Below are 285,201 nucleotides of genomic sequence, written 5' to 3' on the forward strand. Positions count from 1 at the left end.
GTAAAATGGAATAGCCACTGGGGGAAATAGCTTGGAGGCTCCTCAAAAAATTAAACAAAATTACTAGTAAATTCATTACAAGTATACACCTGAAAGAACCAAAATGGGTATTTAAAGACTTGTGCACAACATGGAGGATATGGCAGTACATTAAAGCCTGCAGAGGACACCCGGTACCAGGACAGAGGACAGTACAAATTGATTAACTACCCCAGCCAAGCATTGGCAGTGAAAATCTGGGCAAACAGAGACTCTAAAGTCGACTATGTCAGCCAGTGGATTCTGAAGAGATTTCATCGTGCTTGGAAAGGCGAGACTGGCAGCAATTCAGAACTGCTGAACTATCGAAATCACTTGAGCAGGACCCTCTGGGCACGCCCACACTGGGGACCCTAGGATGGCTGAGAGACTGAGTGTGGCTTCTCACTTTATCTCGCCCCTTCCCCCAGATACAGGAAGGAAAAAAGAGATTGTTTTTTCCCACAATGATCTTCTCTACTTTCCTGTAGCCCCTGACTGTTTGTGCCCTAATCAACTATGTAAAGATCATCAAAATAAATAATAATAATAGTTATTAAAGACTTGTACACAAATATAGCAACGCTATTCACAACAGCCAAAAAGTGGACAAAACCCAAATATCTACAGATGAATGCATAAGCAAAATGTGGTGTATTGATCAGCACAATATTATTCCAAAAAAATAATTGAGTATTAACATATGCTATAATGTACATAACTTCCAAAACATTATGTTAGGTCAAAGAAGCCAGACATAAAAGATCACTCAGTGATTCTCCTTACAAGAAACATCCAAAATAGAAAAATACATGACAAAAATCAGAACAGTAGTTGTTAACGGCCTGGAGAAAAAAAGAAACTATAATGATTTTTCCAAAGGAAAGAGATCTTTAGATGAATACAAATGCTTTGAAACAACACAGAGATTAGTTTACAATACTGCGAATGTATTACATGTTACCAAGTAGAGCACGTTAAAATACTCAATTTTATGTTAACCTGAATCTCACCTAAATACAAATACCCTCTCAAAAAATGTAGTTCAACTAGAAACAAACTTCCTTTTGTATGTGTAACATAAAATACTAAAACCTACTTTCACAGAAATATATACTCTTTATTATCTACTTTATTTTAATCCTGCAAACATAACAGACTAAGTCTCCCACTCCCTTTCTTCCAGACTCCTAATTTCCACATGACTTAGCTGTCCCTCACTCCATCCTCCCTACCTCTCTATCAAACTTCATTTTGGGGGGCTGGCATTGCGGTCAATCAGGTTAAGCCTCTGCCTGCAATGCCAGAATTCCATGTGAGCAGCAGTTCCAGAACCATGCTCTATTTCCAATTTAGCTCCCTAAGAATGTGCCTGAGAAGCAGCAGAATATAGCCCCAAGTGCTTGGGGTCCCTTCTACCCACGTGAGAGATGCTGAAAACGCTCTGGGCTCCTTCCTGACTTTGGCCTGGCCCAGCTCTGGCTCTTGATCCCTCTTGAGAAGTGAACCAGCAGATGAAAAATCTGTCCTTCTGCCTTGCCTCCTCTGTCTGTACCTCTGCCTTTCACATAAATAAATAAAATTAATATTTTTAGAAAATTTCATTTCGCCATGAGAAATCCCAATTCTATTAGGAGTGAGCTCCCAGTTAACCTGCTCTTCTGTGTGGCTCCAGGTTTATTTCTTTGAAGTCACAATTAACTCCTTCCTACACCTGTCTCATCCAACAGATTTCAAGGTTATGTTCATATTCCCACGTGAACTTGTACTTCTCACATCTAGTTCCTCCCAGCTTACTTAAAAAAAACTAACCTATCCATCTTACCTTGAAAATTGCTAATTCTACAATCCAATCTCCAAAGTCACCAAACATTTTTCAAAATAAAAATGTGAACATGTTACTCACCAACTTAAAATCCTTCAAAAGGTTCAGCATTCACGGGATAATTCTTTAAGATGGACACAGAAAGGTCTTTAATAAACGAGGACATAGTGTCCTCACTTCACTTATAAACACCCTCACTGCAGCATCACATTATCAATCAGACTGAGAAAACTACATTCATGAACTCACTGTGTGCTTTTCATGCTGTTGTGCTTGACATAAACTATGTCCTTCGCCTAAATCCTCAGATTCCAAAGTCAACCTCTCATCTCCCTACCACACATCCTTTACAACTCAGCTATAGAGCCCAGCACAGTAGCCTAGTGGCTGCAGCCCTCATCTGACAATCACTGGGATCCCATACAAGCACCAGTTGGTGTCCAGGGTGCTCCACTTTCCATCTAATTCCCTACTGTGCCCTGGAAAAGCAATGGAGGATAGTCTTTTCGGCTCAACTCTGGCCACTGCACACTTGGACTGTGAACCAGTGGATGGAAGATCTGTCTGTCTCTCCTCTCTATAAATTTTTCCAATAAGAATAAATAAATCTTTTTTAAAAAACATAGCTAAAGCATCCTGGCCCACCAAGTGCTCTCCAAATCTTCAATTTTAAGTATCTTTCCATGCTTTTACTTAGGTTCCCCACACTACATGGCTAACACTGCTTTTCCTTCCATGATCCAAAACATACACAGTAAAATGTTAGCATATGAAACTCCTTTACATCTCACCGCTCTCAGTAAAATCCGTCTTTTGCCAACAATGCCATGTACTAGTAACCTCTCTCATGAAACATTATCCTTTGCAACTGGCTCCCAGCTCTTCAAGAGAAAAGAGAATGGCCATACCCCAAACACACCACCAAACATGTCCATCATCCACCATCATTCTTATTCCTCTAGAAGTCCAGTTAAATCAGCCTCTCCACTTTTTCATCATCATAGTTTTTCACAGTCACAACACAGTTCCAACTTCCTCACTGAACACCTAGATCATGTTTTTACCAACCTATGTATTTTTGCTATTCCCAGCATTTCAACAGATATCTAAACCAACAGTAAGAGTTGGCTTCAAAGAAAAAATAATAAGCTTTCTTTTCAGCAAGTTCACTATGAAATAGTTCATATACTTGAGAAAACATTCAAAAAGATAACACAGGGAACCTGAATTTAAGAAAATAGCTAGTGAACCAATCCCAAAAGGTTAAATACCACATGTTTGCCTTAATCTGAGATGAAAAGATGACAACTTGGAAGATAGTACCTGTATATTGTAATATTAGTGCAATCTCTAACAACCTGTATCCAATACAATAAGATAATGCGATATAATCTATAAACCAACAATTAATGTCAGAATACTTAAGATCTACATTGAAAATCTGTAAAACCTACTATACCCTCAATACGCTATGTTAACCTGTAATGTGGAGGGAGTGCAGAGAAATCTTTCAGGACCATAAAAAGAGTGAGAAAAAAGTACAATATAGCCTATCAAGATCAAATCTGGTAATTCATAGACAGCAGACTCAAAGCAGCACTAAACAACAATAAAACTACTAAAAAAAAAAAAAAAAAAAAAAAGCTAGGTCCCAGCACAATAGCCTAGAGGTCAAATCCTCACCTTACATGCACCAGGATCCCATATGGGTGCCAGTTTGTGTCCTAGGTGCCCCATTTTCCATCCAGCTCCCTGCTTGTGACCTGGGACAGCAGTAGAAGACAGCACAAATCCTTGGGATCCTGCACCCACATGGAAGACCCAGAAGAAGCTCCTGCCTCCTGATTTCAGGTTGCCTCAGCTCTATCAGGTCTCACGGAGAGTGAACCAGCAAATGCAAGATTTTTCTTTCTCTCCATCTCTCTGTCTGGCTCCCCCCACAAAAAAAAAGCTAAAAAAAGAGATGCTAATTTGATCATCATATATATAGACTCAGTTAATGAAATAATACATGATCTCAGGGGAAGGCATTTAGAAAAAGAAGAGGTTAATTACTTATTTTAACCTGCTACTACATTACAGCTCACCTTGAATAACTTGGTTTCTCTCATTTTGCTCCAAGCTAACAAGTATTACTGAAAAAATGTATGGAATCTTTCAACGTAAGTTCATTACAAGTTCATCCTATTTTAATTTTTCACTGACTACTATTTTTTTTTAATATTTATTTATTTTTATTGAAAGGCAGAGTTACAAAGAGGAGGAGAGACAGAGAGGAAGATCTTCCCTTCGATGGTTCACTCCCCAAGTGACCGCAACAGCTGGAGCTGAGCCAATCCGAAGCCAGGAGCCAGGAGGTCTTCTGGGTCTCCCAAGCGGGTACAAGGTCCCAAGGCCTTGGGCCATCCTCAACTGCTTTCCCAGGCCACAAGCAGGGCGCTGGATGAGAAGCTGGGCCGCCGGGATTAGAACCGGCGACCATATGGGATCCTGGACATGCAAGGCGAGGATGTTAACCACTACACTATCATGCAGGGCCCCCCCCTTTTTTTTAAAATGTTTTCCAACCTGTGAGCTTCAGACTCCTGAGAGGAAGAAGAATTAGTTATTACCATGGACACCCAGTAGCATACATTACAGAAAATTTCTCTCACATACATGTATTACCGTGTTTCAAATGTGCTGTCAATGTTTTAGTTACAACAGAAAGTCACATAGTAGAGTACTGAGCAGTCATTTTAAATTGATATACATTTTCTCAATTAACAAATACCAAAAAAAGTAACTATGATCTTATGTGGCAATTTCACAAAGTATTGGGTTGTTTTTTAAAAAACTACTTATTTATTTGAGAGCCAGAGAGACGACAGCAAGAGAAAATTTCCATCCACTGGTTCACTTCCCAAATGTCATTTCCCAGAGCCAGAGCCATGTGGGTGGCAGGAAACCAATTACTAGAGCCAACACCTCTGCCTGCCAAGGTCTGCATCAGCAAGTAGCTGGAGCCAGGAGCCACAGTGAGGGCTAAAACTCAGGCACATCGATGTGGGACACAGGCACCTGAAACGTCTACTCTCAAAAATTATTCTAAACTTAAGGAGGTTGTCACCATGAAAGTATCAGGAGCCACCGCAGGCATTCATCAGCTACACCACTGCTCTGGAACTATGACAAAATATGCTGAACCATAAATTCAAAATAACATCATCACGGCCAGGGGCAGTGGTGTATGTGTACATATATATATTTATAAATATGTTAGTTGTTACAGTTTCTTCCCTTCTACCATATCAGAGCTTCCCTATTCAGACAAAAACTGATTCTGCTCTTTGCCCTAAATACTACTGCTCTGTTTTCTTTCTTTTGCTGTCACATAACTCAGAATCATTCAACTACAGCCTGAACTAGCACAAGGTTTTACCAGAACAGGTACACTCCTTTTCTTTTGCTGCTTTCCTACAAAGGCAGAGTTGAATAGTTAAGAGATCCTATGGTCCTGAAAGCATAACATGCTTCTTACCTGGCTCCTTTAAGAAACAGTTCACCTGAGCAGGGTGTGTCCTTGCGGTTAAGATGCCCACATCTCTCATCAGGGTGCCTGGGTTCAATTACAGACTTTGCATCCAGACTCCAGTCAACAGATAGCTGGAAGCAGCAGTGATGGCTCAAGTAACTGGCTTCCTGTCTCTGGCATCGGATACTTGGCTAATATTCAGGCTCTTGGCTTCAGCCCAGCCTTGCCCAAGCCACCACATTTGGAGTAAGCCAGTGGATGGGCATGTTCTCTCTCCCTGCCTCTCAAATAAATTTAAAAAGAGGAAAAAAAGTTGGTCTCTGGGGATCCAGGCATGATCTACAATTTATAATCAGTATCACTATTTCCTGAGGACAGCGGGGTACTGCTGAAGGTTGTGGAATAGCAGTAAAGTAACATGAATAAAAATGCATTTCAAGGCTACTAATTTAACAACAGTGTGCAGGGCAGAGAGAAAAGAACACCATTTAGAAAACCACTGTAAGACACTAAGCATTGGGCAAAAAGGGAGGGAAATAAAAACAAAGAAACTTTTTACTTAATTAACCATTAAGACATGACTAGAGATAATACAGATTAGCATCAAAATTTAAATCTTCAACAATATAGCCTGCAGAATTTGTATTCCCTCCTACAATCTGCCCTAGACTTACAGCTCTTCACATTTACCTGTCTTATGCCTTCAGAGTACCTAAAATCAGAGCTAATTTCACATCTTCTATGTACCAAACATTCCCAATCCTTGCTACCTGGCTAACTTCTGAATAAGCAAATCACTCTTAAAAACAGGCAATTCCAAAGAGTTGGGCAAATAAAAGCACAGGGACAACATTCAAAGTAGGTGGAGTACTCACCTGTGGTATCAAGGACAGAAGCAGCAACTAGGACTTCAGGTGGAGAACTGGCTCTAGCCAAACAGCTTGAAAGCAGCTATGAATCTGCTTCCAGAAGCAACAGAGTGACTTTGGTACATCTGAATGATCATAAAGACCACCAATAGCCAACCCACAGCTAAAACAGTCTGACGAAAAGCAAGCCAAAACACAAGACCAAGGGGTGAGGAATTACAGAGAGCATGTAACAGACCCTACTGGTCTTTCACACTGAAAAAGCAAACCTCCCTCCTTATTAAACATGATACTAACCTTCAGTAACGGAGTTTTCACATCCTACAAGGTTGAGAAGGATACCGTCATCTTTGTCATCCACTTCACATCCCAGCAGCATCCAGCTTTCCACATTATCACTTTCGGAAATGAGGCTCTCTTCCTCCTCACTTGAACTGACTTCTATCACCATGACGTCTTGGATCCCATCTGACCTCTGTTCAGGGTTTAACGCCTGGATATTCCGCCTGCATTTCTTGCCAGCCAATTCACAAGCCAGAAGAGAACCACGGGTCTTTTCTTGTGCTTGGCCTCTAACATTCTTTCTTTTACATCTATATATACTGTCTTCATCAGACAAAGTGATGACCTCTGACCCATCTGATAGCTGAATGACTTCACTATCAGAAAGGACAATTAAATTCTTCTGATCTGGTTGGTTACTCAGTGATTCAGAATTCCCAGAGTCCTTTTCTTTCTGTACTTCCTCCGTGCTGGAATTACCAAGGCCTTGGGCATAGTGAACCTGACTGTACAGCTGAAATTCCACCTCACTGTCAATGCTCAGCTCACTGGATGACTCTTCACGATAAAGTTCATCTTCGTAGGCTTCTATTGATTCATAGCCACCAAACATTCTGGAAAGTAGTAATGCTGATGCTGTAAAAGATAGAGTCAGACCAAGAATGTGTTTTAAAGCTCAAATCAGAGCTGTTTAGCACAAAGCATCAGCTCTTAGAACCAATTTCTTGGTGGAAATCATCACTACACCCTCAAATATGTTTCTTTAAAAAAAAAAGGTACTTATTTGCATTTGAAAGACAGATTTTTGCAAAAAGAGAGACAGAGAAAGATATTTTATCCACTGGTTCACTCCTCACACAGTCCCAATAGCAACAGCTGAACCTATCCAAACCTGGAAGCCAGGCAGGAGCTTCTCGGCATCCCACATGGGTGCAGGGGCCCAAGGCTGTGCACTATCCTCTGCAGCTTTGCCAGGTCATTAGCAGGAAGGTGGACTGGAAGTGGAGCAGCCAGGACATGAAGCAGCACACATTCGGGACCGCAGTGCTGACAGGCAGAGGATTAGCCTGTGAGCCACAGCAGTCCCAAAAGTCATCAGTTTTTCAGATGTAATAAAACATCTTTTCCTTGCAGGCATTTGGCCTAGCAGTTAAGATAGCGATTAGCACACCTGTGTCCCACAACTAAGTACCTAGGTTGCATTCATGACTCTAAATCTCGACTATAGCTTCCCAATAATGCAGACACTGGGAGGCAGGTGATGGTTCAAGCAATGATCTTACATCCGCATTTGAGATGTAGATCAAGTTCCCAGTTATGCTACACCTCGACCCCTGTAGGCATTTGAGGGAACGAATCTGGGAATGGGAACTTTCTCTGCCAAATTCTCTCCCTCTCAAATGAATATACATTTTTTAAAATGCTTTTCTCTTACCTTTTTTTATGTCCTACTAAAAAAATACCCATCCTTCTCAAATGAGAATTACTACCAATAACTTGAGTTACAGTTATTAATGGAAACATATTTCATATACATACCGGAAAGAAAAACAAGTTGAGATCCACTACTAGATACCAAACAACTGTTCTCCAAAATGTTAAACACTACAAAACAATTTTAGGTAGCTCTGACTATTCTTGACATTCACCTTTTCATTCTTTTTTGTTCTGCATTTCTTGTTTTCAGGTACTTACTGTCACAAAAAATTACTTTAGTAATGACTTAAATTCACAACAGGTAATCATGTTTATTTATTAGATGTAGACGTTTATTCTCAATTAAATAATTAATATGAAGAACACTGAGCCTTGCCCCCCCCCCAAAAAAAAAAACATAAAAATATTACAGGCCAGAATCTAGGCTTAGTAGCCTAAGCCTCTGCCTACAGCTCTAGCATACCATGGAGTTCTAGCTGCTCCATTTTCAATTCAGTTCATGGCCTGGGAAAGCAGCAGAGGGTCAACAGTCCTTGGGTCCCTACACCCATGTGAGAGACCCAAAAGCAAAGTAACTGGTGTTTAGAAAGACTTCTGTAACAGTTTATTAACTGCCTGCTCAATCTGATTAAGTCAGTAAATGCCTGGTGATACCAGGCATTTACTTTTTGGTCCTGATAAACCAGCGTATACTATGCACCTAACATGGCACTTAGGATGAGTTTCTCATTTGTCTTCAACTGTTCAAAAGTCTTCAGTCTCCTATTGGTAGCCAAAAATCTACTTGGGACAGCCTGCTTATTGTTTATTGCTGCTTCTGCTTATTCTTTAATCAGGGACAGCCCTACTTACTCTTTAGTGTACTTCAAGCTACACACATCTGATTAAATTTGTTTGCTCTTTTTGTGTTTGAGAGGCAGAGTGAGCTCCCATCTGCCAGTTCACTCCCCAGATACCTACAAAGGACAGGAAATCAATCCACATTTCCTATGTGGGTGGAAACTAAGTACAGAAGCCATCATGGTAACCCTCAAGGTCTACAAAGCTGGAGTGAGGAGCCAGAACCAGAAACTTCCTGCCAATATGGGATACAGGCACTGCAACCAGCATCCCAACCACCAGTCTAAATGCTTCCTGTCATTGTCATTTTCTTAGCTTTCAAATTTTCTGACAAAATGCTGAGCGGTTACAATAGTAGTTTTCTTAATACAGATGATCCCAAGAATCAAATCAACATGGGCCAAAGAGGTGCTACATCCACGCTGGGCTCTGTTTTCCAAAAAATAAACCAATTTTCAATGAATTTTTTTCCCTAAAAAATACAATGTATCTGTTCTCTTGTTGCACTGTCAGCTTGCTGTTATTGTCATACAGGTCGAATGTGGCTGTCTGAATAATAATGCTCATAGCATTTATCAGTTTATATTGAAATGTTAGCCTCAGAGAAAGTCAAATAAAAGGTGAATCCTTTCCATTTTATTTAATAGGTAAATTAATTCTAAAAGAAGTCAGAATTATGCTTGCTTCAAAATCCTCACTGGATCCATCCTGAGGATCCAGTGTGGACATAAGATAAAACATAATTCCAGTGCAGCACAGAAAAAAAATTAAAGAGCTAAATTACAGTTACAAATTTGTACTGCTCTTGGAACCATCCCAAAGGAAAAGGATTAAGAATAGAGCCATAGGCACACCTGTGAACGTATGCCAAAAATAAACTACAGAACAGTAATAAAAAACTGACTTCCTTGGGTCTAAGGATTTATCGCGTTCCCTGAAATGTAGAAAAATGAATTTAACAATTTAGCCCCTATGGCCTTTAAGAGGATTTTGTATCTTCTGTACTTGAAGACTGTGCTCAGCCTAACCTATTATGTAGTTTATGTATGCCAGGGTTAAGGTTTGCCTGAAGCTGTTTTGGTTTATGCTACTACTTTAATTACATTCAAATGCATTTAATTTACTTCTTTTTTTTTTTTACAAGTGTATACTCAGAGGACAAAGACAAAATTACAAAAATTTTACATATATGTACACACACCTTAACCAAGAAGGTTTTCTCAGTTTTAAACATTGTAAAACAATTCCCATGCATGCTCAACTACACAACAGAGGGTCCCTACCACAACACAAAGCCCTGATTGTGGAAAGGATCTAGTAGAGGGAAAACTGACTGCACAGACAAGGGAGCCTACCAGGGGTCTGCAGCTAGCTGCTTCAAGCACACCGCTAACACTTGGGGCCTGTCTTCCTGATTCCCAGCCCAGTGTTAAGATTGTAAAGAACAATAATAATGATAATAATATTTCCAAAACCATTTCCTATAGAAGCTCTAAAACTTCCTTCACTGCTGTGTTCTAGCATGTAAACTCACCTCACATTTTACTTCCCAACTATAAAAACTATCAAAGTATTTCAGGTGGAAGGGGAAGCATACTTTCAATCAGTTTACCAAGAACTTTCCCAAAATGCTGCTCAAAAGACTTCATCAATGCAATGACCAGAAAAAGTGGAGTGCTGAAAATATCAGGGCAGTGGGAGCTCTCAAAGAAATTAATGGCTTAGCAAGTATAACACAGCTACCCACAAGAACTACAAAGATGTTCGCAATCCTAAAGAGGGAGCAGCTCTCAACCAGAGAATTTTCTTTCAAACTGGGAAACTTCAGGCTCACTGACAAAGCTTTCAGGATTTACTTTCATGATCTTCAAGGGCAATCCTGCTCCAACAGTCTACCTACAGGTCATTCTACACGTCGTGCTATTTGCTCTCAAAGCACTTTTAACCTGGATGTTCCTTCTTGATAACTTCGCATCCATCTCAGGCAGATTTAAATGCAGGCTACAGCTTGATTCGAAGTGCTGTTTTTACTGGAAAGTTGATGAATACACAGTTTGTTTTCATTTACAAATACAAAAAAAAAAAAAACCACTTAACTCTAGGTGAAAAATAATTAACCACAGAGTTAAAAGTCTGATTTTCAAATGTGAATGTTACTTTGGACCAAGGCAGACTGGGGTAAAAATCCAAACGTTAAATAACTGTTAGAGAAAAGACAGAGCACAGCATCTACGTAGAAGGAAAATCATACTAAATTTATTCAGGTAAACACCAGCTATTGACGGGATACAAAAGGCTTCTAGTAAGAACAAACCGGCTCTGGAAGGACTTCCGGCACCTCACCCTCCCTCGGCCAGTCTCCCTTTTGTCATGCAGCCTATTACCATCCAAGTCCCACCTGGCAATTCTAGCACCCTCCACATCCCCACAACCTTCGGATATTCTGCACTGAGTTTCCCTTCTACCGTTGTGGGTCATCGCCCACGTCTTCAAAACCCAAAGCCAAGAGCTTGCCCAGAGTCTGAAAGTTAGCCAATGAACGCTCCCACTTGATGATCAGGGAGCTTCTCCGCGTCCAGCCGAGCAGGGCCGTCAAGAGTCCCCAGCGAGTCACGCTTCGCGGTGCCCGGGACCCCCACCTCCACCCGGAGCCCCAGTCCCCAGGGCCGCGGACTCCCAGCCACAGGTTCCCCACTGACGCCGGCGGCTGCAGCTCAAAGCTGGGAGTCCAGGCTGCCGGGAGCCGGGTAGTCCTGGCAGACAGAACCACGAGGAACGCGGCACAGTTCCCGAAACTTTTTTTTTTCCGGGTCCCCAAGCCGCAGCTTCCGACAGCAGAGGCCGGACTTGGCCCGGGAATGTCCGTTCTTCCCAGGACCCGCCGCCGAGGAGCCACCGGACCGAGCGGCTTCTCCGCGAAGTCTGAGGGGCACAGGTCGAAGAGGCAGAGACGCCGCCGTCGCCGGGATCCGGGGCGCCCCGACCCACCCCCCACCCTCCCCTCCCAGCCTCTCCGACGCCGCGGCCTCGGGCCTGGGAGGGACGGGGCAGCCGCAGACACCTCAGCCGCGCGGGGCCGTGAAGAGGACGCGGCGGCCGGCGAGGGGCACGCGCCGGTTCCTCAGCCCAGCGGCTGAGGCGGAGCCCGGGCGGCGGCGGGGAAGCGGGGGTCCCCGGCGGCGGGCAGCTCGAGGTCCGTCACACACACACACATACTCACTGCCGCGCTGCGACCAGGAAGCACCAACCAGGAACCACGACGCGGAGACGGACGGGGAGGGGCGAGCACGAATGAGGTAGGGCGGCAGAGGCCGCGCGGACTCGGAAGGAGGGGAGGCACTTCCGGGGAAAACAGGCTCTCAAGAGTCGTCTTTCCGTCCCCGCCCACCCAGAGCCCTGAGAGTGCGCAGGCGCAGCAGTTGTTAACCTTTTCTCTTCCTCTCCCATCGCCTTTTAATCAGCTTTCCTCGCCTAGTTCCCTCCTCTTCAGGCCTCTTTTTAAAGAGCCAAGATATAGGGCAAACGGAATGACTAGCACAAAACAGAAGCAAACGACTGACAGCAAAAGCAGGAGCTGGCGCCCACTGTGCGCTACAGAAAACTACAACTCCCATGATGCCACAGGCGGGCTTTGGGGCGGGTTCCGCCCCCACCTGCGTCACGCTCGGGGACGCCCTCTCGGAGCCCACGTGGCGAGTGTGTCTGTAGGAGCCGAGGGGTGTGCGTATCGGGTAGGGGACTCCGGCGTGGAGAAGGCCTTGCGGGCAGGGCACTCTGGGGAGGATACCGCCTCTGTGCTTCTCCCGTGCAGCGAGAGGGGACTCCGGCGAGAAGGTCTCTCTGCTTCTCCCGTGCACTGGTCGCCGCACGCCGCTCCGTAGCAGCTCTGGAAGTTAAGGAAAAAGTAGCTGTTTGGCACTGGGGCGCCTCTGCCTCCTAGACTGGTAGGCAGCAAAATTTAACACTGTGTGACCCTTGATGAGCTAGCTGTACCCTGAGGATTGAATCAGGGCTGGCCTTTTTGAAGCCTCCGGCTTGGGTTCCGCTCCTCACGCCTTATTTTAATGCTTGCAGGAGCTGAGACTGGAACTTACATAGTCACCGGTATGAAGGTGGCAACTTTATGCATGACGCCACATCGCCTGCCCCTAAATAGTAAATCTTTAAGGGCTGTAGTATCATACTTAGTAAGAGTCTAGCTGAGGAAACAGAACGCAAGCAGTTAGGTTATAGTCTGAAGAGGCCGAATAGAAAAATTCTTAGAAAATTTAATTACAGTATGGCAAGATCTAAGGAGAAGTACAAGACAGTAAAAAGGAAAAACTGGGGGAACCTATTTTGCAATAAGAAAACTTAGACATGGCTCACAAGTATTTCTGGGTTTAGATAACGTATATTGTGTAAAAAAAAAACTAAGCGGAGGCTGTGGCTTACTCTTGTAAGTGTATTTTATATATATATATATTTTTGTTGTTGTTAAATTTTTTTTATTGGAAAGGCAGATTTACAAAGAGAAGGAGATACAGAGAAAGATCTGCCATCTGCTGGCTCACTCCCCAAGTGACCACAATGGAGCCAGGAGCCTTCTTCCTGGTCTCCCACGCGGGTGCAGGATCCCAAGACCATGGACCATCCTCAACTGCTGTCCCAGGCTGCAAGCAGGGAGCTGGATGGGAAGTGGATCAGCCAGGACATGAACCGGTGCCCAAATGGGATCTCCGCAGATGCAAGGCAAGGATTTAGCCAGTACGCTATCACACCAGGCCTCTCTCTTAAATTTCTAAAGCCCTTTGAGGTTCATCTTTTCAATTCCCATTTCACAGAAAAAGGAGACAGATCCAGACAGGTTAGATAACTTCCTGAAGTCACAAACTTAGAAATTAATCCTGATTAGCATGCTTCATCCTCCCACTATTACACATCTTCAAGGAGGATTTACTACTTTTCCATGATCAAAATGTGTCAGTCACCGCCTTTGGTTTACGTCCTTCAAATGGCATATAAGGCTCTTGTGTGCTGGGAGTCGGCCTGTGTGTTCGCCGGTCCTGAGCAGACACCAAACACACTCTGATCTCCCACAAACTGCCTGTACAGTGTATACATCCACCACCTGGGGAGGACTTCTCATACGGGGGTAGGGAACCTATTTTCTGCCAAGAACCATTTATTTATAACATCCTTCAGGGACCATACAAAATTATCAAAAATTAACCTGAGTCCTACCTGTGGCTGCCTTGGAAATGCCAGAGCAAATGATTTTGCAGGCTTTAAATGGCATGTAGGCCAGACGTTGCCTTTCCACCTCTCCCTGTCCACCACCCTGTTCCAAGGTACCCATACTGAAGTCCTAGACCTTAGGGAAATCTTCCAGTTCTGCCAAACAGAGCAGGCATTGCATTCCCCACAATCCTTACACTGTGGACAAAGCTCCATTGAGGCAGTTATATTTGTGTGTCCTGCTGTTACTTCCGGCTGGACGGCAACCTTCCTATACTCATCAGCTTTGATATTTCATCTTTGTATTTTCACACACTTGGGAGACAGCAAAACAATAGAAGTGTAGGTTCAGAAAACTTTGGGTCTACCAGCAGTCAGTTCAATGAGAAACGCATGCCATGTCTCAAGAATTTGAATACATTGTGGTGCTCCATGGTATTAATATGCATTAAAAAAAAAAAAGCTAGAGAAGACCCAAGGACACAGATTTCTGACAGAGTTGTATGTCTACACATACCTGTGACTCATGCTAGGAGCCCTTAAGAAATCATGAAATCTAGTCTCCTGTTGCAATGAGAAACTGAAGTCAGAGTGAAGACTTGTTCTGAATCCTCTAGCAGAAGCTCCAGGTCTGGGATCAGTCAGCCTCTCCCCTTCTACACACGTGGCACTCTTCATCTTCCCACTTCAGACTGGCTCCTGGTGCTTCAAGTCATGGGTGGGTGGCAGCATGGATAAGTGTCTCAAAACTTTTCTTATGGAGAGCGTTCTGAAGACACCATGGTTTTGAGCAAGGAGACACCTATTTTCCCCAGGGTAGTGCTGGCCTTACATCAGCTGGGAACAGCCAACCTGGGAGCAGGGGCCAGGCCAAGTAGGGTCCAGCTGCAGAAGGCAGGCAAAGTGGAGGTTAGCCTGCAGCAGTGTCTTGGTGAGCGGTGCCAGTGATCTGTATCCTTTCCATTGCCAGGGGAAGCAATACCTCCCTTCTTTTTTTGCCAGTTTATGTGTGACTCCCAGAACCTTTAAGAACCAGCTAAACATTTTGACCTCTTTACAGTTGCTTTTCAGTTACTACCATGTAACAGGTTCGTGCTAACCACTTGGGATACATTGTCACTCACCCAGACTCCAAATGAATATAAGAGAGATCATAGTCCATTTCACTAGTTTGAAAATTGAGATCTGGAAGAGTCAAGTGACAAAACTTAAATTGCACAGTGGTAATGCTGGAATTCAAACCCAAGTCTTTTATTATTTTGTTTATTTGAAAAGGAGAATTAACAAAGAGAAAGGGAGAAAGAGAGGGAGAAAAAGATCTCCGGTCTCTGCTGGTTTACTCCCCAGCTGAGTGCAATGCCAGGGCTAAGCCAGGCCAAAGCCAGGATCCTAAAAATCCATCTAGATCTCCCTCATGTGTGGCAGGGAGCCAGCCTTCATGCTATCTTCTGCTGTTTTTCCAGGTCCATTAAGGATACCTAGATCAGAAGTAAAGTGGGCCCAGTGCAATAGCCTGCTGGTTAAATCCTTGCCTTGCATCTGCCAGGATCCCATATGGCCTCCAGTTCATGTCCCAGCTGCTCTACTTCCTGTCCAGCTCCCTGCTTCCAAACTGGTAAGGCAGTAGAGGATGATCCCAAAGCCTTGGGACCTTGAACCTGCATGGGAGACCTGGAAGGGAGCTCCTGGTTTTGGATCAGCTCAGCTCCAGCTGTTGTGACCACATGGGGAGTGAACCAGTGTATGGAAGATCTTTCTCTCTTAGTGTATCTCCATCTCTCTGTAAATCTACCTTTCCAATAAAAATAAATAAATCTTAAAAAAAATTAAAGCTCCAACTGCAACTGACACTCATGTGGGATGTTAGCATTAAAGCCAGCAGTGTAACCCACTGTACCACAATACTGACCCCCCAATCCCAAATCGTGTCTGAATCCAAAGTTCATGCCTTTTTCTAGTCCAAAAGCTGCTTTTTTAAAAAAGATTTATTCATTTTTATTACAAAGTCAGAATATCTTCATTTTAGAATATATACATGAAATACTGGGGGTAGGGGCAAAGCATCCTGTCTGAAAGTTATTCTCGAGTGCCTCAGGAAAAAAAAAATCAGTGGGAGAGAAGGGGAGAGGTAAAAGCATTTTGGGGGAATCTGAGTGAAAATATAGGAAAATTCATTGCATGAAATTAGCCATTTTTCTGTTAATTCTGTCAAAGTAAAAAAATTAGAAGCACAAATAAAAAGAAACAAGGAAAGTTTGCCAGATAAGGAATGCAAGGGGGGGTCTTCTGGCAAAGGAACGAGATGAGCAAAGGAAACTGACAAGTCAAGCGTCTAGTGTGGCTCTGAGCGCCCTGAGAAGAGCAGGAAATGAGAGGAAGTAGTCAGGGAGAGTGAGAATAATGAACAACCCCACCCAACGTGGACACATTTCTCTGCCACCCAATGTTGGAAAAGAAAACCCGGTGCCTATCTTCTACCAAGCTTCAAACCCTAAAGAAAATTAACTTGAACCGTTATGGTTGCTCTGTTGTTTCTTTGGCAATGTCTTTTCTCCCGTTTATCCTCTGAAGAAGAATGCCCTATAATCCAGTCTGCAAGGATCCCACTCCTGTGGGCTTTTGTTTGTTTTGCAAAAGGGAAAACCAAGACTCAGAATAAGGAAGGAATATGCAAGGTCCTAGGAAAAGTTAATGCCAACACTGGCCTCTTGTTCACAATCTGATGTTCTTTCTGTTGCTCCAAAGTCTGAAGGATGAGGCAGAAATTGAACGTCAGAAAGTAAAATGATTGAATGTTGCCCTGTAAGACTAAGATGTTTTCTGTTTGCCAGAAACACAGATTCAATGTTCATACAATCGCCACAGTCAACAATGTAGACACTGCTTGATTATGGAGATGATTGTCACTTAGAGCCAATACACGGTCATTGGTGAGTGACATTAAGTGCATGCTCCTAAGTCCGGAGCAGCAAACAAGGTGATTCTCAGGAATTCTCAGTGATGTGGGTACCCATCTGGATTTGCTAAAAAGTTTAACATCCTTGTTTATTATTCATGATTTTGCAGTTCTTCAAATTGAAAGGTGATGCAGAGAGCATGCAATTTTCAACCGGACTATGAAACCATCCTCAAAAATTTGGACTCCAATACAGATGGCTTTTAATTTTTCTTGGAGACTGCATTCCCTTATAAGATCATAAAATATAAAAAACGTATATACTATCAATTAAATAAGTGATGATAATCTCATTACACAAAATCTAGAGATAAAGTGCTGGAATTCCAAGGATCCATTACCATTTACTGTTATAATTTTTTAAAGATTTATTTTTTAGAAAAAAAGCATTTATTTTTATTTGAAAGCAGATTTACAGAGAGAGGAGAGAGATAAACATACTCCCCGCAATGACTAGAGCTGGGCCAGTGTGAAGCCAGGCTCCAGAAGCTTCCTCTGGGTCTTCTGCTTGGGTACCGAGCCCCAGAAAGCACTTGAACTATCTTGAATATATTTGACATTCAGAGGGACATAGGGAAAGGGAGAGAAACAGAAAGAGAGATCTTTCGTCCGCTGATTTTCTCCTAAAATGCCTACAACAGCCAGGGCTGGGCTAGGCTGAACTCAGGAGCCTGAAACTCCACCTGGGTCTCTGATGTAAGTTGCAGGGACTCAACTATTTGGACAGTTACCTGCTGCCTCCTAAGGTGCACATTAGCATGAACCTGGGTTGGAAGTGGAGGGGAAAAAACTTAAATCGGCATAAAATAGGATACTACTGTCCCAAGAGGCAGCCTAACCCACTATCCCAACAAACTCCCCCATCGCACTTTTGCTGTTATTGCTAGGTGGGATTGTATTTCTCAAGGGTTAGGGCTAAGTGACTGTATAATGAACATTAATGAATAAAAACTATTGGGATTATTATTAAGAATCCACTGAATGAATCAGTTGAATGAGTTTTAAGCCATGTTGTCAATATCCAAAAGAATATTAAGTGTCCAAGACCCCTGGAGGCACAGATTGCATTAGGAAGAGACACACACATTCGCACAGCAATAGACCTTCCACAGGTCTCCTGTATGACGGCAGCTTTCTTCAGCTGCCCCCAATTTTCAGTCCTGACATATCTTTGTGACACTGGCATGAGTTCTTTTACTCAAGACTTTGGAATAACAATAGCAAAAAATAACTGAGAATAATTAAGATCAAACTATCCAATGAACCGCACATAGTTTATTATAGTTGACTTAAACATCATTATATACAATAGAATGTATGTAATAAGTCCTGGACTTTTTGTTCAACTATCGGTATTTATTGTTTCCTAATAACATAGTGAAACCAAGTGTTTTTATTTATTTTTTCTTAATAACTTAGTGAAAACAAGCTTTCTGACTTTGTAATAAAAAGTTTTCTGACTTTATAATAAAAATAAAATAAATCTTTAAAAAAGAAACAATAAATTATAATAGGCTATTACTACAGTAATAGTTTCAGGCATAGGAAGGACTGTCTAGGGGCAGGTGTTGTAGCACGTATGACAAGGTACTACTTGGACATTAGCATCCCACGTTGCAATGCAGGTGTGAGTCCTGGCTACTCCACTTCTTTTTTTTTTTTTTTAAGATTTATTTTTATTGGAAAGGCGGATATACAGAGAGGAGGAGAGACAGAGGAAGATCCTCAACTGCTTTCCCAAGCCACTGCTTTCCCAGGCCACAAGCAGGGAGCTGGTTGGGAAGTGGAGCTGCCGGGATTAGAACCGGCGCCCATATGGGATCCCAGCGCGTTCAAGGGGAGGACTTTAGCCACTAGACCACGCTGCAGGGCCCACTACTCCACTTCTGATCAAGCTCTGTGCCAGTGCACTAGGAAAGCAGTGGGTGATGGCTGAAGTCCTTGAATTCCTGCCATTCACATGGGAGACCTGGGAGGAGTTTCTGGATCCTGGCTTCAGCCTGTCATTCTGCGTTTCAAGTAAATATGTTTTGTTTGTTTGTTTAAAGATTCTCTATACTGATTCTGTCCATACCTTTTTCCTCTGACTCTATTCTCTTTTTTTAGATTTATTTTTATTTTCATTACAAAGTCAGATATACAGAGAGGAGGAGAGACAGAGAGGAAGAGCTTCTGTCCGATGAGTCACTCCCCAAGTGACCACAACGGTCGGTGCTGTGACAATCTGAAGCCAGGTCCTCTTCCAGGTCTCCCATGCGGGTGCAGGATCCCAAGGCTTTGGGCCATCCTCGACTACTTTCCCAGACCACAAGCAGGGAGCTAGATGTGAAGTGGAGCTGCCAAGATTAGAACCGGCGCCCATATGGGATCCCTGTGCGTTCAAGGGGAGGACTTAAGCCGCTAGGCCACGCCGCCAAGCCCTCTCTGACTCTTTTCTGAATCAGATAATCTATTATGACTGATGCCAGCATGCACTGACATTGTATTTCTTCTATCAGACCCATGTGTTGAACAAGATTCTGTCCCCCTGTTTGCCCCTAACTGGAACCTCACACTCTCTGTACAGTCTTCAGCATTTCTGTTCTTAGCTTGCTCCTGCAGGTGTTGCAGTCCTGGAGCTACAGCGCATGTTCTTCAAAGTCTTCAGTGCCTCTCTCTCCTGGGAATGGCTTCCTTTGCTCTCTACTGTGCTGGTGCTCATAAAGTTTACTCTTATTTTGTCTTGTATCTGTGTTTGTAGCTGTGCCATACAATCTTGTCAGCCTTAGATTCCTTGGCAGAGAAAGAAGTCTAACTCTCTAACTGAATATTACACAAAGAAAGCTCAAGGCTACTTAGAGGACAGTAGAATTTCCAAAGGCTCCAGTTGCTTGTCTTCAAAGACCATCTGAGTAAGGCGGGCCTTTGGCACAGCAGTTAAGACACCATTTGGGATGCCTGCATCCCATATCAGAGTGCATGGGGTTCAAGTCTTAGCTCCACTTCTGCTTTAGCTTCCTGCTAAGAAACGCCCTTAGATGACAGTTCAAGTGCTGGGTCTGCCGTCCACGTGAGAGACACAGATTGAGGCACTGACTCCTGACCTTTCCCTAGTCCAGCTTTGGCTATAGCAATTACTAAGGGACTCAAGCAACACATGGGAAATACCTCTGTAGCAAGCTCGCTCGCTCGCTCGCTCTGACTTTCAAATAATTAAAATTGATATCTCCTTTATATATATATATATATATATATATATATATATATATATATTTATATATACATATATATATATATATATTTTTTTTTTAAAGACCATCTGGGCAAACTTTAACTGATTAGAACAGGATTGAGTTGTTTGATGTGGATCCAGGGAAGCTGTGGGAAGGCAGTGGTAGAGAGTAAATAGTATCTGTTGATGTGAGTAAAAATTAACAGAGGCCACAGGGAACACTGCACTCGGGTGTGCCCACAGATGTGCAGGACTGAAAGGATCTCACAGGAGCAGAAATAAACCAACAGGGCCTGGCACCGTGGCCTAGCAGCTAAAGTCCTCGCCTTGAACATGTGGGGATCCCATATGGGTGCCAGTTCTAATCTCGCCAGACCCGCTTCCCATCCAGATCCCTGCTTGTGGCTTGGGAAAGACAGTCGAGGAGCTGAAAGCCTTGGGATCCTGCACTTGCGTGGGAGACCCGGAAGAGCTCCTGGCTTCGGATCAGCGCAGTACCAGCCGTTGTGGTCACTTGGGGAGTGAATCATTGGACAGAAGATCTTCCTCTCTGTCTCTCCTCCTCTCTGTATATACCTGACTTTATAATAAACATAAATAAATCTTTAAAAAAAGAAATAAGCCAACAGATCAAGCTTTTGGAATTAATGATCAGATAAAGATAGTATTTCCAATCCTTGGGAAAAAATGAAGTGTTAAGCAAAATGTGTTGAAATAAGTAGGAATATGAAGCTAGATTCTACCTAATACCATTCACAAAATAGATTATAAATAAAGGAAATTTAAGTGCATTAGAAAAGATACTTTATTGTTATTTGAAAGGCAAAATTACAGATAGAAGAAGAGACAGAGAGATCTTCCATGCATGGGTACACTCTCCAAATTGCCACAACAGCCAGAGCTGGACCAGCTCAAAGCCAAGAGCCTGGAAGTTCCTCTGGGTCCCCCGTTTGGATACAGGGTGCCAAGGACTTGGCCGTCCTCTGCAGCCTTCTCAGGCCATAAAGAGGGAGCTAGATGGGAAGTGGAGCAGCCAGGACACAAACAGTGCCCACATGGGATACTGACACTGCAGGGGGGAATTAATCTGCATTGTTATTGTGCCAGCTCCAGAAAAAAATAAAGATACTAATTGATTGGGGATACTGTAAACAAATTTTGGAGGGAAAAGTTGCAAACAGAAAATGTTTCCTTACATACACCAAAAGATATTACCCATATAGAAAAGAACTCTCAGAAATAAATTAGAAAATCATCCTACCTAGAAAAATAACCAAGGATTTAAGCATAGTCATACATAGAGCTATAATAGGCCAATTAACATGATACAGTCAGCCCCCCATTAGAAGAAAAATGCAAATTAAGACAGTTTTATGAGATTGATAAAATTTAAAGATTCATAATAACCTTAATTGTTTAATTAATTCACATAAATATTTATGGAATGTCTACTCGGTGTCAAGCACATAAAGTGATGAGAACGGCAAAGCCAATCCCTGCTTTTAAGTAGTCATAGTCTAGTGGTAGATGTTAGTCACATCTACAACCAAGGCAAAACGGAGATTACAACACTGGTACATGCTATAAATAGAAGGGCCTGTGAGAGTTACCATACGGCTACTGACCTACTCAGGAACATCAAGAAAGGCTTCTGAAAAGAGATGACATGAACTCCAAGAATAAACAGGAATAAATTAAAAGAAATACAAAGGGAAGGGTCTGATGCGATAGCCAAGTGGCTAAAGTCCTTGACTTGCACATGCCGGGATCCCATGTTGGCACCAGTTCATGTCCTGGCAGCTCCACTTCCCATCCAGCTCCCTGCTTGTGGCCTGGGAAAGCAATCTAGGACAGCCCAGAGCCTTAGGACCCTGCACCCGCATGGGAGACCTGGAAGAGGATCTGAGTTCCTGGCTTCTGGCTTCTGGCTCCTGGCTCCTGCCTCCTGGCTCCTGGCTCCAATCGTTGCAGCACCGACCATTGCACTCACTTGGGGAATGAATCATAGGACAGAAGATCTTCCTCTCTGTCTCTCTTCCGCTCTGTAAATCTGACTTTCCAATAAAAAGTAAATAAATCTTTAAAAAAGAAATACAAAGAGTAAAGGATTCTTAACAAAAGGCAGGTGCAAAGATCCCAGAGCAGTTCCAGAAAGACAAAAGATCAGCACAACTTGAAAAACAGTGAAGGGTAGCTGGGGCTCAGGAGGGTCTACAGACAAAAGGAAGGACCCAACTGTAGGGATTTGAATGCCATACTTAGAATGAAGTGGTCATTTCACTATGGTTTCGATTTACATTTCCTGAAGGACCAGAATATGGGCCATTTTTCATATGCCCGTAGACCATTTTTATCTTCTGTGAATGTATTTGATTCTACTACCCATCTAATATTCTAAGCAGCTGATATTTTTCTTGTTGAGTTTTGACTATATATGGTAGATATTAAACCCTTGAAAGATACATAGTTTGCATGTTTTTCCCTTTTTGGAGGTTGCTTTTTCACTACCTTGATAATAGCCTTTGACTTGCAAAAGTTTTGATTTTGAGGAAGCCCAATTTATCTTTTTTATGAATGTATATTTATTTATTTAGAAAGCAGAGAGAGAGAGATCTTCCCTCCACTGGTTCACTCTGCAGATGGTGGCAATGGTCAGGGCTATGACACGCTGAAACCAGAAGTCCAGAACTCTATTCTAGATTTCTGTACATAGCAGAGGCAACACACACTCGGACTATCTTCCAGTGCTGTCACAGGAACATTAGCAGGAAACTCAACTGAAAGTGGAGCAGGGTCCTGCATGGTAGCCTAGTCCTCGCCTTGCGCATGCCAGGATCCCATATCGGCGCCTGTTCTTATCCTGGTGGCCCTGCTTCCCATCAGCTTTCTGCTTGTGGAGTGGGAAAGCAGTTGAGGACAACCCAAGGCTCTGGGACCCTGAAACTGTGTGGGAGACCGGGAACAGGCTCTGGGTTCCTGGTTTCGGATTGCCTCAGCTCCGGATGTGGAGGTTCCTTGAGTAGTAGAAGATCTTCCTCTGTATCTCCTGTTCTCTGTGTATCTGACTTTGCAATAAAAAAATAATTCTTTAAAAAAGAAATGTGGAGCAACCACGACTTGAACTGGTGCCCATGGAGGATGCCAGTATCACTGGGGGTAGTTTAACTTGCTGCACTATAGTGCGTAGCCCTTGAGTTAATTTTTATAAATGAAGTGGGATAGGGGTCCAACTTTGTTCTTATGCATGTAATTTTTCAGTTGTCCCAACACCAAATTTTTTTTTTATTCATTTTATTACAGCCAGATATACACAGAGGAGGAGAGACAGAGAGGAAGATCTTCCATCCAATGATTCACTCCCCAAGTGAGCCGCAACGGGCCGATGTGTGCCGATCCAAAGCTGGGAACCTGGAACCTCTTCCGGGTCTCCCACGCGGGTGCAGTGTCCCAGTGCATTGGGTCGTCCTCAACTGCTTTCCCAGGCCACAAGCAGGGAGCTGGATGGGAAGTGGAGCTGCCGGGATTAGAACCGGCACCCATATGGGATCCCGGTGCGTTCAAGGCGAGTACTTTAGCCGCTAGGCCACTCCGCCGGGCCCCAACACCATATTTTTGAAGAGATTATTGTTTTTCTCCATTGAATAATTTTGGTATCATAAATGCAATTAATTAGCCATAGATGTTTGGGCTTATTTCTGAGCTTGCAATTCTGTTCTGTTAGCTGATATGTCCATCTTTGACAATTCCACGCTTTCTGGCTAACTCTAGTGTTGTAGTGAACTTTAAAATCAGAAAGTGGAAGTCCTCCAGGTTTTTTTTATCATTACTGTTTGGGCTACTTGGGATCCCATACAATTCCACAGGGATTTGAACATCAACCTTGCATATTGACAAAATAATAACATTGGAATTTGAATTGGTACTGCATTTGATCTGCAGATCACATTTTGATATTTCCATCTTAACAATGTTATACTTTTCTGATACATAACCATGGAATCTCTACATTTAATTTGTTTAAATTTCTTTCAACAGTTTTACACTTTTTATATGCAAGTTTTTAGCCTCCTTGATTAAATTTGTTCCTATGCATTTTGGGTTTTTTAGAATAAATACTATAAATGCACTTATAGAAGTTATTTTAAATTGTTCATTAGTGGCATATAGAAACACATTTGTGTTGATCTTGTATCCTGAAACTTTTCAAAGATCACTTACTACTCTAGCAGGTGTGTGTGTGTGTGTGGTGTTTGTGTATTCCTGCAGATTTTCTATATGTAGAATCATATAATCTGCAATTGTAGATAGTTTATTTCTTCCCTTTCAATTTCACCTGACATCAATTGCTATCATTGCCAAATGATGACAGTTTTTTTTCCTTGCCAAATTGGTCTGGCGAGGACTTCCAGGGTAATGTTGAATAGCAGTGATGAAAGCAGGTGTCTCTGAATTGTTTCTGCTCTAAAGGGGAAAGCTTTCAGCCTTTCACTATTGAGTATGATGTTAGCTGTGGGTTTTTCATAAAAGCTCTCTATCATGTTAACAAAATTCCCTTCTATGCGTGGTTTGCTGAGTGTTCTTATCATGAAAGGGTGATGAATTTTGTGAAATGCCTTTATGAGTCTATTGAGATGATTATGTGGTTCCCTCCATTGTTCTATTAATATTGTGTATTAACATTGATTGATCTCCTTATGTTGCACCACTCTTGCATTCCTAGGATAAATCCCAGTTGGTCATGGTGTATAATCCTTTTAGTTGGCTGTTGGATTCTGTTTTCTAGTATTTTGTGGAGGGTTTTCTTGTCCATATTCATAAGGGATATTGTTCTGTCATTTTCTTTTCATGTAGTATCTTTGTACGGCATTGGTGTCAGGGCAATGCTCATGGAATATGTTAGGAGGCATTCCCTCTTCTCATTTTGGGGGAAGACTTTCAGTATCATTGGTGTTAATTCTTTAAATGTTTGGTAGAATTTACCTGTGAGGCTGTTTTGTCCTTGCAAGATTTTTGATTACTAATTCAACTTCCTTACTTATTCCAGATCTGTTGGTATTTTCTATTTCCTGCCTGAGTCAGTCCTGGTAATTTTTGTGTTCCTAGGAAGTTAATGATTTCATCTACATTCTTTATGTGTTGTTATGCAGTTGTTCATCATTTTCTTTCATAATCCTCTTAATTATGTACATTCAATGGCAACATGCTCACTTTTGTTTCTGGTTTGCATGTTATTTATATGTTCTCTCTTTTGCCTTGGTCAGCTGTAGTTAAAATTCCATCAAATTTGTGGATCTTTTCAAAGGACTAGCCTTTAGTTTCATTCCTTCTCTGTTGTTTTTCCATTTATATCTGCTCTAATCATTATTACTATCCTTCTGACTGATCTTTGCTTTGAATTTGCTCCTCATTCTCTAGTTCTTTAATATGTACAGTAATATTTTTGTTTCAAAGTCTTCTTTTTCAATCTAGGAATTTACTCCTGTAAATTTCTCTCTAAGAACTTCTTTTGCTGCATCCTGTATATTGTATTTTCCTTCCATTCTTCTCCAAATAGTTTCTAACCCCCTCGTGATTTCTTCTTTGACTCCTCGATTATTTGAAATGATGCTGTTTAATTTCTGAGTATATGGAGATTGCCAGTTTCCATCCATTAGTGATTTTTTGTTTTGATTTTAATGTGGTTGGAGAATATAACTTCCATGATTTCAATATTTTTAAATGTGTTGATAATTATTTTATGACCTATAATTTATTCTGATTTTTTTTCACACGATCTTGAGATTGATGTCTGTTCTACCTTTGTTGAATGAAGAGTTGTACATATATCTCTTAGGCCATGTTGATTGATATAATTTCATTTTTCTGTTTCTTCATTGATTTTCTGTTTAAAAATTACAGCTGTTAATGAAAAATGTATATTAGTCATTGTTCTTGTGCGAAGCCGCAGCATGTATAGATATATAGAGGATGTCATCATTTTGGAGGCTGAAAACCCTCAAAATTTAGGGACTCCGTTGTTTGATCTGTGGTTGGCAATCTAAAAACCCAAAAGAGGCAGTGGTATACCTATAATGCAAAAGCAAGCAGGCTCATAACCCAAGAAAGGCATAGTTTCATTCTGAATCCAGTGGCAGGAAAATAACCAACATTCCATCCCAGTCAGGTCCAGGTTCTGTCTCATTTGCAGGTAAATGAATCATTTTATTTTCTTCAGGTCTTTAGCTGGTTGGATGAGGGGCAACCACTCTAGAGAAGTAATCTGCTTTCCTCCATCTACAAATTCAAATGTAGACCTCATTCAAAAAACACCCTTACAGCATACCCAAAATATCTGCCCAAATATCTGGGTATTCTGTTGCCCAGTCAAGACATCACGAAATCAACCATTCAAGTCTCCAGCTATTATTAGAATTTCTTCAAATCTGTGAATATTTGCTTCAGATATGTAGGGACTTTCCTGTTTGATGCATAAATGATTATCATAAATATTTATTTTTGAAGAGCTGAACTTGATGAGCTATCTTGTAACATTTCTTTTTTTTTATTTAAAGATTTATTTATTTTTATTGCAGAGTCAGATATACAGAGAGGAGGAGAGACAGAGAGGAAGATCTTCCGTCCAATGATTCACTCCCCAAGTGAGCCGCAACGGCCGGTGCGCGCTGATCTGAAGCCAGGAACCAAGAACCTCTTCCAGGTCTCCCACACGGGTGCAGGGTCCCAAAGCTTTGGGCCGTCCTCGACTGCTTTCCCAGGCCACAAGCAGGGAGCTGGATGGGAAGTGGAGCTGCCGGGATTAGAACCGCCGCCCATATGGGATCCCGGTGCGTTCAAGGCGAGGACTTTAGCTGCTAGGCCATGGTGCTGGGCCCAGCATTTCTTAGTTTAAACTGTACTTGGTTGGGGCTGGTGTGATGTAGCAAGTAAAGCCACCCAAGATGTGACAAGGATCCCTGTAGGAACTAGTGCAAGTCCAAGCTGCTCTACTTCTGATCCAGCTCCCTGCTAACAGCCTGGGAAAAACATCAGAACATGGCCCCAAGTGCCTGAGTCCTTGCTTCACATGTAGAAGATACCTAGATGAAGCTTCTGGCTCCTGGCCTCAGCCTTGGCCAGCCTTGGCACTGTGGCCATCTGCGGAGTGAACCAATGTGTGGAGGAGATCTCCACTTTTTCTCTATTTAAATGATTTTCAAAAAATTCATTAAATTATATTTTGTCTAGTATTTCTTTTTTTTTTTTTCTCAAAAGGCCTGAAACTGTCAGGCTATTGCCAACACTGTTTTATTTTGTCTTGTTTCTAAAAGCCCAGGAGAGAAAGAGAGGTTTCAGTCACTGGTTCATGCCTCAGATGCCTGCAATAGCCAGGGTTGGATCAAGCCAAAACCAGCAGCCAAGAACTCCATCTTGCTTTCCCATGCGGGTGGCAAGAATTCAAGTACTTAAATTATCATCTGCTGCTTCCCAGCATGTGGATAGCAGGGAAATGGATCACAGACAAAGGCAAGACTTGATTCCAGGTACTCCATTGTATTTCATGAAGGTGGGGAGCCAACCAGTGGATGGGAAGTGTGTGCGTATGTGTCTGCCTCTACAAAATAGAAAACAAAGAGCGCCAATGAGAGGAAAGTTTTAGCAATTGCCTTGCAGTCTTTTCTAGCTTTTTTTTTTTTAAATGTTTTTATTGAAATCCAGAGAATACAGAGAAAGCAGGATACCTTCCATTCACTGGTTCACTCTCCCAAATGGCCAAAAAGGCTGGAGCTCAGCCAATCTGAAGCCAGGAGCCAAGAGTTTCTTCTGGGTCTCTCTCTCTCTCTCTCTCTCTCTCTCTCTCTCTCTCTCTAACTTTTAAAATATTTATTTATTTTTATTGCAGAGTCAGATATACAGAGAGAAGAGACAAAGAGGAAGATCTTCCATCCGATGATTCACTCCCCAAGTGAACGCATTGGTCTGTGCTGTACTGATCTGAAGAAAGGAGCCAGGAACTTCTTCTGGGTCTCCCATGTGGGTGCAGGATCCCATTGCCTTGTGCCATTTTTGACTGCTTTCCCAGACCACAAGCAGGGAAAGCAGGGCCACCGGGATTAGAACCAGTGTCTATGTGGGATCCGGGCATGTTCACGGCAAGGACTTAAGCCACTAGACCACTGTGCTGGGCCCTGTTCTGGGTCTCTTACATGGGTGCAGGGTCCCAAGGATTTGGGCCATCTTCCACTGTTTTCCCAGGCCATAAACAGGGAGCAGGATGGGAAGTGGATCAGCCAGGACACAAACCATCACCCATATGAGATGCTGGTGCTTGAAAGTGGAAGATTAGCCTGTTGAGCCATGGCGCTGGCCCCCTTTTCTAGCTTTTGAGCATGTTTCAGTCCTTGATTAAGTATAGGGGAAGTTTGATGAGAAGAAGGAAGAGAGTTTTCAACTTAAAAAAATATATTAACACTAATTGTACATATTTATGGACTAAGCTTGTTGCCTTTTTTTAAAACTATACACATGAGAAATGCGAGTTGTCCAATATGTAAGTTTGTCTATACCAATTGTTGACTGAAAGATTTGGACTGCAGCTTCTTCCAATGTGAACAGAAATATTATTCCCCCCTCCTTGGAGTCTGACTCTACTTGTAATCCATTGCCAAAATCCTGGGTAAGGCTCTAACAATGACATGCTAGATGCTTAAGCTTTGGGGCTTAGGTTAACAAGAATTTACTAAACTCTTCATTGACCCTATTTCCCTTGGCCCCATGTGTGGGCAGTGCTTATTTATCTGTTTCTTAGGACTACTGCAATAAATGACCAAACAGCAGAAACAATAGAAATGTGTTTGTGTGTGGTTCAACAGGCTGGAATTTCAAGATCAAGATGTGGACAAGTCCACATTCTCTTGGATGACTCTAGGAAAAAAGTCTTTATTGCCTCTCCATGGCTTCTGGAGGTCTCAGCAATCTTTAGCAATCCTTGGCTTATTGATGCTTCACTCCAGTCTCCACCTCTGTCAGCACATGGTTGTCTTCTCCCTGTATGTCTCTCTCCTGCTCTGGTTACGCCATCAGTCATTGTAGTTTAAGCACCCACCATGTCTTAAATTAATTCTATCTGCAAGACCATATTTCCAAATAAGATCACATTCTGAGATACTGGGGATTAAGTCTTCAGATACCTTTTGGAGGGACATAAGCAAACACGTATCAATTATATTCATTCACGTCCTTTTACACGTTGTCTCCTACGTTTTATTTTCTTCTCTATATAATGAGGGGTCAGACCTAGTAACTGCCAAGGCAGAGGCCACTGAGCTCTCAAAATCTGAGTTTTTTTCAAAAATTACTGCCAGTGGTTTTTTTTTTTTAAAGATTTATTTATTTTAATTGGAAAGTCAGGTATACAGAGAAAAGGAGAGACAGAGAGAGATTTTCCATCTACTGGTTCACTCCCCTAGTGGCCACAATAGCCGGAGTTCACCTGATCCAAAGCCAGGAACCAGGAGCTTCTTCTGGGTCTCCCACACGGGTGCAGGGTCTCAAGGCTTTGGACTGTCCAGGACTGCTTTCCCAGGCTACAAGCAGGAAATTGGAAGGGAAGTGGAGCTGCAGGGATTAGAACTGGCACCCATAAGGATTTAGCTACTAGGCTACAACTCCAGGCCTGTGCCACTGGACCTTATGCAAATGGAACTGTGGACTCATTCAAACTGTTTCCTGAGACTACTTATGCTCAAAGTACCATTTCCAATTATTCTACTGTTATCTGTGAGGCTTATTTTAAAACATCCAGAGGATTCACTACCCTTAAATCCATGTGTCACATATACCTTACTAGGTAGGACACAAAGATTAGTTACTCCTCACTAGGGTATTGAAGATTTCTCTGCACACCCCTCCTAAAGCTATTCTGCACCTCAACCGTTGACAAATGCCTTGTTAGATTTATAAGCCATTTTAGACTATCCTAAAATCTGCCAAGTTCAGCACAGTTATGCTTCAACACTATAAACTGCTACATACTAAAATGAAAATAGACACAAGACACCTGGATAGTACCCTATAGCCACTTTAAGGTTTATAGCAGCCGGTTCTGTGTATAAACAAAAATTGGAATGCCAATGAAGCAGTCACAGGAGGTGGTTAAGAACTTATATGGTTTTAACATATTGATTATTCAATACCATGTCAATTAATTCCATAATGTTGTAAATTGTTGTTGATGTGCAAGAAGCCAGATCAGTAGCAGAGATATAAGACACTGATGGCAAAAGTAGCAGCTTAGCTTGCAGTACCATAATGCCAGCCCCCACTCTATTTTGCATCTTTATGAACGTGATCATTCTAGGTATCTTATAGAATCCTTTCTCCTTTTGTGCATGGCTGATGCTGCTTGGTGCAATGTCTTCACAGCTCATGCAGGTCATAGCACCTGTTAATGTTAGGCCCCGCCTCTCCTTGTGAGGTGCAGAACCTTCAGCTTCCCTTCCAATAGCAAGAGCCTCTACCTCTCAAGGAAGGACAGTTTTCTTTGGTTACTCAAGAGCAAGAACAGAACTGACTCAGCCTCCCATTTTTCACCACACTGTCTTTGCAGCCAGAACCTTGGGACCTCAGCTTTCAGGCCTCCTGGACCTCATTGGTTAATTTATTTAACCGGTTGAACTATGGTTACACAACAAGGTGGAGGAACCCACCATGGGGGGAGGGTGTGGGGAAGTGTGGGGAGAATCCCAGTTCCTATGAAATTACAACACAATGTAATTAATGAATAAATTTAATTTAAAAAATTTATTTAATGGGCACTTACTTTAGATCCTGCTCTAACCCAGTCCTGCACTGGGTGTTCATAATCTGATGACAGGAAACAGATGTATAAATAATGTGAAATAACTTACCCACATCTTTTTTTTTTTTTACTACAAAGTCAGATATACAGAGAGGAGGAGAGACAGAGAGGAAGAGCTTCCGTCCTATGATTCACTCCCCAAGTGACCACAACAGCCAGTGCTGTACCAGTCCGGAGCCAGGAGCCAGGAACTTCCTCCAGGTCTCCCACGCACAAGTGCAGGATCCCCAGGCTTTGGGATGTCCTTGACTGCTTTCCCAGGCCACAAACAAGGAGCTGGATGGGAAGTGAAGCTGCCGGGATTAGAACCAGCGCCCATATAGGATCCCGTTGCATTCAAGGTGAGGACTTTAGCCGCTAGGCCACCATGCCAGGCCCTAAATACATCTTTAAAATAGAATTTTTAATGTATATATTTTTATTTATTTGAAAGGTAGATGAGCACAAAGATTTTTCGGTGTACTATTTTATTCCCTAAATTTGCTGTATAGTAGGGGCTAAGCCAGATGAAGTTGGTAACCCATAAATCAATCCAGATTCCTACCTGAGTAGCAAGAACGCAGTATTTTTTTTTTTTTAATTTATTTTTATTGTATTGTCGTTGACAATCTTTACATAGTTAATCACGGTTAAAAAAAAAAGGTTCGGGCTCGGCAGCGTGGCCTGGTGGCTAAAGTCCTCGCCTTGATCCCATATGGCCCCTGGTTCTAATCCCGGCAGCTCCACTTCCTCTCTATCTCTCCTCCTCTCAGTATATCTGACTTTGTAATAAAAATAAAATAAATCTTTAAAAAAAAAAAGGTTCAGGGGGTATAGGGAAGTGGGTAATACTATTATGTCCATATTGTTTCCATCATGTATCTGAGGTAAATGGGGATATTGACGGAGAAGCCCCACCCGGTTTCCCGCCCATCCCAAGTCCCAGATGTGGGGCATGCTCTGAGATATTTGCTCAAGTGGTTGTAATAGTTCTCCAGTTATGAATCGCTGCCAGTTTCGCTCGATGAGGTCGTCCACTGATTGATATGATCCATCACAAGGTCTCCGTTTGCCCCATATTTCGCTGCCAACATATAGCTGAGATGAATGATTGACCTGTTCTGTCTTCTGTCTTTTCTTGGTTAGAGTTCTGAGTCCAGCAGTTCGATTGGGGAGATCTCCAAAGAAACTTTGAGGTATTCCCAGACCAGATTCTTGTATGTTCTAGCAAGCACAGGGCCCGGCACAGTCCATCACCCTGATCAGCTGGTGGTTTCAATTGCTGGGTTGGTTCTGTTTTCAGTCCCAAGTTGCACTGGAACCAATGGCTGTTGCAGTCCAGTCTGGTTCTGCCCACCACATACTCGACCCTTACATCAACCAGTGGGAGCTGCAGCCTAGTCAGGGCGACCTACAATAACCCCCACCAGGCCCGCCCCCTACCCTGATTTGCCAGTATGTGTAGCAGTAGACCAGTCTGTCCCCCATCCCATTTGGCTCTTGTACTTGTCAGTGGGTATTAAAGCTTAGTTCCATCTAACCAACTCAACCATCCAGCCCTCACGGGTGTTGTTGAGTGCCTCTCTGTCTAGCCACCCCAGCCCCCGTCCTAGTTTTCATGCCCTCCCGCGGGAGTAGTGACCCAAGAAGGGGGAACCCACTTTTTCCCTCCCAGGTCTCTCTCAGTCCTGGTTTATGCACTCTTTAGGTGGTTCTGTGATTTGACTTGACAGAATTAGTCCCCATTGCCAGCTTCTGCCAGCTGATGCTGCGGCTAAACCCAAACATCCCTCACCCACTCTAATTTATGCTTGCACCCACAGGAATAATCAGCCCAGCCTGGCTTTTCCCTGATCTGGTCCACATGCAGCGCACAGGTGTTGCAGCCTTGCTTAGTCTGGTCTGTCCCCATCCCAGCCCACGCTCTCCAGTGGGAGTAGCTGTCTGGCGAGGGGACCAACCCTTTAATCCCCCTGCCAGCTCTGCCCCTCCCTTTCTGGATCTCACGTGTGCTGGTTGGGTGCTGCAGTCAAATCCAGTACAGGCAACCTCGCCCTGGCATTCCATAATGTGTACTGGTTTTGTCGCGACCAAACCCGGCTCAACCCATACTCTGTTCTGGTGTTCGGATTTGCCAGTGGATGACATGAACTGATTCAGCCTGGTCTGCCCCTGACCCATGCCGAATGTGTGCCAGTGGGAAACTTTCCATGGCCTATTCTAGGCTGTTTCCTATCATGCTTCTTGCGCTTACCTGCAGAGACTGTGTCCTGCCAGAGGAGTTGCCCAGGCTCCTCCATCAGAACCCCTCCCAATGCCAGATTTTGCACATACCAGGGGGTCCTTGAGCCAACCCTACTCAGTTCACCTCCTGTCCTAGCAGGAACAGTGGCTTTTCCTGGCTGGCTTTCACCCCATTCTGGTTCTTGTTGTTGGATGTTTCAGCCCAACCATGGCTCGTCCATACCCACATACAGCTCACACATGGCTCAGTAGGGGGTTGAGACCCAGCCTAGTCAGTCCCACATCTACCCTGGTTCTCCATGACACCAGATGGCGTTGGGGTCTGAACTGGCCTGGTGCATCCAATCCCAGCCCACATTAGTGCCTCGGGAGACTACAACTTTTCCTAGATAGAACGCAGCCCCCATTCCAGCACACGCGACCCTTGGTGGGAACCTCAACCCAGTTAGGGTGTCCCCTTACCTCCCCAACTGGGCCTAGAATGCAGTATTTGAACCCAACTTCCTGCTGCCTCCCAAATGTGTGCTAGCAGGAAGCCAGGACTGGAAACAGCCTATATTGAAATCCAGACACTGACACGAGATATGGACATCTTAAATCAAAATAGACTTGTTTTTTTTTAAAGATTTATTTTTTTGTTGAAAAGTCAGATATACAGAGAGGAGGAGAGACAGAGAGGAAGAGCCTCCATCCAAAGATTCACTCCCCAAGTGACCGCAACAGCTGGAGTTGAGCCAATCAGAAGCCAGAAGCCAGGAGGTCGTCCGGGTCTCCCACACGGGTGCAGAGTCCCAAGGCTTTGGGCCATCCTCGACTGCTTTCCCAGGTCACAAGCAGGGAGCTGGATGGGAAGTGGAGCTGCCGGGATTAGAACCAGTGTCCATGTGGGATCCCTGTGTGTTCAAGTTGAGGACTTTAGCCACAAGGCCACCACACAGGACCCAACTTGTGTTTTAATTGCATGCACCAAAATTAACTTATCTTTTCTTTTTCTATAAATTTTTTTGAAGTACCCTTGTATGGGAATATTTCTTTGGTAAAATTTTAGAAAGCAGTGAATTTTTTTTACTTACAATAACTGCTATTGAAAAGTATGCATTTGGACAAGGACTAGAACAGAATAGAAATATGAAGCAGGTTTTATTTGGAGCAAGAGAATCATAGATATATTTTATACTGAGGCTTGTATTGATAATGAAGAAAAATCAGCATTACAATCACATGAAGGGAAGAGATTAACTATAGATGTTTTGTGAGAAATCCTAGCAGAGATTAGTAACCCTTGTGCACAGTGCCTGAGAGCTGAGATTCGTCGTGTTGTTTAAAAGTGCAGGTATACACATTAGCTTTTGCTTACATGGGGACAACTCTTATTCTGGGTGTAACAGCCTCTTCCTTTGTCCTTCTCTTCTTCCTTTCCTTCATTTCCTTTTGGCTTCTCTCTTCTCTCCCTCTTTTTAAGACATCTCTCCCTTCAGGAATTCCCATTCCCAGTGACATCTCATCGAAGGAAGCCATGAATAGCTGGCATTATGTAATACTTTGACATTTGGCATTCCCAAGGCACAACCCCACCCCTGATGCAGAATAAGTTGTCAGAGCATGAAATTGGTATTTTTACATATTCTTAATGTACAGATGTCAGTCGGAAAACCATTCACTAGGATTATGATTACATTCTTTGTCTCGTTTTTTTTCTGTGCCAAGATCTGTTCCTGTGATTTCCTTTCTTTGGGGAGCTGCAAAGAGAGAAGACAAAACTTTAATAATCCAGTTTACCGATACAGCCAAAAAAAAAAAAAAAAAGGTGAAAGTAAACTTTGAAGTCTCTGCCCATTTTTGGCAATGCCAGTTCTGGCACAGAAGCATAATGTGACAAGCAGGACCAGCTGCACACTGGGAATATAATTAGTGACTCACCTAATGGTGCCAGATTCCTCAGCATGTTCCAAATCAAATATACTTGCCCTGTTTCAAGATTTGCTCTTCTATGAATGAGGAGCCCAGGACTGTGGGAGGAGCAATACGTCTAGAGAATAATAACAATGTGGAAAATGCACAAGGTAAGAATTAGAAAGGATCTAGGGCCTCCCAGCTTCACCTTCCATGTGCTCAGCAGCGCCCCCTCTAGGGTCCCTGACAGCTGAGCACCTCCAGGGATGGACACCTCACTACCTCCAAGCAGCTACTTCACATCCAGACAGTCAGCAAGCACTGTGCAGGATCCTTTCCTCCTTTGTCATCTGGAAATGACTGTTCACTGCTCCACAGGAGCAGCAGCGTGGGGGTCCACTACAGTCAGGCATTTTTTTGTTTATTTGAAGGGTGGAGAGAGAGACAGGTATAAAACGCCTGTCTGCTGGCAGACGCCTCAAACACACAGATGCTGGGAAGTCGATCCATCATCTCCCACCTGGAAGGCAGGGACTCAACAGCTGGGGCCACCAGACAGCCCCGGGGTGCCCTGTGCAAGAAGCTGCAGTCCAGCACAGAGCTGGGACTTGAATCTGGACACACTGATACAGGATATGGGCATCCCAAGGCAAAGGTCAGCCTGGGATTATTTATTTACTTACTTACTTATTTGAAATATTTTATTAATTTCTTACAGTTACAGAGAGAAGGAGAGAGATCTTCTAGCTGCTGTTTCACTCCCCATATGGCTACAATGGCCAAAGTTGGGCTGGTCCAAAGCCAGGTGCTTCCTCTGGGTCACCCATGTGGATGCCCAAAGGCTTGGACCATCTTCTGCTGTTTTCCCAAGCCACAAGAGGGAGCTGAGTTGGAAATGGAGCAGGCTGGACTTCAGCCAGCATTCACATTGGATGCCAACACTGCAGGCAGAAGCTTAGCGCACTACGCCCAGCAAGCAGAAGATCTGTCTTTCCCTTTCTCTGTCATTTTGCCTTTCAAATACAAATGAAACTAGTCTTTAAAAAAAATGGGGGAGGACATTTTCTCCCAATATGCAGACCTTCTAAGGAATCTGAAAATCTTAGAAATACCTAGCTCAAATCCTACAGTCTAGTCATTGAGACGGTGAGGCTGGAGACAAGATGAACCATTTCATGGTTACATAGGGATTTGAATGTCATTTGGTCTCTGAACTCACACAGGACTTCAAACCATAAAGTCATATGCCAATCACACCAAGAAAGCAGAAACTGAACCCAATTGTGGTATTTAGGAAGTAAGGCCTGTCTAGGAGGCATGGCCTAGGAAAGTAGTTCTCAACAGAAGCTTGTTCAAAAAGGCGGAATTAGGATCCAGCCTTCTTTTTTCTTGGTTTTCTGCACACTCCACCATTGCCTTTGCCATCCTAACCAAATACCAAATCCCTGGGGACCACTCTTAGATTTGAACCTCTAAACCAGTGGGCTAAATAAACCTTCTCTACTTATGATGTCAGCTACCTGCCTCAGGCATTTCGTTGTAGTAACAAAACACTGAAAAAGTTCATGAATATTCACTTGTTTAGTCAATAAATATTTATTAGGCACCTGCCATCTGGCAGACCCTGTGCTGAATACTAGGCCAAACCAGCCGGCTCTCATGGGGCTCTCATTCAGGATCAGGGAAGAAGAAAGGCAGCAATTATACAGGATAATTAATTAATTCCAGATTGGTGTCCATCCTGGATAAGATCAAAGAAGTTCTGTCTGAGGAATCTGCACCTAAGTCAGACTTGAAGGGAGAAAGTGAGTCAGCATGCGGAGCACCAGGGGAGAAGACATTCCTCGCTGCTGCACCCACATGGAAGACCTGAAGGAAGCTCCTGGCTTCAGACTGGCCCAGCTTAGGCCACTTCAGTCATTTGGAAAGTAAACCAACAAATGGTCCCTCTCTTCCTCTCTCTCTCTTTTTCTCTCTGTCTCTCTCTCTCTTCCCCGCCCCTCCTCCTCCCCCTTCTCTTCCTTTCCAGAAAATAAAAATTCTTTAAAAAAAAAAGTTGAAACCATTTTTTCATGATACTCATTTTCTATGGATTTTGTGATGATCCCTTGTTTATACACATACTCACACACAGACACACTTACTTCCCTTTCGCGACTCTGTGATTCAACAAGAAACGCCCAAATGTGCTTTCCTCAATCATGAGTTGCTAGGATTGGAATGCTCATAGGGAATTCGCATTGACAGTCCACTGTAAGGGGCTAGGTTACCCAGTCTAGAGGTCAGATTTCAAATGTCATGTGGTCATTTTCTAGGTGTGACTATGATGCAGGCAGCTTAGGGAAAATTGACTGGATGTGGTGGCAAAGAATGAAAAGACGGCTCGTTCCAGGCCTGTTTGGGGCCTGAGCTGAGTGTTCAAGAGCCTCAGTAGACTCACCTCATCAGGGATATGTGCTCAGAGTCCACTCAACTCAAGGAGACAGGTTTAGGCCATAGTAGTCATGGAAGGCAGTCAGCAAAGGCCAGACCTCCATGAGGAGGGACACGACTTTATGGTGCCTTTGTTCATTCATTTCTTTTGTCTGGTCACCTACTCATCTACCACAAAAGCTATTTACTTTGTGTCTTTCATATGCCAGTTCTTGTTCAAAGTGGGGATACAATGATAAGTTTAAAAATGGTCCCTTGGACCTTCAGACCAGAGATGATCTCCCCAAGAAACCGTTGAATGTATCTGGACAATTAGATGCTGGACTCTTTGCTTGGTATATGCTTGCAATGAAAGAATCTCAACTGAATTTGATCTGTAATATTGCAACAGGGTGGAGGAATCCACCAAGGAAGAAGGGTATGGGGAGGGGTTGGGGGAATCCCAGAGCCTATGAAACTGTCACATAATACAATGTAATTAATTTTAAAAAAATGGTCCCTTGGGATCAGTGCTGTGACATGGTGGGTGGCATGTGACAATGCTGCTGCCTATGGTACTGGCATCCATTTGGGCACCTATTCAAGTTCTGGCTGTTCCACTTCTGATCCAGCTCCCTGCTAATATACCTGGATAAATAGTAGAGGATGGCGTAGTGCTTGGGCGCCTGCCACTCACACAGAAGATCAGAAGAAGCTCCTGGCTTCCCACCTTTGACTGTCCCGGCTCCAACCGTTGTGGCCATTTGGGGAGTGAATCAGCAGATGGAAGATATTCTGTCTCTCTCTCCTTCCATTTCTGTAACTCTACCTTTCAAGCAAATAAATGAATTTTTAAAATGATCCCTGTATCCATTGTCTAGTGGATTTGGCGAGGGTGTGATTCAGAAAGGCTTCCTAGGGGAAGTGACATGGAGAAGTCTTTCTGGAAGGAGCAGAGAGGGAAGGCCTATCAGGACAAAGGGAACAGCCTGTGCAAAGCTAACTCACAGGAGGAAGGCTGTCCAAGGTGAGTAAATGCAAAGCTTGGATGTATACTCATGGAACCTGTGGGTGGAGGGGGTGTGTAGGAAGGACAGGGGCAAAACCACAGAGAGAGCCTTTGAGACAAGGCAGCCTCACCAGAACCCATGATAAAGTAGAGGACTCTGGGTTCCAAGTGAGTGCTGCGGCTGTTACGTCCATAGGTGACCTCGGGAATGTCCCTCTGCTCCCTGAATTTCAGTTTGACCTTCTGTCAAATGACGGCAGAGGATTATGATGATGTCTTAGGGGCTCTCTTCCAGCTCTATCATTCTGTGATTCTAAATCCCTTTATAACAAACTCTAGGAGAGGAGCTTTGCTCCTGCAAATGGAGTGTAAAGTTAATCCTGCCTGTGCCGAGGCTAACTAATGTGCGTGTGTGGTTTATCCTACTTCATTAAACCCTGACTCCCCACAGAGCTATGCATGAGGCAGCCCAGGCAGGTAATACGCAAGTGTTGCTGCACTGGGTCTCCTAATGGAAAATTATTTCCCTCCCTACTTCTTCTCAAGTTTAACAACACAAAGCCTACAACCCCTGTTTTCTACTCTGTGACTTTACAATGTGTGCAGGTACAGGCCTGGGTGTGGCAAATTGGGTCCTATCACCTTATTTGGTGTGCTCACTCGTGCCCAGTGCTGTGCTGCAGGCTTCATTACTATTGAATAAGGGAAGAAACTGACACTCAGTTCAGTCACTAGATAGGGTGAAATAAAGCCAATGGTACTGTTGACTGGATGAACAAACGCCTGTTATGGACTGGAAATTCTGGAAAGTAGCTGAGAAGCTCTGAGGCAATGTCTCCAATGGGAAACTTCCTCAAGGATCTTACTTTTCATGAAAAATGTTGCAGGTTTCCAAGGCATTTTTCTCTAAGCAAGAGTACTTATTCTAGGTTGTCTATTGTCGGCAAAATTGAGCAGTGACTGTCTTGGATTTACTTGATTTTTCTTCTTTTACTAGGAAATAGTGTGTGGACACTGAAAAATGAATGAAACGCATGTATAGTTTTTGCGATCAAAAGTGAAACCTGAAATAGAACATAATGCTGGATGAAAGAAACAAAGCACAGAGTGTTTCAGCAGTGAAGTCTGAAAAATGACAAGCTCCACGTTTGGCCAAAGAGTGGACAAGCTCTTGGCTTAAACATACAGAGTGCAGGACTGGCATGACCACATCCTCTCCTGTGTCACTGGTGGCAGAAGCCACTCAGGCATTGAAAGGGAAATCTAGAGGCAACTGCACATGACTTTTATTCAATTACCCATTCATTCATTCATCACACTCCCTTGAGGCCTTAGTATGTTGGGGGTGCAATGCATCTCCTGGCTAAGAATATGGTGGATAGGAGGATGAGACTGGGTAGGTTTCTGCATAGAGCCTGTCCTAAAGAAACAGGGCAGAATTAAGTACTCACTGGGAGAAAGGAATAAGGGTGGAAAGTGTCTGGCTTTAGGGAGAATATTCCCCTGCCCCCTACCCCAATTCCTCTGAATCAGAGGCAGATGTGGAGGGACCACACCAAGGGAGTGACCAGAAGAGACCCCCTGGGCCTCAGAAGAACGGATGGGCTACTACCTATGAATGTAACTAGTATGACTAGTTTTCGTGACTTAACTCCAGCCTCAAAGTCAACTCGAGGATATTTCGTGTTCAAAATGAGTCCCAAAAGGGTCGTATCCCAAAAGGGTCAGAAATTAGGTTCCCCAAAGTTGTGAGAGAGTCTGGGCTCTCTGACATTGCCTGATGCAACACTCCTGAGAATCAAGAGACAGCGGTTCAGAATGAATCAACTTTTCCAGCGTCACCCTGGCTAGCTCAAGGAGAATGCAGGACTGCCATCCACATTCCTGCCTTCCAAAACTGTTCTCCTGCCTGGGCCAGCTGCAGCTGGGCCAGGGCTGAAGCTGGGAGATGGGAACTCAATGTAGGTCTTCCATGTGGATGGCAGGAACTCAAGGGCTGAAGCCCTCACTGTTGCCTCCCATGGTCTGTGTTAGCAGATGCTGGAGTCAAGAGCTGGAGCTGGGACTTCGACCCAGGTATTCCAGTCTGGGTTGTCAGTGTCTTTACCACTAGGCCAAACACCTGCTCCCTTGTATAATTTTTAAAGCTTGCCCCCTCCCCTCAGCTGATGATTAGCAGTTGGACATTCATGGTCCCAGGCAATTCCCTCTAGCTGACAGAGGAATGAAGCCCAGATGAGGTGAGATAGAATGTCCATGCAAGGTCACATCCCATTCAACCACAAATCCTTCCGTTGTTCAGCATAGAACCAAACCAGGCTGAATACCTAAGACCCTTGATATAATAATACTGTTTTCCCTGATATTATTTTTTGTGGTTAACATGTTTTATTTTTTTGAAGCAGCTTAAAAGATTCCCGGCCGTGCTGCAAGACACTCAGATTTGTACAATGTTTACAATGACTTTGTTGTTCATTAAACAAATTTACCCAGAGTAACCCAACATGAAAGAAATCATCTTGTTTACAGTGAGAGCTTGACACAAATACATGTCACAACGACAGACAAACACACAGAAACCTGGGTTGCCGGGTGGGACATGATTTGCTGCCGCATCCAATATTTCTCATTAGAACTTGTTTTATTTGAACATGACTCAGTACCCCGTGTAAATGTGAGGCTGTTAATCTTATTACTATATGGAAAACAAATTAATTAGTATGCATGCTATTGGAGATGAGTTGTTAGGTCGGTGTTGGAAAGATTAGGAAAATACACTCATTACTCCAAATGATATCTGATCTACATGTCTGACTTCCACTTTGAGATCGGTTCCAATATATGGGTAACAAATACAGCTAATAAAAAATCAGGCTTTTGTGCTCAGCATCTAAATGCTGGCCAGATTTGTACACGCTGCCTTCTTTGTGTTAAAACAAAGGTCAGTGTGCCGCAAAACTGCTTGTCACCTACCTCAAGCTGAGGCTCATCTGCTGCTGCCTTCTCAGGTGCCAAGCCCACAGGATCTCTCTCCTCTTTGGGGTTGATCCCCTGTTATACAAGCACCAACACAATGAAAATAGAAGTTTATTTGGTGTCATACATGTTGAAATTCATGCTCAGTTTTACGGACAAATTTTTTGAAGACCCCCTTCATATGCATAAATTCCAAAAGTGTTTTTGCTCCAAAATTAACATTGGAAGGTTCATTTTTGGTGAGCTTTTCTTTTATTTTTTTAAGATTTTTTTAATTGGAAAACCAGATATACAGAGAGGAGGAGAGAAAAGAGGAAGATCTTCCATCCATTGATTCACTCCCCAAGTAGCAGCAAATAGCTGGAACTGAGCCAATCCAAAGTTAGGAACCAGGAGCTTTTTCCTGGTCTCCTGCGTGGGTACAGGGTCCCAATGCTTTGGGCCATCTTTGATTGCTTTCCCAGGCCACAACCAGGGAACTGGATGGAAAGCAGGGCCACCAGGACACAAATCGGTTCCCATATGGGATCCTGGAGCATGCAAGGCGAGGACTTCAGCCACTAGGCTACCTCGCTGGTCCCTTGGCGAGCTTTTCAAAGTATCTGTATTTTAGCTGTTTCCTGAACAATTCTCTACTTTTCTAAGCAATCACAGTGATCATAGCCCATTTGTTTGGAGGCCAGTATGGTCCTTGGTCTATATGCCAGTTAGAAATCTGAAATCATACTGATTAGAATACTTACTGTCCTTCAGGGGAAAAAAAATATGTTGAGAGTGAGGAAGCTCTTTATGGACCTGTGGGGAACAATCACCGAGTGATGGTGTTCTATTTGCCGTACCTAGGTAGTCATTGCAAGGATGCTATGATAGTAATTAGTAGGTTACCAGGAAGTTATACCAGGTGGTAGAGGGACAGCGGTAGGAAAACACTTTCACACAGTGTGTTTGTACATGGGCAATGGGGTGGGGGCAGGTACCGTACAGAAATACTGGAGGCTGGATAACTTTATAAAGAAGCTTGTGGCTCATCATTCTGTAGGTTCAAGGGCATGGCACAAGTATTCACTTGACTCTGGTGAGGACCTCATGACAGGTGGAAACAGAGTAATGGGAGTGCATGTGAGACAGAGAGATCACATAATGAGAGTTGGTTCTGTACCAACTCTCCCCCTAGAGAACCAACAGAGGGCTCCTCCAAGATCAGCCTTGATCTCTTCTGAAGGGAGCCCCGCTAGTGACCTAGCCAGGCTCTTGAGTTAGTTCTTGAAGCCTAATTAGGCTCTTAGAAGTCTATTAGCATCACCACACTGGGGACCAACTGCCAGCACATGAAGCCTGGGGAAAAACACATCACTTCCTTTAGACATGTTGAATTTTTTCTGTAAATATTTCTTAGTAAAGAGAAAATTTAAGAATAAAATGTATTTTATTTTATATAAAAAGAAAATGCTCAAAGTAAAAAAAAATCCACAAAAATAACACTGAAACAATAAAGGAAAAAACAAATGTCACTTGACTTATAAAATGCGAGGACGCTCTCTAATAAATAAGTCTGCCTCACTATACCTCAGTGTTACCCAGACATTTCATGAAAGCTCCTAAAGAAATACAGACAGTACTTCTCAAATGGCTTTGATTCTAGTGTCCTTTCTAAAAATACCAAATTTTGAGTATCTCACCAAACACAAGTGAACCGCCATGTGCAGCAGCTGCAACCAAAGCACAGTCACAGCTCCAAGGCCAGCTCAGTGAAGGAGCCTGCTCAAGTCATTCCTCTTCTCTGGGCCTCTAGTTGCTTCCTCTCCTAATGAAGTCTATTGCATTTGGTCATCTCTCACACTCCTGTCGGTTCCAAAGGCAAGAATACAGCAAAAGACTCCTCCAAAGTGAACCCTTGCTTTGAGGAACAATTGGAGGTTGGAAAGTCCACAATATTCATTAAGCATCAGATAATAGGGGCTGATTGGTGTTGTGATGTACAGGGCCAGGCCTGGGTGCTCCACTTCCCATCCAGTTCCCTGCTGATACACCTGGGAAAGCAACCAAGGATGGCCCAAGTGCTTGGACCCCTGCATCTATATGGGAGACCCAGAAGAAACTTCTGATACCTGGTTTTGGACTAACCCAGTTCTGCCTTTTACAGCCATCTGGAAAGTGAATCTGTGGTTGGAAGGTTTCTCTTTCTCTCTCTGCCTTTCAAATAAATAAAAATCTGGAAAAAAATCAGATATAAATGTACCTGATGTGGATATATTTTCCCAGTTTCTCCAAAATCCTGGGGAACAAAACAAAGTAAGAGAGACTATTCCTGGAGGTTGTAAGCAACTAATGGGATCATATTTGGTTCACGACAGCTACACCCTGCATAATGCTGCACAAGCCTCCACGCTTCCACTTACTACAACCTTGGGTGAAATTCTGAGTTAAGATTCAGTTTCCTCAGCTGTAAAGAGGGTGTAATAAATTGCTCTATTGGTTTCCTGAATTGTTTTGAGTCATTTGCTTTATGACAGCAATGGAGATGAGAATAGAGAACTTACAATAGGTTTGTCAAACGAATTTTCTTAGGATTTATTTTATTTATTTGACAAGTAGAGTTAGAGAGAGATACTTCTATCTACTGGTTCACTTCCCAAGTGGTTGCCATGACCAAGGCCATGTCAGACCAAAGCTAGGAACTGGAGCCTCTGTCCAGGTCTCCCAGGTAAGAGGCAGATCCCCAAGTATGTGGGCCAATTTAGATTGAAGTGAAGCAGCTGCAAATCAAACCCATGGTCATATAGGATGCTGGCGTTGTACAGTAGCTTAACATGCTATACTACAATGGCAACCTGAAATCATTTTTTAAAAAGATTTATTTATTTTTATTGCAAAGTCTGATATACAGAGAGGAGGAGAGACAGAGAGGAACATTTTCCATTCGATGATTCATTCCCCAAGAGACCACATGGCCAGTGCTGAGCCAATCTGAAGCTAGGAGCCCGATCCTTTTCTGGGTCTCCCATGCGGGTGCAGGATCCCAAGGCTTTGAGACATCCTCGACTGCTTTCCCAGGCCACAAGCAGGGAGCTGGATGGGAAGTGGAGCTGCTGGGATTAGAACTGTCGCCCATATGGGATCCCGGGGCGTTCAGGTGAGGACTTTAGCTGCTAGGCCCCTGTGCCGGGTCCCAAAGCTCTGTTTCTGTCCTGTAAAATAGAGGACAGAAGAGGAGCCCTGCATGGTTGATTTATCAGGGTTGAGAGTCTTGGAATCATTTTCCTTTCTTTATTGTTATAATATTATGAACTAAAATTCTGAGGGAAACACAATGAATGCAACAAGGAGAGGCATCCTGTGGTGTCCTTCATGAATCTTCTTACTTAAGAAAGGAATTAACTGTGGCTAACCACAACAAACTAATACCACCTGTCTCTAGACCCTCTTGCCTTTCTGAGAATAAATTAAAATGTAAACACCAGAGCTCAGCTTTTAAATCCAGGGTTATCTCATTATTCTATTTCAAACATGTAAAGAAGAAAATACACTCTTTTTTCCTTTTTTTTTTTTTTTTTGTCTGAGAAGTTTCCCCAGTCAAGTTCCATCTCTTTGTTCTTCCTTCTGTGTAGACCGTGGGTCCATGTGTCTCCTGCATGCATTTCTGAACTACTCCACTTCCACACCATACACAGGCAGGCAGTGGTGGAGAGGCTCAGTCAGACTGAAAGACCCCAGAGGTTTCCAGTTTGTGAGAGGAGCATGCAAAATAGACACAGGGCAGCGGGTGAAGTCACTGTTTGGAATACCTGCGTGTCACAACAGAGCACCTGCGTTCCTGTCCTGCATCTGCTCCTGATGCCAACCTCCTGCTAATGTGTGCCCTGAGAAGCAGCAGGTGACGGCCCAAGTAGTTGAATCCCTGCCCCCACACAGGGATCTCAGTGAAGTTCTGGAGTCCTGGCTTTGGCTTAGCTGATTCCTGGCTGTTGTCAAGCATCTAAAGAGTGAATCATATTCTATGTGCCTTTCACATAGAATGAAAATAATTCAACACAATTTCTCAAAGGAAAAGAAAGGAGGATACTGCCTTCTGCCTAGGCTACAACCTAGATTAGGGGTTAGGGTCCCCTAGATTATGTGCAGGAAGACACAGAAGTGCCTTGCACACACTCCAGAACTGGCCAGCTGAATCTTTTTCTTCCCCTGGGGGTCAGTGCGGCACAATGGAGAGCACACAGGGGCAGAAGTGGAGTGAGAGTGGAAGAGGAAGTGGAACTAGCTTTTAGGAAAGCAGTAGAGTGTTCATGGTGAGTTTGTCTACAAACTGGAATCAGCTTTCCAATGACCACTTCTGTCACCTCCTGCCTGTGGGATCTTGGGCAGCTCTTGCTCTCTCTGAGGCTTGTACTTGATGCTGTATCTGTGAAACTGGGATGAACAAAACCCACGTGGGGTTGAGGATGGGGATGTGGCCCTCTGCAGACTGAGCTCTCAGTCCCATTTCACTGCCCCCCTTGTCACTGCTAGTACTTCACCCACCTGGCCTTCCTGGACTGACCACCTCTTCCAGCTAGGATTATCCATGCAGAGATACAAGGGAGAGGGAACTCCTCTCACACTGGCTCACAGAGCAGACCTTTTGGCAGCAGCCTTCACTGTCACACCCTGTCTCCTAGTTCTTGGTGCTCATGACCCCCAATGGGAGGAGTTAGGATAAGCAGATGGAAGCTACACAGAAGCTGATGCTGACTCACTGACAGGCATCTCCCCAGCACAAGGGACCGGTGAGCTTCTGGTCCCTGGATGTATTCAACCCTGTGCTGAGCTACTGATGGCTGGGCTGCTGGAGGATGGCAAGCCCAGCTACGGTTCACAGAATTTAATAAGGCCCACGACCCCAAGTCTTTGTGCCATTCATGAGCTGCTTACCCACTTATTAGTCCTTAATCAGCATGCCTTCATTGATAAACTAGGGGCTGTACCATCTTGGAGACTCCAGTCTACTCTGATTTCTCCCCTGGAAGATTCCCGAAGGAAGGAGCTGATGGATTCTGAGTGCACTTCTGACTCATCCTCCTGAGGCTTCTTGTCCAGCATGAATTTCTTTCCACAATTCACTGGCTCCTGTGTGTGTGTGTGTGTGTGTGTGTGTGGTGTTCATGGTATATGTATATCATAGAGGTCACCTCATTACAGCACTATTGATGGCAATTATGTCATTTCATCTTCCTTCCATGTTCCAAGTCTCCTCCCCTACCCTCCCCCACCACCTCTTCAGCCATACCCAGCTGTAGTTTAACCCAGCTAGCTCCAGTGCTGTCTTTTCAGAATTTGAGCAGCAGTATCATGACAGCTGTTAACCTGTGGCTCTCAGATGTGCTCGAGTTGAATTTTTTGTTCTTTGCTTTCTCTCTTTCAGTGCTAGGAAAGGAGGCTTTCTAAAGAAATGCACACTTTTTTTTAAACACATGAGTACTGTCGAGTTCTTCCTACACAGACTTTTACTCAAAATGCCTGTCAAATGCTGTGCCATCAGCTACCCGAACAAAGGAGAAATGTATTTAGTCAGCGAAAAGAAGATTTTTCTTTAGCAGCACTGGCGAATGTAAACCCATGCTAATGGTACTTTTTGGCGCATGTGTCCAGCTGTTGTTATCGTTTGTTCTTCACCACAGCCCTGAGAGGTGGGAGGAGAGGGAGGTAAGGAACCTCCCCAATCTACAAGTTAGCCAACAGGGAGGCAGGGAGGTGAAGCCTCAACTCTAGGATGTGATAAAAAAGTGGGGGACTGGAGACAGGGGCTAGAGAAGCCCAGTTCAGGGAAGACGTCCCCAACAGCACATTTACTCATTCTTAAGGTGTTTTACTCAAACAACATTTATTTATGGAGCCGGCACTGTGGCCTGCTGGGTAAGCAGTGCTGACATTCCAGATGAGCATTGGTCTGAGTCCCTGCTGCTTCACTTCCGGTCCAGCTCCCTGCTTATGGTCTGGGAAAGCAGCAGATAATGGCCCAAGTCCTTGGGATCTTGCACCCATATGAGAGACTGGCTCCCGGCTTCAGACTAGCTCAGCTACATCCATGGTTACCATTTAGAGAGTGAACCAGAGGACAGGAGAGCACGCTCTCTCTCTCTCCCATTAATTTATGGAACCATTGGTCTTCAGCATCCTTTTCCCAAGCTTCCAAAGTCAGTCTCCCACACCCAGATCCAGCACTCTCATTTGAAAACTCTAATATTTCTCCTGGGCCGTAGTGTGATAGCCTAGTGACTAACTCCTTGCCTGGAGTGCCCCGGAATCCCATATGGGTGCTAGTTTATGTCCTGGTTGCTCCACTTGCCATCTATCTCCCTGCTTGTGGCCTGGGAAAGCAGTAAAGGATGGCTCAAAGCCTTGGGGCCCTATACCTACATGGGAGATCCAGAAGAAGCTCCTGGCTCCTGGCTTTGGATTGGCTCAACTCCAGTTGTTGCGGCCACTTGGCGGGTGAACCAACAGATGGAAGATCTTTTTCTCTCTGTATCACCTTTTCTTTGTATATCTACCTTTCCAATTTAATAAATAAATAAATAAATAAATAAATAAATAAATAAATCTTTGGAGAAAAAACAGAGCTCATGTTTAAAAAAGAAAAGATGTCTTCTGGCAGGAAGGAACAACTCTGCCTTCATTTTCCTAATTATATTTCATTAAGATCCTATCTGCTCCTTCCTTGTAGGCTTATTTCTGTGGTGTGACTGTGAACAACTGGAAGGCAGGAAGTTCTGATCTCCCCCTAGGATTGAGAAAAAGCTTATTTTTTTTTTTTTTGCAAATAGAATTGGATCAAAATTGGGGGACTGGTGTTGTAACAGAGCAGGTTAAGGACCTGCCTGGGACACCTACATTCTATTGCCAAAGCACCTGGGATTGCTCATTCGGCTTCTGACCCAACCTCTTGCTAATGTGTCTGGGAGGTAGCTGATGGCCCAAGCATTTGGGTTCCTACCACCCACGTAGGAGTTCCAGGCCTCGTGCTTCAGCCTGGCCTAACACCGGCTGTTGCAGGCATTTGGGGAGTCAACTCGCAGAGAGATCTCTTTCTCTCTGGTCTCTCTTTTCCCTCTCCCTGTTACTACACCTTTCAAATAAGAAAAAAAAGTGGGTGGAGGGCACACATCCATTGCCACAGGTGTTTCTCTGGGAGCACTTTGGGGGATGGTTTGCAAACATGGCTGCTGGTTTGTTGGTTCTTTGGGGATCTGGTAGCAGCCACCGTGATGGAGTTCCCAGGTCGTTGATGCTTAGACAGATTTTGGCCTGATGAGGGGCAGGGAGGGGTGTGGGCACTGAGTCATACAGTGGTCTGGTCTTTGCCCCAGAAAAGCTTTTAAGCCAGTATTTTTCCAACAAATGGTCAGCTACACACTGTATCTGCCTCTGCTCAGGTTCCAAACCCTGTCCCACATTGCTGCATCAAGATCTAAGTCTGAGGTGCCCAAATCTGAATGTGATTCTTCTCACACAGAAACATGGAAGCTATGGTAGTAAGGGAACGGCATGGGCTGTGGCTGGAAGAGCTGGTGTGCAGAGATGGAGCCCTTCCCCTCCTGGGGAAGTCCTCTCCAACCCACAAGGGACCAGGATCTTGGGATCCTGGCAGTGGGGGACTTCCTGTGGCACGTGGGTATCACTCCAGGCTGAGGTGTAGGCACAACCCTACAAGGAGCAGATGACAGGAACTTGTCCCTCCTCTGGCCTTGGGCTCCAGGTGCTCATCCTGCAGCCTCTGGCCGTCACAGGTGAGGTGTTACTCACCTTCATTCCTGTTGCTCATTCCCTTCCTTTGAAGTGATAGTTTTTTTTTAAAGATTTATTTATTTTTATTACAAAGTCAGATATATAGAGAGAGGAGGAGAGACAGAGAGGAAGATCTTCCGTCCGATGATTCACTCCCCAAGTGCCGCAACGGCCGGTGCGCGCCGATCCGATGCCAGGAACCAGGAACCTCTTCCGGGTCTCCCACGTGGGTGCTTTCCCAGGCCACAAGCAGGGAGCTGGCTGGGAAGTGGAGCTGCCGGGATTAGAACCGGCACCCATATGGGATCCCAGGGCCGTTCAAGGTGAGGACTTTAGCTGCTAGGCCACCCGCCGGGCCCTAAAGTGATAGTTATTCTTATCACACACCCACGCATCTCCCCAGCCCTTGGCCAGGTCCTTCCCCAGCATTTTGCTCTTGTGCTGATAACCAGAAGCCTTTTCTGCAAAATGGGCATGTTAATTACACCCTCTGTGTCTTGCTATACCCTGTCAAATCCTCTTCCCCCAGGCAGGCCCATCCCAGATCCTGTGGTCAGAGAGGTCTCTCTCATCCTCCACTTGTCCACAGTGCCTCTCCACCCCAACCCCTCCCTGCTGCCTGACCACCTGCTGTGTGGGGATCTGCCAGCTTCGCCCTTTGCCTCTACCCATCCTCACAGGATGGTCTAAAGTGAGGGCTGTTTCTGCTGTGTGCCTCAGTGATGTTGTTGTGGTGCAGTCTGATGCCGAGTGTGCCCTTGCCTGGGTGGCTGTGAAGAGCAAAGCGGTCTTCTATGCCCTTCTGGCTCTCAAGATGGGAAGGTACCAGGCTGCCTGTTGGATCAAGGGGACAGGAATCCTCAGTAGCTGTAGGCTCCCTGCTGGAGTCTGGGGACAGCGGAAGGTCAGATATTTGGGACATCTGACCCTTCAGTACCTGAACACATACTTACTTCCTCCCCAGCCTCAATGCCAGCTGGGACTCAGCCTCGGCCTGGGTGGCCGTAAGAGCCTTGAGGGGGTGGGGGTGGGAGGCAGAGTTTTCCTGTGAGTCTTGGAAGCTGCTCCAGCTGGCTCGCTGGCTGGCTGGCAGGCGCAGCACAGACCCAGAGGGCCTCCGTGGAAATGGAGGGAGCAAAGGCTTTGAGGACAAAACTCTGCTCTGAGCTTAATTAAAAAGAGTGCTTAATCTCCCCCCAACCCTCAACAAATGCAGATCATCGCCCTCAAAGGAGGACAGGAACCTCCTCGGCCAGGAAGAGACCAGGAGCCTCCTAAACAAGCCCTTGAGCAGAACAGGCTGCTCCGCTATGATCTGATACAATGACTATTGTCCAGCAGGGCTGGGTTTTCCATGTTTTTGTATCCTTTTCTTGGCATTTTCTTTTGCTACCTAATTTCATGCATCAGAGGTCAAAAGACAAAAGGTCAGGCCCTGTTTCAAGGCAGCCAACTCCCCACCACTAGGAACCTGTGTCGGAGGGGGATGCTTTGAGGCACCGCTTGCAGGACCCCGGCAGGTTCTCATCCCCGATTCAACTGTTCTCTTTTATCACTTTACAGGGTATAAGGAATCTATGTGTAAATTCCATGAGAAATCAAATACCAACTGGCGTACCAAACTAGGTTAAAAAAAAAAAAAAAAAAAAAAAAAAAAAAAAAAAAAAAAAAAAAGAGGGGGACTCCTTTTAGCTTTACCAAACTCTTGTTTCTAAGAATTTGTTTCCAAGAAAGAATAGCCCAGTTGTGAGCTCCTTGCCTGACTGGGCAAAGGACATATGTGAACATATACCTCCTATGTGTATATATATTAACCTATACTGTAAATATAAAATCTAAGCTGATCTTCCTTAGTTGATTCCCCCTTCCCCCCGGGGAACATTTAGGAAGATTTCACCTGAAAATCTCCAACACATATCTGAAAATTGGTTTTAACTTGAAATTGCCACGACATTTTGGTCTGAATAATTTAGTCTGAAGACTCTGTCTTTAAAACTTTTAACAGGATTTAAAGTCCCACTCTGGATCTCAGGAAATAGTGGGTTGGTGGAGTTCCCCAATGTGATGAGTAAGTGTTCTAAGTCCCATCCGAAATATGTTCCAATTCAGAGGGAACAATGACTTTCTTGTTCTCTGTTCATATCCTCCTTGCAGCAGCTTGGTCTTCCAAATGGCTTTCATTGGACCACGAACAAATCAGGATATGAGACACCTGCTTTCTGTGCTCAATTTCCAAGGGTCTGCATCTCACCTCCCGCACCAAGTGCAGAAGTTAAGCGCTTTGGGTTGTCGCCAGATAGTGGGGACTGGCTTCAGAGTTCATCTTAAGAGGACCCTTTGGCTCCCCTTCCCCAGCAAACAGCTTCTCCAGCCGATAAACAAGATAGTTGGCAACAAATCTAAAAAACAAAAACAAAAAAAACAAACAACAAAAAAAAGCAGAGGACACCCGTTGATTTTGGCCACCTTCTCCAGGCTTTACGTGCTGCAGTCCCCTGTCTTCGTTCTAAGATTTCCCTCTCAAAATAATACTTCTTTTTTTTTTTTTTTTAAATCAGCCCACAGCCTATCTGGGAAACTAAGGTTTTCACTTGGACAATTTGTGGGTCCACATGACATCCCAAGTCCTGATGTGAGCCGCTACCACAGCTCTGAAGTTAGGAGGGGAAAATGGCGAAAGAAGCCTGCGGGAACATTCAAGGGCCTACTCAGAAGCTGCCTCCGCCAGCCTTCTCTGCCAGCCCCAACTCAAAACTGCAAGTGTGAAGTAGGCTCCCCTATACTCTTCTCCTTCAAGGGACCAGACGATACTACATTAAAATAGCATTAGTTTAAAACACATTAAAGTGATGTAGCTCTGGGCCGGCGCATGAATATTTAAAGCTCACATGACTCAGAGAAATAGAAGAAACCGTGAGGGAGAGCTACCAGTTTAACATGGAAACGCTGATGGAGAGACAGCATCCCGCATATCACCTTTCTGGAGCCAGATACGACCTTCTTAACTACCAGCGGTGATCTCGTTGAATTTAAAAGGAAGTATAGAAAGTGGAATAAAAACGGGTCTACATTTGATTCAGTGTGAAACCATCAGAATACTAGGCAGCCTTCCCAGGACCGCGTTTTGGGTTCTTGGAAGGGAAGAGTGGATTTACGGGACGGAAGTGCTGGCATATTTTAAATGCAACGGCCCGTTTTCCATATTCATAGATGCTGAATGGAACTACTACGGGATAGTGAATTTTAGCTCAGAATTCTCCAAGAGCTGCTTTAGAATCGAGTTTTCTGCGAGTCCTATCTACTTCCTCTACTTGACGTCTGCCATGTGTAACTTCTATTCAGCGGTCCAAGTGAATAGAAGGACTGGATGGGAGTTGAAATGAACGCAGCCAATCGACCCTGGTCTGCGCTCCTGGAGGCTTCTCTCCATCACACCTTGAATGAAAGCGAGAAAACCAGTTAAGTTAAATTACAATAGCCAGGACCCGCCCTGAGCGCCCGGCTTCCTGAACACCGCCCCAGCGCTTGCCTCAGCACCCACCCAAAGATTTCCGGGTGGCGGGTCGCCAACACAGGGTGCCCCCGCGATCCAGGAGCCGGAGCTCCTAGCCCTTGAGGTGCAGAGGACCCCACCGGTGACAGAAACCGTTTGTTTTTTGTTTTGACCCAAACTAGTCCTCAGTCCTTGTTTGCCGCGCCACCTGAATTCCGTGATCGCTACTAGTGGCCCGCGCCCTGCTCTTTTTTTTGCTCTCTGCGCTGCGCGATGGAAAGGTTCCTCCATCCCTTCTGGCGCCGGACCTATGGGCAAGTCCCTAACTTATCCCGAACGGGATCTGCCCGTCGCGGCCCGGTATTTATCTCGCCGTCCTGTCACTGTCCAGGCCCGGCCAGCGAAGTAGGGCGGAGCTGGGCACTCGGGGCGCCGCCTGTTTCAGGTGCTGGAGCACGTGCGCGTTGCCGGGTCCCCGAATCTTCGAGTCCAGTTCTGGCAAGAGGCTCGGGGCAGCCAGAGGGCGGGGCCTCCCCCTCGCCTGCAGCCTGGACGTCGGCTCCCACCTACAGAACGGGCTCCCACGGGGAACCGCAGCAAGGGGGCCTCGCGGTGGCTTCTCCCGAGTTCGTGCTCAGGAAAGGCCCAGCAGGAGCCCAGCGTTTGCTAGATGCCAGATCCGGGAGGAACCCTGCAGTGGCGGGACGCGTAAGGCCGGGACCGAGACCCGGCGTGGGTTTTGTAGGCCCAGGAACCCTGAGATGTGTTTCCGGCCCGCCCTTGAGCCCTCGGCTCTCTCTCGCTGTCTGGACTGTGGCGCCCGGCTAGAGGGAAACTAGTGGCGTGCCTAGGCCAGCGCCGTCTGCAGCTTTCTTTCTTGCGTCATTCTCAGTTCTCGGCGGGCGCTCTCTCTGCGTCCCAGAATGCCGCAGGGTGCAGGGGCCCGCAGGCGCCCCCGCATCAGCCAGCTCTCCTGGGCCTCGGGTCGGGCTTTCCCTTCCCACCCTCGTCTCTCTCGTTCCTTCTTTCATTCCCGGTCGCTTCTCGCCACGCTTGGCTAGCGGGTCTCTCTACCTCCCGATTTCTCCCTGGCGTAGCGTGAAAGAAACCGAGGTGTGGCGAGGTTGCCGGCAACGTGACAGAGAGAACGGTCCGGTTCTGTCCTCAAGAACTGTTCCTGTCACTCAAATTGGGTTTCCCTTGGAGGCAGTGCCAGCACTGGCTACGCCGTGCAGGCCGCTGCTGGCGAGGCGCGGCTGGCGCTCGCTCGTTCTCCGGTTGGGTAAGCCAGTGTGCAAGTGTGAATGTGTCCAGGGTCGCAAGCCAGAGCAGCTTCTCCAAACCGAACTCGCAGCGGAACTGGGTTTCTGGGATTCCGCGACTGCGGACCAGGGACGTGGCGAGGGGGAGAGGGGCAGTTTCTGCAGCATCCCGACACTGCACTGCGCCCAAGCTCCACTCGCCCCGGCCCCCTTGCACCGTCTCTCCAGGGCGGCGGCTTCAGTTCCGTGTCCTCCGAAGTGGTTTCGTTAGTCTCCGGCTCCGCGGTGGGAGCCTCTCCAAGGCTTCCTACTGCGCGAGTCCAGGGTGGGGACAGGGCGGGGGGGTGGCGGTGGGCGCAAGAGGACACAAACCTCCCTCCTCAGCCTACTGCGTGGGCCATGGCCAACAGGCTAGGCCTGGGTACCCCGCAAGGGAACTCTGTGAACCCGGACCCTGAGCTCCGATATTTCAGAACCTGCTAGCAACGGGCGCCCCCTCGGGAACGCACGCGTGTTCCGTGTCGTCCCCAAGCGCACGGAGCGAGAAACGGAGGCGCCAGGGTCGGATGTTTCGGAGGGCGCAGCTAGCCCATCGTTCGATTCGTGCAGCTCGGCCTAACCCTCAGGCCTTCCCTATTGCGTTCCCCTATCCTAGTCCCAAAGCCCCACAAAGCCAAGGCATCCTTCAGACAAAAAACTGGAGGCAAAAACAGCCCAACTCCCATCCCAACGCGCAGCTCCTGGAAACAAAATCAGAATTGAAGACAAGAAAACACGCAAAGACAAAATTCACCTACGCAGCCCGCACACGCGCGACATTCACTAACCCCAAATCAAAATGCACCGAAACCCCACAGTTAGAAAAGCCTTCCAAATAACACGCTTAAAAAATGACCTACAAGGCACAAAGTGTAAACCCACAGAAAATCAAAATGCAGAAAACAAAAGCCCCCCCCTCCGAAAAAAAAAACTAGGCCCACAGAGCGGAAACTCGCTAAAAATCAGTCCCACGGAAAAAGAAAAAACCAACCTGCAACACACCCGAAACAAAAGCATCTATTCTAAATAGTGAAAACTAAATAGAGAAAACAAACAAAACCAAAACAAACCCCCTAAAGAGAAGGAAAAAAAACCACTACCCACTCCCGCCCGCCCCCGGCCTGGGGTGAAGTGTCAGTTCCCGGAGCGCTTTTGATCTCCCGGCGCGGACAAGCCGCTCCTCCCGGCGCTGCCTCCCGGCGCGGGGGAGGCCAGAGGGCGGGAAGCCGAGGCCCTGAGGCGAGCGTGCGGAAGTGGCCCAAAGTCAGAATTCGGAGTGGGGACTCGGACCTGCAGGCTGTAGGGAGGAGGCGGCGCATGGGGACTGCGCCGAGCAATGGATGGGGACACCGCCCGGGAATGCACAGCCACGTTTCCGATTGTGGCGAAATCTGCCAAGTGGCTAAACGCGAGGTCCGGTTCCCGTCGCCCCCCTCCCCTCCTTACTCCTGCTCTGAGCTCTTTCCCCTTAGGTTGTGGCCCGGCCTCGTGACCACCTCCTCCTCCAAAAAAAAAAAAAAAAAAAAAAAAAAAAACCAACACTCTCGCCCAGGACTCTCGGAAACTGCCATTGTCCGGCGGGCCAGAAGTCCTCCTGCGGAGCGCTCCCCAACCATAGAGAACCTGTCTCCCCCCGCCCTGCAATGGGGGTTGGGGAGGGCCGCCACAGGCTTTCAGTGGCGCAGCCGAGCAGCTGAACGCGGGGCTGGGGACCCGGGGTCGCGAGAGGGGAGCCTTGAGCCTGGGTCGAATGGAGCGGGCTGGGCATGCCACACCTCTGCCAGATAACTAACCAGCCCATCTCCCCTTAGGAATCAATCCTGAGGCTCGGAGCCTGCGCCCTGTCTTGGGGCCTAGGGACAGTGGAATTCCCTGGATAGGCCGGGGTAAGGTGTCCACCCGTCTCAGGGACCTTCCGAGTAAGCTCAGCTCCTCCCGGGTGCTCCAAACCAGAGGCCCCGAATTTTATTTCCAGCATCTCACAGGCCAGAATAAGACATGGCGGCGGCGTGCGGCGGAGGGAGGGGATGCTGGGCCCTGGGGAGCCTTAAGGGGCCGCCTTGGAGTCGGGGGACTTGTACTCCGAGCTGTAAGTGGGAGGTGGGGTAGGGTGAATAGAACCCCCCGGGGATACGGCGCCGCCCTAGGGGCGAATCTGAGGATACTGCATGGCACTGTGCAAGTGACAAGACCACCAGCCTCTACGCTCGCAGCCTTCAACCCCCCCAAATCTTCCAAGGCACCTGCTTGGCAGAGCAGTTAGTTTCTGTAAGAACAAAAAACCCGGCCTGCGCCCACCTGCGCAGCGGTATTTGTTCCTGGAATGGTCACTTCCCCCGCTCACGGGCTCAGAGGACAGCGCGACCCCCTGGTGCGCAGGGCTTAGTAAAGGATGCGGCCTGAGGCTCGGGGCTCCGGGCTCGGCACCGATCTGTCCCTACCCGTAGGTGCGCGGGCTAGCGCAGGCTGAAACCTTTCTTCCCTCCCCCCAACCCCCTATAAAAGTCCGGGGCGGCGCGGCTGCGGCGCTGCTGCTCTCCCGGCCTCCCGCTCTGCCCCGGCCCGGCCCAGCCCGGCCCGGTCCGCCCCGTCTGTGGCACGCCGAGCAAGGCCCCGGGCCGCGCAGCGCCTACACCCTTTTCAGCGCTCGCTCGGGGCTGGCAGTGCGGGGCGGCGCGCTGGGGGCGCGGCGTTGTCTGGGGACATCTTGTGATGTTGGCGAGAACAGGACATGATCTCACATGGCGAGAAGCTCTTTAGTTCCTTAATCATTTCACGGTGCCTTCGGACGCTTTTTTTCCACCTAAAACGTTTAGTTTCAGCTCAGTGATCAGCTACCCCAGCTCGGTGGGGGAGCGGAAGGCTTGAATTATTCCGACCTGTGAGCGGCCCCTGGCATCAAAAAAAAAAAAAAAAAAAAAAAAAAGGCACCAAAAAGTGGAAACTTTTTTTTTCCCCCGTTCATTCCATCAAGTCCTGAAAAACCAAAATGGATTTAGAGAAAAATTACCCGACCCCTCGGACCTGCAGGACAGGTAGGACTGTGAGGTGGGGGACACCGCATTTGCTTAGCTGAAACCCAACAGGGTCTTGACTCGCGTGGCAGGTGGACCCTGGAGGAGGAGGGGTGGGTTGGTGGGGAGAATTTTTCCACAAGTCTTGGCTGTGTGTCTGACTGGGGAGTGTTTGTCTTTTCACTCATCCATTCAGGTGTGTTTGTCTAAGAGTCTACTTGGGTTTTCAGTTTGGGATATTTGTTACTGCTCTTCAGAGGGTGCAAGTTTGGGTTTGTGTTTCTATTAAGGGGCTCAGTGTGCACATGAGTGACAATAGGTTCGTCCCTCCCTGTGTATGGGTCTTTAAAAGGTCCAAGTTTATATCTAACAGTTTGTGTGCTGTATGTATTGTTATGGCTGTGAGGATGCTAGTGTGTGCTTATGACTTGGGGTTTGTGTGTGTGTGTGTGTTTGAATATCTTAAGGTGTCTATGAGTACCATTGGTAGAAGGGAATTTGCTGCTTTGAAGATGTGTGTCCACTTGTCATAGGAAACAAGAATGGGGTGATTGTGCTAAGCTCTGTAATGTTAAGTGACAGTGGTGTCTACAACTCTGGGGGTCAAGCTGTGTGCAGGCTCAGGCTTAGGTCTCCTTCTGTGGGAGACCGAACCAGGTGGGGGTATGAATGTGGGGGTGTGGAGCCCCTCCATGTGCCATGTGCACTGTTGCTTTGAGCGGGCACCCTGGAACTTATCATTTTACACATAGAGCTCTCCATGAAAGTAGGCAGCCAGCCGACTAGACAACTTCTCTAGGGGCCCCCAGCCCTAGCTAAGCCTGCAGCACCAATGTGTGTGTGTGTTGTACATACTCACTGTGTGTTCAGGGTGTATCTTGTGGGTGTCGCTCCAATGGACACAAGTGGGTGGACATGGGTGCCTAGCCTGTGCATTCAGCTCAAGTGCCTGTGTGCATAGGTGTTTTTGGCACATGACCTGGCCAGGCCCTACGATGGGCACTGTAGGTCTTTGCTCTGAGACATATGTGTTATGAGGTGGGTTCATCTACTTGTTAAGTCACCGTTCCAACCCCATGGGGACACACACACAGACACCACCTAAAAAGATTCTTGGGTTTCTGGGAACTCTAGCCTCTATCCCAGTCCCAAGTAAAGGTCAGAGAAAAGAGAGGATACAGTTGGAATCCAAACTCAGGGCAACTTCCTGCAATGGTGACTAAGAAGTGAGGGCATAGATCTAAATTCAGGAAGCCAGAAGAACATTCCCGAGGTAAGGTAGGGAAGAAGGACTTGGGAACTCCCATTTCCCATCCTCGTTTCCTGATGGTCAGCTCCCCTTGCCTGGGCTCATGGGCCCCTCAGTAGGTGGGACTCCTGGCACCAGGTGCTGTGTGTGTAAGGGCTTGAGTGTGTGTTGAGGGGGATGGGTCAGCGGCCATGAGGGCCTGTATAACTCGCAAGCTGCCTTCCAGGACAAGCTGTCTACGAAGAATGTAATTCATGGCGGTCGATGGGCTCTTTGATTAGTTCAATCGCCTGAATAATCGTTTAATCAATAAAGCATTTCATTCCTCTGTGCTGGCTGGCCTGGGTGGAGTTTGTGGGGTGGGGCGGGAGGGGAGCTCTAGGCTGACCAGAGCTTAAAATCCCGAGAGCCACGCCTCCTCACCCAGGGGTCAGGGTCAGGGCTGTTCCTGGGGCAGCCTGACAGTTCAGGTAACACTGCACTTCCACCTGTCCAACCAGGCCTGGAGAAAGGGGGGTGGGGCTGAAAAGGTGCCCCAGGAGTCTGCCCGGTCCAGTTTTCATGAGCTAATATATCTCCCTTTCCTTGCTTCCCCAACCTCAGTTTCCCTGGCAATATGGTGGAGAGCGAATATGATCTCCAGGCAGACTGGATTGGTGCTCCCCAACCACACAGGGTCATTTAAAGATCTCCTCTCACCTCTCCTTGGTACTAGGGAAGGGAAGTCTGGGAGAGGGGCAGGAACTTGGGCGCGATCCTAAGGCAAGAATTTTTCACGTTTGGCTCTTGCAGCTCCTTCTTTTGGAAAAGGAGCTGGAACATCCCCAGTTCCTTGTCCCCACCCCTACTGTTGGAAAAGGTATAGGATTGGGCAAGCTACCTGTGGTGGGAGACCTGGACAGGCTAAACGCACTCCCACTGGGTGCTTTGAGAAGGTGTTCTGGCCTCTCATACACTATTTGAGGCTTTTTTGCAACAGGAAAACTCTGAAAGGCTTTCTTCAACTCTTCACTTTCTCAGTCTTTTGTGCTCTCCACCCCAACCCCCTGCCCCACACGCTCAGCGCTCAGCACAGGGCCAGACCCAAAACCCTGCTGCTGGAGAAAGGCCACCATAGCGCACAGCAAGGCTGAACCGCATACGCTCAGTGGCTGCGACAGTGACCCGGCGACAGGAGCTTCCATGCTGGCCTTCCTCTTCCAGACCTAAGCCGTGGCTTCCAGACGAGGCGAGGCGCCCAAGCTCTGGCTACACCAGGCTGGGTAATCTCAGGAGAGTCCCAACCTCTCTGGGCCACCATTTGATGGCCTTTAAGTCTGGGCTGGGTGGCTGCACCTTCCGTTTGAAAGCCCCGGGGGCAGGGGTGGGGAGTGTACGTGAATAACCACCCCAGCTCCACCCAGCTCCTGGGACCGGAGGTGTGTGAACAAGATCAGGCTGAGACCTTGTCGTTCGGAGGGGCCCCAACACCCGTGTGAGATAGGGCATCTGAGGTCCCCATCTTGCTGGGGGTAGTGTTTTGGCTCCGTCTCAGCCTGCAGTGCTCCCCAGGGAGGGGAGTGGGGATTCTGCCACTGGGAGGGGAAGGGGATAAGGAACGCTGGCCTATGGCTCTAATCAGAGAACAACTCTCCATGACCCCCGCCCCCCTGTGGTTCTGAGAGTGCCTGTTGGCCTGGCTGTGTTCCTGGGAGACCTTGACTAGGTCATTAATCAGGTTGTGTATCTCTAACATGTATCCCTAACACGAGGAAAGCATAGCATCCCAGGGCTGGGACACTGGATTTGTAGGCCTGAGTTCCACGGGTAGAAGCCAGGGGTGGAGTTCGAAGTGGAAGACCCAGGGGGGACGAGGGGGAGAGGGTAGGAGGGTGTGGTCACTAGCTTTGTCCCTCAGCCTGCTTCTGCACTCTCTCCAGGAGGGATGTGGAGCCACACGTGGAGTGGGACCGAGGAGGCTCGGACTTTTGTAGTTGTTTCTGATTCACAGGGAAGCCAACCCTGGAACCCTAAGCCAGCCTGGTCCCTGGTCCCTTGGTGACCTTCCCATTCCAAGGTGGGGAGCAGAACATTAAAACCTAGGCAGCAGCCCCCCCCCTCCATCGCCCCAACAAAGGTGAGATGGCTCCCCTGCCCCCACAAGCCTCAGCAGTCTCCCTCTGCGTCCCTAGGGGCCAGCTGGGGCCGTTTTCCGCAGCTGTGCCCTGTCAGGGTGGGGGCGGGTGTCAGCTCCGGAAACTTGTCTACCGGTCAGGGGCAGCTGGGCCTGGAACAGTGACAGCAGGTGGGCCCAGCCAGGATAGAGGTATGGGAGAAGTGAGGCAGGGATGTCAGAGGGAGGGAGGGAGGGAGTGGGAAACTGAGGAAGGGGAAGAGGCCAGAGGATGAGCTGGGCCTCTTCCCAGAATCAGCAGGGTGGGGAGGGAAGGGGGTTCAGAACGTGTAGAACCTTGCTTGGGCAGGGTTACCTTTCCTAGGAGAGGGTCACCGCTTAGGAATCGAGTCTGCAGCAGACCACTCCCACAAAGCTGCAGGGAACCTCCCCTGGGACGCCTGGGGCTCACAGATTCTGTGGCTTTTGGGGGCGGAGGGGAGACGGGAAGACTGGCCGTCACAGGCTTCCTTTTCAAGGTCTGTTTCCTTTGCCTCTGTCTGAGAGCTCCCTCGAGAAGCTGAGACTCGCTGGTGCAAGATCTCTTGGAGCTGGACAAAGTTCTGCTGAAAACCATTTATTTGGTCACACAAGTGACAGAAACTTCCCTGGGAGGAAGAAGGTCAGCTCGAAGCTGAGGCATTGTAGCCCCGGGGTGGAACCCTTGCAGACAGAATGAGCCCGCCCACTCGCCGTGCTGGGGCCTTTCTGACGCTGGACGCTGCTGGGCTCACTTTAGTGCCCAGAGGACTTAGCTCAACTCCACCCATTTTGTAGATAAGGAAAGTCGGGGGTCAGAACAGGCAGAGGTGTGCGCCGCGAGTTGAAAGCCGCGTGTCTAGTGCGCTCTTGGTCTTTCTCTAACATGCATTTTTTTTTCCTGCTTTTTGTTCCCTGATGGAGACGATTGCCCCCTACTCTCACCCCCCACCTTGGGCATCCTCAACCTCAGGGCGTCCCCGCAACCCCAAGGCCTCGGCAGGGACGGGGGTGGTGCCTCTCGCCAGCACCCCCAGGCCCCCAGCAGGGCCGGCTGCGGGACTCTGCAGGCCGTGCGCGGCGCCCTCCCCCTCCCCCTCCCCCCTCGGCGGTCCTCGACCAGGCCCTTCGCTGTGCGCGCGTTTGTCAATGAACGTGGCGCCGCCGCCGGGGCCACGCCCCCCATTCTCTCCCATTGCCCAGGTATCGGCTAATCAGGCGGAGCCCAAGGGTGGCTAAGCCAATGGCACGGAGGCTCGGGCCAGGCTCCGCGTCCGCCGGCCAGATTGGCCGGGTGGAGCGTGATTGGCAGGTCAGCCCCCGCCCCGCCCCCGCCCGGAGGGAGGCTGAGCCCCGGGCGGCGCTGTCCACACGCAGCGGGTCCTGAAAGCGGCTCCGGGGCGGCGCGGTGGCGCACTGTGCGCGCCGAGCAGGCGGAGGGCTAGCGGCGGCGGCGGCCAGCGAGGCCAGTGCAAGCAAGCAGCGGCTCGACCTCAGCCCCTCCAGTCCCGGCGGCCTTGGTAGCGGGGACCCTCCGCTCTCCTTTCCGTCCCTCGCCCCGCGCCTTGGGGAAGGAGGCGCGGCGGCCGTCCGGGAAGAGGCAGCTTGGAAGCCGGTGTAGCCGGGCCCCACAGACAGGACAGAAGGTGTCTCGTGGAGTTGGTTGGGCGTGAGGCAGATTCCCCAAGCGCGCAGGAGCCCACCGCTGTCCCGCCCCGTTCCTGGGGCGGGCCATGGGGGAGCCGAAGGGACCGTGCCAACTTTGAAGGCAGCGAGCCGAGTCCCAGGCGTGTGCGGGCGCCCCAGCTAGCTGCTGGGGACCCCGGCGTGCCGGGCCCCGGACGGAAGCGTCCTGGAGCTCGCCCCTGGACATTGCGCGGCCGAGAGGAAGTTCTTCGCAACTTCGCCGGAGACGTCGGAGAGCCAGCCTGCGCCGCAGAAACTCGGAAAGCCGAGAGAGGACGGATCTGGCGGAGACCGAGGGGTCGAGGAGGAATCGGCCCGAGGCAGCGGCACCAGCCTGGCCGCGCGCCGACCTCGCTGCTCTCTGAGAAGGGCCGAGGGCTGGGCGTTGCAGCGGCCTCCCCCTGGCCAGGGGGCTCCTAGCCCTCCCGGAGCTGGGTTCCTACGCTATGCCCCGGGAGCGGTGCACGCCTGGGCCGCAGCTACTCCGGGCCGGGCCGGGAGCCATCGTTTGAGGCAGCCCGGGAGGGAGGCGAGGCGGAGTTGGGCGTCCACTCCCGGACGGACTGCGCTAGCGCGGGTCCCCGCCTGGGCGGGCAGCTCTCGGCGACCTCCGGCCGTGCGTTTTCCGAGTGCAGCTCTCACAGTGTCCGACCTGGTAGTGCGGCTCTTTCGCCGCCCTGGGCAGCCCCTTGGCGCCGGGAAGCGGCGGCGTGGGCCGGCCGGCAGTCTGGAGCGCCCCGATGGAAATACACTGTAAGCACGACCCGTTTGCATCCATGCATAGTAAGTAGGCGGCGAGCTCGCTTCTCTCACTCTCCGGCCGGGACCGGGGTGGGGGTGCCGGACTGCGCGGGGCAGTGCTCACAAGGCCGGGAGGACCCCTGGAACCGCGGTAGTTGCGCAGCCAACTTTGTGAAGTCAGGACTCTCGGGCAGGGGACGTTGGAACCACACGGTCGGCCGGCCGGGGCCAGAGCACCTGGTCGGCGAATCCCGCCTCCAGCAACCCTCAGCGTAGGCGCTGAAGCCTCAGCTTTTCCAGGCGGCTGCGGACGCCAAATTCTTACAGCCTCCGAGGCAATCCGAGCTCGGATTCGCAGAGGGTCCCGCGCAGGGCCAGTTGGAGGGCACCAAGTTGGAGGGAGAGGTCAGCCTGCAGCTCAGAAACAGCGCCCCACAACCCAACCCTGATGGCGCCCTTTTCTGACGTGGGATTGATCGGGGCTGGCACTTGGAGGGCAAGTGGGACCATGAGGGGGAGTGTGTGTGTGTGTGTGTGTGTGTGTGTGTTAGAGGTGTGTGTAGGACCGGGTTGAGAGGCGCAGGGGCAGCCCGGCCGTCCTGGAGTTAGAGGAGAAGGATTTGGAAAATCAACGAATGAGCGCTCTGGGAACTAAGCCAGTTCAGGCAGGGACCCTGAAAGACCCCAGTGGGTCTGGCTCGGCAGGATGCCTGCCTCGGGGACAACTTATTGCTTAAAAGAGAAATAAAGAAAGAAAAGAAAAGATTGGAAGAAGAAGCCAATTAGTCACCAGGCAGGCACCCCTCCTTCTGGAAAGATCTTGTGTGTGGGAGACGAGAAGGGGCAGTTCTGTGGCGGGCAAGGCACTGGCCGGCTGCCTGGCTCTGCCGGCCTCGGGCCAGGTCACCCAGCTGCACGGCCTCCTGTGAGATGTGTGCTCAGCTCCCGGTGAGTTAACTGCTCACAGGAGATCGGTGATGGGGAGGAAATTTCAAGTGGAACGAATCGAATTTCCCTCCTGCCTGCTGCAGAGCGGGCGGGGACGGTGCCGGCTTCCACGGCCTGGTGACCAGTGCGGGGCTCTGCTCGCTGCAGGGCAAGGATTTGCTCCATGACTGGCTGGGAACCCTCTCCAAGCCCTCCAGCTCCCTTCAGACAGAAGGGGATCTTGGTACTCCCCCTGTGGGTCTCCCGTTAAACAAAGGTAGCAGAGACCCGGTTGGAGAGAAGGCAAGCTTCCGGAGCGAGTGTGTCAGTGTCTGCTACCCAGGGCCCAGTGGCCTGGCAGGCAGGGGAAGGTTGCGGATGGAGCTGGCTGTAGGCAGGTCACTGTCTCTTTGTGTCAATTTGCCTGGTAATTCAGCACAGCGGTGGGGACATTGGCACGGAGAAGCAGCTCTGTTCTGGTCTCAGCCCAAACGATTCCTGGCTGGCTGCTTGGCGACTTGTGCCCAAACCATTTCCAGTCTGTAGGGACCCTAGCGCCCTGCGCCTGCAGTCTTTTCCTACTCCTCCGACTTGAGCCTGGCTCTGGGAAGCTTTGATGTCACAGAGGGAGCCCAAAAACAAACGAGTTGGGGGCGATAGTCTGAGAGATGGGCAGGCCCTTGGCTCAGTTGAGGAGAGACTAGGGGGCAAGATAGGGTGGGAAGGCTACTGAGCCCCTCTCCTTACTGCTGGAAAATCCATGGGCCCTGGCTGGCTGCCACTTTCTGCTCAGAGCTCTGCAGCCCAGAGGTCGTGCTCCCTTCCTTCCCTGGGGAAATAGCAGGAGACCTGGTGGGCTGCCGGCTGCTGTGCAGCAGAGTGGAGAAGGCAGCCCCTACCAGGTGCAGGTTAGCCAACAGCTAAGCTCTGTGCCTCCCCGTTCTGGCCTGCAATCTGCCCCCTCCTCCTCTTCCCTGGGAAGTGCGCCCTCCTCCCATTTCCATTCTCCTAGGCAGTGCAGTGGGGGCTGGGCCCCAGCCAGCCAAGCTTCCTGGCTTCTTTGGAATGACCCAGTGGTTCTGATACCCAAAGCTGTTTGAATGGTGTGGGCCAAAGGGTGTGAGCCAGCTTTGGGGCATCTCCCCCAACTTGCTGGTGAGGGAGATGCGGGGAGCATTATGGGTTCTAGAGGAGTGCTTAAGGCAGCAGGGGCCAACTTTTACTTCTTCACCTTCCTCCCTCCCTTCCTTCCTGGCTTTGGTCAGTTTCTCCCTGTGGCCTTTCTCAGTTCCTCCTCCTGCCAGTTTATCCCAGGGTAGGTTGAGTAAGGAGAGGCAGGCCCTGTTGGGAAATGGCTTCTGAGGTTAGTGGAGGGGGTGGGGTGGGGCAGAGCAGAGCTCCACTCCCTAGTTTCAGGTACTTCATTCTCATCAATCCAGTTTCCTTCCTCTCCCTGCCATCCCCTGGCTCTCTCCCCTGATGGTTTCTAGCAGCCATAAAGCTGTTGTAACCAGTGTCCTACACCAGCCTCAGAAACCTGGACATTAAACCTTCAGTTATACCCATTTCACAGAATGTGTCACTGAGATCAGAGAGACAAAAGAACTAATGGGAAGTTAATGTGGGAAAAAGCATGAGAGGTCAGAGGATTCCATGAAAGGTAGCAGGACAGTTGCAGATTGTAGACAGGGCTGTGGTCTCTGTAGGTAAGATGGCACATGTTCAGGGCCCTCCCACTGGCTGGTCCAACCACATCTGAGTTTGTGGCCCAGCTGGCGGTGCCTGGCTTTCAGCTGGGGAGTCTGTTAGGGAGAGGTCACCCTGTTTTCCTCTTTGCATGCCTGTGTGCCCTGCCACTTTCCTCTCTGGTGCCAGTAGGAGGAATTTCAGTGTTCTGTAGGTCCTGGGATTCAGGTTCTTTCCCTCAAAGATTTTGATGGCCAGACTGGGTCTTTGGGGTGTGGGAAGGGCTCCTGATGGACAGCAGGTCCTTATCAGGGCCTGAGGGGGATCTGTGGGATCAGCCCTTTACAGATTGGAGCCCAAAGGCCCTACGGGCACCTGCCATTCAATCCTTCTTCGCGGTCCCTTTTTAAACCCTACCCGGGCTGGGCTGCCCTGTAGGGACTGGCCTGTATTTCCCTGAGATCCCAGTGTCTGTTTCCAGGTGTGCCTTGGACTCTGGCTTCTGCTTCCCCTGAAACGTGTAGCCAAGGCCCCAGCAGCCTTACATGATGTGAACCCTCAGCTGGTCTGAGTGCACAGGAGACAGGGCTGGTACTTGGGTTCTTCAAGGAGCTGCGGCGTAGAGGCTGGGGCTCCAGAAGACCAGGGGTCACCCTCCACAGAGGTCCCCCCTGCTCCGGATAGATACTGCCTTCCTGGGATTCCTCTCTCTTTTTTTTCTCCTGGCCTCTAGCTATGTGCCACACTCACCTTTCTTTTAGCCATCAATCTGGAATTTTCCATTCCTTTTGCTTGCCCTCTGCCTGCTGAATCAGCTGCTTCTCTCCCAGGCTTGCTCTCTGTTGCACTGAGTTTCCAATCCTTGAAATCCTCCAACCACATTACTGTTTTCTTCTGTCTGCCTCCTCTCTCTAACTTTAATTACCCCTCCATTCCAGTCTCTCTTTTCCCCTGATTCGAGGCTGAGTGGCCGCCCTCAGGCCATTGGCATTGAGCTTTAGTACTGAGAAACACTGGCCAGGCAGTCAGGGCCGAGTGGCTTTGGGGGGTCTTTCAGGAAGTTGAGGGAGGGAGGAGCCTCCCAGATCATACTGGCCTGCTCTACGCAATGGACGTGCGGCTCAGACTGTGCAAGGGGTTTGGTAGCTAAGTTTCTGAGGTCCCGGATGGAAGACCTGATCCCTTCTGCAGAGGCTAGTCTCTAAGAGACTCTAGGATTTTTTCTTTTCCTTTCAGAAATGAAACAGCTCACCAAAGCTCCCGCACATCTTGCACAAGGGCTCTTGGCCTCTGAAGGTGGTTGTTGGGTTTTGGGCAGAAAATCTCCGTGGCTTGTGGTACAGGGTGTAGGCTATTATGGATGGACCAGACTCCCAGAGCATATTGCATACATACTGTATGTTTTAGGACCCTTTTCCTGCCCTCTGTCCTCCCAGATGAGCTCACATCGATTTTGAATTTACTTTCTTTTACTTAAACCCCCTCTGTACTGGAAAGATCATACGGCTCCTTTTTGACTGGCTGTTCCCAGCCCCAGACAAAGCCATCCTAAGGTTCTTGACCTGGGGGCTGCAGGCTTTCTGGTGTAGGCAAACTGGGCAATTGTGTTTCTTTCTGCAAATCTTGTTCAGGGTGATTTTCCTTTTCTTTATGCCTGGGGTGTTGCAGAACAATTAAAGTTTGTCTTGCAAATCAGAGAAATCAGGCTTAAAACTGGACCGAGGGATGCAGGGATGTAGACCAGTGTGTGTGTGTGTGTGTGTGTGTGTGTGTGTGTGTGTGTGTGTTTTCCAGGAAATAAGCCCTGAAGCTTGGACATCCTGGGAAATATCTATGGGAAACTTCAGGAAATCGCTTGGCTGGTTTTTAGAATGTAGGATGTGTTGTGGATGTTTTTGCCTCCGCGGTTTCAGTTGTTGCTCATGAACCTGAGTCTGGGGGTGGAATAATTGAGAGGAGGGGACTAAGTGATGTTTTAGGCTTGGGGTGTGGATGTCCCTGTGACCTCTGGCATGTATTAGTTCTGCCTGTGCAGCCCTGTCTTCATCAGAGCCTAGCTTGGGAAGAGGTTTGCCCCTCTTTGGCCTCGGAGCTGCCAGCAGCATCAGTCAATACTTGAACTTGGCTTTTGGCTCCGGTCCTCAGCGACATCAGTTAGTAGCTGATTAACAGCTACAAGGTCAATGATGTTGGTACATGGCTTCGCTCTGTGTTTACGGGGTAGGCTCTTCTGTGGACTCTTGTCCCTCCAGATGGGCTGTGATGTAGGATACGGGATTGTGTGGGCAAAAGGGACATGTTCCCCCCACCCCACGCCCTGATCCCTTTGACTTAGCATCCTTGTGAAACATGGGACTCAAAGAAGCTTTCACTGGCTCCTTTATTTTCCATGAAGCAACTTAGAGCTGCCTGCCAATTGCAGAACACTCCCAAAAATTCCAGGGGAGCTCCTTTAAAACAAATCCAGAGGCAACAGACTCAAATGTGTTGTGTAAAGAATTGCACGCCTCCATTTCTTTTGTGTGCTCCGAGAGGGTGCCCAGTCAAGTCCGCACGTCAGCCTCACCTTCCTGGAGAAAGGCTGTTGTTTTTATTTATTTTTTTCATCAAGGCGGCGGTTGAGTTTCGTCTCTGTGCTCTGCAAGGCACTGTTAAAACGTTGTTGTGTTTTTTTTTTTAAGTCTTGAGGTTAGACTGCTGGTGACAAATTTTTTCCCGCCTGAAATAGCGATCAGTCCTTTTCACTTTTAAAAGATATTTGTTAAAAGGAAAAGATTTCCTTTTCTCGCTTTAAATCCAATGTCTTTTAAACCATATTTTTGCCCTGAAAATTCCTCTGTAGACTTTAGCATCCTCTTTATACCCATCGTTAGTACAGATTGAGGTCTTGGTATGTTTCATTGTGGAAAAAAAAAAATAATTACAAGGCAAATACCAGGAACTAAGGAAAGCCCAGCAAGGGGATGCTTGCTAGTAGCCACGGCTCAGTTGACCAGCTGCAGATGGACCAAGGCTGAGATTAATTTCACAAAGCAATCTGGGGTCCCTGGGTAGTGTGCTTGATTGGACTCTAGGCAGAAGACACCAGCCTGCCAGCCATTTGTGAGCAGAGGGGGCTCTGGGGTGCTCGTAAGGGGCTTTTGCTGTGCGACTGGTTCTAACCCACCCTTTCCCTTGTCTTTTGTTTGTGATCTGTTTCAGGACATGGAGGAGTCAATCAGCTTGGGGGGGTTTTTGTGAATGGACGGCCACTTCCGGATGTAGTCCGCCAAAGGATAGTGGAACTTGCTCATCAAGGTGTCAGGCCCTGCGACATCTCCAGGCAGCTTCGGGTCAGCCATGGTTGTGTCAGCAAGATTCTTGGCAGGTAAAGACAGGAGCTCCAGGGCTTCCCTTGACTCTTTCATATAAAGACCTGAAACGTGACCCAGCAGCTGCCCAGTGGGCCAGTGTCCTAGTGAGAGGCAGGGCCGCACTGCACTTGGTGGACATGCCTAGCCCTTTCATTGCCCTCCTGAGGTCTTCCAATTCAGGAAGTCCCAGGGGGAAAAGCCCTTCTGACCGCACCATGTGAGACTGGGAGACTTAGCCTGGGAGGATCACAGCATGTTTCCTGAACGTCTTGTGAATTATTCCGAAGAAGTCAGGAGTAGGAAACTCTTGGGACTTCTCCCCTGTGCATCTTAGGTGGGATCAGGCCCCTGGGCAGGACTGGGTGGGAAATCCATCCGTTACATCGCATACAAGCCCAGGTCAGGGTTGCAATGGCGCTTTTCAAAGTGCAGTGCCGGCTTCTTGTCAGCCTCACCTTGACGGCAGCGCTTTTTTGGGGGTACATTCTGTTTTCTTTGTGGTGACCAACAGCATCCTAGATATATGTGCTTAATGAAAGAGGAGAAAAACCAAACGTATGCGGACTCTCAAACCTGACATTTGAACGCTGCCATTTGACCCTGAGATTTGCTACATGAACACTGTTAACAGTGCTGTTGGTCCCCCGTAAGGGGTGGTGCATGCAGCTGGAGTAGGGTTCTCCTCGCCCCCACCGACCTGTATCTTCTCTATAGCCTCCCTGTGATCTGGGCAAGCCCCTTGTAAGATGAGGAAGCAAGCCAAGGAAACATAGCAGCCATCCAGGTTCCTCTAGCTGGCTAGTTGGTCAGTACTTGGGTTTGGATAAATCCCAGAAGACTGTGTCTCTCTGAGCCCCTGAAATGAGGCCACAGGCTTTTCGCCTGGCATGTGCTGTTGACCTAGGGTCTGTGCTGGCAGACATGAGCTTTCTGGGAAGGCCTTTGCTCTTTGACACCTGCTCCTTTTTCTCCCTCTGCCTCCCTGCTGCCCCAATCCCGGTCAGAAAACAATCCTTGCCTGATAGCTTGCATTGTAGTTTGAGAAAAGATGCCTGAATAGAAAATAACATATTTTTTTTTGAGAGTGAAGATAGAAGAAAAATAGAAAGCGGGAAAAGAAACCCATGAGAAAAGAGGATTTTTTTTTTTAATGATAGAGGCATAGAAATTGGAAGAGAACTAAAAACAAGTTAGAAGGAGAGAGAAGGGACATGTTGGCTTATTTCAGGATCAGGCTTCTAGAGCTGAGTGCATCTTCGATGGCTTCATGTGCAGCCTACTCATTGTACAGAGGGAGCGGGAAGGAGAGAGGCTCTTCCTTTGTTTTTGATGAGCTGATGTTTCGCTCGCTGTTTGAAACCTTTGCAGGGAAGGGCACTTCCGAGTGCTAGGTCCCCCATGTTGCAGGGTCCTGGAGCCCTCCTCATCTCCCTCGGAGACTTACGGGGGAGGGCAGGGATGCTTCTCAGCCCAGCCTGCGGCCTCCTGTGGCCCAGAATAGATTTGTCACTAGGTAGAGTGGCACTTGGAAGTTCCGCGCCGCTCCGGTGCCTGGCCGTTTAAGTTGTCAACAATAAATTGGAATTTCATAGCTCATTATTTTCATAACTAAGAACCACAGTGGACAAAATGTCACTCTAATTAGAACTGCCTTTTAAGAAACAAGTTCAGTTCTAAAACAGTGTGGTCAGGAGTTTCTGAACTGGAGAACTGGGGGCTGTTGCATGCACAGACTGTTTTTTTCCTTTGTCACGAAAGAATGTGATGGGCCCACACGAGGTGACAGATTGCAGAGTGCATGCGGTGGGTAGTGGCTATGGTTTTCAGAGGCTGTGTGGCAAGGCAACCAAAGTCCCTGGGGTGGACAGGGACTCTTCATCTTCCCAGGAAGGTGGACAGTCAGTCTGCAGAACTCCAGGTGGCCAAGGGGCTTAGGAGGCATAGCTGGGTGGCATGGAAGGCGTGGAGAGGACCACCCAGGGTCTGCCTGCCACCTTCTTTCATGGGAGCCTCTTGGGAGGGCCCGGTCTTTTGGAACTGGGTGCTGTGTCGCACCAGTATTCCTCAGCACCTAGGGAACTTGGATTCTCAACACTTCCTTTTCCTTTTGTATTTTACAAAAATCTTTTCTGAGCCCACAATAGTCTTGCAGGGTAAGCAGTATGGATATCTACAGTTGGGCTAAATGAGGGCTGGAATAGTGGAGGGGGTTGAGCAAGATGACACAGAGAGGCAGAAGCCGAGCCACTGCTTTGCTCCTGTTCCTCCTGACTTCCAGACCCAGGCTCTCTGCACCCGAGGACTCCGAGTGCCGGCGGCTGCCGGGCGCCTTTTGTCTGTGAGCCAAGGGCTGCGCGGCTGTCTTGCCGGGATGAAAGGATGGTTATTAAGTCGGAATCCTCACTGGACACAGTTGCGAGTTGGGGTTTTCAGGAAGGTCAGGGTTGCTTTCTAAGGACCTGGTCCATGTGTCAGTCAAAAGGAAGAGAGATCTCTCGCGTCAAGACTATAGCCCCCAGCTCCGTGGTTGGCAAGTGCTTCAGGTGAGATGGGATGGGGCCCCTGAGCCGTGCAGGTGCTGGGGCCCTTTCCTCTGCCCTCTGATTGTCACTGTGTGAAGGCTGCGTCTTGCTCACAGGTGTGTTGTGAGTATCCAGCCCAGGGTGTTCTGTGTGTCTGTGAGCACCTGCCTGAGTTTACACCTGCTGCCACAGGCATGCAGCAACTCTGGATGGAGTGATGGATGTGTGTGAGCAGCATTCCCATCTAGAGTGGCGGAGGCTCAGCATCATCATCATCAGTGTTTACATTTTTTTTTAAATAAGGTGAAGATGTGCTTTGGTGGAAAGACTACTGGGTTCAGGGCAGGTTTGCAAGCTGGGGCTGTATCTGCCTTCTAGAAGGAAGTGGAAGTGGTTTGGTCTTCTGATTATATGTTTGTCCTTCTAGAAGCAAAATCCTGCTGGCCTCACAGGCGCCGTACCTAATGAGTTGTATTCTAGTAAACATCATCTCCTTAGGGTAAAGTGGATGGGGTGGTTGAGGACCGCAGACAGCTGTGTGCTTTTCCTGGAGTTGCATCAGAAAAAAATAGGCATTTTTCTGGATATTTTGAATAAGCCTCTTTTAAGTTGACATTTTTTAGTAATTGCAGAAAAATTAGTTTCATCCCTCAGAAAGAGAGCAGATAGGTCGAACTTGGCCTGAGAGTCAAATATTTGTAAATGACTCACTCTTCTCAGCTAAAAAAGAAAAAAAAAATCACTTCCACATCACCGCTTCCCAATGATTTCATCTCTTCTAGAACATTCACTAGCATGGCATGCCCAGGCAACTCTATCAGTGTGTCCAGTCATTGTTCCCTGGGGCAGCATTGCCCACCCATTTGGGGAGCACCTCCTTCCCTTGCTTGTTAGGAACTCTTGTTGGGTTGGAAAATCACGAGTCATTTCTGAGATGTCTTCTTGGTGACAAAAAGCATCCAACTGCAAGCTAATCTCCTTTGGAGGAGGAAGTTGAGCATTCCCGTGCAGATATTGAGAGAGACATCCAGTGACGGCTCAGATTCAGAAAGGAATCAAGTTTTTTCCCCCCTGAAAAGATCTTTCATGGCTCTCTCTCGCCTGGTCTTGGTTTTCCTGTAAAAAGCCTGACATCCTATTTGCGTTAACGAGGGAAAGCTGATAGCATGGAAACGTCCTTAGAAACAGCCATTTACCTCCAGGGAGGTCTCCGGAGGGGCGCGTGGGGACTGGTGGTTGGCTTTTCTGATTTCCAGTTAATTCCAAATCCGATGCTCCCGTTGTCTCTCGTTTTAATTCTACACCGATGTTACTGCTTTGCTCCTATGGAGAACACAAGTTGGCACTGTGAGTGGCTGGTTGCATAGTACGCTAGGGGATTCTGCTAGGAAGTGGGAAAGCAGGCAAGTCAGAAGCAAAGACCACCATTCCGGAGTAGGGACTGTTCTGGCTTGGTCCCTTGGTCTTGTGTGACCCCAGAGGAAGCTGTTTCACCCCACTGAACCACAGTCTTGCTCATCAGTGGTTGTCCATTCATCTTACTGGTTCATTCGCTCAATACAGTTCCCAAAGGAATGTCAAAAAGTCCATGGGAAAAAATGGGACCTAAAATAGAAATTCATTTTAGTGCAAGAAAACATTGAAATCCATGCATAGATCCCTCCCTCCATAATGCGTGTTTTCCTGCAAGCTTTTTGAAGACCCCTTTGTGTGTACTCTGGAACTGCGGGAGAGCTGATTGGAGAAATAACTTGCAAGTTTCCTGGGCGCCCTAAAGTGGTAGATGAATGTGAGAGGTTTTTGTGAGTGTGTAACCTGCCAGGAGAGGAGCACTTTCCAATGGAACTGTATAATGCCTGGAGCCTTGCAAGCCACTGCCCATATCTAAAAACTGCTATGTGAGCATATGCAAGTATGAATGAGGTGTTTTACACTTTTTTTTTTGGTCCTAAGTCTTCAAAAACCTGTTGTGTATTTTACATTCACAGCATTCACCTTGTCTCAAATATTTACCCATCTTACCGGCTGCTCGTGACTCAGCTCCCTTTGTCCTTGGGTCCTAGGTATTATGAGACCGGAAGCATCAAGCCTGGGGTAATCGGAGGATCCAAACCAAAGGTCGCCACGCCCAAAGTGGTGGAAAAAATCGCCGAGTATAAACGCCAAAATCCCACCATGTTTGCCTGGGAGATCAGGGATAGGCTGCTGGCAGAGCGAGTGTGTGACAATGACACGGTACCCAGCGTGAGTTCCATCAACAGGTAAGGTTGGATGACTATGGGAGGCTAGGGGACCTGGGGTAAGGGAGACTGTGGAGGAGGGGTCTCCGAGGCTTCCAGTGAGCCTTCCCTGAAGATTTGGTGTCTCCCCACACTGAGACCTCCCCTGGGATCTCCCCTGGATGCTCTGTGATGTAGGCCCAGGGCCTGAAGGCTGTCCCAGTGCCCTGGCTGCCTGTGATTTTTTTTTTTTTTTTTTTTGCTTCAGCCTAGGCTGGTTCTCACTTCTGCCATCCCCACATACTGTGTGTGTCAAGCACAGTGATGTGAACTTACCCCGCTGGGGTCTTCTCCAAAGTCCCCGTGCCTGAGCTCAGGGTCTTGGTCCCGGGCTTTTCTCACAGGCTTCTGAGAACCCAACTCCACCTCCACTGAGCCAGGGAGAATGCAGACCGGAGCTCGGAAGTGGAGTGGGAAGTGAGCGCTTCTTTTCACCCTTTCTCTCAGCGCCCTGGGGTGGCTCTTCCACCTTTCATGGGGCTGTGCTGAGGCTAAGCTGCTGTGGGGTGTGGAAGAGCCAGAGGAGTGTGGGCCTGGGAGTGCCTGGGAGCCACCACCACGGTTCGTTCTCTTCCCCAGTCTGTCCGGATGACACGCTCAGAACTTCACAAGTGTACATCCAGCAGAAAGCTTCTCACAGGTGACTATAGGTTCCACTCCATGAAAACCCAGAGATGAGGTTGTGAGACAGGCAGAAATGAGTGTCCTCTACACTGTCCCTGTCCTCCCCTAGTATCTCCCCCCAAAAAAGAGAGAAGCCAGTAGGCTGAAAACTTGGATAGTTCTCCAACTCCAAGGTCAACATTGAGCCTGTCTGGATAGAAGGGACCTCTCCTCCCTCCTGAAGGGAGAGATGTCCACAGTGGAACATCTCTGAGGTCCCCTTGGGTTCAGACCTGCATTCCTTTGGCGGTGACTCCGATGCAGTCCCCATGAGAAGGGACCCATGTGCTGATGGCCGATCGCTGTCTTTTGTCTTTTGTTCTCGGAGCAAACCTGAACTGCACTGAGACCCCGGGGGTGGTGCCACGGGCTGAGGCCAGCGAGGGGAAGCAGGTGAATTCTGTGTTTTAGAGGACACCGCAGCCAGGCTGGGCTCCTGGCAAGCCTAGGCTGGGCTGTGGAGGAGGAGGTGGTGCTGGTGCTGGGTGGGGTAGAGCAGAGGCGGGCAACCCCCTATTCTTTTTTCTGGATTATGAGGATGCACTGGAGTGTTCTGTGGGCACCCTCGATCTGAATTTCCTGGCAAGAAGCACTGTGAGTGTTGTCTGGGCCTCTGATAGTGTGGGTGTAGAGCAGGGCACACAGCCTCGGCTGAACCCCTGATCAGGGTTCAGAGGCCCACAGGTCGTCCACTCTATGGTCTGTCTATAACCAGCAGTTCCTAGGATAACCTCAGGTGGCCCATGACAGAAGCTGTGATGCTTTACGTGGGGCCAGGCAGGTCATGCATGGAGATTTTCATCCTCTACTGTGTTCTCCAAGTGCCTGCAGCACTCAGGAGCCTGGGACTCAATCCAAGAGGGTAGCACAGGCCCAGTATTTGAGCCGTTATGTACTATCTGCCACTCCCTCCCAAGGGGGCGTATCAGCAGGAAGCTGGATGTAAGGTGGAATCAGAACTGAAACCCAGACATTCTTGTATGGAATATTGACCCCTAGGCAGCATCTGTTTTTTTTTTTTTAAAAGATTTATTTATTTTAAAATTATTTTTTATTTATTTATTTTGAAAGTCAGATATACAGAGAGAAGACAGAGAGGAAGATCTTGCATCTGCTGATTCACCAGCCAAGTAGCTGCAATTGAGCCAATCCAAAGCCAGGAGCCAGAAGCTTCTTCTGGGTCTCCCATGCAGGTGCCCAGTCCCAAGGCATTGGGCTGTCCTTGATTGCTTTCCCAGGCCACAGCAGGGAGCTGGATGGGAAGTGGAGCAGCCGGGACATGAACTGGTGCCCATATGGGATCCTGGTGTGTTCAAGGCGAGGATTTTAACTGCTAGGTTACCTCACTGCCCACCCCCCAGGCAGCATCTTAACCATGATGCCAAATGCCTGCATCAAAAAATTGCTTCGTGATGAATGCATTTGGATGCTTTGCTAGCATATCAAGCTAGTGAGCATGTGAGCTCTGTACCCTTCACACCCCCTCCTAGTAGGAAATTGCAGTCTTCTCGTGAAATGAGTTTGCCACAGAGGGTTATAGAAAGGGACAAGAGAAGCAAACAAAGCTGTGGTTGCGGATATGTGCCAAGGTCTGCAAAGGCCCTGAACAAGTAGCACAGGGATGGACGGGGATGTCATGGGTTGGCAGTTGCCCATGCCATAGCTATGCTGGAGGGGACCTCCGGGGTGTTGGGGACCTCCGGGGTGTTGGGGGCCTCCTGCGGCCTTCAAGGCCTGTCCTTGTCCTGAGACCTAGATGGGGCTTGGAGCAAGGAGAGAGGTGACCAGGCAGTAAGAGGAGGGCTCTGTCCTGCCGCTGCCCTGTAGGGCTGTGCAGGTGAGAACAGGGAAGCTGTGAGAGAAGAGAGGCTGAACCCAACAGTCCTGCCGACTCCATCTCAGGCCCTCACAGCTGTGCCTTTTGTTGCCTGTGTCCAGGCATGCCCTCTGCTTCCTCATTGCACTCTTTTCTCTAGTCAAAACTTTAAAAAATGTACTTATTGTTTATTTGAAAGTTAGGGTTACAGAGAGAATGACAGAGAAAGAGAGAGACCTTCTGTCCATTGCTTCACTCCTTAAAAGGCTGACCAGGCAGGGGCTGGCCAGGAGTCAGTAGCTTCATCTGGGTCTCTCCCGTAAGTGCACGGGTCCAAGCACTTGAACCATTTTTCGCTGCTTTTTTCAGATTATTGGCAGGGAGCTAGATTGGAAGTGGAACAGCCAGGACTTGAACTGGTGCCCACATGGGATGCCAGGGTGATATGCCCACTGCTCCACAACGCCGGCCCCTCACTGTGGCTGTCTTCAGTGAGGGCTCATTAAGACCAGGACCCTGGGCCTGGAGCAATAGTGTAGTGGTTAAAGTCCTCGCCTTGAACGCACCAGGATCCCATATGGGCACCAGTTCATGTCCCGGCAGCCCTGCCTCCCATCCAGCTCCCTGCTTGTGGCCTGGGAAAGCAGTCAAGGACGGCCCAAAGCCTTGGGACCTTGCACCCACATGGGAGACCCGGAAGAGCTCCTGGCTCCTGGCTTTGGATTGGTGCAGCACCGGCCGTTGCGGTCACTTGGGGAGTGAACCATAGGAGGGAAGATCTTCCTCTCTCTCTCTCTCTCTGCTCCTCTCTGTAACTCTGCCTTTCCACTAAAAATAAATAAAAATAAATCTTAAAAAAAAAAGACCAGGACTTGCCTGCCTCTCCCCCCATTCTGTTTTGCGTACATAGGCAAGGTAAAGCTCAGCTTTGTTTTCAGTTTGGACGCAGCTTCTAAACACTTGTCAGGTCAATGTTACAGTGTGTAAGAGACCTCGCCTCTGGCCTAGAGGTGACTAGGGAGGGCGTGGTGGTTGGATCTGGGGCTGTTATTGTGGCTGCAGCTTGGTCCGTTCCTCAGAGTGTGTACCATCCTATGGTTTTCAAGGGCATCAACTTGGGAAACCAGAACTGGCATGGGATCAAGCAGCATTAAACAGGCCCTGCCAGGCATGTAGAAGACCTGCTGGGACCTGACTCGGTTTGCTTGGAGAGCATCTTGAAGACAAATGTGTGCTGGGCCACTGCTCTGCCTCTGGGAGAGCCTATCCAAATCCAGGAGCTAGGAGCTTCCACCAGGTCTCCTACGCGAGTATAGGACCCCAAGGACTTGGGCCATCCTAAGCTGCTTTCCCAGGTCACAAGCAGAGAGCTGGATTGGAAATGGAACCACTGGGACTTGAACCAGTGCCCATATGGGATGCCGGTGCCACAGGCGGGAGTGAACCACCACGCCAGCCCCAGGTCTTCCTTCTTGAGTTCCAGTGCTGTGGCTCTGTCAGTAGTTCAGTGGTGGTAGTCACAACGCATTGCCCCTCCCTTCCCCCTCCAGGACTGGGGAGGCAGTGATTGTCATGGGGAGCTGTTCTGTCACACTGGGTGTTCTGGTTTCTCGAAAGAAGCCAGAAGTACATATAGAAAACACTCCAGCTTGCAAATATTAGCAACTCATTCACACAGAAGGAAATGTGCTGTGCAGTGTTCTGGTACCAGAGATGAACTGGGCGAGACAGGTTGTTAATTCTGCTCTTAATCTGAGCATGTGGCTCCCAGCCCCTGAGCCTACAGACCTGTCCCTCTCTCTCCTCCTATCAGTCACCAGCCTACTGCCACAGCCTGCAGACTCCCTCCTAGCTCCACCCTGTAGCACCCCGGGTTTTACGGCCCCTGGTCTGGGCATCCCTCCCTCAGCCCTGTGTCGCTGTTTCCTTTGCAGGGTGCCATAATTTTCTTTCGGTGTAACTGTGAGACTGTGAAGGGTGCTAGGAGGAGGGCAGTGAGGGGACTAGCCTCCAACGGAGGGAGAGCGGTGTGGAAATGAGTGCAGAGCCTGAGGTGCCGTGGAATTCTCATCCTCAAGTTCTGCATAGGTGTTGAACTCATCTAGGAAACCTTCAGCAGAGGGACCATGTCCTCTGGATGTGGCTCGAAGGAGAGTGCTCAGGCTTGGAGGCTGGGTGTCTGGGCTGGTTTGCTGTGTGACTTTTGACTTTGGCCCCTTAAGCACTCTGGGTGTTAGTTCTCTCTTTGGTCAGAGTAGGTTCCTGGCTGAGCTGCTTTTTCTGCTGGATCATGGAGAATGTTCTCATGGCAGCCATGGTCAGGGGGCATGCTCGCTAAGTGTGGAGTTCCAGTGAGTTAGACTGACAGTGGCTTGGAGAAGATCTTGAGTATGCTCTTGTCATGCTTGTTTTAAAAGGAGATTTATTTTATGTTAATTTGTTTGGAAGACAGAATTGCAGTGAAAGAGACAGAGAGAGAGGGAGAGAGAAATCTTCCACCTGCTGGTTTATTCTTCAAATGGTCTTTTTTTAAAAATTGCATTTTTAGTTATTTATTTTTATTGCAAAGTCAGATATGTAGAGAAGAGGAGAGACAGAAGGGAAGATCTTTGTCCGATGATTCACTCTCCAAGTGACTGCAATAGCCGATGCTGCACCAATCCAAAGCCAGGAGCCAGGAGCTCTTCCGGGTCTCCCATGTGGGTGCAGGGTCCCAAGGCTTTGGGCCATCCTCCACTGCTTTCCCAGGCCACAAGCAGGGAGCTGGATGGGAAGCGGGCTGCCAGGATTAGAAGCGGCGCCCATATGGGATCCTGGTGTATTCAAGGCAAGAACTTTAGCTACTAGGCCACTGTGCCAGGCTCTCAAATGGTCTTAACAAGCTAGGGCTGGACCAGCTGAAATCAGGAATCTAGAACTCTATTCAGGTCTCCCATGTAGGATGGCTCTTGGGCCATCTTCTGCTTTCCCAGGTGCATCAGCTCAGAGGTGGATTAGACGGAGGTGGATTAGATGTAGAGCAGGCAGGATTCAAAACAGCCTGCGATGCTGGCGTCATTTCAGGTAGAGAATTAACCCATTACACCATGGTGCCAACCCAGCTTAGTAGAACTGGTGCGTTTCAGTTGCAACCTCCCTCTGCCCACAATCATGTCATCCCAGTGGAAGCTGCTGCCCCTCACTTTTACCTGGTGGTGGAAAGCAGTCAAGCAGAATCTCACCGCTGGGGTTAACTTTGGGGGTTTCCTTTCCATTCTGGGATTCCTCCTATAGAGGACAGCTCCACTGCAGCCTTAAAATAGAGAGGAGGTAGCTATGGATGGAAGTGCTGTGTGTGCGTGTGTGTGTGTGTGTGTGTGTGTGTGTGTCTTTCTATGACTTTCAAATAAATAAATAACTAATTCTAAAAAAAACAGAGGGGCATTGTGGCTACTTCCACAGCCCTGCAGCTTCCCAGTGGGCACTGTGTGCTTTTTAAAGCACAGGTGAGAAATATGAATATTTCAAGGTGGTGATTGGTCATTTATCTTTATGAAAACAACACAGAAAATAACCTCTAGTATTTAGTGAGCGCTTACTAAACAGCAATGCTCTTTTAAGGTGTTTATTTACTTCTTCCTAATAATTTCCCTGTGAGGAAGGAAGGCTTCTTGGTCCCGCTTTATAGACAAACAAACTGAGCAAGGCCAGGTGAGGTTGTTTACCCAAGGTGTGGAGCTGGCTCATCGCAAGGAGTTCCAGACTCCAGCATTCTGGTGGTAGACTGCATGCTAACCGTAACAGCCACGCTCCCTGATTGCAGTGACTGATGGGATGCTTCAGCACTCATGATTTACAAATGTTTTCAAAGTGGGGAAAGCGTGCTTTGCTTTGCTTGTGTACAAACCAGATGATACTTTGAAAAGTTAGGGCTGTCAGTGGAACTCTAGTGGGAAATAGTTCTGAAATGTTTTATAACAAGTTTATGTGGGGATGAACTGCTTATATCAGAAGATATGTTTTGCCACATCTTCCTGTATCTGGCTAGGTCTCTTTGGACACACACACACACACACACAGGAAAGGTGACATACGCCCTACCAAGATTAGATCAGATGCCCCCTTGATTCCAGCTGTGGGGAAGACCAGGTCCTTGTCCAAAACACTCCATTTTCTTAGTTAAAATAAGTGGCTTGAATGTTACAGTGTGCATGGCAGGCAGCCCTTCCAGCTAGTGATCACAAAAGGACAAAAGGCCTGGGGCCAGGCTGTGGGGTGATCAGCCCCATCAGGGCATCCGGCACCAGCTGTAAGGTCAGCTAGGGCTGGGCTTTGTCCAGTGAATTTGAGGGGTAGCACCTGCTACCCTATCCAGAGGCCCGATGTAGCCTTGAAATGAACTGCAGGTATGATGGTCTAGAATATGGAAAAACTCCTCATGAAATACTGTGTGCATAGAGCAAGATACAGAATGGCACACATGGTAGAATCCTTGACATTATTAAGAGAAAGTGGATATTTCTAGAGTTGTCATATAGGAAATACCAAAATGTGATTTTGGTATTTCTTCTTTATACCTTTCCATGTTGTCCAAATAGTCTTCAGTGAGCACATATGTCATTTTTTTATTATAAAATGATTTATTTATTTGAAAGGCAGAGTGACAGAGACAGAAGGAAATAGAGAAGTGTGCATGCTGTATTTTTTGTTTGCTGGCTCATTCCCCAAATGCCTGTAGGGCTGGGCTAGGCCACCATCAAAAGCTGAGAACTTTATCTGGGTTTTCCATGTAGGTGGTAAGGGACCTGTGCACTTGGGACATCCTCCGTTGCCTGCCCAGGCACGTTAGCAGGGAGTTGGCTTGGAAGTGGAGCAACCAGAACTCCTATCCAAATTGGTACTCTGACACAGGATTTGGATCTCCCAAGCAGCTACTTAACCCTCTGTGCCACAACAGCCACACCTGATAAATCACTCTTTTGAAAGATAACAGTTTGATGTTGGAGAGGAACTTTTCTAAAGTTGTGAACATTTTCTGACGTAGCAGCCATCTCCCAAATGCCAGGATGGGACCTTTCTTGGAGCTCCCCAAGGGAGCTGGCCCTGTTCTGCCCTCTCAGAAGTGCCGGATCATGGAGGACGCGTGTATTGTCCCAGTTGGAAGTTTCCAGACAAGGCTTCCTAGAGCCCAAGTTGCTGCTGAGGCCATCAGAGCTTCCCAGGGAAAAGGACAGGCCGTGTGGTCATTTCTTTCATACTAGGCTTGAATAGATTTTTATTTTTTTAGGAACAAATTTATTTTATTTTACTGGGAAAGTTGAGAGGGAGAGTCAGAGAGAGAGAGAAAGAGAGAGAAAGAGATCTTCCAACTGCTGGTTCACTTCCCAAGTGGCTGTAGTGTCCAGAGCTGAGCCAATCCAAAGCCAGGAGAAGGATCTCCCATCTGGGTGCAGTTTCCCAAGGCTTTGGGCCATCCTCCACTGCTTTCCCAGGCCACAAGCAGGGAGCTGGATGGGAAGTGGAGCAGCCAGGACTGGAATCAGTGTCCATATGGGATCCTGGCCCTTGCAGGTAGAGGATTAAGTCAGTTGAGCCATTGCACTGCCCCCAGTAGATCTTTAAAAAGAGATTTGATGACTTGAAATAAGTCAAGAGTGGTCTGTTCCAACTCCATATCAGATGGGGGTACAAAGTGGCAGGAAAGACAAGGCAGGATCCCCAGGTGCCAGTCCTGTGCTCCTTGGCAGGAAGTTTTGTATCTTTCTCAGTTACACAGTGACTCATACCCACCCCTCTTTTGCCCATGTCCCAGGGGGCAGAAGCGGGCTTTCTAGGGTTCCAGAGGGCAGATAGCTCTCCTGGGGGTGCGGTTCCTTTGTCCCACAGAGGCTGAGCATGAGACAGAGGAGGGAACTTGTACAGTCACTCAGTGTGTGTCTTAGAGAGGAAATCCATTGGGAAAGAGGCCTCCTCCTGTACAGCATTATTCAGAAGAGGGGCTCAAGGCCCCCAGAGGACATGCAAGTTACTCCAAGACACTGCGTTAGAACTAGACTGTCACTCTTGCAGCCTCCCAACTCCCCATCCAAGTTCACAGTGCACTGCTCATCCCAGCTGCTGCACGGCTCAGCCTGGCTACGGAGTTCCCAGTTGTCTGTGCGTTGCTCCTGTGCTCCCCTCTCCTTCTTGGTGGTAAGCAGACATTTGTTGTTGCTTTTTTTCCCTCCCCCTGATTGCTGCAGGATCATCCGGACGAAAGTACAGCAGCCGCCCAATCAGCCGGTCCCGGCTTCCAGTCACAGCATAGGTAAGAACTTAAATTTTTTTTTAAAACTCTAATGGGCTCCAAATATTCTAAAGAACTTTTAATCATTCTTATGGACAGATAATTCTGCATAAAACACTTCAGCACGCGTACTAATGCGCCTTCTTTGTCATTCTCCAAGGGCTGAACCTGGTAAATGAATTTTATAAATACTGCTAAAAGGTTTTGAATTTTACTGATTATTATGATAAATAGCTTTCACCATGAGACAGAAAATTGAAATCTAAGCCAAAAAAAATCCGCTAATGGGGGTCTATAGAATGTCAGATAATTAAAGTAATAAATCAAGAAAGGGATACTTATTCATAACATTTTCTGCATCATTAGTCAGTAAGTAGTTTTGAATGTGTTTTTTTCTTCTATCAACCAGCCCTTCCACAAGTCTTTGTGCACCTGCAGTCTTGAGTGAAGATGTGGCAAAACTTCCCAAACTTTCTTTTCTCTGGGTCTCTCTCGCTTCCGTCTCTTGTGCTCTGCCAACTGTTGAGGGCGGCCGATGAGGTTTCTGATGTGCATTGGGTGAAGCGTGGCGAGGGACCACGACGTGTAGGGGTGGGAGTTCAGACACTCGCCTTACTTTCCCTTCAGAGGCTGTGAGATGTGTCTGTTTAAGGTGAATTCTTTCTCCAGGTATTATAAAGGAAATAGGTGAGCTTACCTAGGAGGCCAAGGATTCCCATTGTATGGAAGTGGAGTGTCATGCAGCAGGCCTGGGACCCCGTGTTGGTTGTCAGTCCCATGTAGTCATGCCTCACATTGGGTGGCGTTTCCATGTATTTGTCACTCACGTGCCTTGTTGAACTCCAACCTCGGCGTCTGCACCGTCGGGGCCTGGCTTAGAGTTCAGCTCAGTGATGAATTCACTCTGTGAAGTGTGGATGTCCCTTCATTGCTTGGCGTCTTTGGTTTCCTCCTTTGTGGATAAAGGGACACAAATCAGGTGCTCTCAGGGGGAGCTCCCTGCTCTTCCACGGTTGACGAGGAACACTTGGTCCTGCCATGAGAGGTTTTTGTATTTAGGAGTCTGTTCAGAAAGTGTCCACCGAGACTCTGCTATAGTGGGAACCAGTAGGGGCAAGATCCCCTTTCCCCAGGGCTCCTCGATCCAGTGGGGGAAACACAACAGAGAGAAACTGACCCACACATTACAAAACTGAAACAAAGCCCAAGAAGCAGGTAGAGAACCACCCGATTCATGGGTGAATGTCTGTGCTGAGTTTTCACTTGTGGCTTGAACTGTTCCGGGTCACGGAGCAATGAAAATCAAACCAGGAGAAGGTGAGGCTCTTCTTGCCATTGGTCCAGAGGGAAAACTCTCTTGGCAAGCAGAAGGCTTGGTTGTCGCAAAAAATTTGAAACAACACTGCTTATGCCTGCAGCCCCTTCTGGTCTACAAACTTACTAAAAAGTGAAGAATCTGTAGATTTAGAGATATGGAATAACCAGTCCCAGTCCCTGGTGGGAGAACCTGGAGGAACTGGTACTGGGCTCTGGGTCTTTGAAGAATGGCACAAAAAGTTAAAACAAATGCCAGCAAGCTGGTGTGCCTTGGTGCCGTGTGACTTGTTGTTGAAAGGACCAAGTGACCAGGGATCTTCCTTCTTCCTGTGCTCATTGCACCTTCATACGGAAAAGGCCGTGAGATTTTTGCATAAATCTATTTTGAGGCGCTGTTTCTGGTGAAGGAAAAGAGAAGTGAACGATTTCTGTGTCTCTTAAGGAAGCTCTAAAAGAAAACTCACATGGGAGAGAAGAGGCCCTGGGCCGCCCAGGTGCTCAGGAGCAGGAAGATGAGTGTGTTGGTAAGGCAAGCGGCCAAGAGCTTCTCCCACCAGTGCTGCTTCTGGTCATGTCTGGAGTCCAAGGTGGCTCCATCAGCCTCCTGCTGGTTACAGCATGTGTGGAAATGGTCTGAAGGTTACAAAGAACCAAGAGAGTTCAGCTGCACAGCTGGAGAAGGTCTTGGGGATGGACTTGTCTCTCCCTTTGAAACTTTGCAGCCAAGTCCCCTCTCCCGTTTAGATCTTGGGCGTGGGGAGTTAGAGACCCCCAGGGGGCAGAGCTGGACTTGAGGAGGCCCAGGTCTGGTGCCTTGTTTTTTAACCAGTGCAGATAAATAGTAGCAGCCTCGAAGGCTGCAGCCACCCAATGAGATAACCCTTTCCACCTGTCCCCTTCACTGTTCACCAGAGGGGAGCAGGTTGGTGGCAATCTCGGCTCTCTTCTACCTTGTGATGCTGGTGGAAGGTCTGTGACCTTCTCGGAGCCTTAGGCTCCCTTGCCTCATATGTGAGACCCTTATCTGGGTTGTGAACCTGTTTGCGGAGTTCAGGCAGATCCTACCCCAGAGGCCTGGGCCAGGTAAAAACTTGTTATCATCATCATGAACAGGAGAAATAAAATCCAGGTGGGGTGGAAGAGAACAGTGGTCGAGGAACAGTAAGAGGCCATTCACTTCGTAGCTGTGTGTGAGTCATGAGCTTGAGCAAAGAGGCCTTCTAGGTCATTTTTTTTTCCCAGCACTGGCTGATATGGCGCCTCAGATCCCACTCCTTGTCTTCTCCATTCACATTCAGTAGGCAGGGATGGACCCTCAGCCCTTTCTGCTCATGCTCTCCAGGGTGCCTTTCTGCATCATAGGTCCCCTTTGTCTCCCTTGATGGCCTCCTGCACCAAGCAGAGTTGCTGTCCCCAGCGCCGAGGCTACCCTGCCCAGGGCACAGTGAATGCTGCAGCTGTCTGCCCTGACCCCAGCCTCCTGCCGGTCCTGACCACCTCTCTCCCTCTGCACAGTGTCCACGGGCTCTGTGACGCAGGTGTCGTCGGTGAGCACGGACTCGGCCGGCTCCTCCTACTCCATCAGCGGCATCCTCGGCATCACGTCCCCCAGCGCTGACACCAACAAGCGCAAGAGAGATGAAGGTAGGAGACATCCCCGAGGCTCTCTTTTGTTGGGGGAATGCTGATGGCATCTGTTTGGGCTACTGAGTGGTGGGTGAGTGGGAGGCAGAAGCAAAGCCAGCCCCTGTGAGTGAGCACTCCTTTCCTTTCCTTTCCTGCAGGGGACCAGAGTCCCGCTGCCTGTCATTTCTGTGGACACAGAGAAGGGCTGAGCCCTTTGGGAGGGCAGACAGGCACCTGCCTGGAACATGGACTTCCTCCCTGGGGAGGAGGAGTCTGAGCTTGGCCACCTGAGTCCGCTTGTTGGGATGTCTTGCAGGAGAGAGAGCCACCACCTCCCTGTCCTGCAGGAATGGCGGTGGGGTGGACTCCCTGAGAGGTTACCCGAGAGGAAACTCCTCATCTTGTCTTTGTCCTTGGCCTTGGAGGACAGCATGCGAGGGCTTCTTGGGGGGCAGAGGGGATGACAGGTGACAGTGTGTGTGTGTGTGTGTGTGTGTGTGTGTGTGTGTTGGCTGCCACCCTGGGCCTCTGTAGCCATCCACTTCTTCCCTGGATGCAGATGGACCTCAGCCTGGATTCTTTCCTCTGTCTGGGCTTGCAGTCCTGGGCTTGAGAGGAGAAATAATCCCCTGGGAATCCATAAAACCTTAGGAAACAGAGGACAAAACAAAACAAAACAAAAAATCAGACACAAAATCCAGGCCATACTCAGAGCTATGGGGATAGAAATCTCGACTCACTCCTGTCCTGGAAGCTGAAGACCATGTGGCTAGAACTGGGCTGTCTCAGCCCCAGTGATGGGCAGCCTGGGGCCTCTGTCCTAGGAAGGGTGTGGACTGGATTCCAGACCAGCCTGCCTTGCTTGGGCAGCCCTGCCTCACCTCCTCGCCCTGCCTGGCCTGCCTTGCTTGGGCAGCCCTGCCTCACCTCCTCGCCCTGCCTGGCCTGCCTTGCTTGGGCAGCCCTGCCTCACCTCCTCGCCCTGCCTGGCCTGCCTTGCTTGGGCAGCCCTGCCTCACCTCCTCGCCCTGCCTGGCCTGCCTTGCTTGGGCAGCCCTGCCTCACTTCTTTGCTCTGCCCATGAAGCAGATGTGGGAAGTCTTTAACTCGGCGGGTTTCTGGGCCGCCTTCTCTGTTGGTTTATGAGGTTGATGCCATCATTTCTTCTCCCACTGTCACCTGGGCTCACAGCAGATGTGACCCAGCTGGGGCTGGCTCTGTTTGCACAAGGCAGAGAGAGAAGGCTTGGGCAAGGCTCCCTCACAAGCCAGGGGTTGGGCGAGCCGGGCAAGAGGTTTTGGAAGGAAAGAAAAAAAAATTCTGGTGTGTCGTTTGCCACTGTAGAGATGGGATTGCCTTGCTGTGTGGCATTCTGCACTTGCTCTACCTCTGGTCAGCACTTGGCGTCTGCCTGTCAGCGTGTGGTGTGGTCAGAACACAGGTGGGGTTGGTCTTGACTGGGCAGCTCATTCTCTGCTGGTCATATCATTTACTGAGCACTGTCGGCCATTCAAGGTGCTTTATTTGAAAGATTGGAGAGAGAGGCAGAGAGATATCTTCCATCCACTGGTTAGCTCTCTGACATCTACTGGTTAGCTTTATCGGCCAGTGCTGGGCTAGATGAGACCAGGAACCTGGGACTCCATCCATGCCTCCAATGTGGGTGCTGGGGCCAAATATGTGGATCATTTCTGCTGCTTTCCCAAGTGTTTTAGCAGGGAGCTGGATTGGAAGTGGAGCAGCTGGAACTCAAACTGGCACCCATGTGGAATGACAGTACGGCTTAGCATACTGTGCCACAACAGTGGCCCTGAGGAGTTGTGGTGAGAGGAGGGAGGAAGGGGAAAGCTATTAAGCTTTAAGGTGGACAGTGACAACTGGGTTGCGTCCAGAGGAGCTAATCCAGTTGGAGAGGGGTCTAGAGGCAGCTTGTGGGAAGCAGCTCCAGGCTCCAGGGCTGTTTGGGGAATTGAAGCACAGCATAGGCAGAGCTGAGTGGGCGCTTCTGGACAGTGGGAGGGAAAAGGAGGGGACTGGAATGGCAGCTGCAGGGGCAGCTTCAGCTCAGTGTGAGGAGGCATTTTGCATGTGCGAGGGGGTCTAGGTGTGAGAAAGGAGGCCTTGACAGGTAGTGAGTGCCCCATCCCTAGGGGTATGTGAGCAGAGGCTAAGTCGCCACTGCAGCTTTGAGGACCCTCTGCTGAAGAAGGGAGTCAGATCTGATACTGGATGAACTTGGTGATTCTCGCAGCTGTGGCCGAACTTGGCAATCCCAGGCAGCCTCGGGAGGTGGCCCTGCCTCACTAAGGGAGAGTGATGTGATGGCCCTGGAGCTTACAGGACCATGAAGAGAGGGGACCCCAGCAGTGGCAGCAGAACCTGGTCCTGCCCCAGTCCGACTTCCCTGATGGTGTAGATGAGATGGGGGTGGGGGTGGACAGAGGCATCCCAGCCTGTGTTGGGGGTAGTCTGGATTGCCACCCTTCTCTGCACTGACTCCAGGGCCAGGGGAAGGGGGCGGAAATCATCACTTTCCTCTCATCCATGAGGGGACAGGAGGACACTGAGGACCCAGGGAGCTGGCTGACATCGGCAGAGCCACGCAGCTGGTGGGGACCAGAGAGGAACAGGAGGGTCCCTGCGAGGCAGCCTGACACGCCGTGGGAGGAGATGAGCAGAAGGGCTGTAGGGTGCTGCCCGGAGTGTGCTGCTGGTTGTCCGGATGGTGCGGGGGAAGGCAGGGGCAGTGAGAGCAGCGCATGGCAGGCAAGGCATGGGGGTGGGGGTGGGGAGGCCAGCTGTGGTGGCTGCAGTCAGGTGCCTCGGAGGAGGCACCGGCTTTTGCAGGAGCCTGGTTAGCCTGAAAGAGAGAGAGAGAGAACGAACAGAGAGGGCTCACCCCCGTACCTAACATGAGATGACTGACGCTTTGCAAATGGAATCAGTCGCTTAGTCATTCAACAACCTGTTTCACAGGTGACAATGGCCAGTCCTGGAGGTAGGAGGCTGGCAGGCCCAGAGTCCCTCTGCTGGGCAGTAAGGGGGGTGACATCAGAGGCTGAGAGCCAGGCAGGGAGTGGTGATCCCTTCAGCAACTGAGCCACTCAGAGGGTCCCTGAAGCTGTGCAGGCTGAGCTGGGCTAGGGGCAGGGAGCAGCCAACGGGGGCAATTCCAGTTCTCGGCCAGCAGCTGGGCTGGGCTGAGGGTGGAAGCATTCACCTGGAAAGATCAGAGTCTGTCATTGCTCCTGGGGGGGAGGGATGTGTGAGCAGGGTTATGCAGTCCAGGGAGGCCTTCTGGACTGGACGCTGCTGTGGCTTTTGAGGCTCCTTACTGTCCAGGGGCGCCATGCTCTATCTGCCAGTTGCTCTGCCTCATGTGCACATGACTGGGTAGGGGGCACATCTCAGGCCTTCCTGTGGCCCCAGGCCTGGTGTTGGGGCTGCCTAGTACTCTGGCGGGCTGGCTGGCTCCGATACCTCTCTCTCAGAGGAGCTGGTGGTAAGGGGAGATGTGGCTGAGCGGGCAGTGTTGTGAATAGCCAGGCCGGCCACGGCTGGAAGGGCAGCCCTTGGTCCTTTGATCTCTCCCAGGAGGCCTCCTGCCACTGTCCCCAGGGTCGCTATTCAAGTGGCCAGGCGGCCTCCCCTCCCCTTTGCCATACAGAGTCTGAAAACCCCCTGCCTCCCTCCCCCCTGTACCGGGCACACGGAGGTCAGTGGAGTGCGAACCCCTTTCACCAGCCCAGAGGGCCGCCCAGCCTGGCCCATGGGTGGAGTGTGGGGGCAGGTAGCATCCTCTGGGCAATCAGAGCTCAATGTAAGAGGAATTTCTGGCCCTCTGAGCCCTGGGCTGCCTGCCTCCCCTCTGCTAGGGGAAGATACAGGAGGGGCAGCTGATACGTGGAGGGGGCCTGTCTCTTGCACAAGATGCCAAGTCCAGTGGCGGCCTGGGGGTGGGGGTTCTGTAGTGACCCTCCTCCAGGGAGTACCCATCTCCGCTCTGGCCTGCCTCTCTCCCCAAGCCTTCTGTTTGGGGTGCTGCTTGGTGTGTGTTGTGATGATTAAACCTCTCGTATGTCTGCTTCTGTCTCCAGATGCAGGTCTCTTTCTGCCGCCCCCCACCCCTCTTCCTCTCCTCTGTCTCAGGCTAGGGGTCCCAGCTTGGTGCTGGGAAGAGAACGGCACAGGAGCCCAGGGCCCCTGTGATCATAGGCCACTGCTGGTCTCTTCCTTCTAGAACCATTCTCTTGGGGTCTCAGACTTGGTGGGGGTGCAGAGGGCCTCAGATTTCCAGAAAGGGGATGGGGACACAAACCTTTAAGGGGGTTTTATGTCACAAGGAAAGACCACTCCCAACAAGGGCCTCATGCCAGGGAGTGCTTCCTGAGTGGCTGCTGGGGCAGTCTGGAGCATCCAGCGCCCCCTACTCTGCTGACTTCCTCTCTGGAACCCTCTGCTGCCCACCAGACACCAAAGCCAAGCATTAGTGTCCCCAGGTGTCAGCTGTAGAAGACCTCCCGGTCTCCTTCTCCTTCCTGGGGGAACAAAAGGGCCGAGCCTCCGTTCCCCAGGAAAGGAGACCTGGGTGTGGGAAGTGACGGCGGCTTGGGTTGGGGTGGAGGCCAGCAGGTAGAGTGGCTGGGATGGTGTGGTGGAGTCTCAGAGGTTGTGGGGGTTGCTGGCCTGCCCCTTTAGGGTGTCTGGGTGGTGTGCTCTCTAGGAGTCCTCCCCAAGGCAGGCTCCTGAGGAGTTGTCCCTTGAAGGTCTGTGTCAAGTCAGGTGTGGGGACCCAGATCTTTGCCAGGGCCACCACTCAGAGCTCAGGTGGCGGCTGCCAGCCTGCCAGTCATATCTTTCTTACTGTTGGCCATCTGAGATGCTTTTCTAACTTCTCAGCGTTCAGGCATTGGGATGCTGACGGGTAAGTGTCTGGCTCTTTCTGTAGTTGGAAGGACACTGGTGGGCTCCCCTGCTGGCAGTAACCCCCAGGGCTGCTAGTCCTGAGGTTATCCACCCAGCTTTCTTGGGCTACTGGCATGGGTTTTCTTGGCCTGAGGCCTTTGAGATTCTAGAACCTTCCTACTGCCTCTTAAGAAGCCAGACTGGGCTCAGTGCAATCTGAAGTCAGTGAGAGTAGGTTCTGGGACTGGCTGTGTGTGTGTGTGTGTGTGTGTGTGTGTGAGAGAGAGAGAGAGAGAGAGAGAGAGAGAGAGAGAGAGAGGCGGGGATGGTGGTCAGGGAAGTGGGAGGAGTCAGGCCCCTGGGCCAGACGTGGGTGGGGTACGGGAAGACAGCTGTGCTCTGGGAGGAGACCAGGAGCCACAGTGTGCCACGGGGGTTGTTTACTCCATTTCACCCAGGACAGGAGGGGTTCAGGCTCAGCTGGTAACAGTTCTGCCCAGGGTATGATGCCAAGGTGGTTAGTGGCAGAGGTGTCAACATCTTGCGGTTCACTCCGCTCTGCCAAGACCCAGGCAGACAACAGCCGAGGCTGTGTAGTAGAGGGGCCAGGTGGTCCCCTGCAGGGGCTCCTTGGGCCTTTCCCTGGGGCCTGGCTGTCGCATGGGTGAGGGTCAGATTTCGGTTCCTCCTGGGTCCTGGGTCCCCGAGTTTCACTCTGATTCAGTGAGTGAGAGGCTGCGTGAGAGCAATGCCATCCCGCTGGCCTGTTTATACACCTGCTCTGCCCGGTCCCTCCCCTTCCCCCCACCCCAGGGCCCTGTTCCCAGGGGAGCTATGCTGTGTGGGCTTTCTGGACAGCCCTGGGGTGTGGGAGATGGCGGGGACCACCCCTCGGTTCAGGCTTTATGTGTTTGGTCAGGAAGAGCTGAGCATGGTGGCTGCCAGGGACAGTGATGGTCTTGTCTTCCTTGGTGGGTGGCTTCTGCTGTGGGTGCAAGGGACTTGGCTTGCCCTGCCCCCTTCCACCTGCCCTGCTGTCCCAGGGGACAGAGAATCCCAGGGTCAGTGTGCTTTCATCCGGCACCAATCTGTATTTTACTGAATTTAACAACCTGATCAGCAGAAAGAGCCCTGGGCTCCAGTCTTGACTCGGCCTGACTTGCCCGGTGACATTGGGGGAAATTCCTCCCTCTGTCTGGGCCTCAGTCTACTCATCTGTAATATGGGATGGGGGTTTCTAAGGTGATTTCTAATGTCACCTTGTTCTTTGTGCTAGGGTGGAGCCTTGGTGAGGTCAGGAAGCCCTTGTCCCGTTTCAGGGTGCCTGGGTTTGAGTCATGGCTCTTCTTCCAATTCCAGCTGATGTGTACCTCTGGAGGCTGCAGGTTGGCACTCGGGTCCGTGGGTCCCTGACATCCACGTGAAAAACCTGGGCTGAGTGCTTAGCTTTGGGCCTTGGCCTGGTCCAGCCCCAGCTGTTGCAAGCATCTGGGGAGTGAACCAATGGATGAGAAAGCTGTGTCTCTCTGTTTAAAAAGTTTTCAAGTTTCTAATTAATGAAGTTAAATAATAAATAATTAAAAAAAATTTTCAAGTTTCTCTTGGTCCAATCTCAAGCTTTCTAGGAATTGTTTTATTAGTTGATTAATTAATTTGGAAGGCAGAGAGGGAACCAGAGCCTCCATCTGCTGGTCCATTCCTCAAAGGCCTACCACGGCTGGCGCTGGGTTGATGTTGAAGCCGGGAGCTGGGAACTCAGTGCAGGTCTCCCATGGGTGTGGCAGGAGCCCAATTACTTGAGGCATCACTGCTTCCTCCTGGGCATGTGTATTAGCAGGGAAGTGGAGCCGGGAGGTGGAGTCAGAGTCGGATATCCAAAGCAGGTGCTCTGGTGTGGGAAGCAGTCATCTTAACCACTGGCTGCATGTCTGCCCCTGGCCATTACATTAAGCCAGGTGCTCTAAAACTCTGGGGGTGGGGGACCCTTTTACATGTTCTAAAAATGATTGAGGAGCCTCAGGAGCCGTAATTTACTTGGATTGATTAAAATGAATAAAATTGAAGTACTTATTCATTTATGAAGATAAAATAAATGCTGTAGTATTATTATATTATATTATATTATATTACACTATACTATACTATACTATACTATACTATACTATACTATACTATATCACCTGTACTTAGCCAAAAATTTGAATGGCACTGGTCTGTGATTTTGCAAATCTCTTTAGTGCCGGGTTTATCAAGAAGCGAGCTGGGCCCCGTGCTGCTGCTTTTCTTACTCTGTTGTGATGTCCCCCAACCTTTACAAAACACCACCTTATCCTTGGGCCAGAGTGGGCCTGCAGGCACACAACCTCTTGGCCTTACTGTGAAAGCAGTTGGGACTTGGAAGAGCACCTCAGGGGTACTGAGGAACCCCTCTGCCCCTACCCTCCCAGGGTCCCTGGGCTATGCCTAGAGGATTTCTGCTCGGATCGCTGCTGATGCTGAGCTGGATTGTCACTTGTGCAGTGTGGTGATTGTGACTGGAAGGAAGGAGCTGTTGGTTTCTCCCACACTTAGCTCGCAAAGGCGGTGGGTGTCCTGGCAGATCTCTGAGCTGCTGAGGGAGCAGCAGGACACACTGGGCTTTGGAAAGCCTCCTCTCGCAGGCTGGAGTAGGTAGCGTTTTCTCCTGGAGCCCCAGCCACAGCCAGAAACAGCTCCCAGGATGCCTTTTTTGGGCAGCATGCTCTCTGCAGGTTCTGAGGTTAGCTCTCTCTCCAGCAACCTAGAATGGTGGCTTTGTCCTTCTCCTATCCAGCTCAGCTCTATACCAGCCCGCAGCCCCACTTAGGTGTATATTTGGCGGGGGTGGGGTGAGGTGAAATGAGGAAATGGATTTGGTATTTATTTTGACTCCTGGCATTTGAGGACAAGCAAGTTTGAAAGGCAGTGTGGACAGAGGGGAGCCCCTTGTTCTTGCCTCCGTCAGGGCTTGTGGGTGTTTCTGGAATGTCAGTGGCACACATGTGTGTGCATGTGTGAGGTGTACATGTGTGTGAGCATGCATAGGCATGTGTCTGATTTCACTTTGAAATGTCCAGCGGATGTTTTGATTAGTCCCGGTTATCATTTGCAATAGTCTTTCCTAGGGTCATTTTAGGATGGAATAAAATGGGGGTGAGAGAAGAGACTGTCCCGAGACAATTTGAAGAAGAGTTGGAAGAAGAAGGAAGACAAAGGGTAGTGTGGAACACGGCTTGCAGTGTAACTAGCTGACTTGTAAGAGAGGACGACAGGGACACCCTCAAGGGATAGAAAAGGAGATTGCAAAAACGATTATTGGGTCAGACACTTCCCAGTATCTGCCACCAGGTGGCACCATCGACCCAGGACAGCTTAGTTGCTTGTCCTAGGTCAGGGACAAAGGGTAACAGGGTAGTGTATCCTGGCCACGTGTGAGCTTGGTGTCCTTCTTACCAGCTTGGGTGTGGCACTGCACAAGTAGACTGACCATTTGCTCGAATCTCATGTCACTTCTAGCAATGTGGCTGGGAGGAGATTGGATTTATCACTTATCTGCTTTTGTTGGCCTTTTGCTACTGGAGACCAATCTGTTTCTTTCTTGCCTGCTTGGCCTGGCTGTGTTGATGCAAACCTTTCTGGGAGTTGGGGCCCGAGTTTCTCTCTCAGACTTTACTGGCCGTGTGACCTTGGGCAAGTCCCTTTTCTCTGGACCTTGTCCTCGTGTTCTGTAGTGGGAATTTGAACAGACGATTTCTAAGTGTCTTTTGTGTTCTCGTGCTCTGTGGTGTGCCAGGGAGAGGGCTGGAGTTGGAATCAGATTCTGAGTCTTTTTCTGTGAAAACTGTGAATGGGGCCTTGGGTGGGTCATTTCCTCTGTGGGAATCACAGTAGCATTGCCCTCATAGCTTTTTATATAAAATATCAGATCGAAGAATGCTTTGGAAATGTGTTGCAGAAGGAGGGATTGCTAGGTACAGCTTCCCTTGTTATTTAAGTCTGCCACCCTCACCACGTGGGAAGTTGGTGCCTCTGCCCGTGTTTGCCTGGGGCCCTGTGTCTGTCTTAGTGTCCCTTGAATAGGTGGCTTCTCCCCCCAGCCCCCGCTGCCACTGCCTTGGTCCAAGCACTCTTCTGTCATTTTGCCATCTCCGTAGCCTCCTCACTGGTGCCCACCTCCTTACAGCCCTGACTTCTCCAAACCACATGCACATAGCAGTCTCAGGAGCGCTTCTGCAGATCCAAGTTTTTGTTTGTGACTTGCGTGAAGGGTTTTTAGAATTATTATTTATTTTTATTGGAAAGGCAGAGTTACAGAGAGGAGAAAAGGAGAGATAGAAGGTGAGATCTTCCATCTGCTGGTGTACTTTTCAAATGGTTCTAACAGCCTAAGCTGAGCTGATCTGAAGCCAGGAGCCAGAAGCTTCTTCTGGGTCTCCCATGCATGTGCAGGGTCCCAAGGCTTTGGGCTGTCCTCGACTGCTTTCCCAGGGCACAAGCAGGGAGCTTTTGGGAAGTGGAGCAACCAGAACTCAAACTGGTGCCCATATGGGATGCCAGGGCTACAGGCTGATGACTGGATTGCCATGCCACTGCACCGGGGTGCCCTCTGCAAACAAAGATCTGCCCATTGTTCCAAGAAGCCATCCAAACTTTTTTCTTTTTTTAAAAAATTTCCTATCTCCTTTAAAAAGTAATCAGTTCGCCGACTGATGTGGAGCCAGGAACACAGTCCAGGGTGCCCACATGGCAGGTAGGAACCTTCCTGTTGGAGCCCGCTCGTCTGCCTCCCGGTGTGTACCAGCAGGAAGCTGGAGTCGGGAGTCCAGCGTGGAGAGTGTTGCCCCTGAGAGCACTTCTGCATGGGAAGGCTGGGCTCAGAGCCCCCTGCAGCCCCCTGCAGCCTCCCCCTGGCTACTGCGTACACGTCCTTGTCCCACCTGGAAGCCAGAAGCTTCAGGTGTAGCAGGTGGATCCCTCCAGGCCAGGCAGTGATCGGTGGAGCGGGGAGGCTCCAAGACGAGCCTTGGGCTGTGCTGACCAAGGACTCTAACTTCTTGGACCGTCCATCTCCTCCACTGTCCAAGGGGGATAATCATAGAAGTGCTCCCTCTCACCCCGCACTCAGCACCGGCATACAGCAAGTCCCTGACTCCACTTGCTCTCTTTCCTAGCGTCAGAGCAAGTGTTTTTGTTCTGTTTTTACTTGTCACTTTATTACTTAATGCAAAGTCCAGTGATGGCATTAATCAGGCTAGGGTTAGAAGAAAACTAAATATTGGGCCCGGTGCAATGGCTCAGTGGCTAAATCTTTACCTTGCACATGTGGGGATCCCATATGGGCGCCGGTTCTAATCCCGGCAGCTCCACTTCCCATCCAGCTCCCTGCTTGTGGCCCGGGAAAGCAGTAGAGGGTGGCTCAAAGCCTTGGAACCCTGCACTCATGTGGGAGACCTGAAAGAGACTCCTGGGTCCTTGCTTCAAATTGGTTTAGTTTTGGTTGTTGAGGCTACTTGGGAAGTAAACCAGCAGATGGAAGATCTTTCTGTCTCTTCTCTCTGTAACTTTGCCTTTCCAATAAAAATAAATAAATCTAAAAGCTAAACAAAAGAAACATCAACAGGAATTTATATTGCATTTGGGTTTGAGACCCAGCTCTGCACCCAATTCTGGCTTCTTCCTAATGCACACACACCCAGGGAGGCGACAGTGGTTGGATTCCTGCTGCCCGTGGGCCAGGCGTGGACTAAAGTCCCCACCCAGCGGGAGACCCAGTTGATGGTCACTCTTCTGCTTTCTTCGTATTATTTTTAAAAGATCCATTCATCTCTTTACTTATTTGAAAGGCAGAGTTAAAAGGAGAGATACACACACAGAGAGAGAGAGAGAGAGAGAGAGAGAGAGAGAGAGAGAGAGAGATCTTCCATCTGCTGGTTTATGCCCCAAATGGCCACAATGGCATGAGCTGGACCAGTCTGAAGCCAAGTGCTAGGAACTTCCTCCAGGTCTTCCACATGGGTGCAGGGACTCCAGCACGTGGTCCATCTGCTGCTGCTATTATCAGGGAACTGGATTGGAAGTGGAGCCGCCAGGACTTGAACCAGCTCCTATATGGAAGGGCAGTGTTGTAGTGCAGCAGGTAAAGCTGCTGCCTGTATGCTGCCCTGCCCTTGCTAAGCATCTCTTTGGATGCCCTGAGTCCTGGCAGCCCTTCCAGCTTCTGCTCCTCCTCCTTTCTCCCTCCTCCCTGTACGCCCCTCCGCCACCCCACCCCCCGCCCACCTCTGTCTCTCTCTCTTGATTTCCTTTCTGTCTGAGACATAAGCGCCATCCGGCACCTCTGAATGGTACTTTTGTTCCACAAACATCCCTCATCTGAAAAGGATGATCAGTCAGGTTTGTGTCTGCTAAATGCTGGCGTGTTCCATCCGCTCAGGGCCCCCAGACAGACAGCCTTAGGAGGCAGACAGGAACACATGGGAGTGAAAACAATTCAACCTCTGTGTGTGTGTGTGTGTGTGTGTGTGTACTCATCTAGAGCCTCTTTCTACCACTGTTCCCCGCTCCCCTGCTCCCTCTCAGGCGTCTTCTAGCCTTCCAGCTCTGTTGTTGGTGATGATTTAGCCTGCTGTTAGCTTCCTGTACAATGGGGACAGGTGGAAGAGCAGGGAGCCCAGGCCTGAGCCATCCCTGTTAAGGGCCTTTCGGAGGAGCCTTGGAGCCTTGGTGTGAGTTCTGCATTTGTCCTTGGCTGGCTGGCGATTGGGGGGGTTGCCCATTCTGGGCCTTGCGGTCTTGCTGGCAGAAGACAGGGTGGGATGTGTCCCTGCAGGTGAGGAGTGAGGCACCCTGAGAGTGCCGAGGAGGCTGGCAGCTCGGCGGGGTACCTGGAAGGAATCACATTCACCTGCCCTGTGGCTGTTGATGCATCTCTTAGCTTCTCCAAGGGTCAGTTTTCCCATAGGTCAGGTGGAGCCTGGGATACTGTTCAGGTTGGGAATTCCATAGTGGGAGTGTGTGTGTGTGTGTGTGTGTGTGTGTAGAACAGCTGGTCCACTAGCAGGTACCTGTTCTTTTTCTTTCACTGCCTTCTTCCCCAACTCCAAGTCGCAGACCTGAAGGTCTGGCCACCCAGGGAGAAACCCAATGGGACCACCGGTGCTGGCAGCCAGCAACTAACCCTGGGTGAAAGGGACAATGATGGGGTCAGCCCCCTGGGGTGCTGTGTCCACATTCGGCACCATGTGCGATGCTGGTGGCTCCACTGGCCCTGGCTGCTTGCACAAGACCCACTTGGGGTTTGGGGCACAGGGGAAGAGCAGGCTGTGAGGCTGGACACGCCTTAGTCACCGGTCACTGGTCATCATCTCCCTCCAGCCCCTGGTGGGCAGATGGGGAGAACCAGGCAGGGGCTGGGCAGGGAAGGATTTATCCAAGGTGCCAGCGAAAATCACATCCCAGCATCCCAGCTCCCAGAGGCCAGCTCTTCTTACTCCTCTTTCTTCTCCCACACACCCCCTTGCTCACTGACCCAGGCGCTCCTCTCCTCTGCCCCGCCACCGCCCTTGCTCCGTAGGCTTTGCTGCAGCCCACCTACAGGATCTTAAAGCTCGCGCTCCGGGCCAGGTGGAGGCCGGGCGATCGGCTGCCGGGAATGCGTGTGGATTTTCCTGTGCCCACACATATGCACACACGCACACACGCCCACACGGCAGCGGGGGCGCCCTCAGGAAGTAGGCCTCCCGCGTGCTTCCCTGGCCTTCTCTGCCAAGCATTTGCAATTTAATTGACATTTGGCGGCAGGAAGCCAATCAGTATAAGTCAATTGACGAGCCAAGATAAAACTAATCGTGGGCCCCCCCGCGGCCCTTGCCGAGCCTGGGCACGCGCATGGCCCTGGCCCAGCCTTGGGGCGCAGCGGGCCAGCCCCGGCAGGTGACAGCGGCGCTGGCAACGTGCGGCCCGGCCTTGGCGCTCGAGGGGGCGGCCGGCGGCCCGCTGATCCACGCGCAGCTCTTGGCGGCGGCTGGCCGGGGAGGCCCGTAATGAATGACTTTATTTGCCTGGACCCTGCTGAGAACAATTGAATTTGTTGTGGTAGCAACCGTTGCTGGCTTGACTGGGGGTTGCCGAGGCCGCTGGCTTTGGGCAAGTTGGGAGCAGCCAGGAGCGGTGGGAGCTGAGCCCTGCTGGCGTCTGCCGGTGAAATCATAGGTTGCTGGCCCCCACTTCTGTCCCCAGCCTGCACTGGGGTCTGATCTTGCCCTGCTGGGACATTTTTGGGTTTTGCACCAGGAAAAGACAGGAGAGCTTTCAGCAGTAGCTTGGGGGAGTCGGAGCTGGGCCGGAGGCAGCCTGCCCTCCTGGTCTCCTGTCTCCTGGCTGTGCCCAAGCTCCCTGCCAGGGCACCTATGGCTGGCCACCTGCTTGTTGACACATACTGCCACTCCACTGCTGGTCACTTCCTTGCTGACACCTGCTGGCTGCTACATCTGGGTCTCTGCCTGTAGCCTCCTGCTGCCTCCCCCATCAGACCAGTGCTCCAAGGACTGGGACCCACTTAGATTCACCTCTCTGGGGGTGTCCCCTCAGATCCCAGTCTGGAGCCTGGCACAGAGGAGGGAGCAATGAGGGAGGCTACAAACTTCTGTTCCCCCTGGATGCAGACACGGAAGTAGTCCTTTTTCAGGTTCGGTTTTCAGGGACACTGCTTGACTTCTTAGGCAACCCAGGTCCCTTCAGCCATCAGTGAGCTTGCCCGCCATGGAGTAGTGGTAACAAAGTCCAAGGCAGGGAGCGTTATGTGCTGAGCAAGGCTGAGGTCCCCTGAGTGGGCAAAGGCTTAGTAAGGGGCTCCTGAGGGCTTTTCCCCTGGGCATCAAATGCAGACACCCTTGGGGTCACCCCTGACAGTCACATCTGTGCTCTGGGGGCATGTTGTTCCATTTCCCTCCAATCTCTGTGCCTCTATCTGGAAGCTATAGAGAGGAGTAGGAATCTGAGGCCGCTGAGGGTCACATAGCAGTCGGAGCAGTTCAGTTCTCCTCTTCCAGGCTGGAATGCCCTGGAATTTCCCAGTAGGACCTCTGGGCAAAGTCACTCGTTGCTCAGCTTTGCTTGGCTGGTGGCGAGGATGAGCACCCGCTGTGTGACAGGCACCATGGGTGTCACTGCAGCTTGAGGAAGATCAGGGTCTCTTTTGCATGTGGTCACAGGGAGGGGGGCATAGTGGATCTTGAGTCCCAGAGTGAGGGAGTCACACCCAAGCAGGCAGGTCTCAGAACCTGTGTCCTTAACCTCTCTGTTAGCTAACAGAGGTTGTAGCCTATAGGCATCCTGAAGGCTTCTGCCAGCTTTCCCCTTTGCCCTGGCCTCAGTCCCACCTCCCTTGCTCTGGGTTCTCCCAGACACATGTCAGCAGGCAGCAGGTGCACTGATGTTTTGAAGTTATCTTCCTGCCCTAGTTTCTCCCTTCTAACCTGGGTGTGGGCGGCAGATAGAAGGCTCTGGAAGGAAGGAAAAGCCACTGAAGAACTGGCAGTCCCTTGCTGGCTTAGTTTACCTGGTCAGATTGCTACGTTTGAAGAATGTTTTTGCTAAAAAGGCATTTTTTTTCTAAAAAAGTAAATCAAAAGGTTTTAGGAACAAACTCTCGCTATTCGTGGCCAAAGTTTACTGCTGAGTTGTCTTCCTGTTTCTAGGGAGCAGTCTAGAGTTCTTGTCCCTCCTGGGAGATAATTCCTGTTCTGCAAGGCGGACAGGGAAACTGGTCCACGTCAGGTGGTAGGATTAAATGGCAGGGTGGCAGAAGCTTTGAAAGTCTTCTTTGGTGATTTTTAGAGCCGTCAACCCCAGCGTCCAATCTTCCTGATAAGCCTTTTCTGGTGCCTGCTTTGCTTTCCTTTCATTGAAATGGAGGGGAACTGTAGCCCATGGCTGTCATTAGGAAAATAGATACAGTGCCACAACTGTAACCAAAAGGCGGAAGCAGTGCAGGCTCATAACAAAATGATGTATGTCACCATGTCAGTGCTTGGACAGTGGCCCACCAGAAGGCATAACACGGTCGTTAGCCATCCACACTTGCACGTGGAATCACCATGGCCAGGGCCGTTACACATGCAGACAGCTGGGATTCTTGGCACTGAGGCTCTGCAAGGGTGGCCGAGTCCTGATCCAGTTCTCACTGGAGCCATGTGTCAGCTTCCCTCCCCGATGCCATGGGTGGATTCCCGGGAACATCAGTGTAAATTAAGGCACCACAATGTGTTGCCATCGATTGCTGACTCCGATGGGCACAGAGAGAGCTGTCACTGACCCATGTGGGTGGTAGGGGGTTTGCCAGTAGCGGTGTGGGATCTAGAGCAGCAATGACAACCCAGACTGCCTGCTGAGTCCTGCTGAGAACCCACACAACATGCTCCTTGCCTGGGGGAGGCTCTGTGAGTCTGTTAGAAGGCAGAGTGCAGGCCTGGCACAGTGGCCTAGTGGCTAAAGTCCTCGCCTTGAATGTGCCGGGATCCCGTATGGGCACCAGTTTGTGTCCCGGCAGCCCCACTTACCATTCAACTCCCTGCTAGTGGCCTGGGAAAGCAGTCAAGGACGGCCCAAAGCCTTGGGACCTTGCATCCATGTGGGAGACCTGGAAGAGGATCTGGGCTCCTGGCTTCAGATTGGTGCAGCACTGGCCATTGTAGTCATTTGGGGAATGAACCATCGAACGGATGATCTTCCTCTCTGTCTCTCCTTCTCTCTGTATATCTGACTTTGCAATAAAAACAAATAAAATCCAAAAAAAAAAAAAAAAAAAAGAAGGCAGAGTGCACATCTTGCAAATCTGCTCTGTGTAATACGACAAAGCTCGGGCTGACTCATATGTGGGCTATGGAAAGTGACATGACCTTGCCCCATGGGTGCCAGGCTCCTAGGGGCCTGAGACAGTGAGCACATTCCTTCTCTGGGATCCTCTCTGCCTCCTCTTTCATGCACTCCTGTCCCCAAGTGCAAATCAGATACCACCTCCTCTTCCAGGAAGCCTTCCCTGACTCCCCTTCCTCCAGCAGATTCTTCCTGTCTCTGGGCTCCCACTGCCTAACTTTGGATACTTTCCCACACGGGAACCACCACTGTTTCCAGACCTTGTTTCTTTGCAAAAGAATGGACTTCTGGAGGCTGCTGCTTCCTTCACAGGACATTTCCACTTGTGGTGAGGGCACAGCAAAGGATTGGGAGATTCAGTTTGGAAGGAAACCCTTCTCTGTGTGCGTCTAGGCCTTTCAAGCTAAGCACAAGGTTTCTGTTTTCCCTGGACTCAAGTCCAGTCCTCATCAGGAGACAAGATGTTAGTTGTGTAGACAGTGTTCTGTTTAGGAGCCCACCCGCTTGCTTCGGGCAGGTGATGCTGGAGGCTTGGCACTGTCGTTTGGCCCCATTGTATGGAGGTGATGAAGGAAGGAAACGGGCGTACAGTAGGCAAGTGGCACAACTAGTGCTAGCACCTGTGCCCCAGCAGCTGCAGTCTCTTTCTGGGGAGTCCCCCACACATTTCCTGCCTCCTCTTGCAATGAACAATGACTCTGTTTGTCTTCCTGGTGGGAGTTCTGTGCTGAGGGACCTTCCCACCCCAGTCCCAGGTCAGGCATGGAAGGAGAGGCCAGCTTCCCCAGCGAAGAAGCGGGTGCTGACTGTGTCTTTGGGACCTGTTGATCCTCTCCAGTCTTGATGAAGTGGCTACTCTTGAGCCTCAGCTCTCTTAGTGTCTATTGCGTGCCTGTTGTGTGCCAGGCATTGTTCTAGGTGCTGGAGACATGGCTACGAGCAAGCCAGATCTGGAGCAGCATGTGGTTAGGGGCTCCAGTGGGTGCAGTGGGTGGGGGGGTAGGTGATGAGGGGTTCTCGGGAATGGGGGTGGTCCTGGTGACACCATGACATTTGAGCAAAGGCACTGGTGGCTGAGGAGAGCCCCCAAAGCAGAGAGGGTGCTAAGTGCTAGGCCCTGAGACCCCAGGCTGCCAGACACCACTGGGGAAGAGCCTGTGAACTGATCCTGCCTGTACCGAGCTCCTTCCCTCCTGTTCCAAACCTGAACCTGCCTCCTTTCCTGGCTGAGTCCCTCGCCCCGCCATCCCCACTCTGTCCCTGAGCCTCTGTTCTTTTACCCTCGGATGGCGTCTCTGCACTGAGTCAGATCAGATCAGAAGAACCGCTCTCCTCTACTCCTGCCACCCCCTTCAGCCTGCTGTGTCTGGAGTCAATTGTGAGTGCGTCCCTGGGAAAGGCTAGTGGGACATGGCTATTTGGAGCAGACCTGGAGAATCTGGCATGAAGGGGTCAGCTCCATGGGCAGGTAGACTGTTGTTTGGTGGTGGAAACAGGCAGGTGGTGCAGTGTGTGACTCGTCTCTAGCCCCTCCCTAACACACCACTTGGCTCACCACTCGTGCCAGCTCACCCCCCCACAGCTGTTCCTGGTTTCAGCAGCGGCTCCCTCCAGAGGTGCCAGCTTTATTTATGGCTTCTGCCCAGCTCCCTGCGGGCAGAGCAAAGTCCATTAGTGTGTTTGCAGACTGTGCCAGCTCTGCTCAGATGCAAGACTTATTTGCAAATTGTCATCGCCCTGGCCTCCTCCAGAGACCCACATGCTGGGATCAGCCTTGTACCTCCGAGACGCCTCCCCCAGGCAGCCAGCCGGGGTGAGCTGCTCACTTCCCCTGATTTCCCCAAGCGCCCTCTTGGCTTGGAGTTGGGGAAATTAAATTAAATGCCATGGAGTAACTGTAATAGCACACTGGGGCATGTTGACAGAGGAGAATGAAGTTTTTGGTGTTGATAGGAGCTCATTGGCTTAGCATAAATTAGGGAAGGAGAGAGAGAGAGAGAGAGAGAGAGAGAGAGAAGCGAAGAGAATGTACTGTGCCAAGAGCTGGGGACCCATGTTTGAGTTCCTATTTTTACCCTGAGTATCCTGGTGACTTTGGGCACCTGTTTGCAGTACCCTGGAGCTCAGTTTCCAGCCTGTGTGATAATCAAATTATCTTACTTATCTGTGGGATAAGTAGACTCCCAAGTGATTGGGAATCTACTCTCGGCTCTTCAGTTCTTCAATCTTTAAGTTAATTCATTTATTTTGAAAGACAGAGAAAGTGATCTCTTATCTACTGGTTCACTCTCCAAATTCTTGCAAGAGCTGAGGCTGGGTCAGGGTGAAGCCGGGAGCCAGGACCTTAATCCAGATCTGCCACATGGATGGCAGGGACCCCAGTGCTTGAGCCTTGACCTTCTGCCTCCCAGGGTGTGCAGTAGGAGGAAGCTGGAGGAGAAGCAGAGCTGGGATTCGAACCCAGGAACGCTGGAATATAGGCGTCCCCAGTGGTGTCTTAACTGCCCCTGAGTTGGATTTTCAGGATATTTCCTTTATCTAACTAGTTTGGGACAAAGTGATTTGCCACAGTGGGCACTCCTGAAATTTGCCTGGAGGTTGGTCTCATGCGGATGAGGGGCACTGGTGAGTTCAGACAGCAGGGTCACCCTGAGATGGTTATGTGACCCAGGACATGCCCCTTCATCTCTCTGAGCCCGTTTTCTCATCTGTAAAATGGGAACCCTGATCTCTGACCCATCTCGACTTTATCAGGAGAACCAGACAAGCTGATAAATAGCTTCATGTTCAGCATGAATACATACACGTGTATCTGTAGATCATATAGATACATGTATATGTATGTGTGTAGTATGTATATTTGAGGGGGGGTGGTGATTGTTAATCATTGTGATTTTTAGGAATGCCTGTGCATCTCTTGGCATCTGATACTGCAAGATTATGTCCCAAATGATTGCAGAGCCCACGTGAGACCACTTAACTGTGTAAAAGGGAAATAGTGGTCCTTCCGTGCAAAATGAAGGGTCTGTCTCTTACTGTGTGCTTGCTCAAGTCCAAGGCATCCCAAAGCCACCACTGGTGGAAAAACACAGCCCGTGCACACACATACACACACACATATACACACACACCCTGCAGTTCTTTTCAGCCGGGATGGGAGATGATACCCGTTGGCAGACAGAAGCTGATCTCTGTGTATCTAAGACGAGTGGGGCCAGTGTGAGTGTATCTAACAGGTCAAGCTCTGAAATGAAGAAGCAATAAGCCAGTGAAATGGTACTATCACCGAAACATGATTGATCAATTGAATTCTATCAGAGACAGTGGACAGTGAGATTAACTCAGGCCTGATAGGTTCAATGAGTTAAAGCATGATGTTCATTTCAGCTTCATTTCACCAGTCTTTGCTTGTGAAATTGGTCAATCAATAGAGGTTGAAGATCATATATATATATATATATTTCGGGGACCATCTTATGGGGAATATAATCTTGGCTGTTGGCTCCTGCCTGGGGCTGGCTGCCTTAGGTAATGGAGATGGAGCAAGGACTCCATCAGCCCCGTTGAAATGGCCTGATATCTTCTCCAAATGAAAAGTATTTTTGGATCTCTAATAATTTATCTTTTTTTCCTCTCTCCCACTTTGATCTATGACAAAACCCATACCCATCTTGGAGAAATATAGTGATTTCTGCTGAAAACATTGGTGTGGGCATCAGATTGCTACACTTTAAAATAGGATCCTTCTTTTTGGTTCTGTCATCCTTGGGGATGGGGTTGGAGGGTGGGAAATAAAGAAGGTCATTTACACATTCCAATGGGTGGGTAATGCAAAGATATCTGAGTAAATATGTTTTTAAGACCTTTTATTTATTTATGATTTCTGTGCAGTAATGGGATGTGGGGCAGGGTTGGAGGGCTAACTGTGTGGGGAAGTCCTTTCAGGTATAATTAAAACATAGCCAGTAGCGCTCTTTGATCTCATTTAGGAGTACAGTTCTGAGGAACAAATCACCCTTTTGCTCCTAGTAATATTTCATTGACTGCGGAATATTTGCAGCACAGTGGCTAACATCCCGCCTAAGCAGTGTGCCCAGGACCTGGAAGGTGGAGTAGTTAGAGGCTACACTGTGAGGGAATGGACTGGGGCTGGGATTAGACAACACACATGTGTTCCTTCCCCTCTGCCTGTTCTGCAAGGTGGTCGCCTTGTCTCACCAATACAGCTAGAGTCGGGAATGCACACCAGGCTGGGGGAAAGATGCCTCGGCTCCTGCAGTCCGGTGACGTGGAAAGAGGGCCTTCCTCAATGATCCTGCTTCCCCCTGTCACTAGGCCTTTTCCGAGGCTGTTCCCTCTTCCTCCTTCCTACCCCTCTTGAAGCCTTGGCAGCGTCTTTCCCAGGGGGTCTTCCTGGGTTGCCCTCGCCCCAGCCAGGGATAAGTGGCTTAGTGTAGGGTTAAGAGCAGACAGAGGAACCACACTGCCTCTGGTTTGGATCCCGGCTCCTGCACTTGCTGCTGAGTGACCTTTAGAAGGTGGTTTTTCTTCTCTGTGTCTCAGTGTCCTCATCAGTAGTATGGGAGGAATAACTGCAGGTTGCCATTACAGAGGTTTTTTTTTTTAATGTATTTTTAAAAGATTTTTTTTTAAAAAGTCTGAGTTACAGAGAGAGAGAGAGAGAGAGAGAGAGAGAGAGAGACCTCCCACCCACTGGTTCACTCATCAGATGGCTACAACAGCTGCAGCTCAGCTAGTTCAAAGTGAGGAGCCAGAAGCTTCTTCCAGGTCTCCCGCATGGGTGCAGGGGCCCAGGCACTTGGGCCGCCATCTTCTACTTTCACAGGTACATTAGCAGGGAGCTGGATCAGAAGTGGAGCAGCCGGGATCCAAAGGCCCATATGGGATGCCAGTGTTGCAGGTGGCAGCTTTACTTGCTACGCCACAGTGCTAGCCCCTCATCACAAGGTTTCTGTAAGGATTAGACTTGGACAGGAGGATTAGACCAACATCCCATGGGAATGGAAACAATTTGGCTGCTACTCTCCAGTTCTTGGGGCTATCTCTGCTTCCTGGGCTCCCAGCCTTTTGCTGTCTTGTCTAGTTTCCGGCTGTTGCTCGGGGAAGGTGGAATTTGAGAGACCTGAGGCAGAATCGTGCCTGCCTGGGACCGTTGACTCATCCCTCAGAGTGTGGAGTCATCTCTCCCAGGGCCTCTCCCTCTCTGACAGCCTGTGACTCGGACTAACACACGACACAATCAGATTCCCTCTGCTCCAACCTGAACATATCGGGCAATTTTACAATTTCGCGTTTTACTTCTCCGAGAAGAAAGATTGAGTGAAACTAATGGCTGAATAATGGTAGTTCCAGTGGAATTTTCCTCCGCTACACTCTGATTTTTCTCAGTTTGCTGGCACGGTTCAGGTTGGGATTTATCAGATCACCTGGAACATTGATCTTGATTTGGGGCACCTGCAGCAGGGCTGTTTCTAGCCCAGCCGCCCTTGTCACCAGGCATGGGACCCGAGCCACTACAGGGGTTCAGGAATGTTTCACTGGCATGGTGCTGTGGCTCAGTGGCTAAATCCTCACCTTGCAAGTTCCGGGATCCCATATGGATGCTAGTTTGTGTCCTGGCTACTCCAGTTCCCGTTTAGCTCCCTACTTGTGGCCTGGGAAAGCAGTAGAGGACAGCCCAAGTCCTTGGGATCCTGTTTGTCAGCACGTGTGAGAGAAAGAAAATCTTTCACCTCCTCGAGTCATTTCTTGAGTGTATTCAATTGCCAGAGTTGGCTCAGGCTGAAGCCAGGAGCCAGGAATTCAATTCCCACACAGGCAGCAGGCACCCATGTACCAAGTACTTCCGCCTGCCACCTCCCAGGGTGCTCATCTGCAGGAAGCTGGAATTGGGAATGGAGCCAAGGCTGGAACCCAGATGATGTCTCTTGGGATACAGGCCTTGCAAGTGGCGCCTGTGCTAAATGCCGGTCTCCTGTACTCCTCATGAGGTGTGCTGCTGGGGCATCCTGTCTGTTCTCAGGGGGTGAACTGTCTCAGATCTCCCAAGCAGATAGGACTAAAGCCCTGAGCCTTTATGCTGCCCTTCCCCCAGGCACACTGGGTCAGTTCTCTGATGCTCCCGGGTGTTCACTGCCTGCCTCTCAGGCATCCCATATGGGCACCAGTTCATGTCCCCACTGCTCCACTTCTGATCCAGTTCCTTGCTTAGGGCCTGGGAAAGCAATGGATGATAGCCAAGCCCTGGAGTCCCTATACCCATGTGGGAGGCCTGGTGTGCAGTGTGAGATCTGGGGTCATAGAGAATCTTCCCTGCCCATTAGCTGTCAGCGTTTTTTTTGAAAGTTCAGGTTTCAGCTATCTCTTTTGAGAAAAGTGTTTTATTTTTAAGACATTTATTTGAAGGCACAGTGATGACAGCAGGAGGTGGGGATGGGGATGGAGGTGAGGGGTTGAGAGAATCTTTTATCCACTGGTTCACTCCTCAAATGCCTGCAGCGGCCTGAAGCAGGAGCTGAGCCACATCTAGACCTCCCACGTTGGTGGCAGGAGGCCCAAGTATTGGAGGCATCACCCCTGTTTCTCAGGTTCTGCAGCAGAGGGAAGGTGGAGTTAGGAATGCAGAGATAGGTCTTGAATCTAGGCACTCCAAAGTGAAACACAGGTGTTTTAACTGCCAGGCTAGATACCCACCCTGGTTTGCTTTTAGAAGCAGCCCTGGCAGCCTGCTGAGCAGACCAGTGCTAAGCTCGCCAGGGCTTACTTGACCCAAGCTAACAATGTCCCAGGTCACATTAGTCCCACCGCCACCATCCGTGGCTCTGTCGCCCATGTCCCTGGGGGAAGCAGCTACCCTGGGAAGCAGCAGCTAGTCTGTGCTGGGGAGGACCTTGGACCCTGGGACCTGGGTAAGGATTGAGGGTGTGTCACTGTGCATAGAGATAGGCGTGGGATGTGGGAGCTGTTCTCACAATTTGAGAAAGCTGAAGGATAAATGTATTCCAGCAAAGAACAAGAGGTTTTCTCCTGTCTGGCTTTTCCCGGAAATCTCCCCAAAGGCTAGAGTCACAAGTGTGCATTTTTAAAGCGAGTGTGATGAAGCGAGCGGAACCCTCGGTTGCTTGAATGTTCAGTTTGGGGCAGACTGGATTTTGGTGAAGCTGGGATGGGCGCCCCCTACAGAGATTGCATAGACAGTTCTGATGGGAAAAATAAAGTCCATTTCATATATAATTGTTTTAAAGATTTATTTATTTGAAAGGCAAAATATCACACACACACAGAAACTGTTCCACCTGCCAATTCATTCTCCAAATGACTGTAACAGCCAGGGTTGGGCCAGGCTGAAGCCAGGAAGCCAGAAACTCCATCCGGATCTCCCACAGGGGTGCAGGGGTCTAAGCACTTGGACCACCCTCCACTGCTTTCCCAGGCGCATTAGCAGGGAGCTGAACTGCAAGTGAAGCAGCCAGGACTTGAACCGTGCTTAATCCACCACTCCACCTCCCCAATTTGATGTGACTGAGTAGATAACATCTATATGGATTTTGGGAGAGAAAAGGATCAGAAATGACCAATTGTACCTTTACAGTTTGCTGATGGGGTCTCTGGGGCCCAGAGAGGGAGAGGCACTTGCCAGAGTTCTCAGAGCAAGGAAGCGTAGTGCTGGAGTAGAAGCCAGGCCTCCTGGCTCCCCTGCCAATGGCCTGCCGTGGGCACAGGCAACCAGGAGGCTAAGGACGACTGTGCAAGAGCTCCAGCTATGTGAAGTGGAACTCTACGAGTGACTGAAAGCTGACCCAGCGGCTCCAGCTGTTTTGTCCCCCTGGGGCTCCCCAGTCTCTATCCTGTAGGCCATCATGCCAGAGGGATTTGGGAGATTCTTGTTTGTTATATATATATTTTTCTTCCTCCCAGCGAGCATCTGCAGACATCAAGTGCATCATTTTTTATTTAAAAACATTTTTTTTTAAGAAACAGACCAGAACCTTCCAAGAACCATGCAAAAACCCCTGGCTCTGCTGTGCTCTGAAGGAAACGCCATGGGCTTAGGATGTTTTAAGACACACAGGAGACAGATTTCTCCTGAAGGATGGGGATCTCCGGCTGTTTGCATGAACAGCTCTGATGCTGTAAAGCCTTCAACTTCAAAGCCGGGTGGTGAATAACGTTGGCTTAACCTGAAATTTCAAGGCAGCGTTTTTCTGCTCCCTGAGATGGGGCTCCCTGCCCCTTGCTCCCCTGCAGCTAGCTTCCAGAATGTTAATTCTACGAGCCATGGTTGACTAAGCCCAGCACTAGGTCTATTATATATTATTTGATTTGGAGTAGAAGAAGAAGCAAAAAAAAAAAAAAAAAGATTTAAAGATATACCCAGCCCCCTGTATCCCTTTGTGTCTGTGCCCGTGTCTGACCATATACTTAAGCATACCATTCGCCTTGCGGCTCCACGCCTTTCTCGCTGGACTCAGCTGGGGTTGAGCCTTTCTTGTGGGCTGCCTCACAGACTGAGGTCATTGGGACGTCAGCTGCACAAATGAGTGATGTTGGGGAGGCTGCATGGAAGGCTGGGGGTTCAGTCCCGCCACGGTGCTTCATAGTATTGGTCTTTGTGGCTGTTTCTGAGCTCAGAGTCTGTTTATCTGGTTTGTCTCCACCGTATGCCCGCCATGTGCAACACCCAGAGGCAGGTCAGCACGTGCCCAGCCTTTCCAAACCTGGCAGCCTTTTGTCCGCCTAGTTCTCATGGCTGATACGTATGTGTACGTTGATGGAGCTGAGTCTTCCTGTCTCCTTTTAAACATTTAAAATTTATTTTTATTTTCTCTGAAGAGCAGAGAGACAGAGGTACAGAGAGCTCTTGCATGCATTGGCTAATTCCCCCAAATATCCACAATAGCCAGGGTGCGACCAGGTTGAAGCCGGAAGCCAGCAGCTCCATCTGGGTCTCCTCTATGGGATCCATTACTTGCTGATTTGTGGAGTGTACATCCGCAGGAAGCTAGAATCGGAAGCAGAACTGGGATTTGAACCCAGGCACTCTGATTTTGCGTGAAGGTGTTCTAAGTTTCACCTTTGCCACTGTGCCAGTTGTCCATCTGCCTGATTGTTTTTTCGGTCAGCATCTGCCTCCTGCACTAGGGACAGGCTGGGTCAGCTTTGGCTCATTGTTCTGGATTAGGAGTGAAAGAGCCAGCAGATGAACCGGCTTCCATGTGGCATGCCAGTGCTGCAGGCTCACTATTTTTGCTTGTGGGAAGTAGGAGTGAGTGATGTCAGAGCCAGGGATTCTGACATTTGCATATTGGAAGGTGGCTGTCCTGGGCATAACTGATTTGTTTATTTATTCTATAGCTGTTCTCTGGGGAAGAGACAGAAATGAGTGGCCTGAAGTTTTGCCGTCCAAGATAGCTAAGAGCACAATGTGGGAATGAGGAGCCTGGGGTACGTGGCTCCTAAGAGAGAGGGCTGGCGCTGTGCCTAGAGGAAGGGTAAGCTACTTTCTGTAATGCCAGCATCCCGTAAGGGTGCCAGTTTGTGTCCCAGCTGTTTCATTTCCTCTCCAGCTCCCTGCACATGGTCTTAGAAGCAGCAGAGGGTGGCCCTCATGCTTGGGCCATGCCACCCCCATGGGAGACCCAGAAGAAGCTCTTGGATTTGGTGATGAACAAGTTGGGTGGAAGACTGATCTCTGTCTGTCTCACCTTTTCACTTTGTAACTCTGACTTTGAAATTAAATAGATTAATTTAAAATGTGATAAGGGAGAAAGTGGCCAGAGTTGTAAGAAAGGGAGCTGGAAGGGCTAGTGCAGTGGCATAGCACGATAATCCTCCATCTGTGGCACCAGCATCCCATTTGGGAGCTGATTTCTGTCCCGGCTGTTCTATTTCTGGTCCAGCTTTCTGCTTGTGGCCTGGGATAGTAATGGAGGGTGGTCCAAGTTGTTGGACAGCTGTATCCATGTGGGAGACCCCAAGGAAGCTATTGGTTCCTGGCTCCTGGCTCATGACTTCAAATCAACTCAGCTCTGGCCATTACAGCTATTTGGAGAGCGAGCCAATGGATGGAAGATCTCTATCTCTCTCTTTGTCCTTCTCTCTCTTTAAAATCTGCCTTTCAGATTAAATAATCTTAAAAAGAAAGGGAGCTGAAAAACTGGCTAGGGCAGGAATGAGGGCATCCTGGAGACGGTGATGTGTGTCCCTGTAGGCTGTCCTGAGAGACAGGGTGCACCTTGGTGAGCGATGGCTGCGGCCGCCAGATCGCTGGCAGTGACAAGCTGCTTCCAGAGCATCACTGTCAGACACCACAGCTGCTCAGACCCGCCGCTGCCCCTGACGTCAGCCACAGGGCTGCTTGGGAACAGAGTGGAGACAGCATGGCCTGGCCTGAAGGATGAGTCTCTCGGGCCTGGGCAAGAGTGTGGTGCTACAACCTCCCCCGATTCTCCCTGGGCTGTTCCCTGCAGGTCCTTCCTGTGGCAGGGGTGACCCTGCTGCCTGCTGGCCCTCCCCACCCCCTCGCTTGTGCTCCTCTTGGAGGACTGCCTTGGCTGCTTTGCAGATGGGATCACTCCCCACCCTCACCCCCGTATACAGCCCTGACTAAAGGACTCAGTACGTGTTTTTTTTTTTTTTTTTGATTTTTTTTATTCATTAATTACATTGTATTATGTGTCACAGTTTCATAGGTTCAGTACGTGTTTTGAAAATAGCTATGCGTGAACCAAAATAAATGTTTTTTTAAATTTAATTTTCCATAAACTTTCAGGCGTATCCTTGTATTTCTTTCAGTAAGTTTTAAGTTAAAGTTTATTTATTTGAAAAGCAGAGCAATAGGGGGAGAAATGCAAAAAGAGATAGATATGCCATCCGGCTTGCTGCACCTTTGTAGAGGGTGGATTTTTCAGGTGAATGTGAAGGTCAGGGCAGAAGAGGGCGAGTGCTGGTGGGAGTGACTGAGGCCTCTCAGGAGCACCTGGTAGCTGGAGCTGATCCATCCCAGCACCGGCAAGTGCCTGGCCCGGGGGTGAGCAGTGCCTTGGCTCAGCCTGCCTCTAGCCTGTGTGGTCACCAAGTCCCAGGGCATGAAGCTGTATCCTTTCTGGAAGGTTTTGCTCTTGGGACCTGCTTTCATATTGAGCAATTCAAGGCCAAGTCCCACAAAACGCATTTCATCTCCCCTGGCCTCAAACCCCCATGCGGATAAATCACAGTGTGTTTTGAAGTGAAGGAATAGAATAACTAATAACAGGGAACACCGAAAGGATTCAATCTTGTGCTTTCTTAATTTACAAGCCCAACACAAAAGTGTCCTCCTTTCCCCCTTCCTCCCAGCCACTTCTTGAGTGGGTAACTCCTATAGATGTGTAACGTACACGTACGTAGCCAGGGTACTTTACAAAGTTCATGGGAGGGGCTGGTGTTGTGGGGGAGGGGTTAAGCCAGCACCAGTAACACAGGCGTCCCACATTGGGTCCAGAGTCCTGGCAGCTCCACTTCTGATCTGGCTTCCTGCTAATGATCCCGGGAAGGCAGCAGCTGGTGACCCTGCCACCCATATGGAAGACCGAGATGGAGTGCAGGCCCTTGACTTCAGCCTGGCCCAGCCTGAACTAGTCTAGCCATTTGGGAAGTGAGTCAGTAGACGGAAGATTCCTCTCTTTCTCTGCTTTCAACTAAATCTTTAAAATCGAAGTTGGTGGAAAATGGAGTTAAAGGATAAAGTTTAGGGTGTAGATGTTGCAGTGCAACAAGCTAAACTGCTGCCTGGAACACCCTGTGCCTGGAGTGCCTGGGATTGGGTCCTGCCTTTGCCTCAGCTTCCAATCCAGCTCTCTGCTGAGGTGCCTGGGGGAATAGCAGATGATGGCCTAAGCGCGTGGGCCTCCAGCACCCGCATGGGAGTCCCTGAGCTGACCTGGGGACTCCTGGCTTTGGTCTGACCCATGCTGTGGGTAGCTGGGGAATGAACCAGTGGATAGAAGATTTCTTTCTCTGTCTCTTCCCCCACCCTGTCACTGTACCTTTCAAATAAATAAATAAGACCTTTTTTTAAATGCTTATTTTGGCACAAAAGTTTTCTGAAATTCATGTGTGAGTTTTCCATAACTATTTGCATGAACTTGTTAAAGATCTCGTGTGTGTGTGTTGGGGGGTCTTTATTTTTACGCAGAATGTCGCACAGTATACGCATTGTGTTGTCCCTTGTTTATTTGGCTCGTGGCAGTGTTGTCTGGAGGTTCTTCCCATGTCAGTGCACAGACCCATTCCTTCCACCTTGCAGGCTGCGCCATCCACATCTTGAGCCCCTAGTGCCCGTTAACGACCTCCTGCGGGGTGGTTCCCAGCCTTTTGTTAGAAGAGCCTTAGGCATCCATCATTTCCCACAAGCGTTGCTGTCAGACAATGGGCAGATGAGGTCTTGGTACGTTTGATCACATTGTCTGGCACAGGTATGTGGCCGCCTCCACCAGGATGGCACGAGCGGTCGTGTGTCCCCATAGCCTTCCTGCCGTAGTGTTTCACTGACTGGTCACATGACATGGTGGCAGACTGGGTTCAGGGTCAGGACATAAGAAGGCTGTGCAGTCCAGGAGGGACAGAGGCACCTGGCAATGGCGGCTCCGAGTCAGCCTCTGAGTCAACTCTTGTCCTCAGGTTCTGTGTGCTTCTTTTTTTTTTTTTTTTTTTTAAAGATTTATTCATTTTATTACAGCCAGATATATACAGAGGAGAGACAGAGAGGAAGATCTTCCGTCCGATGATTCACTCCCCAAGTGAGCCGCAACGGGCCGATGCGCGCCGATCCGAAGCCGGGAACCTGGAACCTCTTCCGGGTCTCCCACGCGGGTGCAGTGTCCCAATGCATTGGGCCGTCCTCAACTGCTTTCCCAGGCCACAAGCAGGGAGCTGGATGGGAAGTGGAGCTGCCGGGATTAGAACCGGCGCCCATATGGGATCCCGGGGCTTTCAAGGCGAGGACTTTAGCCGCTAGGCCACACCGCCGGGCCCTCTGTGTGCTTCTGAACTGTCTGGGTCTCAGTTTTCTCTTCTGTAAGTTGGGAAAATGCTAGCAAATTTGGGGTCATTGCCTGGTCCATGGGCTCAGGAAACTTGCAGATGACCTCAGGCAAGGCTGGCCCTGACTTAAGCCACAATTAATCTCTTCCTTGTCCAGAAAACTGGTGGCTGGGCTCTCAGGCCCTCTGCCAGCCCCGGTGTCTGGCCTGCCTTGCTTTCAGTGCTTGTATAACCTGTACTCCCTTTTCCTCAAAGGTATTCAGGAGTCTCCGGTGCCGAACGGTCACTCGCTCCCGGGCAGAGATTTCCTACGGAAGCAGATGCGGGGAGACCTGTTCACACAGCAGCAGCTGGAGGTGCTGGACCGCGTGTTTGAGAGGCAGCACTATTCAGACATCTTCACCACTGCTGAGCCCATCAAGCCGGAGCAGGTATGCCTGTGGCTCTCATCACTGCTCGGGCCACCTGCCCCTGCCAGCAGGTCTGGGGTGCTATCCTGATAGCAACAGAGGTGTCTGGCAGGTGTGGTTTGGAGCCTGCGGCTTCTGCTTGGAGGAGGTGGGCTTTCTGGGGCTCTGGGCTAATGCTAACCAATCATGTCATCCATGAGGCCAGGATGGCTCCCCTTTGCACAGGCATCGGATACCTCTATCTCAGGCCGGCTGTGGGACACATGTGACCTGCCTGGCCTCTCGGACCCTCTCAGGGCTCTGTGGATAGGAGCCACTGTCCTGTTGGTCAAGGTGGTGGCTGAAATGTATGTCCAGCAGCGCGGCAGGGTAGGGGGGAAAGGCTGGGTGCTCACCAGCACGAGCAAGGCTGCAATGGTGCTGCGATGGTGCTGATGTGGGCTCCTTCTGCTCACCCGTGGGGTCATCCCGTTCTGCTCTTAAAGACTGAATCTCTTAAAGCCCAGAGATGAAGATGAGTCTCCTGGGACAGTCTCTCACCAAGAGGAGATGGAGCAGGAAGTCCTGCCCTTTCCTGGGCCAGGGAGCAGTCAGTCACTGCTGTGGCTGTAAGCTGGGGCCTGCAAGACCTGCAGTGAGAGGCCACTTGTAGGATGCTGTTCCTGATGCTCTGTGTGTGCCAGGTCTCCATCGGTTACCTAGGAGCCCAGATGACACTGACACAGATCGGGCCTGGTGGATGACCCAGGCAGCCCTGCCCCTTTGGGCAAGTGGTGATCCCATGACTGGCCTCCCAGAGTTCCCACTCAGAGTTCGTATAGATGACGCTTGTGCAATTGCCCTGAGTAGGCCATGTGCACAGCTGCTCTAGGGTGCTGGGTGCCACGGAGTGGGCAGAGCCGCAGGGGCTACCACCTTGACAGCTCCCGTGGAAGTTCTTGCACATTCTCCAGCCTCTTGGTTTTCCTGGTGGGGATTTGGAAGCCTGGAGAAGCAAAGTGACTTGCCTCAGGCCACCAGCAAGCCAGGGGTTGATTTCGTTAATAGTGCTGGATCTCTAACTTTGTGCCAGGCATGGAGCATGCAGCAGTGGACAACACAGGCCTGTACTGACTGTTGGCGAGGCCCAGATGCATGCAGACATCACCACTGATATGAATTATCCAGAAAGTTGCGTGTTCCATATGTACTTGGCACTAGGGAGATGTTTGAGGTTTTCCAGGAGTTTTTCCAGGAGTCCAAGGCAGAGTCTGATGCAGCCTGGAGCACCCGTCTGGGGGGATGCATTTCTGCTACCCCTGAAGGGGGTGGGCAGACCAAGGAGAAGGTGCTGCGGATGGAGGAATACACCTGGCAGAGGGCCTAGCAGGTGCTAAGACCCTGGGGTGAGAAGGAGCGTGGGTGAGGGGTGAGGGAGAGGTGGTGTGGCTGGGGCATAGGGAAGGGGGCAGGTGGCAATGTTGGGGTGACAGGCCTTGTCTTGTGGGATGTAGCAAGGAGCGCAATTTGTTCCCCACAGTTTGGGAAGGACAGGGTGTGGTAGATGGAGCTGATGCCTGGGCTGCAGCTCCCGAGCTGTTTGCATGACATGCAGGTACTATCGGCCACTCAGAGCTCCAGTGAAAGATGGTGGTGGCTTCAGGATGACAGGGAGAGGGCACTGTGGTTTGCTTAGTTAGGGCGTTCTGCATTGGAGGCCCCGTGTGGCAGGGCAGCTCAGGACTGAAGCCTGGGCGCAGAGCACACAGCCGAGTGGAGTCCAGACCCACCGTTGCATTCATCCCTTCACTTGCTCTCCTGCAGGCTCAGAGCCCAGCACAGTGCCAGGCACCTGGGGCATGGAGGGATGAGCCAGGAATTGGCTCCGCCTCACAGGTATAGTGTGGCACGCGGATTTAGACATCACAGGACCAGAGTACAAAAGGTCCTGGGGATCCACAAGGAGGGGTTGCGTCCTGGAGGGAGGAACCACTGGGGTTGGAAGAATCAAGGGAGAAGGCAGCCCTGAAGGACAGGTGGCACAGGCTTCTGCGTGGGTGGAGACCTGGCTCACAGAGCCTGGGGCGACATTTCCAGCCATCTCTTTCAGCACACCATGGTCCCTTGGCAGGCTGCCTCTGACAGTGTGGAGTTTGGGTGGGGGCTGGAGGTACACACCATCATCGTAATGACTGGTTCAGGGCCTTCTGGGTAATCGGCTTCACCCCATGATGTGCCATAATGAGGAGGGATGGCAGGTGAAGCTGCAGGCTGCCCTGTGCGTGCTCACGGGCACTGGACTATGAATGGCATGCCCTGTGCCCGCTCCCTAGTCACCTTGAACAGATGACGACTTGAGCAAGGGCCCCTCCAGCAGGGCTGGCGGGGGAGTCAGGCGCCAAGGGAACAGCTTCCTGGGTCCTGTCAGCTTGCTTGCTGTGTTGGGCCTTGCAAGTCCCCAGTTGGGGTGGCCATGGTGCCCAAAAGGAACTTTGAGCTGCTGGCACACAGGGGAGTCTGGCTGCCTGTCCAGTCAGAGGATGGGTCAGGCTGGCCGAGTCTGTGCTCTGGAGCCTGTGGCCTGGGGTGAGGGGTCTTGTTGTCACCTCTGTCCTGCCACCCACAAGGAAAGAAGGAAGGGCATGTAATGGCCTTGACATTTTCTGGGTCCTAGCCTGTTGGGCAAGGCTGTTGTGCAGTACCCAGTGGCGGTCATTGTGATGGTGATGACCACAGTACCAGCAGCAACCTGACCATTTCTTCTCCTGGGCGTGGTGACATCTGCTTCCCACAGGCAGACTCTTGTTGGACCCTCGGATGCAATGTCCGCAGAGCGTCTAGCCGACATAAGGGAGTCCCAGTGGACAGATGGGAGTGTTTTGCCCCCCAGTTGTTCACTCCATTTTCAGGCCCGGGGAGTGACTGGGTTATTAAGGCTCTAGTCTTGCACCTAAGGATGTTTGTCTTCATCTGGTGCAGGATGGTCCCTGGGGGCCTCCTTGGCCCTGGAAGGGCTGCCTGTCCTCCCAGGACCACAGAGCCTGACGTGGCTGGCAGAGGCTACGTCCCCAGCCTTCCACTCCATGCCCCTGAAAAGGCGTCCCTCTCTGCAGGGCCAGGCTGCCATCCTGCTGCTATGAGCGCAGAGCCCGTCCTGGCCTTACTGCCTTTTCCCGCCATGATCCTCTCCCTTCCCAACACCGGGGCAGGTGTGCATGTGTGGGCCTGAGCTCTGACTGGCTGTGCCAGTGAAGCTTAGTAAAACCCTTGGCCCTGGGCGGAAGGGGTTAAGGCAGCCCCACTCCTGGGGTGATGAAACACTTGCTCTTCAGAATGGTTATTGAAAAAGCAATTCTGTTTTCCCTACATGTGGAGTGAGTAAAAATCAGCTTGGAGGAAGAGTAGATGGGGGAGAAAAAATAAACCCAACTGCATGTGCATGCATATGTGGGTCTATGTGCCTGTGTGTATGTATTTCTTGCAGTGGAATCCATTTCAGGAAAACTTGCCTTGATGTCTAGACGGGTGCTGGCTGCCGGCAGAGTGGGTCCCTCCTCCGGCTGCCACGCGCTGCCTGCCTGCCTGCCTGCTGTATTTACTCTCGGCAGACTATTAACCAACACCAGGCTATTAATCTGGCTTTTGAGCCTTCACTAAAGCCCATAAAAGCTCACAGTTGTCAAATGGAGTTCATTTTAATTTCCTTTCAATCACAGTAAATTATTCAGGTGATAAATCAGCTGGAGCAGCCTCCTGGCTGTAATAGAAACCCTAATTCCTGGCTAATTATCCAGCCCATTGCTGCCAACAGATCAATACGGGCGCAAAATGGACCGGGCCCAGGGCCTTACCTCCCATTGGGCGGGAGACAGAGAGACAGCTGGGGAAGGGGGATGTGCCACTGACCTCTCAGGAAGTTCAAAGGTCACAGGGGGTGAAGCTGGGAGAAGGCCTGGCCCCAGTCTTAACAGAGAAAGCATTCCTAAGCCACTTGCCCCCTGAAGGGTGGCATGTCTCCTGGCAGGTGGCTTGAGCAGGACACTAGAACGCCTCTGGGCACCCTGCTGCTGCTGAGGCCTGCCTGAGTGTGTGTTTCTGAGCATGAGTGAGCCTGGTCAGCAGATGCAGCCTGACCCAGTATGAGTCACAAGTGGGCTGGGGCAGAAAGAGGAGGCTCTTCCTTACTGGGGGAACCTCATCTTTCTCCAGGCTGGGTCTGTGTCCCCCTGGGAGGCAGTAAAGGGAAGGAGATGGGTGTACCTGGTCAGAACAGGAAGGCTTCCTGGAGGAGGCACCTTGAGAGATGGGCTGCACCCAGATGTCTGGAGGTGGGGGAGAATGCCTGAAAGGATGGAGGAGGGCAGCTGTGAGCAAGGGGCAGCAGGTGACTTTGGGGGTTGGGATGGAGGTTGGGCGAAAGGACAGCAGGGACAGTGGTGCTCAAGTTGTGGGCAGACACCCAAACCCCAGAGGGCAGATGTGGAGGTGGGGATGGCCAGGGCCCCCCGAGAGCCTGGGCTTTGTAGCCTGGCCCGCTCCGGCCCCTGGGGAAGCAGCCTTCCACCTGTTTGCCTGCTCCCTATAGCGGTGCTTCTTCCCTCTTGAAGCTCACTCCCACGTCAGAGCCCCTCACGGCTCCCCCAACCCCTTCTCTGGCCCCACGCCCCTTTACTCGCTCTCAGAAAGAAGCTCTGGCTGTGGCCAGGCCTGACCCCTCCCTGTCCTGCAGGGCCTGGGCCCTGCCTGTGTCTGAGGGACTGCTCGCTGTAGCTCTCCCTCTGCCAGGGCTGGCATGAACACCGACAGCTCTGAGCATGCTCCACAGCTGCTGCTGTGTTGTCATTACTCTACAGTGGCTGTTGTTCACACCATGAGCTCCTGCTCACTGTTGGCCTGTGTGCCCTGTGAGGCCGTCCCCAGCCCACTTCAGCCCGCACTGACTTGTCTGGGCTCATCCATGCCTTGGGTTTCGTCCTTGCTGGCATCATAGCAGTGATGGCGTTCACTGCTTACCATGGTTCCTGCCCCCTAACCTTTCCCAGAATCATAGCCACTCCATGTAAAGCATGCTGTACAGACAGGATGGCTTAGTGCGGGGCCTTGACTTAGCCTGGCATCCACAGGAAGCACATAACCCAGACTGGACGCCAGGTCCAGGGCTCCAGGGCCCTGGCCAGCAGACAGTCCCTGGCCTGGTTGCAGCTGTATTCTGGTCAGGCTGCCCTGGCTGGGTGGAGATGGGAAGGGCTGAGCTTGAGTTAGGGGCTGCCGAGACTGCTGCATGGATTGGCACGGTCTCCAGAGGTGTGAAGGGAGGGCCAGGCGGTGACGGTACTGCTCTACTCTGAGCTCCTTCTGTTCCTGCCACTCTTCCCCTCACAGGCCATGTTCAAGGCCAATGTCCTCTTTTTTTTAATATGTATCCCTGTTTCGTTTTTTTTTAAGATTTATTTATTTATTTTTTATTACAAAGTCAGATATACAGAGAGAGAGGAAGATTTTCCATCCGATGATTCACTCCCCAAGTGAACGCAATGGCAGGTGCTGTGCTGATCCGAAGCCGGGAGCCAGGAACCTCTTCCAGGTCTCCCACGCGGGTGCAGGGTCCCAAGGCTTTGGGCCGTCCTTGACTGCTTTCCCAGGCCGCAAGCAGGGAGCTGGATGGGAAGTGGAGCTGTCAGGATTAGAACCGGTGCCCATATGGGATCCCAGGGCGTTCAAAGTGAGGACTTGAGGAACTAGGCCATGGCGCCGGACCCCCAAAGTCCTCTTTTGCAGATGACATAGCTGCGGAGGAGGCAAGTGGAGCATCTTCCCAAGGTGGAATGCCTGGAGAAGTTGGGACTGTGAGCAGGAAGGGAGATGGGTTGCAGATCCAGCTTTGCCCAATGGGACAGGATTCCTTGTGATGTGGTGAGCTTCCTGTCACTGGAGGCATGCAAGGTGACTCTGTCCTTTTCCCTGTATGTTATGTTAGAAGTTGGAACATCTGAGGCCGGATGTGGGGAGGAAGGAGGCCTGTCCCACTGCTGGCAAGCTTGAACTAATAGGGAATTCTCGGTCGACATCTCCAAGTCTGCCAAGGTCTTGTCACCCTCCTAGATTTTTTTTTTTTAAAGAAAGACTTATTTATTTAAAAGGCAGAGTAGTACACACACACTCACACATTTTCCTTCTTTCTCTCTCTCTCTCTCTCTCTCTCTCTCACATACACACACACACACAGAGCAAGAGATCTTTTATTCACCGATTCACTCCCCAAATGGCCTCAATGACTGGGACCGGGCCAGGCCAAAAGCCAGGAGCCAGGAGCCAGGAACTTCTTCTAGGTCTCCCATGTGGGTGCAGGTACCTAGGCAGCTGGGCCATATTTCACTGCTCTCCCAGGTGCATTAGCAATGAACTGGATTGGAAGTGAATGATCCAGAATCTAAACCAATGCCTCTGAGGGGTGCTGGCACTGCAGGCAGCAGCTTAACTCTCTTCACCACCGTGCAGACCACCCAGAAGGAATCTAAGACAGGAGGCATGGGAAGGGGGAGAGCATCAGCTCAGACTGTCGGGACCATGACCCCGGACAGTCAGACAGGAGGGCTGTGTAGTCCCGAGGGGCCAATGGATGACTCTGGTGCTCCTAGCATGGACGGCAGGGTCAGGTTTTCTGGTGATGTGAGAGGTGGAGGCCAGGGCTGCTCTCCGTCTCACAGTCCACTCTGCCTGGGAGCTCAGGGCCAGGTGTTTGTGAGGAAGTGGGCAGCGAGGAAGGTTAAAGTGACCCACACGTCTGGGATGTGGGTGAGGCTGGCAGAGCTTGCTGAATAGCTAAAGATGAAGCAATCACTAATTTAAAACCCCAGTCACCTCTTACCTGGTGCCTAACCTGCGATAACCCTGAAAGGCACAGGCTGCCTGCATTCTAATCTTCCCAGAGCAGATGAGGACACTGAGGCAGGAGAGGTTAAATGATACGGCTTGAACTCCATGGTGAGAAAATGGCCACATCCTCCATCCCGTGTCCTCTGCAAGAGTAGACATCGTCAGGTGCCGTGATCTCAGAAACATATTTTTTTAAATGTTCAAAAAAATATTCATTTGAAGGGAGAGAGAAATAGCTCTCATCCTCTTGGTTTCCTCCTCAAATGCCTGTAACAGTTAGGGCTGGACTAGGGCAAAGCTGGGAGCTGGGGCCTGGGTCAGGCTCGCCCCTGTGGGCGACAGGTCCCCACCACTGAAGCCATCCCTGCTGCCTCCCAGGCTCTGCATTGGTAGGCAGCTGGAGCCAGGAGCCGGGGCCAGGAATTGAACCCAGGAGCTGTGATGTGGGAGGCAGGCCGATCCTCAGCCCTCAGCACAGGTGCACTGGGCACTCCCTTTGTGCCAAGGCTGTGCTGAGAGCTGGGGTCGTGGCTGCAGCAAAGACAGGCATGGATCCCGAAGCCTGCCCTAGAAGAGAAGATGGATTTAGCAAAGGAATCATCCCCGTCAGCATGGATGGTGCGCCACGGCTGAGACCCACAGAGCAAGGTGGGCACCAGGAGGATGGCACCTGTAAGTTGAGGGTGGTCAAGGGTGTGGGCAGCAGTGTCCCAGATGGGAAGACCTAGGTCCAGTGGCCAAAAGATGTCCCTTGGGGCTGACCAGCGTGAAGGGCTTAGAATCAATATTTGATGTAACTCGTGAGGAGCTTTGTGGAACCAGAACCAAGACCAAGACCACCACAAGATGTTTTTAAAAGATTTATTTATTTTTGTTTGAAAATCAGATACACAGAGAAGAGAGACAGAGAGGAAGATCTTCCGTCCACTGGTGCACTCCCCAAGCGGCTGCAAGGGCTGGAAGTGAGCTGATCCAAAGCCAGGAGCTGGGAGCTTCTTCCAGGTTTCCCACGTTGGTGCAGGGTCCCAAGGTTTTGGACTATCCTCTATTGCTTTCCCAGGCCACAAACAGGGAGCTGGATGGGAAGTGGAGGATCCAGGAAATGAACCAGTGCCCATATGAGATTCTGTCACATGCAAGGTGAGGACTTTAGCCACAAGGCCACCATGCTGGGCCCCACTGCAAGATTTTAAAGATGGAACATTAAGATGCAACCCCATGGAGATGGAAAGCTTGTTGTGGATGCTGTTAAAAGTTGGGGAGGGGGCCCAGTGCCGTGGCCTAACGGCTAAGGTCATCACCTTGAACGTGCCGGGATCCCATGTGGGCGCCGGTTCTAATCCTGACAGCTCCACTTCCCATCCAGCTCCCTGCTTGTGGTCTGGGAAAGCAGTCGAGGATGGCCCAGTGCTTTGGGACCCTGCACCCGCGTGGGAGACCTGGAGGAAGTTCCTGGCTCCCGGCTTTGGATCGGCACAGAACCGGCCGTTGTGCTCACTTGGGGAATGAACCATCAGATGGAAGATCTTCCTCTCTATCTCTCCTCCTCTCTGTATATCTGACTTTGTAATAAAAAATAAATAAATAAATCTTAAAAAAAAATTTGGGGAGGACCAGAGAACCATTGCTAAGGTGCAGTCAATATCACTGTACCCATGGCAATGGCTGCCCATCCTGCCTGGGGGCTGGTCTTTCTTCAGGCCAGATAATGGCCCCACAGTCCCAGTCCCAGGAGACAATGCACCTCCTCTCTCCCTTTTGTTTCCCACCTCTTTTCACTCACACCTCCAACCGTTCCCCAGACTCTGTAGTCAGGCCCTCCTGGGGTTGCTAGAGGTGAGCTCGCATTTGAGCTTGAGCTTCCTGTTGGTCCAAGCAAGGAAGGAAACAGCTAGTTGCTGTGCTCCTTCCTGTCCACCAGGGGGCGATAAGCCAGCTTCCAGAAGGAGGTCATGTACTTTGTTTTTGTGTTCTGACACTGAGTGTAAAAAGGAAGGGTTCCTAGTAGGTTTCCTGTGGGATGTGGTTGTGGGTGGAGGCGTGTGGCAGGGCTCACAGGGCTGTGTTTTGGGTGGCTTAATGCCCACATGCCCGGCAGTGTGGTTCTGCAGAGGCAAGGGCTGTTGTGGCCTTGTGGCTCTGGAGTGCAGCCTCTCTGCCAGCCCCACCTCCACTATAAACAGCCCTGGGCCGCTTTCCCTGAACCTTCCAGTTTGAGGCTCCAGGAAGATAATTCCGCTGCCTTGGGGGCTGCGGGGCCTCTTGCTGTGTAAAGGGTGCTGCTGGGAAAGTGTGCTCCCCTGTGGGAGGATCGCTGTGTGGAAGCGCACCTCGGGTGGTACCCACCAGCCCTGCTGTGGCTTCCCGCATCTGTGATAACATGGTGGGGAACTTGCCAGGTGTGGTTCAGGAGAGAGTGGGCTGGGCGTGCTGTTGTCCAGGACTTGTCAGTTTTCCATGCTGCGGCACATGTACAAGATGTTTGTGTCACTCGCTGGGGTAGACAGCAGCTGGGGGCAGCTGCTTTGGTTGATATTGTTTTCTCCAATTGTCTCTGGGCCATCCAAGGGCTGGGAGCCTCTGGATTCTGGGCACACTGCTACTAGGCTCTGCATTGACAGGAAGAATCGGTGTTTGGGGAGGACCCCAGATCTTCTCCCACCCTCTTCCTCTCTGGGTTTGCCAACCTTGGAGAAATAGGCAAGGCACTCATCTGGACATCTGACCCATGCCCAGGCACTCCTCGGAGGCTCCCCAGCCATGTCTAGGATGCTCTGCTAACGCAGACCTAGGCCAAAAGAGACCCGATGGATGTGTCTCACCTGCCTTCTCTGAGTCTCCCTGCCCTGTAGACTAGACTTGGCCTGGCTTAGCCACTCAGGTGCAGGTGGAGAAAACAGAAGCCCAAGAAAGGCCGTGGCTGGGCCTGGCCAGGTGAAGCAGGCACACGCTGACCTCATCAATAGCCAGAAGCCTGAATTCCCAAGGGAGACTTGGGATCTTCCAGCACAGTGGTGTGTTGGTCTATGCTGGTTGTGGATCAGTGGGTGTTCCCTGGCTCTCACCAGTCTGTTGAGTAACTGCTGTGGTTAACAGCTAGAGGACAGTGGGGACACTGGTAGTAGAAGGGGGTGGGGAGAGGGAACTCTTGTCCTTGTACTTCCCAGCAGCAGGGTGATGTGGGGGTGGGTGGGTAGGAATACTGCCTGAACTCTGAAGTGCTGAGTTAGCTTTGTGTTATTTTAACAAAAATACTTGGGAGGTGGCCAGAGCTAAGCTGATCTGAAACCAGGAGTCAGGAGCTTCTTCCAGGTCTCCCACGTGGGTGCAGGGTCCCAAGGCTTTGGGCTGTCCTCTATTGCTTTCCCAGGCCACAAGCAGGGAGCTGGATGGGAAGTAGAACAGCCAGGACATGAACTGGCACCCATTTAGGATGCCAGTGCTACAGGGATGGATTAGCCTGTTGAGCCACTGCACTGGCCCTGAGAACTGCTTAGGAAGAAAGGAGGTTCATGGCAGCCCATTGTTTTGGAGGATTGCAGTGCAAGATCAGACGGCCCATGAGCCTGACATCTGTTGAGGGGATGATCCTGTGTCGATCCGGGAGGTGCAGAGAGGGAAGCCAGACTGCACTTGCCTTATGTAGCTGAACGTGTTCCAAAATTCCCTTGACTTAATATTAACAAGTCTCCCCCTTAATCCATTAACCACGAACAAACTGTTGAGGATCAAGCCTCCGTACCTTTGGGACCTTCGGGGGACCCCTCCAGCTGTTACCTACCTCAACAGATGTGAATGCCAGATTCAATGTGGATGCTCTCTTGTCTACAGAATGAGATGGTGCAGAATTATTCTGAAATTCTTTCTCTGTGTATCTTTAGAGACACTGGGTGCCTGTGGACCAGCTGTATTCTCCCTCATCCTTCTATTGTTGTGATCTCTAGGCCACCCGAGGGTGGGCACAATGCGGATCCACGGGGTCTCAGTTCTTTCTGTTGCTGTGTCCACTGGCGCCTGGCTTGTGGCGACCCATGCTTTCCTGTGAGCCAACTGTATTTCCTGAACAGCGGGGTGTTCTGAACGCTCTCTCCTCCGGGGGGCTCAAGTACGAGGTGACTTTCCAAGGACAGTCCTTGGGCCTGCGCCTGTCAGGCAGGGATGCTTGAGGGAACATGCTACAAGTTGCAGGGAGTCCCTGGGGGTCAAGGCTGCTCTTGGCTGACCCCTGTGGGTCATGGCTTCTATACTGCAGTGGGGAAGGTCGCCCTGGGTCCCCCTGGAGACCCCCTGTCCGGTATCCGCATCCTGTAAGGGACACAACAAATTGGGAATTCATCTCTGATCTTGATTTGGACATGTTTACAGTTTTCCTTCTGTCTGCTCTCCTCTTTCTGATGACAGACAAATTCTGTGTCGGTGGGGTTTAAAGACTACAAGTGAATTGTCAAGAAGCTGCCTGCACCTTGCCGGGATGTTCTTTCATTCATGTATTCATTCATTCATCCAAGACATCTTTCCAGCGGTGCCGTGTCAGTGACACTGACCACCTGGGCTGTGCTGTGCGGCATAAAGGAGTAGTAATTGATGCAGCCTGAGGGACCCAGGGAGAATTGACTTTTGCATGGAGATGTTGCCTCTTCCCACCACAGAACAAAGCTAATAAAAGCTATTGCAGTTAGAAACCCCAGATAATTCCAGCTTTACCAGCTAATGTTTGGAGAGTGCCTTGGAAACTTGGCATACGAAATTTGATTATTCACTGAACTCTTTTAAAAAATGACAAAAGATACCCTGTAGTTTTTGTAGGGTATCTTGATAAAAGGATGTAGATTTCCAGTTCTCATAACAAGGCGATGCTCCTGCAGGCTTTCCTTTCATCCTCAACACCAGAGACACTAGTGGGGCTGGGATGGGGCCAGTGTTGCAGCTCTGTGGGTTGATTTGCTGCTTGTTAAGCCAGCATCTCATGTTAGGAATGTAAGTTCACACCCCATAGGTTCACATTCTAGCTGCTCCATTGACCATGCAGCTCCCTGCCTCTGTGCCTGGGAAGGGAGCAGATGACCAAAGTGCTTGGGTCTTTGCCGCTCACATGGGAGACCAGGGTGTAGTTCTGGCTGCTAACTTGGGCCTGGCTGGCCCAGACTTGGGTGCTGTGACCATTTGGGAAGTAAACTGGCAGGCAGAAGATCTCTCTCTCTCTCACTCACTCACTCTCTCTGTCATTCTGCCTTTCAAATAAATGAGCATTGAACAGTAGAAATAATGGCTCAGATAGAGAGAAGTCTTTCAGGAGCTGGAAATTAAGAGAGTCAGAACTTCAAGTGTGTAAGCTGATGTCCCAGTGGCCCAGGACATTGGTCCTGGCTATAGTTCTAGTGACCAGTGTCTGGGATTTGGATGCTGATGTTGGCACCAAAGATACCATTTTAGACCTGTGTGATATGAAGGCTGGAACCAGAGCTCCTGCAAACAGTGGGAAGGCTGGAGAGACTGTAGTCTCCATGAAAAGAGTCCTGAAGGGTCTGGCACAGTAGCCTAGTGGCTAAAGTCCTCACCCTGCATGCACCGGGATCCCATATGGATCCCAGCTGCTCCACTTCCCTGCTTGTGGCCTGGAAAAGCAGTAGAGGATGACCCAAAGCCTTGAGATTTTGCACCCATGTGGGAGACCCAGAGGAGGCTCCTGGCTTCGGATTGGCCTTAGCTCTGGTGGTTGCGGCCACTTGGGGAGTGAACCAGTGGGTGAAAAATCTCTGACTCTCTGTAACTTTGTGTATCTGATTTTCCAGTAATAAATACATGAATCTTAAAAAAAAAAGAAATAGACGCTGGGTAAGGTTCATGTACAGGCCAGGGGAAGCAGTGACATCCAGAGGATAGCACAATTTCCCACGAGCAGTGGAAACCTCAAGCCTGCACCCCACATGGGTGTAATGTGTCACTCTACATTATGTGTAAGAAATCCAAGAGGAGAAGCCAATGTAAAAACTGCACTGAATGACATTCCTTACAAAGACATATGAAAAACTTAGATGTGGATCTTTCCAGAATCTACCGTCTACAGCATGCATACAGGAGACACAGCCAAGAGGAGAGGATCTGAAAACAGACCATTTGAAAGAGACTATAGGGAGTGCTGTGCTGCAGCAGGCTAAATCCCTGCTTCTGATGCTGATACCGGCTGCTCCACTTCCAACCCAGCTTCCTGCTAATGTGCCTTGGAAAGTGGTAGAAGATTACCCAACCGTTTGGGGCTTTGCCTCCCACATAGGAGACCTGGATGAAGTTCTAGGCTTGTGGCTTGGACTTGGCCCAGCCCTGACTGTTGTGGGGAAAGAACCAACAAATGGAAGACCTCTCTTTGTCTTTCCCTCTCTAAGTCTGCCTTTCAAATAAATAGATCCTGTTTTTTTTCTTTAAAGCAAATGAGCTATAAAATGATTAAAGGCACAAAAAGGCTGGAAATTTTTATGAAAGATTAAAATGTCATAAACAAGAAACAGACAATTAAAAAAAATTTTCTAGAAATAGGAATTATAGCCATCAAATTTTAAAAATTCAATTGACAGGTTAAATACAAGGGAAGACACAGCTGAATAGAAGGCTAGTGACATGGGAGACAGAGTGGAAGACATTTCAGAAATGTACAATAAATAACTCAAGAAGGTAAGAGATAAAAGAAAATGCCATGAGAAAGTCCAATGTACATACAGCAGTTGACCTATAAAAATGAAATAGAAAAGTGAGAGGTTTGTGTGTGTATGTGTATACAGAACTCTACCTTTTAAATTGTATATACATGTATGTGTATTATACACACATAGAAACACATTACATGCAATATTCATGTATACATATTATATATTATATGTATGCCTATATATATGTATATTGTGTGTTTCATATGTACACATACGTAATTTGAAAGGCAGAGTTAGAGAGAGGAGGAAAGAGAGAATGCTGGAATAGCTGCTGTTGGAACAAGCCAAAGCCAAGAGCCAGGAGCTTCTTCTCGGTCTTCTGCGTGGGTGCGGGGGCCACTTTCCACTGTGTTACCAGGCACCTTAGCAGGATGTTGGATCAGAAGTGGGGCAGCTGGGACTCGGCCAGCAACTACACAGGATACTGGTGCTGCAGATGGAGATTTGACTTGCTGTACATATCACCTGCTAGCCCTAAGAAGCAATGGCTATGAACTTTATGGAGCAGAACCTTTTGTAAGGCATAGATCATTAGCTCAGAAAAGCAAACTAAGTCCCAAGAAAGTGAAAGCAGCAACAGCACCTGAATTTCTAGGCAGAATTGTAGAGAAACTGAAGAACAACGAAGACCGAGAGATTTCTAAAAGCAACTGGACCCATATCCGCGTCATGGGAAGTCAGAAGACAAGGAGGATAGTATAAGTGCTTTGCGAGTGACCGTCCACCTGTGCTCTGGTGACCATTTCATGAAGAAGGCAGCTGCAGGCATTTCCAGATTCAAGAAAAGTTTTCCAGTCACAGATTCTTGCTGTCCTGCTGAAGAGTGTACCTAAGGAAGCCAGAGAACTTCTTGCTTTGGCTGGGATAGGCGGAGAGCGTGGCAGCTGTGTTCTCCCATCTTGGCAACAAGAAACAGAGCTGAACAAATGGAGAAGCAGAAATTTAGGCTAGGAAACAAACAAACAGAAGAAAAAAAGGGAACCTCAGAACCAGACTTAGATATGATTTCAGACTTTTTGGACAGAGAATTAAAAACAACTAATTAATATTCTGGCAGCTCTAATGGGGGAAAAACAAGAGACACCAAGAAAGAAGTGAAAGGAAATTTTAGAAATAAAAAGCACAGTAGTGGAAGTAAAGATGCCATTGATGGGCTTGTCAGTACCCTGGATATAGCCAAATAGCAAATTAATGAGTTTGCCACAAAAAGTTTCTTAACTAAAAGGCAAAACCAAAATAAAACAACAACAAAAATAAAAAACAAAAGACCAAAATAGCAACAACAAAAAAAGCTAAAAATCTTGACAACATCCAAGAGCTGTGGGATAATTTTTAAATTTAATTTTTAAAGAAGATTTACCTTTTTTAAAATAGAGTTACAGAATGGGGACGAGAGAGAGAGAGAGAGAGAGATTTTTCATTTTCTGGTTCATTCACCAGAGCTAAGCCAGACCAGAAACAGAAGCTTCATCCTGTCTCCCATGTGCGTGCAGTGGCCCATGCACTTGGGCCATCTTTTGCTGCTTTTCCTGGACTGTTAGCAGGGAGCTGGACCAGAATGTGCAGTAGCCGGGACATGAACTGGAGCGCTTGTGGGATATCAGCATCTCAGGCTGCAGCTTTCCCTGCTAGTCCACAATGCTGGCTCCCTGCAGTGTTTTAAAAGGTGTAGTCTTTGTATAATTAGAATCCCAGATGAAAAGAAAAAGGAATATTAGAAGTATTAATGGTCAAAATTTTCCCACAATTAATGGTAGTTATTAAACCAAAGACACAGGAAACTCAGGGAATGTCCAGCAGGATAAATACCAAATATCCACATCTAGGTGTGTCACATTCAAATGTCAGAGAATCCAAGATCCAGGAAAAATGTTGAATGAGGCTGGAGGTTTATAGAGGAACAAGAATAAAGAAAGTGAATAATAGTATCATCACTATCAGACAAAATAAACTGTTTATCCCAAAGCATTCTCAGAGACAGAAATAATCATTACATAATAACAATAACAATTTATAGAAAGAACAATCTGAAACATGTATGTACCTCATAATGATTTCAAAATATTTTAAGCAACAGTTGTCAGTGATGAACAGATCCTGAGATATTAACACCTTTTTCTTGTTGTAGATAGACCAAGCCGGCAAAAATTGGCCGGGGTATTTGTAAGATTTGCACAGCATGATTAATAAGCTTAGTAAAAGAGACCTAGTCAGAGCAGCAGAGAGCATGCAAGCTTCTCAGACACGGAAGGCGCGCGAACAAGGACTTACTGCATTGCTTGTGAAGCAAGTCTAGGCAATAATAAAAATCAGTGTCATAAAAATCTGTATTATAGGCCATGTTCTTTGCTCACAGCACGATAAAAATTGATAGTCCAAAGCAAAAATATGACCTCCAGAACTCTGTAAAGTAAAAAAAAGAAAAGAACCTTTTGAAAAAAAAACCCATACGTCCAAAAAATCCTAATGGAATTGAGAAAGTGTTAGAACTGAACAACTCAAGAGCCTTCCCCATATATCAAAATGTGTGCAGCGAAGCTAACTTAGAGGAAAAGGTGTATTATATGCACTTGCTAAAGAAGATAAAAGGTTAATAAGTTAAACATGCGGCTCAAAAAATTAGAAAAGGAGCAGCAAATTTTAGTGAAGAAAGGCATAAGTAACACAGTGCGCTGCAGATAGTTTAGACAACAGGACTCACACCAAATAAAGACGGAACACTCTTCCTCATCCTTGCCCGGTCCGTGTCCTCAGGGGCCAGTGCTGGCAAGGGAAAGAACTTCCAGACTCATGCTCTAAAAACAGCACTGGGTAAAATAGTTAGGGCTCCGACGGTTCTCTGGAAAAGCTGAGCTCTGGAAGTGGATCTGTGGTTTCCTAAGTTACAATGACTTCATAGTTACCGAGTCATATTTCCTAAAACTGGGGCAAGGGACATGAAGATGGACAGAAACACTTGTAAGAAATATCCAAGAGAAAGCAGACTTGGAACCACTTGTACCAACTGGCTGTCTTACGTTAACTAGGTTGTTGACTAATGGAACACGACTGGAAGAGGTGGACAGGGTGGGAAAGGAGTTGTCTCTAATGACTAACTTTTTCTTTTTTTTGCTTAAAAAAGATTTATTTATTTGAAAGGCAGAGTTACAGAGAGAAAGAGGGAGATACAGAGAGAGAGAGAGAAATCTTCTGTCTGCTAATTCAGTCCCCAAATGACCAGCAATGCTGGGACTGGGCTGGGCTGGCACCAGGAGGCAGGAGCTTTCTACTGGCCACTCAAATGGACCCAAGGACCTAAGAACTTGAGCCATCTTCTGTTGCTTTCCAAGGCACGTTAACAGGAAGCTGGATTGGAAGTGGTACACCTGGGGAATTGAATTGGCACCCATATGGGATGCTGGTGTCACAGTTTTATCTGCTATGCCACAGCACCAGTGTTGTGCTGAGGCTTTACATAACTTCTTTTTTTTTTTTTTAAAGATTTTATTATTATTGTTGGAAAGCCGGATATACAGAGAGGAGGAGAGACAGAGAGGAAGATCCTCCATCCTATGTTTTACTTCCCAAGTGAGCCGCAATGGGCCGGTACGCGCCAATCCAAAGCCGGGACCAGGAACCTCTTCCGGGTCTCCCACGCGGGTGCAGGGTCCCAATGCTTTGGGCCGTCCTTGACTGCTTTCCCAGGCCACAAGCAGGGAGCTGGATGGGAAGTGGAGCTGCTGGGATTAGAACCGGCGCCCATATGGGATCCCGGGGCTTTCAAGGTGAGGACTTTAGCCGCTTGGCCACGCCGCCGGGCCCCTTTACATAACTTCTTACCTATCCTCTCCATGCTGTATGAGGTAGCGGGAATAAAATCATTCCCAATTTACAAATGAGAAAATTGAGAGACAACTTCATCCCTAAGCACACATTGTGCAACATTTGAAGCTAGATCTTGAAACCGAGCAGAGTCCAGGAACCACACCTTGAATTTCTGTTTATCCTGCCCACCGCTGATAAATCATCCCACTTTGCCCATCCCAAGAATTGTGTCTTGAGGAATTTGAGAGGAAGTGGGCATGGCCATCTTGTAGATAAGAAAGCGCAGGGGGCACCTTAGAGTGCAGTCTGATGTCTGGAGGGCTCTGCTGTATAGTAGTCTGGGTGGAAATCAGCTGCTAGCTCTGTAGAAGGATACCTTCACAGTGAGAGCTGTGCAGCTGTGTGTGTGTTGAGAGTGGGGAGTTGCCTTTTGCTCTGCTCTGGGGAGAACTGGGGAGGGTACTTCAAGCATGACAGAGTGCGTGGGAGAGGAACTCGGGACCCACAAGCTTTGGGCTCTGATGCATGGGAGTTCCTGGCCCCTCTTCTGTTCTGGAAGGAAAATGGAGTTGTTAGTCTTTCCTTCAAGTCCTGGTTTTGAAGCAAAATGAGTTGAGCTTGTTGAAGTGCATCCAGCGGTTTAGTTTGGTGCCAGGGCTTCTAAGAACTTTTCAGATAGTCCTGGGGTGAGGGACTTGTTAGTTTTATTGTCTTATGGGCACCTTGCTTCATCCGTCGGTTGGCTCTAAGGGTCCTAGGGGTCCTGCCAGAGCCAGCTTCTCAGGATGAAAATGTAAAAAGCAGGTGCTGAGAAAGGTGCTTTCTGATGGGTGCTTAGAAGATGGAGTCTTACCATCCACGTGGCAGGGGCTGGGGACCAGAGCTTCAAGGCCAGTGGAATGAACATGGTATGGGACAGGGAAGAATGGTAGTGGGAGGGCTCAAGAAAGGGGGTTCTCAGGCATTTCACCACCTGGCGTGGAACTGTAAGGAGCAGACCTTGACTGGATGTGTGGTGAGCAGTAGCCCAGGACTGGTGCTAGGGAACAGGAAACTTGCAGGCCCCTTGCTTTTGCCCAGATAATCCTGGGGTATTGGAGGAGGCATGCTTTTCTCTGGAGAGGGCATCAGGGACCGTGTCTGGGAGGAGGCCATACAGGGTCATGGGCAGGAGTCTTGGTTCCATGGGACCTTGCCTTGCATGCACTTGGATTCCATATGGGATCCCATATGGGTGCTGGTTTATGTCCCGGCAGCTCCACTTGTCATCCAGCTCCCTGCTTGAGGCCTCAGAAAGCTCTTGAGGATGGCCCAAAGCCTTGGGACCCTGCACCGGCATGGGAGACTTGGAAGAAACTCCTGGCCCCTGGCTTCTGATTGGTTCTGCTGTGGAGGTTGCAGCCACTTGGGGAGTGAACCAGCAGATGGAAGATCTTTCTGTCCTCTTTGTAAATCTACTTTTCCAATAAAAATAGATAATATTTTTCAAGTCTTGGTTTTGGAAGCAGCCACTTGTGACTTTTGCAACCTGTCTTATTGGTTTGGAGACTCTTGGAAGACTCCAGTAATATGAGTGGCTGCTGTTTAGCTCCCAAGTCTCTTATGGGTCTCCCTCAACGCCTAGGTTTGAACTCTCTGGTGACCATCACACCCCAAGGCAGCCTCATGCTTTCATGCAAGTCGCAGTTGTGATTTGCAACTTAACTGGCTTAGCACAGCTCCAACCTCCATTTTTTTCCTCTGTAAAATAGGGATAAGAGCAGGGCCTTATGCGATGGGTGGTTGTGCAGATGAAATGATCATCAAGAGTGCTTAGTGCATGGTCCAGATTGTAAGTGGCCCTTTAGCGTCATCATGGTTGTCACTCAGGAGCATTGTATCCATTCAAAGAGTCCCAGGTTGTCATGGGCATGGGATTAGGAAAGGCCAGTGCTGAGCTGGGCAGGGGCAGTTGGGTGGAGTGGTTGGGGAAGGCTGGTAGAGTTGGCCAGCAGAGGGACTGGGAGTTGCTGGGGAGGAAGGGATGGCTCTGTCTGAGCTGCAGTGCTGGACATCATGCTGTGTAGCTGCTGGAGACTTTTCCTCCCCACGCTTCTGTCTTCCCCTTTGCCTGACTCCTGATGACACAGGAGGAAGAGTCTGGGCTTCTAGACTGAAACTTCCATGGAATCAATCAAGGTAACAGTGTGTATCTGCTGGAGGAGCTCAGAAGCCTCTGTCGCAGACACTTAATTCCTGGTTGGGCTTAAGATTGCCCCGCTCTGTTGATTCAGTCAACAGAGGACAATCTGGTCTCCGAGCCCTGCCTCCAGGGAATGGAGGAGGTGCCCCTCAGAATGGGGGACATCCCTCCTACAGGAAGACAGGGGACTGGAAGCGCTTGTGACTGTGTATTCAGGCCTGCTGTCTGTTGTCACTCAGGCTCTGCTTGCACCTGTGTTGGCAGCACGGCCAGGTGGTGAGAGCCGGGGCTCTGGAGTCAGCCTGCTCCTGGAGCCAGGTGCCCACACCTGCTGCTGTGTGATCTGTGTAGGAGGCTTGGCCTCTCTAAGCTGTGGGTTTGCCATCCGCAAGAGGAGGGTGATGATGCCACTGTGCCCTACAAAGGGGTCAGGATGTGGCTCCTGTGGACAAGGTGCTGGCCAGTCATGCTGTCTGTCATTATTCTCTGTGTCTGCAGAGGCAGTTCGGATGACACTCAGGGCTCCTGCCCCTGCATGGCTTATGGTCTTGGGGATTACACAGAAAGCAGCATGTGGTGGGAGCAGTGGAAGAGGTTGCCAGATCAGTGAGAAAGGGAAAGAGGTGGAGCATAGGCTTAGAGTCAGGCGCAGGTGTGTTCTGGGGCAGGTGGAGTGGTTTCAGGCAACTGGACTATGAGGGGTCATAAGGATATAGGTCATAAACTTTGGAAAACCTGTTTTTAAAAAATATATAAAGATTTGTCTCATTTTTATTGGAAAGGTAGAGGAGGAGAGACAGAGATCTTCAGTTTCACTGGATCACTCCCCAAGTGGCCGCAATGGCTGGAGCTGAGCCGATCCGAAGCCAGGAGCCAGGAGCCAGGAGCTTCTTCCAGGTCTCCTATGTGGGTGCAGGGCCCCCGAGGCTTTGGGCCATGCCCTGCTACTTTCCCAGGCAACAAGCAGGGAGATGGATGAGAAATAAAGCAGCTGGGACAAAAACCAGTGCCCATTTGGATCTTGGCATTTGCAAAGTGAGGATTTAGCCATTGAGCCATCATGCCAGGACCCATGTTTTTTTTTTTTCAAGTTTATTTTGGAGTGTGTGTGTGTGTGTGTTTATAACTAACAATATAAGGGGCTTGGGGATTACACACACACAGAATGTAGTGAAATGTATGCAGTATATGGACAGTACGTACAGTGAGATACTTTGAAACATTTAACCCTCAGAACAAAACCTACCAGGTAGGCATTTATCTTCCTTATTTAGAAAAAAGGCTAGGCAGGGGTGCGTGCTTAGCTGAGCCTCAGCCTTGCTTTAACCCTGCTTCAATAGGGCTGTTCAAGATGCTGGCTGAGGTTAGCATATCCTTCGTCAGAGTTCCTGACTCCAGCTGAGGCAGACCACGGAGGCTATAGTGATGGGTCAAGTGAGTGACTTCCTGACGCCCATGAGGGAGTCCTGGGTGGAGTGCTTGGCATCTGGCTTTGGCACCCAGGATGTTGCAGGCATTTGGAGAAGAGTCAGTGGATGGGAGCTCTTTCTCTGCCTCTCAAATTAAGAAAACTAATGTGGGGACTGGCACAGTAGCGTGGTATGTTAAGCCTATCCCTGCATTGTTGGCATCCCACATGGTTGCTAGTTTGAATCCCAGCTGCTTGACTTCCAATCCAGTTCTCTACTTACAGCCTGGGAGAGCAGCGGGGAATGGCTGAAGTCCCTGAGGCCTTGTCCCCACATGGGAGACCCACAAGAAACTTCGCTCCTGGCTTTTGGAGCAACTTGCGGGATTATACTTGATCAGATTTAAAGCTGTTGCATTATATTTGTCTGGCAAGACATACACAGTATCGTTTCTTCACTTGGTGATGATTGGTAGTGGGGGATGAGGGGCCTCATCAGGAACTGCCAGGAAGCAGGAAGAAGCATGACATCCCTTGGGACACCTTTTAGAAACGGGTGCTTTCATTGATATGGTTCCTCTTACACAATTCATTCATGAACACAATCTGGGGGCTGAATTGCAACACATGGAAACACATCTGGAGAAGCCCTCTGCTCTTGTGCCCCAGACAGCCCCAGGAATCCTTTGGCTGGGCTGGAGAATACATGTGTGAGACTTGGGAAAAGTAACCTCGTGTGCTAGTCCCAGGCATGGATGACATGTTGCGAGTTGGGTGTGTTATACTGCAGAGAATTTTGAAATCCATGTGTGGCTTTTCATCATGCTTCATCTTCTGTGACTTTTCTTAAAGCTCTCTGGAATGCTGTGGTGCAGCAGGTGGTGAGGGCGGAGAAGCACTGTGGGCAGTGGGTGGGGTGGGGGCTTTCAGAGTCTGGGGGTCTGCCTATTAGTAGAGAAGTTGCCCCGAATGTCTCCTGCGGCTGACCCCTAGCTCGCCATCAAATTCTAAATAATCTTCAACTACAGATGGGCCAGAAATTCTGCCACCTGTATCCTGCACCTGACTTTCTCTTCAACTGCCCAGCAGTCAGTGCACTGGCCCTGGGCTGCGGGCCATGTGACCCACATTACCTCGAAGCTTAGTTGTGGGGCTGACATTGGCCATTAGCTGCTGTAATGGGGCAGATTTAGGGCTGGACTCTGGAGTTTCCCACCTGAGAGGGGCCAAGGTTCTGGCTGGTTCTATGGAGGTTTACTTGCCTAGTGCTGGAATCTGAAGTCCATTGCTTTGATTTCATTTCTAGTTTAAAGATTTATTTATTTATTTACTTGAAACAGTTACAGAGAGTGATCTTGCATCCACGGTTTCATTCCCCAGTTGGCCCACAATGGCCATCTGGGGATGGGCAGCTCAGCCTATGAACATCAACAGTTCTTAAACATGGAGCCTGGGTGCTTTCCACGGAGGTTCATTCTCTCAAGTGGGAAGACCCACTTCCGGTCTGCTACACAGCCATCTCAGCCCCTGCATCTGATCAAAGATAACTGACAGCTCATGATTTTAAGTTGCTAAACTCAGAGAACAAGTGAGCCCTGACTTTTTTTTTGTTTAACATTTTACATATTTAATTTTGGAATCATTAAAAATTTCCAGGAAATCTGTCAAGGTGGCAGTGAACATTCCTGGACACGTCTTGACCACTCCGCTATTCTCACCTCCGTGTTCATTCCTACCCCATGTAACCATGATCTGTTTGTCAAAACTAAGGAACAGGCATTGGCACAATTGTTACAGCTGAGTTCCAGGCTTCGCTGGATTCAGAGCCAGGTTTTCATGTTTTGGTGAGGGTCTGGAACACACAAAAAGCCCAGTGTGGTGTCACAGGCACTGGATGCCTGTCCCTCAGGACCCCCAAACCCTGATACCGCCCTGAGTCTGAGAGAAATACAGATTTTAAAAAAATCAACATTATTATGTATTTGAAAGACTAAGAGAGAGAGAGAGAGAGAGAGAAAAGAAGGAGAGGTCTTGCATCTGCTGATTCACTCCTCAAATGGCCACAAAGGCAGTTCCTGGGCCACGTCAAAGTCAGGAGCTTCTTCTGGGTCTCCCATGTGGGTGCAGGGTCTCAAGCACTTGGGCCATCCTCCACTGCTTTCCCAGGCCACAAGCAGGGAGCTGGGTTGGAAGTGGAATATCCAGGACTTGAACCAGTGCCCATATGGGATGCCAGCACCACAGGCGGAGTCTTCATCCACTAGGCTACAGTGCCAGCCCTGAAGTGCAGAGTTTGTTATTGGATGACTAGATTGGCCCTTTGCTGTGCTTTCAGCGGCACTTTCATAGTGTTCCGGTGCCCTGGTGAAGGGAACAGCATGTGCCTGGACATCGTTAAAGTCTCAGTGACACAGCAGTGCCTGGTAGCACGTGTCTCACCAAGTGAACACATCCCAGAGGAGGCTTCTCCCAAGGCACATGACCGCTATGAGGCAGAACTTGTCTGTAGCTTGCCTCTGCGTCTCCCGGAGCAGCCGGAGCGGCAGGCTGCCTCCCACACCCACCCACTGGGCCTGCTCCCCTCTCTCCTTTTCTTCCTGTTGCTCCTTTGTTGTGTTTTTTTTTTTTTCACACAGCTGTGAAGTACCATTTTGATCAATGTTGATAGTTTATGAATTTCACGCACTTGGCCTGCACCATTGCACTGGATGCGGCGGCAGCCCTGGACAGCAGGTGCCACGGCTAGTTTTGCTCTGTAGTGAGACTGGGAGCAGGGAGGCTGTGGGTCTGAGATAGGTGGAGCTAGGAGTCTAAAGAATGCAGGTGTCTGCTGCGACTCAGCAGCTGTCCCCGCCTCCCCTGGAGCTGTTCCCTCTCTCACCTCACAGTTTCCTCCCCTTACGCTAGAGACTTCGGTGGGCTTGTCCCTCCTGTTGCTCACCAGGCCCGTGCCAGCGCTTCTGGGCCCAGGGCCTGCCTTTGCTGTGCTGTGGCTGGTTTCAGCGGCTCTTCCTGTTGCTTCACAGCCTGGACCCAGAATCCTGTCCTCTCTCTGTGTCTCTTCAGGATGTTTTCTGCACCGCTGCTGGGTAACAGGCACACTGAGGGTGCCAGAGGAACCAAAATCACTGTTTTCATGGGATTCTTGCCTCCTGGCAAAAGACCTCCTCTGCTCATTCCATCCCCTCCGGGCACCTTGGGGTTGTGGCTGTGGGTCCAGGGTAGGTCCACGGGTTGCTCCCTGGGGCTTGGGCGCGTACACACGTGATTTACCGCGCCTAGTTGTGCCACATGTCTTTAAAATTACAGTGCCCATTTCCTGCTGAAATAATTTCCACAAAGACTGGCTCCTATTACCGCAAGAGGCGTGCAGACGTCATGATTTATTATTATTTATGGTCCCAAGGCCTTGTTTATGCAAGACGGGTTAGGTGCGTGCGATAGAAATGCCATTATGCAAATGACATTGAATGTCCTTACTGCGCCTAAATAATTTTTGTGTTGGACGATTAAACCTCATCTGTTATTGATATGGGCTGCAGTCGGGCTATTACAGAGTCCCAACAGTACTTACTCCCAGTAATGGGAAAATTGAGAGAGGGAGACCCACACAATTGCCTCAAGTGGGCCGTGATGGCCTGGAAGAAACAGAACATCTCCAAGGCCCGAGCGTGGGGCACCGCCGATTCCTCGGAATAAATAAGGGAGCCAGCGCCGGGTGATAAATTAAGTCCGGGTTTGAGTGGGTGCCTGGGAGGATTTGCTGCCGTCCCGCCTCATGATTTAGCTGTTTGATTTAGCCAGGGGGACCAGGCCTTGTGTCAAGGGAACTGACAACGTGGGGAAGAGGGGCTAGGAGAGAGGGTGGTTGTGAAGCCTCCAACATCAACATGGGGCATCCAATCTGCTGGCCCGCACATGGGCTGCTGAGGGCTGCCTCCCGCACACACCCACTGTGCCTGCTCCCCTCTCTCTGCTCCCGCTCGCTCCTCTGTTGTTGTTTTTTTTTTTTTTTTGACACAGCTGTGAAGTCCCATTTTGATCAGTGTTGATAGCTTATGAATTCCAAAATTGACAAAATTTACAGAAAAATGAGGATAATCCATCTTCCTTAGCAGGCTGTCAGGAGCTGGCCATACTTCATAATCTCCAATTACAGATGCTATTTTCCGACATTTACATGCAGATATTAGAACCAAATGAAAATGAGAAACAAAGAGAGAATGGAAACGCAGCTATTTATATGTATAAATGACAAACAGGTACATTGGAGACATTTAGATTGGATTTGGGGTCCCTCTAGGAGGCCAGAGAGAGACAGCGTTGAGCACGCAGGGTTTCAGAACACAGCAGAGAGACACGTGGCCTTGACAGGCCGCCTGTGGTCTGGTGGTTTGGGCTAAAAATGGACCAGCCCTGCTCAAACAGCCGAGGACACCTGACTGCAGGTGGAGACTCAAGTCGGGCATTCCCAGGGTTTTCAGAGGTCTCTGGCAGCGCACCTATGGGATCATACAGAATCACCATGCAGTCCGCAAATATGTCACAAGAGGGTTTAGCATTTTCCATAAGACACACACATACACACACCAAGCCACTGGAATCAGGTGCTTTTTTTTTTCCCCCTTCAAGGCATATTTCCCAAAGTTGGCACAATGTGGTGGTGGATATCTGAGAAGGTTCTAGAAACTACTGCTGCTTGTGTGAAGGGCTCCGGCCAGGTTCCCAAGGAATGATACACATCTTCCCCTTTAAAATGAGATATAATTAACAAAATTAATAAGGGAAGAAAGGGGTTCTAATCCAGGGTTCCTCCTCTTCCTTCCCTCGGGCAGGCTGGGGACACTGATGTGTCTGGGAGGGGGAGGGTGGAGTAGGAGAAGGCTGTGAAATGAAATGCTCTTCCCAGAAAATTGCCGGGGAGAAGAGGCTTGTTACCCTCGCAGCTGTATGTGGCACTGGCTTCTGGACAACGGGGACATTAATTAGCACTGCTTTGGTGGAAGCTCTCCCAACCATGTCCGATGACGTGATTTTTCTCTTTGTAAGCCTGACACGGGGTAGCAGCGACAAACCTGCCTGCGTTTTCCCTCCCTGACTGTCACACCCAACTTTTCTTTGATCCGGGAGATCCAACCTCTCTCTCACTTGGTAATGGACCTAGCCATGGCAGTATTTACCTGGGGGTGGCCGTTGGGCTGGGAGAGGCCGTGTTGTTGGACCAGGGGGCAGAGGAATGGATGGAGAGGGCTGGCTGCGGCGAGGTGGGCGGACATCCCAGTCAGTAGTAGCCTTTGGCTTGAAGGCTTTTGTTTGCTTGTGGGAAGCCTGTTTCTTGCCAGCAGCGTTTATGTTATTGGAAGTTTGATTTGTGGGAGAGGGGTGGAGGAAATACAATCAAGTTAATGTATGTGTGTGTACGAGGGAGCCAAGGGGATGGTTAGAACTCCAACTCAAACCAAGCCTTCAGGAGACGTGTGCTCGTCTCTGCTTCCAGTCTCCAGGCGCACGGCTGGCTTGTTTAACTAAATCGTAGGGAGTAGCGCCAACAATGGTTATTGCGTTTCATTGCCAGGTGTGAACTGCAAGGTTCATGGAAGTTGCATGCAACTGCAAAATGCAAACATATTTCTGTCATTAAGAGCAGAGGCTCTGAAGTCAAGTGTCTAAAAAGGCAGGGAAGCAGAAATGCCACTATATGGGGCGGTGCTGGTTTCCTTGCCATTCTTAGCATTAGCTGATATCTGGGCTCACCGGTGGAAGCAAAAGCCAAAGGCTCCAGACTTTTCCCTTTCGTTTCTCCTCTTTCCAAAAGCCAGGAAGCCACGTATAGTGAAGAACGGGGAGCAGTGGGGCTAGTGTTGTGAGAAGTGGGTTAAGCCGCTGCCTCTGACACCAGCGTCCAATCTTGGCACCAGTTCGAGTTCTGGCTGCTCTACTTCTGATCTAACTCCCTGCCTGTGTGCCTGGGAAAGCAATGGAGGGTGGCATAAGCGCTTGGCCCCTTGCACTCACGAAGGAGACTGGGAAGATGCTTCTGGCATTGTGGCCCTGTGAGGAGTGAACCAACAGAAGGAATATCTCTTTCCTTCTCTCTCCCTCCTTTCCAACACACAACTCCTCCCCCAACTACTCTGCCTTGCAAATACATTAAGAATTACATTTTAAAAAAATGGACTGAGAGAGCTTGAACAGGAAGTCAGATGCCCTGTTGTTCCTTAACAGGGCTGACAGTGTCACAGGATTATTTTCTCTATTGTTTCCCACCGATGTCAAGAGTAATGGTAAATGTTGGACGTTCAAGCCCAGCAGTCCTCTGAGTTTATCATACCAGAGTTTTCCGTTTAAAATTACCAAAGTAAAATGAACTATGTGCATGGTTGAACCAAGCTGGAGGCACCTCCAATAAGAGGCGATGGCTCTTGAAGCAGGGTTTGATGGGGTGGATGGACAAGGGTTGGAGGAGTGAAAGGGGCAGTGCACTTGGGGTCAAGGGCTGCTGAGGCAGACGTTAAGGTCCAGAGCAGGTATGCTTTTGTGAAGAGGTCCTTAGTCAATGGAGGATGCCCCTTGCCCATCAGCTGGCATTTGCCCCGCAGGATGCCAGTGCAGCTTAGAGTCATGGGATAAAACTCAGACTTTGCAATGGGATGGCACCTGGGTCGAATGTCCTGCCCTGCAACCTGCTCTGTGTCTCTGGACCTCAGTGCTCTCCGCAGCGTGATGGGTGGACAGCAATGAACTGGAGGTAATTGGGCCTCGAGTTCCACTGCTTGGGTTTTGGACATGTTCTCTTGGTGCCTTGTGTCTTGCCGATGTCCTGTATAAAAGGAGAGAGTTGTGGCTGTAGGGTTGCTGCATGGAGCATGCGAATCATGCATTTTAGTACCCATCTCTGCTCCCAGGGTGTAGCAGGCATCCAGTAAGTGCAGAATACACTGACTGGGACAGAGGTACCCTCCCACCTGCACCCCAGAGCTCTGCATTTCCCATGAAGGCCTGGCCAGACTTCTTTGCCTGGAGCTTCCCTTGTAGGTGTTTGCCTGGTTCTGGGAACCCTCCAGCACCACCTGTGTGGGAGTTCTTTCTGGTGACATGAAAGAGGTGGGGACACAGCAGGAGCAGAGATGTGGCCTTCAGTCTTCAGGGGTGCTAGTGTGTGGGAGTGGAGGGACATCCAGGCCACCCCTTCCCTGTCCCCCACTCCTGCTGCTGATCCAGTAGTGCAGTTTATTCTTCTTCATTGTAAAAATTTATTTATCTATTTGAAAGTTGGATGGAGTTAGAGAGAGGCAAAGACATAGAGTGAGGGATCTTCTACCTTCTAATTCACTTCCCAGATGATGAAAATGGCCAGTTCCTGACCAGGCTGAAGCCCGGAGCTAGGCGCTTCCTCCAGATCTCCCACATGGATGTCAGGGGCCCAAGCACTTGGGCCACTCTCCACTGCTTTCCCAGGTGTATTGACAGGGGACTGGATCAGAAGTGGAGCAGCTGGGACTCTCTAACCGGCACCCACATGAAATGCCAGCATCATCGGTAGAGGCTTAACATGCTGTGCCACAGTGCTGGCCCTGTGTTTCATTTGTAATGAACTTGGAGTAAGATCTATATTGACAGGGAAAAAAGCATCAAATCAGCCAGGTGAGAGCAGAAGCAAGCACCCTATGCACCTGTGGAAGGGTACATCCAAGAGGAGTGGGGACCTGGGCCACGTTTGGTCAGCAGCCAGAGTGGACACTGGGTGGTCTTTGAGCCCCTGGAAAAGTACCCAGAAGCTTGGCGGCTGGAGGCCTGCAGGGACAGGGCTTGCTTTGTCTTGCAGTGAACACCCCGGGGCTTCTGCAAGCTTCCCTGATATCCTGTATGTGAATTGCAGGCATTAGATCACAGTTAACCTCCCTGGCCCCTCAAACTTCTGTGGGCCTTAAGATCTGGGGCCCTTCAAAATTCCCTAAGAGTCCAGGAGGCAAGAAAAGGGATCTGAGTCACTCCTTGCTGCAGGTGGAAACCATGGTGTCTGACTGTGGTCTCCTCTTCATGGAGCCTGTCTTGGGGTTGGGCAACAGGGGGCCTCGCAGACTGGGCATGGAATGGAGGAGGGAAGGCTTTGCGGATCTCTTCCGGGAAGGTTCTGGATGCCACCAGATCCGGCCAGGTTCTGGGAGAACTGAGAGGGTGGTGGGCACATCCTTGGTGCTTCCCAGGGAGCAAGCACAGCTTTGTGTCTCTGGGTGACCCTGGGAAGCACCCTGGTGTACTTGGCACAGCCAGGCCAGTCGTACCTGTCCCTGTTCATTTTCATTTGGCTTTACAGGCATTTAGGTGACATCTGTTCTGAGTTGGGCGCTGGGCCAGGAGCTGCCGCTCACAGGCGAGGCCTGCTTAGTCCTGCCCTCAGGAAAGCTCATGCTCTGATTGGATGCTGAGGACCGATAACAGTACAGTACACATGCGGGATTAACCCCATGACAGGGATAGGGACCCTCGGCTGTTGTGGGAACCCGGAGCAGGGGAAATCAGGAGGTGCTTCCTGGAGGAGGAAGCCCCATGAGAATCCTTGACAGTTTTTCTCCCTCCTTAACACAAACAGCTGCACTTCTGCAAGCGTGCTTCATGGTGTCTCCGTTCAGTAAGCAGGTTTCTCTCCTCCCACATCTAATTAGTCATTTGCTTTTATAGAGAATACGGTAACCCCTTGTTCCCACTGTTACTTCTTTAAAAAATTCAGCTTTTTGACTTTGAGATCATGGGGATTTTGTCTGCAGCTGGAAGGACCAATGCTCCCTTGCCTATGCTGACAGCGTTGTCCAGTGTCACAACAGCCATGGGCACTGGCCACGCCAGGAGCAGGCATCACTGTCCCCACAGGGCCTGTTCCCAGCTGACATTTTAAAGTGCTTTTCTGTATGTCTGGCCCCAGTGACTCCAGGATGAAAAGCCAAAGGGCTATGCTCAGGACTCGGAGTGCTCATCCCATTTGTGTCCTGTATGTCATCTTGTACCGAGGAAGTGAGCTGAAAGCTGGAGTTGCTTGGCTTAGCCGTACGCAGCATGAACTTGGTCATGTCAGGCATGAGCTCCATCCTCCCTTGATGGCTGCCAGGCCCAGTTAGCATGGATACCACCTGCACTGACCCACCAAGCCCCGTGGGGCCACAGTAGGGGGCACCCTGTCCTTGGGCTGGCTGGGGCACAGGTAGTGTGAGGCCTTTGGGCTGGTGGGGGAGCTTAGTGGCTCGGATCCATCTGCCACCTGATGGAGTCCGTGGGGCCTGGGCAGGTGGGAGGGGTCTGCCCCAGGTTCCCTGAGGGTCCAAGGCAGAGCCAGCCAGTCTGACATCTTGAATCAGAGGAGCTGTGCACTGGCTATACATCTTGCCAGCTGGCCAGTTGTGGTTTGTGGACCTTCCTCATTTTGGCTTGCAGAGCTGGGACCCTGTCCTTGTGGCAGGGGGGAGGCTGGAGTCTGGGGCCAGGCCACTGATGTAGGAGTGGGTCCCCTCATAAGAGCCTGAAGTAGTAAAATCTTCTCCAGTTCCAGCTTTGACTGTGGACCTGGGGCAATAGCTCTGACCTTGGCATTGGAAGCACCTGGCAGCTACTCATGCATGCCACTGCCCTCGCCCTGGGATTCCCAAGGCTGTGAGGGCCCTGAAAGGGAAGTGCCAGGTGGATGAGAAATCTATGTTCCTTGTGCATGGAGACTTGGGCATCCTTAAAGCAAGCAGGGTGGGCACCAAGAAGAGATGGGGAGAGAGCAGCCCCCGGCTGTCCCACAAGCATTTGCTATATGGTTGGTGAGCACCAGGAGTACTGCCACAAGCCAGTGACCTGCTGCCTGAACCTTTGGACTTTGATGATGGAGACCTTCATCTCCAGCCAAGATAGTTTAACCCTTACACATCCCTCACCAGTGTTCAGCCAACATCACACACTGCTAGTGGTGTTTATTTGATGTCTACTTATTTATGGTGTTTTTATTTTATATGTCTATTTATTCATAGGAAAGAAGGAGAGAGAGAAATCTTCACCTGCTGATTCACTTCCTAAATTGCCACAGCAGCCAGGGCTTGGCCAGACCAAAGCTAAAAGCCAGTAGCTCCTTGAATCTCCTACGTGGGTAGTAGTGGCCCAAGCACTTAGGCCTTCTGTTGTCTTCCCAGGCACGTTAGCAGGAAGCTGGATCAGAAGCAAAACAGCCAGGACATAAACCAGCGTTCTGATATGGGACGACGGCATTTTCATAAGTAGCTTAATGTGCAGTGCCTCAACGCCAGCCCTGGAGTCTAATTTTTATACCACAAAATGCACTTATTGTAAGCATGCAAGCTCATGATTTGAAGTAAACTCGAGGAACTGTGTGACTGTCAGCTCAGGACTGTCTTTGAGCAGTTCCATTGTTGCGGAAAGATCCCTGGGTTTGCAGGTGGTGCCCGCTCCCAGCACCAGGCAGCCATGGCTCTGCTTTCTGTGGCTGTGGTTGTGCATTTGCCATCTCCAGACAGGTCACGGGAAAGGGATGTCCTTTGGGTCTGGCATCTGTCACTTGGCACGATGCTTCAGATCCACCTGTGTAGTAGCCAACATTAGACTCCACGCTTTTGTCCATGTTCAACAGTATCCTCCTGTTGTATAGTCATGGTCTGAAGTGAATTCCAGATAATGTATCACTGTGTAGATATTTTAGAATGATTAAGAAGCTTATTTATTTTTATTTGAAAGAGATTTGCAGAGAGAAGGAGAGACAGAGATCTTCCATCCCTGCTTCACTCCCCAAATGGCTGCAATGACTAGAGCTGAGCCAGTTTGCAGCACAGGAGCCAGGGGTTTCTTCTGAGTTTACCTTGTCAGTGCAAGAGCCCAAGCACTTGGGCCATCCTGTGCTGTTTTTTTTCAGGTATATCAGCAGAGAGCTGGATCAGAAGTGGCACAGCCTAGACTTGAGCCAGTGCCCATATGGGATGCTGACACTGCAGGTGGCAGCTTAACTGCTACACCATGATGCCCCACCCTAGAATGAACCTCAAGGAGATAAGGGCTTCTAAAAGCATGACATTCATACCTTCTGATATTAAAGCCAACAATGCTCGGTGTTCCCAACTGATCATGTGTCTCAGACAAACTTGGTTGTAGTCCATTTAAACCGCAGAGGAGAGAAGCCTGGGGCCAGGTCCCTGACTGCCTCAACCATGTAGACTGCTCTGCGTGCTCCAGCCAGGCCCGAGAACTTGCCTTGCCTATGCCAGCTTCCGCCCTGCTTTGGGTAGGTGCGGAAATGAACAGGTGTCTGGTCCTTCAGGATGGTAGTGGTCAGTCTGGCTCTGGCTTGGCTTCTCAGGGTTCCCAGAGGCCTGGAGGTGACCTGGCAGGGTCTTAGAAGCCTGCAGGCTGGAGGTGGGCACCTGCAGCCTCACCCCTCCCTGTGCTGTCCCGCTCCCTGCTATCTTCCTTCTCACGTGTCTGTTTCTTTTCTCCTCCATGCTATGGCAGAGGTGCCCCGTGCTGATGAGACAATACTTGGTGCAGCCCCAGGCAGTCCTTTTCCAGGTAATTTCCTAGGGACCCAAATGCCACCCCGAGGCCTTAGTGAGGATCCTGTGGATCCCAAGGCCCCTCCTGTCGCTGTTTCCCGAGCGCTGCCCCATCCTCACCCCTCTAGATCCTCCCTGCCACCTGCTTAGGACTGGAAGGAGGACCCAGAGAGCCAAAGCTACCTAAGCAAGGAAGGGACAGAACCCTAAGAGCTCCAGGCGGTCACTCCTAATTTTCTCTCTCTCTCTCTCTCTCTCTCTTTCTGGGTCAAAGGTTATCCATGATACAGATGAGAGTGACCCAGGAAGCCCAGTTCCCTCTCAGCTCCCTAATTTTCCCATGTTGAGCATCCTTCAGCCCCGGCAGTGGAGAGTCAGTCTGTCGGTCATCTAGGGTGTGGTGTCAGTAAGCAGGTGTACACACCTCGGCCTGGCGGTCTTGACCCTGAGGCCCAGAGGAGGCTGCGACATCGCTGTGGACAGCCTGAGTTGCTGGCTATGGTTCATTTATCTTCCTGGGTCATGGTCAAAGGTAGCATCAGCAGACCCCATGGAGGAAGGAGCAGAAGTCTGAAGAGCCACCCTTACCCCAAGGGCTCTGAGAGTGGGACACACATAGCACAGCTGTGGCGGGTAACTGTTGGTGTTTGGGGAGGTGGGTAGCCACGTCACCAGGTGGGTGGTATGCTACTGTGTGCAAATCTCAGCATGCCAACATTCAGCCTGACTTCCCAAGCGTGAAAAACAGAAATGACCACCCTTGTTTCCGGAAGCTACTCCCATGCCTTCTCTTCCCTCCCTTTGCCCACTCAGTTCTCTTTCTCTGATCTTCCCCTTCTTTTCATCTCTCCCAGACTCTACGTTTTAAAAGTTATTTTTATTTATTTGAAAGATGGAGAGGCAGAGAGAGAGACCAAATGCAAGAGCCAGGAGCTGTATCTGGGTCTGCCACAGGAGTACAGGGGCCCAAGCACCTGGACCATCTTATTGCTGTTTTCCCACATGTTCTTTCAGGGAGTTGGATCAGAAATGGAGCAGTCAGGACTCGAACCAGTGCGCTGATAGGATGCTGTGTGGCTTAACCACCATGTCAAATGCCAAACTCCATCTTCACTTTCACAGAGGATTTCAGGAAGCAAAATAAATGATTATGTATTTCTGAGTTAGTTACATCTGAAAAAGATTCAGAAATCACATAGAGAAAGAGGGTAACAATATGGTTGTGGTGGTGAAACACTTGTTCTGTCTGAGCTCCCTAGCTTGGCGCTGTTGTTCAAATGCCTTCATTTTTGAATGCTGAAACTTACCAGACCATCTGTCATTCATATACTCATTCAACAAACACCTAGAAGGCCCTGGAATATTCCATTTTGCTTTTGGGGCAACCTGGATAGAGATGAACATGTGCTGCTCTGTGAATACTTGAAAAAGTTGGAAGTTTTTTCATAACTTGCATTTCCATGAACTTTTTGAAGATCTCGTGTATGGGTGAATTTAAAAATGCTTTTACATTCAAACAAACATTTTGAAATAATCTCACACATAGTGGGAAATGCAGTAACAGACTTCTGTGCAGAATGCTACCTAGGGGCCAGTGCTGTGGCACAACAGGTTAAGTGTCACCCTGGAGCAGCAGCATCCCATGAGCACTGTTTCAAGTCCTGGCTGCTCCATTTTCAATCCAGCTCCTTCCTAATATATCTAGGAATGCAGCAAAAAATGGCTGAAGCACTTGGGTCTCTGCTACCCACTTGGGAAACCCAGATGGACTACCAGGCTCCTGGCTTATATCTGGCCCAGACCTGGTTGTTGTAGGTGTTTGCGTTGTAACCCAACAGGTGGAAAATCTTTCTCTTCTGTCTGCCCTGTAATTCTGCCTTTCAAATAAATGCACAATGCATCTTAAAAATAATGCCACTGATGATGGAAGACTGGACAAGAGAGTGATAATGTCTCTAGAGGAGTGGGGCGGTGGGGTGGTGGGCAGAAAAGCCCGCATTCACGGAGGAGGTGACATTGAAACTACGTGTTGTTGACAGCCTGCAAATTCTCTGAATGAGTGAGTGAGATGGGCCCTCCAGGCAAAGGCAAGAGAATGATTGAAGGAATGAGCTGGAGCCCATGGGGGGTCGTTCGTGGGAGCCCGGGAGATGGGACCATGCAGCTGTCTTGAAAAAAATCCCAGCAGTCCTGGGGGCAGACAGTGCTGAGGCAAGAAGCAAGCAGCAAAGTTGGATGACAGTGTGCCTGGCTCCTGCAGGAGCAGAGTCTGACCCCCCATCCCACCCCAGGAAGGGGGGCTCTGGGGAAGTGGCAGGTGTAGAGCAGGTGGCAAGGGATGGGCCACCAGGTGCTACTTTCCCAGCTCCATGGCCTGATTGCTGGTTCTTCAGGGAGACTCCCTTTGTTTTCTGGGAGCCATGGGTGATGAGATCACTGGGTTCTGGGTACTTCCCACCACAGGTGTCACATACTCAACAACGCTTGAGAATATGCTGCAAGCCCAAGAGTTGAAGTGATGGATGCACTTTGAGACTGAATTTGGTACGAGGCAGGACCACATCCTTCTAGGTCCCCCATTCTGCCATTCTGCTCTGTAATACTGTCTCGGGGGAATATCCAGCCTTTTTCTGGCAGGCTTGGTGCCCAGTCAAGTCAGAGCAGAGAGGTTGAGGGTTTAGAGTGCAGGGGGACCTGTTGACGCTCTTGGATGCTGCCTGACTTGCTCAGTTGCTCACCTGCTGTGGGCTGTGTCAGCCGTTGTGGTGGCATCCCAGCTTGAGAACCTTACCCCCTTCCAGCCATAGCCTGCCCTGTGTCTGCCTCTCTGCTGTGTGATGAACCTCGCTCTCAGTCCTGGAGGGCAGGGATAGTCCCAGGTTCAGCACAGCCTGCCCCAGGGAGCCTTGATAGACAATGGCATGCCCACATGTGATGGCTCTGTGCCCTTTGCCCTGTTGGATGGAATTTCTGGGGCCGTGGGGAGGAGGGTTTTATTTTTATGTGTCTTTATTATTATTTGAGGGGGATGGGAAGGGCAGGGAGAGAGAGAGAAGGTGAGATCTTCCATCTGCTGGTTCATTTCCCAAATGGCTGCAACAGCAAGGGCTGAGCCAGGCCAAAGCCAGGAAACTGAAATTTCATCTGGGTCTCCCACATGGGTGCAGACCCAAGTAGCTGGGCCATCTCCTGCGTTTCCAGGCGCATTCACAGGGAGCTGGTTAGGAAGCAGAGCAGCTGGTGCTTGAACTGGCTGTTCTCATGTGAGATGTCCATTGCATAGGGAGTGGTTTATCTTGCTGTGCCACAGCACCGCCCCCTTGGGTGTTCTTCATGTAGTTCCCATCAGGGCTCCATTCAGAAACATAGACAGGAGGGAGGGCCTGGGATGTGAAAACTGTAGATCCTTCTCAGAGACCTCTTGGTGCCCATCTAGGCACATGATAGTACCCAGTAAGTTTGACTTCTTGTTCAGGGCCAGCAAGCTAGACGGCCAAGGCCAGAACCCATTCCTGGCATGTAAACAACAAAGCCTGGATGGTGGCCTTACCCTGTGGCACCATGCTGCCCAGTCCTGGCATGTGAGTGACAAAGCCTGGATGGTGACCTTACTCCCTGGCACTATGCTGCCATGCTGCCCAGTCTTGACATGTGAGTGATGAAGCCTGGGTGGGGCCTTACCCCATGGCACCATGCTGTGCAGTCCTGGTATGTGAATGACAAAGCCTGGATGGTGACCCTACCCCATGGCACCATGCTGCCCAGTCCTGGCTTGTGAGTGACAAAGCCTGGGTGGGGCCTTATCCCGTGGCACCATGCTGCCCAGTCCTGGCATGTGAGTGACAAAGCCTGGATGGTGGCCTTACCCCGTGGCAACACGCTGCAGCCTTCTCCAGACTTGGCTGGTCTTGACACTCAGCAGGAAACCCTGTCATTTCTACGATGAGCCTCCCACCCAGTGAACCGTGAGACCATTAGTAACTCTCACAGAAGCCTCAGCTTCTCTGCAAAATGGCAGTAGCGAAGCCTCCTCCATGGGTGACCATGAGGCTGCACTGAGGTGGCACAGATGAAGTGCCTGTTTGGGTGCAGTGGTGACTTTCCGGTACCACTTGGTGAGCCCACAGAGTGCAGGTGTGACCTGTGCCTCCCAGGAAATGGCAGTCAGGAAGGTCTTCCCGGAGGTGGCAGTAGTGGCAGGCAGGAGGACCAGGACCTGCTCCTGTCCTCACAGTGGCAGGGAGCCCTGGCTAAGCTTCCCATGGTGGAGAAGACACTGGCATCTCCTCCAGCAAGGGCAGACCAATTCCCCAGGGTTTCTGGCAGCACCAAGGCCCAGGCGTGTTGGGCTACCTTTGACTTTCATATTTAGGTCTCCAATCCTCCTGGGATTGATTTTTGTGCCTGGTGTGAAGATCCAATTTCTTTTGTTCCTCCCTCGTTTCTGAATGGATAACCAGTTGCCCCGGACTGTTTATTAAAGACTCCATCCTTCCCCACTGATTTGTGCGTCTCCCTTCTCGTATATCAAGGTTTCATATGCGTGTGGGTCAGTTTCTGGACTCGAAGCTGTGTCATGGGACTATTCATCTGTCCCTGTGCCAATATCACACTGTCTTAATTACTGGTGCTTCCTAGTGATTCCTGAGGTTGGGGAGCCCCCACCGCCCCCACCTCGTTCTTCTCCCTCTGGAGTGCCGGACTTGCTGTGGGTCTGGGCTCTCGACCGCTGCTGCAGCCTTGGCTTTGGCCGCCATGTGAATGGGTGAGCCAGGGCACGCAGGGAGAAGCTACCCAGGGGGCTTAGGAGCCCTATACTGCTGCCACCAGCCCACCCACTGCGGAAGGCATCCCCACACTGCTTCTCACGTACCTGCTGAGGAAAGCTCTGGGAGTGTGCCCAACTCAGAGTCCCTTGTGCCAGCTGCTTGCCCAGCAACTCAACACCCTGCCCAGGCTGCCTGCAGTTCCCTTTCTGAAGGCAACTTGCTTCCGCTGCACTTTCCTGCCAAGGACCTGACCCCAGGGCAGATGGAGGCGTGCTCCCCACTGGTGTAGCGCCAATATATTGGAGGAAACTGCCCCCACTAAAGCTGAGTACACACAGATTCTCTGGCTTAAGTGGTTCCCAATATTTTCTTTATCTGAAAATAGGCCTGAGGGCTGGGTGGGAGGTTGCTTGTGCCCTGGATATAGTCTGTCCTTGTGTCGTGTGTTTCCTGACTATCTGGAGACCTTGCTAATGCTGGCTTGAGTGGCAGCTAGCACCTTGCTGTGAGCTCCAGTGCCATGAACTGGCTTGGGTCAGGAGCATAACTCATTAGGGCACATGTGTGGGGGGGCGTGGACTTAGTACATGAGAAGTCCACACTTTGCAGCAATCAGCAAGTGGATGGGTGTCCCTGTGTTTCTGGAGTTCAAGAGCACCTGTCAAGCAGTGGCTCAGTTGGTTTGATACCGTGGGGTCAGGGGAGGGTATTTATGAGCCCCACTCCTGGACTTGGTTCTCTTCTTGTCTACCCTTTGACAAAGCACTTCATCCTCATCCTCATGGGCCTCAGTTTTCTCATCTGTGAAATGGGGGGCTAATGCACTGGATGATCTTCTCCCCCTGGTTGTTATGATGTTTCCCCTGTGCTTTCAGAGCACAGAAATCAGAAGCTGTTTCCTTCTCTTTGGCAAGAAGACCCCCACTGCTTCGCGTGGGGTCATGGAGGCTTTGCCCTGCACTGGGGAGCAATTGTCCAGTGGCTGGGGCCAGGTGAGGGGAGCCTGCTGGCCACCAGGGAGCTGGGTGTGAAACCATCTCCTCTCCCAGGGGAAGCTCTCCATTCTGGACCAATGTGTGTGATGAGCGAAATCTGCCCTTTCAGCCTTGGTTGGGGTTACATGAGGCCCCCCATGAGGGAATCTTGGCCCAACCATGGGCTCACCCGGCTTTGTGGCTGGGTCCCTAGCAAGCTGGCGGGATCTGGCAAGCATGCTCTGGAGTCTTGGTGCTGAGCTGTCCCTGTTTTCTCTTTCAGACCACAGAGTACTCCGCCATGGCCTCACTGGCTGGAGGCCTGGACGACATGAAGGCCAACCTGAGCAGTCCCACGCCTGCTGACCTCGGGAGCAGCGTGCCTGGCCCGCAGTCCTACCCCATCGTGACAGGTGAGGGGACCAGGTGTGCAGCAGGAGAGAGAGAGAGAGAGAAAGAGAGAGAGAGAGAGAGAGAGAGAGAGAATGCATGCGTGGTGGAATGCATCGCTCCTTGCTTGACACTGGCCATTTGTGCTTAAATGTGGCAATGAGTCGCTGGGACGAGTCCAGGGGTGTGGCTGTGATGACACACAGTTGGATGTTGCTCCCATAGAGCAGAGGACAGAGAGACCAAAGGCACCGGATGGGACCGCCTCCTGTGAAAGGAGGCCATTTGCAGAATGGGCTGGTTGCTGGGTGCTCTGGGGTTTATCTCCCAGGATCATGGCAGTCCTGGGTGTTGCCAACCTGCTGGAGCTACAGGATTCCTTGAAGACACACCTGGCTGTTCTGAGGTCCAGGCAGTGGCAAGCTAGGAAGGGTAGGTCGGAGCCTCAGCAGGAAGATGCTTGGGATCTACAAAGCTGGGCAGGGCTGTTTTGGAAGCTGAGGTGGGGTCCTTTGGCTGTCAGTGTCCCAGTGGAATGGGCAGGCCCTGGAGGCCCACCATTGGCTTTGAACCTCCCATTTGCTGGCTGTGCCACCTTGGGTCAGTCCTGGGTGAATTGAGGACTGTGGCTGCTTAATCTGTCCAATGTGTCAAGTGACTGCACCTCCATCTGGCACTGGGGTGGGAATTATAAGGTGCTAGCACATAGGAGATGCCCAGTAATGGGAGGTATTGCTGTCCTTCTCTGAGTGCCTTCTTGGTGGCTGGTCATCACTGGGCTTGCCACTGCAGTGGGACTGGACTGAGAGGCTAGGACAGGCAAGACTATCAACATACACACTGGCTCCAGCCACTCTGGAGTCACATGTGGGCACTGTATGGATAGACCACTGCCAGCTCCAGGAGCTTGTCCACCCTGGCAGGCTGGAGACACCTGGAATGTCACACAAATGGTGTGCCATACCCAATGGTGAGCTGGTGGTTACACAAGCACCAGAGCCTTGGGGTGGCCTCTAGTCCAGCGGGCAAAAGGATCTTGTGGCAAGTGTTAGCCCAGGGTCAGTGGCCAGAGTCAGCCTAAGATCCAGTGGCCAGGCAGGGAGGGCTCAGCTCTGAGATTGACTGACAGTTCAGCTCTGAGCTTGGGAGGAAGCAGCTGGAGCCCCGTGTGAAGATGCAGACACAACATGGTGGTCAATCAAAGGGCGAGAACCACCTGGTCTGCTGGGGCCCAATGGCAGGTTGCTATGACATCAGCATCACATGTGAGCATTGGTTAAAGTCCAGGCTGCTCCACTTCTGATCCAGCTCCCTGTGAGTGCCCCTGAGAAACCAGCAGAAGATGACTTAGGTACTTGACGTGCACATTTAAGGATCTTTTCCTTATGTTCAATTGAAGAGAGCTTGATAATCCTGTGTCTTGGTGAAGATCACTTTTGATCAAGTCTGTTGGGAGTTCTGTGCCCCTCCTGAATCTTGTTTCTCACTTCTTTCTCCAGATTAGGGAAATTTTCCTTTATTTCATTAAATACATTTGCAAACTCAGCTTCTCTTTCTGCACCTTCTGGGACTCCCATAACTCTTATATTTGGCCTCTTGATAGTGTCTTTCAATTCTTGAATACTTTTTTTGGCCTGATCCAGCTCTGCTTCCAGCTTTTTGTTTGCTTCCTTCTGATGACAGGAAATGTCTTCCAATTCTGAGATTCTTTCTTCTGCTTGCTTCATTCTATTTTGGAGACTCTCCACTGTACTTTTAATTTGCTCTACTGTGTTCTTAATTTTGATATATCGGTCTTGATTTGCTTTATTGCTTCCTTAAATTCTTTGAACTCTTGCATGAGCTTCTCATTTTTGATCAGAAGCTTTAAAATGAGTCTTATGGATTCTGTGTCCCCCATTTTCTCGATGTCAGCAAGGAAGCTGGCTGCCCAAACTTGTAACCCAGCCAGGTGACCTTGGGCAGGTTAGTGGCTTTTGGGCCTGTCATCCAGGCCAGCCTTCAAGCTCTGTTGCCAACTGCCTGGATGGATGGCAGAGTACTGGGCACAACAGGCATGATGACTCTGGTGCTTCCTCAGGGTAAAAGAGAACTTGGCCCAGCAACACTTCGTATAGGGGAATTCCATGGCCTGGAGCAGTCTCAGAGGGACCCCTGACCTCATGGAAACCCACCGAAGCATTCCTGTCTTGGAGATCCTGTTGGGACACCTGTTGGGGACTTGGGGACAATACTGGAACCCTGTGTAAATGTGTAGCTCCAGCCTGCAAATCCCTGGACCCCAATCCTTAGTGTGGTCTTAGGGGCCAGAGAAGCTTGCCAGGGCTCGGTTACATGGTGGGGGCCTTTTCTCCAGCTGAATCAGATGTTGAGGTTTCCCACCTAGACATGCTGTACTCTGCCTGGCTTCCTTCTGGCCTGGTGCCAGGAAACTGGCTGTTAGGGCGTCTTTCCATGGAGAGTAGCTCTTCTCATCCCCGCCCCTTTTAAAATGAGCCTTTTTAAGACTCAGCAAACACAACTAAACATCTCCTTCCTTCAAAGGAAGTCCTAATTGGCAAGAAAAACAAAAATGCCAGAAACGCCTTTGTAGTCCAGTAACTCCTAGAGTACAGCATTGCTCTGGGGGTCGAGGGAGAGCTGGGGCAACCATGCTGCTTTGTGTGTTGGACAAGGAGCACCATGTCCAGGTGCTGGCCTTGATGCTGTTGTTAGTGTTCACAGCACTTGGTAGATCCAGAACAGCCCCTCCCTCATGCTGGGAGAATGTGTGGCAATAGACAGAAGGGATGATGGACGTGGGATGCTCCAAGAAACAGTGACTTGCTGCATTTTGTGTTTAGAAGGGCGGGACAATGTGATTGTGTATCTGTGCTGCTGTAGCTTGAAAACATTGCCAAGATCCTCAGCAGCACAGTAACTTTTCTCAGGCAGGAGGGAGGGGCAATGAGCTCCTCCCCCAGATACCTATTTCCGTTCTTTATTTAATTCGAGCAATGTATCAGCTATCCAAAAGTTAAATTGACAGGTGTCTTCAAAGTTGGGTGTTGTGGAGTGGGCTCTTGGAACAGCAGTTGGGGATGCCTGCATGTCTGTTGGGATCCCCAGACTTCTCTGCTTGTGATTCAACTTCCTGCTCCCGTGCAGCCTGGAGGCAGCAGGTGATAACTCAAGCACTTGGCTCCCCGCCATCGCCATCGAAGTTAGAGACCCAGAGGGAATTCTAGGCTTCTGGCCTCAGCCTGGCCCAACCCTGGCTGTTGCAAATGTTTGACGAGTGAACAAGGCATGGGAGATCTCTCTCTTTGTCTCTCTGCCTTGCAAATAAGATAAAAATAAATAAGTCAACTTTTTTGTTGTTGTCTCAAACCAGGAGATTGAACAGAAAGTTGAAAATATCTGGTTTCTCTTGAGGCCTCAACTGGGGAGAGTGGAGGAATGGAAGTGATTATCCGTTTAGATACCTCAGCCACGTCCTGCTGGCCCCAGTTTCCAGCTGGCCAGCACCTTGCCTGCTGATACCTGTAGGCTTTTGAGTTTCCCGACCTGCTCTAACCCCATCTCTCCATCTTTCCTGTCCTTTCTAAGTTCTGTGCATCCAGGAAAGACTGCTCCCAGACCACCAGCTGGCCTGCCTGGCCCTGCCTCCAGTCCCTGGCTCAGGTTGCTGCCTGCCTAGGATGACTGTTCCCAGATCAGTGCCATGCACCAAGCCTCCTGCCAGGTGGACCCCAGGCTGTGTGCCAGGTTCAGAATGATGTGCTCCAGTGCGGGCACACTGCACTCAAAGCCGCTTCCGTGGGCCTTCTGCAGCTGCAGTGGGCTGACGTGGGGTCCCACAGCCCTGACAGAGGCACTGGCGGGGGCTGCCGAGTGAAAACCCAGTGTTCTGGGATGGAGCTCTCCCTCTGGGGACAAGGCCATCTGCATTATCAGAACGGTTCAGGGTCGATCTGTTGGGGGTTGAGCATATTTGTTTTCCAGATTGCTGAACAGATTCAGGACGATAGTTTGGAGGGATACTCAGAGGTGTGAAGATGCTGATCATTTCCAACCCAAAATTTAATCCAAGCATCACTGAAATTAAAATGCATACCGAAGCGCGAGGAAATGTGATTTGCTTTCAGACTAGCACAGTGTGCTTGAGAACCATTTGTTGAATGAGTGGATTAATATTTGTGTAAAGTGTGGTGTCAATGGAAAGAAATAATGTCAGCTGAAAGCACTCTAGTTGTTTCTGACCTTGCATTTTGCAGGAGAAAAATAAACAGAGCCAGACAGTTCTCCTGGTCCTGCACTCATAGATTTTCACACTGGCGGGCAGCAGGGAGACCGACCTTTCTGCTTAGGCTCGGAGCAGGCCCTGCCCACCCTGCTGGGATCTGTCTTCCTAAAACAGCTGCTTCAGTAGCCTGTTCACCTGCTGGGTTGTTTCCACTGCCTTGGCACCGTCTGCAGGGGCACTGAGCGGTAGCGCTGAGCAAGTCCTGGCAGAAATCCCACTTTTCATCATTCCTTAACTCTCTCATTCACTCACTCATCTCTCCATCAGAATGCAGTCCTCCTTCAGGGTAGCCTGGCCTAAAGCCTGAGGACTTTGGTATTCCGTAATCTGATGAGAGAAGCATGCGCGTGGTGCCCAGAAAGCAGGCACGGCAAAAACAAACACCTCCTCCGCCAAAGAAAACAAAGCAAAAAAAAAAAAAAAAAAATGAGGCAGATGCTACCGGAAATGCCATGTCCTTTGCAGGGTGTGGCGAGGGGAGTGAGTGCTTCTGTTTGACCTTGGGACGTAAGGCAGGTTTGGGGGAGCAGGCAATGCCCCAAGGGCTCCAAGAAAAACATCCTTTGGTTTTCTTGCTTTGAAGATCGACTTTGTTTTGTTTGTTTGAAAGACTTATTTTTTTATTTGAAAGATAGGTTTACAGAGAGGAGAGACAGATAAAGTTCTTCCATCTGCTATTTCACTGCCCAAATGGCCACAATGACCAGAGGCAAGCCTATCTGTAGTCCAGAGCCAGAAACTTCCTCCAGGTCTCCCACATGGGTGTGGGGTCCCAAGGCATTAGGCCATCCTCTGCTGCTTTCCCAGGCCACAAGCAGGGAGCTGGAAGGGAAGAAAAACAGCCGGGACTCGAACCAGTACCCTTACGGGATGGTGGCACCTCAGGCAGAGGACTAGCTTACTGTGCCACAAAGCCAGCCCCATTGTGTTTGTTTTTCCAGCCATTCATTCTTAATCTCAAAACGATAGGTGCTCGTCGTGAAATGAAGCAGAACAGTAGAGAAGAATGCATAGTGATGGATGAAGGGCTGTATCCCTGCTTGTCTCAGAGGCCTTTCTCTGCACAGAAAGTTTGTGTCCTTGTCTGATAAATTCTTTTATTTATTTCCTATATATAATTTCATGGTGTGTGTATATATTGTTACTTTATTATTATTATTTTAATTTGTTTTCCATGCTGTAGACACCCAACCTAGCTTAATCCCCTCCCCTGATTAGAATGAGCCACCGTGGACTCTGCCCAGCCATGCTGCAAACTCCGCCTATTAACTTTAGGGATACAGGGAGAATCCCATAGTGGATGATGTACAAGACTATAAAAGGCTGGGGAGTAGGGGGGCCTGGATCAGTGATCCAGGGAGGTCCAGGGCTGTTGGCTTGGAGCCAGCCTTTGTACTCAGGCTTTTGGGGAGGCAATTGTTGGTAGAGGTAGGGTTGCTTCGAGCCCATCAGTGGAAAAAAGCCCCAAGGAGCAGCTCTAGCTGAGTACAGTGGTGAGCCTTCTGGGAGCCGAGCAGGTAGGTTGCCTTCGGAGATCATCCCAGCGATAGCTAACGTTAGCGGTGCACCTATTGCATGCTCCAGTTCATTTGTCTTCAAAGGCCTCCTTGCCAGGATGCGGTAGCACATCCCTAAGTCTCAGGGACTAGGATGTGGCTGCCCTGAGGGACCAGGTGCAACATGAGGAGGTCCTTGTGCCCCATCTCTTGAGCTGTGTGCCTGCTGTCCACTCCCCACCCCCACCCAGCTCCACACATGCTGGCTGGTTCGCTGTCTGTCTTTTCCACCTGCCCCACTGTGATGACAACTGCGTACTTCCTAGGCAGCCAGGGTCATGGGGGTGAGAACACAGCAGGTGCTGGTTGGACCCTTTGCCATGCCCTTGGGCAAGCCCCTCATCACTCTTGGACTTGTGCCGAAATGTGCCGAAATGATGCCACTCTGGAGCCTGTTCCAGGGCTGTTCCCTCCATGACGAGCCAGCCCTCGTACTTTCAGAATGACACTTTTGCACTCTGCTGTCTCAGCTCCTTGACTGAGCCTCTGCCATCTGTCTGCCTCATCTCTGGAGCTGCTGTGGAACCGTTGGTCCAGGCTCTGACTGCATGTTGCCTTCACCCTGAGCCGGGGCTGGTCCTGAGGTAAAGAGCCTACTGCTGCTTTGCGTGCACCTGTCATGTTCCTGCCGCAACAGGTGGAGCAGCACCGGCCTTCCTGTTGGCTCTGCCATCCCTCCTGGGCACTTTGAGGATGCCCTGCATATTTTTCTCCATCTGAGCCTCAGTTTTCACACTGGTCCAGGAGGAAGGAACTATGATCTCGGCTCTTCCTCTCCTGTCGGGGCTGTGATGATACATCCGTGAGACAAACTATGTGAGACAACCCTGGCAGGGGCTGTGCCCTTTCTTGTGAGTTCATGGACAGCCTGCCACCCTGACTGGACCTCCCTGGCAGGAAGGTGAAGAGTCGCTCGTTACATCTGCCCAGCAACATAGGAACTGGACCTAGTGATTTCAGCACCTGTGTTCTGGGAGCAGTCTCTGATGTCACCTCCTCCTGGAAGCCCTCCGTGATTACACTGTAGTCAGAAGTGATGTCTGCTCTGTGCCTGCATTGGCCTGCCGTTATGCCTGATAGCCCATTGTGCCTTGTGTGTCTACACAGACATTTCCTTGGAGTCTGAGATTTTGAGTTGTCTGTGTCTCCTCCGCATAGCCTGATGTGGGTGCTGAAACATGGTAGGCACTCAGGCAGCATGTACTGGATGGATGGTTGGAGAAGCGGGCAGATGGACGGTTGGTGGATGAGTATATGGGTAGATGGATGGACAAATCAACTCTCTGGTAGAATTGGTTGCTACTCATTTCCCCACACTACTCTTCTAGGTCACTGTCAAGGTTATTGACATGATTTACACACTCACATACACATTTTTGATGAACAAAAAGGCACATTTAAATTCAAGATATTATCATAATTATTTCTTCCTAAATGCATTAGCTGGTATGCTGCTTTTTTTTGTGGCCAATATTCTCAGCTCAGGAAAAAAGAAAAAACCTTTTCCTCATTTATCTCTATTAGCTTTTATTTTCATTATCTGAGAGGCGACAGGGTTTCTGCTCCCATCCTGGGCTGGCCTGGAGACGTTGGGTCAGGCTGTTTCCTGCAAGAATCCTTAGGGGACCTGCCACCAGCAAGGATGGGCCTGTCCTGAGAGTCCTTTCCCTTTCCAGATCCACAAGGCCCTTCTATTGTCCGCTGCTCCCTGCCTGCCTCCCACGAAGACGGGTAGCCGTTCCAGGGCACCGGTGTCTGGGGTGGGAGATCTGATGTAGATTCTTCCCTCAGAGCTGTGCTCAGTTCTGAACAGCCAGGGAGACAGGCCCAAGTGAGGACCCCGTAAACCCAAAGTGCAACTAATCTTGTGTCCCACCCTGGCTCTAAGTGCTTTCCGTAGGTTAACCTCCAGCACCTTTGTAGCAAATTGTCCCCATTCCACTGGTCCAAGATCAGAGGCACAGAAACTTGCTCAGGATCACACACCAGGCATGTGGTGGAGCTATGGTTCAAATGCAGACGATAGAGTACCAGCTTGATGGGTGGTGGGTCAGCTCAACCATGGAGAAGTCGGGCTCCCACTCCCATGGAGCTTGACAACCTGACCCCCGCTGCAGTGCCCCCAGGGAAGATTTGCTGAGTGACTGAGCAGACCCTAGCAGGTACCTGTGTTCCCTCTTTATTGGGAAATATATGCTGTGTGCATTCTAGAATGTTCTTGCTCAGGCCAGGCCACCTGGAGACAGCTCAGCACCCCAGGGCTCTCAGCCTCTATAATGTACTCCCCACTTTCCCCAGGCTGTTTGTCGAGCCATGTGGGGAATCCAGTGCTACCAGAAGCTCCCTGACTCATCCAGAGCTTTCTTCTGTGCTTTTCAGGGAGGTGTATTTGGTTATCTGTAAGGTAGAGTTAGAGATAAAGGGGAGAAAAACAGAGCTCTTCCATCTGCTGGTTCACTACCCAAATGGCTGCAATGGCCAGGGTTGGGCCACGTCAAAGCCAGGAACTTCATCTGGGTCTCCTACATGGGTGCAGGGATCATCTGCAACTGCCTTCCTAGGTGCATTGTCAGGGATCTGAATTGGAGATGGAGCAACCAGGACTCCCACCTGGCACCTGTATAGGAGACCAGAGCCACGGCGCTGGCTCCCTGAGCTTTCTCCGATGCTTTGTTTTAAGGGAAAAAGAAGAAGAAGGGAACTATCAGCACTTTCTTTAAACCTCCTTCTCCTTCCCTGGTCTGGGAGAAGGGGGAATGGGCTGTAGAGAGAGGCACTAGGGTGGGCATCCAGGTAAAGTCTGGTTCTTAAAGATGCCAGCTAATGGGCCCGGTGGCGTGGCCTAGCGGCTAAAGTCCTCGCCTTAAACGCCCCGGGATCCCATATGGGCACCGGTTCTAGTCCCGGCAGCTCCACTTCCCATCCAGCTCCCTGCTTGTGGCCTGGGAAAGCAGTCGAGGACGGCCCAAAGCTTTGGAACCCTGCACCCGCGTGGGAGACCTGGAAGAGGTTCCTGGTTCCCGGCATCGGATCGGCGCATACTGGCCCGTTGCGGCTCACTTGGGGAGTGAAACATCAGATGGAAGATCTTTCTCTCTGTCTCTCCTTCTCTCTGTGTATCTGGCTTTCCAATAATAATAAATCTTTATAAAAAAAAAAAGATGCCAGCTAATTAAAGTGCCTTGTGGTCACTCCCCTGCCCAGGGCTTCTACTTCCTTATCTGTGGCTCAGTGTGCACTGCAGGGAGGAAAGATGGGCAGTTATCAGGTGGTCAGGGGTGGGTGGGGACCCTTGGCCCAGGCAGGCAAGGTGTGTGAGGGGAGATAGGGCAGGGGAAGCAGCAGCTCTTTAAGGCCATCTCACCCTTACACAGAGCATAGGGTGCAGAGGCCTTGTCTAATCCATCAGAGATGTGAAATTGGCCTTCTCTCTTTTTCTTCCTCTCCTTCCATGCCTGTGTAGTTTGGCAGCTGACTTTGGAGGAGAGGGGTCCGAAGAGGGGGTTGGAGTGGCCAAGGGCACATGGAGCTCAGGGTGGAGCCCCTTGGCCAACTGGACTGGCAGTGTTAGGGTTTCCCTCTCCTACAATCACACGGTTACACAAATGGTGGTGCCTACAGCCACACTGGCATGGAGACATACTGTGGACAGTGCCCTATGTTGCTTGTAAATCTTTGTGTGTTAATGCAGTTGATGGAGCTAGAGTCCCCAGACACCCAGGACCAGGGGCCACGCTCTGCCCAGGCCCTGCAGTTCTGTGTCTGTTTTCCGTATCCAGGCTTACCCAAGGACCTGTCCAAGGGCTGGGCGGAGCAGAGAAGCCCACGCTCCACCCAGCTGCTCCCTGGCTTGGGCTCCCCTGCAGTGGGACTGGCTCTGCCCAGGGCACCCTCCTGATGAATCCCTTCTTTGACCTTTGTAATTATTCCTGTTCCATCTTTTCCCGCGTTTCCCCCTCCCCACCCTGCCCCCTGTTGAGGTGCTCAAGTCCTGCGCTCTCTCCAGTGTATTAAGGATGTGAGTGAAATTGATGACTGGGATGTCTCAGGTCTTTATGATGATGAATGACTTTCACTGCCAAAGCTTTTATTGTCTGTGATTTGGGAAGAAGGGGGAACTGATATATCAAGGCTGCCTGTCACACCATTTAATACAGTTATAAATCCCCACGTCACTAACTGGTGGTCGAGAGCTGCAGAGTTCCCCCAGCCACCGCTCCTCCAGGCCTTTATAGATTTTTTTTTCCCTCTCCTGCCTTTCCTTTGCGTGACTGTCACAATTGTGTTTTGGGAGGGGGGATGGGAACAGCTAAGGGAGTGATTTTGGAACTCCCAGGGACATCCTCTCTCTAGAAGGAATCAGATTGAGGTTGTGGGTTACAGGCAAGATCCTGAAGGTGTGTTCACACCCGCTTGTACACTCAGGCGCATGCATCACCCTCTCTGTGGTTTACTGAGTGAGCTCACACTTGCCATTTTCTAGATTCATCCTCAGGAGGGCAGCAGGGAGACACCTGATCCTCGTTGGACAGGAGGGGAAACTGAGGCTTGGCCAGGGAAAGCGAGCTGGCCAGGGGGATGCCACACAAGTCAGGTGCAGAGGGTAGAGCATTGCCATCAGGAACTGAGGGTGCTTAGGCAGGCAGCCTCCGGGCTCTGGTCTTGGAACTGCCGACACTTAGCCACTGTCCCTGGGAATGCCACAAGGCATGTCTGAGCCTCAGGTTCCTAACCTGGGGATGATAACAGCACTGTCCTCATGGAGTGGCTGGAGGATCCGTCAGATCACACGTGTGTGCTTCTTAGCAAGGTGCCTGCCGAATAGAAGTGCTCAGCAAATTTCTTTTATTTGAACGATGGAGTTAGGAATCTTTTATCCACTGGTTCACCCTCCATATGGCCATAAAGGCCAGGGCTGGGCCAGGCTGAATCCCAGAACCAGAAACTTCATCTAGGTCTCCCAGGTGGGAACCAGGGCCATCCTCTTCTGCTTTCCCAGACACATTTTCAGGGACATGCATTGGAAGTAGAGCAGCTGGGACTCAGACTGTACTGATGTCACAGGTGAGGCCAAACCCACTGCGCCACAATGCTGACCCCTCAGGAAAATGTTTTTTAAAGGTGGAACTGCAATGAGAGAAGTGGTGGCAGGGGTCACCTTCCTGAGGTTGTACGGGGAGGGCTTCTGACAAGAGGTGGCACTGTAGTTTACTGAAATGAGGAGTTTATCAGTCTGGGTGAAGGATGAGAGCACGTGTTGTAGGCTGAGGCCCGAGATGAGCAGCTGGAGACCAGGGAGAGTCAGGACACAGAGGTGACCCAGCGGAGCCAGCAGGTGCTAGGGCTAAAGGTGGTTGAAGAACCAGCAGTCAGGGCTCCAGGGGAGAGAAGATGAGACATTGGACCAGCCATGCGGACCGAGGAGAGCAGCTGGGGGTAGAACTGGCAGCTGTGGGAAGTGGGGAGGATGGCTCCCTGGTTGGAGTCTGGGGGACTGGGTCATGGATCATGAGCTGAAACAGAGGAGCATGGTTGGACCCTTTGATCCCAGGGACGACAAGGGGACAGTGTCCAGCAGGCATTGGGGAAGCAGCAGTCGGGGCCAGGATATGGGGTTGAAGTCACAAGTGTAGAGGTATTGGGTGGAAGGGGTCAGTCAGTGAAGGCCAATGGAGCAGGGGTCAGGAGGGAAGAGGTTCTGGGGCCCAGGATGAGTGGGCAAGGAGGACATGGAGATATCTGAGAAGAGCCAGCTGACGAAGAGTAAAGCTGACCCAAGGACGCGCCATTGTGGAGGCTGGCATGGCCTCAGGCCTTAGCTGTAACAGTGGAATTCTCTCTGGCTTTCTTTCTAAGGATATGAGGACAGTCAGGGTCTCCAGTAAGGCGTCCCAGCCAAGAAGACCCTCACTGTCGTGCAGGACATGGTGGTGCCGTGTCATGGCTCCAGGGACACAGGCCTTGCAGCTTACCCTAGCATTGCTGGACCCCAGGGATCAGCACTGGGACCTCAGCAGGTGGAGTCCACGGGGCAGGAGGTGCAGTTGCAAGGGAGGCTGGTACAGCATGTTTCTGACTTCTAACGTGAGAGACTTAAAGATTTAATTATTTTATTTGAAAGAGTTACAGAGAGAGAGAGAGAGAGAGAGAGAGAGAGAGACATCTTTATATACTAGTTCACTTCCTCAAATGGCCACCACAGATCAGGCTGGGCCAGACTGAAGCCAGGAGCTTCATTTTTGTCTCCCTTGTAGGTGCATGGTACACTTGGGCCATCTTCCACTTCTGTCCCAGGCACATGAGCAGGGAGCCAGATCACAACTAAAGTAGCTAGGACTCAAACTTGTGCCCAGATGGGATGCTGATATTGCACTGCACCATGATACCAGCCTATGAAAAACATAAACTCTTAAAGTGGAAATTCCCCCAAACAGGGCTAAGGTTTTCAATAATGTCAGGCAGCCCAAGAATGGTTGAGGCATTAGAGAGTGTGCAAAGATCTGGCTCTGTTATTTGGCAGAAGGAAGCAGAGATGGGAGAGAGAAAGGGCAGGGAAGCAGCCCTGGCCTTGGGGGTAGGAGGCCTTTGTTCTTTGAGTCATGTACCCGCCACAGTCCACTTCATGGCACAAGACTTAAAGCAGCATGTAGTGCAAACTCCAGGGCATTTGCATATAGGCTGGAAAGCATGCCAGGAAGAGAAGAGGGTGGCTGTGCTGGCTTCTGGGATGGGAACTGTGATGGGATATGGAGAAAGCTGGAATGAAGAGGGATGGCTGAGCCAGGAACTGGGGGGTGGGTGGGATTCAAAATCTGAGTGACCTGCAGTGAATATCTGGAGGGTGAAGAAAGAGTGAGAGAAGAAAGAAGCAGGGACACTGTGGCTCAGTCCCAACCCTGGGGGTGCTGTGGGAGTGTGGGAGCAACTGCCTTGAGCAACTGCTGAGCCATGCCTGGTGTCTTCTCTCCACTGGGATGGGGTCAAGGAGACTCCCGCCTGTCCCAGTGCACACAGCATCCTCATCACCCAGCCCAGGCTCTGCCTGGAGGAGTGGCTTAGAGCATGTGAAGGAATGACTGAGCCAGGGTACATTTGGCCTCAGCTCTGCTCATGGACACCATGGCGGGACAGAAGAGACTAGGCCAGGGTCCCTGTGCTGGTGGGCAATGCAGGATCTGGAGCTGCGTGCAGGGGCTGTGGATAGGTGGGCATTTGGGGCTTCTTTCAGTTGGAGGTGCCATTGCTGGACATTACTGCTTGTTGACTCCAGTGGGGATGGTCAAGCCGAGGGTCTCGAGGGGTCTGCACTTGATCCAAAGGTGGTAGAATCCTGAATGCCCAACTGGGGGTGGCGTGGTCCAGGGGACAGCTGGGGAACCGGTGGCAATAGAAGTTTGGGACATCACTCAGTCTCCCCAGGTACTGGGAGGGGCTGGGCCAGTGGGCACCAGGATGTCCACATGAAGGACCTTCTTGCCCAGGGTGTGCCAGAGCCCGTTGGGTGCCCTCATTATGCTGTCACGTGGCAGGGAGAGATGCACATGGCCATTGAGATGCTGGCTGCCTCCTGCTGGTGTGAGGAGCACTGAACAAACCACATGAGATCCCATCTCACGCATAATGTGCATCCGAGGACAAAATTAGATTGAGAAGTAAATGGAGCTGAAAATTTCCAAAGCGTTTCCCGTCAAGAAGCTGTTTGATTGTATGTTTTAATTCTCCAAGTCCTTCTGCCCGGTGGGCCTCGTTTCAGTGGGGACTCCGGCTGGAGCAAGAGTTTTGTGATGGGAGGGGCCTGCAGCTGTCACCTACCCCAGCCTCCACACGGCTCCTCCTCCTGGCTGATGTGGGAGTCAGACCTTAAATAACCCCATAAAGAAGGTGCGGTAAGCTTCATTTTCTAGCCAAGGAGAACAAGGGGTGGAGTAGCACAAGCCATTGGGGCTTCTAACCTACCCCTGCCCAACGCAGTTCCTGATTGTGCAGTCTGGGCAAGCCACTCAGCTTTGCTCAGCTGACAAGCATAATAATGGGTGTAGCTATCACTAGGAAGCACTTAGATGGGGCAGGCCCCTTGCAGAGGGCTTTACCTGTGCTGTTTTCAATTTCTTAAGCAAGCTAAGGAGCCCCATTTTATGCATGAGAAAACTGAGGTGCATATGTTACCATGGCTACAAAACAGCTAGTAGGGAGCAGGTAGTTGCCTGGTCGTTGAGATGCCCACATCCCACATCATTCATTTGGCTTCAAGTCTCAGCTCTAGCCCCTGTCTCCAGGTTCCCACTAACACAAACCCTAAGAAACAGCATTGTGATGGTCTAAGTGATAGAGTTCCTGCCACCTACGTGGGAGACCTGGCTGACTCATGGCCTAGGCTCTTGGTGCCCTGCCCAGCCCCAGCCATCAGAGGCATCTGAGGAGTGAAGCAGCAGTTTGGCAGCTCCCACTGTATTTCTGTCTCTCAAATGCATAACACTCAGAGATGAAACCCCAAATGACCAGAAACTGAAATGCAGGCATTGTGCTCCCAGGACGGGCCCAGCCTATGCATCACAGCAGCAGCCACACAGATGTCGTTGCAGCCTCATACACCTGATTTGACGGCCGAATGAGACACTGCCTGTGCGTAGAGCATTTGCAGAAAAGGCTGGCCAACAGAGGTCACCCGGGGTGCCCACTGCTACTCCCTGCCTACTGTGAATCTGTCTGACACACATCGTGAGTGGGCCCTTCAGCTGGCGGGGGCAGCCAGCAATCCCCGAGGCAGCCACCTTTGTGCAAAGTACTGCTTCCTTCCGCACTTGTCACCGGATTAATTTCAGTCTTTGTGGGGTCTGGCAGGGCACAGGGCATGCAATGTAGGGTACAGCCAGAGCGAATGGGGAAGAGGACTATAAGGAGGACTGTGGACCTGGCCATGGTCTACCTTGTGCTTGGGGAATCATCTCTAATCCTCACCATTACTGGTCAGACAGGAGCTATTGTGGCTTCCTTCTGCCTTCCTCAGGCAGCCAAGGAGAGGGAGGCTAAGTTACTTGCTGGGGTTGCAAGGTTGGTAAGAATCAGAGCTGGGGCTTCGGTGCAAGTAGGCAGGCTCCAGAACCCATGCCCATGGCTTTGTGGATGGTAGGGGGCCGCTGAGGGCTCCTGGCAGCCACTTGACGTGAACAGAGCCTGCTGTGCCCAGGCTGGTTTGGCTGTGGCCCCAGGAAGGGACCAGGGTGGTGGTAGAGCATTGAGAGGTCATGGTTAGCCGTGGTGGCAGGACTGCATGTTCCCTGTGCTGGGTCCGGTACCAGGGGCTTGATCTGCCTTTGTTTCATCAATGCATCCATGTTACTAGGCATTTGGGATCATCTTCATTTTTATAAATATGAAAACAGGGACCCAGGCTGAGCTACCTGCTCAAGTTCACAGAGTCAGCAAGTGTGGAGCTGGCATGGGTCTGGAGACTGGCAGGCACACTGCCCCTTTCCCAGAGAGATTGTGTCTGTGTTCCTTGGCCATTCTCACCTCCCTTTTAACAGTCGCCTTTTTAATACCAAGGTTGTCTCGCAGTAAGGCAAACTCAGCCAGCGTTTAGACTGGGAAGTGGACTCTGCCTGAGCAGCCATGACCTGGAATACACAGTGGGACTCCTGTTGGCCACGGGATGGAGGGTGTCAGGTGGTCTGCAGGTGCCCACACAACCCTGAGACTCCCTGAATCAGAAATATTAAGAGGCAAAGATCATCTCTGAGGTTCTCCCTCCAGCTTGGAGGAGGCGTGGCCTGAGCACTGACCAGGAGCCTCGGTGTGGTGGGGTCTCCACTGACAGCCTCCTCTCCCAGAGGCCTTTTGTGGGGCTGGGCATTACCCAAGGTTCTGCAGGGGACCACCCAGGACCCAGATGGACAGCTGGACTTTTTCCTTTCCTTCCATGATGATGGTCACATAGGTTTACCAACAGGTGAGTGCCATGTCCATTTCTATGCACATGCAAAGCTTACGCTCATGCTGGAGGCACTGATGCCCACCCATCTCTGGTGCCAGTGCCCAGTACCCAGTACCCCCAATGTGAGCCTGAACTAGACCTCCTGATGCTTTTGAAGCCCCTCTGAGCATCTGGGGGCAGGCGTTTGCCCTTTGTCAAGCACCCCAGGCTGTTGCAGCGTGGGCTTCTTTCTGTCTGATTATCTTGCTTTCCTGTCTCCATCCTTACTGCTCACCTGTCACTTTGTCATTTCTTCTCCTATCAGTTTGTTTCATCTCCCAAGCCTCTCTCCTCTTCCTTCTTTGAAGGGCTGGGAAGGCAAGCCACGGAGCTTATTGGAATTGTGTTCCAAGATTGATGCCTGCCAGGATGGTGGCCGACCAGGGCTGCTGGGACACGTATGACGCCCACCATGCAGTTCTCCCAGCCAGATGTAAAGAGGCTGTGATTGCTGGATGGGCCAGTCTGATGAGCAGCAGCCTACGCTCCTGAGAGAGACCTCGTGGGAGCATAAACTTCAAATGTGGGACTTAGCCTTGGTACTATCTGCCAGAAGTCCTTCATAGCAGCTCTGGGCACAAGCAGAGGGCCAGGGAGGAACTTATACTACCTGCATACCCTGTTTTGACTGTGAGAGAGCCCCTTGGAGTGCAGATTATGCCTGTTTCTTCAGAAAAAAAATTCATTTTAAATCAAAAAGGTTAATTTTAAATAAAAGGTAATATACTCATATGGTTAAGTATTCAAACCATACAGTAAAGAATAAAATGAATAATCTCTTTTCCTTAATCAAAGCCCTTTCATCCCATTGCCTGCCCCTAAAGCTAACCCTGTTCAGTAACATGTATGCACCTGTCAGCATATAGATTTTATTCATTTTTTGCTAGCACAGATGGAATTGTGCTGTACACAGTACTCTGTCTGCTGTATGCTTTATTCACTTAATAATGTACCTTGGAGCTCTTTCCACATCTCTGCATTCAATGTCTACTTCAGTTTCCCTCAAAACTGTAAGAGTCAATCATGGGGTAGTAGGATAAGTTATCCCAGCTGTAACACTTGGAGTCTTCCCTCCCTGCATCCTTCCCTTCCTCCCATGCATTTCCATAGCTGAAGTTCTAGAAGCAGAATTGCTCTTCAAAGTGTAGATGCATGCTGTGTTCTGGGATGTACCAGTGAGCCCCAACCCGCATCCAGCTCCACCCTTACCAGAAGGTTGGACATCTTCAGTTCCTGTTGTTGTTTTGGACATGTGAAATACACTTTGGAAATTTTCAAAAACATGAGGGCTGCCATTGCAGCACTGCAAGTTAAGCTGCCATCTGTGATGCCAGCATCCCATGTGAGAGACTGCTTTCAAGCCAACTCCTTGCTCATGTGCCTGGATCCACCTTGCTGCTAATGCTCCTGGGAGAGCAGCAGATGATGCCCCAAGTCATCGGGCCCCTTACCTATGAGGGAGACCTGGATGGAGCTCCTGGCTCCTGGCTCCTGGCTTAGGTGAGGTTCAGAGCTGGCCAGACGATTTTTTTCTATGTCTCTGTAAATGTGCCTTTCAGGTCAATAATTAAAATAAAAGCATTAAATCTTAGCATAAGATTGCTGATTAGAAACAAAAGGGTTTAATGTCCTATAAGGCATTGCGAGTGTGACCTCTTCTGTCATACCTAGGAATCTGTTTATTAACAGCCAACCCACCTTGTCTGGGCTCTGCTCGGGTAATAGCAGGTGTCTTCTCTGGAGATAGGCTCCTCCAATGCCTATAATGCCCAGGACACTGAGAGCCCACATTGCCCACTTTGGTAACTCCCTTACCTGAGCTCTAAGTGGAGCTTTTAACATGTAGGAGAGTTTCTTGTACGACTGGAAGAGTTTTCCAAAATTAGTGTAAACACCCATGGAAATTCTGGTGACAGTAGACTCAGAGCACCAGCTTTGGAACGGTCACTGGCTGTAGGAGGGACCATGGGGTGGGATGATGTAGGGCAGGGTCGGGCAGGGCAAGGCAGGGCATGGAGGGTGGGGTGAGGTGCAGCAGGGCAGAGAAGGGTGGGGCAGGGCAGGGTCGAGCAGGACAGCCTGGGAGGAGGTGGCCAGCAGGATCGGACAGCGCAGAAGAACCTGGTGTGATGCAGGCCAGTGCCTGGCAGAGAGGACTTGGGCACTGAGGAGGCAGGAGGGGGGCCACACCCCAGCCTGGCATGGCCAGAGACTAGGGCTGCACCTGTCGAAAATGAGGAAGATGGCATGGGGCTTTGGGGTGGCCCCAGGGAGCTGGCAGGGCTTGTGCCTCAGTTTCCCAGAAACCATTTTTTCTCTGCTTTGTCCCCGTACTCTAGGCTGTTCTACTTTGCAGAAAGTCTCCCTTGGCTGTCACTCTGACACCCCAGTAGAACCCTCGTCCTTAATGAGGCTGGGCCTCTGGGGAAGCCGTGGTAAAGGTGGGGTGGTAATAGGGACCCAGGAGGTTTTCAAATGGGTGGGGATGAGAAACTGGCAGTCTGGGGGCCGACCATGACCTTTGTCCAGGATTCCTTAGGACCTCAGTCTATGTATTTTAAAAGCAGGATTCGTTGTCACATCATGAAATGAAATAAGAACTCTAGCTTCCTTTCAAAAGGCGGTGGAAGCAGAGATGGGGCTGCTCCTTCAAGCAGGTGTCTGCTGGCCCTCCAGGAGACTTAGGTGAGGTACCCAGCTTGCAGCACAGCCACATCTCCTTTTGTGTGTTGCTCTCCTGGACACAGGAAACTCAGGCTGATGTTTAGGGTGATTCAACAATTCCAGCAGTGGAACTAGAGTGCCCGGCTGTAATGCTCAGGCACTGTGGCCTCTGTCTGTTAGCCGACAACCTGCATGGCTTCCCATTCTACCCACATGGGGGAGGGCGATACAGTGAAACTTAAGGGCTGTTGGAGCAGAAAACCCTCTGAGGCCATCTCTTCCACTGCTTGCGTGTTGCCATGGCACACAGTCAGGGTCTAGAGAAGGAGACTGCCCAGCATGTCAAGTCCCTGGCTGCTTGGCATGTGCAGGCTTCCTGGGCACTAAGGAAGAGCTGGTTTGCAAAAATGACCTTGCCTTTGCCCAGCTAGCTTTGCCGCTCTTGCTTGAGCCTGGTGTGTGTGTAAACTCGCTGGTGTGGGTGGGACTTCCTCCTCTGAGACTCTCATGGCTGGCTCCTCCTACCCGTCTCAACCACTGTGATTGACAGTTGCTACAGTGGCTGCTGGCTGGCTTGAGGTACAGAGGCAGGTAGGTAGAGGGGGAGCCTGGGTGGGGTATTGAAAGTGAAGGGTTTTCACACTGTCAGGGTAATGAATTCTGCAAGGAATTGGAGCTAGGGGCGCTGAGCGCTCCGTGTCAGGTGTCTGGGAGTGACAACCCCCAGTGGTTAATTACTGCCATGCAACAAGACCCGAGCTGGTAGCAAAATGAGATAAGTTCATTATGAGCTAAATTTGAAGTTAATTGGATTCACATCTCCACCCCCACCATTAATGTTTGTAGCAAGCCCCTACCGAGAGGTAGGCTGGACGACAAAGACACAGTTGCATCTAAGCACCAATGGATGGCTCAGGCCTCATTGTTGTGTAGGGTGTATGACGTGAGGTGCCACTGAGAAGGAGCCATCAATCCTGCCATGCAGTGAGCCTGTGCCCTTGGTGATTCCTGAGCATCTATTATATGCCAGGCCAGGATGGAACAGGAGGGTGGAGGCTTGAGAGCAGCTCCTGACCCCTGGCGTCCTTGGGGGCCGGAGGCAGGAGACAGGTGCTCAGGAGGCTGGGGAAGGCGGGATAGACTCCGGTGCCGGAAGTGCCTGGCACCACCCCTGACTAGCTGTGGGCACTCGGGCAGGTGCCTCATCTCTCTGTTGGAGTTTCCACAGCTGTGACATGGGGATAGTGATGCAGTTCCCTTCCCAGGGCTTAGGGGATTCAGGGAGTCAGTCTGCATCAGGCACAGTGACAGTGTTTAGAGCACTGACCAGCGCCTGCTACCGAGATTTCAGCTGTGCAGCCAGGGGCAGGTGAGCGACCGCCTCATCTGAGAAATGGGGTCACGACCATGCCCACTGGGGAAAAGTTAAGGTATAGAAAGTGTCTGGCCTAGGGCATGGCTCCCAGGAACCTCAGAGGGAACTCTTAGTCAACATGGCCCAGGGTCAAGGGGAGGGCACTGGACTCCCTCCTCTATGAGAGGGGTGACCAAGAGCTCCCAGATAGGTTTGAATATTGTTTCAGAGACTGTTAATACACTCCTTGTAAACACCTCTCTCCAAGTCTGAGAGGGTGCCTGAGGCTTAGACAAGTGTGCTGCTTGCTGGAGGTCACACAACTTGTCAGCGGTAAAGCCGAGATTTGAACCCAAGCTTGTGGGACTCCAAATCATAGCTTTCTCTGCTTGCTTGCGGGGCGAGGTTTGGCTCTGGATGCAGCTGGGAGGCTGTGTGGACAACGGAGCAGATGCAGGTGGCTCCCTGCCTACCCTCCTGCCCTGGAACTTGTCGCTCTCACATCTGGCTGAAGTCCCTCCTTCCCAAGTGTCCGCTGTGGCTGGCCCTTCGTCTGGCCCACTTCCTCTCTCAGGTGCATTCCCAGTGTCTACAGCTTCCCGTTCTTTGTGTACACTCTGAGTATTTCAGACTTTCAGAGCTGGTGGTCTGCTTTGGTCCTCTCCAGTTTTTCTGTGAGTCATTTGAATCCTGCACCTGAACTTCCCCAAGGCCTCTGACCTAGGAGTATCTGCGAGTGACAACCTTTTGTGGGTGTCCTAGGAGGCCAGCGTTCAGCTCCCAAGCTATACCTGTCCCACGCTGAGACCTACCAATGTCTCCTTTTTTTTTTTTTAATTGGAGAGTCAGATATACAGAGAGGAAGAGAGACAGAGACGAAGATCTTCCATCCATTGATTCACTCCCCAAGTGGCTGCAAGGGTCAGAGCTGAGCTGAGCCGAAGCCAGGAGCCAGGAGCCTCTTCAGGTCTCCCGTGTGGGTGCAGGGTCCCAAGGCTTTGGACTATTCTCGACTGCTTTCCCTGGCCACAAGCAGGGAGGTGGATGGGAAGCAGGGCTGGCGGGATTGGAACTGGCATCCATATGGGATCCCGGTGCGTTCAAGGTGAGGACCTTAACCATTAGGTTACTGCGCTGGGCCCAATGCCTCCTTTTTACAGCTTCATAATACTCCAGTATGTCCATGTACCACAGTCCATTTAGTCAGTTCCCTGTGTTTTTAGATACTTTCCAATATTTTTTAGGAACAGGCAGTGCTACAGTAAGTAACCTATGTACTTATGGTTTTGTGTTGTTGAAGGGTGTGTGTGTCCCAAGAAGCAGTATTGCTTTGTTCAAAGTATAAATGAATCTGTGATTTTATCAGATATTGACAAATTCCCCTCCAGCATATGATTGCATCATTATGCTCGTGATTTGTATTTCTAATATTTTGTAATGAATTGAGCATCTGTTGAGTTTGTTTAATGGCATGTGTGTGTATGTGTTTTATATTCATGTATTTTCCCCCATCAGGTCATTCACTTCTCAGATGGCCACAATAACCAGTGTTGAGCCAGGAGCCCACGTCTTCCACATGCCTATATGGATACAGGTGCCCAAGGCCTTGGACCATCCTCCACTGTTTTTCTAGGCTATTATCAGGGAGCTAGATGGAAAGTAGGACACCTGGGATTTGAACTGGCACCTATATGGGATACTGGTGCCATAAGTAAAAAATTAGCGTGCTGTGTCACTGTGCTGGTCCCATTTTTAAAGTTTTAAAATAATTTTATTTATTGATTTGAAAAGCAAAGAGAACACCTTCATTTGTTGCATAACTAACCCACATTGCTGTAATGGCCAAAGCTGGGTCAAGCTGGAACCAGGAGCCAGGAATTTTCTCCAGATCTTCCATGTGGATTCAGGTGTTTCAAATACTTGGGCCATCCATCCTCCACTGCTTTTTTCAGGCCGTTAACAGAAAGCTGGATCGGAAATGGAGCAGCTGTTACTTAAGCTGGTACTGATATGGGATGCTAACATTGCAGGCAAAAGCTTTATCCACAATGCCACAATACCAGTCTGCTTTTCAAGTTCTTGTTACGTGAGCACGGTAGCTCCTTCTCTGTCGTGTTTTGTTGCAAGTTATGTCCCCCAGCTTGCCATCTGTCATGTGATTTGAGCTGAATAAATGAGAGTTTTTATTTTGTTAAGGAACCAAGTTTAATTTTTTTCTTCCACTGATATCTTTAACACCATAAAATTAGATTCATTTGGTTTAAAAATGGTCTGTTTAATATTATGTCCTGCCTATATTTTTGGTGTCAAGTTGCTGTTTCTTTTTTAAGAAATAATGGTAATAATAGATGGTGGTTAAAAAAATAACAGTGGAGGAGCAGATCAGTAGTGGGAAGGGAAATTGGCATTTTGAGATAAAACTCCTGTGTCAGGCAACTGACCCATCTCAGACATGCACATCCATGGCTCTGGGTATGACCACAGAGTTGCACAGCCTTCTCCCAACCACCATCCATTTTAGAATATTTCATCTCAGTTCCTCCTTTTGTGAGAGGTTCTGTCTATACCCAAAGAGTGGCCACACTTCTGCCCTCCCCACTCCCCATCCCTCCATTCCCTGCCTGATGTCCTGGTGACCATGAGCCTCTTTTGTCACTGTAGATCTGACTCCTCTGGGCTTTTGTATCACTAGCCTCCTGTGTTTGCGATTGGAGTCTTTCATTGAGCATGATGATCTTAAGTTACCCATGCTGTCATGTGGATTGCTACCTCGGTCCTTTTTACTGGCAGATTTGATTGTACAAATATGCCACATCTTCTCTGTCTGTTCACCAGTGGATGGATATTTGAGTCCTTTCCCCTTTTGGCTGTTGGAAATAATGCTACTGGGACCATTCCTGAACAGGTGGGACTATTGTTCTTCTCTAGAACACCTGCGGAGGAGTTTGGTAATTCTGTCTTTGGATCTTTTGAGTGACTGCCAGAGTTTTCAGAGTGGCTGTACTGTTCACACTCCCACTAGCAGTGTCTAAGGGGACTAGTGATGACAGCAGTCTGTCTTTTGGAGGATAACCATCCTCGTGGATGTGGAGTGGTGTCTTACTGAGGTTTTAATTTCTGTTTCTGTAATTACTGATGATGTTGAAAATCTTTTGTGTGCTTGTTGGCCATTTCACTTACTCTTTGTAAACAAATGCCTATTCAGATGCGCTCGCACTTTTCCTGACTGAGTTACTGTTTTTTTCATTATTGAACTGCCTTTATATATTCTAGATGCATGCCTTTTATAATCACTCCTCCACCAAGGATGCCACAAGATTTGAGCTGAGGTCCTCATATTGTCACTCTGACTTTCGTCACATCCCTGTGGACAGGTGTTTGCTGTTTGGTGTAGTCACTTTATGGTTTGCTGGCATCCCGTATGAGAGTTCTTGGTTTGAGTCCTTGTTATTCTAGTTTCTAGTCATACTGATGAGTATCCTTGTAGATAGCAGGTGGTGGCTGCAGGAGCTGGAACCCCACAGTCCATGTAGGAAGTACCCAAGTGGACTTTTTGGCTCCTGGTGTCAACCTGGTTACGGTGATCCTAAAACAGAGCACTGGTTCCAGTTCCCACTGTTTTGCTTTCAATCCAGCTTCCTGCTACCGTACCTGGGAGAGCAGCAGGGGATGGTCCAGGTGCCTGGATCCTTAGCGCTACTTGCAAGAGCCAGATGGGGTTTTGGGCTCCTAGCTTTGGCCTAGTCCACTGTAAGCCATTGAAGCCATTTGGGGAATGAACCAGCAGATGAAAGATCTCACTCTGCTTCCTTCCCATCTTTTATTCCTCCATATCTCCCTCTCTGCCCCTTTGCCTTTCAAACAAATAAAATAAAAATCATAAAATCCTCATCTCTTACCCCATTTTTACAACTGGAATAAGGATCAGTTATTTTCCCCATCCTCTTGGGATTAAAACAAGTGAGTTATTTTAAACTAATTGTATCTCATGTCTTTGAGGCCTTGGAGGAGTGGAAGATTGGTTTTACATATTTTAAAGGCAGAGTTACATAAATAGGGAGATACAGAGACAAAAAAAGGAAAAGTTGGTTCACTTTTCAACTGGCTGTAAAAGCTAGGACTGGGCCAGGCTGAAATCAGGAGCCTGAAACCCCCTCCAGGAGTAGGCAAGCACTTGGGCCATCTTCTGCTGATTTTCCAAGCACTTTAGCAGGAAGCTGGATCAGCAGTGGAGCAGCTGGGGTGAGAAGCAGCACTCATGGGATGCCAGCATATCAGACACACTTGCTGTGCCACCCTGCTGACCCTAGTCTTTGCCTCAAGTTCCAAGTGCCGCATAGATTCCTTGCTAATCACGAGCAAGGCCATGTCTCAGTGAGTCTTTGTGGAAAGACAAGTCCATCTCTCAGTGGAGCAAGAAGTGCTTCCATTCTATTCTAGAAAGAATTCTGTTAAAGATCTCAAATCAAGGTCTGTTATGTAGTTATTTATTCCATAAGGAAGCATTCAGTGCCATTACAAATGAGACATATAATGAATGTCTAATTGATAAACAGCTGGTGGACATGTGCGTCCATGTCCTGTGGAGGAGCATCAGTTCTTGTTTACTTGCCCTGTGTCTTAGCACTGAAAAGGAGCCGTCATGTCTTCTCAGCTGCCCCAGGTTGACCAGCTGCTCGGCATCCCAAGCTCTGGGATATGATAGAAAAGGATTGAGATGATGAAAAGGCCCTCATCCTGCATGCGGACAGAACCCTTGAGTTGGCTCTGTGGGTTTCTCCACAGGAGGTGTCCAACCTCTGCTCAGACTGGTGACCTTAGATTGAGACGAGTCCTGGGCAGCCTTGCAGAGTCCAGGATAACGAGGAAAGCGAGAGCAGGGGACATTTGTTCAGTCTTGCATCGGTCCCTGATTGCCACAGTACTGCTGCTTAGCAAACTGCCCAGAAACTGTGGGTGGGGAACAGAGCTATGCTGTCTTCCTGTGTGTGCGGCTGGGGCAGGGCAGGGATGGGGCTGGGGCAGGGCTTGGCTGTGGGCATCTCCCCTCCTGCTGGGAGCTCAGGCTACCCATTTTGGATTTTCAGAGGGCATGCCCAGTGGCATACGTGAGCTTCATGCTTCTGCTCACTGGCAGCAGTTCATGGCTGTCAGCCAGCACAGGGTATGTGACTGAACCCAAACTTCACCTGCTCTGGGTGGGAGGAATGGCAAAGGGTTCCTTTGAGCCCTCTCTGAAGAGCTGCATTTATTTTCATTAAAACCAGGAACAGTTTATTGTTATGTCCTTCCTACATGATTGGGCACCAAATTAGTATTTTTAGTTTTTAAGCATTTATTTGAAAGGCAGAGCAGGGCCAGGCTGGAGCCAGGTGTGTCCCGTGAGTGGCAGGAATCCAGTCATTTGAGCCGACACTGGTGTCTCCCAGGGTGTGCAGGAGCTGGGAGCTGGAATTGAGAGCAGTGCCAGGACTTGAACCAGGGGCTCGGAGGATATGGTATGTAGGAGTCCTGAGCAGTGTCTTAACTGCTGTGCCCAACACCTGCTCCTTGGTTTACTATTTATTTTTCAAAATGTTAACGATAAGAGTAGGGTGCAATGTTGGGTCTGTAATTCCATCTTCCACCCTGGTTCCTGTGCTTCCCACGCTGGTTCCCCACATTCTTCCCAGCAACCCTACAACTGAGCTGTGTTGTCTGCTGTTGTGCTGTTCTTCCTGTGGTTGGGGGCAAGAGTGGCGTGGAATCAGGATGAGGAGAGGAGTAATGTACAGACTGGCAAGACAGACCAGCTGGATTTGATTCTTTGTAGGTTTTACCTACTTATTTTTTCTTCTTAAAGATGTATTTATTTTTTATTGGAAAGGCAGATTTATGGAGAGGGGAGACACTCCTTAAATGGCCACAATAGCCAGAGATGAGCTGATCTGAAGCCAGGAGCCTCTTCCAGGTCTCCTGTGTGTGTTCGTATTCCCAAGGTTTGGGCCTTCCTCTGCTGCTCTTCCAGGACATAAGCATGGAGCCGAATGGGAAATGGCATAACCAGGACATGCACTGGCACCCATATGGGACGTTGGTGCTTGCAGGCGGAGGATTAGCCAATGGAGCCATTGCACTGGCCCCAGGTTTTTACCTACTAGCCGTGTGCTGTGGACAAGTCACTTACGTTCTTCATGCCTCAGTTTCCCCTTCAGTGAAACAGGGAAAATAACAGCTCTCTAATAGGGTTTTTGTGATGAATAAATAACTCTCTTATACTTGGCTTGTAGATTGCATTTTATGGGTGCTGGTCATTGTGATTCCCATTTTACAGGCAAGGAAACTGAGGCCCAGAATAACTCTGTGTGTTACACAGCAAGTGAGCAGGAATACAAGGATCTGAGCCAGACAGACTTCGGTTTCTGTGCTCGCTGCCTTCCTTTCTGTGTTGAGCTGCCACAGCCACTGGGACTTTCACACACGGGTCCTAGGAAATGTCTGTTGGGAATTCCATAAGCCAAGAGGATTATCTTCATGCCCATCAATGGGCTTCTGCTGGTGCCTGGGCACAAGAGTGATTCAGGAGCTTGAACTACCCCCCCAGGAACCTGTCAGACTCTCCCTACCTTGCCTATAGTAAGTGTTCACTCAAGCCCTGTGCTTCCGTGACAAGTCTGTGGGAAGTAAATGCAGGCACAGTCCCAAGTCTCTAGCTGCAGGGACATTTGTTGGATAAAAATGGAACCCCAGACCATGCCAAGGAGCCCATCTGTCATGGGCACCTCAGAAGCAGTCACTTGCAGAGCACGGCTGCCATCCTGCTGGGCCAACCCTCAGCGTGATGACCACATTCTGGACACGGCTGGAGTTGACACAGGAACCCTCACCCCCAAGGCTGTAAGCTCAGAGAACTTCCAGAGGAGGGTCATTCATCCTGTGGGCAGCAGCTGGAGGATTGATGCAGGAGTGTTCAGAGCTGCAGGTGCAATGGAACCTTTAAGCAGGAGAACCCAGGCACAGCTAGGTGATCCTTTATGTGTATGCTGCAGGCACCCTGGGAGACCAGCCAGCTAAGAGAGTTTGTTTTCAGAGCTGGGGAATGCTGAGGCAAGTGGGAGGTGTGGTTGGCTCAGTTTTTCAGTAGCAAAGCTGGGATGGGGATCAGCTAAAGCACCCTGGCCAGTCCTCCTGTCTCACTTCCCTAGAGAGTTGTCAAACGTTTGTTGTGTGCCAGCTGTCGCCCACCTGTCCCTGGGGAGCCCTAGAATGGCAAGTTGGTGTTGATGAGCTGATTCCCCTGTGGGCACTGCCACCTGCTCTGTGTTCTCATCTCAGCTCTGTTTTTTACTAGTTGGGCAACCTTAAGCAAGGTAAGGGACAATTTCATCCCTCAGCTTCCTCTCTGATCAAGTGGGTGTGGTCATGGCTCAAACCTCATAGATTTATTTACTTGACAGGTGGAGTTACAGGGAGAGAAGTAAAGAGGGAGAGAGAGAGAGAGAGAGAGAGAGAGAGAGAGAGAGATCTTTTGTTCACTGGTTCACTCCCCAAATGGCCACAATGACCAGAGTTGAAGCCAGGAACCTAGAGTCAGGAGCCTCTTCCAGGTCTCCCACATGGGTACACAGTCCCATGGCTTTGGGCCGTCCTCTGCTGCTTTCCCAGGCCATAAGCAGGAAGCTGGATGGGAAATGGAGCAGCTGGGATGTGAACCGGTGCCCACATGGGATCCTGGTGCATGCAAGGTAGAAGATTAGCCTGTTGAGATACTATGCCAGCCCTGCCAACACCATCGATTTTTTTTTTATGTACTTATTTGAAAGAATGACAAGGCACAGTTGACAGAGGGAAAGAAAGAAACAAATACACCCTCCATCTGCTGGTTCATTTCTTAAATGGCCAAAAATAAGGAGCCTGGAATGCTACTGCGGTGGCAGGGGGAGGGTGTTCCATATGATGACAGGGAGGGGCCCAACCACTCGGGCTGTTGTCTCTTGCCTTCCCGGGTGTACTAGCAGGGAACTAAACAGAGCAGCCAGTATTCGAACCAGCATTGCTCCCACATGCGATGTCAGGGTCACAAGCAGTGGCTTAACCTGCTGTACTACCATGCCACGCCCCGCGTTGTGATCTCGTCCTGAGCAGTCTGACCCCACCTGCATTCACTTACCTTCCTCAGGCATCTCTGCGGAAGCCCATGGGCCTCTGGATCTCCGTGACAGCAGACCGGGAGGAGCAGGCACAGCGTGGCTGCATTAGTCCCTGTCCTGCCACCTGTTCCCCGTGTGCCACCTCAGCCCATCTGCCCATGACAGCAGGGGCCGTGAGGAGGAGCCCCTGGCCCTTCTTGCGTTGATTCTCCGCGGGGCAGGAAGGGGGCTGGTGTGTGGTGTGACACTCTCTAGCCCCCTGCGTTGCCACCTCAGATTACAAGGACTGAGCTTCCTTTGGCTTCCGTTTGCACGGAGGGTGTGGGGGCCTGAGAGGGCTTGCCAGGATAAGCCTCGCCCCCTCGTCCTGTCTGTGTGGTCGGTTCCAGCCCGTGTCTTGCTTCATCTCTGCTCCCACCGGAGTTCTAATAGGAGCTCTGGTGGGTGCAGAGACAGAGTCCATGACAGTGCCCAGGGGAGGGCTATGGGCAGAGCCGGGAAGGGTGAGCAGAGGGAGCGAGGGAGGGAGAGTGCCTGCCGTGCGCAGGGCTTGGCACTGTGCAAGGTTCTGAGCAGGGGCAGGGCACTGCCGAGCGAGGCAGCTCTGGATGCTGCTGGACTGTTCCGATGGTGGCTCTGGAAGGGAAGGTTCCTCAAAACTGGGTTCTTGGGGCGGAGTGTGGGTGGGTGGGTGCAGGAGTCGGAGATGACCCTTCTATGACCCGCTCCAGGAGGCCAGAGCTGAGTCCTCCACCTTCTGCAACCTGCACCATGGGAATTCACAACAGAGGTGCTCCTGGGGCTTGGCCTGACTCCACACGGTCAGCAGCTGCCCCCCCCCACACCCCTGGAGCTGCCCTAGTCCTCAGTGCCTGTCCCCAGAGAGGCCCAGTTTCCACCTTGCGTTCTTAGGCTGGCTGAGATGGGCTCACCCCTTTCCTATGAATCTTCTAGGTCCTTGCTCCAGGGTGGGGTCTTGCCCCCAGCACCAGGATTAATCTCAGAACAGTGTTGTCTTCCAAAATCAGTGCCCTCGGTCCTAGCCAGGGGAACCTGTTACAGGTGATGGGCAACAGTTGGTCGGAAGGCTGTGGCCCCGTTCTAGCCCTAAGCAGCAGCAGCTGTGCCCTGCCTTAGCTGTGCCACCTTGGATTTCCTGCCAGCAGTGTGGAAACTGTAGCCCTAGAGACTGTTCACAGAGCTATGCATGAAAAGCCTACTGTGCACCGTGCTGGTAGGGAGCCCCACTGTCCAGGCTATGAATGGGCCCCAAGCCCCTGCCCTTCTGAGGAACCACCCAGTGAGGGCCAGGGTCTCTACCCCTATGGGTGTTGGCAGCAGCAGGTTCTGCCTGCATGGTCACTAAATAAGAATAGCTCCCGACCAAAGAGGCAAGAATTCTATACAGGGCCAGATGGAGAGCTTCCAGGCTGTGGTTTCTATCCCCACCTTGTCTGGGACCACGAGGGCTGGCAAAGCAGACGGGCAGGGTGGCGTTGGCACTGCTATCCCAGGCCATTCAGGCAGGAGCAAGGGGGACCTTGTACAGGTGCCTTGGGGAGCAGACATCCAGCAGAGCTGGTTGGAGCCAGGCATGGTCTGGTTCTTGTTTCCCAGGGACAGGCTTGAGCCCTGACTCGGTTTGTGCTGAGTGAAGCAGGGGTGACTGGAGATTGTGTGTGTGTGTGTGTGTGCGCGCGCATGCATGAGTAATGGTGGGGTTCGGGGGCACTGGGGCATGTTGGCATTCAGCATGCGGACGTGACAAATGTGCAGAAGCATCCGGGGAGCCGTGGACGCTAGCGCCCGGCCACAGCGATGCTCACCCAGTGAATTGTTGCTTTCATTCCCCAGGCCGCGACTTGGCGAGCACTACCCTCCCCGGCTACCCTCCTCACGTCCCCCCCGCTGGACAAGGCAGCTACTCAGCACCCACGCTGACAGGGATGGTGCCTGGTGAGTCTGCGCGTGGGCAGCTTTGCAGCGGGCAGCTGAGGGAGGCTGGATGAGGGGGGCGTTCCCCTCACCACAACCCCAAACAGCCTTGGGGTGACCCTGCTGAGGGTGGACTTGCATAAATCAGGCAGAGGTCTGAGCCCTCAGCCTCTGTTCCCTTGCAGCTGGGCCTGTGGTGGGGTTGGGGCCATCTCGCAGCTACACTGGGGAAGATGTGAGAGAGAGGGCATCCCCGGACTGTCACTCAAACAGCTCCTTGCTGACCATGCGGGGAGTCTGAACGCAGAGCGGTGCTTGGCCCAGCTGGAGGTCACCCAGCCGGGTGTGGGGGAGGCCTCTTCCCACTCTCTGTCTCCCACCCACTCAGCTGCATGACATAGCAAATGGAAAGCCCATGAGACAGGTGCTGCTGAGGCCTGGGTTCTTGGGGTCAAGGACAATGGGCTCTAGGTAGACAGGTTGTCGGCTGTTAGCTTTGTCACTTGATTCTCAATTGAACACCTGTGGCCCTGGGGACCTGAACCTCTCTGGCCAGTGTTGTGTCAGGTGCGTAGTGTTCGGGAAGGAGACTAGTGTGTGTCCTGGCATGCTGGGGTGGGGACAGCATGCCCTCATGGTACTGACTGGCTGTGGGTCACACGTGTCTGCGATGATATCCCAGGAGGAGAAACAGGCTTCTGTGGCAAGCACCTGCCCTGTCTCCTGCTCAGGTCATTCCCAGGGGCCCAGGCCCTATGGCCCCCTACCCTGTACACATTGCTGGCGTGCGCTCTCTCTCTCTCTCTCTCTCTCTCTCTCTCTCTCTCGGCATTGAGAAAAGTGCAGCCGGCCCTCTGCTTCTTGGAGGAAACTGAGCTCAGAAAAGGGCTGAGGTGTGCCCAAGTCATCCAGCAATGAAGAGATTGGGGCCACTTCCCACCTCCTAAAGGCCAATCGGGCTCAGCCTTAAACTCAGGCGTCAGGACCGTGCAGTGGGAGCCTCTCCTTAGAGACCTCTCCTCCCATTGGTGGCTGCCCCCGCGGACCAGGGAGGGGGCCTGTAGGGTTCTCCTTCCAACCCACCCCCGAATCTAACCCAAATTGGACCCAGGTGGGCACTGCCAGGTCCGAAGGCTAGCTCCAGGTATTTGGATGTGTGGGTGAGTAGAGAGCTGGCGAGGTGAGTGGGCAGGGGCAGTAGGTGGGGTCACACTGGCAATGGGGCTCACCCTGGTATACTTGGCTGCGGGGACCCGGATGCTCAGCTATGTCCTCACCTTACAGGTTGTCTCCAAGATGTATTTAATGAGGTAGGAACACAGAGCATATTTCATTTAATGGCTTGTTAGCTTGATTTATGACTTCTAAATCTGAGACATAGGGTAGTTGGCCTCCATGTGCACCTTGCCCTGGGCCTGGCCAGTGCCGAGGAAGCCCGCCAAGCTTCCCTGGCAGAAAGCCCATCTTAGCTGGGGGCCAGCGTGGCCTGCAACCCTGAGCATGGCAGGGCTGCCTCCAAGCTGTTCCTCAATCTTGCTCTGTGAACTGCCCATCCATGTCCACATCATTTTGTAGAAGGCAAAGGGTTGTCCCTGATGCAACTAAGCTGATATGAGGTGGGCAAAGGCATGAACTCCATTTTTCAGAAGGACTGCTTGAGGCCCAGGTAAGTCAAAGGGAATTGCCCAAAGCTGCACAGCTCGCAGGTGGAGATGTGAGTCGCTCCTCCAATCATCCAGGAATCTTTAGTACAGGGCTGCCCCATCTTCTCTCTGTCAACTTTGGCTGCTTGGTGATACAGCAGGAGTGGGCAGCAGCAGCAGCGCCCAGCCCTGGCCCCTTGGCATGTGGGCAGGTGAAACGTGAGGTTACCAGGCTGGCCCTCCTGGCTCCCCATTGCAAACTGTTCAAAGGCTGAGTTCAGAGAAGCAGCTGAACTTCCCGTGAGTTTATCCAAACAGAACCTGCTCTCCAGGTTTCCGTGACCAAGCTGCGGAAACAAATGACCATGGGCCTGGCAGAGTCCCCAGCGGAAATGAATGGCGGCGCCTCATTCATTAATGATAGCAGCAAGAATCACGGGTTCGAGCCAGGGCACAGTACAGCCAATCCTGCTGGCAGTAGCAGGGCAGGGCAGCCACAAGGGGTCCTCTGGCATGATGGGGAGGGAGGCAAGCAGACATCTTGGCAGGGGCGGCTGCTACCTGCCTTCCTTCTCTGTAGTCCTCTCTCTCCTCCTCTCCTGCCCGGTGCCCCTTGCCTTCTCTTCTCCCAGTGCTTACTCAGCAACAGGCTGGATGGAGCTTAGCTGGCACCGTCCTTGGCTCGTGTGGCTCGGCATCCCAACTCTGGGGCAGAACTAACCCTAGTGTCTGTTTCTTTGAGGGAGGCTGAGCCCCTCATCTCTGTAGGCGCTGTGTCAGGGCTGTCCCACAGCACAGGGGGCTAAGGCGATCCTGGGCCATCCTGCCACTCCCCACTGTACTCTAGTTTCTGTGGGCAAGACCTGACTCCTCTCCCAGTTTTCGCCTCCCTGATGGCTCACCGGTTCCCAGCATGTCTTAGACTCTTACTCATTAGTGTCCTTCCTCACCCTGCACCACTGCCCAGCTCGGCCACATGGACCCAGCCTATCTGCTGGAGCTGAGTGCGAGCCCCGCCTGCCCCGGGGTGGCCTCTTCCCCAGGCAAGGGGGTGCAGTGCGCACATGGTGGTGCCGGCAGCGTGGCCCTGCTCCAAGCTCTCCCTGGAAGCTCAGCGGTCTCCTGCCCAGTGCTTCTCAGACCCAGCATGCATTCTGGGTACTCCTGACCAGGGTCGTGCCGTCTTGTGCTCTAAGAAGTCATCGCACACTCAGTGGCTGAGAACAGCAGACATGTACCTCTCACAGCGCCAGAACCCACAAGTCTGGAACTGGCATTACTGGGCCAAAATCAGGGCATCGACAGATCCCCCAGAAGGGACCTGTTCTTTTCCTCCTCCAGCTTCGACAAGTGCCTGGCAGTCCTTGGCTTGTGGCTGTGCTGCTCCCACGCCAGCACCTGCTCTCCTGTGTGAGTCAGTTCTCCCTCTTGTCCCATCTTGGAAGGACACACCTACACAACCCTCTCTAAACCCCAACACAGTCCCACCTACGAAGACCCACTGCTTTCCTCTTATGGTGGCTGTGGCATGCACAGTTCCCAGCACACGGACATGGATGCAATGCAGCCTGAGGGTTTCCACTCTGCATGTGTCCAGATTTCTGAATCCTAACTTCGTGGGCTTGGAATATGAGAGGCATTTGTTCCATCGCCTTGGGGCCCAGGTCATAGACCCCAGGGGCTTACAGGCCCAGGTAGAGAAGTGAGAGGGCCCTGTGTCTCCCCAGACCCTGGCAACCTGACAATGCAACTAGGAAGGAAACCGGGAATCTTCTGGGTGATTCTTCCCACCTCCTTGGGGAGGCATCCAGCTCCCACTGTGTGCACCTAGAAGTGAAGGCCTCTGTTTATAAAGGCTCGCTGTGGGACACAAGCAGGAAGGATTGCCCCAGGATGTGCCGGGACTCCGTAATATGCTCATGGCCTGAAAAATAGATATGACATCATTCTGTATGTATGTGTTTGCTTTGACACACAGTTACATACACACACATACAGAGGGAAAGAGGGAGAGAGAATCTGTTTGCTGGTTCCTTCTCTGAGCACCTGCAGTGACTGGGGCTGAGCCAGGCTGAAGCAAGGAGCCAGGAGCTCAACCCGAGCCTCCTGCTCGAGTTTTAGGGGCCCAAGGACTTGAGTGCCCATCTGACTTCTCCCAGGGCTGCATCTCTTCAACAGCAAGCTGGTTTCTGAATCAGAGCCAAGACTTGAACTGGGGATGTAAATGTCCCACCCTAGGACTTAACCACTGTGCCAAACACCTACCCTCCTGTTGACCTTGAACCCTGATTCTGTCATCAGGGGTGCTGGGTGCCCCCTCTGGCTCCAGGGTCTCCCCCTGTGACTACCAAATGCAGCTCCTTGGCCTGCAGATTGCATTTCTGCCACCTGCAGACTCCATCTGTGCTGAGGAAGGCGAATGTGGTACATCACATCAGCTTAGGGTGGAAGCAGCATTCAGGTTTTAATTTTAATCCAGTCCCAGCAAAATGCCAGAAGTTTTGCATTAGAGCCTCCTCCGGCGTCTCAGCCGCTGCCACAAGTTGATTCTTGCCTTCAGGTATTTCTGCAGCCGAACAGATATCGACTTGGCATTTGAAACTCTTCAGGATTCTGGGCTGCAGGAAAAACAGACAGGGAGTCACTGCAGAATGTGTGTGTGTGTGTGTGTGTGTGTGTTCATGCACACATGTGGGAATCGAGGTTCCCATCTTTGAAATGAACCTGTCAGGCAGTCATGGCCCTGCCTCCTCAGAGCCCTACTTCCAGGGCTTTAGGCTCGGGTGCCAGGAAATCCTGGCAGCATCATCCTGCTCCCTGCCCTAGGCTGTGGCAGGGGCTAATGGCTGGGTAGCTGCCAGCGCAGTGGGCACAAAAGGAACCTGGCCCAGTCCCCGTGGCCCTTGGCACTCTAATCACCATGGAATATCGGATACCTACCAAGTAAGTTGCTCAGGGGGCTTATGATCTCTTTATATTATCTGTTGTTTTGGAATATGTGCAGTCACATGTTTTTAAAATTTGTATTTATTTGAGACAGATCACCTATCCACTGACTCACTCCCCAGTTGCTCCCACCAACAGGAAGAAGCCAGGATCCAGGGACTCGATGTAGGTCTCCCATGGGTGGCAGGGACCCAAGTGCCTGAGCATGCCAAGGGTGTGTATTAGCAAAAAGACAAACTCAGAAGTGAAAATTGCACTCAGACCCAGGCAGATGGGGATGTTCAAGTGGCTGTTACATGGAATAGCTGCCCTGCCCTTTTATTTTCTTGAAGACGCACGAAGTGAGGGTGAGGGGTGGAGTGGGAGCCAGTGGCAGCTGGGAGGGGTGTGGAGTGGCTGCAGGGTTGAGGCAGGCTCAGGGTTCCACAGGAGTATGGCAGGAGGGATGGGAGACCATACATGACTTTAGCTGCCTGCAGGCTCGGCCCTCCTGGCTGGCTGCTGGCTCGCTCTCATCCTTTTAGGCTTCCCCCATCGAGAGAGGCCATCTCCAACCCCCAAACATGTCCAGCTCTCCCATCACTATGCCACAAGTGACTGTACCTGGGACTGGCAGCAGTAGCCAGTGTTCCTCCCAGTTCTGCAGCTTAGCAGGGGTCAAGGTTTCTGCAGGACTCACTCCCTCTGGATGCTCCAGGGAGACAGCTGTGCCCTTTTCTAGCTTGTGAACGTTGCCCATGCTGTCCGGCTTGTACCTGTTCCTTCATCTTCAAGGCCGGAAGTTCACATCATACTGCTATCTCTCTCTCTCCCGCCTCCTGCTGCCCCTTACATTCTCCTTTGCCTTGGGACTTAACGTCCCGGGGAGTGGGGATGGGATGAGGGGGCCATTATCACACCTGTCAGATCCCACCTAAGCCAGGCCCCCTTTATCTCTGTCTTGAGCATCATCTTTCCATTCATGGAGTGAGTGTGGCTCAGTGCACACAGCTCATTGTGTATTTCCTTCCTCCTCGCCAGGCTGAGGTCCAGCAGTGTTTGTTGGTCATCAGGACAATGTCTTGATGTTCCCTGCTGTGTCCTTAGCTCCTGGCACAGTGCCTGGCAGCCAGGACACTCAGGACGTAATAACTGAGGGTTTGCCCCAATCTGTTAGGATACCAGCAAGAGGGGTTGCAGCCAAGGGTACAAGGGCCAACCCAGGGTTGGGTGTTGGCAGCCGCAGGTTGAGTGTGGGTTCTGGAGCTGGACCAGCTAGTCTGGATTCACTGTCCTGCTCTCCCTAGCTGTGCAACTTACAACAACATGACTCCTGCAGGCCCTCATTTCCTCCTCTATAAAGTGGGGACGATGGGCATGATGTGAGCCCCGTGTGATGCCAACATTCTCAGAGCCTCCTCTGGCATGTATCAGGTGCACGAAAGGGGTAGTTGTTAGGACAATTCCTGTTGCAACTGGAGTCTAAGCTGGGTGTGATGAGGAAGACAGAAGCCTATTGGGTGTGCCTGGCACTGGCCTGGCCTTGGTGGCAACACACTAGAAGCTCCCGGGCACGGCCCGCACCCCACAGAGCCCCAGAGTCACAGGGAGAGCTGATGAGAAAGGAACCCAGTTGCAAACAAGGGCCCTGCCAGGTGGGATGCAGATGGCTAATACTAATGGCCAGCCGGCCATGGACCTGGAGGAGACGGGCACCTTGCATGCGGGCCAGCACAGATGAGAAAGGCGTCTGGCCTTGGCCGCGCTGTGGGGCATGTGTGGCTGCCGGCTGCAGAGGAGGGTGATGGGACAAGCCTGGTGGCTGGCAGGAGTTGCCAAGGTGGGAATGTGACCCTGCCAGCCCAGGCCAGGCCCAAGGCTGACCAGGAAGAGGAGCTGTGGAGCCAACCATCAGTGAGGGTTTGCACTTGATCATGGCCAAGCAGACATCCAGTTGAGGGTGGGGGGAGTGGTGCATAGGGGACAGCTACAGTCAGGGGGCGAATTGGCCAGGAACACGGGCACAGGGTTGGGTTCAAGGGAGAGAGATGGACACTGTTGGAGGCATGTGATCTGGTCACTGCGAGTTCATGGGCTCTGTGACTCTCAGCTGTGACTCTCAGCTGTGCAGGTCCAAGGGGATAGAAAGGCTTCTAGGGTCCTGGAGGGGCCAGAGGGGCCAGGAGGACAGTTTCTCTGTCTGTCAGGAGTCTTGCAGGCTTGGCAAGCCTGCCACCTCTGGGTGCTCTTGCATAGGCATGGCCTGGACTGGCGAATGGAGTGGGAGCAAGGGGGGGCCCTTTTTCAGCCCCATACAAAGAACCTGCCCCATAGGCTGAGCTGAAGACATGGGAGGGAGCTGGCAGGCCCAGGAGTGACAAAGAGGACCAAGTGTCAGGAGACTGGGTACATTCCCTGAAGGCCTCCCTGGCCCACACAGCAGGCTGGATGGGCATTTGCCCAGGGATTGAATGGCCTAGAATTCTTAGTTCTTCCTCCCTCCTCCCCCTCTGACTTGCTTGCTGAGCCCTCCCTTGAGCTCCTGGGCACTCTTCCTGGACTGGGCCTTTTGCCCACAGATCTGCAACCTCACCCTGGGCGCTGGGGCACACACCTGTTGCTGGTTCTCACCCTTTGCTGCCCTCTAGTGGCCGCTAGCCACTGTCACACTAATAATAAGGCCTGAAAGCAGCTGGGACGAAGCAGCAGGTGGCCAATCATTCCTTCCTTCCTTCCTTCCTTCATCCATTCTTCAGATATTTCCCAAAAGATCCTAGGTCAGGACCTAGCCAGTTCTGGGCTAGATGCAGGGTAGCAGATAAAGTCCCTGCCCTCAACAAGCTCACAGTCTAGTTGGAGATACAGAGGTGAAAAAACAAAAAGTCGTGCCCCGGGCCCAGCGCGATAGCATAGTGGTTTAAGTCCTCACCTTGAACACGCCGGGATCCCATATGGGCGGCAGTTCTAATCTCGGCAGCCCCACTTTCCATCCAGCTCCCTGCTTGTGGCCTGGGAAAGCAGTTGATGCCCCAAAGCCTTGGGACCCTGTACCCACGTAGGAGACCCGGAGGAAGTTCCTGGCTCCCAGCCTCAGGTTGGCTCAGCTCCATTGTGGCTGCTTGGGGAGTGAACCATCGGATGGAAGATTTTCCTCTCTGTATATCCATTTTTCCAATAAAAATAAATAAATCTTTAATTAAAAAAAAAAAGTCGTGTGCCCACCAATGGGAGCGGGTCAGTGCCTGGCCCAGTGGTGATGGTGCCCACGTGCCCTGTTGGACTACCTGGGTTCAGGTTCCAGCTCAGGTCCCTGTTCTGGCTTGCTGTTAGCACAAACCCTGGGAAGTAGCTGGGTCTTGGCCATCCCCTTGGGAAACCTGAATTGTGCTCCCAGCTTCTGGCTCAGGGTATCCCAGCCCTGGTCATTGCAGGCATTTGGGGAATGGACCACTGGATGGGAGCCCTCTGTCTCTGAAATTAATGTCAAACACTTAAAAGAAAATCATCCCTATGATATGTTAAGAGTTAAAACAGATCCCACCAGGCCCCGCGCACAGTGCTCTGCCGTCTGTAACTGCTTGGCCCAGTTGCCAGCTGCAGCACCCTATGAGCCGGCTGCTCCTCCCTGCCCCAGAGGCTACCAGAGCTCAGAGCCATGAGCTCCCTGATGGGCTCACAGCTAGGGAGGGCAGCTGGGCCTGGGGCCTGGCTCTTGGATCTCAGGGTCGGTCACCCAGGGTGCTGGCAGAAAGTGCCAGGGGAGGGGATTGAGTGAGCGGACGGACTCTGGATTCCAAACATGCCCTTCTTGATAGGACACCAGGAAGTCGTCTCCAGTCTCTCTCCCCAGCTTCACTTGTCTGCGTCTGGCCTGTCCTCCTGGGCCCAAAATAAGTACCGCCTCTTACAGGAAGTCGACTGTGCCCCCTGGGTGGGCCCCTTTGTCCCTGCCTGGGGTTTGCCATGTTGGAGCCCGTAATGCTGAGTGGCCTCATTTGCTGATTGCTTCTGGATGATTCCTTCTGGAATCCTCAACCATCCAGGTCCCTCATTGAGCAGGGGCTAGATGGATCTGGGTGGGGTTGGTATGAATATAACTCTGACCCCCTTCCTGTCTTCCTAAAGATTTATTTAGAAGTCAGAGCAAGAGAGTATGCACGAGAGAAAGAGATCTCCCACCTGCCAGTTCACTTTCTGTAATGCCTATAACCACCAGGGCTGGGCCAGGCCGTAGCCAGGAAGCAGGAACTCCGTCCGAGCACACAGTCCCTCTTCTGCCTTCCCACGCACACTAACAGGGAGCTGGAGCAGAAGCAGAGCATCCAGAACTACACTGGTACTCCTGATGTCAGACGTCGGCATCACCAGCGCTGGCTCAACCCACAGCGCTGTCCCGCTGACTCCTGTCCCTCCATCTCTTGACAAGTTCAAGAGCCCAGGACCTGGGATCCCTGTACAGTGGACCTGGGATCCCTGTACAGTGGAACAGGGTTTGAACTCTCCTTGGGTACACCCAAAGCTCTTCCACAATGTGTTTCATTTTTTCGCCTGAAGACGCAGCCACCGAGACAATGGCCCCTGCCGCCCTCTGCCTGAGTTAGTTATTTATTTAGCACTTTTCCCTCCTTCTCCTTCTCAGGGGACTTGCCTCTCGCCCTCATCTCTCATGTTTTTTCTTTCACTCGACTGTCACTGTGATTGTCCTCCTGGGGCTGGGGACACGGGGTGACAGGCGAGGGGAGCCCACGCGGGCCAGGAAGGCTAGAAACAGAGTCATTAACGGGCCCTGTGAAGCCCAGATGTCCCCCCTGAATGCGGGTAATTTGTTTTTAATGAAAAACCACGCAGTGACCCCGAACAAATGAATTTTCTTTATAAGGAGTCTTCTGTGTGCAGTGGCACAAAGAGAGGGCAAAATGGGGAGGTTTGTGTCCAGGGGTGGCAAGGCTGCGGAAGGACCATCAGAGATGCCCCGGGGCATCGCCCTGCAGCATAGAGGGCACGTGACAGTTGGGCTAGTTGAGGTCTTCCCCACCCAGGCTTTTGCCAAGCTGCTTCCTGTGTCATGCCAGGAGAACCTCGCAGGAGCCCGAGCAAAGCCCGGTGATGTGACCCCACTTCATGGAGGTGGACAGCAAGGTTTAGAGGCGGGCATGTGGCCCAGCAGTTAAGACACTGTCTAGGACACCCACATCCTCTCAGAGCGCCTAGCTTTCAACTCAGCTCCACTTCCTTTCCCAGCTTCCTGTTTGTGTAACCCCGGGAGATAGCAGGGTGTGCGCCCTGTGCCCCAGTTGAGGAGTCCCTGGCTCTTGGTGTTCATGTGAGAGGAAACCAACAGGCAGGAACGCTCTCTCTATCAAATAAAGAAAATCCAAAAATTCAAGACACAGGAAAAGGGTTTTGCTGAAGGCCACCAGGTAGCACCGGGTCCAGGATGTGTCGCTGGCAAGGGAAGGGTTTGCTTGGAATTCAACTCTTACAAAGGCTGCGCTGTTGTCCGGACATGGCTCCCTGACCCCGGGAAGGGCATGACGTCATGGGTTGGGACATGAGGAGTGCCCAACCTATCTGAGGGCACCCCGAACGCACAGATTCCTGGAAGGATAACTCCTTGGGAATGAGTTACTGGGATAAAATGGATACAAAGGGATCAATACCAGCCTCTTACAAAATAGGCCACAACATCTGCTAGGGTATAGGATCAGGTCATAGGATCTGGCCACGAAGGCATTGACAGTGGAGTCCCCAACTGAAGGCCTTGGTCTTGACCTTGGGGAAACAGGGACACGTGGGAGGAAGGCAGTGAAGCCAAGTCTGCAGAGGGAGTGTCAGGGTGCTGTGGGCAGCGTCTGTTTTAGCACGTTCTTCACTGAGGCCAGAGATGGCCCTTGTGCAGTCTGGAGCTACACACCCCTCCTGCGTCATGCGTGGCCAGGGCCAAACTCTAGAGTCAACGAGGCTGTGTGCAGATGAGGATAAGCAAAGCACTTGTTCAAGGTCACCGGCCTCTTCCCAGACAGCAGCTTGCCCTCCTGGAGTGACACAAAGCCTAGTGTCTTGCCTCCTGTCCTCACATAGACATGGTATTAACACAGGGACCCCTGAGGCTGTGGCTGCTAAGGCTCAAATCAAGACCCCTGCTCCAAGCAACCTCTTCTGACCTCCATCTGAGCTCAGATCTTGCTCCAGGGCCCTGGGGCCCACCCTGGTCCCTGCTGGGTGCTGCTGGATCTCTAGCTTCCTGCTTAAGCCACTGCAGGCTGATGCCTCCCAGACCTGGCAAGGGTCCTGCTTGGCTTCTTCTCGCGGTCACCCAGAATGGGGTAGTTAGACAGCAGGAAACAACTCTGCTCTATTTCCCAAGGCCCGTTTCCCTCTGTAATTTGTGACCCAGCTAGACAAATGGGACAGTGTTCTGACCATGACCCTGGCTGAGGTCATGAAGCCTCTTGGCGTCTCTTTGGGCCTCTGGCTCTCAGTCCCTCCCACATAGGGATGGTTCAGCCTCCACTGCCTTCCAAAGTGAATTCCTGACAGCATCTGACCTTTCACCCACTCCAGTCCCAACCCAGCATTCCATCAACAAGCAGGAGGCCAGTGGTGGCTCTACAGCCCCCACCTCCCCGCTGCCCATGGGCAGCCACCAGGCCACCCTCTGCCCTCTGCCCAGCCCCACACTGCCCTCTTGGAGACTGGCATCTCTCCCCGCCCCACTTTTTTTTTTTTGGAAACCACTCCTATCTGGTTCCATCCCAGAGGCCTCTTCTAGACACAGAGCCTTCATCAACAAGATCACCGGAAAAATGAGGGTGGATTGTGACCCCCACAGTGGAGAGTTCCTGAGAGTGGGAAGGGCTTCCACTGGCAGATAAACTGCTCTGGTACATCCTGGAGTCAGTGCGCCAGGAGGCTTCTCTGGTCCTTGGATGTGGGATTCTTGTTCATTCAGTCAGTCACTCAGTTCCTCATCCCTTCCTGGATGGACACCAAAGTGCTTAAAGAGATTGCCTGGGATCCCAACACATCCTGTCCAGGCTGGAGCAGAAGTGCCATGACTGGGCGGGCATTGTTGGAATGTGAGGTTCGGGGACTGGGTGGAGACACTTGGGGGACAAAAAGAGAAGATGAGGCTTGGGGGAACGGCAGCGCAGAGGGCTCTATGCCCGGACTGATGGCTCTGGGCTCCCACTCACCCTGGGCCTCTCCCTGTAGGCACTAACAAAGCGTGGCCCTCCAGTCATCTCTGCGGCCAGAGCGGGTGCCTGGCCCGTGTGGACAAACAGGGGGCTTGGTATTTAGGAGCAGGGAGGGGCAGGGAGCTGCATTGAATGGCTGCCTGCTTTGGAAATTTCTATGCATTTGTAATAACAAAATTACCATAATTTGCTCGTTAACGCAGCTAGATCAGTCAAGCATTGTTCCATGGCGGGCGGGCGGCCGCTGCCTCTTCTCTGCACACCCCAAACGCCCCAGCCAGCAGCCAGCCCGTTAGAGTGCTGGAAATTAGCATGCAAATGGTCCTAATTCGGTGGGCGAGCTGTCAAGCAGCGCCTCTCCAGCCTCATCTCCGTGAAGGCCCTGACAGCCCAGCTCCAGCGCCGGCCCACCCTCCTCGCTCCAGTCAGGAGGGGCTCCGAGGGGCACCTCCAGACTGACAGCTTGGAGGCCGCCCTCCCTCCGTCAGCGCCAGCAGGCCCGGCGGCGGACTCCCCGGGGAGCAGGCAGGGCCTGCCACCATGCCAGTCTGGGGAAGGCAGGCGGGCTGTGGGGGAGGCCAGCCCAGGCACCGGTCCACCAGCCCCAGCGGCAGGCCTGGGGCGCTGCATGGTGGGGAGGCAGACTGGGCCCATGGGTCAGGACCTGGGGCACAGGGGCCCCACTGGTGAGTTTTGAGAGCAGAGCACCTGGACACATGGAGCATCTTCCCCCACCTGCACCTGCTCTGCCAGCAAGGTCAGGCCCCACCCTGTCCCACCCTGCCCTTTTTCTTTGTCTCCCAAACCCCTCACCCTCTCTGTGCCTGACACAACTGTGTCCCAGTGGATGCACAGAATTCTTGGGGCCTTGGTGGAGAGTTGGGGGAGGTGGAGAAGGTGTGTGTGTGTGTGTGTGTGTGAGAGAGAGAGAGAGAGAGAGAGAGAGAGAGAGAGAGAGAGAGAGAACAGCAGCCTGGGGTCTGTATCCTGGTTCCAGCCTTAGCAGACCCGGAGGGCATTCACCTTCCTGGCCCTGCATCCAGTAGCTCTGTGTCCTCTGGGCTTCCCAGGGCTGCTGTGAGGAGTGGTGGTGACTAGCATGTCCCTGCTCCCCGGCTGTAGGAGCCGTTTCCAGAGAACAGCTATGTGCGGAGACCAGAGCCAACCCCTCCCTACCCTCATGCTTGCCTTTCCCAGGCAGTGTGGCTGCTGTCCCCATTTCACGGTGGAGAAAACAGAGGCAGTGCTTGCTCAAGTGGCAACACCAAGATAGAGCAGAGTGTTCTCACTGACTCCGAAGTCCTTGAGACAAGACAAAAGACAGGGCTCTGGGCACCAAATACTGCCTCCTCCTGGCAGTGCCTCCCAGCGCAAGCTGCTGAATGGGGCTCAGTTTCTTCAAGGGTGCCACCTTACAGATGGGCACACCCGTAGCACTCAGCACGTGTGGCAGAAAGGAGAACACCAGGTGGGCCTGAGGGCTCCTGCCTCTGGGAACTCTGAGGTTCTTATGTTGGTTCAGGCAGCAGAGGAAAGCAGCTACTGCAGGTAGCCGGTACCACAGGGCTCATCTAGAAGTTTCTTCCAAGGTCTCCCTCCAGACTGTTTCTCTGGACTTCACTCCTCCCTGCTCCTAAGCAGTTGGAGAGCCAGGCTAGGGTTCAGGGTCCGGCGTGTAGTAAGCAGACTGGATCTCAGTCCAAGCTTGCCCCGGCAGCTGGTGGTTCTTGTGCAATGAGCAACCTGCCCATCCCTACCTGGCCGCCTTGCCCCGGCATCTGTTTTAAGGGCATCTGACTGGGTCTTTTTAACTCCCAGATACATGATGAGGTGAGTGAGAAATTCAAAATCCCCAGCTGGCTTCTGGTTCTTTCGAGGGATAGGAGGAAGGCGTGTGATCCCCAAGCTGCTAATATAGCACAGGCCCACTCAGCACCCAGCCCAGAGCCTGGAACAGGGTAGAGGCTCCACCAGGGAGCCCATACAGGAACCCAGGGTACACAGATGCAGGGCACAGCCAGGCCTGCCAGCCTGAGCCAGGGATTGCTCTGCTTTCCCACATGGTTGTTGGAGTCCCTGGTGTGAGACCCAGGAACCTTAGGGCTCCTGGGACCCCACTCTCAGACAGGCTGCTCTTTGGGAAACAGCTTTTGGAGAGCAGGACCCCAGAACCGTGAAGGACCTTGGTCTCCCCTAGTGTGTGACAGTCCCCTGGCCGAGATGGGGTTGGCACTTGCCAACTGTCTTTCTGTAAGAGGAAGAGTTACCAGGGCTCCCCCTAGTGGAGAGTCTGGGTGCGTCGCCCCTTTGTGTTCCCCTGTGTAGAGTGGGAGGTGCCACTCTCATCCCCGCATCCCCGCCAGCCTCACCCAGTCTTTCCTCGGTTTACCCACAGTCCCCACACTCGTGCTCTCTCCTCTCCACATCCTGCAGGTGCTGCTGTTGTTATAGGCTCTGCAGGATGCAAGGCTGTGGACAGGCAGGGCTAGAAATCCAGGCAATTTTCCTTTCACACAGCAGCCCACACAGGGCCTCACCCCATGACTGTCCTCGACTTTGGCCATCTGACCATCCTTAGGGTCACATGACCTGACCCTTGCTAACCTTGTGGCATTAGGCTCCAACTGGCCAGAGGTGTCCATTCTGTGAGTGCATCTATCTCTTTTTGGTTCACTCCACCAGATAGATACCTACTGTGGCTGGGACTGGGCCAGGCAAATCCTGGAGCCATGAGCTCAATCAACAACTCCTCCATGGGTGACAGGAAGTCCATCTCTGCTGCCCCCAGGGTCTGTATTTGCAGGGAGCCTAATCAGAAACAGGAACTGGGAGTGGAAGGCAGGTGTCTAACCAGACCCAACAGTTGCTCCAGGCTGGCCTTTCAGTAGGTACCTGCAGCCACTGCTCCACCAGTCTCCCCACGGTTGCCCTTGCCCCGTCCTGTTTGTGCTTGACTTAGCAGCCAGAGTGAACTTGAATCCGGTCATTTTCTGAATCAGGCCATGTCCTTCCTTTGTTTGCTTGGAGTAGGGGTCAAGATCCTTACGGCATCTCCCCTTCCCTCACTTCCCTCCTGAGCTGCTCCCTCTGGCTGGAGAGCAGGATCCCAGAACCGTGAAGGACCTTGGTCTCCCACCCACCTTCCCACCCGCACTGCAAGCTCAGGGCCTCTGCTGTTTCTGCTCAGGCCTGCGGAGTGTTCTGCCCCCAGGTTCACAGCACAGGCTTGCTTCTTTTGCTTTGTGTTCAGATATCACATCTTTGTGATTTCCTCACTACCACCCTTTCTTCCTGTGTCCTCCATAATGTGTGTCCCTTTTCAGCGTGCTGCCTGGTACACTGGGAGCACTTATCTCTTGGCTCCCCCATTGTCCACCTGCACAGCTAGAACATCAGCTCTCTGAGGGCAGGGACTTTGGTCCATTCCAGAGTGTGGGAGACAGTCCTCGGTCCGCAGTGATGGGTGAATGGGCAAATGGAGCATCTGCCAGGTCTCCTAGCACCCTCAGGGGACGCTCCCACTTGTTCACCTCTCCCCAAGTGGTCCTCTCCTCGCCCACCTGTGGGTTGCTCACAGGTGACCGGGAAGAGGAACTGGCTGGTGAATTTAAGAAAACATAGCTGGATCCAGTGTGGTAGCCTAGTGGCTAAAGTCCTCGCCTTGCATGCGCTGGGATCCCATATGGGCACCGGTTCTAATCCCAGTTGCCCCGCTTCCCTCCAGTTCTCTGCTTGTGGCCTGGGAAAGCAGTCAAGGACAGCCCAAAGCCTTGGGACCCAGCACCAGTGTGGGAGACCTGGAAGAGGCTCTGGGTTCCGGGCTCCTGGCTTTGGATCGTCTTAGCTCCAGCCATTGCAGTCACTTGGGGAGTGAATCAATGGACAGAAGATCTTCCTCTCTGTCTCTCCTTCTCTCTGTATATCTGACTTTCCAATAAAAAATAAAATGAATCTTTTTTTTAAAAAAGATAACTGCCTGCCAGTCCAGCTTCCCTCAGGGCTGCCCACTCCCTGTGCTCCTGGGGAAATCGAGTCTAGGGCTGTGTCTGGCAGAGATGGGACCCTGCCTCCCTGTCCAGCCAGAGAGGTGTGAGGACCATCCCTAGGAGAAGTCCTACCTCCCTCCTCACCCCTAGCACATTCCTTGTACATCAGCGGTGGCAGCTGCCCTGCAGCCTGGCCAGGGTCCGTCTACACCACTTAACCTTTTCAGGAGCTCCATGCTACAGTGCCCTGAGTATGGAGAGATGCCGGTGTGGGTCAGCACACCTCCACCATCGCTGTGCAGGGTCTCAGGTGGCCACCTGCCAGGGCCCACACAGGTGCAGTGAGTTCAATATGAAGCTGGGGGCGGGGATTCTGCAGGCCCTGCACACTCTGAGTCTCAGTGTGTGCCTGAACCACAGAATCACTGTGGCAGTTTTGGCAGATCCTGATGTGTGGACCGGCCTTTGATGAAGGTCATGATATAATCTTTCTTCTGCTAATTTTCTCCCCAAGATGCCTGAAATGGCAATTGACAAGTCTGGGAACAGAGAATTCCATCCAAGTCTCCCACGTGTTCGGGTTGGGGGTCGGGAAGGGAGTTTGGGTAGGAACCCAACAACTTAGTCTAGCACCACTCACTGTCTCTCAGACCCGTGTTAACAGGAAGCTGCCAGAAACAGCTACTGACCCTGGTCACTCGGATGTGGGAAGTGGCCATCCTAACAGGTGGCACAGATACCTGCCCCTGTGTGGATTGTTTGAACCCCCCACCTCTACCCCAGGTGATGTTAAAGTTCAGTAAACTGTAACAACTATTGGCCCCGAGTGGGACCATGTGAGAGAGAAGGACCGGTGGGCATGGAGAGGCGTTGGAGGTGGCACCCCACTCCCAGTTGGCCTTGGGAGGGAGAAGCCTTAAGGGGTGCAGGCACTGAATGAAAGGGGATCCCTGGGTCCCTGAGGCCAGTGGGTGGTGGGGGGAGGGAACCCAGGAGTTCCTCCAGGGTGGGGGCGGGAATGTGGCCCCTGTACGGTCCCCCACAGAGCCCCCAGCTTCAGCATCCACATCCTGACCTCGACTTTGATAGGAGAGATGGTGCTCCCATGCCTGCCTCCGCTCCAGCCTTTTGTGGCCAGCACACCAGTGCCTGGCTGGCCACCCAGGAGGCAGCTAATTTATGTGTATGCTGCCCACTCCTGCCGACTGCGGGCGCTCCGTGGGCAGGGACCGTGTCTGATTCATCTCCACTGCTGCCCCCAGCCCCAGGTCCTGCTGGCTGGGGGCAGGACAGGTGTGTGCAGAATTGAGTGCCTTCCTGGGGCGCCATGGGGCTGGGGGCGGGTAGCAGTCAGGATGGCCCAGCTCCCGGCTCACACACAGAGCCAAGTGCACGCAACGCAGCCGTAATTGCGGAGGTAAATCTTGTCTGGTCTGCTCACCAACACTCGGTGAGACGCTCCATAAATATGTCAGCAACAGCATTAAAATTTGATGGCAGGCAGTGCAGGTCGGGACTAGCACTGCGACTTCCCAGCAAGGTGTGACACCTTCGCCTCTGTCTCATTAGTCAGTGCTGGGACGTGAGGCCTCAGCGCAGGCCCGCTGAGTGGGGGAGGGAGAGGCCCACCCCTGGCTGCTGGAGGGACAGGCCAAGGTCACGGGCAAGGAAGGAAGGTGGCTTTGGGCCAAGAGAAGTCCCAGCAGACTCCCACTCCCCACCCCCGCCGAAGAGAGTCTTGAGATGATCGGGGCTGGAGGGGGTCGACATGGTTAAGGTTGGGGGCTTCATCTTAGCGGTCACCCTGGGTAGAAATTGTCCATGCACCCACAAAAGGGCTTCCTAGGACATGATGAGAATGCGCGGTTCTGCTCATCTCTTGAACCAGTCATGTCTGCCTCCCACCTGCCACAGTCCATTTGAGAAAACTGAGGACAAGTTGAAACTAGATGAGATATGCCCAAAACCACAGAGACAGAATGAGGTGAGGGGTCCTGACCGCTAAAATGAGGCTTCCCTTGCAAGCCAGAACTTTAGATGCTTGCTGACCAATCTCTGGAAATATATAATAATAATGAATTTATTATTATTATTATCATAAACAAGCCCTGGTCCACCATCCCAGCTTTATTGTTTCAGCAAAGTGTGTGCTGTGTCCTGAGGATTGAGCTGGGCAGCCAACACCCTCGTGTTTCTCTAGCAGTTTGTTACCCTAGCAGACCTTGATACATGTCAGGATTGCTTAGTCCTGTGCAGGCTGTAACAGTCACACTGTACACAGGAACTCCAAGGCCACTCAGCTAAGTGACTGCAGCCAACCAGTGCAGTGGCATAGCAAGCCAATTATCTGTCTGTGGCTCCAGCATTCTATATGGGTGCTGGTTCATGTCCCTGCTGTTCCACATCCACTCCCACTCCTTGCTTATGCCCTGGGAAAGCAGCAGAGGAAACCTCAAGTCCTTGGGTCCCTGCACCCGTATGGGAGACCTAGATGAGGCTCTTGGCTCCCAGATCAAAGGTAGGACCAGACTCTGCTGGCTCCCAGCCTAGGAGTTCCCCCAGGATACACATGGTGACAGCCACTGCTGGCTCCCAGTACCCACGCAAGAACTTAGCACCCAGCTGTTGAAATCCACTGACATCGTCCGCAGTGCTGGCTGGAGCTTTCGGAGTTGGGGTTTATCAGTTGGTGTCCCACATGAGCAGGTGGACATCAGAAGAGAGGGGTTGATCTGTATCAGGACGCACTGCATCCTGCTGAAATGGCCTCTGGCTTGGAACTGAGGATTCTCTGCTTGGACAAGGGGGCAGTGCATTTTCAATCTTTGGAGTGCAGCTGGCAGGTGGTAGATGGTAACACACGTGCTGGTGAAGCTTGAATGCCCTTTAAGGCCCAAACTGTAGTCATCTTCCTCAGGAAACCTTCCTGGATACTCAGGGCAGAATGCATTTCCATGTTCCCCTCCCGCCTCTAAATCTGCCTTGTCCATCCTCACCTGCACCCACATCTCTAGCTGGGGAGTCAAAAATCCCCTTTGGCACAGGGAGTTCCTTTGGATGGAGGCCTGGGTTGGTTCTACTGAGTGAGACCACTGGGGACCCGGTAGACACTGGGGTGACTGAATCACTAGAGCCTATCACCTGCGTGCAGGAATCCAAGTCAGAAGAGATGTGATTGAGGTCTTTCCCGGATTTCCTGGAAGAGGTCAGGGAGGCACCTTCAATGCTGGGTGGGAAATGCTACTTTGTGCTGTGCACCACCTTGGCAGCCACTGGTTGTGATGCTGCCACGTCAGAAAGCGTGCTGTGGCTCTCGGGCACATGGACATGTGGTAGTCCAGGAGAATGTCAGTCTGGAGTTTGGATTCTTCCAGAAGCACAGAACAAGCTGATCCCTGCAGTGCCCGGGATCCGGCACGTCCAGCCTCAGGGTGGGGGCCTGCCACAACACATGCGGGTCTTCCAGATTCCAGTGGCTGAGTGGATGTCAAGAAAAGGCACTAAGAGGAAAACCCCAAATCTTCCTTCCTGTCTTCCCAGCCCAACTCTAGTCTCATCCTGCTCTTTGCTGAGCTGTAATTGCAGTAGTCTTTTTTTTTTTAACCTCTTCCTTTTAAAAGTATTACACTGACTTATTTTCTGTGTTTGAATTATTTACTGTCACGTTCTTGTGGAGTGATTCTGGAGTTCTATGGCAGGGAGGTCTGCTCCAGCCTGGGAGAATACCCAGCCAGGGGGACTGCAGCCAGCAGCCTCCCTCTCTCATCTGTGGGTTGTGCCCTGTTCTCTCTGCCCCTAGAATCCAGGCCTGACGTCTCCCTGTTCTGGACCTCATCGCCTGCACCTGTCCCGGCTCTGGGAGGGGCCAGCTCATGGGATACCTGGTGGGCACACTGCACGCAGCAGGGCCTGTGGGGATCTGACAGTCACAGGTGGTCAGGCTTTGGTCTTCTCTGGGAAGAGGAGCTGCAGAATTAACAGCAGGAAGGGAGATCGGGTCATGGGGTAGACCCTGAAGGACCTTGATTGCCCCCAGTTAGGCTCCTGCCCCCCCACAATGTTTGCAGAAGCCTCTGCAGGACCTGGGACCTGTGCCTCCCTGCCCCGGCCCTGACTCTGTCCAAGTAATTCAGGTGTTGTGCACCCCGGGGAGGCTGCAAAGAGTGGCCTGCACATGGCCTTGCCGACTGCTTGGATGTGGCGGGTGGGCAGAGTCTGGGGTCTGACCCCAACTGGAGAGCAGATTAACACTGGACCAGAACTGCTCAAAATGCGCCATTGCACAGCACGGCATATCCCATGACCCAAAAGAGCCAGGGGCCTAGGAAGAAGCAGGGGAGTCCACCCCAGGAGCTAGGCTGGCCTCAGTTGTCTGTCCTGGAACTCAAGACACACCCTGCTTTACTGCCCAGCCCATGTGGCCCAAGCACCCCGGCCTTGCCTTCCACTGAGGGGAGGCCCATGGGGACACCAGCACATGGGGGTTCCCTCCGTTTAGAGTGACTGGAAGGTTCCTTCTATTGGGTCTTTGGAGTGGTGGACAGCAGTTGGTGGGCTCAAGGACCTCTTTTTCACTGAGGCCAGGCAAGACTGCCCCACTGTCCCCCAAGAGGTCCCGAGCTCAGCCCTGCCCTGGTCCAGCATCCCTGTGCTCCCCACTCCACCCCTCACGAGCACTGCCACTCAGCTGTGCAGTCCACAGTGCTCGGCTCCCTCTCCCCTATGCCCACCCTCTCTCTGCGTTTTTCTCTTCCCTCTGCCTTTCTGAAGGTCTCCCGTGCTGCCGGGGAAGAGGTTTTCCCGGCTGCGGATCGATGGCCGGCATGCGGGGCTGTCGGGTTGACAAGGCCGACCTTTCCCAAGCTCAGGTTTTCGTCATGCCCTTGGGAGCCCGGGAGGTCTGGCTGTGGAGGGAGGGCGTGTGAGGAGCCTTGGCCTTCCGAGGGGCTGGGCTACAGGGTGGGCATTCATGGACAGCAGAGGGAAGGCCTGGGAGGCCACTTATTCGAATCTTGACCACGCTCATCACTTTTAGAGATGAGAAGACTAGGCCTGATGACAAGGGACTAGCTCGGGGTCTCTTGGGAGGTGCCCTGTCAGAGCTCAGAATCTAGGTAGTATATGTGTGTGTACATGTAAACACAAGCGTGTGCCCACACATGCACACGTGCACTCACACATGTGCATACATAAACGTGCACACATGTGCACACATGTATACATATGCACCCTTGACACACATGTAAAGGAATACCTCAAAAAGCTCATGCAAAATGCAGTTGAACTGCAGTTTCATTATGGTGGAAAAATCTAAAGTCCTGCCGTTTTCGCACATCATGCATTTTCCATGGGCTTTGTGAAGCCCCCTCACATGTTTTATGTAGTATTATACACATGCATGTACAAGTGTGCATACCTGTGTGCATGTTAGTCATGTGTGCAAGTGTGTGTACTCAAGAAGGGCTAGCTGTGCCCGTCACAGCTAGCTGTGTCCCTGCTGCTCCCTGGACCACCCTGTGCCGCTCGCTCAGTTGCACAGTGCCATGGAGAAAAGAGCCACGGGGAAGTCTCAGATCCACCCTTCTGCTTCTCCCTCTCAGAGCCCCGGTCCGCATCCTTGAGACATGGAACTTGGCCGGGAAGTCACTTTGAATGACTTTCCATATGTTAATCAACGTCGGCCAAGGTCTCAAGCAGAGGCGGGAGCCGCCATCTGCAGCTGGGGTCGGCCCCTGGTGCGTGCGGCAAATCCCTGTCATCTGGCAGGTGTCGTTTTGGGTTAATTAAGAGCTACACTGAGCCGTTTACCTGTCACTTGTGAGAGTTTGAGGAAACTTGGACTTCTTGCCACCTTGGAGCCTGCAGCGGAAAACGAAGAGCCCACTGCCTACATGCGCTTTGTCGCCATTGACCATTGCTCTTGTAGGCGTTGTCTTTTAACCAGAACATCCTGGCTGCCCCGTTGGGTTTTCAATATCCACATCTGGGAGGCAGTGCTGTTTAGGGAAACCCACTTTTACACTAAATGATTCAAACCCTGCTTTCTCCTAGGACTCTAAGCAGAGAACACACGCTCTGTAGCTTTGAGAACTTCCAGCTATTAGTTGGAGGCTTTGTCTGTGACGGGGCTAGGGACTCAACTAGATCCCCAGATGGTCAGGTTAGCCTGACGTGGGGGCCCCTGGTGGGGTAGGAGGGAACTTCATGATGTTCTGGGTATCTGTAAGGGCTCACACGGTTGTCAGAGTGTAGCACAAGTCCACTCCAAAATTGTGCATTTCCATCTAAGAACATTTGACAACCAAAGAAAAAAGGCTTGTGAACACACACAATGGACTTCAGTGGGTGCCACACAGGCCCAGGTACTGGGAGGATAATGTGTTGATACATGCGAGGAGACACATGGAAGACCAAACTAGCGATGCCAAGGCCACCACCAGCAAGCGTGGACCATGCCAGCGTGGAAGGCAGCGGGTCCCTTGTGCTCACCATAAACGTCCTCCAGACTCTGTGTCCTGCTAACGAGCTGTCCCCTTGGCATGGACAGAAGCCAGGCTCTGTCCCCACCTGCCCTGTGGCCTTGGACCCAGGGAGATGCGGGGGATGACAAAGCTCTGTTTTCATCCCAGTCCTGACACTGCTCCTGACTCTGCCAGAGGGAGCTCAGAAGGGTGTGGCTCACCCCCAGCTCAATCTGCACGCCGAAGGTGGGAGCCATGGCTCTGGGTCCCACCAGCTCAGGGAAGGGAGAGAGACTGAGGGTTGGTTGGGCATGAGGGTAGCGGTCAGCAGTCCTTCAGCCCCATGAGAAGCCTGGTTCCTTGGACCTTACTCTTCCTCCTTTTCTGCGCTCCAAGGCCCCCATCCCGCCAGTGCTGCCTCTCAGTCTCCCGGCCTCCGGTCTCCGGGGACTCCAGGAGTCTCTTCTCTGCCACCTGCCTCCCTTCTCAGTCTCGCAGTTTCCCAGTCTATAAACAGAGTTGCATGTGATGGGCTGTGAGGTTGCTTCTGGCTCTGACATTTCTGCAACCCCGTGTTCTTTCCTTTCTCTTTCTTCTACTTGCTGCCCCAGGATCTAAGAAACGAGGAGCTAGGGTCCGAGGGCTTGGGGGGAGCAGTTTCTGAGTTTAGCTTTCTCTAGAATCAATGAAGATTTATTGCCAGACCACACAGGGGCAGAAGCGATCGTCATAATTGCCAGTACCTCTCATTTTTCTCCACATGCTCAAGCTCACCCATTTTCCAGATGAGGAGACTGAGGTGAAAAAAGTCTGCCCACCATACAGTCTGCAGGCAGCAGAGCCTGACTGTGTTCTGTCTTGCTCACAGGGATAGGAGGCTCTGGGCCAGAGGGGAGGGTGGGGCACGCCATGGGTGTGACTGGCCAGGACCTGTGAGCTCAGTCCTGCTGGTTACAGCCGAGGACTGGGGACCTAGTCCTGTATGCCCTGGTACCCCTCTCTCCAGACTACCCACCTGTCCTTTTTCATGCACTGGCCTCCTCTGGCCATGCCTGCCCCTTACCTTGTTCAGCTAATGCCCACTGCTGGCTAGAATCTCCCAGTGTCCAGAAACCAAAATCAGGTGCAATGACACCTTGCTTTGCCAAGTAGTGGAACACTGCAGAGCCCTCGGTGGGGTGTCTGTACCTGCTAGCCATTGGCTCCCCCTCCCACAGCTCCCATGCATCCTGGTGGCTCAGGCAGGGTCCAGGGTGCTGACAAGTTGTGGCTAGCCCCACTAGGTGCATGGGCAAAGGCAGGGTAGCACCAGCCCCCAAGGTAGCCCATGTGGCATGGGGCTGCATGCATGCTCTTTTCACGTTTCATACACACCAACCAGCCATGAGCCATTTGCATCTTCTCTCTCTCACTTCCTCACTTCAAGCAACCCCACAATCCCCTTCCATTTTCTGGCACACAGCACTGTAACCCTCTCCACGCTACCCTAACCCAAACCCTGGGCTTCCCTTCCTGCAAGAACTCAGCACAAACTATAAAATGACTCTCAGGATCAGATCCACTCCTTTGGGAAGGCACTGTCCATCCTCTCCCCTGTCTTCCCGACGTCCCAGGGCCCGTGGCATGGGGTGAGGGTAACTTTGTTCTTCCAGGAGTTTGTTGACCCCCCCACTCACCCTGTGATGCAGCTGCTTCACCAGGCCTGTGCCCATGTTGAGGGATCTCTGCAGAGGGAACCCAGGCACGTGCTGCTCAGGATTACCCCAGGAATGCCCATGCCCGGGCACCTGCTCTTGTCCCCATACAACCACATGGTGTGCCCCACCCCTGTCCTGGCCTGGCCTCTGCAGGCCTGCTTGCTCCAGGTGTGTGTGCTCTGCCCGGGGCTGCTTGTGGAGGTGGGAGGATGCTGGCAGAGCTGAGGGTAGAGGGGTTTACAGCAGGTGTTTGTCTGGTGAAAGAGCTTTTTGAGGTTGACATCCACCAATGCCCTGAGTGCCACAGGCTGGCATTGAGAAACATGCCAGGTGGGGGAGCCCCCTGAGTGGCAGCTGCCTTGGCCTGAGCTGACACCCAGGTTGAGCCTTGTGAGAGATTTCCTGCTCTTACAGGCGACTTCAGAAAGTTCATGGGCCATGCAAGTGGCAAAAGCACTGTGCCTGGAGTGCAAAATGTATTGCACCAGGGGAAACTCATCTGGCGCAAGTGCTGAATCTAGTGGTTCAGACACCTCCCTCCCTTATAAGGATGCCTAGGTCTGATAGCCCAGGGCCTGGCTGCTGACTCCAGCTTCCTGGTGGCATCAGGGGTGGCTTGGGCGATTGGGCTCCTGCCACCCACATGGGAGACCTGGGTTGAGTTCTTCTGGCTTTATCCCAGCCCAGCTCTGGCCATGTGCTCAGTATACCCAGCAGTGGGTACTAACGCTAGGAGTACTGGCCTTCACCCAGGCTGGAGTAGTATGCTCTGGAAGCATTCCCCATCATTCATTCACTCACTCAACTCATTCATTCAGGGAGTAGCTATCTGTGCCTGCCGGATGCCAGGAGATTGGGAAAGAGACACCAGCTCATGCCTGGAGTGGGAGAGGCAGAGAACTAAGGAGAGGGAGGCACACATGTGCTCAGCTCTTTGGAAGGCTGCGAAAACCGGAGCGAGGGAGGTGGTGGTGGAAGGGGTTTCCTTGAAAATGTGATGGTCTGAAAGATGCTCCCAGAGCAGGTGGTGTAGAGAAGGGCTGAGCCGCTAAGAGGGTGAAAACCAGGTGGACTGCTCGGTGGTGGAGGTGGGGAAGGGTTGCATTGCAGTGCAGGAGCAGCCAGGGGGCGCCACAGTCTGCTGGGGAACAGATCTTCAGCTGGTGGGTGGAGGTGGCATCTGACCAATCTGGTGCTGTGGGGTAGGTGCAGGAGGGAGGGCTTCCCATAGAAGGGGGCATCTGAGTCCTCGGGGCTGTAAGGCTGGGGGACAGAGTTGAGGATGATGGGCAGCCCTGACTTAGATTCGCTCTCCTGAGGAAGCGGCGGGAGTTTCTGGCAGCCAGTGCCAATCTGGGCGTGGAGGATGTGTGTACAGTTGTCTGACTACTTACCTCCAGCAAGATGGACCTAAGACTTGCACTTATTAGAAGAAGTGGGTGTTGCAGACCAAGGGGCCTTTCTGGAAGAGGAGGCCTCAGCACCTGGCCTTGCCTGGTCTGGCCTGGCAGCAGCAGTATCACCAGAAGGAGCCATGGGGCTGGCCTTTGCTACGCTAGCCCAGAACCCCAGCCCTGCGCTGTCAGGAAGTGCCTCTGACGGGGCGGCCCACAGCACCCACCGCACAGGAGGGAAGGTGGGTAGGAGGCTGTCCCCTCTCTCCAGGCCACCCCCAACCCTGCCCTGGAGGAGGTGCACAGCGCTGATGGATATGCAGAGGCTGGGCTGCCACGGGGCTGCACTGTCACTGTGCGCTCCCTCTGTACGCCAGAGCCTGACACCCTGACCACTGAGGCATGAAAAACAGAGAATTGGAAGGCTCAGCCTGTCAGGCTGGGAGTGGCCCCCAGAGAGGCCCGAGAAGGAGCAGCACGTGTGTGTGTGCGCGCGCGCAAGTGCATTCCACTGGCCCGCGGTTGCTTGTGGAGGTGGGAGGATGCTGGCAGAGTCCAGGGTAGGAGCAGGTCCAACCTCATTGTTCCTACCCCCAGCTGGCCATGCCCAGCCTAGCTTTGTGGTCCATTCTCTGGGCGTTTGCCACTAGAGAGAGCATCGTTGGGGATGCAGCTGGTTCTGGTTGCCTCCCTTCTGGAAGAGCCCAGAAGATGCTATGCAGGCCTGTGGAGAGCAGTGGAGGTCTGCCTGGGACCTCAGGGGGCCCTCCCAGGGCTGTCCCCTCCCAGGGTGGGGAGGGTGCAGGTGCTGCAGACCCCTGGGTGGTCAGTCTTGCATGCCTGGCTCCCAGGCCTTTGTGTACATATTGCCAATGGGCACTGGGGATGCAGCCTGGAGGCAGGACCCGAGCCTGGCCTCTGCAAGGAAGCTGCCAACCCTTGGAGTGGTGCTGAGAGGGCAGTGGGGACAGACAGGCCAGGCCACACCTACTGCAGGTCCAGGACAGCAAAGGAGTGAAATATGGAATTCTGAACATGCTCTTCTGTCCCGGCTGATGAGGATGGGGCCCTGCTGGAGCTTCAGGGAGTGTCCAGCAGGTGCCAAGGGCAGGCAGCCCCACTCAGGGAATGACCCTACCCCTGGTAGCCTTCATGGTTCCTGCGTGAGCATGTGCAAGGTCTATCATATCAGCCCCTTCCCCAACTCCCTGAAAGACCTCATTCCACTCCCTCATTTGTGTCCCACCCCATGGCTTGTGTCCCTTCATGTCAAACCCGTGCCACCTTCCCTTCCAGGAAGACTGCCTGGTTGTATGGCTCATATCCTCACCCTGCTGGATTCACAGTGCACAGGGCAAGACTGGAGCTGAGCTCACTCTGGCTTCTCTGGTCAGAGCCACTGGGGAGCACCTGCGTCTTTGGGCTTGGCTGTGTGTGTTAAGGCCCACTTTGTGAGAGAGCCTGAGCACCAGTTTTCTCACCTATGAAATGGGCCAACACCCCACAGAAGACCCCACATGCATGGGGGCACCAGGGTATGAGTATGATATACAGGGTTTTGGTGGGGAAATGTAGGCAGAGCCGATGACAGCCCCCGCTTGATGAAGGATGTGAACCCAACCTGCCATCCACGGGTCCCCGCAGCTCACGGGGGAGGCCAGTGCTGCCTGCAACTCAGGCTGCTGGGACTTGGGGCTTTTCTGAAAGGAGGTGGATTTAATGTTCAGTCTCTGTCTCTCTCCTGCCCTGGCCCTGCAGGGAGTGAGTTTTCCGGGAGCCCCTACAGCCACCCTCAGTACTCCTCGTACAACGACTCCTGGAGGTTCCCCAACCCGGGACTGCTCGGTAAGTACTGGCAGCAGTGCCAAGGGGCTCCTGGGCTGGGCTGACAGCTGCCCACACATGCCTTCTCGCCAGCTGGTTCCTTGGGCATCCTGGGGTCTGGTTGCTGGGGGCAGGTGGTGATGGGCACTTGTCCCTGACGCATGGAAATTGGGGATCTTTGGGGGGAAGTGAAGGCAGTGTGTGTCTGCTCCTGGTGTCTCGTGGATCTGAGGCAATGACAGAGGGAAACAGAAAGTGCAAAGGGTATCAGGAGGAACAGGGGCATGTGGGGACAAGTGTCGGCCTGAGCGTGAAATCAGTCCTTATTCAGGTGAGAAATCTGAAAGAGGCAGGAAAGATGCCCATTTGGATGGATTGGTAGTGGCTGCCTGGAGAAAACTCAGGCTGTGTGATTGATTAGTGATGTCTGCTGTGGACGTTACTGGGACCAACTTAGTGGCTGTTCAGAGGTCTGCCATGGATGCCACTCAGTGCTCAACTGTTGCCCAGCCTCTGCTCCAGCCTCAGATTGATGGGCTGTCTATGACAGGTGCCAACCAACTGCATCTGTGAATGTCAACATATTCTGCCTATCCCAAAGACCAGGCAGGGCTAAGTCAACTCCCACAAGACCCAGAAAAGCCTTTGGTGTTGGTGAAATATACTCACACAAAACCAGAGGTGGAATGCCAGATGGGGCTGGGCATTCTAGAACATTGGAATAGGGATCCTGGGTTCACAGATGTCAGTCACTTCCTGGAGGGTGGAGCCAGCCCATGGGCACCACCCATTCCATCCCCCACCCTCCCATTCTCACTGGCAGCTTCCACTTGAACAGTCAATGGCGGAAGGGTCCTGGGAGGCCACCCAGGCTTGCCTGTCCAGCATAACAAGGCTTCCTTAAGTGAGAGCCTGCTAATTCCCTATGTCCTTCATTATTTTAGGATTGAAAAACACAGACTTTATCAGAAAAGCAACCACCTGGCATCTTCTAACTCGGGGTACCCAGCCTCAGCCCCCCTCCTCCCATCCCTACTGCCCCCAACCCTGTCTCAGTCATGGCTAGAGGGTTAAGGTGGGCACCTGGGCACAGACACTGCTTGTCTGGGTATCGTTGACTCCGTGCACTTGGGACCTGGCTCTGCCCAATGCTGGTTGGTGTATGGCGCATAAAACTTGTGGATGAAATTGGGAACATTGGCAGTTAGTGCTGTGGGGCCCCGTGTGAGGGAGATGGTGACCTCTGCCCCCGACAGGTGGGCTCGGATTACCTGAAGCTGCAGAGTCAGCCTCTTCTCAGACTTCAGATTTCGGCTCTGATCAAAATCATTTCTGAGTATCGAGCCATAGAGTCCCGTGTCCCTGATGTTTTTCCATAAGCGACCTCATTGAATTGGCCCAGAAGTCAGGCCCAAGAACCAGCAATCAGGGCCAACCCATTCAAGTTCCTCCCAGACCAAGGTGTTGCAGCCAGGACAGTGGGGCAAGGCAGGTGTCTTGAGGCCTGAGCCTGTGAGTTCCTCCCTGGACTTGGGTCTCAGGTACAAGTGTACATGCCTGGTGCCATGAGGGATGCCATGAGGGTGCCAGTGCTGCTGGGACGTGGCACTAGCGACGCACAGTGTAGCAGCCTGCAGGAGCGCTTCCTTCTGAGAGTCATGTGACCCTGAGGTGGCTGCATTGGCCCTGGGGCATCGTGTTTGACTGTGCAGTGCCCAGAGGTAACAGGCAGGGGGCTGAAGTCCAGCTCACAAACGGCACAAGGCCATGCACACAGTGTCCTGTGGGTCTGCAATGGCCTTCAGCTCCTTGCCCCGCGAATTCAAGAGACTGTGGGCACAGATGGGGGAGCGGGTCTTGAGTACCAGGAGGAGCTCCGCCCAGGGTTCCCCATGGGGTGGAGCTGGTATGTGGGCAACCAGGTGCCCAACGAGATGGGGGATGGCATGCCGGAGACTTTGCTGCCCGAGCTGGAGAGAAGTCCAGCTCATCCTGCCACTGCATCCGGTTGCCCTGGGTTGTGTGCCTTCCATGGAGAAGCTGCAGGCTCTGTCCCAGGAGGTACAAGCACAAACAGCTATGTGGGAAGTCAGTGCCCATGGGGGTGGGGACAGAGTGAGCACAGGAGGAGGAAGCGGAATTCAAAGTTCGTTCTGATAAAGGAACATGGGTGGATTGCCCCAGCACTGGACAGGAGCCTTCGCCTGGGCTGTCTCCTCGTTTCCTGGGAGCGTATGTCACAGTCATCACTGTGGCACAAAGGAGGAGAGCGGAGCTCAGAGCGGCTCACGTGCTCACTTGCGGTCATACAGCATGCAGGTGGCAACACCAGCTCTGCAGTTCAGGTTTCCCTCCCTCTGCTGGTCCCAAAACAGAGCTCAGGGCTGGAGAAGGAGCCCTCGGGAATCCTTTATTGCTCACACTTGTATGTGATGACAAAGGCTTGTGGCACCCTAGGAGCATGTACCCATCAGACCCCCGGTTGCCAATAACAGAATCCCCTCTGGCTGAAGCAGAAAATAAGTTTGTTAAGGCTGTCCAGTGGCCACCTCCCTAGACTGGTGCCTGTCACCTTTTCCCTGTGGGCAGAGTCCTGCAGCCTCTGTCTCACATTCTTCCCTTCCCACTCAGTCACATGGTGAAGAGCCCTAGCAGCAAGGGAAACTGGGAGGATGCGTTCTGACTCCCAGCTCCCAGTGGGCCAACATTATGGGCGGCTCTGCAGCCGCAGAAAGTGCTTCCATGCTGTGGAGCAGCTTACCAGCACAGAGGTGAGCCCTGCGCGCTACCCAGGTCTGTGAGCTGGGAAGTTCCAGCAGGCCTTTGGTTGTCCCAGGGCCAACCTGAGAGCAGCTCCCATGCAGCTATATTCATGCCAGAGCCTGCCCCCTCCTGGTGAGCAGGGACCCCACTTGCCTGCAGAAGAGTGAGGCATGTGCCCACTGCAGCCTTGCAGAGAGCTGTAGGCCAAATTACAACCACCAGCCTGTCCGTGCCCACAGTACCTTCAGAACCTGGGTCAGCTGAGTCCCACAGGGATTCAGCCCAGGGACACCTAGCCTGGTCATTTCTGCTTTCTCTGGGGGTCAGTGCATGGATCTAGAGACCTATCCTGGGGCTCCTCAGGGCTCCTGTCTGTCCACAGGAACCAAGGGTGCAGGGTGGGGAGCCCTGCTGCACACACAGACACACTCATGCTCTTGTTGCTAGCACATCAGCTGGCCTGGCTGAAGCCCCCTTGGCAGAAACACAGTCAAAACGAGGTCCAACCATGGCCACCATGAAGGCCGAGGGCTCCTTGCCACACTAAGCGCAGCCCTCCCCAGCGTGTGCCCAGCCAGGGGCAGCTGTGACTCTACTACATCCAGCCCTATACCGTCAGAGGCTTCCCCCAGGTTGACCAGGCCCAGGGACCCCCGGCCTGACCAACCAGCCAGTGGGAAGAAAGTCAATTAGGATTAGAATGGAAGCCAAAAGGGGATTAGAGAGGGCAAGCGGGAATGACTGTGTCCAGCGGTCAGTGGATGATCATGTGCAATAGAGAGCAGAAACGACAGAAGAAAGGACAAGTTCATTCCACCTAAGAGCCTAATGGGTCCCAGAAGACTGAGTGCTTTGTAAAGTGGCGTTTCCATTTCTCTCAGTGAATGTAAGCCCTCACACTGATCCCCCTGCTCCCCCCGCCACGGTACCCACCCCACCGAGGCCACTGGACAGTACGGCCCTGGGCGGGACAAGAGGAGGGTCTGAGGGCAGGCAGTGGCCAGAGTCTTCTAGGGAGCTCCCGCTTCCATTTCTTGCCCTTTTGGGAGGGGGGCTCTTTGGAGGGGGCAGCCCCTGTAATTTTCCTGCTCTTGTGCCCAGGCCCGCCAGGATGGCCCCAAGCATCAGGACACAGGACTGACACTGCCAATGCCCACCTACTCTACTTGATGCCATCCCCACTCTGTATCCCCCTCTGCTCCACCTCCCTCAGCTGTGTGGCCTTGGGCAGAGTCCTCACCTCTCTGGGCCTCATTTTCCTGATCTGTGCAACTGGTACAGCCGTAGTTCCTACTTGAGAGGGTGGTGGTGAACATTAAGCAACGTGACTGCCCCTGCGGTGCTGTCACGTTGTGTCATAATGCCCTCCCAGCAACACCCCTGTGGTCCCCCAGCAGTCACATGGCCTAGGATCCACTGACAGGGCCCTAGCTGCTCTCTACTTCGAGGAATTCGTCTCTCCCCCAGGGCTGGACATCTCTGGGTGGTGAGGAGAGCAGGTTGGGTGTTACAGGAGGGTGGCTGGGACTGATGCAGCGGCAGACAGAGAAGGAGGCACTAGACAGAAGCTCTTGGGCGCAGTCTCAACGGCCTCTCTTTTGCTTCCTCCAGGCTCCCCATACTATTACAGCGCAGCCGCCCGAGGAGCTGCCCCGCCTACGGCTGCCACTGCCTATGATCGCCACTGACCCTCGGAGCCCGGGGGGCACCAAGCACTTCTGACACATTTCATTGCGGGCCAGAGCCTCCCAGCTCCCACCCATGACAGCCAGAGGGGCCACGCAAGACGGTCCTGCAACAGCCCCCTCGCCTGAAGACCCCACCCTTCCCGTCCCCTCCCAGGGACTCCTGGGTCCCTGGACTTCAGGACACTTGTCTGCTTCCGCAAACTTCTCCCAACAGTGACTGGGGCTCAGCCAACTACCAAACTGTTCTAGAAACACCCGCAGCCCAGCACCCCTCCCCTGCTGTCTCGCTGTCTGTCTGTCCTTCCCCGTGGGGCCCTGGGTCTGGGCAGGCAGACAAGCCTGCTGCTGCTGCTGCTTCACCAGCCCCCGTGTAAATACCCACTTGCTGTGCTGCAGGCCCAGGGACCGAGCGAACAGACCCGCCCAGCCCACGACTGCATCCTGAACCCAGGACACCTTGAGCCTGTGCACAAAGCAGCCCATCTGCCTTGGCTGCCCTGGTCTGGTGGGACCTGGAGCTGGCCCTGAGACTGTTGCTGCCCGCCTCCGTCCCAACATCCTGCTCCTCCTTCTTTCCCTAAGGCCCTGACTAAGGGTCTCCTTGGTCTGACTTGTCCTCCCCCCCGATCCTGAGGCCCCTCCGCAAGGCGACTTCACTTTGGAGAGAGTCCCTGCCTTCTGCCTCCACCTCTCCGTGGTCCCAGCGCGACTTGAGTGGCTCCTTTCCAGAGCACAGGACTCCGGGAGCCTGTCTGGGAGCATCCTCGGCAGCTGAGCAAGAGTGAGGTGGCGATAGCCAAGTACAAGTGGCATGGGGACTTGGAATGTCAGGCCAAGGTGGACCCAAGGTGTTCCCGACTCCCCGAGAGCCGCCAGACTGGACTGGGGCATGTCCAGACTCAGCTCCCCTTGGCCATCACTGTGGACGTGCCACCCACCTCTAGGACCCCAGCGAGTGACTTCTGGGCAAACCTGACCCACACAGCACAGGCGATGGCTGGCCAGGACATTCCTCTGTGCCAAGGACCACAAGCAGCTACTGCCGTTAGCCAGCACTTCTGAGCTCAGTGTGCGCCTGCGTGCAGAGGTGCTGGGGTCGGGGCAGACGACTCATTTCACGTAACTTACTGATCCTAGGAGCCACGGCAGTCAGGGTCATGGCTGAGTGTGGGGGTGAGAGGTCAGAGGAAGCCATTGGGAGAAACTTGGGGGAGGGAGGAAGGCGTCTTGGGTGGGGCAGTGGGGGTGGCAGCACACAGGGTGGAGACCCGGAGTGGGAGTGCCAGGTACCACTGTGTTTTCTCCGAGGGACTCCTGTTTCCTGCAGTCTCTCTCTCACCAACTCAGAACAGCCTGGCTATGTGTCCCTGCAAACCTGGGTTAGAGTGCAGCCTTGACTTCCCCTGTGGCAATTTGTCCCATGTTTGCATGTAACTAGGTAGACGGAGAAGTATGGCAGAGAGCCAGAGGAGACAGTCCATCCTGGACATTTCAGCCTCACCTCTGTGTTGCTGTGGGGTCTCAGCTGCCTGGATAGAGCAGGGGGCCCTGGCTACTCTCTCCTTATCTTGTGATGAAGTTGCCTGGAGTGGACTCTGCACTTCTGGGCCATTGCAGGGTTAGGTGCTGAGTCTGCAAACATCTCAGCCAAGAGGGAAATGGCATACAGAGGCAGAGGAAATCAGAAAGGTCTTGGCAAAGACTTAGTCTAGCTCTCTTTGGGGGAGACAAGATCCTGGCAAGGTGGAGTTTCCAAACAGCCAGAACTGGCTGCAGCCTCCACCTGCTAGGGCAGGGAGGAGAAGGTATGCTGCCTGACTCCTCTGCCTGGTAGGAAGCGGCCGGCCGTGTTGAGGTCTACAGCCCGAGCCTCTTGGGCCTCCTCCCATCCTTCCTCACCGAGTCCACTTGGCCTTCCCCTCTCCCATTTCCTTCTGGCCCTTGCCCTCCTCCTCTGAGGCTTTGTTGGTCCTCGGATGGAACTTGTGTTAGGTAGGCAAGCACTGAGTGCCCGGACCGCCAGGCAGAAGCACAAGCACACAGGATGCACGTGGATCTCCTGTCTCCCACACACCCACTCTCACCAGCTCGGCTCCTCCACGCGGGCCCACCTGGGGACTGGGCAGGAGAGCTCCAAAGACTGCCAACTGGAAAACACCAGCCTGGGGCCTTCAGCTGCATCACCACAGGCAGCCTGCACTGGGCGGTCACGGCCCCATGGGTCTTCAGCCGTGTCCTAGCTCTGACCTGCTTGAAAAGGGCATTATGGAGTTTGTGCTTTTTCTCTGGCCCAACCCAGAAAATTCTGGTGACATATCAAACCCAACATCCCTTTCCCAAGTGCCCTAGTTAGTAGCGTGTTCATCACTGACATGGTTTAATGCTTTGCCACCCTTCCCCGACACCAAGTACCCAATGGGGCCAAAAGGGTGTTCATTTTCCAAATGGGGGAAGCTGATTTTTGGGGCTCATGTGGAAAAACAGAAGTGAGTTCTCAGATATCCAAGCCCTGTTCTCTCTCCACTGAGTTTGGGGGGGCCAGACATCACCCCCCACCCCAAGCCCACAAGGAGGAGCAAGAGACCAGAGACCTGTTGGGGACCGGGGTTGGTGACTTTCTTTGACATTCCAGTTTGAGTCCTAGTAACGCTGAGCCTGGCAGTGTCCTTGCTCAAGCTCTGCCATGCTGCTGAGGTGTTTTTGTCCAAACTGCTGCCCAGTGGTGCCTCTGGGCTTTAAGCCTGGACATGGGTTCCCTCTCAGTCAGCCGGGGGCCCAGGGGACATGGAGCTGGAGCTCTGCCCTCCTCTGCTCATTTTTCCCACTTAGGAAGAGACCCAGCCAGATGTGGGCAGATGTGGAAATGGCCATGTCCGGGCTGGTCAGGTGGCATAGCTTCATCCTGCCAGGCAGGGTACACAATCATGTGGCATGCTGGGGCCAAGACAGCCAGGAGGGTGTTTGCAACATGGAAGGGCCCTCAAATGTGGACGGGTGGCTGAAAGAAAGTGAAGTCAACCCACTGTCCACCAGCTTTGTCCAGTTCCCTGTTGCTTCCTCATCTCTCTTGTCTGCATTGCAGGTCAGGGGGGATGTGGGACCCCAGATTGTTTCAGGGTGTGGCAGAAATGGGCTGAAATATCTCTGACCCCTTTTCAGGTCCTGCCTCTGGGCTCTGGCCCCACAGCAAGAATCTTCAGGCAGGGCAGAATCCAGCAGCGGAAACTGGACAGCTGTTGCCCTTGAAGGGGAGGTCAGTGCTGCAGGGACCCTTTCCTGGAGAGGGAATGGTCCTTGGTTGTGGCCACAGGGTTCCGGGCAGTGGGGGAAGCCCTTGGCGAGAGGCAGACCCCAGAATGACCATGCTGCCTTTAGCAGCCAGTGGCTCCAGCCACCCCAGCCCTCTGGAGGCTCCAAGCTATGTGCAGCAACTCATAAACTAAGCACTCCCAGCAGACCACTGGCAGCAAGCCATGTTTGAGACACAGTCCCAGGAGGGTAGAGAAGGCTCAAAGCCCCTAGGATAGATCAGGCCCAGGCTGGAGAGATGGGCCCTGTAGGAGCCTGGGCTAGACCAGCTCCCTGGTGGCTTGGCTAGGAGGCTAGCTCTGCAGCCTTGGCCTTGTCATCTATTTGGAGCTCGCTTCTGATGGCTTCCAGGCATGTACGCTGGAATTCTTGGTTGAATTGATTCCTTTTGTTCTTTTGACCTCAGAGAGGTTTGAGGCAAGTACATTTCTTACAAGGTGGCAAAATGATTGGAAAAGTTGGACAGCCGGGTGCATGGTCTGCCCCACCTCTTGGAAGTCCCAGGGATCCCCAAATTCAGGATTCCTTCTAGAATCTTCATGGGGGAGCCACAGTGTGGATCCATACCCCTGCCCCAACTGTCAACCAGGTCTCCAGGGGCCGCAGCAGAGGCCTGCTGAGGAATGTCTCTTGCCTGGTTGGGGAGCAGGGTACCCAGGCTTACTTTCATTGTCTGGTGGTTCCTCAGTGCTCGTGCCCCATTCCTGGAGAACAGGGGACCTCAGGACCTCCAATGTCACTGCCACTCGGGACCTCAAGCCAGAGGGTCCTGTGTAGCCTATGTCTGGGTTGGTCTGAACCTGACTGCATGCATGGTCTTGCCACTTCCCCAAGCAGCCCAAGGAGAATGTGCAGCTGCGGATTTGTTTTGTGAGGGGATCTCAGTGAGTTCTGAAAGGGACAGGGCCTCAGGCAGTGTACTTGGTGAATAATAGAAGAGGCAGTGGGCAGGCACTCCCCTTCCAGCTTTGGACAACTCTGGGCCTGGTTGAAGAGGGTCGACTAGGGACTTGGCAGTTCTGAGCCCCATCCCTTGACTGCAGGGCCCCCCATGGGAAAGGCCACACTGCAGCCTCCCCTGCCCTAACCCTGACCCCTCTGGTCTTTGTGGCAGTGGCTGCCGGCCACCGCTCCTCATGCCAGGTCTTGTCGCCTTGCTCATGGCCACATCCCTCGGCCGCTGCAAAAGCACCACCGCTAAGACTGAGCGATTTGGGTGATGGACTTTTGATTTACAAACCATGCATTTCCCCTGGAGTGGAACAGAAAGGAAACCATTTGATGGCGCCCTTATTTTCAAGCATGAATACATTTTAATGAAACTATTTTATTGTATTTGAGGAGATGAGAGAGTTGAACATTCCCACTAATCAATAGCCAATTAATTGCTATCAAGCTAAAAAGAAAATAAATAAATCCTGAGTCCGTGTTACACATCCTACAAAACTCAGAGCCTCAGAATCTGCCTTCCCCCTTCCTTCTCCCTCCCTGCCCACCCCCCATGTGCACACAAGCCCGCACAGGTGCACATATCCATGCCTGAGATGTACGGGAAAGAAAAAGGAGCACAGGGTTTTATCCTGGCAGCCCTGGCCCACTGCCCTTGTCTCTGGCCACAGAAGGTGAGCAGACCTGGTAGCAGCCTGGTGTGGGGCTCCGGAAGAGGCAGACTCGTTCCCTGGCTCCCCCACCAGTACAGTGGCTGGTAGTGGGTAGCGGGGTCTGGCATGGCCAGTGCTCATGTCTTGGGCCCAGCTGCTGGGCTTCCAGCTTGTGGCTGAGGGTAGAATGGTGACTCTTTCTCTTTGACTCCCGCCGGAAGATGCTGCCCTGGTCTTTCACCCTTGAGTGGCCTTTGGATGTTGAGTATTTGTAGACGTGCAAATGACATTGCAAATGGAACTCCTGGCCAGGAAAACACATGGATTTTTGCTTCTCATCCTTTGAGACACAGTTGATGTTGTCTTAGGGACTGAATTTCCAGCATCAAAGAAATACATATCTACTGTACCCGCCAAAGTTTGTGATGCCTGCATAGACGCTTACTTGTAAAAAAAAAAATACAAAAAAAACAACAAAAAAATAATTAAATTGCCTTTGAAAAGTGGGAGATAACAAGTCTCCAACAGATTGAAACAAAAATGCTTCTTAAAAATGTGTATGTTTTGTATTCTTTTTTTCTAGTAGAAAATAACTGACTTGAAATATTGGTGGTCTTTTTTTTTTTCTTAGTGCTGTGTGTTGCTTTTGTGTGTGATCATATTTGAATGTAATTACAGCAGTGCCAATTTGCCAAAGATGTTGGACATATTTTTTCTTTGGTTGGGAGGTGGGCAGGGGACTAAGGGTGGGATCTGGGGAAACAAAGACAGGGGTGGGATTTTGGTTTGATTTTTAAAGGCTTTTTCTTTTTCTTGTCAAACCTGGAATCTGTGGTTTTGTTTTAAGTTAAACGGTTGACTGCAACACCTTTATTTTAGATTAGTTGGAGAAACATGCAATAAGATTGGCGTAGTTTCAATATGTGTGTCTTTTCATGAGTGACTGTTAACTTGTGAAGAATTGGTTTTATGTAACCTTTATGTGAGATAATTATTTGTAAATATTTGCTATAATTTTATTGGTTCCTAAAATAAAAGTAATTTTTTAAGTTGAGAAAAAAAAAGGATTTGCTGCACTGTTTCTGGTTCCTGGAAGGTCTTGGACAACTTGAACTAATTCGTGTGACGGCTGTCCTGGCCCTCTGACCCGGGCAGGGGGTGGAAGGGACAGTGTCCACCCAGGATTTGTCTCACAGCCTCATGCTCCCTAGCTGAGGAACCTAGGCCGGCGAGCTCCAAAGCGACCAGTAATACCTACCTCATCCATTCCATAGCGCTGGTGGAGCACCTGCTTGGCCTGCAGCCCTGGGGCAACAGCAGTGACCCTGGGCAACTGGGGCCTTGCTACACCTTCAGGCTTGCAGCCTAGAGCATTGTGGGGAAACTGCAGCTGACACAGCAGGAATGCTCGCTCTTGGTGGACCTGCACCCCGATTCTTACTTTCCATCTCGTTTGAACCACCTGGAACTCAAAACGTTCTGAGGGCAGGCAGAGCCCTCAGGGTCACTCATGGCATGGTGAAGCCAGTATCCTATACCAGAGTACTGGTTCAAATCCCAGCTGTTCAGCTTCCAATCTAGCTCCCTGCTCATGACCTGGGAAAACCTAAATACTTGGGCCCCTGCCGCCCGCATGGGAGATCCACACGGAGTGCCCGGGTCCTGGCTTCAGCCTGGCCCAGCCCCAGCTGTTGTAGTCCTGTGCACAGTGAACTGGTAGGTGAAAGATTTTGTCACTCTTCCTTTCAAAGAAATCAATAAATCTTACAAAAGAATGAATTTACTCAGACCAGGAGCCCTGGTCTATGGGTCCCTGCACGCACAGTGTTCATTTCAGTTGCTTGGTGAGCTATTAGGTGCCAGAACTCAGTGCCCAGTCCTTGCATAGGAGGGACCATGCCCTGAATCCTTGAAAACTAGGTTTTTTTTTTTTTTTTTGGACTGCCTAGAGGCCCAAAAGTGACGTTTCACCCAGGGGCGGGGTAGCAGCAGTGCCAAGCCTTGCCTCTTGCCAGGTGGTGTCAGCCTGCAAGGGTGGGCAGGGACTCCCGCACCCCTGGGCACAATATGTGCCGCTCCATAATTGCCAGAGATGGAGTGGGTGAGTGACCGCGTGGGGGCCATGGGCTGTGACTCATTCATATTTAATAAAGCAGGCAGCACGGCCTCCATCCATTTCCACAATGGATGGTGACGAAGGTGAGTCCTGGGGGAGAGACAGCCTCGGCTTGGCACAGCAGCCCGTTCCTTCTTCCCAGTGCTCCTGAGTTACAATAGCTAGGGTTTGGGAACAGACATTGCACCTCAACCTTGCAGGGAGTAGGCGCTTTGGTCCCTGAAATTGCCACCAGGGTGCTGGTCCTTGGTTTTGTGGTGGTGGATGCCCAACATCCACCCTCCTCAGAAATGGGGTGTCGGTGTCTTCAATAATCTGAACAAGTGCAGAGAGGGTGGGGCTGAGGGCCAGCCTGGGGGCACCAGCCCTGGGCAAACCTCAGCAGCAGTCTTGAGGGGCGGGTGGGGGCTTGTCAGGGGTCAGCCTTGGGCCTTTGCATCCCCCGTTCTCCCATGTTGGTACTGTATGTAAAAAGAGCCCTCTGGAGGGGGAGGAGGCCTCCTCAGCAGCCTTGACCGTGAGTCTTAGCTGCAGCCATTGCTGGTGTAAGCTGCCTCTTAACTTTTGATGGAAGCCTCGATTCTTCATCTGTGTAATGGGTATAAACCTGACAACATGCCTGTACCTCAAAGGTGTTGTGAGAAACAGCTATGGTGCATTGTACCAAAGTTTTTACAAGTGAGAAATAATGTGTGTGTGTGCTATATATAAATATAAATATAAATATAAATATAAATATAAATATAAATATAAATATAAATATACACACACACACACACACACACACATATATATACACACACATACCCCCAAATCCCACTTCACTCAGAGCCTCTCTATGCTAGGAGCTGGGGCAATACAGAAAGGAACTGACCAGAAATCTAGGGCCAGGTGATGTGCGTATTTTGATTCTAGGTGTCATGTGACCAGTGTCACCTGTTGGTGAGGCAGGAAGAGAGTGTGGGCCCAGACTGGATTGTTCAGCTTAGGAAGGGTGGGCATGGAAGGGCATCCTGAAGGAAGTGAGCTGAGGATGGGTGGGACTTGGACAGGAAACCTGAGAGTGAATAGAAAAGAGGAAACAGTGTGAACGAAGCCCTGAAGGTCAAGGGTGCTGGTGTTTTTACTGTGGCCTCTTCCTGAGGCCTCTGGGTGTCACCTGAGTTCTGTCTTGGAGGGGAGGGCTAGCCTGAGCACAAGCCGTTTCCCAGCTTGGGGAGCAGGAGATGGCCAGAGTGAGAACTGCAGAACGAGGGTCTCTATTTCAGAGCAAGTGGAGCAACTGGGGATCCTGTGCTGCGGACCCCACCACCGCAGAGCCTCCTGGGCTCCCGGGGGGGTTGCTGAGGGTCAAGGCCTCCCAGGTCACTGCCGCCACAGGAGCTGTCTCCAGGCCCTCCTGGGAATCCTCTGGACAGCCCTGCTGGTTTAGGGTCCCTGGGGGGCCTTTGTGACTCCAGGGATGCGAGTCTAATTTTTTGGTTATCTCTGTATCCGGACTCTTTGCCAAAAGATGCCCCTCTAGTTTGGGTGTGATGTGTACAGCCAAGCTGTGCTACCTGGCAAGGTCTTGCCGGTCCATGGCAAGCCAGGCTCAGGGCAACTCCTGAGGGTACTAAGAGCCTGCATGTTGCAGTTCACTTTGTCACACAAGCCTAGGCTGCAACATCAGCAGCTCATTTTCTCCTGGTGGCCAGAGGCCAAACTCAGTGTATGGGCAGAGTTGGTTATATTGCCAAGGATATGCTCATTCACTCCAAGATAACTGCCTGCTCTCTGCTGGGCATTCAGACACTCTGAGTCTCGATTTTTTCTTCTAAGCACCCCAGTCCTACCGGACAAGATCCCCGCTCACCACCTCACTCCAACCTGATTGTCCTGGGGCCGGTGTTGAGGTGCAGGGGGCTAAGCTGCTTGCAACACCAGCATCCCAAATCTGAGTGCCAATTTGAGCCTCATCTGCTCTGGTTCTAATCCAACTCCCTGCTAATGTGCCTGTGAAGGCAGCAGAGGATGGCCCAAGAGCCTGGGCCCCGTCACCCTTGTGGGAGACCCGTAGGAAGCCCCTGGCTTTGACCTGGTCTAGCTCTGTGCCTTGCAGCCATTTGGGGAGAAACCAGCAAAATGGAAAATTTTCTCTGTCGCTCCTTGTCTCTCTTCCTGTATCTCTTCCTATTTGTGTCACTCATTTAAACAAATCTTTAAAAAAACTTAATTCTCTTTCCAGACCCTAACTCCAAGTACAGTCACATTCTGAGCCACTTGGGACTTCAACACATGACTTTTGGGGGGACACCGCTCTGTGTATAATAGCTCCTGAGAAGAAGGGCCCAGCTGAGCCTCATCTTAAACACACTCAGTCACATCCGCCTTGATTGGGCCTATACAGGGCTGCCTCTACCCTGCGCTGTCCCCTCTGTGTGTCCCACCAGAGGCTTCTATCCCCAGCTCCCTGAAGGGACCGTAGGCCAAGTCTCACCTCACATCCTACACTCAAATACATTCCCAGCGGACTAAAGAATTACTGAAAAATAAATGAAGCCAGTGAGGTCGTAGATGCTATATAGCTCACAGCTGCATGAATGGGATTTTTAAGTTCAAATTGATGGAAGAGTCTCAAAGAAAAAGATTAGCATATTGGATCACTAAACAAAATGCAAAGACGGGGCCTGGCATTGTGGTACTGGGAGTTCATCTGTGTCATGTGGTGCTGGCATCCCACACACATGCTGGTTTTACTCCTGGCTAGTCTGATTTCAGTTCAGCTCCCTGCTAGGGCACCTGGGAAAGCCATGAAAGATGGCCCCCACCACTTCCACAGGAGACCCACATGCAGAGTGAACCAGTGGATGGAAGATCTCTCTTTCTCTCTCTCTGCACCATTCTACCTTTCCAGTAAATCTACCTGAAAGAAAATGGAAAAGAAAAACCCTCAGGGCTGATGAGGGTGCAGTGAAATGTCCATTTCACTGAGCAGCCTGACAGTAGGTGACAAAGCCACAGTAGGCTGGGGTGTTGGCCCCAGGGGACATGTGAAGGAGCAGGAGTCCAGTGGGGAAGGCAGAATGGGGACTCCCGACTGGGGCCTGAGCACCCCAGGCTTGTGGCTACCAATGGTCACAGGATGGCAGGTATGACCTGGGGTGAGGGGCGCGGGACATCCTGGGCCTGGCGGGACTCTGGAAGGATGCAGTGGTGGCAGAGGTTCCAGCATCTTCCAGAAGCTTGTGTGAACATCACGACCCTGCGTCGTGTAACTGAGCGAATCACTTGCTGTTGTTTCCCCTTCGGTGGTATTTTCTGCTTGGCTGCCCTTGCTTCCAGCCTGGGAAAGACCAGCTCATCAGTTCCCTTTGTTAATCAAGAGCAGTAATTGTCCGAGCTGGAAGCCTCCTGCCTTAGATTCTGCTGAATAGGATAACAAGTTCCAAAACTGCTATGTTGGAGTTTTCTGTAAACAGGGCCTTGTTGTGGGGAAATTCCACAACTCCCCACCGCCCCTGCCCTGAGAGGCTTTGGCCAGCAGCTGTTTCTGCCAAGCGGAAGGAAAGCCTGGTGCACCTCTCCGGAGTGCCCCACCCCCCAAACCCAAGCAAGTCTGGAACATGCACACGACGGCTACAGACCCATTACCTCATTCACCGTGTGAGCGTGGGTGTGTGTGGCTCAGGCCCCAGCAGCTGGCATAGCAGGTGCAGCCCAAGATCTCAGTGTCCCAATACAACAAACTTCTACTGGACCCCACTTGGCCGGCAGCTCCTCAGCATGGCTCAAAGCTCAGTCTCCTTGCTCCTTCCCTCAACCTGTGGCCTGTTTGTGTGCATCAGGGCTTGTAAGATGGGTTTGGCGCACAGAGGACAGGCTGGGAGGCTCATCATGGCCACTCTCATCCCACGTGGCCTCCCAGCCACATCCTGCTGCCAGGGTGGCTAGGGCACAGGGTCTGGCTGTGGGCTCAGGAGGAAGAGGGAGTGGATGTGGGACACCCGGGGGCCATGTTCTGTATAGGAATGCTGGTTAGAATTCCTGGCTGCTCCACTTCTGATCCAGCTCCCTGCTAATGCACCAGGGAAAGCAGCAGATGATGGTTCAAGTACTTCAAATAAATAAATTTAAAAAAATCAATCTGGTAGTCTAGTGGTCAAAGTCCTCACCTTGCATGCACTGGGATCCCATATGGGCACCGGTTCTAATCCCAGTTGCCCAGTTTCCCATCCAGTTCCCTGCTTGTGGCCTGGTGGGAAAGCAGTCGAGGACAGCCCAAAGCCTTGGGACCCTGTACCCACATGGGAGACCTGGAAGAAGCTCCTGGTTGCTGGCTTCGGATCAGAGCATCTCCACTTGTTGAGGCTGCTTGGGGAATCAACAGATGGAAGATCTTCCTCTCTGTCTCTCCTCTGTATATCTGACTTTCTAATAAAAATAAAAAACTTTTAAAATTAATCTTAAAAGCAAATTAAAACTGTGTGGGCTTGAGTTAATCAGGTAGTTTCTTCTTTTTAAAAACATATATTTATTTGGAAAGCAGAATTACAGAGAGAGGGGAGGGTGAAGGGGCTCTTCCATCTGCTGGTTCACTAGTCAAATAGCCACAATGGCTGGAGCTGAACTGCTCAGAAGCTAGGAGCCTGGAACTCCATCTGGGTCTACAATGTGGGTACAAGGGTCCAAAGACCTGGGACATTGCCCACTGTTCTCCCAGACATATTAGCAGTGGGGTACCTGTTCCCATATAGGATACTGGTGTCACGGGTTGCAGCTTTACTTGCCACATCAAGGTGCCAGCCCCAGGTCATTTCTTTAACAGAAGATCTAGAGATTTGAACATCACTGCTGTCCTTCCAGCCACCAGGAAGCAGGGTGTTGTGTGATGGAGAGGACCGTGCAGCAAGGAACGGTGGCTGAGCAGCCTCGAGGGGTGAGGGCCTCTGCTCCACAGTCACAAGAGAACCGGCTTCTGTCCACAGCCGGTGGACACAGGAGAGGAGCCCAAACCTCTGGATGTGGGGACTACAGCTCCTGCTACTCCTTCATCCCAACCTTGCAATGCCCGAGGAGAGGACCAGCTAAGGGAGGACCCCACTCCTGACCCATAAAGACAGGGAGATGAAAAGCTTGATGCTGTAAGTTACCCACTTCGTTATGGTGATGTGCTAGAACAAATTGGGTGTATTTTCAAATCAGTGATTGTAATTAATATAGTTTTTCTGTAAGGTCCACTTTTTTCCAGAGACCAGCTTTGAATTGTGTCTGGGACTGCAGTTGCAAAGGGAGTAAGACTGAGTGTTGAATAGCAGAATGAAGCTGTTCTAATGACCAGTGGTTCTGGAATCCAAACAAGATACCCAGGAAGTTGTTACAACCCCAGCAGACACCCATCTGGTGGGAAGGGAGGCAAAGCCAGAACAGGACAGCAGTCACACGAGGGTCCCCACTGGCTGCTGAGGGACAGGTGTGCCGACCATGAACACCCGGCTGAGCTCTCTGGGGACACTGACCCTGCCTGTGAGGGTATTTCATATCCTCCCCAGCTGAGGAAACAGATCCAGAGAAGCCGGCCTGGCTGATGTTTTTCTCATTTCCACAGAGAAAGTTATCTGGGGAGAGGGTGGGATGTCCCTGGGATGGTAAGCATGAGCTGGCCATTCTTTTGGCATCGATGGAAAGTCTCTTCGGATAATGCCTGGGCTAGGGCTGTAAGGCATAAAATAAAACATCATTCAAAAAAAAAAAAAAAAAAAACTTTTGTGTCTGGAAAAAAACACCCACTTCAAAAAATTCAAGCAGAACAGGAGCCCCATTCTTATCCAATCAGGCTCCTGGCCTCTTTCCCACAGCCACTGTTTCTTATCTCTGTGTCCTTCTGATTAACACACGTGCTTTATAAACAGACTGTGTATATACAAACATGCCACTTTATTGAAAACATTTTCAATCATGGAAGCCAGGTTCTTAGTAAATTGCTTTTGAAAAAAGCCTAATTTTTCCTTGGCAAGTAAAAATATTTTCAACTCTTTCAAAAATATTTATTTCTGGGGTCCGGCATGGTGGCCTAGTGGCTAAAGTCCTAGCCTTGAACACACTGGGATCCCACATGGTCATCGGTTCTAATCCCAGCAGCCCCACTTCCCATCCAGCTCCCTGCCTGTGGCCTGGGAAAGCAGTCGAGGATGGCCCAAAGCCTTGGGACCCTGCACCCGCGTGGGAGACCCAGAAGAGCTCTTGGCTCCTAGCTTCAGATCGTTGCAGTCACTTGGGGAGTTAATCATCGGACGCAAGATCTTCCTCTCTGTCTCTCCTTCTCTCTGTATATCTGACTTTGCAATAAAAATAAATAAATCTTTAAAAAAACTTTTTAAAAAATTTATGAGTGATAAAAAGGCCCAGGAAAACATTGGCTGAAAAAAGAGAGAAACTTCTTTCATACATGGGACACAGAGGTGGGCAAACAGAGGCTGATATGGCATCCTGGCTGGTGGGGCCCAAAGGAACCAGACTCTGTCTTTTACACCCTTTCAAGGTTCTGTCCCCCAGCCCGAGGCCCTGAGGGGAGTGCCAAGATCTCAGGAGGAGGAGGACAGCAAAATCCCAGCTGACATTGTTCCGTCTAAGCCCGCTGACCTGGACAGAAGCTTATGACCACACATAGTTGCAAGAGAAGCTGGGCAGTGTGATCACAACATTGAGGGCACTACCTCCCAGCTATGAATCCTAGGACATTGGGAAGAGGAGAGAGTGGATACTGGAACACACCTAGACATCTATGCCATGTCTCCATTGCCTCGTAGGTTCTGAGTAGAGACACCACGTTCCTCCAGTTATACAACTAGTTGCTGTTGAATAAAATGTTCATTGACTTGAAGGAAGATGAGAGACAGGTGGGCTTGTGTGGGGATCAGAGAGGTTGTAGATTCATTTCACAATGATGTCTGGATAAGAATAAACCATTGGACTTCAAATGGATTTGAGGGTATTCCACACAAAAGCCAGCACAAAACAATGAAACTAGGACATTTCATCATGATAAACAAATTAGCTTAGGGAAAGAAAAACAAATGTGGAAATAGTTATTTCTCTGAACGCAATATGGTTACATTATGTAATTCTTTAAGGTCTGGGGTTGACTGAGTTTAGTTCATATTTAATAACTGGCGAGGGGGTGGGTATTTCTCATATAAGAGTAAGTTAAGCCAATTGGAATTAAAGCATTGGAAGCGCTCCCAGGTTACATAGAGGACATTAATTGAGGGGAAGGAATCAACCATGGATTTGGGAGAATGGAAGATACAGCTCAGAAGTCTGGTGGAGATTAAGGCTGCTTAAAGCCCCTCAAGAAGTGGAAACTAAGCTTAACTGAAGAACGTTTGAAATGGGAGACATGCCTATGGAATGTATGGCCAATCACATCCCTGAGGCTGGCTCGGCCTGCTGTCCGCGGTCCTGAAGGCATCACTCCCTCCCAGCACCTCCAGCAGATGCTTCTCCATTTGCCGGGACAGGATGCTTTTTATCCAAGTTCCTTGGCAATTCTGAACCTGGTGAGGGTTTTAATTTTCTATCTTGATGAAAAATGTGTGGTTTATACACTGTCGCAGAACAAATAGAATTGGGATTTATGTTTCACAACTTGCTTGGTTTGTTTGGTTTTTTTCCGTATGTCTTTGACAGTCCTGTCACAGTTCTGACAGTTACAATTTTTTTTCTTTCTGGAAAGTTGAGGAGAGGCAAAGAACATGTGTTTCTCTCCTCCATTAAGTCTTAGAAGTGTCTGTGTGTAATCCTTGAATGTACCTATGCATGTGTATCTCCCACTGAGACAATATCTGTGTGTATGTGTCCAAATGTGGGGTTCTACATTTACCTGTGGTGTGCTAAGCTTAAGTTCTGGGCATGTACACATTAAATGTAGTCCTGTCTATTTGGCTATGGGTTTGTGATATGTGTGGGATATGTGTGCGTATCTGTGATAGAAGCATCAACCAATTAGATGTTGTTATTCCCATTCTGTTGTCTTTAATAACCAAACCTTTCTTCTCTCCTCATAATGTCATGCACAGATGTGCGCTGAGCCTGCCAACATTGTTTTCTATGCCCCAACTATCATATATTTTCAGTTCATTTCACCTGTGTGTTTCCAGGTGTGGTGCATTGATGCTGTGGGTGAAGAAAATGTCTCCCTGCCCGTGATTAACTGAGGTACATTCTGTCAGTGTGCCCCAGAGCCGTCATCAGAAGTGCTGTTAAACATGGCATCAATCCCAATAGTTTGACTAATTCCTTTTTCATTATTACAGCAGATTTACAACTTTGGGGTCAGGGTGTTGGGCACTTTTTTCCCCTCCTCACTAGAAAATTCATCTGTATCCCAGAATCAGCTTGTAGCTCAATGTAAATTCAGTGTAGAATTTAGTCAGTTATTAAGTGGATTTAAGTGGCTGAACCCTGGTGTAATCTGACCAGCAATGCATGAAGGAAAGAGTTGGAGGTGTAAAAAATGTCAAATAGCTTTCTCAGATGCATTAAACTATTAATAAAGATAAAACGATCTTTATGTTTGGGGTTTAGAACATCTCTTTTATGATAGCAAGAAGCCACTTTGATTCACGACTCGTTGGTTTCAAGGTCTGGTGTCATTATTCAGAAGGTGTCAGGAAAAGCAGAGACAAGCTCCTCAACAGGGGGGAGGCGAAAGAAGCAGCTCCGAGCTGGGGGCTGCTCAGGCTGGCTGGGCTAGGCAGGGAGACGTGACAGTTAAGAGATGGCTGTGGAAGGGGGGTACGGTGATGGTATGGTCAGTTCCCTGGGAGTCCTCCAAGAGATGCCTCCATTTTGGTCCTGAGACTATTTTTCTGGGTTCTCTTGGGGCTGCCCAGATGTCTGGCAGCACAGGGGTTGGCTGGAGGTACCATGGCAGGGGTAGGGTTGGCTGGGCTGGGTTCTCTGCGCTTGTCCTCCACCACCACTTCCATCACTGCGCTCCATACTAAATCCCAGGAGGTCCATCTCTATGGACCACACCACCCAGACCCCCTGGCTTCCGACTGGATAGAGCAAATTCATGGGAGGTGATGACAGCAGACTGAGAGGGAGAAGAACCAAAGATGGAGATACACTTCTCCCCACTCCCACCTATGGTGACCTCCTGGAGCACTTTCAAGACCTGGCAACAGCATCCTTCCTCTTTGCCAATGAACCTTAGGTAGAGGTAACTCCCACTAAGCCTGCCTCAGCCCTGCCTCGTGGTCTGCTCATGGTCTGCTCATTAGACTCTTGCCAGAGAAACTCCTGAAGGTGCCCTGGCAAGTGCAGAGGAGCCTTCCTTATGCAAATCAGATGGTAACCCTTTTAGGGACTGGGATGGTAGACTGGGGAGGGCAGAACCTGAGGGATGGGACTGTGGGGAGCCAGAAGGAAGGGTATGGCATAATGCTGGGGTTCCATAGGAACCAGGAGGGCTTGGCTGCCTCTCCATCTGAGGCTCCCCAGGCACACCTTTGCCCTTGCTTCGTCTGCCCTCTCAACAAACATGCAAGAAGTGGTTGTGCCACTTCAATGGCTCAGCTTCTGAGCTAGGGAGGCCCTGCCCTCATGGAGCTTCTAAGCCAGTGGAGAATGCAAATCCCTAATCCCGTGATCCTGTGCATTAAATGCTGTCAGAGGTAGGCTCAGGGCTGTGAGAAGCATGGAGGAGGGTAGTCATGGGGCAGGACCAAGATGAAGGGTTTCCCGGAGAAAGGCACATGCAAGCTGAGCAGCTGGAGGCTGAGAAAGACACACAGCGGTGTTCCTGGCAGATGAAACGGCAGGCACAAAACCCAGTAGTGAGAGTGCTGGGGACATGTGACAGCAGCCAGGAGTGCAGGGAGCATTCATAGATAGGGGTGTGTGTGTGTGTTGGCGGTGGAATTGTGTGATGTGGACAGAGAGCAAGCTGGGGAGGAGGCAGTGCCAGACCTGGAGCCTTCCCCCAGCCCTCCTAAGGATTCTGCCTGCACCCGGAGAGGCAGAGTTGCATCTGCCCAGGAGCCTGGTGCCTGCAGAGCACAACAAGAATGGGCAAGAGGCTATGTAACCCACCCTGGGGCTCCAAGTTGCTGAAGCAGAGGCAGATCTGGCAGGGGAGGGGTGGAAGTGGACCCCCCTGAATCACTTCTAAGCCCCTCAACCTCCATTTCCCAGGAGGGGGCCCTGTGACGTCTGGCCCTGGCAGGGCCGGGGTCAGTCAGTCTGTGACTTAGAGGGAAGCCCTCTTCAATGGGATGCACACTGGACAACCTCCGCCCAACCCCACCCCCTGAGCTTGGAACAGGTGACTGGCACTTCCCACCAAAATCATGCGAATATTAAGCTCATCAAAGGCCTTCCTGGGAAGGGATGCCGGCCAGGGGTGGGAGGGAAGCCGGCCCTAACGAGCTGCGTGTCACTCCCTCCACCCTGCGCATCTCGCACTGTCCCATTTGTCTGGCTGTAATCTACATTTCAAATGATTACATGGGAAGCTGAAGTGGTAGTGACAAGGATAAACGAAGCTTGTTAAACTAATAGCTGCACTAATGCCCAAATATGTGAACTTCCCGACGCAGGCCGCATCCCAGCCTGGCGGAGCTGTCAGCCCGGCTCCCCCGGGCTCCGCCGCCAGCCGCGGCCACATGATGAATGGCCCTGTCGACCAAACTCATCCGGGGCCCAATTAAACAGGCAGAAATGAACTGGAGCCGTCAGGCAGCCGGGGAGCTGGAGGGGCAGGGGGAGGCTGGGCCAGACAAGGAGCGGCTGGGGCGGGGGAGGGAGGGAGGAAAGAGGAGGGCAGGGAGAGGGCCAGGCGCTGGGGATGGGGAGGGGAGGATGAGGGGAGATGGGAGATGGAGAGAGATGCGACCCAGAACACCTGCGACCCGGGTGCCCCGTGGTGCCCGCGAGGGGGCGCTGCCCACCTCTGGCCTGAAGCACCCACAGGTGCAGGGCCAGGAGGGGAGCGTCGTGGGGGTGGGAGGCCACTGAGGGGGGAAGAGGACGCAGGGGAGAAGACACGTCCCCTGGCAAGCCATGGCAGCTCGGCGGCGGCGGCCGGGAAGTCGTTCTGTCAGAAAATGGTCATTTAATGGTTTGCCGAGCCCGCGACAGATATGTCATCTGAGGCGGCTCACAGCGGTCCCAGGGCATTTCATTTATTAATTACCAGCTTCCAGCAGGCTCCTTCCGCGTCCCCCTGCCTGTGCCCATCACCAGCAAGCTCTCCCACCCTCCTCCCCTACACCACACACACACACGCACACACGCACACACGCATACACACACACGCACATGCACACACACGCACACACGCTCTAGCCCTGGGCTGCCCACCCCACCTTCCCATCCCTTCTGCAGCCTCAGCCCATTTTCCGGAGGAGGCAGTCCAAGGCCAAGGTCTGCAAGATCTCAAGCTGGACCTGCAGGACAAAAGATGAGGAACTCAGGCCTAAAGCAAAGTGGGGAGGCCTGGACCCCCATTCTGTTTCTGTCTTCCATACACATTACACTCTCAGAATGGCCAATAGCATCTATTCTTGCCTGTCTGATCAACTCATGTCTATTTTTGCTTTTATGTCAACTCACGTGTGCAGCCTTCTGACCTGTTCTTTCTCGCTCTGGGCCGTTCCTAAGCCCTCCAAAGGCCTGGCAGAAGAACAAGCTCATGCCCTCTCCGATGGCCTCAGTGCCACAGAGGTATGACACCCACCTACCAACCCCAATTCTTTGCCCCTGGGGATCAGGATAGGCAAGACACTATGAGGCCATTGAGTTGGTGGCACAACCCGGGACCCTGGCCTGAACCTGAAACCTCCAGTTGCCTCCCACACCCTTCACCTGCCTGTGTCCCCAGATGAGCTTACCTGGAGGCACCTGTGTGAAGTACCTGCTGGGGACCTGGGTGGTGCAGAGGAGCCCCTGACTGTCAGGCCCCAGGGTGATGTCCCTGCATTTTGCATTCCTGAGTGACAGTTCCTGGTCTGTCTCCCCTCGCAAACATGCAGCCTCCGCCCTCTGACTTGCAACGAGCGGATCACCAGGGCTGCTCAGCAGCTGCTCAGTCTCCTGCCTGTCCATGCCCCATCACTTCACAGTGCCAGGGTCCAGACCAGCTTGGCCCCACTGCCCTCGCCACACTGCTGCCTGTCCTGACCTCGGCAGTGACCAAGTTCAGATTCCTGCACAGCCTCTAGGCCCTGCCTGTCTTGCTCCTGAGATCTTAATTCCTGCAACTCTGAGCAAGCAGCTGCTCCCTGTCTCCACCCCCTCATTCCCTGACCTCAGGACCTTTGCATATGCTGTCTCTGGCAAAGCTGTTCTCTGCTCTGGGACCCGTAGGGAGAGATCCCAGACCTGGGGTTGAGGAACAGCTTCTGCTGCAGGGTGGGCACCCTGGCCCAGGACCTCCCCAGCTCTCCCAGCCCAGGGACCTGGGACTCTGCAGCCCTCTTTATGGGTCAGGAGCGTCCACTTTCCTCAGGCCAGGTCATGTTCTTGAGCCTCCGCAGCCCTGGGGAGGTGGGGGGAGGCAGAGCTCCACCTCCTGCTTGTGAAGGTACCAGGTCCACTGACTTCCTACCAGGGCTTTCCTGACAGAACTATCTGTCCCCTTGGCATCAAAAACCCACAGGAAGCCTTTAGACCCCTAGGGAAAACAGGAGTACACAGCTCTAAGCAATCTGGTCGGATGGAAGCTCCTTTCAAAACCTCTGTCATTCTCTCCTGGGATGATGTGGCTGCTGACACTTGTGGGACAGTGTGATCTGTGAACACTCACCCATGGCTCACTTCTGCAGTGAGCAGCTGCAGGAAGGACAGTTGGCCAGCGCCACGCTAGGTTCATTTGGTCAGCTCAGATTCATTCCCTAGGAGCGGGACTCCACTCTCCTTCGCTGTGTGTGATCTGACTGGGGCTGGCAGCCAATCTCTCAGGGCAGGCCTGACCCACCAGTCTCTTTTTTGTCTGGCAATCATGACTGTTCCATAAGATGGGCATGTGACCCAGAAAGACCTATCAGAGTGCTTCCCTGGGAATTTATACACACAAAACGCCCTTTTTCTGCTGTATGGCTTGAGCTGTCAACAACTCATTTTTTTTTTTTAACCTACATCAAGGAAACTGAATGGCAAATAGGAAATAATTCAACCAATTCTAACAACTTGGCTTAAACTCCAAAGGGACCCAGTCCTCTGGATCAATTGATTCTCTTTTATTCTTCATTTTAAAAATAAAAAAAAAAATTTCAAGTCAGATATACAGAGAGAAGGAGAGACAGAGAGGAAGATCTTCTGTCTGTTGATTCACTCTGCAAGTGACCACAATGGCTGGTGCTGTGCCGTGCCGATCCAAAGCCCGGACCCCGGAGCTTCATCTGGTTCTCCCATGCGGGTGCAGGGTCCCAAGGCTTTGAGCCATCCTCAACTGCTTTCCCAAGCCACAAGCAGGGAGCTGGATGGGAAGTGGGGCTGCCGGGATTAGAACTGGTGCCCATATAGGATCCCAGTGCATTTAAGGTGAGGACTTTAGCCGCTAGGCCACTGCGCCGGGCCTTGTTCATTTTTTTAAAGATTTCAATTTTGTTTAAAAGGCACAGTTACAGAGAGAGAGAGAGATAGAGAGAGAGAGAGATCATCTACCTGCTTCTTCCAACTCTAAATGGCCACAATGGTCAGAGTTGACCTAGTTCAAAGCCGGGAGTCTAGAGCTTCTTCTGGGTCTCCTGCATGGGTATGGTGTCCAAAGACTTGTGCCATCTTGCTCTGTCTTCCCAGGCACATTAGCAGGGAGCTGGATCAGAAGTGGAGCAGTTGGGACTCCACCCAGTGCTCACAGGGGATGTCAACTCCTCAGGCAGAGGCTCAACTTACTAAGCTGTGGCTGCTGGCCACAGTCCTCTTTTCTTCTTTATTGTAGCTGAAGCTGGAATTCTTCATTTTCTGCACCAGTTGGTGCAATATGCATTCTGTTGGAGTCACTTTGGGTACAGTGGTTGCTCACACAGTTGCCTATCACAGGGGAGGAAGGCTCCAGTGACAGGACCTATGTCTCCTCCTGCCTTGGCCACCCTGTCTTCTCAAGATCTTGGGGTCTTTCCTGTGCTGACAGTGGCACCCCTCTCTGGGCTCACGGCTGACCAGGGGTGGTGAGACCTTTCTAGGTTACACATAAAGCTTTTTCCTTGGCAGAGGGACGGAGGAGCCCTCTTAGCCCTGGCTGCTCTGGTTACATCACTCTCCTTGGGAGTAGTTGGGGGAAAGCTCAGATTTCCTAGACCCTTCCCGGCTTGCACAAGGCTCATCTCACACTCCCACCTCCCTCTGTCCTCACCTCTGACAGTCCTCCGTGTGTTTCCAGAGCCAGCCTCCCGGGCAGGCAGCCCTCATCCTGGCACCTGCTTTGTCTGCTGCCCCTCTGTGGCCTCCATCCCACAGTCTGTCTTGTATGCATTCTCCTATCCCCGCTTGCTCTCTTCCCCACTCCCTAGAATGGGTAACTCTTTATTCATTCTCAAAGGCCCCTCATGTGAAGATGTTCTCGGCCACCTTGCCCATGCATCATCTCTTTCCTTTGTTTTCCTGTGCTTACAGCACTCTAAATTCTTCTTAGCCATGTAGTGTCATAAATAAAATGTTTACTGCAACAATGATTTGACTAATGCCTGGAACATGTTCCCTGAGGACTGAGACGATTTTTTGATAACTAGAACGCTACCTGGAGCATCAGCCAATATTAGTGGAATCAGGATTGCTAGAATCAATGACTGGACAGGCATAGGAATGAATGAAATGAATGACTGTCTCTCCTGGCCCCCTATTGACTGGGAGCTTGCTGGATTCAGGGACTGCAGCTCCAATCTTTATGTTCCTCCTCGTGCCCGGTGTGTCATCTCAGGAAACGGTCAGTGAACATGAGTTTAATCAAGAGCAGGTGCACGGTTTATGAAAGTTGCTGGACACTACCTATGGTTATCACAGGAACCACGGACCTACAAGCCCTAATCCAAGCCAAACCAAGAGCTCAAAGCTTTTCATCACCACCGGGAGCCTTCCCTGGTCCAGGTACATCAAGGCTGCAAAAATATCTGCTCAGCGCCCCTACCTCCTGCCCTGGGGGAGCACATGGTACAGTCCTGCTGAGTGGCTTGTTCTGACCCATCACCTCTCCAATGGAGTATGACATTGTTCTGGGGTTTTATTACTGCAAGACGGGCTGACTCACCTCCTCAGTAAACAGCATTACCCAAGCACCTCACACACACATGCAAATCCGGAGTGGACAATCGCCCCAGGCGTGTTGGAGTATTTGATGGACCGGTCATGGGAAAGTAAGCCAGGAGCCAGCTTTAGAAAACACAATATTTATTTATTGCAATTGGCAGAGCAATGGGGGAAAATTGCCGTGTAGATAGGATTTTACATTTTGCAAAGCGTTTTGTAATCAGCACGATTTCTCCCGACAATTCTCCAGGACAAGTTGTTTTTGTCATTCCCATTTGCAGGCGAGAAGAAGGTAGTTGGGGGTGGGGAGGGGAGTGGAGGGATGGGAAGTTCCGTGCTGTGCGTCTACTTACTCCGATCACAAATGCAAAGGGGGATCTCTGGCTTCTTTTGTTTGAACAGCTGCTATATGCTGGGCATCAGGAATCTGGCTGTATACAAGACTCTAGGCTCTGCCTCACGTCTGGGTGGGACGGGGGGCGGGGGGCAGGTGTCTTTCCCAGAGAGAGAGGCAGTGTGTCACCTTAGTTATCTTCACCTATTGCTTTGTTTGGCCACCTTAGTTTGGAAACTCCCTGCAAGCTGTTATTAGTCAGGCTAGGCTATGTGATGCTGCCTTGACAAACAGTCTCCAAATTGTGGTTCATGCAGACAGCAACATTTTGTTTCCACTTCAAGCCAGGTGGTGGGAGCAGGGGCTGTGCTCATGGCAGACACTCGGAAACCCAGGTGGATAAAGAAGCTTTGCTCTCAAATGTGATTGGTGAATGTGCTACAGGAAAAGAGAGCATAGAAACTGTTGCATTCGCCAGATCTCAGGGCCTCCTTTCAGCACTCACTTCTCAGCCACAACCAGTCACATGATCCCAGGTCACCACAAGGCATGTGGAAAGTTCAAGGCTTCTGTGCCCAGAAGGTGGAGACTGGAAACCCCTGGCACACAGAAGGACAAGTTCATGCATATCAGATACCAGGAAAGAAGTACAACGTCAAATTCTGGGTTTTGAAGACTTTAATGTGTTTCTTTAGGAAGGGGTAGGGGGTGGAAAAAGAAAGAGGTAGAGAGAAAGAGAGGAAGTGAGAGAGAGAGAGAGAAAGAGAGAGAGAGAGCGCTCAGACATCTGCAGCATGAGGAGCTCAGCTGAAACTCAATTGAAGTCTCTGCCACAGATGCAGGAACCCAGCTACTTGGGCCATCAGCCATCACCAGCTGCCTCCCAGGGTCTGCAGTAGCACGAAGCTAGCGGTAGGAGCCAAAGCCGGGCATTGAACCTAGGTACCCTGATGTAGGATGGCGCATCTTAACTGACCAAAAACCCACCTCAAAGGCAAAGGATGGAGCTTGCCTTTACTTTTGGAAAAATACCAACTCTGGAGAGGGAATTTTTGCAACTGACAAAACAAAAGAAAAAAAGACCTGTGTAAAGAATGGCTTTCAGTGAAATCAAGAACGTCTTGGAATACATTAAACGGGAAAAGGCAGTAAGATACTAATATAAATGAAAGTCACACTGTTTACAAAGGAAGGAATAAAATTGTCTCTAGGCACAGACAGTGTGACTATGGACTTGGGAGATTCTAAAGAATCTACCCCCCAAAAAAGTCCCTATGACTGGACTTTAACTAACTTTATAAAAAAATCAATATAAAAATCTATGGAGGAAAAAAAAATCTATGGAGGGGCCAGTGTGGTGGCATATCTAGCTAAGCCTCTTCCTGTGGTGCCACATCCCATATGTGCACCAGATTAGATACTGACTGCTCCACTTCCCATCCAGCTCCCTTGCTTGTGGCCTGGGAAAGCAGCAAAGGATGGCTGAAGCCTTTGGATCCCCTGCACCCACATGGGAGACCTGACAGAGGCTCCTGGCTCCTAATTTTGAATTGGCTCAGCTCTGGTCATTGTGACCATTTAGGGAGGGAGTGAACCAGAGTATGGAAGATCTCTCTCTCTCTCTCTCTTTCTCTCTCTCTCCAACTCTATCTTTCAAACAAAAATAAAATTAAAAAAAAATCTCATATGCTTATACATTAGGAGTGAACAATAGAAAATGACATCAGTTATAATACCATTCACAAACTTGTGCTTAACAAAACATGTGAAAATCTTCTCTGTTGTAACTACAAAATAAAGCCGAAGGGAATTTAAAAGACTAAAGTTGAGTAAACAAAAACTCAAAGAATAATGACTTGAAGACAGACTATTTTTATGAGATTAATTCTCAAATGGGTCTAAATATTTAATGTAATCTGAATCAAAAGTATTTTACATTTTATTTGGAAAGGCAAGGCTGATAATGACCAAAATGATCTCATAAGTGAATTAAAATGGAGCTGGTATTTTGGCACAGTGGGTTAAGCTGCCTTCTGCAGCACGAAAATCCCAAATGGGTACCAGTTAAAGTCCAGGCTGCTCCACTCCCAATCCAGATTGCTGCCAATGCACCTGGGAAAGCAGTCAGCATGGCCCAAGTGCTTGAGTCCCTGCACACAGGTGGGAGACCTAGATGGTGTCCCAACTCCTGACTTTTGCCTGGCTTAGCCCCTGCCACTGTGGATATTTGGGGAGTGAATCAGCAGACAGAAGATCTCGCTTTCTGTCTCTCCCTATCCGTGTGTATGCTTTTCAAACAAATAAATATTGTTTTAAGAAATGAAGAAAATGAATTACAAAATGAGGAAGCTCACCCTATCAGGTTGCAAGACTTACAGCAGTCCAAACAGTGTGGCTTTGGTGAAAGACCGGACAGATCATTCCACAGAACAGAACTGAGGGTCCTTACACAAACATGCACATCATTTGTCATTCAACCTTTAACAAACAGTTAAAGCAGAAACAGCAAATGTTACTAGGACACCTGGACAGGAAATGAGAAACAAAGAATGCTGACCCGTGCCACACCACATACAAAAACTAATTCAAAATGAGTTATAAACCTAAAGGTGAACATGAAACAAAGCAGCAGGTGTGCGGTACCCTTAAAAGCTTCTTGGGACCCCTCCATCCTATATGAGGAGTACCTGGTTGGAGTCCCTGCTCTGCTTCTGATCCAGCTTCCTGCTAATGTGCACCCTGGCAGGCACCAAGTAATGGAGCAAGCACTGAAGTCTCTGCTACCACGTGAGACCAAGATGGAGCTCCAGGTTCCTGGCTTCTTTTATTATTATTATTAATTTTATTTTTGATGATGTTTACATAGTTGATCAGGATGGGAAGTTGATTAGGGAAAAGCGAATGAGACCATTGTTTCCAAATTTTCTTTTTCTTCCTCCTGTATCTAGGGAAAGAGGGGAGATAAAAACAGAAGCCACACCCAGCTTCCCAACCACCTCATTACCCGGGGATGGGGAATGTCTACCCACTGTCATTCCAGGGTCCCTGATGTGGTACATGTTCCAAGTGCTCTGAGGGTCCTGCTCAACTAGTTCCATAGTTCTGAAATGCTGTCCGTCGTCAGTCCAAGAATGAGGAAATCCTTCCAAGGTCCTTTGGCTGACAGTCCATCTTAGAGTCTCCATTCACCCAGGTGTTTGTTGTCAGCGCTTGTTAGTTAGTTGACCAATTTGTTCTGCCCTCCTTCCTCTGCTATGGTGCCAGATTCCTATGCAGTCCAATGGACTGCCATATTCTCCAGATGCATCTGGGCATGCCGTGCATTGCTCTGTCTCAGCCACTGAGGAGGCCCAGCTCTGACACATGCACTCCACAGTCAGACCACAGATCTTGTAATTCTCCTCATGGTTGGAGTTCCGAGTCCAGTGGTTCAGTTTGGGGGAATCCCCAAAGAAACCTCATCGGAGGTGATCCCAGACCTGACTCTCGTATATGTTTGCCAGTAAGGGGTCTAGCTCAGCTCATTACCCACATCAGCCTTCACACACACTGGCAGCTACAATTGCTGGGTCAGTTCTGTCTCCAACCCCATCTCTTATGCAAACCAATGTATGCTCCAGCCCAGTCCAACCCTGCCTACCACATACTAGGCTCTCATGTACACCAGTGGGAGCTGCAGCCTAGTCAGAATGACCCACATTAATCCATACCAGGCCCACCCCAGCCCTGACTACTGTGTTTGCCAATATGTGCAGCAGACAAGTCCAGTCTGTTCCACATCCCATTCAGCTCTGAACATGTCAATGGGCATTGAAGCCTGGCTCAACTCAACTGACCCTACTATTCAGCCCACACTCATGCCAGTGGGTGCCACCACCTCTCTAGCCAAGTCTGCCCCCAGCCCTGGTTCTCATGCTCACCAGTAGGAGTTGCAGCCCGTCAGAGAGGAGCCCACAGTTTCCCTACTAGGCCCACTCCCAGCCCCAGATCTTGCACTCTCCAGGTTGTTCTATGGTTTAGTCTGACAGACTTGCCCCCAGTCCCAGCACTTGCAAGCTAATGCTGTGGTAAAGCCCAACTGGCCTGTACCTACTCTGGCTTATGCATGCACCAGTAGATACAGATGGTTAGCCCAACCTGGCTCTCCCCCTAACCCAGTTCACATGTAGGTCAACAGGAATTGTAGCCCTGCCCAGTCTGGTTTGCTCCTAGTCCAAGTTCTCATGCTCACCAGTGGGAGCAGTGGCCCAGCAGAGAAGCCCAAGCTGCCCCCTTGCCATGCTTGCACCCTTCCCTCCTCCAGATCTCACATGGACTGGTAGGAGATGCAGCTCAGTATGGCTGCTATAGCTTGGCCAGGTCTGGTCTGCGCCTGGTTTTAGCTCATGTTGGTGGGTGCTAAAGCCTAGTCCAGCCCAGCCATCCCCCAGTCCCAACCCTAATGTGAACTGGCTGGTGTTGCAGCCCGACCCAGCCTGTCCTGTACCCCATCCTCATTCTCAGATCTGCCAGTGGGTGTTATGAACTGGTCCAGCCTGGCTTGCCCTAGACTTGACCCACACATATGCTGGTAAGTATTGTAACCTGGCCTGGTTTAGTCTTGGGCTGCTCCCAGGCTTGGTTCTTGCATTCACCTGCAAGAACTATATCCTGACAGAGGAATTTTTCAAGCTCCTCTATCAGGTCGCCTCCCGGTGGCAGATCTTGCATATACCAGTGGGTTCTTGGTCCAGCCTGACTTAGCCCACCACTTGTCTTGGCAGGAAGAGTAACCTTGCCTGACCACCCCACACCCATTCTGATTCTTACTGTTAGGTGCTACAGCCCAGCCACACTTGGCCCACCTCCAAACACAGTTCTCACATGGTTCAGCAGGTGCTGAGATCTAGCCCAGTCCATCCTACACCCTGGATTTCATGAGCACCAGTGGGTGCTGGAGTCTAGCCCAGTCTGGCATACTCCAGACCCAGTTCAAACCATGTCCAGCTCAGATCACCACCCCCATTCCAGCTCTTGTGATCACCAGTGGGAACCACAACCCAGTTGGGGAATCCCCTCAGCTCCCCAACCAGGCCTGTTCCCAGCCACAGTGGTTGCTCTGACCCAGCTTGGCATAGCCCATCCCCATCTTGGCTGTTGTCATTAGATGCTGCAGCTTGTCTTGTCCTGGCCAGTCCCTGGTCCCAACTCTTGCTGCGGATGCTGCAGTCTAGCCCGCCCCAGTCTGCTCCCATTCCAGGCTCATGCAAACTGGTAGGTATGATCAGGCTCTTGGCTTTGATGTGGCTCGGCCCTGGATGTTGCATCCATTTGGAGAGGAAACAAGCAAATGGAAGATTTCTTTTTTCTCTCAGTTTGTCTCCATCACTTTGCCTTTCAAATAACTAAAGAAATAAAATAAAATCTTTTCCAAAAACTGAAAGCAAGCTTATGTTAAAAGAATGTGAGATATGTTATGACACTGGAGGAAGCAAATTTGTGTTAAGAACACAGAAGACATAAATCACAAGAGGAAAAAAAAATAAGGAAATGGACTTGACCAAGCTTCAAAGGTTTTCTCATCTACCAGTGCCATCAAAAACTAAAGAGGTACACCACTGAGTGAAAGCTTTTACAATGTAGGATGAGACAGACTTGCATCCAGAATACATCAACTCTCACAACTCAATAACAGAGCCGAGGAGCACAATTTATATTTCAAAACAGGCAAAGGATTTGAACAGATAGTTCACAAAAGAAGATATATCAATACCCAGTAAGCGCACAAAAAGCCATTTGGTGTCATCTATCATCAGGAAAATGCAACTCAGCCACTACTGCTTAGAACAGCTGAGATGAAGGGGGATGACGTCATCAGACTGTCCACCACAGGGACTGAGGCTTGGTATAATCACTTCTGAACACTGTCTCGTCATCTGTTGAGAGCGCCTAACGATCTACGAGGCTGTCTAGCATAGCACCGCAGACCAACGCCCTGACGAGGGCAGCAGTAAACAAGTTCAGGAAGTGTCTTCCCCTTCGGGCGTGGCTGCGTGTCCTGCCTGCGGGAGTGACCTTTTAGCTGATTGGTCGCTTCCCACGTGCAGGGGTGACCTTTTAGCTGATTGGCTAGGTGTTATATATAAGCAGGTTGGGTGCTGGACCGGGGCAGACAGAGCAGAGAGAAAGAAGGAGCAGACGGCTTTCCTGTTTGCATGCTGCCTGATGGAATAAGGAGTTCCTACACAGTCACTCAGCGTCGGGTTTTCTTCCACGGGTCCGGAGATTCCCCGACAGTCATCTCTTTGAGAAGTCAGACATGTGGGCCAGCACCGTGGCATACCGGGGAAAGCCACTCAGCAACACAAAGAAAACTTACAGATGCCTGCAACCACATGCAAGACTCTCAAAGATATCATGATAACAGAAGAAGCCGAAAGCAAAACCTGTAATATCTAATTCCACTTTTTCTGGAATGGGCCAAGCTGACCCTTAGTAACGGCACTCAGATTGGTTGAGGGTGGGAGCTGCCTGTAACTGTTTTAAGAATGCATTCATGACATCGATGTCTCGGTCTGGCCCCTCCACGGAGGAGTAACCCCCAGGGCTCCCACGAAGGAGATAACAACTGATAGCACCCCCAGCCCATGGTCAGCAAGACTGTGGGCAGGAGAAGCCATAGGTCTGGCCACATGCTCAGTGACAGAACTGGAGGCAGGGCCCCATTCTCCTCCCCTGCCCCTCTTTCAGTGACACATGGCAGGCAGCATGGTTCAAGCAGCGAAGCATGGAGCCTTTGGAGTCACACAGATTGGATCTGCACCATGAAGAAGCTCAGGACCTTTGGGCTAGCAAACATTTCTAACCTTTCTTTTTCCATCTGTAAAATGGGGCGGCAATCATAGCAGCTGTCATTAGGGTTGAAAACAGAACTTATTGAGACCGTGCATGTGAAATAGCAGAGCACTGGGCAAGTGCTCAGGGAACAGCGGTTATTAGGATTCACCCTGGGACATGCAGGGACCCGCTACCAGTGACCTTGACATAGCCTGACGCCCACCGCCTACAGGCCATGGGGAACATCTGGATCCTTTGCAGCATGTGCCAAGCCAAGAAGGGCTGGAAGCCTAATTAAAATTGCTACTCTGTTTGCATTTTCAAATGTCAGGGTATTTTTTTTATTCCCTCCCACAGAGCCAAGATTTTTCTTATCAAAAATCTATTCAGTAAAATGCTAATGATCGTCAGTGATTAGAAACTGCTGCTCAAATTTTCCAAGTTCCCCACGGGCCTCTCAGACATGGCTTGTAACTTGTCAGTTGGAGAAGTGTTCTCAACAAATCAAACTTTGCTGTTTAAAAAAAACGTTTAAAAAAAAAAAAAGATTTCATTTCCTTAACGCTTCACTGTGCGGGTCCAGGAGGGACTTGTGAGTTAAATGACAGAGACCACATTATTACTCGTGGAGTCAGTTCTAATAGAAGTCTCGCAAGGCAAGATATCCTCAGACAGGCCCCGAAAACTGCTCATGAAAGTCTGTCAAGCTCATCTTAATTTCTATGAGCATTCAGTTCGCCAAGAAGAGGCATCGTGAGCAATTTGCTTTTATTATCTTCTTTGTGTCTTTCCTCTTCCTCTGCCCTCCTCCTCAAGAGGAAGCACCTGCAGCCCTACCCTCATGTGCTCCCAGGGCCCATCAGCTGTCCTCTGTGGTCATCCCCAGGGACCCACGGGCTCCTGGCTCGGTGCACACAGCTCCAGCAGAACCAGCTGGGCCAAGCCAAGGCTATGGCCACGGTCACATAGTTCATCTTGGGCTCTTGGCTGCCATTCTACATGTGCAGAAACCGGAACCATAAGCCTCTCCCAGGAGCTGACACATCCTTGCCTGGCCTCTGTTGGTTCTGGATTCCAAGATCTACACAGCTGGACTGGGGCAGTGCCGGCATTTTGGATGGGATTAGAAGTGTGGTGTGTGCTTTTACTTAGCTGCTGTAAGCCAACCCTGCTGAAGGAGATCAAATCAGAGGGACATGGTACCACGTCACCTCTGTGGACAGAATCAGGATTATTCACAGCCCGGCCATTCTTTACCATTCGGCCAAGCAATATATCATCAAGCACCTGCTTTGTGCCCAGAGCCATGTCAGGAACTGGCAGGAGAACAGTGAACCAAAAGTTGTCTTTGCCCTGTACCTGGAACACTGAAAGGCTGGGGAGAGGCAATGATCAATTAAGGAAGTAAAGAAGCACTTAGAGGTCCCAGTGATTGTTTCAAAAGTTATAGAGTGCCCTGAGAAGTGGTTCTTTAAAAATAAATAAATAAATAATATTTATTGGTTTGAAAGGCAGAATTCCAGGGAGGGAGGGAGGGAAAGAGGGAGGGAGAGAAGAGAAAGAGAGAAAGAGAGAGAGAGAGAGAGAGAAACACTTTCATCCACTGTTTTATTCCGGGAGCATCAGCAGGGAGCTGAATGGAACATGGAGTCACTGAGTTTCAATCTGGTGCTCACACAGGATGATGCCATTGCGTGTGGCAGGTTAACCCACAGAGCCACAATGCTGGTCTAGGTCTTAAAGAGTGGTTCCTGGGGCCACAGCATTGACATCACCACGGAATGTGCTAGAAATGACAACCCCAGGTACTGCGCTAGACCTGCTGCAGCAGCCGAAGTTAGATGGGGGAAGAGGAACTAGCTGTCCCACCCACCACCCCGCCCTGCAGCTCTGGTGTGAGTTCAAATTGGAGGGGACCCAGGAGGCCAGGGGACAAGGAACTTCTTGACCAAGGCTGGCCTGAGCAGCCAAGTTCCCAAGGAGCTGCCGTCTAGCGAACGAATCGCACAGCTTTCACCTGGCATCCCCCACCACACAGGCCCCTGTAATGCTTTTTGTTTGTGGAGAATCCTATTTCTCAAGCAGCCAAGGGCCTACTAGATCCTCCCAACAGGACAGTTGGGAGCCTTTAGCCTTCAGGAGGAAGCCTCAATTGACAGTCAGAGAAGTCCCAGGAGGCCAGGCAGTGGCCATTCTGCACATCAGCGCCAAGAGCACCTGATGCCAGTGCACGGTCACTGGCCTCAGGGGCTTGTGACCAGGTGAAAGATAGAAGATATATAAGCAGCTACTCACAACACAAGGTAGCAGGGGTGGACGCTGTGGTGTAGCAGGTAAAGCTGCTGCCTGTGACACTAGCATCCCATAGGGCATAATGGTTTGAGTCCCAGCTATTCCACTTCTTACCCAGCTCCCTGTTGATGGTCTGGGATAAAGCCAGAGAAGATTGCCCAAGTGCTTGGGTCCCTGTACCCATGTAGAAGATCTGGATGAAGCTCCTGGCTTCAGCCTGGCCCAGGACTGACCATTGTGGCCACCTGGGGTATGCACTAGCAGATGAAAGATCTCTCTCTCTCTCTCTTTCTCTCTGTAACTTCAAAATGAAGAATTTTTTTAAGATCAAAAAATAACAAATGCTATTAGGGAGATGTCATGCTTCCAGGGACAGAGATTGATTCCTGCTGGGAGTTTGGGGACACCTTCCTGGTTGCACCTTCTCTTGGGGGCATCCATCATCTCTTGCAAGACCTTCCGAGTCTGAAGAGCTTATTATTTCCTCCCACATTGCATCCCTGTGGGGGACTGTAAATCAAAAATTCCTGTTCATAGGAATCCTCAGTTCTGACACCAGGGAGAGAGACTCCAAGGCATTTGAAGCTCCCTGCCAGTCCTTGGAAGGGGCAGAGCCAGGAGACCCTTAGGAACTCTCTAAAACAATTCTTGTATTGCAGAGGTGAAGAACCGGGGCCAGAGAAGGAGGAGATATTGCCAGGGCTTCAGGACTGGGACCAGAACCCTGGTCCTATGGCCTCCTACAAGGGCCAGAGTTGGGAGGATGGAGGTGGGATCATTGCCTGGGTTTTGCTACTGAGTGTTCCTGGGAGCCTGGGTCTTTTTGCTCTCTACAGTTACTCCCATCTCTTGTCTGTGTCCCCAGAGCCTGAACCCACCTAACAGAGTTGTCTTCCGCCCCAGGGCAGGCAGACACAAGCCAGGAAATAGGTTGCTGCCAAATCTCTTCGCTGATGTTTCTCCCACTTGACCCTATCCCATCACTTCTGACCAAGTTCTTCCTCCTGGCCACAGACTTAGGGCACCAATGAATCAGATGCTGTTTCATGGGCTCCCTACAGTTTCCATGTTGCCACCTGCTGCCAGTAGGTATGCACTTGACCAAGCCAACCCTCTCTGACCCCCTATACCAGCCAGGTTTCCTCCCTACGCCTCCTGTTCGCCATACTCCCCTGGCCTCAGGAGTGATGCCCCAACTCCCCTATTTGTTGTGGCCACAGCAAGAAGAAGCCTAGTAGCAACATCTCTGTCTCTCTCTCTCTCTCTCTCTCTCTCTCTCTCTCTCTCTCTCTCTACCTCTCTGTCTCTCTCTACCTCTCTCTCTCTCTCTACCTCTCTCTCTCTCTCTCTCTCTCACACACACACACACACACACACATACACACACACACTTAGCACTGCTTTAAAAGTCAGACAAATTAATAAAGTTAGGAAAAGAAAAGATGCAACTGTAGGTTTGACTAATGGAAATTCCTCTGCTTAGAATCGATGGAGCAGACTGGGGTTCATTGATCATCCAGATAGCAACAATTACTTGCATCATTATCATGTGTCGGAGAATTCCGGCTAGGAGTTGAACTTAGTGATAACACTGGGCCCTGGGGAAGTAGCCCTGGCCTGTCTGCTCCAAGCTCTAAGGAGGGAAGGATGCATTCGCTAGTTGAAAAACATCCTGCTACGTTCAGACGTCGTGATGCTTACTGTGGTCCTGTCCTTCATGCTTACTGTGGTCCTGTCCTTCGAGAATAGCAAAAGCCATCTAGATCAATGGCAAGCCCCACCCACCTCTCTCGGAGTGGTCAAACCACCTGCTGCCAAGGATGTATAGAGATGAGGCTCCTATTACCTCCAAGGAACTCTGTGACTGCTGAGCAACACTAATTGAGATGCAGTTCCTTCTTAGGTACCTCGGGCCCAGCGTGGTGACCTAGTGGCTAAAGTCCTCACCTTGAAAGCACCAGGATCCCATATGGGCGCCAGTTCTAATCCTGGCAGCCCCGCTTCCCATCCAGCTCCCTGCATGTGTCCTGGGAAAGCCTTAGGACCCTGCACCCACGTGGGAGACCTGGAGGAAGTTCCTGGCTCCTGGCTTTGGATCGGCACAGCACCAGTGGTTGCGCTCACTTGGGGAGTGAACCATCAGATGGAAGATCTTCCTCTCTGTCTCTCCTCCTCCTCTCTGTATATCTGGCTTTGCGATAAAAATAAAGTAAATCTTAAAAAAAAAAATCTACCTCTTGGGACTGGCCTTGTAGCATCACAGCTGGTTAAGCTGATGCTTGCAGCCTTGATAGTGCATATGAGCACCAGTTCAAAGCCTGGCTGCTCCACTTCCAAATCAGTGCCTGGTAAGGCAGCAGAAGGTAGTCCAGATTCCTGAGCCTCTGCCAACTGCGTGAGAGATCTGGATAGAACTCTTGGATCCTGGCTTTGGGCTGGCCCAGAATGTTGGCAGTCGTTGGGAGAGTAAACCAGTAGGTAGAAGAGCTCTCTCTCTCTCTCATCTTTCAAACAAACAATATCTAAATATTCTTTTTTAAGATTTATTTATTTTTGTTGGAAAGTCAGATATACAGAGAGGAGGAGAGACAGAGAGGAAGATCTCCCGTCTAATGGTTCACTCCCCAAGTGGCCACAATGGCAAGAGCTGAGCTGATCTGAAGCCAGGAGCCAGGAGCCTATTCTAGGTCTCCCACACGGATGTAGGGTCCCAAGTTTTGTGCTGTCCTTGACTGCTTTCCCAGGCCACAAACAGGGAGCTGGATGGGAAACAGGGCCACCGGGACACAAACCAGCACCCATATGGGTCCCTGGCTCATGCAAGGGGAGGACTTGAGTTACTAAGCTACAGCACTGGGCCCCTAAAATATTCTTTAGAAGAATCTGCCTCTTTATGGTTTACGCCCTCAATCCTGGTTCCATTGAAGAAGCTAGGCAAAGTCTTCCTGCTGAATCTCCCCCTGACAGTTCCTCCAGGATTTGGGGCCACTGAGGTCACCAAATCCCAAGAGGCAGGGTGAGAAAATGGCTAAGAGTCGAGTACTTCGTGTATGAATCCAGGCCCTGGCACCTGCTAATTATCACCACAATGAAAGAGTTTCATCATTTCTGTGCCTCAGTCCCCTTCACCATGAAATGGGGGATGGTTTACTGAGGACAACCAATTGCTTATGTAACTCAGAGTCTGGAACGTCATAAGCTTTGTCTGCAAGTTAGCCGCCACTGCTTTCTTGGCCTTGCCTCCTAAATACTCTCCGCTTATCCCCCATTCCCTCCCCCACACCAAAGATCACTGAAGACTCATCATTTATATGGAAATAATTCAGCAGCCCTGTAAGGCTTTCAGAGCAGCTCCGAGAAACAACAAAGGGTGGATATGAAAATGACGTGAGTTAACGTGCTGCAGGCACCTGGTGAGGGAACAGGGAGCCTCCATCAATGCTACCATTACGGCCAGCGGTGCTTACTGAATGACTCCAAGCCAAAAGTAGGAAAACCATCTGACGGTATCCGTGTCCCTGGCTGAGCTGACTTTTGCATAACTTGGCTGTGTACCTAAGTGAAATGTCTTAAATAAAGATCAGGCATGTGTGCAGCCAACAGCTCTAATTACTCGGCGCGGGCAGACTCCTCCTCGTCTTAGGAGACTCACAGATTCTCAGCTCCGTTTCCCCCCAGGTATTACGCTTCACAGTGATGAATGGAACCGAATCTTAGAATAGAAAATGCTTCTTCCATGGGGGTTTTGGCGGCAGCAGGCAAGGCACTTGCTTGGTGTTTGAAATGCACTGTCTTGGAGCGGAGGCCTGGAGCTGCCTGCTCAGCCCGGAAGCTCTCGAAGGGCGGCAGAGTTTTGAGCTGGCAGATGCTGCTGCTGCGGCACGGATGGCTCCTGGAGTCACTGGTGAGGCAGCCGTTCCTGGTGCAGCTGTTCCTGGCGAGCGGCATTCTTCAGGAACTCAGCCGTGTTGTCTGGGAATCCCCCGAAGATACCCTTGCCTGGTGTTACCTGCCACGCTTCCGTTTTGCCTGGCTTTTGCTGCCTGTGCTTGTGTGTGACTCTTGCGTCACCTGCATTATCTCAGACTCCCAGTGCCCCTCTGAGCTGGAACGCTGCATTCACATTTTCCAGGTGAGAAAACTGAGACATATTCCCCGTGCTGTTGAGATTGTTCACGGCTCTTTCAGTTCTCCTCTCACAGCTATCTGCTGGACCGGCAGTAACCACTGAAAGATGCGGGAAAGCCAACGCTAATCATTTGGGAGAGTTGTTGTCCCATGGCTTCGAGAAGCTTCCATACACTTGGATTCTCGAGCTGCCAGCAAACCCCGAATGAACACGGAGCAAGAGATCATCCTCCGACTTTCTCAGCCACTTGGGTTTCAGGACTGTTACTGCACCATTACCCAGACTATACTGATTGATTGGAAATGTTCATTACACAGCACACTTCAGGCTACACCTGTGTGCAGCCAGATTGGAAGCCAGGTTTGTTGGATGCCCAAGTCTGTGTATCACACCACTTCTTTTCTTCCTGTCCTCCTAGTTCAATGCCATGTTACGTTTCTATGTTCCTTGATGGGCTAACAACACTGCTCCAAGGCCAGGGGTCAGATGGTCCCACTCCATCTGCCTGGCAGGAAGCACATCCCTGCCCCCTGGAAATGCTCCCCTGAAGCATTTGTGCAAGGTCAGCCTGGGGCCCCCAGGGTATGAACAGCATGGTGCTGCCTCTCACACAGCTCCCTTCTGCTGCCTGTTGCTCTCCATGCCACCCTGTGTGGCTCTTCCAACCAAAAGTCCAACCTCAACAGGCCTCTTCATTAAAATCACCCTGTAGCTCCCCAGTGCCCTCAGGAGAAAGGCTTGGCATCCAAGGTCCTCCAAAGACCAGCTCATCGCCTCCTGGCCCATCACCACCTCTGTCTTTCCTACAAAGGAGGTCCATGCTCTGGCCATCTTGCAACATCACTGGCTCCTAAATGGCCCACCTGGGCTTCCACCTGCATGTCAGGGGCCAGCTAGATGACTTCTATGGTCAGGGCGAAGTGGTTCCTGAGCAGCTGTGAGCATCCCACTGGAACTCCACCTGCATCCCAATTTCCTCGTCTATTAAATGGGAATGGAGCTACTGGCTTTAAACAAGCATGGTGAGTCAGAGATAAAGTGTGCAGTGGTCTAGATGAAAGAGTCATGCTCAAGTATGGACACCCAAAAACAAAAGAACATATTCTATGACAAGGTGAGGCTCCCTCCGTTTCTGATCCTGCCCCTTCTTTGCCAGCTGCATGTACAACCACCCCCCAACACACACTTCTGTCACTCCCTTCCCCTGTGGCCCAGCACCCCAGCCCTGTGTCTGCCCCATCACAGCAGGAGTCATTCTCTGTGTCCCTATTTGTGCCTGCTCTGTCTTCCCATCCTCCCCCAGTCCCCAGGCTAAGGTGCTCGGGACAGGGACCACATCTGATTTTTTTCAGGTCCCCAGAGATGCCTGCCAAGCCTGATGCAGACTTCTGATATCACCGCACAGGATGCTAAACAGCAGCTTCCCCAAGCCCGAGCCTTCATAACAGACCCAACCACAACCACAACAAAAAGGGCACATTTTACAAGCTCCCGTCCACCTCCCTTCTGCGTGATGCAGCTGCAGCGAATGAAAACAAACACGCTATGCCCCAGCCTGGCGTGCGCCCAGTGCCGCGATCTCAAACATCATCTGCTTTCCTACTCCAGGGCCTATCCATCATCTTTGCTGGAATCTGTCCCTGAGGGGCTGTGGCAGGAGAATAGTCAACATTTAACACAATCAGTGCTCGTTCCGTGGTGGGGAAGGAGTCCTGGCTGGCGGGGCTTGTCTTCCCAGCTGCTAGCCCCCAGCCAGAATTTCCTCCTCCTTGCCCACTTAAGGATACAGGGCAGGGCAAACACATACACACACACCGGTCCCATTTAAATGCCAGCATCTCCCTTGCCAGCCAAGCCTTTTGCTTCTGACACATCTAGACCTCATTCCAATGTTCTCATGTGCCCGTTGTATAAAGCCGTCTATGGCCAGGCGCTTGGGATTGTAGATCATCTATATGTCTTCATACCTTCGGTAGCAACTCTCATACCTGGGCATTCAATTCTAGAAGCACAGCCGACGGTGGTGAGTCCTAAGTTAAAGGATTCCAGTATAGGTCCAGCGCTGTGGCATAGGTGGCAAAACTGTATCTGTGATATGTCAGAGTTCTGACAGGAACCCAGATGCTCCATGTCCAATCCGACTCCCTGACAGCGCACTTGGAAAGGTCAGAAATGGCCCAAGTGCGTGGACCCCTCCCTGTACTCACCTGAAAGATAAGAATGAAGTTCAGGGCTCTGGCGCCGTGGCCTAGTGGCTAAAGTCCTCACCTTGAACATGCTCCAGGATCCCATATGGGCCCCTTCTAATCCTGGCAGCCGCACTTCCCATCCAGCTTCCTACTTGCAGCCTAGGAAAGCAGTCGAGGACGGTCCAAAGCCTTAGGACCCTACACCCATGTGGGAGACCTGGAATACACTCTGGACTCCTGGTTTCGGATCAGCTCAGCTCTGGCCGTTGTGGCCACTAGGAGAGTGAATCAACGGATGGAAGATCTTTCTGTCTCTCCTCCTCTCTGTATATCTGACTTTCCAATAAAAATAAATAAATCTTAAAAAAAAAAAAAAAAAAAAGAATGGAGTTCCAGGCTCTCGGCTTTGGTGTGGCCCAGCTCCAGCTGTTGTGGCCATTTGGGGAGTTATCAATCAGATGGAGTATCTCTGTGTCTTTCTCTGTCTCGCCCTGTCTTTCAGTTGTTCTACCTTTCAAATAAATTAATAAATCAATAAATCATTTTTTTTAAAAAAAGCAATAAAATAATTCTAGTGGAAATCCAGGAGGCCCAGCATGCTTAAAAAGTGGGGAGAGGGGCCCGGCGCAATGGCCTAGCGGCTAAAGTTCTCGCTTTAAACACACTGGGATCCCATATGGGCGCCGGTTCTAACTCTGGCAGCTCCACTTCCCATCCAGCTCCCTGCCTGTGGCCTGGGAAAGCAGTCGAGGATGGCCAAAAACCTTGGGACCCTACATCCCTGTGGGAGACCTGGAGGAAATTCCTGGCTCCTGGCTTTGGATCGGCGCAGTACTGGCCGTTGAGGTCACTTGGAGAGTGAATCATCGGATGGAAGATCTTCCTCTCTGTCTCTCCTTTTCTCTGTGTATCTGATTTTCCAATAAAAATAAATAAATCTTAAAAAAAAAAGGAGTGGGGAGAAAGGAGAAAGAGCGAGTGAATGCATTCAAGGCCTCTTTTTGTTCAAGGCTCCATCTCAGACTTCAACCCTTTTACTAAAGGGGTAAGAGAGAAATGACAACTGGGTATTGGGGACTCAGTGCCAGGGTTCCTTCACAGTGATGTTCAAGTTCAAAGAAAAAATATTTCTGTATTTGACCATGGCTGGGGCTTATTCAGGGCCACCTTGGGTTAAGAGTTGCAAAGTAGAAATAAGAGGGAAAGATCAAGGAGAAAGTGTGGCTGCCACCGGCAAATCCCTTTGGCCTAGACTTCGCCTTCACTCCAGGCAAGGCTAGACCTCTGGGACCTTTGAGAGAGGGCGACTTGCCCCAAACCGCCCAGGAATGGGTTGATTGATGGAGATGAATTCATTTTTCCTCCTGAATACAGAGACAAGTGCTTACAAATTGAATGGAATTGTTGCAATGTCTGCAAGTGAAGTTATTCAATTTTCAACGCCCTCATTCTGTGCCTTTAGCATGCTCCTCGCTGCTTTAGGGCAAATAATATTTGTTTTTCTCTCTGCACAAATATAAAATGTTTCCGGCACTCGGCGAGCTCCCCTTTGGAGTATTTGCACTGAATTCCATTTCTGTAAACGTTTGCGGAGGCGTAATTGGTCCAGATACCCAGCAGGTGGCTGACGCTCCTTGCATGCTATGTGTCTCGCATTTTTACATATGTGACCTCACTGAATCTCCCAAGAGCCTTCTGAAGGGGTTTTTGCACCTGCTCCCCGGATGAGGATACTGAGATAAGAAGAGGCAAAATGGCTTGCCCAAGGACACATAGGCAGTCCATAGTGAGTCTGCTTCCAAAGCCATATTGTTTTTATAGGGCTCCTGGCAACAGAAGACCGCATAGAGTCCTCAAAGGTGGCTGGCCAGCTCCCACCAGAGCCCAGCTCAGGCTCTTGCAGAAAGCATTTATGAATGAACCCATCAGTGGTCACCCGATGAAGGGACAACTGAGTGACCTCTGCCACACAAGTCAAGATGCCCATCTCCTCCACTTTATGCACCATCATTCTTCATCCCTCTCTCTTTTGACCCTGACAGTCCTAAGCACAAAACATCCTCCTACGTAACATCTCTCACCCACAGCCACCATGTGGGTGCACACAGGACCTGGCTACCAGCAATGATTCAGGGAAGGCAGTGTCCCTCCTCTCTGTGGGTGCCATGCAGCAGCACCCAGGAGTGACAGTTTCCTTGTGGTGTGTCCCCTCCAAGCCCAGGTTGAACTGCGATGGCCATTGGCATGGTTTGGGGAGGAGTGGTCTGTCCCTCTGCCTCTTCCACACACACCCGTCTGCCCTTTCACCTTCTGCCATGTTATGGTAGCCAGGCTCTTGGCTTTCTCTGGCTCTAGAACTACCAGCCCACATAAACTTGTTTTATCTATACACTACCCAGGATCAGAGGCTGGCATATGGCATAGTGAGTAAAGCTGCCACTTGCAATGCTGACATCCCATATGGGTTCCAGTTTGTGTTCCAGTTTGTGTTCCAGCTCTGCACTTCTGATCCAGCTGATGGCCTGGGGAAGCATGGAGGATGGCGTGAGTGCCTGAGCCCCTTGGGCTGCAGACAAAGCAAGGGTTCCCCAATGGAGCAAACAGGGAGCCAGACACTTAAGAGAAAGGCCACACAGCAGAACGGGAGCCTGCCCAGGGCTCATTCTGCCATCTATCCTGACTGTTCAAATTCTGGGGACCCACTGTCCTAGACCCTGGTTTGCAAGTGGGTTCATTTGAAGTTAATGGGTAGGAGTACATGATTGATTAGCAATGTCTGCCCCCAAGTGAAAGACCAGAATGACACCAAAGGTGAAATATATTTATGAGTCCTTCTGCAAGCTCTGACCAAGATGCCTTTTTTCCGTCTTCAAAACAAAACAGTTTTGAAATTACCTTCTTCTTCCCAGCTCCAGCTCAATAAAATTTTTTTTGACCTAATGGCCAGAACTTGGGAAATTTCACCTTAATGCTACCTGGGGAGGAAGGGTTTGATAAACAATTTAACATTGACTTCAGGATTGCAAGGGGAGTGTTTAATTTGCTCAGGAGACTTCCTGTCCTCAAGGACTCCAGTCCATTAGCTTTTGTCCAACTAATGACAAGTGAGTTTTCTATATTCATTAAAGCAGACTTGGGATTTGCCTTGAGGGGCAGCGAACTGGAGAGGAAATAGCAGCAGACTCGGGAGGAATGTTCTCGATTACTTGCTTAGGTTTTGAAAAAAAAAAAAAGGAACAAGAAAATAGTGTTTTCTAAAGTCCTGTTAAGTTTGACTTTTGTCAGCTACCAGCAGGCTTGTCTTGCAGGGAAAACCAGAAGTTCACCCAAAGAGGGGGGCGGTTGGTGGTCCTTAGTTCAGGGCCACCAGCTTGGCTCAGCTCGGGGACTTCACCAGCAGCTCCCTGTTTGCTCTCACGTGGAGATAGAAACCTGAGCAGGGGCTAAGCCATGGTCAAGAGGGCTCATACTGTAATGGGAAACTGAGGCAACTCCTACACTGTGTACGTAAGTGCAATAAGGTGCAAACACGTGCTGGTCATTGTTAATTACACCCAGGGCCCCGTCTCTCTCCCAGGGGCTCACCAATCTCAACAGAGATCTTGGCAGGTTGCCGGAAGGTCAGCAGTGTCCCCATGCTACCCAACGCTGCTTGCTGCTTCTGTATCCCAACATATATGGACCTCTCCATGTGAAAAATCACAGAAGAACCCTGCTTTGTCATGGTTTGCCACAGAGACAGGCGGCTCACTCAATGAGGTGCTGGAGACTTTGGAGAAGACCAGATCTTGCTCTCCACTGGGTTGCAAGGGAATCCACACTCCAGCCTTGCCCTGCACCACCATCCGTACCCCTGCTGGAGCCTCCCATGGACCTAGTAGCAAGCCAGTGAGCAGGAGGGAGGCTGATACCCACCTGCCCTAGAGACCAGCCTTCCAGGATGCAGAGTTATAGGGAGAGCAGATCTGGAACCAGCTCAGCACTGGGTTCCCAGCCATTTGCTGCCATCTGCCGGAATGCCATGCTGAGTCTTCCAGTCTTGGTTGCTGCAGGACTGGCTAGGCTTGTAGCCAGAAGTTGCTGCAGGTACCCCTTAGTGGCAATGCTGCCGTGGAATCAGGACAGACCCAGAGTCACTCGGGCGCCCTCCCCCCCCACACACACACTTTCCTCACCCCATCTCCATGGACACTCTGTCCAATACACATGACCCAGCCTCCTCCTGGAAACCTGAGTGATTCTGCCCATAGGGAGCCTTGTCTGCCTCCATAGGGGCCCCCGAGGCCACTCTTTCCTCCACAAGTCTCTGGCCTGTTGGCTCCCAAGAAGCGTGTCTGCTCTATCCTTCTCTCTCTGTGTTCCAAGTCTGTTGCTCAAACACACACACATGCTTCTGCGTATACATGGACACACAGACATGGACACAGAGACATATGCCCACACACATGTGCAAACATGGACACACACACACCTGAGTCCTTTCTGAGAGTAAAAAGTGGGGGCATTGGTGTCTGAGTTCACCGGGTCCCTTTGACTAGCCAGGATTCAAACCCAGAGAGAGCATGCAAGAGGCCATTGGCCAGTGGTTAGTTCTGCCTGCGTCTCTGAAGAACCTCAGTGTTTCTGCTTTTGTGATTTTTGCCTTGCTTGCTCGGCTGGGGGCTGTGTGAACTCCAGGCCTGACAGTCTACATGACACCCGTGACACCCGGCAGGACACCTGGCAGGTCATGTAGGCAGAGCACTCTTCAGGAAAAGAGGTCCCTGGGTTAGATAAGACCCACTGCCCTATAGCCCAACAGTTTGTACTTTTTGAAAGTTGCTTGCTTCAAACCCACCAATAGAAGCCTGCCAACTTGCTCTTTTTAAAAGTTAACAGACAAACTGACCAATCATGACTGTATAATTGTATGGAATTGGCCTGAAATGTATAGAAATCCTGAGCTGTTGAACCTCATTCTTTTTCCCTCTTCTTTTGCCCCTTCTGCTGTAGCTTTCGCTGCTGGTTGGGAGCCCTGTCTAAATAAACCACCTTTATGCGTTTGCATTTACTTCATATTCCTGATGATTTTCTGAGGATCACAAAATCTGGGCACAACATCTCCCCCACTCTTGGTTTGAAGCAAGCCATTTCCTTTCTGAGCCTCGATTTCCTCATCTTTTACTACAAAGGACAGGGAGAGCAGTGGGGTTCCTAGCTAATGTCTGTGCTGGAATGTTTTTAAGAGTTTTAAAAACATTTATCTGAAAGGTAGAGTTACAGAGGGGAGAGAAAGAGAGAGAGAGCTGCCATCTGCTGGTTCACTCCCCAGATGGCCCCTGCAGCTGAGGCTGGCCAGGCGGAAGCCAGGAGCTTCTTCCAGGTCTCCCACATGTGTGGCAGAGGCCCAAGCACTTGAGCCATCATCTGCTGCCTTCCCATGCCACTAGCAGGAAGCTGGATAGGAAGTGAAGCAGCCACAGGACTGGAAACAGCTCCCATTTGGGATGTCAGCACGGCAGGCAGTGGTTTAACTCACATGCCACAGCACCAGCACAGGAATAGAACTAACTGGACAACCAACCCAAACAAATGATGACAGCAAAAAATCATGGTGAATTCAGCCAGTGGAAATTTGGAGGCTAGGGCCCAGAGTGATAGCGTAGCAGTTAAGGTCCTCACCTTGCACACACCAGGATCACATATGGGCACCAGTTCTAATCCCGGTGGCCCCGCTTCCCACCCAGCTCCCTGCCTGTGCCCTTAGAAAGCATTCTAGGATGGCCCAAAGCCTTGGGACCCTGCACCCGCATGGGAGACCTGGAGGAGGCTCCTGGCTTTGGATTGGCTCAGCTCCAGCCATTACGGTCACTTGGGGAGTGAATCATCGGCCAGAAGATCTTCCTCTCTCTCTCTCCTCTCTGTATATCTGCCTTTCCAATAAAAAAAAATAAATAAATCTTAAAAAAAAAAAAAAAAAGAAAAGAAATTTGGAGGCTGAAATCATCCTTGGATTAGTGAGATTGGCAGCATTTCAGAACTGTCCAAACCACTTGAACACAACCCTCAGAACATGTACACATTGAGACTCTGGGTTGATACGAGGTGGCGGCTCCTCATCCCTGGGCACTGGGACGTGTGGAAAGTCACGAATGGCTTCCCCTTTGTCTCTCCCCTTCCTGCAGCAACAACAAGAAGAAATAGCAACTTTGAAAGCAATGAATTCACCCAATTTTCCCTAAACCTCAATCCTTCCCACTCTGATCAACCATGTAATCATTATTTTAAAAATAAAATAAATAAATATCAATAACAAAGAACTTTGAAGCAAAAAAAAAAAACACACACACAAAGGACGCAAATTCATTCAATCTCTTCAACATGAAGCAACAGACAACATAGCAGCCTTCTCCTGTGCCACAAACACAGGCCAGTTCTCCCTCCAGGCACCTCACAGGGTTAGATTCACCCTCTTGGCACTTGGTGTGATCACGTGACTTGCTTTGGCTCATGAAACATGAACAGCAGCAGCACACCGCCACTTCCGGGAGGAAGCCCGAAGAGCCGGCATGATCCATCACTCACCACTTCTCCTCCCATCCTGCCAGCAGTGTCTGCGTAGTGGTCCTTCTGCATGGACCACAGGCTGACAAGGACAGTGGCACAGACCAGCCTCGGGTTCATCCTGGAGAGTTACGCAAAGCGACTGAGGGCACTTAGGCCACAGAGACCAGAGGGGAAGTGTTCATTACCACGGCACAGCATGCTGACCATGGACAGGGGCCATTCTTGTCCATGTCCCATAGAAGGAAACCACAGGATGTGATTGCAATGTGCGCAGGCTGGCCCATGAAAACTAAAATATAATTAACACTCAATTCAAATCAGTTACATAAACCTCTGTACCTAAGAAAGCAACAGAGATGTAGACACAGTCACAGACAGGATCCTGGGCCAGCAGCCTGGAAGCAAAGCCGAGGTCTCCACAACACTGTGCACATCTGAGGCTCAGCCACAGCCCGGAGCTTAGCAGTCAGCAAAGCTCAGCAAACGCCAGCACTTCCTTTGCCTCTCCCTGTCTGTCTGGCCATCGACCTTGACTTACAGCAACTGCTCCGGTCTCCGGGTGAGCCGGCAGCCATGGATTTTCTTTCCTTCTGTGTTAAGTTTCTGGCTCTCAGTGACTGTCACCTCCAGTTCACCTGCATCTCGCAGCACCTGGAAATGGAGCCGAGGAGGACTGAGTCAACCCAGAGGGCAGGTGGTACCTGGGCCCTGGGCACCCTCCCAGGTGCACATTCTCTGGCCGACAGGTGGTGCTCTGCCTCATATCCTAATCACTCTTCATTGACAAAGGGTGATGAGACAGCATCCAATTTGTAACACACTTCCCAGCTCACCATGCAACAGTTCCCTTTTCTTTTTCCGTTTAACCCTCCCTGGCCTCTGCATGCCCTGAGATTTCTGCTCCCAAGGGGCTCACACACGCACAGCTCAGCAACAACTACAGTAACAGGGGTTGCTGACCTGCTGGGTGTTGGGCTTGTGCTAAGGCTAAATACTCAGCTAGGGCTTTTCACCATCATTTTACAGATGAACAAACTGAGATAGAGAGAGTTCATAAGAGGCCACAGACAGCTGAGAAGTGGTGGAGCCACAGTCAAGTCCAGCTATGTCTGACCTCAGAAGCCATGTGCCCTAAGTAGTAGGCAAGATACAGGGCTGGAAGGTGGAGAGAGGGCGTCTCGCTTACTCCTTACCACAGGTGCTGGACATGGAGCGCGTTGTTCGCTTGCGGCTGCTGGAGTGGCTCAGGGCCAGAGCTGGGAGGGGCTTAAGCAGAGTTAAAGGAGCAGGGCCTCTCCTAAGCAGGCAGATGGCCAGGGCCTCCTGTTTATAGAAAGTCACCAGATGCCAGAAGTAGCCACAGGCACATGATGCAGATGGGCCTCCAGGGCCAATGCGTCGTTAGTCCAGGAAGGACATAAATGCAGAAGTACAAATGAGTAACCAGCTCTGGAGTCAAATAGAAGACTCCCTGGGAAAGGTGGAATTTGAGTGAAGAGAGAATCCCAGGGCCTGGCGCTATAGTTCGATGGCTAAAGGCTCACTGTGCAAGCCTATGGGGTGCTGGTTCCTGTCCCAGTTGCTCCACTTCTGTTCCAACTCTCTGCATGTGGCCTGGGAAAGCAGCAGAGTCATTGGGCCCCTGCACCTACTTGGGAGACCCAAAAGAAGCTCTTGGCTTCGAATTGGCTCAGCTTTGGTTGTTGCGGCCACTTGGGGGGTGAGCCAGTGGATGGAAGATCTTTCTGTCTCTCCTCTCTGTAAATCCAATCTGCCTTATTCTTTTTAAAGATTTATTATTTTATTAGAGAATCAGATATACAGATGGAGGAGAGACAGAGAGGAAGATCTCCTGTCTGATGATTCATTTCCCAAACAGCTGCAGTGGCTGAAGCTGAGTCAATCTGAAGCCAGAAGACCAGAGCCTCTTCCGGGTCTCCCACACAGGTGCAGGGTCCCAAGGCTTTGGGCTGTCCTCAACTGCTTTCCCAGGCCACAAGCAGGGAGCTGGATGAGAAGCAGGATTAGAACCAGTGCCCATATGTGATCCCAGCACATGCAAGGTAAGGACTTTAGCCACTAGGCTACTGCACCGGGCCCTGATCTACCTTTTTAATAAAAACAAATCTTTAAAAAGGAATAAGAAGGAAGAGGAGGAAGCGGAGAAGAGAATCCCAGAAGAATGGGCCAAAGGCCATGAGCTTTCTGACTGGGGTCTAACGAGTCAGGCCAAGGCAGCCCCCAGGCTGGTGTTGTAGATGCTTCTAGAAGGCTGGCATTCTGAGAGCCCCTTCCCTCTAGATGTTCCCATGGGAGGGGAGTTCTAGTCCCTCTGAACACCATTCCCAGAGCACATGGGGGCCAGGTGGCCAGGCCTGGGGCAATTTCCCTACCGCATCCACCTCAGTCTGCTCCACCTTGCAATCCCAGCTTCATTTGCTGTCTCCAAACCACAAGGAAATTGGGCAGGAGGAGGGAGGGACTAGGACAGTGGCAGCCTTTTAATCCAGAGCAGTCATTTGTGGCTGCCTTTGCCCATCAGATTGGCACTGGGAGGAGGGTTCCCAGAGTGGGAGAAAGACATGCCTGTCCACTGCCTCCGTGGGGCAGCAGGAGACAGGTAGAACGGACTTGGAGGGCGTTGGGTAGATTGTGGATGGCACGAGAGACAATGGGTCTGCGCACGGAGGAGGCGTGCACAGCGCTCTCTTCCCGGCCTGCAGACAGTGCAAGCCCCGCCTTGTTCCTCCTCCTCCGACAGGACGGAATTAATTCAGGGACCCGCGCGTGCTGGCTACTCCCATTTCGATTACAGACAGCCCTAGTTTTCGCAGAACTCATTAACTCGCAGGTCTGCGGGGACCTGGGCTTCCTAGCCTCGCTGGACAGGCGTACCAGGAGCTGGCCTGACTTCCGAAGAATCCGGGGCCGCTGTTGCTGTCGCCGTGCTAGACTCTGGAGGGAGGTGAAGGTGCGGGGGTTGGGGTGGGCTTTGCTGCACAGCGGGCTTCCGCCAGGGCTTTCTCCTGGGCACGTGCTGGTCAGCCCAAGGTGAGCGGCACTGACACCTGCAAGGGACAGCGTGGGCAGAGACCGCCCTGCTCTCCAGCTTCTGCCCCAAAGCTGTTCCTCTGAAAAGCCTTTGGGGCAGCCCAGCTGGCAGGGACCCCAGAGGGCCTGCTTCTCCTCCTCCCCCAAGGCAGTGCTCCTAGCACGCATCCCCAACTTTGGAGTGGGCTGTGCTCCTCACCCCCAGCCTCAGCACAAAGCCTGCTCCGGGGGCTCCTGGTGCAACATCTGCGTGATAAAGAAAGGAAGTGACTGTGGACAAAGCGTGAAGGTTGACTGATACCTCGGGTGGCACCAGCCTGCCTGGAAGCTGCATGCCAGGAGATGGAGGGAGGGAGGCTAGGGCTGCACTGGCAGTCCAGGAAGGAGGGTTGGAGGACGGCCCAGACCCCAGAGGAGGAACAGAGCCTAACAGGTCAGACCTAGGAGCCAGAACTTTTGTGTGAGTCCCGGCTCTGAAGTGGGCAAGCAGGTTACTGTGGCCAAGCTCCCTATTCACATCATCTGTGCCTCTGTGTTGCCATCTGTAAAATGGGGGAGACGTAATGGAGCTTACCTCCTGGAGTTGCTGTTTGTGTCATACTCAGCACAAGGCAGTGAGCCAGGCGAGGCCACTTCTGCCCCTGTCCCCACACACCTAGCCCCCAAGAACAAAGCTGTGTAAGCTCAACAGGGACCCTTGGTGGCCAAGACAAGAAACGGCCCGGCCCTTGTTCTCTGCCTCCCTCATCTGACTCCACATGATTCCCGTGACTTTCCAGAAGGCTGCCCTGGGAGCCCTCTTACACAGACAGGCGTCCTCCCAAACACTTGCCCGCTTCACCGTGCTCCAAGTTTCTGCTTTGTCTTCTCCCTAACCCTACTCCATTTTACTGCCTCTAGGTGCCTGGCTGAGCCTTCCATTGTGCTGGGTTACACCCTCCGGTATGACAAGCACCTGCAACAGTGAGATTTGCATTTACATCTGAACGTAACAATATTTAGATAGGTCCATCAAGATAAAATAAAATTAAAGCTTTAAATCTTTTTTTGACTTTTTTATTACATTGCATTATGTGACACAGTTTTATAGGCACTGGGATTTCCCCCCCACCCCTCTTCAACCCCACCCCTCCCCATGGTAGATTCCTCCACCCTGTTGCATTACCACAGTTCAAATTCAGTTGAAATTCTTTCTATGCATCTACGAAGCATAAAGTCCAGCATCTTATTGTCCAGATAAGTTCAACAGTTTCTTGGGGAGACCATCTCTGGTCTGAAGGTAGAGCCGGCAGAGTATCATCCCGATCAATTAAAAACCCCGACATTACATCAGTAACAATTTATGACATTATGGAATTAGTTGACATGGTATTAAGTAACCAATATGTTAAAAAAGAAAAAAAAAAAGAATGCAAGTTCTGAACCACATTCTGTAACTTCTACATTGACAATTCAATTATTAGTTTATATACAACCGGGTGCTATACACCTTAAAATGGCTATAGATTACTATTCAGCTGTCTCATGCCTATTGTAATTTTAGTATTTAGCAGTTTATAGCGTTGAAGCATGATTTTGCTGAACCTGGCTGTTTTTCGGGTAGTCTAACTCTATAACTCTAACAAGACATATGCCAACAGTTTAAGTGAACAGTTTTAGGAGGGGTGTGCAGAGAAATCTTCCATACCCCAGTGAGGAGTAACTAATCTTTGTGTCCCACCCAGTGAGTTATAAGTGCATCCCCGCTGACCGTTTCCTGTCTGTTTCTAAGCTTTCCTTGTTGTTCTCTGTCTATCTATTCTAGTTTTTTTTGTTGTTTGTTTGTTTGTTTTGAGGGGTTTCTGGAGCGCTCCTGATGATCATTACGAGAGAGGGTGGGGACCCAAAGTCGGAATCAGGCAAGGACCAGAGAAAGCTCCTCTCCCTAGTCCTGAAGGAAGTTTACTGTTCTTCTGTTTCTGTGGACCGCTCAGTGCTCCTGGTTGTCGTTCCGAAGACCTTGGATCCTGCAAGGCAGGACTTGAGCTTCTTCCATCCCATGTGGTAGATCCAAATGGGGGTGGGTGACCTCAGAGTTCTTGGCCTCTGAAGGCACTCCAATTCCCCGTGGTCTCCTTGGCAGTTGGGATGTAGTCCTCAGTGCTCGTACTGATAGTCCTTGGTGAGGATCTGGGAGTCTTCAGGGTTGGGATACAAGCCTCCTCCTGTCCGCCTGCTCCACTCTGGGGTCCCCCCCCCCCGCCGCCTGCTCTATGCATATGACCTCCTGTTAAGAGGTTGTTAGGATTGCTCCTGATTCCCCCTATATGCCTTTGTAGTTTTGCTATTGTCTAATGCTGATTCAAGTCTGTTGTCTATGAGTTTACCAGTTATGATCCTAATAGGTTATACTTTCCATCTTCCTCACACCTTCTAGGGTGATGTAAGATTTCTCTGCTCTCCCTCCCCGTTTCCGAGTAGTATAGGGCCTTACAAGAAGTATATTAGGTTTTACAATTCTTTGATGTAAATCATAAACAATCTGACTCATATCAATTGTTGGCTCATTGGTTACTTCACAATATCTTATTGCATGAGATACAGGCTGTTTGGGGTTGAAATAATATTACTGTTTTTCGGATTGACATCATTTCATAACAGCCACATCAGTAACAACAACAACAACAACATCAACAACAAATTATAGCACCCTGAAAAAAACGCACCAGTGAGTAACCAACACATGCGTGACAAAAAGGAAACAGAAGTCTCTTGGGAAAAATGATGCCATCGTATACTTCATGAGCATGTGATGGATTCTACTAGAGAAAAGAGATTATTTGGAAGCAACCAAACTGAAATAAAAACATCAAAACACATGGGATACAGCCAAAAAAGCAAACAGACAATCAAAAAAAAAAAAAAAAACAGTATAGATTGGACTGTTGGAGTTACCCTTTCCATGTTGGCTTCCTTATATGAGAGAGAATATATGGTATTTGCTCTTTTGTGATTGACTCATTTCACTGAGCATAATGGTTTCTAGTTGGGACCACCTGGTTTTAAATAGAATAATTTCATGCTTCTTAATAGCTAAATAATATTCCATGGAGTAGATGTACCACAGTTTCTTTAACCACTCTTCCTTGGACGCACATCTGGTTTGTTTTCATGTCTTTGCTATCGTAGATTGTGCTGCTGTAAATATAGGTCCACTTGCAGGTAAGGGCTCAGTAGCCACATGGACAGGGCAGGTGGCCACTACCTGGATGGTGCAGATTCAAACTGTTAGTCACCACCTAAAGCCCCACGACACAGTACTGCCCTACCCTCCTCAGCAGGATACTGATGCCACTGCCAGGATTTAGAAGGGAAACACGAAGAACTGGCTGTGTCCCTACCTGCATGTATATATCCATTCATGCACACACACACACACACACACACACACAACTTTGTGTATATGTGAGGATGCTTTAAAAGTTGTACAAAGGGGCTGGCTCAGTACCTCAACTGGCCAACCCTCTACCTGCAAGCAGGAGCATCTCATTTGGGTGCTGGTTTGTGTCCCAGCTGCTCTGCTTCCCATCCAGCTCCCTGTTTGTGGCCTAGGGAAGCAGTAGAGGACAGCCCAAAGCCTTGGGACCCTGTACCCGTGTGGGAGACCTGGAGGAGGCTCCTGGGTTCAGATCGGATCAGCTTCCACTTGGGGAGTGAGCCAGTGGATGGATGGTCTTTGTCTCTGTTTTTCTCTATAAATCTGCCTTTCCAATAAAAAAATTTTTAAACATAACATAAAAAGTTGTTGCCAGAGACCAGCTCCAGCTGAGTTCAGAGCTCAAGAAGGGTATGTGGATTCAGCGAGGATAAGAGACATGAACACAGTCACTCGGTGCCCTCCATCAACAGCTCAAGAATCAGTCCTTTTTATTTACATATCACAAGCCTCTGCACAAACATTTGATTGTTCTGTCTTTAATTTCATGACTAAGCAGACACGCACAGATGTTTGATTATTTCATTTCATTTTATTAAAATTTTATTAAAAGCTTATTTATTTATTTAATTTTTTATTGGAAAGTCAAATATACAGAGAGGAAAAGAGACAGAGAGGAAGATCTTCTGTCCCTTGCTTCACTTCCCCAAGTGGCCACAACAGCCAGAGCTGAGCTGATCCAAAGCCAGGAGCCAGGAGCTCTTCAGGGTTCTCTCACACAGGTGCAGGGTCCCAAGGCTTTGGGCTGTCTTCGATTGCTTTCCCAGGTCACAGGCAGGGAGCTGGTTGGGAAGCAGAGCTGCCTGGATAGAACTGGCACCCACATGGGATCCCAGCATATGCAAAACATTTAGCCACCAGGGTACCGCGTTGGAACTGATTATTTTATTTTTTACATTAAGGTTAACCAGGTGCTCTCTCTCTCTCTCTCTCTCCTTTTAAAGATTTATTTATTTTAATTGGAAAGGCAGATATACAGAGAGAAGGAGAGACAGAGAGGAAGATCTTCCATCCGAAGGTTCATTCCCCAAGTGGCCGCAGTGGCTGGAGCTGAGTCAATCAGAATCCAGGAGCCAGGAGCTTATTCTAGGTCTTCCACGTGGGTTCAGGGTCCCAAAGCTTTGGGCCATCCTCGACTGTTTTCCCAGGCCACAAGCAGGGTGGTGGATGGGAAGCTGGGTAGCCAGGATTAGAACCGGCGCCTACTGGGGATCCTGGTGCATTCAAAGTGAGAATCTTAGCCACTACGCTATCGTGCTGGGCCCAACCAGGTGCTTTTAAAGATAATTCTGTAAGATACTATAATCATTTTTCTTCAAAACAAGCCATTATCCTTTCTTAAGTAGTAAGTAGCCTTTGGGTGACAGACAGGAATTCAAAGCCAGGGCACACGTGGTTACATCTTAATCAGTAATACATTCCTAATACATTTCTATTTCTACAACTTATCTATAACCTAATGGGAGAAATAATTCAAAAGGGAAAAAGTTTCAAATATTAAATCCCCCTACAACTACAGGCTTAATTGTACTCCTGTGTGCATTAATTCTCATGACCTGTTAAAGGCCTACTCACCAAGACATTATCAGTAATATTAATTCCTAAGCTCATATCAGTTGCAAAAACCATCTCATAAGGGCAAACAGCAATGCCTCAATAGACAACAAAAATCTTTAACGAGGTGGTTGAGTGTCCATGCAAAGGGGGTGAAACTGTGTTGAGGTGGTTGGAGAGACATCTGCCAGGCCTTGCCAACAGGACAGCAGTTCGTTTTCCATGTCTGTGTGCTCCAGTGACACAAAGCTGGGAGTCCTCAGCTCCCAGTAAGTTGTGGGGACCCGATGTGATACCCTAGTGGCTAAATCCTCACCTCACATGCACAAGGATCCCATATGAGTGCCAGTTCATATCCCGGCTGCTCCCCTTCCCATCCAGCTCCCTGTTTGTGGCTTAGGAAAGTAGTTGAGGACAGCCCAAAACCTTGGCACCCGGCATCCATGTGGGAGACCTGGAAGAAGCTCCTGGCTCCTGGCTGCGGATTGGCTCAGTTCCTGCCGTCACGGTCACTTGAAGAGTGAATCATCAGATGGAAGATCTTCCTCTCTGTATCTCCTTCTTGCTGTTAAAAAGATTAATAAATCTAAGAAAAAAAAGTTTTGGAAAATAGAATTAAATTTGAGTTTATTTTGGTGCAAAACAATGAATTCCACAGTGTTTTCCATAACATACATGCGATCGTATCCATTTTCCATATAGTCTTTTCATCATATGTATTTTGAAAAGCTGTCATATGCTCAAATTTCCTTTTATTTACTCAAATAAGCCTATCTTTTAATTGCACTTTCCAGACTTTTTCCAAGTGCATACACACTTGCAGAGAGAGTATGTGTGTGTTTTCATATATTCTAGCCCTGAATCCCCCTTAAAAGCATTTGCAAACCTTTTAGAACTTCTAACAGGTGTCTGAGTGTCATCTCTTGTGACCCTACCTGCTTCTCCTAGCCTGTACCGGCCGGGTAAGCAGCAGCCCGTAGCACTCACAGCCCTGTGAGCCTGGCGCTGGCTTTGCTTACTGCCAGTGTGGCCGTGTTGGGGCGTCGGTTACAGTGATTTTTACACATGTTCCACTCTCTCCTAGGCCTCCTGCATGATTGCAGAGCGTTCCTGAGAGTCTGTGCTGCTCTAAGGAGAGTTTGGCCTCCAGGTTCACTTTTTCATTGCCTGAATGGAGAGAAGCTTGCCTTAAACAGCCACCAGGGCCCTCAAAGGCCATGTGCCGTAACCTCTGAGGGCTGACCTGGGAACTCGACAACCATTAAGTATTTCCACGGCCAGCTATGTCTCAGTTGGAGTGGGCAGAAACTGGAGACCCCAGGTCTTTAACCCCAGGTCCCTGAGAGAGTCGAGGATGACAGCCGAGGGCTTGGCCTGGCAGTGGGGAAAGAGTGAAGGATGTCTGATTGCTTCTTCTTCCAACACAGTCGCAAAATCCTCTTTTTAAAAACGGCCTGACAAGGGGGGCCAGCATTGTGGCCTAGCATTAAAGCTGCCTGCTGTGCCAGCATCCCCTACAGACACAGTGCGAGTCCCAGCTGCTTCACTTCCGTTGCAGCTCCCTGCTTGTGGCCTGGGAAGGCAGCAGAAAATGGACCAAGTTCTTGGACCCTTGCCACCACATGGGAGACCTGGAAGAAACTCCTTACTACTGGTTTCAACCTGGACCAGCCCAGGTCTTTACAAACTTAGGGGGAAGTGAACCAGTGGATGGAAGATCTGTGTGTGTGTGTGTGTGTGTGTGTGTGTGTGTGTGTGTGTGTGTAAAACTCTGACTTTCAAATAAACAAAAAATAAATTTTTAAAAAATGACACTTGTTGAGCTACTTATGATCTGTTCACATTAATCCCACCGACGATGGCAGCAATAGGCCTAAGTCCAGGTTCAAGTTCTTAAAAGGCAGGTGTGGGCACCCAGAGAACACACAGCTGATAGAAGCTCCTCCTGTTGGAGAAACCCCATTGCCTCTCCAGCCCTCCTTGGAAAATCAGTGCTACCGTGCACATTCAGGAACCTGACCTGGCCCTGTTCCACCTGGTGTGGCCAGAGGCAGACAGCCTCCCCAAGCCAACCCAACACAGTCTCTCCCTCAAGAACTTGGCCAGTAGCCATGGGGAGCAGGGTCAGAAGGTCTTGGAGCTGTTGAGCTGAAGCTACCGTCCATGGAGAGGTGGAGGGGCTGTGAGTGAGCTGTCCAGGAAGCACACAGCAGAGCCAGTCTAGGGCAATCAGAGGAACAGGTGCTTCAAGGGAGGCGAGTGGCACTGCCAGTGGCTGAGCAGCATGTGGGGACGAGGTCTTTTCAGTTCCTGGGAGCCCCACCTGTGCCTGCACACCCTTTGTAACTGGGAACACGACAGTACCCGGTGTCTTCTTTGCTCCCCTTCTCTCTCTCTCTCTCTCTCTCTCTCTCTCTCTCTCTCTCTCTCTTTCTCTCTCTCTCTCTCTCAGATTTATTTGTTTATTTACAAGGTAGCATTACAGAGCAAAAGAACGAGAGAGAAGAAACAAGAGAGAAAGCTCCCATCTGTTGATTCTGGGCTTGTCCGAACCAAAGTCAGGAGCAAGGAATTTCTTCCAGGTTTCCCAAGTGAGTGCAGGGGCCTAAGGCTTTGGGTCATCCTCTACAGCTTTCCCAGGCCACAAGCAGGGAGCTGGATTAGAGGCGAAGCAGCCGGGACTCCACTCCATATGGGATGTTGGTGCCATTATGTCACAGTTCTGGTTCCCTGCTTTAAAAACAACAACAAACTATTTATTTTGAAAATCAGAATTATAGAGACAAAGGGACAGAGAGAGAGAGAGAATCTTTAATCTACTTTTTCTCCCCATATGGCTGCAATGCCAGGGCTAGGCCATACTGAAGCCAGGAGCCAGGCCTCTCATGTGGGTAGCAAAGACCCAAACACTTGGGTCGTCTTCTGCTATTTTCCCAAACCATTAGCAAGGATCTGGACTAGAAGTGTAGCAGCTGGGATTCGCACTGTTGAACTGACACCCATATAAGAAGTCAGCATAGCAGACTGTGGCCACAGCTCCCTCCCTTTTGCTTAAGCTGAGAACACAGTGGGTTTCTATGACTCAAGACAATGCCTGGCTGGGCTCTCACACAACCAGCACACAGCCAGCACTCCCCAGCCCCAGAGGGACTTGTTTTCCAGCCCTCTGGAGTAGTTGCTGCACCTCGATCGACATCCACCTTCTGCCTATAGAACACCTCCAAGCGTCTCAGACCCATCCCTCCCTGGCACAACAGATCCCCCCAGCGCACCTATCCCATGCCCGGCACCAGCAGGTGCTAGCTAGTTGGGTTCCTTGATAAATATTCAGACTTTGTGCTTCGTCTTTGATGTGTCTAGCGCACCCTTGGGGGTTCATCCTAAAGCTGTAGCCAGAAGGGCAGGTGTGTGACACAGCAATTAAGTTAGCACTTGGGGCACCCACACCCCATTTTGGAGTACCTGGTTCCAGACCCTGCTACTCCACTGCTGATCCAGCTTCCTGCTCCATGTACATGGTGGGAGGCTGCAGCTGATGGCTCAAGTGCTTGGCTCCCTGACATCCATGTGGGAGACCCTGATGGAGTTCCAGGTTCCTGGCTTCAGCCTCGGCCAGTGCTGGCTATTACAAGCATCTGGGGAAACATGAGAGATAGCTCATTGTCCCTACTTATGTCTTCTGGTGTGTATGTGTGTGTGTGTGCCTTTTAAATAAAAGGAAAATCAAAAGAGCATTATAGCATCAAAAATCCAGGCCTCTGGAATGCTCCAAGTGTGGCTGGAGCATTTCTTCCCATTACAGATGCGGACCTGGGAGGTTGAGAGAAGTCACTGACAGGTGCACCTTGATTTCCAACCTTCCCACGACAAGCAATCTCATGCCTCCAGGAAGCTATCCCAGAAATCGATCTGAGCTCTTGGCAGTGTGGTTCCTCGCCTGGAGGTCTCAAGGAGCATCCCAGCTAAAGGAGCAGGAAGCAGCCCCCTGTTGCTGGGCTTCCCGGCAGTTTGTCTGAGTGCAGGGGGTGGTGGCAGGGAAGGGGACCAGGCTTCCTGCTGCTCCCTGAAGTAACACAGGGCACCGCTGTGCACACACAGGCTTTTGTCCACATGCATGATTCTTGCAGGATGGAATGGCTCAAGGGAGGGTCAGCGTGGCCTCCAGGAAGGTGGCCTTTTCAGTACCTGTTGTTCTAATGCAGAATATCGCACAAGGCCAGTGGACACCATGAAATACTACAAGTTCAGTGGCCAGGCTAACTATTCAGGGTGCACATACACTAGGGCCAAACAAATGTTTGTGAAATTCTGGTTCCCTGTTCTGGATCAGGGATGGTAATCATGGTTCTTTTCTGACTAATGGCTGTCGTTGGATGGTGATACATAGAGACAATATTGAGAAGGATCCTGAAGCCTGCAACAAAGGGGCCTTGAAAGTCACACAGTGGCATTGGGACACTGAGAAAGGTCATCCCAGGAGACGGGGGTTGGGCATCAGAGTCTCACAGCCACATGGCCCATGCATGCGCTTACACCAGCCACCGCCCCCCCCCCCCCAAGGAGCATGTGGCTCCTGGTCCCAGAGACGACCAGGGGTCCGTGGAGCAACCTGATGAGCTGCTGCCGAGAAGGCAGAAAGAGCATGCTTGGAAGACAGAGGGGCCCCAAGGCCCCTGTCAGCTACGATGGCAAGGAACACCAAGGAGAGCCAGCTGCAGTGCAACCCTGCAAGGTCACTGAGACCAGCCTTCTGCCAGGGGCTCCCAGTTGCCACCCAGGAGGGATAGGCCTGAGCCTGCTTCATCAGGAAGCTCAGTGTTCATTAACACTGTGACTCCCAGCCTGGCAGGCAGTGCCAAAGTGCTGGTCCCTCAAGCCCTTCCTATGCCTGCCCATCCATCCTAGACAGTGTCCAGGTCTCCAAAGTGAACAAAGCCCAGGACCGTAGCCCTGTGGTCCAGTTCCCCTGAAGGTCCCCTGCAGCAGGGTCCTCCAGCCTGGGGCCTGCAGCCCACTCCCCTGCTCGGGACGCCCACCTCTCCTTCCCCTCCCAGCAGGTGCTCCCCTCCTACAATTGGATGAAATAGAAACTGACAGTGTGGAGCCACGCTCAGGGCCATATGCCGGGGAGTCACACAATTACCCGTGTCAGAACTCATCTTGTCAGTGTCCCTCTTCCCTTCAGGATGCGTGCTGCTGGGCTTGCCCACAACTTTGAAGAAATGGGGGTGGGGGTTAAAACGCAGGGAATACTGGGAACATCTCCCAGGGGATGTAGCTTCAGAGTAGAGATACCTGCACAAGAAGGAGGAGTGAAGAGGGGGAGCCGCCTCCCTTTGGGGGCCAAGAAAGTTACAGATTGGCAGCAGGAAGGGATCCTGGAGACAACTCATCCAACCTCTGTCCCAATAGCAAAAGCTGAGTCCCATCCCCCTAGTTCAAGGATGGGAACCCTGAGAACTCAGCCCCTGTAGCACTCAGTGGCCCAGGGCTGCCCCATGGTCTCCCACAATCTTCCCTACCTGCTCCTTTCCCATCTTCCCTTTTCTCCCCAGTCCTCTCCTCCCCTCCCTTCTCCTCTCCTTTCCTCACTTCCCCTCGCCTCCCGCCTCCCGTCTTCTCCACTCCTCTCCTTTCTCTCCTTTTCTCTATTCTCCTCCCCTTCCCTTCCATAGGAGCACTTTCAGCACACCCCCTAATCAACTTCTATTCCGCTCACTTCCATCTCGAAGTCTGCTTCCCTGAGCAGCCCAGCCTGTGACAAAGCCCCCAGGAGTCCTGCCCCTTCCCCTTCTCTTTCTCTCTCTCCTCCGCTCTCCTCTTCCTTGTTTCCAGCCACTGTCCTTGCTCTCTCCCTTCCATTTGAGAGCTTCTTCCCTGTGTGTCCAACCCTTGTCCCTGTCCTTATTCAAACCTCACGTCCTCAGCAGCGCCACCCACCTGCAAGCACAGCAGCCCAGCACTTCCTCCCCTGTCCCATTGCTCCTCTTAGCCCTCTCTGCTGCCTGACACAACATACCCTGCTTTGGTCACTGCCTCCCTCAGCTGGAGAGTACACTCTGTGAGAGCCGGGACCTTAGTTTGTTTTATACAATGGAGTGTCCCTGGAAGTGCCTAGAAGAGTGTCTTGCATACAACAGGTACATCTCAATACAAAGGCATTGATCAAGAGTTAAATCTGTCCGCCCCTCCACCCACCCATCTGTCCATCCAACAATTCTTTAAGCATTGATTGAGCATCTTCTCTGGACACATCAGGCCAAGCATTGTAAGGAAATTCACAAGGAAACCACCCAACCATCTCTGTCCATGATTTCATAGTCCAGGAGTAAGAAGACCTCAGAAAGACGCATGGTCCTCGGCAGCTGAAGAAGGAACCATTGAAGGCAACCTTGTGACAGGCAGTGGGCTTACAGCTGAGGACAGTAGGAGAATTCAGAGAAGGAATGATGAAGGGAGCTCACCCAAGCCAAGGGCAGGATGGAATCCAAGGTGGGATGGGGTGAGGGTGAGGAGCAGCTCGGAGGGGATGACGCTTTGAAGAATACCAGGAGATGTGCCTGGGAAGTGGGGACAGCAGGTGGAGAAATCAGCAACAAGGAACCCATGAAGATGCCTGGGCACACGGCTGATGCAGTCACAGACCCTCTACTTCACAGACCGAAAGGCAGCCGTCAGAGATGGTGGAGGAGCCAGAGGCTGGGCTCCAGGCCACCGTCATCTCTAGTTATGCATTTGGTGACACCAAACACACATCCTCTTTCTTGGCCCAATGGCATATGTCACAGAATTCCAGAATCACTGGGCTGCAGAGACCACAGAGGCCCTCTTGTCCAGGTTGCAAATCCCAGCTTGGGACATCAAGGGACGGAGAAGAGAGTATCTAAAAAATGAAATCGAAGAGAAAAGACGAGGTCAGACCATGCTGCTTAAACGCAAAATCGCTCTGTGAACATTTTAAGGCTCAAACTGTCCTCCTATTTGCCATCCCCAGCTCTCTAATCATCCCTCCTTAAAGAAATCCAAGTCCACATGGCAACTGCGTACGAGTTGAAAACTACTCTGCAATCCTCTTGCTCATGTTCTCTCAATGCTTTAAAACTTATCTGTGTCTCATGATTGCCCAGAATCCCTGTTCCAGAAAGCAAACAAGACTTGGGTCTTCACTGTGGGCCATCCCCTCTGCTCACATACACTCCGCATGGACAGAGTAGGACTGGCCCTGGTTGTGGAAGGACGTTGGAGGCAGGTTCTAGAGAGGCACAGGGTCCAAGCTGAGGCAGTCAGAGACAAGCACGGGCTCTTGAGGAGCTGAACTTGTGTCCCCAACTAGAGAAATGTCAAGTCCCTACTCTGCATCAGAAATACGACCTCTCCACGAGGAACTGCGTTATCATGAGGTCGTGAGCAGGACCCCAATCCAACAGAGCTGGTGTCTTGGTTTTAAAGCGAAGCAGGGTGGTCTTTGGATCCAGAAGCAGATACACGAAGAGAAACGGATGTGGAGACAGACACAGGAAATGCCACGCAGAGGCAAAGGCACGGGGCGAAGGGTCATCTGTAATCCAGGAACGGTGGAGATGGCTCACCAGCCTCCAGGCGCAAGGGAGTGGCAAAGACGGGTGCCTGTTCAGGTGTCTGAGGGAGAGTGGCTCACCCAGTACCTGTATTTGGGTTTTCTACCTTCCTGTGTGAAAATAAAAAATATCTTGCTTCAAGCTGTTCAGTTTGTGATGTTTAGTTATAGCAACCAGGTGCTTAAACTCGCCAATAATTACTGTGTGTTCTACACTGATCAAAAACTGCCCAGATGAGCTCACTTATCACCCACAGGAGCCCCAGAAGGTAGTGTTATTTTTATTCCTGTTTATGAATGAGGAAAGAGGCACACGGATGTTAAGTAACAGAATTTGCAAGAGAGGATTCAAATCCAGGCAGCACTGACCACTAGGTAACACTGCCTCTCGTGTTAAACATCACCTGGACTCTGATGGTGCAGGTGAGGCAAGATGCAAATGGTGGGGACAGTAAACATCCATCCTGTTTAAGCTATTTCAAAAAGTGATCTATTGGGCCCAGTGCGATAGCGTAGCGGCTAAAGGGTCTTGATTTTCATTCTTCAGCTACACATTAGTTATTTAGTAGCATGTTATTTAACTTCATGGTGTTGTTAATTTCTTTTTTCTTTCTGATGTTGACTTTGTTTCGTGGCTTTTCATTTAAGGGGATGTATAGTAGCTGTGTAATGAAGACTGTCATATCTAGTAACATGTTATTTAACTTTATGGCATTGTAAATTTCTATTTTTCTTTCTGTTGTTGATTTTGTATTATGACATTTCATTTGAGGGGATGTACAGTAGCTGTGAAATGGAAACTAACATATCCTGATGTGAGGATACAATGTAGTATGCTTTTCTACTTCCAGACAAAGATGGACTTACAATGAAACTGTTTACTGTATCTTGACAATAGGATGCTGGACTCTCTGCCATTGTCCATGCCCACAATGATGGACATATGACTGTGTATGAGGAACTATACTTGAGTAATGATATAGAGGAAGTAGGTGGGGGGAGGAATTGGGGCTGCGATAAGGGAAATATCAGGAGCCTATGGAACTGTATCATAAAATGATAATAATAATAATAATAATAATGTAAAAAAATAGAAGAGATGGAGTAATGGAGAAGGAGGGAGAGAAAGAGAAAAGGGGGGAGGAGAGAGAGAGGAGAGAGGAGGTACAGGAGAGAAACAGAAAAGATGAAGGATTGGAGGGAAGGAGACTCGAGGGCCACTGGCAAAATAAAGAGACAGAATAAAGGGGGGCACATCTGACTGCCTTTGGGGGTACACAGAGGACCCAAGCCCCTGTATCATTGGCGGGGGGTGGTGATGAGGCCGCCAGCTGCTACTAATAAATGACCCACTTGGCTGATAGCCCTCATTAAGCAGAACTTACAAATGGCTTAATTTGAATTTCCAATACTTGATAGATTTCAACCCCAGAACAATTATTCCTGATGTAAAGGATCAATACGTGTGTTCCCCCAGCTGAATCGCAGGAAAGTGGGACACAGCCGACAGCCTCTTCACAAAGATGCGAGCTTCTTCAAGCACCAAAAACCACAGGCTTCTCTCTTCCCTGAAAACTTCTCTGCAAGGCAAAGGTTAGCATTGTAAGAAACGGCAGGATGAAAATTAATCTCTCTTCCTGTGACCTCCTTGGGCTGGGTTTGAATTACATTTCCACTCAGCCCATAAAGATCTGTCACATCACTCGCTCTGTTAGTTAGTGTACTTGGCAAAGGTCAGTGGGTGAATAGGTGGACTTGCTCACCCCAAAATGAAATCCTGCCATTGGAACTTTCTCCCATCTGCCTGCCCTCACTGTGTGATTTGGTTGAAAGTAACCAGCATGAAGTCAACCATCCCTACCAGTCCCTCCTCTCCAGGGTCCCGGAGAGTGAGGGACACAGATGACCCCTGCCCGCACAGGTCTGGGATGGCCTGAGGCCCATGTGGTCTCCCAATGCTGGGGGACCAGTGGGGCTAGAATGGAAGTCCTTGTGTTTTTTATACTCCCTGGGTGGGGGAGGTTTTGTGCACCTTACAGGGTGCCTTATGTCAAACAAATCTACAGACTAGGTAGAAGAAAAAGAAGAAGAGGAGGAGGAGAAGAAAAAGGAAAGGGTGATAAGAGCAAGGGGAGGACGTGGGGAAGAAGCAAGAAGAGGGGAAGGGGGAAGCGTCAGAGGGAGAGTGGGAGAAGGGAAAATGACAGGAGAAGCCAACGTGCCAAGAAGGCTTCATGTCCCCAGATATCCAACCGTCTCTGTCGGCCTCACCCATGGTGAGGGTCACGTTCAAGTGGGTCTCCGGGTTCCCCATTGCTTCAATCCAGAGCCCCCTTTCCAGCATCAGGCATTCACCAAAACAACAAGCAAAACGAATGCTGGATGATAACAGCAAGTGCTCCTCTTCTTTAAGAACCAGATGGCCCCGTTCTCGAGATAGGCGAAGGTGAACAGTGTCCCACCTTGCTGTCACGCGCTGTGTCTCAGCTGAAACCTAGCGCAGAGTTGGGGCTCAAGCCCATGATGTCAGAAACAGGATGTGGGCAGCCCAAGTGGCGTCTTAACTGTTAGGCCCACGCTCAACCCCCCAAACTTCCTGATGGAGGCTTGTAGCTGATTGTTGGTCTTCTTATTTTTTCAGGTGATGCTGATATTGTCATGGTGGTGCCAAGTGGGTGGCCCCAGGCCAGCACACTGTGCAAAGGTCCATAGAGCCAGAAATCTTACGGCCACCCAGCCTGCAGGTGAGCAGGACTGCAGGTTACCCTTCCCCTGAACTCTGGGGACTGATGAGCAGCCCCCTAAAGCACCGCCCAACTGTGCCTCAGTGGCCTGAGCATGCAGCAAGGAGGGCTCCCCCATGCTGTTCTTTAGAACAAAAACTCTCATGCCAGAGTCCCCAGTCCCCAGAGACTGGGGTGGACCTTACACATGTCCAGCTCTCTGTCCTGTTCCTCTTCCGTTCCTTTTCTACTCGACTCTGCCAAGAGTCATGCCAAGTACACACCGCTCCTCAGGCAAGGGCCACCAGCAGATGAAAGGTGAAGTCAGACAAGCATCAGTCAGAGCCTGTAGCCTCAGCTGACCCTCCATTCCAGACAGCCCTTCCGAGTGAGCAATGCAAAGTCTTGTTCCCAGCTCCCAACTTGAAGCAGCCCCATTGGCCAGAACACCCTTACTCCTGTCTTCATGCCTTGGCTCACGCCTTCCTATCATCATATTGCCACTGAAATATTACCTCCTCCATGGAGCCTGCTACAAAGCCTTTCCTGACACTGAGTTCTACCACGCATGCACCCTCTTCCTAAGCATCATCTTTCTGCTTCCCAGTGGCACCTGCCTCTGTGTGTGACTACTTATCTGTGTGCAAGCTTTTCATTTGCTGTCTGTCTTGCCCCCACTACACTGCAAGCTCCAATGAAATAGACTTGCCTTGTTTATTACTGTTCCTCCCCTCACCACACACATACACACACACATACACACACACACACACACACGCACCTAGAGCAGTGCCCAGCAGATAAAGGCTGTCCAGTCATCATTGGTTGAATGCATCTGTTTGTTTGAAGAAGTGTTTGCTGAGCATTCGAAGTTGTGAATATGCCACGTGGGTATGACCGGTCGGCAGCAGCAGCAGCAGTGTCACTTTCTTTTTTTTTTTTTTTTTTTTTTAAAGATTTATTCATTTTATTACAGCCAGATATACACAGAGGAGGAGAGACAGAGAGGAAGATCTTCCGTCCGATGATTCACTCCCCAAGTGAGCCGCAACGGGCCGATGCGCGCCAATCCGAAGCCGGGAACCTGGAACCCCTTCCGGGTCTCCCACGCGGGTGCAGGGTCCCAATGCATTGGGCCGTCCTCAAATGCTTTCCCAGGCCACAAGCAGGGAGCTGGATGGGAAGTGGAGCTGCCGGGATTAGAACCGGCGCCCATATGGGATCCCGGGGCTTTCAAGGCGAGGACTTTAGCCGCTAGGCCACGCCGCCGGGCCCAGCAGCGTCACTTTCCACCCAGGACAAACTTGCAGACAACCACCTGCGCCTTCCACCAGCTCATTTGGGGTTCTTTGCAGCACAATCCAAACAGTGATGACCACAGAAGAGATCAAGGTGTTGCCACATTTGACACAACAGGATCATTTACAGCCCAATCATTTGGAGTAATCTCCTGACTTGGGTGTGATCTATTTTTGTCAAGCAGGCAAATGTATATTGATATTTGCAAAGAGGTTCATGCATATGGAGCCCACTGAAAATATGGCTGCATTTTCCCCAGTAATTGTCTCTGGAAGCTCATTCCCAGCTGCGCTGGCTCATTTAGCTAATCTGCAGTGAGTATGGTATCGATCCACGCGGCCAGGAAGAGCACATTAACCTGACCCAACGCAGGGTCATTACTTGGGCTACATGGTCACTTCATAGACTTGGCTGCAGTCAAACAGCCATCCAGAGATGGTCTGGAAGTCAGTCCTCAGCCCTCAGCTCCCAGAGCCACAAGGAGAGGGGTGGAGTGACAGCAGCCCCCGAAAATACATCATCATCTTACCATGCACTCCTTTGTTCATTCATAACTGGTGAAGTTCTACAAACATGATACTACTCCAGGGTCGCTACGACGAATCCGAATGGGCATTTTGATGGAAATGTCAGGGAGCAAAATTATCTGAAAAGCCAATTTGGGGCCCGGCGTGATGGTGTAGTGGTTAAGGTTCTCGCCTTGCACGCGCCAGGATCCCATATGGGCATCGGTTCTAATCCCGGCAGCCCCACTTCCCATCCAGCTCCCTGCCTGTGGCCTGAGAAGGCAGTGGAGGACGGCCCAAAGCCTTGGGACCCCGCACCCGCATGGGAGACCCGGAAGAGGCTCCTGGCTTCGGATTGACTCAGCTCCAGCCGTTGCGGCCGCTTGGGGAGTGAATCATCGGCCAGAAGATCTTCCTCTCTATCTCTCCTCTCTGTATATCCGCCTTTCCAATAAAAATAAATCAATCTTTAAAAAAAAAAGCCAATTTGGCAGACTATACCAAAATGGTCATCTTCTCTGACTCGTAATTCTGCTTCTCTGAATATGTTCTTATTAAACAGTCATGAATGTATTTTTTAAAGAATTATTTGCTTTTGTTGGAAAGGCAGAATTACATACAGGAGAGACAGAGAGAGTAAGAGCTTCCATCAACTAGTTCATGCTCCAAATGGTCACAATGGCCGGAGCTGAGTCAATCTGAAACGAGGAGTCAGGAGATTCTTTTGGGTCTCCCATGTGGTGCAGGGTCCCAGGCCATAAACAGGGAGCTGGATCAAAAGTAGAGCAGCCAGGACAGGGACTGGAGCCCATGGGGACCACTGGCACATGCAGACAGAGGATCATCCAGTTGAGCCATCACACCGGCCCCATGAATGTTTAGTATTATTATTATTTAGTATATAGTTATAAATGTCCCACAATAGGGCATGAGTCATCTCAACTGAGCTTCTGTATACCTTTTCAAAGAATATTGTTTATCCTTGGAAAAGTCTTTGTGATTTGTCACGTGCAAAGAAGGGAACAGGGTGGGGTACAGTTTTTAAAATGGCATGGACAATTTGTACATTGCCATTCACAGTGTAAATTGCAAATATGCAGAGAAAACCTGCTAGATTATAAAAGGGACACAAGTACACAGCTGAATGCTGCTTGATTCTCTATTTGTGTTTGAACTATTTCATCATGAAAACAGAAAGAACACTGATTGAAAAGATGTACACCAAAATATTGGTGGTGAATGTTACATTTCAGGTTGTTTCTTTATATAGATATACACACATATATATATATATGTATATATATGCACATATATATATCCAAATTGTCTAAAGTAAAATTGTATTCTTTTTAAGAATCCAAGAAGAAAGGCAACAATGTTTCTTCTGCCAACTGCTGAGCTGGCCAGCACAGACATGCATGGATCAAAATTTGTCCGAGAGTTAAGGTGTTGATAAAGTCAGGATAAGGAGAGACTAGAAGGCTGCTGTAGGTGGGGCCCAGTGATCCCCCCATCTCTTGATGCTAGCTTTGCCATCATTTCCCAGCATCAGAGAGCAGGGTGAAGGTGAAGGGCAGTGGCCTTGAATGGACCCTGACAGTGTCCGGTGCACCTGTATCTGGTCTCCTCTGCTGGGTTGGGACCCAACTGTAGTAAGGGCACCAGGAGCAAGTGTAAGCAGCTGTTTTAAACACAGCTGCTTTAAAAGGGGCTGGGGAGGAGGCCCAGCTGCCTTGGATGGTGGGAGGAGCTACAAACCCATCTTCCTCTCCAGTTTCCAGCCCCCACAGAAGTGATAAACAGGCTCATTATAAGGCCAAGGATATGCACAATCAATCCAGGACTTTGAGGCTGGGCTACAATTTCAGGAAAGAAAGAGAGAAGATAAATAAAAAGGCCTATTTGCCAGAGAGCCATTCCAGCCCAGGGTTGAGAGAGAGAGAGACTGCCATCCTGTGCATAGCCCTGCTCTGTAATTCGTTCCCAGCTCTCTCCAAATTGCCCTGAGATAATCAAAAGGAAGCCAAGAGGAACCACACAGACTTGCAATTCCACAAGGCTGGAGTAATTAGCACTGGACGCCAGGACCCCGCTGTCAGGCAGAGCTGTTGGTCACTGTGGGGCCTCCCGCTGTCTGCTGGTGGCAGAAGACATGCTCTTCTCCCCTTCACCTATGAGTCTGAACGCACGGCACTGACAAGTCCATGCCTGTGTTCCTCACATCATCTCTCAAAGAGATGAATGGCTTCTTCCCACAGCCAGCACCATGCGAGCTGGGGCTGGGAAGAGATGGATTCATCTGCACAGGACCTGGAGTTCCATTTTCCTCCTGGTCTCATCTACAATCCCATTTCATTCAGTTGTCTGAGATTCCCAAGAGTGACAGACGTGCCCAGGGTCCCAGCGTAACAGGGGAAACCTTCACTGAGGGGACCTCGTGACAAGGTGCTCTAGGGGTTGGAGGGGAGCATGGTGGCGTGGGCACTGTGGTTAGGACACCTGCGTCCCACACCGCACTTGCCTAGGTTCTGTGCCCAGCTCTGGCTCTCGACTCCAGCATCCTGCTAATACAACCTACAGGAAGCAGAGACTATATGGCTGAACAAACCAGGTTCCTACTACTCACAATGGAGACCTCGATTGAGTTCCGGGTGTTAGCATGGGCCATTGCATTTGGGGAGTGAGAACCAGTGGGTGGGTCGGAGTGGGGGGTGCTCTCCCTAATATCACTTAAATAGGAAAATGGGAAGAGAAAGAGCCAGGATCCTATTGAAGGAATGTAGAATGTGTTCCCAGCAGTCATTCTTATCTCCTCCCACTTGGCCTCTTGTGGGCCTGGACACAGTGAGGCCCTCCTCTGAGAATGGTGGGGCTGGGGCAGACTCCCCACTCCACGGAGACCAGGGCAGGAGGTCACTGTAGGAAGGCGTGACCTTCACCTTGGTCCAAACCCTCCACTCCTTGGAGAGCTAATTGGGCCTAGGGAAGGAAGTTCCCTGGGGCATTTCATACAGCAAGACCACTTAAAGTCTTCTTCTTATGTGGCCCTGCAGGAGGGTAGGTCAAGGTCACCAAAAGCCCAGCTGAATCTCACTTTCTGCAGTGTCAAAGGAGTTCTCAATTTCCATCCTGCAATAATCCAGAGAAAGCAGTACATAGCCTGCTGAGATGTGCAGGCCCTCACTTACAGTGGATCCTAACCCAAACCCAGGGAGACACCAGGCCCCATGGCTTAGCCTGGCCATGCTTCATTATCACCATGGTGTTGTAAGACCAACTCACTGATTCATCAATCAGGGTCACCCAAACATGACCAGGGCCAATCCGCCCAGGTCTGCCAGCAGGGCTGCTGTCACTTTCCTTCAATGTGTAACAGGGCTGAGACACTCTTACTCTGTTTGCTGCTCTCCCTCATTCCGCCCCTATCTCAGGTCCCAAGATTGGGCACAAAATGCTTTAATGGTCAGTTGGGCTCAGCAGGCTTGGGACAGCAACCTTTGCCAGGAGAGGTAAAAAAATATACCAGCATGCCGTCTGCCGGGTGTGGTGTGTCCAGGGGAGTGAGGGCATGGACTTAAAGCAAAGAGTGGGAAGCGCAAAGCTGAGAGCTGTGCTGAGTGCCATGCGCCGTGCTGGGTGCACAGCGTGGACGATGTTAATCTTCAGTTTCACCTTCGCCCTTGGGGTGGGTGGCACTGTGAAGAAGGCAATTTGAGAGCACCAGGCTTAGAGGGGTCTGTAGTTGTCCGGGGACACTATGAGTCCTACGTGACCCAAAGAAGTTTGCATCCACTGGCCCCATGGCTGGGACATGTTGGTCAGCTCCCCTCGGAGGGTCGGTAGCTCTCCATCGTGGGTAAGGAGAGGACCCGGGAAGTCACAGCCCCAGGGGCGGTGGCCAGCCCCAGCTCCACAATGACCCAGAGTCACGAAGAGCAGCTTGTGTTTGTTGGACACTGGAGATGAGTTCTTGCTCTCTCTCTCTCTCACACACACACATGCATACACACACACACACACACACCCCGCTTCTCTGCTCTTAACCACTCCTGGACATGGGCCCTCAGCAGATGGTGACAGAATGAGGCAAGCTCATAGGACAACAACCCAGTTACCAAAGGTCTGACTTCCATGGACCGAGATCTTATCTGTTACAAGGCAACTGTAACCCTCAGCTGAGGGTGTTTTCCACCAGTTGTCCCTGGGGGTCAGGGGAGTATCATAGAGAGAATGGGCACAGACAGGCTGGGTGAATTGGTAGGAACAATAGCGATGGGCATTCAGATGTGTCCAAAAGGCTTGGGATTCCTCCTTAGGGCTCAGTTTGCAGAACTTTCCATTCCCCCAGCCACCCTGTGTAGGGGAGGCAGGGAAGGCAGCAAATCACATGTGTTCCCATTTCCTAGATGAGGTAGCTGAGGTTCAGAGGAAGGACGTTCAGCCAAGGCCACACCAGGAGCTCCAGGGGAGGAGGAATGCAGGCTGGCCCTCTGCCATGCCCAGCACAGTGATTCAGGGTCCCTGTGGTGGCTCTGCAGGGACAGGAGTGGGGACACCTGCTCATGGAGCAACTGCCTTTGCTGGGGCCTGAGCCTGCTTCTGCTGCCCAGTGTCCACATCTGGAAACTAAAGAAGGGTCCTGGGCTTCCCTGCAGAAAGCCAGAACCACGTCTACTATGAGGGCTGCAGTGAGGGCTTTTCCCTACCCCAGATCCTGGGTTTTGAGACAGGACCCGGAGGCAGAAGGCTGGCCCCAGTCCTCCTCACCTCACTGAGTCTCTACCTGCTTATCAGTAAAATGGACTTAGGGTACTTGGCTTTGGTTGCTTCCCAGGGTTTTTAAATAAATCCAAGGTGAGGAGAGAGACAGGCCTGGCCGGGTTGGCGCCTTCACTTGGAACATGGTGTGATAGGGCCGGGGGCAGGGGCTGCTCTGTCCTCATGCCATGGTGGGGTCCCCTGTTTCCCTCCGCCTGGCCTGACAGCTCTGTGTCTCCTTCCTGCCATCCTCTCTCTTTCCTCAGAACCCTTTCGTGAAAGAGGGGGCAGCCTGGGACAAAGGGGTCCAGACAGAGTAAGGAGAGATCCCTCTCCAATCTCCTGCTCTCTGGGCAACAGAACCCAAAGCCCCCATGAGCTGGATTTGGTCATGACCTGGTGTGGCCAAGATGCTCACCCTTTTGTTTCTGGCTTCTTAACACTGTATCTTCTGCTGCTGTGGCCATCCCCCTGCCAACCCCATGAGGAGTTCCATCCCATTAACTCCTTCCCATCACCATGGTAACACAGGCTCCTTACTCACCCAAAGATGGGAGATGAGAGTGAGCCAGGGTAGGGCATGCAGGGAGGGGTGGAGCTGAGCTCCTTTCCAGCCACACCACCTGAGCTCCTCCTACCCTGTGCCCAGCACAGCACCTGCCTCCACAAACAACCACACACAAGACACACGCAGCCATGGGGTGTGTGGGAGCAGAGAGCTTCCAGCTTCTTTCAGATGAAGCTTCTCCATGGCCACATACCTGCCCTTCCTTTCTCCACCATGCTGGAATCTGATTCTTAAAAACACAGACAGACATACTAACAGGGTTCTCCCCTTCACTAGTTCACTCCCCCGAATGTCTACACCAGCCAGGGCTAAGCCAGCCTAGAGTCAGGAACCTGGAACTTCACCCAGGATTTCCATGTGATGAGCAGGACCAAGTCCCATCACCTGCTGCCTCGCAGGATATGCATCAATAGAGGTTGAAACCAGGAGGG

The 285,201-nt window shown here is 50.8% G+C and overlaps 2 protein-coding genes and 1 long non-coding RNA gene across 7 annotated transcripts in view; 1 reads left to right on the top strand and 2 right to left on the bottom strand.

Moving 5' to 3' along the window:
• Positions 1 to 12,214, bottom strand: part of ZCCHC7 (zinc finger CCHC-type containing 7) — a 222,629-nt gene extending 210,415 nt beyond the window's left edge. Inside the window, exons 1-2 of one of the 4 annotated variants that reach the window (XM_058672248.1) lie at positions 12,002 to 12,214; positions 6,524 to 7,144 (exon numbers count right to left, since the gene is read on the bottom strand). In XM_058672248.1, the coding sequence (XP_058528231.1) occupies positions 6,524 to 7,121 (598 nt within the window). In that variant the 5' untranslated portion in view covers positions 7,122 to 7,144; positions 12,002 to 12,214. Of the gene's footprint in view, positions 1 to 6,523; positions 7,145 to 11,686; positions 11,769 to 11,997 lie in introns of those variants that run through there. The other 3 variants (XM_058672246.1, XM_004581188.4, XM_058672247.1) reach the window with 3 other exon arrangements.
• Positions 12,215 to 56,909: 44,695 nt separating this feature from the next.
• On the top strand, positions 56,910 to 215,282 carry PAX5 (paired box 5). 2 transcript variants are annotated; one of them, XM_004580976.3, is made up of 10 exons: positions 56,910 to 57,109; positions 68,710 to 68,875; positions 73,447 to 73,644; positions 82,363 to 82,427; positions 85,239 to 85,367; positions 114,447 to 114,622; positions 153,115 to 153,244; positions 183,037 to 183,138; positions 210,181 to 210,267; positions 214,621 to 215,282. In XM_004580976.3, the coding sequence occupies exons 1-10, from the start codon at positions 57,064 to 57,066 to the stop codon at positions 214,695 to 214,697; spliced, it is 1,176 nt and encodes a 391-aa protein (XP_004581033.1). In that variant the 5' UTR covers positions 56,910 to 57,063; the 3' UTR covers positions 214,698 to 215,282. The 2 variants fall into 2 exon arrangements, with proteins under 2 accessions (XP_004581033.1, XP_036352674.1); XM_036496781.2 differs by lacking the exon at positions 56,910 to 57,109 and adding an exon at positions 61,648 to 62,937.
• Positions 215,283 to 259,540: 44,258 nt separating this feature from the next.
• Positions 259,541 to 261,900, bottom strand: LOC131481970 (uncharacterized). The gene is made up of 2 exons (XR_009246675.1): positions 261,678 to 261,900; positions 259,541 to 259,911 (listed from the first exon to the last, which is right to left on the bottom strand). It is a non-coding gene; the product is annotated as an uncharacterized LOC131481970 (long non-coding RNA).
• Positions 261,901 to 285,201: the final 23,301 nt, after the last annotated feature.

Source organism: Ochotona princeps, chromosome 14, assembly GCF_030435755.1.
Source record: "Ochotona princeps isolate mOchPri1 chromosome 14, mOchPri1.hap1, whole genome shotgun sequence".
Classification (NCBI taxonomy): Eukaryota; Metazoa; Chordata; class Mammalia; order Lagomorpha; family Ochotonidae; genus Ochotona; species Ochotona princeps.

Bases quoted from the DNA above. Each gene is read 5' to 3' on its own strand.
- PAX5 (XM_004580976.3), top strand. From the start codon at position 57,064: ATGGATTTAGAGAAAAATTACCCGACCCCTCGGACCTGCAGGACAG. The intron at 73,645-82,362 runs GTAAGGTTGGAT...TGATTGCTGCAG, and splicing joins AGCGTGAGTTCCATCAACAG to GATCATCCGGACGAAAGTAC. The intron at 210,268-214,620 runs GTAAGTACTGGC...TGCTTCCTCCAG, and splicing joins CCCCAACCCGGGACTGCTCG to GCTCCCCATACTATTACAGC.